This window comes from Heloderma suspectum, chromosome 1 (assembly GCF_057233095.1).
Source record: "Heloderma suspectum isolate Gila_16-S chromosome 1, 16-S_ref, whole genome shotgun sequence".
Lineage (NCBI taxonomy): Eukaryota > Metazoa > Chordata > Lepidosauria > Squamata > Helodermatidae > Heloderma > Heloderma suspectum.
The window spans coordinates 360,162,551-360,439,349 of NC_139458.1; the positions used below are offsets into that span (position 1 = coordinate 360,162,551).

Consider the following 276,799-nt stretch of genomic DNA (forward strand, 5'->3'; position numbering starts at 1 on the left):
TAGGTCCATGTGGAACCACCAGGAACATGCCCTCTGATGAACTCAGTGACCAGGCAGGTTGGTAAAGGAGGCACTCTCTCAGGTATCCTGGTCCCAAGTTGTTTAGGGCTTTTTACACTAGTATTAATACCTTAAACCTGGCCTGGTAGCGAATAGGCAGCCAGTGCAGTTCCCCCAGCAAAGGAGTTGCATGCTGAAAAGGGGCAGCTCCCAACAACAGCTGAGCTGCTGCATTCTGCACTAGTTTCAGCTTCTGGACCAGCCTCAAGGGCAGCCTTGCATAGAGCGCATTGCAGTAATCCAGTCTTGAGATTACTAATGCCTGTAGCACCGTGGCCAAGCTATCCCTGTCCAGGAGAGGACATAGCTGACGAACTAGCTGAAGCTGGTAAAAGGCACTTTGAGCTGTGGCGGCCACTTGGGCCTCCAGTGACAATGATGGATCTAGGAGTACCCCCAGACTATGGACTTGATCTTTCAGAGGGAGTGCAACCCCATCCAGAGCAGGCAATGAGTCTATCTCCTGGCCTTGGGAACCACTCACCTACAGGGCTTCCGTCTTGGATGAAACCCAGACTTAAATGGGTCTTTTTGTAGTTTATTCGGTCAGTCGCTTCCAACTCTTTGTGACTTCATGGACCAGCCCACGCCAGAGCTTCCTGTTGGCCGTCGCCACCCCCAGCTCCCCCAAGGTCAAGTCCGTCACCTCCAGAATATCATCCATCCATCTTGCCCTTGGCCGGCCTCTCTTCTTTTTGCCTTCCACTTTCCCTAGCATCAGCATCTTCTCGAGGGTATCCTGTCTTGTCATGAAGTGGCCAAAGTACTTCAGTTTTGCCTTTAATATCATTCCCTCAAGTGAGCAGTCTGGCTTTATTTCCTGGAGGATGGACTGGTTTGATCTTCTTGCAGTCCAAGGCACTCTCAGAATTTTCCTCCAGCACCACCATTCAAAAGCATCTATCTTCCTTCGCTCAGCCTTCCTTATGGTCCAGCTCTCGCAGCCATAGGTTACTACGGGGAATACCATTGCTTTAACTTTGCGGACCTTTGTTGTCAGTGTGATGTCTCTGCTCTTCACTATTTTATCAAGATTTGTCATTGCTGTCCTCCCAAGAAGTAAACGTCTTCTGATTTCCTGGCTGCAGTCAGCGTCTGCAGTAATCTTTGCGCCTAGAAAGACAAAGTCTGTCACTGCCTCCACGTTTTCTCCCTCCATTTGCCAGTTATCAATCAAGCTAGTTGCCATAATCTTGGTTTTTTTGAGGTTTAACTGCAACCCAGCTTTTGCACTTTCTTCTTTCACCTTCGTCATGAGGTTCCTCAGCTCCTCCTCGCTTTCAGCCATCAAAGTGGTATCATCTGCATATCGGAGATTGTTAATGTTTCTTCCAGCGATTTTAACTCCAGCCTTGGCTTCATCAAGCCCAGCACGTCGCATGATGTGTTCTGCGTACAGGTTGAATAGGTAGGGTGAGAGTATACAACCCTGCCGTACTCCTTTCCCAATCTGAAACCAGTCCGTTGTTCCGTGGTCTGTTCTTACCGTTGCTACTTGGTCGTTATACAGATTCCTCAGGAGGCAGACAAGATGACTTGGTATCTCCATACCACCAAGAACTTGCCACAATTTGTTATGATCCACACAGTCAAAGGCTTTAGAATAGTCAATAAAACAGAAATAGATGTTTTCCTGAAACTCCCTGGCTTTCTCCATTATCCAGCAGATATGGGCAATTTGGTCTCTAGTTCCTCTGCCTTTTCTCAGCCCAGCTTGTACATCTGGCAATTCTCATTCCATGAATTGCTGGAGTCTACCTTGCAAGATCTTGAGCATTACCTTAGTGCATGTGAAATAAGTGCCACTGTTTGATAGTTTGAACATTCTTTGGTGCTTCCCTTTTTTTGGTATGGGGATATAAGTTAATTTTTTCCAATCTGTTGGCCATTCTTGTGTTTTCCAAATTTGCTGGCATATGGCATGCATTACCTTGACAGCATCAGTATGCTCCAAGAGTGCCTGCAGTTGCTCCACCATGACCCTCTCAAGTACCTTCCCTGGAAAAGGGGTATTTGAGACTGGGTGGTATTTGTCTAATACCGTTGGGTCCAGAGTGGGCTTCTTCAGGAGTGGCTGCACTATTGCCTCCTTAAGGAGAGCAGGGACCACCCCTTCCCATAGGGAAGCATTTATCACTCCCTGGACCCACCCAGTCATAACCCCTCAGCTAGCTTTTATTAGGCAGGAGGGACAGGGATCGAGAGGGCATGTGGTCAGTCGCATTATTGCAAGCATCTTGTCCACATCAGCAGGCCGCAACAACTGGAACTGATCCCACAAAATTTGGCAGATGGTGGCATTAGACACCTCGACTGGTACTGCACTAAAAACAGTGTCAAGTTCACTGCGGAGACAAGAGATTTTGTCCTCAAAGTGCGATGCAAAAAGGTCACAGCTGGTCCTCGACAGGGCCAGGACCCCATTTACTGGGGAAGGTGTTAACAACCCCTGGAGCACCTAGAAGAGCTTTGCTGGATGGCTACTTGAGGACGCAATGGAGGCAGCAAAATAAGCCTTCTTTGCTGCCCGCACTGCCACGCGGTAGGCACGATTATATGGTCTAGGGCGTGCTCAGTTGTCTTCACTTTGAGTTTCGTGCCATTTGCACTCTAGCTGACGTCCAGCCTGTTTCATTGACCGCAGCTCCCCAGTATACCAGGGAGCAGAATGGGTTCCACAGTGCTGGAGAGGGCACTCTGGTGCAATCAAGTCAATGGCCCTCTGCTTCTCACTGTTCCACAATGAGTCTAGGTCCTCGGCTGGATCACCAGCTCTCTCCACTGGAAAATCCCCAGGAGCATTCAGAAATCCATTGGATTCCATCAGTCTCCTGGGGTAGACCATCCAAATAGGTCCCCCACCCCTGTGGGAGGAGAGTAATGCTGTAAATTGAAATCTCACCAGGAAATGGTCTGACCATGACAATGGGGTTACTTAGATCCCCCACCCAATCTTCAGACTACTCATCTCACAACTTGGAGCAAAAACCAGATCAAGGGTGTGCCCTGCTTCATGTGTTGGGCTGATGACATACTGAGACAGCCCCATGGTTGTCATGGAGACCATGAAGTCCTAAGCTGGAACTCCGGAGACAGCCTCAACATGGAAGTTGAAGTCACCCAGAACCACCATCCTGGGTGCTTCCAACACCACACTTGCAACTGCCTCTACCAGCTCAGTCAGAGAGGATGCTGGGCAGCAGGGTGGGCAGTACACCAGCAGCAACCCCAATCTGTCTCTATGGCCCAACACCAGGTGCAGCCCCTCAAGGCCTGCTCCAAGGTGCAGTGATTTCTTGGTGATAGAGATGGAGGTTCTATGAACCACCGCAACTCCCCCCACCCCCGGCTTCCCAACTCATGTTGGTGCTGCACCTGGCAGAGGGGAGTCAGGCTGACTCCACCCAGCTCACCCACCCAAGTCTCAGTAATACATGCCAGGTCGGCCCTCTCATCCATGATTACACCATGAATAAGCATGGTCTTATTGCAGACCATTCTGGCGTTAAATAGCAGCACCACAAGACAGGAGGGCTCAATTTAGGGCTTAATAGGTCATAACTGTCACTTTGAATTGTGCCTAGAAACAGACCAGTAGTCAGTGAAGCTGTTGTAAGAAGGGACTCATGTGCTCCCTGTAACCAAACTCGGTCAAATGGTCCAAACACTTTTCAAAGCCAGCCCCACATACAGTGTATTACAGTAGTCCAAGCAGGATGTAACTAAAGCATGTCTCACCATGGCCACATCCAATATCTCCAGGACCTGGTGTAGTTGGTGAACTAGCCTTAACTGTGGAAATGCCTTGCTGGCCACTGCCAAAACTTCAGGATTGAATCCAGGAGTATACCTAAACTGCAAACCAGAGTCTTCAACTATGAACCTGAGTATTACTGATCTTTGTAAGACGCTCTGGAAGCCTTTTTCAGCTGAAGAGTGACATAAAAGTGCTTTAAATAAATAATTCAAATAGCTAAATTCTACTTTCCCAGTTATTCATGGCAGATTTCAAAACTTTCTGAACTCCTTCAATGCTGATTTTGATGTATCGAACTTAGAGGAGGATAGTGGGAAGGATTACTGCATCTGAGTCTCCATCATCAGGTTGCTAATATTAATATAACATGAAACAAGCCTTCCAAAAGGAGGTAGGTTGTCCACTAGAGAATGTTGTTGAGACGCTGATGGGAATACAAGGACAGCACCATTTGAAATGGAAAACCACCATTTTTAACTGCTTGGATCTATTATAGCTCCCCAGTACCCAGCTAAAGCCTTATTAACACACCATCAAAGAACTACAGTCTATCTTGGAAGACAATTCTTTCCTTCCACAGGCCTTGGCTGTCCATACTTACAAATAGCCCCCCTAACCTGAAGCAACTACTTGCCAGTTAATCCCTGTAATAAGGGTTAATTTATCTACACATCTTCTAACATAATATATTCCACCATGGGCCCTTCTAAGATTTATATAGTTTGTGTCCAGGCAAGATAATAAATGGAACAAATCAGATTTGGGCTCAACAGAGACTGGCAGGGCTAGCTCACTACAGAAAGTAATTGTCTGTCTTTAATGTTTATGTACATTATTCATCTTGTTTTACCAATTCATCACCAGCTGGGAGTAGTCACACCTACTAGCTGGAGTGTGTCTCACCTACTTATTGGTCTGGATCTCATGGCTAGGTTTGGACATCACAACAACATGCTCCTGGAGAGGTAATTATGCTAATTAGGTGACTCGTGACCAGTATGTGCCATGGGGGCTTATTTTCCCAATGTGATCATGTGAACTCAGACATTATGCCATACATTGCTGGACCTTCTGAACCTACTTTGTAATAACTCATCCCCTTTTCTGCCTGTGCCAGTGTGTGTATTTATATATAATCTGCCAACTGAGGTTAACACTTCATTCATGTGAAAACCTATACCACAATAAGGACACAATCCTATTCAGATAGGCGGCCACCTATCCAATGCAGGGCAGAAGAAGCACAGAGGGGATTGTTCCCTCTGTGCTTCTCCTGCCCTGTATTTTCAGCTAGACAGCCGATTGCGGCTGTCTAGCTGTGGGAGGGCTGAGCGGGGGAGGAAGCTGGTGTATGACACACTGGATCTGTCGTACAGGCATTTCTGCCATCCCCGCCCCGGAACGCCCGTTTTCAGCTGCTCCACGTTCCTCTTCTGAGCGTGGAGGATAGGGCTGTTCCATGCTGCCTCCGAGGCAGCATGGAATTGGGAGGAGGTCGGTTCCTGGAAAACCAGATATCCTATGGCCGTCTAGCTGCTGTCTAGTGGCCATGGGGTTGCTCCCTAAATTTGTTAGTCTTAAACTGTCATAAGAATTTGCTGTTAAATAATTATTTTTACGGATTTTAGAAACTAAATAAGAAGCCGACTTGAATTAAATGTACACAAATTCTTCCGGTTCAAAGCTTCATAAATAAGTAGATTAAGAATAACTGAACCATACATACATTCAAAAATGTACTGGAATGTACAAGACAACAGCCTGGCTTGAAAAACGTGAGCACTTGCTATGAGGTGTACTTACAGGTCAGCCTGCACAATGTTATGAAGCATGATTTTATGCTGACATGGCAGGGACATAGTGAAAGAATCACAACCAGATGCATTGATGCAAAGATTGAGGATTACGATGCCAGAGATGAATTGTGATATCAGATTTTTCCAGGTGTTGTAAGCACTATCAACTTGTGGCCCTCCAGATGTTTTCGCCTAAACTCCTATTAGCCCTAGCCAGCATACCCAATAGTGAGGGACTACGAAAGTTGTAGGCCAAAACATCTGAAGGGCTACAAGTTGTCCATCCCTGGTCTAAAACATAACAGTGGCTCAAATTCTTTTGACAGGAAGTACCTCTTTATGAAGTGTTTTGTTTCTGTCAGTCTTCCTGGAACTGTTGCTCCTAGCAGCAATGTCAGGAAGTCCCAAAGTCAGCAATTCTGCTTTATATCTTTATTCAGCTGATGAATGATCTCAGACTTTAGAATGTGGCATATGTTGGGTACATTTTACTGAAGCCCTGATGTGCAGATGAAATGGTGGGTTGCAAATTTACACTGAATCTGTGGAAGCCTTCTGGGTGAGTGCTACACTGCCAGCCAGGGCCGGTTCCAGATTTTTGAAGGCCCCTGTGCAAGAAACTTTCAAGGTGCCCCCTCCCTTAAGTCTACCTTCTCACTGGCACTGGCACCCGTGCTACTGCCCCTCGTCCTCTCTCAGCATTGCTACCACTTGCTTGCTTGAAGGCAGGGACCCAGTGAGCAGGTAGGCAGTGGCATCTACTGTGCTTCCTTCTGACCACCACTGTTGACTGAGCAGGTGAACAATAGGCACATGAAGAAGCAGGCTGCAATGGTAAAGAGGAGCAGTAGCTCCAGGGGGCTCTTGTGAGTGGCCCCTGCCATGGTGTGGGGCCTCAGCAGGTGCCTGACCATGCCTACCCTTGATGCTGCCCCTGCTGTCAGCAGAGGATATTGGCAACTTTGCATAACAAGGAGCTAAAGAGGTTTCACTTCTGGGTCAATTTGAACTGTAAGTTATGTTAGAATGTAAATCACACCAAGTTACTGGTGAGGAGCAAAATGAGGCCTTTAATGAGGGTAGTATTGCTGATGTTTTAGAGATGGACAAAACAAAATCAAGGACAAAAGGAGAGAAATATACAGGCTTCAACAATGCCATCTCTTCCTCTGGCTAGTATTTAACTTTGTCCTTAGTTTTTCCTTTTAACAGGAATTACTTTTAACTCCACAAACACATAGTCAAAGTACTACTCCAAAACTGATATTTTAAACAGTAAAAAAAATCAATGGGACTTGGAAGCATATACTAGCAGCAAAATACTTTCTGGCTATTTGCACTAATTGCCCAGTAAGGCATCAACATTCTCTCATGGCTTGTTACCAGAAACAGACCTTACTGAAGCTATGCCTCAGTTGCTTTATGAAGGGGAAAAGCAACATTTACATTTATCTATCTCAAAGGGCTGTTGAGCCTTAATTAGTTCTTGGGGTTTTTACAAAAGCCATTTAAGGGCCATAGTTACTAGGTGCCTTACATATGCATGCATATTTAGAAAGCTTTTATATAAGCTAATTAGTGCAGCGAACCACATCCTGTGCTGCTGGTTCTAAATGCTGTCTTTTGATCATACATTATTGTAGTTAAGCTCACAGTTTTGCTTGATTCAGTTTAGGAGCCATCCTACATTTTGGTGAAGAAAACAGGAACTGAAAAATTACTTAGGTTGGGACATTTGTCTTCCCAATGTTATCAGTAACAGAGCAAGATCAAATGGTATATACTTCTGCTTCTCTTTCTCAGGGTATTTGTGCATTTAATAGCACTTTGACCTGACATGGACTATTCACATGCATGAATGTGATAAAGTCCCTTGGTGAACTGAGCCCAAAATTTGAAACAATAAAAAAGCATCTTGGACTTGGTATCTTGTTTTCTTTTTCACATCTGTATTTTGAATTGCTGTAATTTTCTTTTTTAAGAACAGGTTAGGCTTTTTCTTGTTGAAGAAATCTACTTGAATAATTTGTGATACTTGACATAGTGTTATATAATTACTTGGAATGCATGGGGATGGGCCTAAATAGAGAAATAGCTGAATTTTAAACCCCGGGTGTTTTTTTAAAAAAATTATAGTAGGCCCATTAATTTCAAGAGGCTTAGACTGCAGTTTTATCTGGGAGTCAGCATCATTGAACTCAACAGGGTTACTTCTGAGAAGAACATGAATAGGATTACACAATTAGGCACCTAACTTTGCATAGAATTTGGATTTTATATGCACACATATTAAGTCTCAGTGCGTTTGAGATGAACTACATGTGCAGAGTTAGGAGGCTCAAGGACATTTTATATTGGCAAAATGTGTGTGTATGTGTGTGTGTGTATGAGAGAGAGAGAATTCTTATTGGTGTAGTAAAGTCCACGCCCCTCATGTCGGAAGCCCACATGTGAAGTTTAATTAGATTGTTAAACAGGTACTTTGATGCATGCTATTTGCACAATAAATGAGGGTGAGTTCATTTTGCAATGACAAGGTTTTTCATCTCCCCGCTTGTGTTTTCACTGTCCAAACATATCATCCTTACTCAGAATAAATCTTTTCTTCAACAGGTGTTTTACCACAGTACAAACAGCAACAGAAAACATTAAATGCCAATGTTTTGTTTCCTTTTCCAGAAAGACATTTCCCTCCATAATATAACAACTCTCATATCTGAATCATGTCATTAGACAAACACAAATGCCTGCTTTTTCATGGAAGAAGCATAACATTACTTACTCAATAACCCTTCTCTTAAGGGCTTTCTGTGTTCTGCATAATTGTCTCCAACATGCTGAAATATATAGGTTAAAAAAAAAACCCCTATACCAGATTCCAGTCTTTGGCACCTCCGGTTTTGTTTTACACCCACAATATCAACAAAGTGACAGCCCAGCAGTGTCTAGCTTACCCATGTGACATGTCCAGTGTTGGACCAGAGACCTCAGGAAATTGGCACAGAGAACAACAATTAACTTATTATAGGTATACTGCTAAATCTAATTCCTGAAAACCTGTTCAGTGAGCATTTCTCATTACAAAGGCAGATTTAGACTATACTACTAAAGGGCTTTAAATTCAATGATCCAGAAACCCAAGTTCTAGAGTCAGCACAAATTGCACACGTCAGCATTACCAATTTGCAAAATACATTCTGATTGCAGGATTCTGAGATATTTTGCAGGGTCTGAATAGAGGCCGGCAAAGAGTTATGATGACAAATGTGAATCAATGGTCAGTTAGACCTACACTGCAGAATTACTATTAGAATGAATGAGCTTTGAAATATCTATCACATCCCCCGAACCTTAGCAAGAATAGGGCATAAACAAAATGTCAAGGAGCAAAATGAAAGCTGATGCCAGAATATATTTGTTAGCCTTTAAGGTGCCACAAGACTCTTTGTTATTTTTGCTGCAACAGACAAGCACAGCTATCCCTCTAGAAGAAGCAATGGGAATGATGTAGAAACCAGAATATCTGTCCCTGATCTAGGACTCTGATTTCTGGAACAGCAGCTGACATTGATCATTTTTTCCTCCCTAGCTTTTCTCTACAACCATGACGACCAGGGCCTGATCTTTTTAAATGATACCACATATTCTGCTACCACAATGTATACTAGAAAGAAAGTTCCAGTGCTGTGCCATGTGGCCAGAAAATCCTAAGTGTTATGAACCTACGCTGGGTATGTTTATTGGTATGGCAGCTAAACAGCCTTTGGACTGATTAAGGATAGGTCTTCAACTCATCTTTTTATTTTCATTGTCTTTCAGATACTTCTGATTATCTGAGCTGTCCTCTCCAGCCTTGGCGAGATTCCTGTGATGTTTTGTAGAAATGCAGTGAAATTTGTTAAAAAGAAAACAACTTATGCAGTTGTTGTTGTTGTTGTTGTTCAGTCGTTAAGTCGTGTCCGACTCTTCGTGACCCCATGGATCATAGCACGCCAGGCCTCCCTATCCTCCGCTCTCTCCCGGAGTGTGCTCAAGTTCATATTCATTGCATCGGTGATGCTATCTAGCCATCTCATCCTCTGCCGTCCCCTTCTCCTTTTGCCTTCAATCTTTCCCAGCATCAGGGTCTTTTACAGGAAGTTTTCTCTTCGCATTAGGTGGCCAAAATATTGGCGTTTCAACTTCAGGATCTGTCCTTCCAATGAGCACTCAGGGTTGATTTCCTTTAGGATGGACTGATTTGACCTCCTTGCAGTCCAGGGGACTCGTAAGAGTCTTCTCCAGCACCACAGTTCGAAAGCATCAATTCTTCGGCGCTCAGCCTTCCTTATAGTCCGGCTCTCACAGCCATACGTTGCTACTGGGAAAACCATAGCTTTGATTAGACGGACCTTTGTCGGCAAGGTGATGTCTCTGCTTCTTACTATGCTGTCTAGGTTTGCCATAGCTTTCCTCCCAAGGAGTAAGCATCTTTTAATTTCATGGCTACAGTCACCGTCTGCGGTGATCTTGGAGCCCAAGAAAAAAACATCTGTCACTGCTTCCATTTCTTCCCCTTCCATATGCCAGGAAGTGATGGGGCCAGATGCCATGATCTTAGTTTTTTGAATGTGGAGTTTCAAACCAGCTTTTGCACGCTCCACTTTCACCCTCAACAAGAGGCTCTTTAGATCCTCTTCGCTTTCTGCCATTAGGGTGGTATCGTCTGTGTATCTGAGGTTGTTGATAATTCTCCTGGCAATCTTAATTCCGACCTGTGATTCATCCAACCTGGCGTTTCTCATGATGTACTCTGCATATAAGTTAAATAAGCAGGGTGACAATATGCAGCCTTGTTGTACTCCTTTCCCAATGTTGAACCAATCGGTTGTTCCATGTGTGGTTCTTATTGTTGCTTCTTGGCCCTCGTACAGGTTTCTCAGGAGACAGGCAAGGTGGTCTGGTACTCCCATCTCTTTCAGAATTTGCCACAGTTTGTTGTAATCCACACAATCCAAGGCTTTAGCGTAGTCAATGAAGCAGAAATAGATGTTTTTCTGGAATTCTCTTGCTTTCTCCATGATCCAGCGAATGTTGGCGATTTGATCTCTAGTTCCTCTGCCTCTTCGAAACCCCGCTTGTACTTCCGGTAGTTCTCGGTTCACATGCTGCTGAAGCCTAAGTTGTAGGATTTTGAGCATCACCTTGCTGGCATGTGAAATGAGCACAATTGTACGGTAGTTTGAACACTCTTTGGCATTGCCCTTCTTTGGAACTGGAATGTAAACTTACCTTTTCCACACTGTTGAGTGTTCCAAATTGTTGGCATATTGAATGCAGCACTTTAACAGCATCATCTTTTAGGATTTTAAATACCTCAGCTGGAAGACTGTCATCTCTGCTAGCTTTGTTGTTACTAATGCTTCCTAAGGCCCACTTGACTTCACTGTCTAGGATGTCTGGCTCAAGTTCAGTGACCACGCTATCATGGCTATCAGGGGCATTAAGACCTTTCCTGTATAGCTCTTCTGTGTATTCTTTCCACCTCTTCTTAATCTCATCTGCTTCTGTTAGGTCCCTGCCTTCTTTGTCCTTTATCATGCCCGTCTTTGCACAAAACGTTCTCTTGAGATCTCCGATTTTCTTGAAGAGATCTCTAGTCTTTCCAATTCTGTTGTTTTCCTCGATTTCTTTGCATTGTTCATTTAAGAAGGCCTTCTTGTCTCTCCTTGCTATTCTCTGGAACTCTCAATTCAGTTGGATATATCTTCCTCTTTCTCCCTTGCTTTTCGCTTCCCTTCTTTCCTCAGCTACTTGTAAAGCCTCATCAGACAGCCACTTGGCTTTCTTGCATTTCTTTTTCTTTGGGATGGATTTCGTTGCTGCCTCCTGAACAATGTTACGGACCTCCGTCCATAGTTCCTCAGGCACTCTATCAGGTCTAATCCCTTAAATCTATTCCTCACCTCCACTGTATATTCATAAGGGATATGATTTAGGTCATACCTGAATGGTTTTGTGGTTTTCCCTTCATTCTTCAATTTAAGCCGAAATTTTGCAATAAGCAGCTCAGGATTTGAGCCACAGTCAGCTCCAGGTCTTGTTTTTACTGACTGTATGGAGCTTCTCCATCTTTGGCTGCAAAGGACATAATCAATCTGATTTCGATATTGACCATCTGGTGATGTCCATGTGGAGAGTCGCCTCTTGTGCTGTTGGAAAAGAGTATTTGCTATAATCAGCGTATTCTCTTGGCAAAACTCTATTAGCCTTTGTCCTGCTTTATTTTGTACACCAAGGCCATGCTTGCCTGTTATCCCGGTGATTTCTTGACTTCCTACTTTAGCATTCCAATCCCCTATGATGAAGAGGACATCTTTCTTTGGTGTTAGTTCTAGAAGGTGTTGTAGGTCTTCACAGATCCGATCAACCTCAGCTTCTTCGGCCTCAGTGGTTGGGACGTAGACTTAAATTACTGTGATGTTGAATGGTTTGCCTTGGATTCATACTGAGATCATTCTATCGTTTTTGAGATTGTACCCCAGTACTGCTTTTCCCACCCTTTTGTTGACTATGAGTGCTACTCCATTTCTTCTAAGGGATTCTTGCCCACAGTAGTAGATATAATGGTCACCTGAATTAAATCGCCCATGCCTGTCCATTTTAGTATGCTGATTCCCCAGATGTCATTGTTCAATCTTGCCATCTCATGTTTGACCACTTCCAGCTTACCTTGATTCATTGATCTTACATTCCAGGTTCCTAAACAATATTGTTCTTTACAGCATCGGATTTTCTTTTCACCACTAGACACATCCACAGCTGGGTGTCCTTTCGGCTTTGGCCAAGCCGCTTCACTCTTTCTGGCGCTACTTGGAAATACCCTCTGCTCTTCCCCAGTAGTATATTGGACACCTTCCGACCTGAGGGGCTCATCTTCCGGTGTCATATCTTTTAGCCTTGTGATACGTTCCATGAGGTTTTCTTGGCAAGAATACTGGAGTGGGTTGCCATTTCCTTCTCCAGTGGACCACATTTTGTCAGAACTCTCCGCCATAACCTGTCCGTCTTGGGTGGCCCTGCACGGCATAGCTTATGGCTTCACTGAGTTACGCAAGCCCCTTCGCCACAATAAGGTAGTGATCCATGAAGGGGTTATGCAGTTGTATCCAATGGCAACTTTGCCTTAGCAGAAAGCCCTTCTGGGGCACCCTATTTGTACTGATTCTACCCTCTGCAGCCCTCCATACCATATCCCAGAAAGCCCCCCCCCCAACCCCCAGGAGCTAGTTTTTGGTGGAAACATGGGGCTTAAGTAGGTTAAGGTGGATTGGCAAAAAATCAGGTGCACTGACTTGCATGAGCTGTTATCCTACCCATTTGTTGAGTGCAGTCCACATATATTTTCTGAAGATTCTGCTTCTATTGCAGAAATATCACCTTTTCCCCAGCAAACCAGCACATAGGAGCAAATAGAATTCTACCCTTGGATAGCTCAGTCATTGCAATTACCATATAATTACCATATGCAAATATTACAGGCGCCTATCAGATATTGCCTGTGATGTGAATAGTGACAAGCGTTACAACTCCTCCTCATACCAAGTACCTCTTAGTTTAGTATTATTGTAAGGGTGCTTCCAGATAAGACTTTGCTGCGCAATTTCATTGCCTCATTCATTGAATTTTATAGGCGGTCCGACGTAATCTTCAATTTGTAGCCCTCCCATGTTTTCCCACCCCTTCTTCCATCTTTTTTCTTACCAGAAAACAATCCGCTAAGGAAAAACAGACAGAATGGCTGCACAATGCCATTTGAGTGTTAGCACTAAGAGCCCACCATCTGGAAATACCCTCATTTTTTAGCATTTCCTGCTATACCACTTCAGTGAGGAAGCAGATAGGTAGGCTTTAAAATCAGTAGCAAAATACAGCAAAGTTCTTTCCATGTCAATGCTCTACCATGTTTCATTTTTAGTGTTGTAGTTTAAGCTGAATATTTTTTTTAAAGGTGCGTGTGTGTGGGGAATAGCAATTCAGCGATCCCCTTTGGTATAATATGCTATGTCTGTGAAGGTAAAGTACAGGAATACACATTGATAAAGGATTTCTGAATCTAGTCTCAACTCAAAACCAGATACCTTTTTAACCATTTAGTGGTATCCAGCAAACATGTCACTTTCCTGTACAAAAGTTCAAAAGAGGAAATGAATCAGGTTAGTTCTATCTTATAGAACTTGAGCAAATCAGTGTAGGTTCTGGACTTTCAAACCACAGATGAACAAAAATGGAAAAGTAACTATAATAGGCTTTTGTGCACTGCATTTAAGATGCTAAGGCCTCCCCCACCCCCTTTCTCCACGTTCTACATTTGCAAAGCTGTGATCCGAGTACTCAGTTTTTCCTTACTTTCCAGGAATGTGAGGAAAAACTGTAATAAGCCTAGGGTAAAGTACAAAGATAAGGGCCACATAAATACCCAGATAGCACATAGCAGGAACAGGCAGCTTGTGCTGATGACAGGGTAGGTAAATGCTATTACATGAACTTGATACATTTGTGGTTTCTTATTTTAGATGGGTATGTGAGAACACTTGGTAAATATCTTGTAGTAGTCTCTTCAGAGGCACATGACTGTATCCAAAACGGTTATGCAAAACTCTCAGGCTAGGGGTCCCCTCCCATTGACTCAGGTAAGGGTCTTTCTTCACAATTAGTTTATTAGTATTTTTATCTTGCCTTTCACACTGTTTGATGCGGCTTACAAACATGCATTTCAAACATTAAGATCCCACACTTAAATCAAATACTAAATTAAAACACTCAATCAAGCAAAAATACCCAGCAGCAACCCAGTCAAAGCTGCATGTTAGCCTTTTTGATACTCCTGTAAGAAACACATGACATCCCATCCACATATAACAGACTCTGAGATGGGAGAGCTTGCTGTGGCAGGAGGATAGAATCTACACTCCAACACAGGGGAAGGAAGAGAACAGCTTCAAAAGGATACATAGATTAAAAATGTAAATCCTTTCTAGGAGAAGGCAGCCTTGCTCATGTTAACCCTTCAAAAATTATCATTGGGTAAGTGCTTCTGCACTGGATTTGCATAGTGGAGGAATGGTACACAAAATGGTACAAGAGTGTCTTTCCAACTGCTGATTCATTACATTACAAAAATCTGCTGGAATCTAAACTTGTACAACCATATTCCACCCAGCAATTGCAATACAATGAATGGGCTATCTGGGAAAGAGACTGCATTCCCTTTGTACAAAAGTGATATCCTTGCAACAAATGTTCAACATTTTTGAAGACATGATCAAGAAATAGGAAGTGAACCTGTGCATTTATATAGCAATTTGTTGATTATATAGAAAGGACTTAAGAAACAGACTAAAAATGGTATTAGGGTTCCACAAAGGTATTATGGAGTTTAATATCTCCCCCCTCCCATTGGAAAGGTCATCTTAAAAAGCTTCCTAAATCACTGCATCATAGAGCATCATGGAGCCCCAAAGACTGTGCAATTTTAAGGGGTAGCAATATCACATAAACGTACAGAAGAAAACAATAAATGAGGTGGAAAAACACATATAACACTATTTCTCTCTGACTCAGCAAGGTTGCTCCCAGATGAGGCTTTTAAAGTGCTATCAGCTTGGCTTGTTCACAAGTTTTTACAGGAGTTCCACATGTTGTCATTGTCCTATTATTTTTCTCATTATGTGGAAAATCTGTTAATTCTTCAAGGTGCAAAGATAAAGAGATGTGGGTGTTTGATATTGCTACTTTCTGGCATTTTGCTGGGTGTGTGGTTATCACATGTGCTGTGATAAAGGGCATGTTCCAAGAACATACCATGAGTGTTTCTCCTCAGCTATGCCACTTTGTTTCCGGTCACCAGGATGTAAGAGCAATAATGGCAGATAGTAAGTTCTGAATTGCAGTGTGCTTTCGTGGAGCCATGATGATTTGGGGGAATGCAAAATAGAAGACTATCACTTTGATATCTCCTGCTCTGGCTATCTATATAATCATTCTGCATGGAAGTGTCTTTTCAATTTTTTTATTTTTAAAGGAGCACTTGCGCAACTCTATTATACCTGTATTGTTGTTGTTGTTCAGTTGTTAAGTCGTGTCCGACTCTTCGTGACCCCATGGACCATAGCACGCCAGGCCTCCCTGTCCTGCGCTCTCTCCCGGAGTGTGCTCAAGTTCATATTCACTGCATCGGTGATGCTATCTAGCCATCTCATCCTCAGCCGTCCCCTTCTCCTTTTGCCTTCAGTCTTTCCCAGCATCAGGGTCGAATTTTCCAGGGAGTTTTCTCTTCGCATTAGGTGGCCAAAATATTTGAGCTTCAGCTTCAGTCTCTGTCCTTCCAATGAGCAGTCAGGGTTGATTTCCTTTAGGATTGACTGATTTGACCTCCTTGCAGTCCAGGGGACTCGTAAGAGTCTTCTCCAGCACCACAGTTTGAAAGCATCAATTCTTCGGCGCTCAGCCTTCCTTATAGTCCGGCTCTCACAGCCATACATTACTACTGGGAAAACCATAGCTTTGATTAGACGGACCTTTGTCGGCAAGGTGATGTCTCTACTTCTTACTATGCTGTCTAGGTTTGCCATAGCTTTCCTCCCAAGGAGCAAGCGTCTTTGAATTTCATGGCTACAGTCACCGTCTGCAGTGATCTTGGAGCCCAAGAAAATAACATCTGTCACTGCTTCCATTTCTTCCCCTTCCATATGCCAGGAAGTGATGGGGCCAGATGCCATGATCTTAGTTTTTTTAATGTGGAGTTTCAAACCAGCTTTTGCACGCTCCACTTTCACCCTCAACAAGAGGCTCTTTAGATCTTCTTCGCTTTCTGCAATTAGGGTGGTATCATCTGCGTATCTGAGGTTGTTGATAATTCTCCCGGCAATCTTAATTCAGACCTGTGATTCATCCAACCTGGCGTTTCTCATGATGTACTCTGCATATAAGTTAAATAAGCAAGGTGACAATATGCAGCCTTGTCATACTCCTTTCCCAATTCTGAACCAATCAGTTGTTCCATGTCTGGTTCTTACTGTTGCTTCTTGGCCCTCGTACAGGTTTCTCAGGAGACAGGTAAGGTGGTCTGGTACTCCCATCTCTTTCAGAATTTGCCACAGTTTGTTGTGATCCACACAATCCAAGGCTTTAGCGGAGTCAATGAAGCAGAAATAGATGTTTTTCTGGAATTCTCTTGCTTTCTCCATGATCCAGTGAATGTTGGCAATTAGATCTCTAGTTCTTCTGCCTCTTCGAAACCCAGCTTGTACTACCCGTAGTTCTCGGTTCACATACTGCTGAAGCCTAGCTTGTAGGATTTTGAGCATAACATTATACCTGTATGTTGTTGTTGTTGTTCAGTCGTTCAGTCATGTCCGACTCTTCGTGACCCCATGGACCATAGCACGCCAGGCCTTCCTGTCCTGCACTTCTCTCCCGGAGCGTGCTCAAGTCCATATTCATTGCATCAGTGATGCTATCTAGCTATCTCATCCTCTGCCGTCCCCTTCTCCTTTTGCCCTCAGTCTTTCCCAGCATCAGGGTCTTTTCCAGAGAGTTTTCTCTTCACATTAGGTGGCCAAAATATTTGAGCTTCAGTATCTGTCCTTCCAATGAGCAGTCAGGGTTGATTTCCTTTAGGATGGACTGATTTGACCTCCTTGCAGTCCAGGGGACTCGTAAGAGTCTTCTCCAGAACCACAGTTCGAAAGCATCAATTCTTCAGCGTTCAGCCTTCCTTATAGTCCTGCTCTCACAGCCATACGTTACTACTGGGAAAACCATAGCTTTGATTAGACGAACCTTTGTCGGCAAGGTTGATGTCTCTACTTCTTACTATGCTGTCTAGGTTTGCCATAGCTTTCCTCCCAAAGAGCAAGCGTCTTTGAATTTCATGGCTACAGTCACCGTCTGCAGTGATCTTGGAGCCCAAGAAAATAACATCTGTCACTGCTTCCATTTCTTCCCCTTCCATATGCCTGGACGTGATGGGGCCAGATGCCATGATCTTAGTTTTTTTAATGTGGAGTTTCAAACCAGCTTTTGTACTCTCCTCTTTCACCCTCAACAAGAGGCTCTTTAGATCCTCTTCACTTTCTGCCATTAGGGTGGTATCATCTGCATATCTGAGGTTGTTGATAATTCTCCCGGCAATCTTAATTCCGACCTGTGATTCCTCCAACCCGGCGTTTCTCATGATGTACGCTGCATATAAGTTAAATAAGCAGGGTGACAATATGCAGCCTTGTCGTACTCCTTTCCCAATGTTGAACCAATCAGTTGTTCCATGTCTGGTTCTTACTGTTGCTTCTTGACCCTCGTACAGGTTTCTCAGGAGACAGGTAAGGTGGTCTGGTACTCCCATCACTTTAAGAATTTGCCACAGTTTGTTGTGATCCACACAAACAAAGGCTTTAGCGTAATCAATGAAGGAGAAATAGACGTTTTTCTGGAATTCTCTCGCTTTCTCCATGATCCAGCAAAAGTTGGTGATTTGATCTCTAGTTCCTCTGCCTCTTTGAAACCCAGCTTGTACTTCCGGTAGTTCTCGGTTCACATACTGCTGAAGCCTAGCTTGTAGGATTTTGAGCATCACCTTGCTGGCATGTGAAATGAGCGCAACTGTACGGTAGTTTGAACACTCTTTGGCGTTGCCCTTCTTTGGAATTGGAATGTAAACTGACCTTTTCCAGTCTTGTGGCCACTGTTGAGTGTTCCAAATTTGTTGGCATATTGAGTGCAGCACTTTAACAGCATCATCTTTTAGGATTTTAAATAGCTCAGCTGGAATACTGTCATCTCTGCTAGCTTTGTTGTTAGTAATGCTTCCTAAGGCCCATTTGACTTCACTCTCTAGGATGTCCAGCTCAAGTTCAGTGACCGCGCTATCATGGCTATCAGGGGCATTAAGATCTTTCCTGTATAGCTCTTCTGTGTATTCTTTCCACCTCTTCTTAATCTCATCTGCTTCTCTTAGGTCCCTGCCTTCTTTGTCCTTTATCATGCCCGTCTTTGCACAAAACGTTCCCTTGAGATCTCCGATTTTCTTGAAGAGATCTCTAGTCTTTCCCATTCTGTTGTTTTCTTCGATTTCTTTGCATTGTTCATTTAAAAAGGCCTTCTTGTCTCTCCTTGCTATTCTCTGGAACTCTGCATTCAGTTGGATATATCTTCCCCTTTCTCCCTTGCTTTTCGCTTCCTTTCTTTCCTCAGCTACTTGTAAAGCCTCATCAGACAGCCACTTGGCTTTCTTGCGTTTCTTTTTCTTTGGGATGGACTGAGTTGCTGCCTCCTGAACAATGTTACGGACCTCCGTCCATAGTTTCTCAGGCACTCTGTCTATCAGGTCTAATCCCTGAAATCTATTCCTCACCTCCACTGTATATTCATCAGGGATATCATTTAGGTCATACCTGAACGGTTTAGTGGTTTTCCCTACATTCTTCAATTTAAGCCGAAATTTTGCAAGAAGAAGCTCATGTTCTGAGCCACAGTCAGCTCCAGGTCTTGTTTTTACTGACTGTATAGAGCTTCTCCATCTTTGGCTGCAAAGGACATAATCAATCTGATTTCGATTTTGACCATCTGGTGATGTCCATGTGTAGAGTCACCTCTTGTGCTGTTGGAAAAGAGTGTTTGCTATGATCAGCGTGTTCTCTTGGCAAAACTCTATTAGCCTTTGTCCTGCTTCATTTTGTACACCAAGGCCATGCCTGCCTGTTATCCCGGTGATTTCTTGACTTCCTACTTTAGCATTCCAATCCCCTATGATGAAGAGGACATCTTTTTTTGGTGTTAGTTCTAGAAGGTGTTGGAGGTCTTCATAGAACCCATCAACCTCAGCTTCTTCGGCCTCAGTGGTTGGGGCATAGACTGGAATTACTGTGATCTTGTATGGTTTGCATTGGATTCATACTGAGATCATTCTATCATTTTTGAGATTGTACCCCAGTACTGCTTTTCCCACCCTTTTGTTGACTATGAGTGCTACTCCATTTCTTCTAAGGGATTCTTGCCCACAGTAGTAGATATGATGGTCACCTGAATTAAATTCGCCCATGCTTGTCCATTCTAGTTCGCTGATTCCCAAGATGTCGATGTTCAGTCTTGCCATCTCATGTTTGACCACCTCCAGCTTACCTTGATTCATTGATCTGACATTCCAGGTTCCTAAACAATATTGTTCTTTACAGCATCGGATTTTCTTTTCACCACTAGACACATCCACAGCTGGGTGTCCTTTCGGCTTTGGCCAAGCCGCTTCACTCTTTCTGGCACTACTTGGAAATACCCTCTGCTCTTCCCCAGTAGTATATTGGACACCTTCCGACCTGAGGGGCTCATCTTCCGGCGTCATCTCTTTTAACCTTGTGATACGTTCCATCGGGTTTTCTTGGCAAGAATATTGGAGTGGGTTGCCATTTCCTTCTCCAGTGGACCACATTTTGTCAGAACTCTCTGCCATGACCTGTCTGTCTTGGGTGGCCCTGCATGGCATAGCTTATGGCTTCACTGAGTTACACAAGCCCCTTCGCCACAACAAGGCAGTGATATTTTGTCATTTCAAGTTTCAAAAAATGTCTTCATGTTTTTCAAATGAAACACTTGCTTTTTGGAAAGGATGTCCTCCTTAACCCTCTTATATTTATGCAACTGCTTTACTAATCCAATATTGGGGTCAAATTGTCATAGCTTAAAAAAAATTGATACATAAACTGGGGTTGGCTTGGATTGAACCTGAGACTTTATATGCAACACACATGCTTTGTTATGGAGTGAACAACACTCCAGAAAGGGGAAACAAGTGACAGGAATCTCACTGGCATTACTTCTAAGGAGTTAACTGAATCATACCTCTACTGTGAGTTGACACTTGGGGCACAATCCTATGCAGATTTAGACAGAAAAAGTCCTACAACTCCCAGCATTTCCCAGCCAGCTATGTTGTAGGACTTTTTCTGTCTAAACCTGCATAGGATTGCGCTCTTAATTAATCAAATTTATTAATCAAATTAGGGCACAATCCTAACTAGATAGGTGGCCGCCTCTGACCTCGGAGGTGACCGCTTATCCCAAGCAAGGCAGGAGAGGCACGGGGGGGGGGGGTAGTTCCCTCCACGCCTCTCCTGCCTATTTTTAGCTAGACAGCCATTTCTGGCTGTCTAGACGTGGGGGGGGGGGGGCTGACTGGGAGAGGAAGCTGTGCGTACAACACATTGGGTGTGTCGTATGTGCAGCTCTGCTCTCCCTGCCCCAGAACACCCCCCAGCCTTGCCTGCTCTGCGCTCCCCTTGTGAGCGTGGAGGATGGGGCTTCTCTGCACTGCCTCAGAGGCAGCACCGATGAGGGGGGCACTTGGTTTTCTGGGAACCGACCTCAGAGTGTGGGCTCCGAGGTCGGTTCCCAGAAATGAGCATATCCTATGGCCCACTAGACAGTGTCTAGCGGCCATAGGATTGCTCTCTTATTTACTTAGACTTTTATCCTGTCCTACGTCCCAGCTCTGAGAGCATTTAGCACTGGGAAACATGTTATCAAAACACTTAAATGTATGTGAACTCAATGTCAGCGTGTAAAAAATGTTATTATCCCTGAGCCACAAACTGCTTACCCTGAACATACTGTGCAGAAAATAGCCAAGCTTAGAATTTTTCTGGTTTCAGAGAAAGTGAGTTCTAAAATGGAAGCTTATTATGAAACAAATGAGAATAGAAGGAATTTGTATAAAACATGGCCTAGGGACAGATGAGTCTTGTACAATGAGCAGGGCACCCTGCCCCTGCCCCATTTTTATCTACTTCCCTTGGACTCAAGGTGATGACTCATTCTTCAAACCAGCCGGGTGGGCATGACCACCCCCTCTCCTATATCTATTGCTTTCTTTCCACAATGCCAGCCACAGTCCCTCATGTCTTTATAGTGGCTTCACATTTATCTTGTTTATATGTATATACACAATGTACATCTTCACTCAGTTCCCTGACCCATGACACCTGCAGCCTCTCTTCTTTCCTTACCTCTCACAATCAGGTTGAAGAGTGGTATGTACATTTTAATAATTTGATTTATTTCAATTGGATAAATTTATATTAGTCCTCCAGGGAAATGGGAAGACAGGAACATAGGAAGCTGTCTCATACTGAGTCAGACCATTGGTCCATATAGCCCACTACTGTAGACACTGCCTGACAGCAGCTCTCCAGGGTTTCAGGCAGGATTCTTTCCTCCTAGCCTACCTGGAGATGCTGGGGATTGAATCTGGTACCTTCTGCATGCAAAGCATGTCCCTTCCAATGAGCTACATCCTGTCCCAGATCTTCAACTCTAGATAAAAGCTAAGCTTATTCATTCTTACTATCACATTATATTAGCATTATCCCCACTTTATTTTACTTATTTACAGTATTTTTACCCCACTTTTCAGCCAAAGAAGGCTCCCAGAGCAGCTTACAACGTTTAAAAATAAGACATTCTACAGAATGAGGGACTGCATTTTACAATACCCTCATTTATACAACATTTGTATGCAGTCCCATAACATAACATTATCTGGGAAGCTATACAGCCTACACCCCCATTTGACACAGACTTCCTTACTGTGCAATTTTTCATCCTGATTGCTGTTAGGAATAATGGCCTCGGTGAGAAACAGACAGTGATGGTAGGGCCAATTTGCCATGGATGTACCAAACTCCAACACTAGAAGCAATACTTTTTCTTGGAGTTAATTCTGAGGCACTTCCTGTGTTGGTGCACCAATTGTTGGGGGACCTGCTGACTGGAAGAAGCCTTTAAAAAACCACCACCACGCAACCTGTCTGAGTTCAGTGGGGCTTACTCTTAGTAAGTGGCCTGACAATGCAATCCTAAACATGTAAATCTCATTGAGTTCAATGGGACTTACTCCCAGGTAAATGTGCATGGATTGCTGTCTAGACCAGCCGTTCCACTCCTCTCATCCCAGCAAAACCTTGCGTGAAGAAGTGTTATATGTAAGTAGAAACGCCCCCTCTTAGTAGGACACTATTATTCCTATTTCACACGTCGAAAACTGCAGGTGGTTAACGGGGACTCGCCCATTCTCTGGCAGAGATGAAAGGCTCATCCAGCAAGTCCTGCTCTCTAAATAATGTGGGTTTTACTGTTAAAATTAACACACACGCTTAGCAGGTTGCAACCTTCCTTTTGAGTCTTCAGAAGGGAATTATTTTAAATTTTAAAAAAATCCCTTTACACAATTCCCAGTCCCTTCATGCGCAACCCAGCACTATTACATGCAAACCCAGCCCCTTTCAGCCGCCACCCTTTATTGTTCTTGCCGCTTCGACTGCCTACCGCGCTGCTCTATCCGTCCTCGCTCCGTTCAAACCAAAACGCCCTCAACTGCTAATTTCTCCTCACAACGCGCACGCGCACGCGCACACACACACACACACACAAGCTTTGGGAGGAGGGGGGGAGGAGGCGCAAACACCACGCGCCTGGCCTCTTTGGGAAGCGCGCACTCGCCGGCGGTTGACCTGACATACACACACGCGCGCGCGCACATACACTTTTTTTGCGGGCACGCGCGCGCGCGCGCGCAAAGACGAATGAGTGGGGGTAGTGAGCGGCGAGTGTGACGCGCTCGTGTAGAGCGGCTGAGCGGCCGCGCGCACGGAACGGTGTCTGTCGCTCTCTCTGTGAGAAGAAAAGGCGGGGAGGGAGGAAAGGAAAGGAGACAACCGGGGCGGGGAGGGAGGCGGCGGCGGCGGCGGCGGCGTTCCGTGAGGCGAAGGAGAGACGCTGCCGAACAGGAAGCGCTGCCACCGAAACAGGAGCCACTCCGTGCCTGCACTGAAGCGAAAGGGCAAAGTCTGGTTTTGTGAAAGGCGAAGGTTTTGGTCGGTGAGGGGCGGCAACGGAGGACTGACTTGTCCCCCCGCCACCCTTTCTTCTTCTGATTTTTACATCTACCGGGAACTCGGCGCAGAAGCCGCGCGACCCGGCGCGGCCCTCCATCGTGTAGGTGGCTCCGAGAGTGCCGGACGGCGGCTGAGGAGGATGTCGGGCGGTGGTGGAGGTAACCGGGAAGAGGAACGGCGCAAGCTGGCCGACATCATCAACCACTGGAACGCTAACCGGCTGGACCTGTTTGAGATCAGCGCCCCCACCGAGGTGAGAGACGGAGAAATAATAAAATCCCTCTTTTTTTCTCTCTTCCCGTCCTCTCCTTTCCCCCTCCCCAGAAAAGGGCTGAGAGGTAATGCAAACGCCCCCCCCCCCCGAAAGAAAGAAAGACAGACAGACCTCCGTTCGCACACAAATCCCGGCTGTCCAGCCCCCCCACCGCCGCCGCCGAGGTGAGGCAGCGCTTCCTACAAACGCCTCCATCCTCGCCGAGGGGAGGCTCCGCCCCTTCCCGAGGTGAGAGACCCAGCAGCTCCAGTGTTGCACTGGCGCCCCCCCCCCCCCGTTCCCAGGGAAGAGGTCCCTTCTTGCCTTCCGCCCTTGTTTGTACATTGTAGTGGCACGATCGCATTTCAAGAGCTGATATCCTGCGCCCCCTAAAATCCCCTTTTGATAAGAGGCAGGCCGACTTCCACGGGCCCTCGCCTGTTCTCGCCAGGAAAATAATCCATCCGTGCCTGCGCCCGTGTCTCCATTCATGTAAAAATAACACCCCCATCCGGCCATTTCCACCCTGTGGGAAAGAGACACTGCTCTCATTATGCTCCCTGAAGTGAGGCTCCTTTGCCCCTTCCCACCACTCTATCGAGCAACTCCCACTCGCTTAATTCTCTATTCCCCTACCCGCTCCCCGCAAGGTTTTCCCTTTCCTCTCTTTAGAGGCAACACCGTTGCCGGTACAGGCCTCGTCCTGTCTTCCACCCCCTGCAATTCCCAGGTCAGCCTGGCCTTTCGACCGTTCCGTAGCACTTGCCGACCCCTCCTCCGCATCGTCACTAGCACCACCTCGCTGATCCCCAACATGACCCCTTCCCCTCTAAGCTGTTTTATGGTTTACGAGCGTGTGTATAGAAACAGGCTGGCTACTCCCCTGTGCCCTTATAAATTGGGATCTTAGGCCTGAAGGGAATGTCTTAGAGGATCTGGTGAAATCTTTTTCCATTGTTTTTGGGCAAAGCATAGCAGTGTCTTGGGTAAGAATAGCTTTGTGAAAGTGTCAGGAGTGCTAGTATCCAGAATGGGAGGGGGTATTTGGAGAATTCTTCTTAAGCAGCTTGGGGTGGAGGAGATAAGCTGTGAAAAAGTGTTATATCTGCCCACAGATAATTAAAATGATTCCCAGAGCATTAACAAACATCTGCAGAATGAATTTGATAATTTTCTTAAAGTAAATATTTTAACTAAGTTTCACAGTCCTGGAAACAGATAAGTCCTACTGCTAAACTCAATGGATAATTTCTTATTAAAACTTTAAAAAAAAAAAAGACATTTTAAAAGTAAGGTTAAGGCCACACCTTATCCCTGCTGTTGTCACATTCTTTTTGGCTGGTCAGCGTGTATGTGTGAGTCAGGTGTGAAAGAGTGTGTGTGTGTGTGTGTGTGTGTGGATTCTCATAGGTAGATTGTTCTTTCCTGGACAAAACAGGACTATCATATCTTCTTATTGGGCAAAGGCAGTCAGGTGCCTGTTCCTAAGGCAAAGAAGGAAATCTACACTTGCTTTTGGCTCTGGTTGGTCTTCGGTTGTTAACAAAAGCCTAGCCATGAATAATAGATTTGTTTTCTCTCATTTTAAATTGTTAACATCTATATGGAGTGCTTTCAGATTTATTTTTTAAGATCTTGAGTTCTGCCTGAAAAAAAGGAAATATCCATCCACATGACTTGTGTAGTATTTAAATTTGCAGTGTGTGTAATACTCTGAGGACTCCATGGTCTTCTGTTTAAATACAGACATATGTAATCTGTAAAAGTGTTTGATTTTGGAGAGGACTAGTTTGCCAGGTAAGAATTCTTTTCATACAGGATATATATATATATATATATGTGTATATATATATATATGTGTGTGTGTGTGTGTGTGTGTGTAATTTTGTATTCATATTTTCTCTGGCCCTCCACATGTAGCAAGTAGCTCAGTGGTAGAGTGCATGCTTTGCATGCAGAAGGTCCCAGGTTCAATCCCCAGCAGCTCCAAGTGGAGCAGGAAAAGCTCTGGAGAGCCTCTGCCAGTTAGTGTTGATGATACTGGGGTAGATGGCCCAATGGTCTGACTCAGTATAAGGTAGCTTCTTATGTTAACAGTCATCTTGTGCAGTCATTTTTTAGCAGCTGCTAGCTTATGAGTTGAAGGTCTAGTTAGCTTAGATCAGCTGTTCAAATCTATTGTGATACTCTTGTTCAAAATTTATTTTCCAAGATAATGAGACTGGTACAGCCAGAAAAATGGCCTGTTGTTGTCTGAGCGAGTGATGTTGCAGTGCAGGGCTTTTGAGGATTTACTTCAGGGGTGGGGAACCCATGGCCCTCCAGATTGTTATGGACACCAGCTCTGATCAGCCCCACCCAGCATAGTCAACAGTCAGGAGCTAGAGTCCAGCAACATCTGGAGGGCCACAGGTTTCTGACTCCGATTTACTTTTATGCCTATCTTGCTACATGTAATCTTTGGGAGCCTTAGATGGCTTCTCAGCAAAATTCCATTGTTTACTGTTATGAACTTTGATGCCTTTTAATGTAGTATAATGCCTTTAATCACCTTTTATGTTTGTACTGGTGAATATATTATATATTAATACAGATCGTATGCAAGGGGCATACAGTCCAGAACATCTGTCATGGTTAACTGATGATTTCTGGTGACCAGGCCACAATTTGTCTATGGTGCTCTGTGCATGGTTGCACCATTTTTGAAAAACAGTTTTGCGTTGGTCAGCAGCACAAAAGTGGTGATAGTACTATGCAGCATACACATTTATCCAGGTTTTCATCCAGTGGGGCTTGCTTCCACTTGAGCCATGCTGTGACTGTTTCTTCCTGCATCCTCTGGCAGCAGGGTGGAGAAATTCCTCTACTGCCTTGGCAACCAAGCCCATTCCCTGTCCACTGTCTTCTAGCGGCTCACCATTTCCTCATCTCTCAACACGATGTGGGAATTTCCCCATCACTGTGGTAACTGGACTGCTCATTGTGCACCTGCTCTGCCTCCTTCCCTGCAGCAGCTTTCATTTGTTTATGTTATACTACATGTAACTTGATGTGCCTTGGTGGTATAATTGCCTGTCTGCTATAGGCAAACATCATGTATCCAGATAAACTAACATATTATGACCTGGTTTGTATGACATGATAACCTACCATGGGTGATCAGCTATGGTGGGTTGTCATGATGTCCGAACCCAGTGTGGTTTCTACAGGGTGGCATATTTTTCACGAACAAGCCACCCTGAGAACCCATGGCTCGTTGTTGGGTTGTTCAGGGTAGCTTGTTGTGATGTCCAAACCTGGCAGGGTGACTTCATTGTGAGTTGTCAGTTACAGCTAGAGAGCCACCCAGCAAGAGCAGTGAAAACTCCTGCTGCTCCTCTTGATCTCACTAGTGCAATTGCCATCCTTCCTCCTCCCTTTTCAGTGCCCTCCACCCCATGCTCCTATATATCGAGAAGACAGTGGAGAGTCCGCCGAATATATTCGCAACCTTTCTTGGTCTTGCGCAAGTGTACAGATGTGGAAGTCCACTGCTATGAAATTTGCGTAATTTTCCCCTCAGCTTTACTATTCTGCCATGAAATGTGTATTTTTAGCGATCGGCCTTACTGTTCTGCCATGAAATGTGCATACTTTTACCACTTTGCTTCACGGCTCTGTAACCCACATGTAAATCTGACAGCTAACAACAGAGACCAGTGGAGGGAACTGGCAAGCACGAAGGGGTGAGTGTGGAGCTGAAAGCATCTGGCGGCTGCACAAGAAAGAGCTTTTTGAATGGGTGTAATTACTGCAGGACCAACTGAAGCAGCCTTTGGGGGGTGGGGGGAGTGTTTTCTAGCAACGTAGAGGACGACATTAAATTGACAAGGACATTGAGAAGCGGGGGATATCTGTATGCTTAGCTAAATAGTGGACAAGTGGTCTTGCACACTTTTACAAGACCCTGTTTTTTTTTTAACTTGCGAACATGTTACTGTGTTCATAAGTGCTCAGAAATTAATTCAATTTGGCAATCCAATGTGACAGTGGGGAAGTTTCCCTTGGGATCTGGCAACCCCAGTAGAGCAATTTCAGAAAGGGTGCTGATGTAGGAAATGAGGGGTTCTGCTGCAAAGGTGCCTGAGATACATGCCAGGAGCTGGCAGAAGGACTGATGGTGACTGAGGGGGGAAACCAACCATGGCAAGCCGCAGAGCTCCTGATTATCTGTCATGTTAGCGAGTGAACAACCAACCCACGGAGGCTTATTCTCAGGGTGCCTTAGTGTGATGTGCGAACTCACCCATTGTGAAGTGCCCCAGATAGGTGTGTGTTTTCAAGAGGACTTCACAATTACATGCAATGCTGAATGGCACTGGACTTCTAGATTTTACAGAAATGACCAAAATATAAACTTGGATACTAACAGGTTTAGCATTTATAGTATATTTTATATAATATATTTCAAGTGTTCGAAGTTCTTCACAGATATTATCTCAGTAATCCTTGCAACAGTCTGAAAAGCATCATTATCCCTATGTTGCCCATAGGTCGGTGGGCTGAGACTGAAAGTGGCTTGCTTAATGCCTCTTAATCAGTTCAGTCAGCAAGTATATGGTATATTCTAGGACTGATAGAAACTACGTCTGGGTCAGACATTGACCAATTATTTTAAGAGGATCCATTCTGGAGTACTTGTAGGAATACACAAGTATGCTCTAGGAATTAGCTTTCAACAATACGTACTTGAAATTACGTATCGTTACCCTGTATACTGTGTTTTCATACATATCAAATCATAGAATTGCTTGTGTGAATTATTTATTGACTGGAAAATGCAGTGGATGGATGTTCATAAGCCTGGAGCACAAAAGTGGCAATCCATTTTTTCCTGACTGCCAGATTTTCCCTTCTAGAATATTGGAGGTGAAAGGTATTTTGGAGGGACACATACTGCTCCCTGAACCCCCACCCCAGGTTGTGCCATATGCTGTTGCTGTTTTTAGCTTTTCTTTTTTCACCCTGCTCCCACTTCTGTACCTTTTTTTTGCCACTGTGTGTGTGTATGTGTATGTGTGTATATACGGCTTTTTTCTTCCGTACATGATTCCAGACAGTTGGGTGTAATTTTTGAATGTGATGCTGTCATGAAGCTAATCAGATCTGGCTGCGTGGTGGTGTCACTGAAGGCAAATTAAATTGCATGGGAGGGGAAGGGAACACATCCATTCTGACAAGTCAGCTAGGCTGATGCTCCCTGTATTACTTTGCTGCAGTTTCATTGCAACAAGACAAGATAGAGAGCACTGGCCCAGAGGCATTAACATTAGGATGCATCCCCCCAGGCAGACACTTTTGTGCCCTTTCAGACTTCCAAAATTATTCATGAAAGTATTTCTCATGGGGTGTGAAAATATATTTGAAGTCAGTCTTCCTGTTTTGGCACAGCCCTAGTTTTAACACAATTATAGGTGGTGATAACTTCTGTTGAACAACTGTCATTAAGTGCACCATGATATGCACAAATAGTATATCACTGATGAGATAACTCCTCTGATTTTTGCTGGTAATAACTTAACAGAAGTGTAGTTAATAGCCTCTCTTTCCTCCACCCTCACTATTCCCCTAAAAGCATATACAAGACCAGTCAAGTGGTAGTCCTTTCTGGTTGTGTACATTTGGCCTTTGGAATGTTCACATCTGTGTTAGATGACCCCTTTGATGTGGGAATGCTTCATCACTTAGAAGCCTATAAATTAAAACTTCGAGGGAGTGAGGATCTCAACTGTCTGGTAGTCTTAAGTGCAAACAATTTGAAGCTGATTCTGGAAGTTTTCTTCTTAGGGCTAGTTCCTAATTATTTGAAATATTAATCCAGGCTGTTCTTGATAATGTGTAATTGTGAACTTATTTTTGTTAACTTTACATGAAGATGAATATCAGTGGAACTAATGTTGTAGAAAGATTAAACTTGTACATATATGTTTTTGCAGGTTTAGGGATTTTATGAACACACGCACACACTCGGGAGCAATCCCATCTAGATAGGCAGCCGCCTGCAAACTCGGAGGCGACCACCTATCCAAAGCAGGGCAGGAGAAGCATGGAGGGGATCGTTCCCTCCGTGCTTCTCCTGCCCTGTTTTTTCATCTAGACAGCCGATTGTGGCTGTGTAGCCACGGGAGGACGGAGCGGGGAAGGAGGCTGCTGTATGACACATAGGATGCATCGTGCAGGCAGTTATGCTCTCCCTGCTCCAGAATGCCCCCAGCCACGCCCCTTTTCAGCTGCTCTGCGCTCCTCTTGTGAGTGCGGAGGACGGGGCTTTTCCATGCTGCCTCTGAGGCAGCGCGGAAGTGGGGGGAGGTTGGTTCCTGGAAAACAACATATCCCATGGCCGTCTAGCCGCTTTCTAGCGGCCATAGGATTGCTCTCTCCAGAATGGGAATTATATAACATTTCTGATTATGATTTGGTACTCTTTTTGTCTTTATACATCTGCTTGAATGGAATGCTGGCGTTATTTCAAGTTTTGTGATACTAACGTACTGTCAGTATTTTATATCAGAAGTACTTATAGTTTAATCTTTATATTTTCTGTACTACCACCTCAGACCCTTCTTTATTAACTTAACATTATCTTTGATCTTACCCAAGATCAGGTTATTTTTATGGAAAAGTGTAGATTAATGGAACTCTCTAAATGAATTTGTCCAGTTGAATTAGAACATAGTGGAAGCTAGATGCTGAATTCCATGAAGAGCATTGAAAATCATATGGCTATTACCTCCAGTATCGTGGCAGTATGCCTCTGTATGCCAATTGCTGGGAACACAAGCAGGTGGGTGCTATTCCTTTCATGTCCTGCTTGAGGGCTTTCCAGAGGCATCTGGCTGGCCACTGTGTGAACTGGATGTTGAGTAAGATAGGCCTTTGGTCTGATCTAGCATGGCTCTGTTTATGTTCTTATTCCTGTTTGCATTTCATGAGGGTGAAGACTATGGAACATCTTCACACATAAGATCCATCTGGCTCCCTTCCTTATAGTTTTTGCTTGCATGGTCAAAACTTTATTTTTCCAGTAAGTGTTTGTCTTGCTGGGTTGATGACTTTATGTGGTAAACCTAATTTTAAAGATGATCTTATATGCTGTGCTTGTCTTTAGTTTACATTGTTCTTTTTATGTGTGGTTTTTACTGTATCTCTTGTATTTTCTAAATAATATAAGCCACATTGAGGACTGTAGTTGAAAAGTGGGATTAAAAATATACTAAAATAAGTACATATCTTTTAAATTGGCAGCTCTGTAGATAAATTCGTAGAGAAGTAACATTTACAGTGGGGGTGCAAAAAGCATGGCCCGTGAGCAGCCCCTAAGCCCTAACTGGCAGTCCCTGAGATTCCCAGCATCCGCTGCTGTAGAAAAACAGAGGGGAAAAACACTCTAGGAAAGGGCTCTATGGTTCCTGTCATAGAAATCTCATTCCTAGAGCATCCTAGGAAGCACACAGGAGGCTTCTATGGTAGGAACCATTGAGTCTGTTCCTTGAGTGTTTTTTTCTTTTTATGTTTTTGGTGGAGGAAAGGGAAGAGTTAAACTTATGAGTGAGTAGGTGTGTGTATGTGTGAGAGAGTGGAGGCAAGTGAGTGGGGTGAGAAGTGGATGTGAATGGGGATAGTTTGTGTGTGAGAGTGGGGGCATAGGGGAAGCCTGGCCTCTGGCAAGTTATTCTCAAGGGAATGTAGCGCAAGTTGCCTACCCCTGTCTTAAACTGAAGGTTTTTAAATATTACACTGTATACAAGACAAACATAGTGTACATGATTTTTGTGTGTGTGAGTCGTATGTGAATGTGCATGTTTGCATGTGTGACTCCCACCATTCTAGCAGACAACTAATGGAGCCCTGCAGGCTAGAAAAATTGTGCACCCCTGATTTATGGAAATGTTTGAAGTCATGGGAGACATGGACATTTTTGGGAAAAATTGAAATATATACAATACTTGTTTTCTTATCAAGCCTAAAGCTATTTAATCACTTTAGCAATATAAATATATCATTTATAACTTAGCATATAAAATTGTACTATTTGGCATATTTATCAAATTTACAGAGCAGTCTTATGCATGTTTACTCACAAGGAAGACCCACTCCATTTAGTTTACTAAGAAGTCTGTTTAGTAGAGCTTACCCCCAGCTAAGTGCTAATTTCATTGGGTGAAATCGAATGAAATAATTTTGGTCTGTCAGTGGAACCACTTCTGCTAGTGGATCCCAAAGGGGGCTGCAGCCCTCCCTGCAGCCCTCTGCATGCTCCCAAACTCTACTCTGGAGGGTTGGAGGAACAGATTTCAGGGGGCATGGGGGATAGCAGGAGAAGGGGAGAAGGAGAAAGTTTGGTACAGTCTTAGCAATTATCCTGCCTTATATATACCAGCAAACATTGCCCTGGTTGGAATAGCCCTTAATTTGATACAACAACGCCTTCAAGCAAACTTGCACAGCTGTTCGAGTTGAACACATTGGGCCAGTTTGCACAATCACTGTGGGTTAAATGAGCCACTGTGGCTTGTTCAAGCTGTGTTGCATGGCAGGTGCCATTTCCTAATCACCTGCCTGGGTGTAGCTTGTTTTATCATCCAAACCTGGGTGGCATGGCTTATGGGGGGTGGAATAACCCTAAAATAAACCAACAATAGCCCATGACTTGTTTAACCCACAGTGATAGAGCAAACCAGGTCACTGTGCCCACCCCGTCTGAGTGAAGCATCTGCTGGCACCCCTCACCACAGCCTCTGCCATGGTGCATTCCTATAACCCTCTGTGGGTGGGGTTTGTCCACTCCATTTCCCTGAGGGGGACTGCTTCACAGCAGTGGGAGGGAGCAGTTGTACAATTCTGTCCCTCCATCGCCCCTTCTCTCCATCCCTACGCTCCCATTTTCTGAGCGCAGAGAGGTAACTGGCACAGTGCTCTTCGAGGGGAAGGTGTGAGGAGTGGGGAGCACTGTTTCTTGGCTTTGAGCTCAGAGCCCTGTCTCTGAGCACGAAGCCAGGAAACCAAAACACAGTGATACTAACATTAAAATTAATGTGTTTAAAAAAACAAATAATCATGATATGTACACCCCTAGGGTCCCCTTAGTATGTATGTCAAGTTTCAGATGTCTAGGTTTCACAGTCTTGGTGCTATGGTGCTGACAGACAGACACAAATCCTCTTTTATTATAGATATATTTAACATTCTAACACCTAGTCTGATTCCCTGTGTAGGTATTTTGTCAATATAGATAAGGCAAGGAATGAAATGGCTTGGTAATATTTTGCTGTCCTTGCATAGTTTTAAGTCTGTGTAGAAATTTTTTATGACATGTGTCATTTTTTTTTAACTTAGTAGAAATATCCAATAGAGGAAAATGGATTACCAAAATCATGAGTTTTTGTTCCAGACAAAGAAATGGAGTTTGTATATTCTAAGCTGATGCCTTGAACACCCAGTGGCGATTTAGATTCTTGGTACATTGTTTATTGTTTAATTGCCCAGTCCCATGTTGCTGCTGTTGGAAGTCAGTGATTAGGAAAAGATATATTGCTCTGCATCAGAAAAAAATCACGAAGTGGGGTATTGTAGAGCATTATGTTAGTTGGTTCAGATGTTCTGGTTTTATGATGTCAAATTAGTGTTGAGTGTTAATGATTTGGTTCAGATAGGCCTCTGATGATGAGCTGGTATTATGATCCTAAGCACTTTTACTTGGAAATAAGAAACAGTACAGGTGTTACATTCCTTATCAGATGTTGCATTCCTTGCCCCTATTAGCTGTTATGACTGTCTCTGAATGTAAATATGATACCTTAAAGGTTTTTTTTGTCTAATACAGTGCGATCCTATTCTTATCTATTCAGAAGGAAGTCTAATTGTTCAGTGGGGCTTACTCCCAGGGAACTGGTATAGAATTGTAGCCCTAATCAAAGACACAATTAAAATGTGCTTATGAATAAAACAATACTGTTGGAATTAAAAGGACACTAGTTATATTTTTAGTTGATGCATGCTTGTACTATAGCATTTATCACTTTAGAAAGACATTCCCTCCTTTGTGAGGGGAAAGAAGGAATGCCTCTTCTAAGATGGTGCTTGCTACCTGCAGCTTTTATTTGTCTTTCAATTAACAGTTTTTAAATAAGGCAGCAGATTTTTATAAACTGAATATCACATTAACAGACCAATCCTACTTACTGATTTGTGGCGAGTGGAGTGGAGATCCACAGTGGAACATGTGCCATATCCAAAGCCCTGCCAGCTTTCAAGAGCTAGAGCGGAGCAGGTGGGGGATTCTTTTTGCCCTTTTTGAGCTAGTTCTTTAAAATTTCTCACTCTCCTTGAAACCAGTGGGAGGGAATTAACTATGCCAGCTAAACTCACATCCAATCCACACTTTAATGTAATTCAGTCCAACTTCATTGAAAACACAACTTGAACAGCAAGAAACTAATAAATGCAAAGGATCAAATACTTAACTGTAGGAGAAAGATGAGTGGAAGTCAAAGCAAGTTGAAATAAAAGAAATGGTATGGGTGAGGTGAAAAGACAATGCAAGGTCAGGGCTCCCAGGCTGCAACTCAGGACAGCAGCAGAGAACCAGGCCAGAGGGAGGCCAACTTTTACTGAGGAATAACTGGTGCAAGCAGGATTGGAAGTGCTTCCCAGTAACAGCCAATTAATGCACTACAGCAGATAGCAAGGCCTGATCAATCACTGACAGAACTATAAAGGGAAAACTAGAGCAGGTGCAAATAGAAAGACTAGGAGGCAATATGACAAAACCATGCTCAGTTGGGTCAGAACAGTAACTTGTGGGCACCAAGTTCTGTAATTGCAGGGGCGCGCCTGAAATTGTCTTTTAAGTTGAAGTGGTTTTAGTGACAACTTGTTTAAAAGATCACATTTTGAAAGCAATTATGGATTGATGCTGACTGGCAGTTCTTGGGAGTGAATTGGTGCTCTGTGAAGACTTTGTGTATTTAAGGATTTTATATCTGCAAGGCCTGAGTTGGAAGTATAAAATAGCAATAATTTCTGGGCTAAAAATAAAGCATCTGATGCATTGTGTTGTTTACAGCTTCCAGTGTTGCAATTTCTGGAGCTGCGTTTGTGTTCTTTGCCATTAGAAATACCATTAAGATATTCTTCAGAGATTATACAAGGAGAATAAAACCTCCTAGAGGTCACTCACAAGTATACTGGCAATGTATCTGGAATGTTAAATCTGCGACATGACCAACTAAAGCAATCTTTCTTGCCATCTCAAAAGTTTTGATTGAGATGACAATTTATGTGAAGATGGATGTGTAACTATAATAAAAGAGGATGCGTGTCTGCCTTTCAGCACCATAGTGCCCAAACTGTGAAACCTAGAAACCTGAAACTTGGCATGCATACTGAGGGATCATAAAATCATAGAATAGTAGGGTTGGAAGGGGCCTACAAGGCCATCGAGTCCAACCCCCTGCTCAATGCAGGGATCCAAGTCAGAGCATCCCTGACAGATGGCTGTCCAGCCTCGTCTTGAATGCCTCCAGTGTGGGATGGCCCACTACCTCCCTAGGTAATTGGTTCCATTGTCATATTGCTCTAACAATCAGGAAGTTTTTCCTGATGTTCAGCCAGAATCTGGCTTCTTGTAACTTGAGCCCATGATTCCGTGTCCTGCGCTCTGGGATGATGGAGAAGAGATGCTGGCCTTCCTCTCTGTGACAACCTTTCAGCTAGACTGGTGAGGATGAGGGAGAGGGCCTTTTCTGTGGTGGCCCCCACTCTGTGGAACTCCCTCCCTAGGGAACTCCGTCATGCCCCCTCTTTAATGAGCTTCTGTCGTGCATTAAAAACGTGGTTGTTCAGGCAAGCATTTGGGGTGGGTTAGGGTATTTTAGAAAATGTTTTTATTGTAGAATTTAATTGTTTTAAACTGTTTTATTGTATACTGTACATTGCCCAGAGTGGCTGGGTGACCAGCCAGATGGTCGATTAATAAATTTAATAATAAATAAATAAATAAATAAAAATAATACTTGAAGAGTGCTATCATATCTCCCCTCAGTCTTCTCTTCTCAAGGCTAAACATGCCCAGGTCTTTCAGTCTCTCTTCACAGGGCTTTGTTTCCAGTCCCCTGATCATCTTTGTTGCCCTCCTCTGAACCCTCTCCAGTTTGTATGCATCCTTCTTAAAGTGCAGTGCCCAGAACTGGACACAGTACTCCAGATGAGGCCTAACCAGTGCTGAGTAGAAGGGAACTAGTACCTCCCAGGATTTGGAAGCTATGCTTCTATGAATGCAGCCCAAAAGAGCATTGGCCTTTTTTGCAGCCACATCACATTGTTGGCTCCTATTCAGCTTGTGATCAACAACAATTCCAAGATCCTTCTTGCCTGTAGTGTTGTTGAGCCACGTATCCCCCATCTTGTAACTGTGCATTTGGTTCCTTTTTCCTCAGTGCAGAACTTGGCATTTATCCCTATTAAATGTCATTCTGTTGTTTTCTGCCCAGCGCTCCAGTCTATCCAGATCACTTTGAATTTGGTTTCTGTCTTCCAAAGTATTAGCTATCCCGCCCAATTTGGTGTCATCTGCAAATTTGATCAGCATTCCCTGCACCTCCTCCTCCAAGTCATTAATACAAATGTTGAAGAGCACTGGGCCCAGGACTGAGCCCTGCGGTACCCCACTCATTACCTCTCCCCAGTTTGAGAAGATCCTGTTGATAAGCACTCTTATCAACAGTCCGATTCTGTAGCCAACTGTGGATCCACCGGATGGTTGTTTCATCTAGCCCACTTTGAGCTAGTTTGCTCATCAGGATATCATGGGGCACTTTGTCGAAAGCTTTGCTGAAGTCGAGGTATATGATGTCTACAGCATTCCCATGGTCCACAAGGGAGGTTACTTGATCAAAAAATGAGATCAGATTCGTCTGGCAGGACTTGTTCTTGACAAATCTATGTTGGCTTCGAGTAATCACTGCATTGTTTTCAAGGTGCTTCCAGATGGATTCCTTTCTCATCTGCTCCAGAATTTTCCCAGGGATTGATGTCAGACTGACTGGTCTGTAGTTCCCAGGTTCCTCTTTTTTACCCTTTTTGAAGATAGGGGCAACATTAGCCCTCCTCCAGTCACCTGGCATTTCACCCTTCCTCCATCTGGCCCTGGAGATTTGAACTCATTCAAAATAATGAAGTGTTCCTTGACCATATGCCTATCGATCTCAAGCTGCAATCCTGCCCCTTCAGCCTGTACTTGGCCTTTGCCAGGGGGGTCATAGACCCTCTTTTGGGAGAAGACTGAGCCAAAGTAGGAATTGAGCACCTCTGCCGTTTCTTTGTCATCTGTTATCGTTTTGCCATCCTTATTTAATAGCTGAACAACCATTTCTTTCCTCTGCCTTTTACTATGCACGTAGCTGAAGAAAGCCTTTTTGTTGTTTTTAACATCCCTCGCTAACCTCAGCTCTTTCTCAGCTTTAGCCTTCCTGACGCCATCCGTGCAACTCTGTGCTACCTGCCTGTACTCTTCCTTTGTTACTTGGCCTTCTTTCCACTTCCTATATGTGTCCTTTTTTTGTTTTCAGGTCATCTCTAAGCTTTTTGTGAAGCCACATTGGCTTCTTCTGTTGTCTTCCACCTTTTCTTCTTGTTGGAATTGTTTGTAATTGTGCCTTGAGAATTTCCTTTTTTAAAAGCTCCCACCCATCTTGGACTCATTTTCTCGTTAGCGTCGCTTGCCATGGGACCTTACTGATAATTGTTCTGAGTTTATTACAATCAGCTTTCCTAAAATCCAGGGTATGTGTTTGACTACACTCGGCTTTTGCTTCCTTTAGAACCAAGAACTCAAGTACAACATGGTTGCTTTCCCCCAGAGTTCCTGTAACTGCTACTTTATCCACTAAGTCATCTCTGTTGGTTAGGATCAAGTCAAGAATAGCCAATCCTCTAGTTCCTTCCTCTACTTTCTGTAGGAGGAAGTTATCCGCCACACAAGTCAGGAATTTCCTGGAGGGGCCATGTTTTGCAGAATTTGTCTCCCAACAAATATCGAGGAAATGGAAGTCCCCCATTACTATTACATCATGCTTCCTTTAAACATTGGCTATTTGTTTTTCAAAAGTTTCATCCTCGTCTTCTCCTTGATTGGGTGGCTGGTAGTAGACTCCGACCATCAGGTTCCTTTTATTCTTTGCTGCATTTATTTTGATCCAGATGCTCTCGATGGGGCTACCAAGCTCATCCCCCTGTATTTCTGTGCAGAGATATGTATTTTTCACATACAGTGCAACCCCACCTCCCTTTTTGTCCCTCCTGTTCTTTTTGAACAAGTTATATCCTTCAATTGTTGTATTCCAGTCATGAGAGTCATCCCACCAAGTCTCAGTAATACCTATCAAGTCATAATTTCCCTCCTGTATTAAGAGTTCAAGTTCGTTCTGTTTGTTTCCCATACCCTGGGCATTAGTATATAGACATTGAAGACCATGTGCTTTATAGTCTGGCTTCCTTCCTACATGTCTCTGAAGACTATTACTGGGCGCTATTAGAGCTGTTCCCTCCATTGCAGTGCATGAGCCTACGTCCATTGTTACCCCCAACTTTACGTCTCCATTCCCCGTAGGATTCAGTTTAAAGCCCTCCTGATGAAGTTCTTCATGCTCTGGCCAAACACATTCTTCCCATCCTTTGTGAGGTGCAACCCGTCCCTTGCCAACAGCCCATCTTCCAGGAAGTATAGCCCGTGGTCCCAGAATCCAAATCTCTCTCGTCGGCACCACCTTCATTGCCAGTCATTCACCCAGAGTATTTTTCTTTCCCTTTCTATCCCTCTTCTGACTACTGGAAGGATGGAGGAGAAAACTATCTGGGCCCGAAGTTCTTGAGTTTCCTTCCCAAAGCTTCAAAGTCTGATGTGATTTCTTCGTAGCTCCGCTTGGCGGTATCATTTGTTCCCACATGGATGAGAAGAAAGGGATACCTGTCAGTGGGCTTTATGAGTCCAGGCAACCTTTCAGTCACATCTCTAATCCGTCCTCCCGGGAGACAACATACCTGGCGAGTCCACGGGTCTTCGCGACATACTTGGGTCTTGATCCCATGCAGCAAGGAGTCTCCCAATACTACCATTCTTCTCTTCTTCCTGTTGTAGGCCTGGGTTTCATCTCCTCTGTTTGACTGACCTTCAGCCTCTTGCTCACTCTCATGTAGGTTCCCCTGTGATTCTTCCTCTGCAGGCTGTCCTCCAGTGTCATCCACAAGTACCTGGAATCGGTTCCACAGCTCCACTGCTTCCACTGGTGCAGAGTGTCGTCTGGTTCTTCTTCTCCTGTCACCCTTTTCCAAGGAGTATCCTCTACTCCATTTTTCTTCACCTCAGCATTTCCCACTTCTGCCTCATCTTGCTGCGTCTTCAAGCTTCTAGTCTTCCCTTTGCTGCTGTAGTTCCCCCATTCTGTCCAAGAACTCTTTGTCCCTAGGAAACTCTAGGGGTGTGCATATTAAGGTTATTTGTTTCTTAAAACACATTAATTAACTTTAATTTAAATGTGTCTCTGTGTTTGAAGCCTGCAGTAACATCTTCAGCCACTATGGGCAGATGTCCCTAGCCAATTAATAGCTTTGCAGTTCATCTAGTTTGAAGCCAGGAGAAATTAGTAAGTTGAGGGGCATAGTTATACTGTACTCCTGGCCCTTTTTGATTGCTGTGGGGCAGCCCCCTTGAGGGAATGGAGTGGACAGACCCCTCCATTGAGGGGATCTACTTAAGGCTTTGTATAGGGGTACCAGCAAGCATGGTTTCACTCAGATGGGACAAGCACAATGTGTGCAACTGACAGCTGTGTAAATTTGTTTGAAGGCCTCACTGAACCAAACAAAGGGCTATTCCAGCCTCTGTGAAGTTGGGTCTGGTCAGTAGTTGATTACATAAAATAAATCTTTACTTAACCTTGCTGTCAATGTACATAACATGTAAATAGAATTTCTGCATTTTTCTTAATGTTTGAACTGTAGTATTTCATTGTGTATGTGTTTTTAAAACAACCATTAAAATTCAATCTAATATATGCATGTTAAACTCTGTGCTTCTAATTTCTTAACCTGAATCCAGATTAAGACAGTTTAAAAGATTAAAAAGACAGCTTTTAAAAGTAAAACAGTGATGGGGAATCATTTTCCTGTTGAGGCCCTCATTACCTCAGTCAAAACCTGTTAGGACTCTGCATTCCAGCAGTGGGAGGAGTTACAGATAGAACAATTATCTTTGCTCAGCATTCAGTGGGAAAAAGACGTATGTATCCAGGCGTTCTCCTTCCTTTCAATTTGTGCAAAGTTCCCTCCATCAGCTTTTTAGTTCTAGGACAGTGTGGGATGAAGTAAATCATATCAGTAACCCAGAGGGGGCTGGTGAGGAAGCATGGCTTGGGGAACTGAGTTGCAACTTGAGGAGAGCTGGAAGTTCGGATTGAAAGGGTTGGAGGTCTGCATTTGGCCCAAGGGCTGCATCTTCCCCAACCCAGCGTAAACAAATGAATAGTGTGTGTGTGTGTGGGGGGGGGGGGAGGATATATGATGGGATGGGGATGATGGGATTTGTCATCCAACACATCTGGAGGGAGTCAGATTGGGGGATGCTGCTGTACACGCTTAACTGGTAATAAGTCCATGGGACTGACTTCTGATAGACATGCATAGGATTGCACTGTAAATCTTCAAATAAGCAATTTTCCTTGATGCACACGTACAGAGAAATCTAATCGCTTCACAATTGTTCCCTTAACTTTGCACACACTTACTCTGTAGTGCATAGACATGTTGACTGCATGATCAGATCTTTTGAAATAAGCTTCTGGGTAATATAAAAACTCTGTTCATTGCTTATAGCAACCAAATAGTCTACATATTTGTTCAGGAAATATGTAATTGACTAAATAGGGAAACTTTATTTTAATTCATGCCTTTTCACGGTGATTTTAAATCAATGATCCACCCTGCCTGCTGTCCCCTCTGTTATTCAGGGTTTATCCATGGTGCCTGTTGACCAGTGCAATAGACTGATGGCAGAACAGATCCTCCCCGTCCACAGCCCCCACCCCTCCCAATCTGCTCTGGAACATTGGAAATTGGCTTATACTGAGTCAGACCATTGGTCCATCAAGCCCAGTATTGTTCACACTGGTTGGCAGTGGCTGTCGAGGTGTTTAGGCAGGAGTTTTTCCAGCCCTATCTGGAAATGTCAGGGATTGGACCTGGGACCTTCTGCATGCAAAGCATGAGCTCTACCGCTGAGCTATGGCCCTTCCCCCAAATGAGTTTAGCGTGACATGCACAAGTGGGACTGACATAGAACAACCCTTAGGTCCATGGACTACCCCCTCTCATCTCCTCCTCCTCCTACAAAGCTGGGAGGAGGACCTGGGAAGTGTTTACTTCCACTTTTGATTAATCACAACATGTCATATCATCCAGACCCAGAACTGCAGTTAATCGTAACTAGTTAGTTGATACCAGCCTGCTTCACCAACTGTGGTTTGAACTTGGTTGCTTTGATACTAACCATAATTAAGTCACAGTTTGATGGTTTGGATAACATGAAAAATTGCAGTTAAGCAAAAGTGAAAACTTCTGAATTCTTCTTCCCAGTTGCACTGGAGGCGAAATATGTCAGCTGAGTCTAGCTACAGTTTCAAAGTAGTAATTTTTTCAGGTGATAATCTATAGGAAGCATACATGCAAATGTACATAACTCTTTGGGTATGCTAAAATGCCAGCAGTTTTAAGTGCCTCTTTAAAAAAATCTCTTAAAATGTTAAATAATGTAGGAAAGTGTTATTATGTTTTAAAATAAGTACAAAATAATGATACTTAATTCTTTTAAGTATAAAACTCATTTCCTGGTAAAGCTTTGAATTTGTGTTGAATATAACATTTAAACCACATTAACAGGTGTAGTGGCAAGAGTGCTGGACTCGGAGCTAGGAGATCCGGGTTCTAGTCCCCACTCGGCCATGGAAGCTCACTGGGTGACTTTGGGCCAGTCACAGACTCTCAGCCCAGCCCACCTCACAGGGTTGTTGTTGTGAGGATAAAATGGAGAGGAGGAGGATAATGTAAGCTGCCTTGGGTTCCTTGCAAGAGGAAAAAAGGCGGGGTAGAAATGCAATCAATCAATCAATCAATAAATCCATCCTATACAGGACTGCTCAAAAGAAAGTCTCATTGAATTCAATGGGACTTACAGGTGCATGTGTATAGGACTGCAGATGAAGTGTACTTTGTTGAATTTGTTTGCCTAATCAAAGGGTGAGTGGAATCCTGCATGAGTGGAAGACGGCTCGCACAACCAATCTTTTCCTTCCTCTCCTTCCACCATAAAAAGATGTCTCAGCAGATTTGGGGTGGGGGGGATGGGTGTTTCTACTGAACATTGTGGGCTGAGTCTAATGGGGATGCATAAGGTTCCCAATTTCAGTGATTTCCCTCCTCCCATTGCAGCCCTATAAGAAAAGCCCACAATGTTTGGTAGATTCCCCCCCCCCCACCCTCGACTGACATAAGAGCTGTGGTGGATCAGACCAAGGGTCCATCTAATCCAGCATTCTGTTCAAACAGTGGCCAACCAGCTGCCCATGGGAAACCACAAGCAGGACCTGAGTGCAACAGCACTCTCCTGCCCATATTCCCCAGCAACTGGAGTAGCTTTTCAGGCACTACAGGGGAGAGGAGACAAAGGGAAAGATCCGAGCTTGCCTTCTGTTTGCACAATATTGGATATTCCATAAATATTTCAGTTCAAATACATTTGCCTATTGGAAAAAACACAATTTACCATTTGTTTACTAAATGTAAGTCGTTGTTGTTCAGTCATCCCAATCATCTTAGCGCACTGGAAAGTTTTCTGCTTCAAAATGTCCTGGAAATCCCATGTCCCTAACTATATATAAAATTAGTAAGAAACTCAGTAGGCTTACTACAGCTCAATTGCACATGTTCAGGCACATCTAAACAAGAAACATTGATTTCTTCCATTTAAATTAAGTGCGGCTTTATGGCTGCTATATGATTCATAGTTATCTCAGTGTTATTTTTGAGTAAACATATAGGTCAGGATCTTGAGTTTGGTCAAGGAGTTCCACACACAGATGCTTCTGCCAGCAAAAGGGAGGGAAGCAACTTCCCCCTGCAGCCTCTTGTGCTCATGAAAATCTTCTCTGGAGGACTAGGGGACCCTCTGGAACAGTAGGGGGGCTGAAGAGAAAGGGAGGAATTTTCAAAAATTACCATTCCCCTCTTCTCCTAGGAGGATCTCCTCTGGACCTCAGTCCCATTTCTGAACAGAAGGGTTCCTTCTGTTCACAGATGCCTAGTTAGGATCCAAGCTATAGGATTGTGTTATAAAAGTATTTAAATTTGACTGGATCATACCCACTGTTTCTCTGCTCTATACTTCATTTTCTCTACCCCTCTCTATTTTGAAATCCTTCCCTTGTGAACATTTCCACACCATCTCCAATCAAGACAGAAAACAGCCTTATTTCTTATATTCCCCTTACTCCAGGCCAATATTCTTATGTATGCATATTTTGTGACAAAGGCATCATAGCAGCTATCTTAATATTGTTGTTAATTTTTTACAAAGGAAGAAAAATGTCTCAGGTAGAAATCTTATCTTGAATAGCTTTCTGATGATCTGACTCAATTTCAAAGTTTGAATTCTTGTTTTGCAGGGGTAATTAGCCTAACAAATTCCCCTCCATAGCGCAGCTACCAAAGACACCAATCTGAAGAGAACATAGCTCCAGTTACTCTATCTGGATGTTCTAAATGTGAGCAGCTGTTTGGATTGTGTTAAGCAAGGGCAATAAAGAGATGACTCATATGACCCACACAGGTGTTGTTTAAAATAGTTTCTTGTCTGGCCAGTGTAACTGAAGGTGGGGTAGGAAGCTGAGTGATGAAATAATAACTGAGAGACTGGTGTGCTGAGATGTTATATACCTAGAGGAAAGGTGTGGAGACTGAGGCCTGGAGGTCCCCAGATGGCCACACCTCCTCCCCCCTAACCATTTATCTTTTGGTGGTTTCACAGCTTTTACGCAATTGTTCCCAGTTTTAAAAGGTTGAAATGCTTCTCCTAAGGTTTCATTACTGGCGGTAAGGGCTTTAAGCTACAATATGCTGGTATTTTTTGTATTTTTGGCACGATGCCTTTTGCCTTAAAGCAAGTATTTTACACCTAATAATAACATAACTTTTTTCTAGAAATGAGTGGTGTCAAAGTAAATGAAGCGATTTTGCGTGTCCCTCCCTTTTTTGAGATTGAAAGTTGAATGATTGCTACTCTTAAATTCATTGCTACCTCATTGCCAGTATAAATAAAAATTCCAGCTGGATGTATTCTAAGTAAAAAGGTAATTGAAACTTTTCACAGGAGGTTTTGTCATAACAATTGTCTTGTTCCATTTATTGCTGGATTAGAAGGCAAGCCATTAAAAATATTCTTTATGGATGTAATGAGCATCCATAACTGTCATCCCCATCTCCCCCAAGAGTTGGTGTAGTAATTGATTAATCACTTTGATTAGTCAGATATTATTAGTTGACAGCTTATTGCTTGACAGTGGCCAGATGTTACACTTAAGTCTAGAACACCCTTGCATCTGTAGTCCAGCTTCTTACTGAATTTGATGACCCCATGATATATGGCAGAAGTAAGGGTCCAGTACTGCTGAAGGGTCAGGTACACTTCATTTGGGAGCAGGTACTCCTTGCCGTGTAATTCTCCCCAGAGCCTTTGCCCTCTCCTCTCCCAATTAAACCACATTCCTGGCTTCTCAACTGGTCATATGTCATACCTGTGGGCATTTCTGAAGAATGACAAAGTGTTCAGGAGAGCATCAAGCAAACACACAAGCATGCCTTAATGGTGGGCTGTCTAGGTGTTTGGGCTACCACCAAATCCATTGTATTGAGAGGTGGAAACTGTGGTGAGCTTCAAATGCCTCTTGAAAATGCTTTCGTTCGCTCAGGCTTTCTCTGACTTGTAATCGAACATGACACTGCTCTATTTTATTGCTTTTGTAATGTTTTAAAGGTATTGTTTTATTCTGTTTTAATATTGGTTTTTATACTGTATTGTATAAAAACAGTACAGTTTATCAACTGTTCCAATATAAACTGTTTGGAGATCCTGAGCTGTCAGGCGGTATAGAAGCAGCTTAAATAAATAAAATAAATATTTGCTGGTGAAGATGGGCATCCATCTATGTGATATTATAATGGCAGTATGCCTGAAAAGCTTCTGGGATGAACTAGGTATGCTACCATCCTAGGGGACAATATTTTTGTGATTACTATAATTCTTTCTGTGATTTCTTCTAAATTAATTCTTTAAATAGTTGACCATTCATTTGATAATATTTGACTTTTGACCCAATGTTTTAGAAAGTCCAGTCCCAACCCTTCAAAAAAGAATCATAGGTTTTTGTGGATTTACTTTTTTTTTTTTTTAAAGCCCTTAACATGTGACATAATTATTTAGAAAATTCTATCCTTGGTTAAAATTGCATTTGAAGAGAGATGCCCCAACCATACAATGCAGCTTTTTTGTGAGGCAGGAATACCTACAGAAATTGTAGATAAGGTTTTGTGTATCCCTGATACTTGTAATTCATACTCGTAGTTGTAGTACAGCCAAAGAGTAACAGTTATTCTGGTTTCATTGACAAGAGTAGGAATGGTCTTGTGAAAATTCTTGGCTTTATGTCATCTTTGAACTAATCCCTTTATTGTATGAACAAATCTGAAATTCTACTTTTTTTTTTTGTTACATTTGTATTTTTTACAATTATAATTAGTTTAGAGTTCCTGGGAACCCATGCAAACCAATTTCCCGTCAAAATACTGTCCATACCTAGAGATAATTAACTTTGAACGAAAGTTCATTTACGTGTATGTGTTGCAGAAACATCTGAATAGGGCACCACCTGTGTGCAGTACTCTGTTTTTTGAATTTGTAGGGCATACCATCATTAAAGCAAAATAGAGCATTGTCAGTTAAGATGTAATCTTAGATTTGTTAATTTGACAGCAGTAAGAAATCTTTCATGATCCCTATGAGCATCCTGGGGTGGTGATGTGGCTTGCCTTTGTATACTACCTTACTTAAATAATGGCTGAAGAACCTATTATATTCAGCAGATTGCTATGCTGGTGCTTCACAGAAATGGAAATGTATTCTTGAATCATAGGTTTTAGTTCAAGGTTAGGGAAAGAAAGCAAAAGGATGCTATTGCTACTGGCCTTCTGATCTAAAGTGAAAACATTTGTAAGGGAGATTTGCATGGTTGCCTGTTAAGAAGCAGCAGCTAAGGAGAAAGCAATTTAGATTTTTCTTTTTTCAGTTTAGTATGCAGGGCAGACTTGGCCATTGGTTTTCAGTCAGATTACCCTGACCTAGTAATCTGAAAATGAGGTTGAAATTCTCGAACTGTATAGTGTTAGAATGGATGAAATATATTTAAGATGACCTGTATAGCTCTTGCTCCGTCATGATATTTCTGTGTGTGGAATGTGGTACAATAGGATGCTGTTCATGCATTTTATTTAAGGAAGCATTGCAACTTGACACTGGCTCACCTAAGACAAGTAACAGCATTTGTTTCTGAGCGTGTAGCTGATCAAACTCGCCAGTCAAACTGTCCTGTGATTCACAGGGCATGCAAAGTGCTGTAAATATTTCTGTGAATTATTTTTGTTTGTTTTATATTCATAGGGCAGTATGAATATACTGTGGTATGGATCTAGAGAAGACCTGGTAGAAGGGGATTGGTGAAAGGTGACTTTTCAACCCCGGACAAGCCTCTCCTGTGGGTTGGGAAGGGAGATCCTCCTGAATCTTGTGGGCTGAGAGAGAAAGGATTGATGACAGAAAGTTGTGTTGAGGCACTTTTCATGAGTGGGATATGGTGGTATTAATCAGGGAGGTGAATGCCATTGTGCTAGCCATAGGCATGAGAAAGAGTCCTTGCTCAAGATATTCTGTTTTTGATTCATTAGAACATAGGCTAAAAATATCAGTACAAATTATTAGAAGTATTGTTGGCTTGTACACCTTCAGTAATGACATTTTACACAGTTTGCTTATTTGAATCTGCTTGTACCCTTGCTCACTTTTTGTTCTGCTTGCTTATAAGTTTTATTTCTTTGTTTAAAATGTCTATGCCACTAGAGATGTGAATGGCCTGGAAAAAAACAGAAAAGTGTGAAAAAAACAACAACCCATGTCTATTTTCAGAAGGCCTTATTTGAATTTTTCCAACAGAAAAAATGAAGATATGTGGGAGCTCTGAAAAAAAAAAACTCCTGAAATATTTTCTTTTTTGAAATGAATGAAATTCTTTTTAAGATGAGGGTTTACTCACTAAAAATGTGTAGTATGAAGATTTTAAGGAAAGACCATCTACTGTATTAGAGAATCGTTCCTTTCTATATAGACATATGCAACACTCATATCCAATATGTGTTTCTGCACCTAGAGTGTGCTGCCATATTTATGAGAGGAGCATACAGTACATTTCTGCCCAAATACTATGCTTTCATTTGTTTACCATACATTTTGAGGTTTCGATTCTTTTTCCTGCTTCTCAAATGGTAAAACCGAAGATACATGTGCTTAGGTGGCATATGGTGCAGTAGTTCTCTAGTCCCTCTAGTATTGGGCGTAGTTGCAATTTTGCATGTACAAAACTAAGGGTGGAATCTGATGTCATCTGTTCCCCACTTGCAATCCCCTACACCACCTGAAAATGTGGTCTGGAGGGCCCGCCAGTCCTCCATAGCAGATCTTGAGGGCATACAGGGGGAAGGGGAATTACCTTTCTCCCAGTTTCCATCAATGGAGCTACTTGATTGGATTTTGCCCTAAGGCAATTTATACTTTTGGGGCTGCAATCCTATGCACACTTGTTTGGGAGTAGCTTTACTAAACATAATGGGTCTGTTTTCTGAGTAAAATGAATATGATTGCTCTGTAAATTTCATGAATATGCAGAACAGTACAATTTTATATGCCAGCTAAGTTATAAATGATACATTTTATGTTATTAAAGCAGTAACGTATGTTCAGGTTTGATAAGGAAGTAACTACTGCATATACTTAAATTTTCCCCAAAGTCTCAATTTTTTCCCCCTGGAAAAAAACTATGCTCCCTCCCCACCCCCATGGCTTCAAATTTTCAGGAAATGTTGCTTCTCTATATGCCACCCTTCAATTTAAATGTCTTCAGAGTGCCTTACTTAATACAGATCTAAATGTAGAAGAAGTGTGTGCATTAGATGGAGCTTGCACAACAAACAGTTGAAGTACAGTAGAAGTTGACTTTGAATTAAAAGGTTTGATAAGTATCATCTTGTATATAACTAATAGCAAACTCATTGTCTGATTGCCTGTCCTTATGCAGCCAAAATAACACCATCCATGTACAAGTGGGAAGTATCACCAGGTTTGGAGGAACCATACCATTTGTAGGAGTACAAAAAACTTCAGGGAAAAAATAACTAAGGGGAGACCCCACAAAACAGCTCAGTGAGGACTGAGTATGCTTAGTAGGCACTGAATGCTGACTAACTTGTTTGGAGCAGGGGAATGGAAAACTAGGGGAAGGCTAATCGACAGAGTTGCTTGAAGCTTTCTTTAGAGTATGCACTCACTCACCAATCACTCTCAAGTGGCTGTTCTCCTTCTCCCATCTTGTTTGTTTGCTTGCCTGCTTGCTTGCTTGCTTGCTTGCTGGATCTACGAAGCTCAGGAGGAGTATCCATCTTCTCCTTTCAGATCAGTTGCTTGCATTGCCGCCGTTGCTGCTGAGGTTCAGGCAACTGCCTTGCTGGGATGTGTGAGTTCTTCTTTGTGTACAAACCCAGGTCTCAGTTAATGGTACTTTAAAATAGGTAAGATACTTCTGTATACCGCAGGCAAGTAAAGAGGGAGATCATGATAGAATTGCATAAAATAATGCATGGTGTGGAGAGAGTGGATAGAGAGATGTTCTCCCTCTCTCATAATACTAGAATTTGGGGTCATCCAATGAATCTGAACTGTGAGAGATACAGGACAGATAAAGGATGCACTTCTTTCCACAGCACATAGTTAAACTATGGCATTTGCTACCACAGGATGTAGTGATGACCACCAACTTGGATGGTTTTAAAGGGGGGGGGGTAGACAAATTCATAGAGGATAAGGCTATCAGGGCTACAAGTTGAAATCTCTGATATCAGAGGCAGGGTGGGGTGGAGTAGAAGGGGGAGTTGGGTCAGAGTAGAAGGGGGAACACGAGTAGGAGAACATGAATGGGAGGATGTTGCATTCATGTCCTGCTTGTGGGTTTCCCATAGGCATCTAGTTGGCCATGATGGGAACAGAATGCTAAACTAGATAGGCCTTTGGTCTGAGTCATCACAACTCTTCTTATGTTCCTCTTTTGTTTTTGTGCTTTATTTCCCCCCCCTTCCCTGTTTAATCTAGGAAAGCACTAACCAGCCCAGAAGAAACCACAGCCATCATATCAGTGAACAAAAAAGTAAAACAGTAAAATTGTAAAATTGTAACATCATAAAAAGAAAATTAAAACTTAAAACATTAAAACTACATCATTTAAAAAGGCTAAACTTAAAAGATGTGTCTTCACAGCCTTTCTAACAGCCAAGAGAGTGGGGACAGTCATAGTACCTGAAGGAGCACATTCTACAGTTTGGGAGCAGCACAGGAGAAAGCCCTTTCTCATGTGCCTGACAAATGGGCCTCTGCGGCTAATAGTGTTAATGGGTCCCTTCTGCAGATCTTAACAACTGGGCACATTCATAATAAGACAGGCGATCCTGTAAGTAGATTGAATAGCATGGCTTGGTACTTATAAGGCTCATGTCTTGCTTGTTAGCCCCATCTCCTTGCAAGGAGCTTATGTTATGTCTTTCAGAGGGTTTCAGCTTCTGGGTTTCTGCAGCATCTTTGGCACATACCAGAAAGAGTAAAATACAAGTCTCCTTTGGAAGTGGCTGATCACAGTCCTCTTCCTTGATACTCAATTCAGGACAGCAGAGTATGCTGAGCTTCCCAATCTCATGCCCTTTATAATCTATCTCGGTTTGCTTCATTATTTCAGATTATTTGGAGTTTCCATGGACAGCATCCAATGGGGCCACTGTGCTTACACAATTTGATGTAGTGCTAGTGTAAGAAACTGAATAATGCCCTATATCTTTAATGCACCATTGACATTCTTAACTATTCATAATTTGGTCTGTTATTTACATGTTTATAATACAGTGGATCCTGAGGTTTGTTAATTGAAGAACTTGTCCATTGCCTCCTCCTGCCGCAGCCACCTGATGGACCTGTTCCTTTATATCAGTTTGAGACTGTTCCCCTTTCACCTGCTCTAAACCATTTACAGTCAATAAGGATCCTGGGATTGCTAATCCCAAATGAGAACCTTGTTTGGAGTTATTTTTAAATAACGTTCTCTTTGCGACATTGTCATATTATTAAGCTTTTTCTTCCTCTTTTCCTGGAAGAGCTCGGCTGAATGGCTGCTTGAGGACGCAATGGAGGCAGCAAAATCAACCTTCTTTGCTGCCAGTGCTGCCAAGCAATAGGCACGATTATGCACTCTAGAGCATGCTCAGTCGTCTTCACTTTGAGTCTTGCGCCATTTGCGCTCCAGCCAACGTCCAGTCTGTTTCATTGACCGTAGTCCCCAGTATACCAAGGAGCAGAACGGGCTCCACAGTGCTGGAGAGGGCACTCAGGTGCGATCATGTTGGTGGCCCTCCGCATCTCACTGTTCCACAGTGAGGCTAGGGCCTCGGCTGGATCACCAGCTCTCTCCACTGGAAAATCCCCAAGAGCATTCAGAAATCCATTGGATTCCATCATTCTCCTAGGGCGGACCATCCGAATAGGCTCCCCACCCCCGCAGGAGGAGAGTAATGCCATAAGTTCAAATCTTACCAGGAAATAGTCTGACCATAACAATGGGGTTACTTGGAGCCCCCCAATCTTCAGATTACCCATCTCACAACTTGGAGCAAAAACCAAATCAAGGGTGTGCCCTGCTTCATGTGTTGGGCCAATGACATACTGAGACAGCCCCATGGTTGTCATGGAGGCCATGAAGTCCTGAGCTGGATCTCCAGAGACAGCCTCAGCATGGAAGTTGAAGTCACCCAGAACCACCGTCCTGGGTTCCTCCAACACCACACTTGCAACTGCCTCCGCCAGCTCAGTCAGGGAGGATACTGGGCAGCAGGGTGGGCGGTACACCAGCAGCATCCCCAATCTGTCTCTATGGCCCAACACCAGGTGCAGCCCCTCGAGGCCTGCTCCAAGGTGGAGTGGTCTCCTGGTGATAGAGATGGAAGTTCTATGAACCACAGCAACTCCCCCCTCCCCCGGCCCTTCAACGTATGTTGGTGCTGCACTGAGTACCCAGGCGGGCAGAGCTGAGTCAGGTTGACTCCACCCAGCTCACCCACCCAAGTCTCAGTGATACACGCCAGGTCGGCCCTCTCATCCACAATTAAATCGTGAATGAGTGCGGTCTTATTGCAGACCGATCTGCCATTAAATAGCAGCCCCGCAAGACAGGAGGGCACAGTGGAAGAGCTACCAGCTACATGAGAGCTAGAGGAGGGGGGTAGAAGTGGAACAGTGTATAAACACCTGTGGCCCATTCTACTTTGATGTCCCAACCCCCTCCCCCTACCGTATCTCCTTCTTCCCCAAGTCACTAGAATAGTGGTGCCTCCTCCATGGGTCATCACATTAGAGTCTCCTAGGCACATCCTTACTGCCATAAAATACCCACACACTCCCCACAGCCACCCACCATTCAAATATACAATCAACCAGTCAACTCATACACTCCACTCATCCAATAATCACTCCCAACCAAACTAATACAGTCATAGTTTGTAATTGTGGTTGTAACCAGCCACTGGTCAGTTAGGACAACAGGCTTGTTACCCAACCAATAAAGCAGAGAACAAGTAAAGTGCTGTTTCCTGGCCATGTAACCGTCTTCCATTGGTTCATGCTCATTCTATCTCACCTGGAAGGAGGCAAAGCATTTCTCCCCCGCACCCCCTGGCTCTCACCCAGGGTAAGCTCCACTTCAAGCTACCACAGGCTCCCACCCTGGGCAGAGAAGTAGTTGTGGGATATGAAGCCTCTATCCCCTGTCTCTCACCTAGGGTGGGCAACAATAACATAAGAAGAACATAAGACCATGATATCCTCCTGGATCGACTCCGTGGGATGGGTATTGGAGGCATTGTGCTTCAGTGGTTCCAGTCCTACCTACGGGGCCGATTTCAGAGAGTAACATTGGGTGACTATTCCTCAGCCCCTTGGCAACTGAGCTATGGGGTGCCGCAAGGTACCATCCTGTCCCCAATGTTGTTTAACATCTATATGAAGCCACTGGGAGGGGATTTGGAGCTAAATGCCATCATTATGCTGATGACACGCAGCTCTATCTCTCTGTGACATCTGAATCAGTTGAGGCTGTGCAAGTCCTGAATCAGTGCCTAGATTCAGTGATGGCCTGGATGAGGGCCAAAAAACTGAAGCTGAATCCTGGCAAGATGGAAGCCCTGTGGGTGAGTGGTTCCCGGTTCCAGGAGATAGGCTCATTGCCTGTTCTGGATGGGGTTGCACTCCCTCTGAAAGATCAAGTTCGTAGTCTGGGGGTACTCCTAGATCCATCACTGTCACTGGAGGCCCAAGTGGTCGCGGCAGCTCGGAGTGCCTTTTACCAGCTTCGGCTGGTTCGCCAGCTACGGCCTCTCCTGGGCAAGGATAGATTGACCACGGTGGTACAGGCATTAGTAACCTCAAGACTGGATTACTGCAATGCGCTCTATGTGGGGCTGCCCTTGAGGCTGGTCCGGAAGGTGGAGCTAGTGCAGAATGCAGCAGCTCAGCTGTTGTCGGGAGCTGCCCCTTTTCAGCATGTAACTCCTTTGCTGAGGGAACTGCACTGGCTGCCTATTTGCTACCAGGCCAGGTTTAAGGTATTAGTACTAGTGTACAAAGCCCTAAATAACTTGGGACCAGGATACCTGAGAGAGCGTCTCCTTCCCTACCAAGCTGCCCGGTCACTGAGGTCATCAGAGGGCATGTTCCTGGTGGTTCCGCATGGACCTATGGCCCAGTTGGAGTCCACCAGGAGAAGAGCCTTCAGTGTGGTGGCCTCCTTCCTGTGGAATTCCCTGCCTTTAGAGGTCAGGCAGGCACCAACATTGTGTTCTTTCCGGCGCCTTCTGAAGACATTGTTCTTTCAAGAGGCCTTCCTTGCATGACCAGCCATGGGTTGTTGAATTCCACTTCGTTGGGATTTGTCTTTTTTTCAAAATGTTTTAACTTTTTAAACTCTTTTAACCATTGTTTTATTATGTTGTTCACCGCTCTGAAATCTTTTGATGAGGAGTGGTATATAAATATTGTAAATAAATAAATAAATAAAACCAGATGGCAGGAGTGTGTGCAAAACAAAGATGGATAAGATTAGATTCCTGTGATCTTTACCACATACGTATCTGGATTTTTCATAACAATTAGAGCACTGAATATATGCTTGGTTTATGGGGGTGCTTGATTGGCACCAGTTAGCAGCTGCATTACATTTTCTTTTTCCAGAGGTTGCTGTTGCTTTAACCTAAAACTAATCTGATAAGTTTGATTGTTTCTCTTAATGTTAAGTTAGCCTGTCTAGAACTAAATCACGAAGTGTGTCTATAAAAGAGATTCCTGTGATTCCCCCAGGCAGAAGAGGAATCTGCTGGCTAGAGGAGTGTTCCTCCAGGTGGTGCCTCCATCTGGGAGCCAGTATCACTCTGCCTGAGCTTTCACCAGCTGGGAAAAGCCCGCATGGAGCGAAGCTGGCTCCCTAACTGAGGTGCTGGCTAGAGGCGCTCTAGATGGTGCTTTGGCTGGCAACTCAATGATGTCAGGTTCCTCTGCCCCTGACGTCCTAGAAGGAGGTCACCTCCCGACGTCATCTGGCCTGCGGGAGTGGGCGAGGGGGGCAGTCTGTCTCTGAGACCCAAGAGATCACACCTGTGGTAGGGTATGAGTCTCTAGAATACTCAACCGGAAAACAGTTGAGTGTTTGGGATGACCTTCATCTCAAATAATAGGGTCATGAATGACAGGGGATGGATTCAGTAGGTTTTCAATATGTGACACTGTAGCTGACTGTAAAGTACTGATAAACATGTGTTGCAGTTTATTCCCCACCACCACCTGCCCCCAAGAACACTCTTTTCAATATAGGGACCCTTCTCCATTCTGCCTATCATAATTATGCACAGTTTGCTTGTCTGTCTTTAAAAGAGGGTTAGACAAATGGAAGTTAAGGTTATCAAGTGCTACTGGTCATGACGATAGCCTTCATATAGCATGCTACTTCCAGGATCAAAGGCAGTATGCTTCTGAATATCAGTTGCGGGGAAATATGTTGCCCTCATGTTCTGTTTGTGGGCTTGCCATAGGCCAGCCTTCCCCAGCCTGTTGTCCTCCAGATTGTTTGGATGACAACTCCCAGCATTGTCAGTGCTGGCAGGGGCTGAAAAGTATTGAAGTTCAACACATAGCCAGCATGGCTAATGTTCAGGAATCCTAGGGAAGACTGATCCATTGCTTCATAAACTATGGTTTATGAAGCCATGGACAAGCACCATGACCTTGTGCACCTCCCTCAGTCCTCTCATCAGCCACTCCCATTGCACACTGGCTTTGGCGTGAAGATCTCAGCTTGTGTTAAGCCAGAGATCCCAGTTATGTCCAAGTTAGGGAACTCTGGCGTGATGTCAGTTAACAAATCAGGAAAATAAGTCTGGATGAGTTTATAGTCTCCTGTACTTGTCCAAGTGATTTCTTGACAATTTATGTTCCGTATTCGATGAGGCCAATGTGTATTTTTTTCACCATGGAAGGGTGGTACATTCAGTTAGGCTAGGTCTTCCCACAAAATGTATAATTCCCATAACCCCCTCTTTGTCTATTGGTGCTGGCATGTTTCAAATCAACTGTATTCTTGATGATCTACTTGAACTCCTTGCAAAGAACGCTGTCTCTTGAATTCAGAATTTGCATTTATGCTTGTTGGAATTTTAGACTTGCGGCTCAAACCCTTTCTAGTACTATCTGCAGTTTCTGTTGTTCCAGGGTCTTACCCCAAATGAGGATATCATCAATATGTACTTTTGTCTCCTCTGTACCCAAATTTGCTGCATTGCTTTATGGAACACCAAACGGTAATCTCAAGACACAGTACCTCCCAAATGTCATATTAAAACTGCATAACTGTCAAAATCCACATAAAGTAATGAAATATTTTGTCCCGTCAATTCCCACAAAATTTAATCCCTAGCGGGAACTGGAAAATGCTCTCTTTACATATGCATTTAAGTAATTGAGGAGTCTAGACACAGATGAAGAGACCAATCTATCATCATGGGTAACTTCAACTATTTCTATGATTTCTAAGTCCTCCAATTTATCCACCAGTTCATTTTTAATTTTTTTCGTAAGAGCTAGAAGAACATCTCTGAGGGCATGGTATGAGAGGGAAATTGCCAGGAATTCGGCAGAAGTATTACACACCAATGGGAGTTTCACTGGCATGAGATCCTCTGCCTGATTTCAGATATGCCCTCCTCCCACTGCAACCCAATACAACAAAGACCCCACTATTCAGGAGGGCCCCCTGAACCCTTTGGAGAGAGATTTTGGCGGGGGGGGGGGTTATACATGGGGCTTTAGAAAGAAGACAAACAAAAGGCAACAAAAAATGAAATGCCCATGACTGATAGATCAAAGAAGGGTTTGATAGTTACTGGGCAAACTACCACAATTTATTTTCCTCAGGTGAAAATTAAATGCCTATGTTTGGTAGAATGTAAATATTCATATTTGAGAAATTATCAGATTGGTTCTTCATTATCATAGAAAACCCTCCTTTAACTCAGTAGGCCAGTTCACAGGACAAGGTAGCCCACCATGTATGAACGTACTCTTGAGGAACTGTGGTGCATTGCCACCATTATGAACATGCAGTGGCAGTTGTCAGGAATTGTGCTGTCCAAACCCAGCTGGCGGGGATTATTTGAGGGTTAAATAACCCTCACATAATCCACAACCTATTGTAGGGTTATGCGAAGCCCTCAAATAACCTCCACTGGCCAGGTTCACACAACATGACAACCCCTGGTCATACTTCATATTCATAATGGTGGCCAGCATGCACTGTATCTCCTCAAGGGTAAATTAACCCACTATGGGGTGTTGTATCATGCAAACTGGTTCACTGTATTTGGTAGAGGTATTTTCCATTTAGAGATTAACTGTGTGGCCAACATGCATGTATCCAGATTATTTAATGATAACCTAGTTATTTTAACTTAGTATTTACATTTTTAAAAATCAAAAATCAAATTTAATTTAATTTTTTTTCTTATTTGTTTTCATCAACAATTTTTATTCACCCTGCTATATTGTCTTTCTGTCTTAACTAATTCCTCTGTCTTGCTTTGGCATATTCCACCACCACATAAGCACAGAATAACAATAATCCTATCTAGCCTTTCTCTTTTCAGTTTCAGGCCTTCTCTTATGCGCTCAGTTAGGTGGGTGTCCACACATGAGAGGGCCTTTTGTGCACTGGCCCCACACTTCTGGAATAAATTGCCACTGGGGGTCCACCATGCTCCATCATTGCAGACTTTTAAGAAGGCTCTGAAAACGTACTATTCTATTTTGGTCTTCCCCTGATATGTTTGCTGCTGTTGTTTTACTGCTGTTTTTATTGTTGTTTTTATCGCTTTTGAAGATTGTATCAGCTTTTATTTTGGGTTTTATTATCATATGCCGCCTTGGGAGCGCTTCTGCCCTGAAAAGCAGCCAAGAAATATTTTAAATAAATATTTTTTTGCATGTGACATTAGTCAAGAGACAGAAAATGAAAGTCCAGAACTTTCAAGAAGCAAGATCTGGTAGTTAGGTTGGATAGAATCATTTTCATGAGATAAAAACTGAAATAAATGTTTAATTGATAGATAATTCAGTGTGTGTGTATGACAGAGCCATTAATTTATTTTTGTAAGGCTATACATGTAGGTCTAATATGTTTATGAGGAGATTTAATTGTAATTATGCTATAACGCATTAATGTAGAACTCTTCAGCACAGGCAGACCTGCCTTCTTGCACCAATACATGCCCACTCTGCAACCTTTTCTTACTACTTAGATTTTGTTTGCAGACCCTAGGAAAGTGCTTCATGATTAGGGCATTTAGGGAGCAATCCTATGGCCACTAGTCAGCAGGTAGACAGCCATAGGATATGTGGTTTTCCGGGAATTGACCTTCCCCCCATTCCATGCTGCCTTGCAGGCAGTGTGGAACAGCCCTGTGCTCTGCGCTTGGAAGAAGAGTGCAGAACAGCTTCCAGGGGGCATTCCGGGGCAGGGAAGGTGATAAAGCCGGTACGACACACCCTGTGTGTTGTCCGGCAGCCTCCTCCCCTGCTCTGCCTTCCTGCGGCTAGATAGCCAAAATCAGCGGTCTAGCTGCAAATGCAGGGCAGGAGAAGCGCTGAGGGAACAATGCCCTCCGTGCTTCTCCTGCCCTGCATTGGATAGGCGATTGCCTCCCGAGTTCGGAGGCAGCCACCTATCCCCATAGGATTGTGCCCCTAATCTGGGGTAGATTTCTCCATAGGCCCTAAACTGCAGGCACTGAGCCAAACTCTCTGCAGACTTTATGTTGCTGTTCTATATAATCAAACTTGGGCTTTCAGAAGGATCCCCTCTGCACTCTGCTATGGCTGCTACAAGCTACAATCCTGTCCATAGACTCAGCATACCTCTTTCCTTCCAACAAATGTTCTAACTTGTGTGTGATTCCGCAGCTTGACATTATTCAATTGCCTTTGCCAGAATAAGATCCTCAATTTCCACCAATGATTTCTACCAATCATGTAAACCTAGGACAATTTGATCCCTTATTAACAAGTCAGCAAGTTCTCCAAAGGTACATGTCCAGCTGAGCCTTTGCAAATCAGCAACAAAACTCTAAAACGAGTTTGCGTCATTTTGTTTTCTTGTCTGAAAAATTTCTCTCTCAAAAGTCTCATTTTTCCTTGGTGTACAACATTCCTCAAATGTGTTAACCCTAATTATATTTAGACTTTTCTTCTGTAGTTAGTAAAAATGTATTAAATCAAAAGCATGGGGCCCTTCAAGATCCAATTAAAAGGCTATCTTCCCCTTGTCCACCTTCCCCATAGTTCCACTGGCTTCCATGAACAGGTCAAATTGCTAGTTAAATCTCCAGTTAGAAAATCTACTGTGTCTGGGACCCTAAGCTGTTCTTTCAAGCTTCACAATCACTCTCTGAATCTGACCCCTGTTTCTGGTACCATGTGTTATATGTATTATGAAGCAATGCTGGCAATTGGCATATGCTAACACACACTTGATTGTGCTTTAGTACAAAAGCACTTCCATCTTAACTTCCCCACTTGTGCTGACTCGTTCCCTCTCTGTTGCTGGCTATCCCCCTTCACTCCTAATATATTTTGGTTGTTCCTTCCAGCCATCTCTTAAAGGAGCCTTGACCGCACAAAGTAGTCTAATTTAGTAAAGGTGCATGTTTTGCAATACCTGCATTCTTAAGGTAATGCATCTAGATATGAGTGAACTTGGTACAGTATTTCATGCTGGTATTTAGATACTTCTCCCATATGTCAAGATACTCAGTAGCAGTACACACAACTGAATTTTTATCTTTTGTACAAAAGAATTCATGTTAGTGGAAGAATATTTAAGAAGATTATATATGACATGCTTTTTAAAAGAGTGATAAATTTTTGCAACCCAGGGATAGGAATGGCACAGGTTAGACATACACGGGGCTCTGAAGTTTTATATAGAGATCTGTAGTATCAATATCTGAGTGGCTGGAAGAGGGTATCTTACTACCTTTCAATACCCTGGGCCAGGGATAGGCAACCTCATACCCTCCAGATGCTTTGGACTCCAACTCCCATCAGCCCCAGCCAGCATAGCCAATTATTAGGGATAGTGGTAATTGTAGTTTAAAATATCTGGAGGGGGCCAGGCTAGTGAAACCTGATCTAAATGCTAGCATTAACTATTAGAGTAAGTACTTCCAGTTCTAGATGCACTAATTTAAGAATGAAGCCATCACAAAACATACACTTTGGCTGCAGTACAGAGAAGTGTGACTAGGCCTGCATGCCCCATAATATTTTGGACTTAAACTTTCTAATGCCAAAATTTTGAACAAAAGTCAAGCTGCTATTTGGCAATGTTACAGTATCTGTTCTTTTCACTGCATTCTGCAAACATCTTTCCTCATGCCATCCTAGTCAGCATCTAAGCAACACTCCTTACATGGTGTCTAATACTCTGGTTCCAATATCCCAATACAAAATGCACATGTATCATGTTGGATATAACAGTTGTATGAGTGACTAAATTGCTGCTTTCCCCTTTAAACTGCATGTTAGCAGCAAGTGGGATAGGACTGGAATCCTGCTTGCATATGGTTCAAAGAAGAAAGCAGCAATGTATAAACATCCATGCCTTGATATCCGATGCAACCCACGTATATTCTGTACTAGTATCAACATCCAAGTATTGGCCTCTCATTCTACCATATATGTGAACATTCTTTGATTCCTTCCACTCTTCTCCACAGAAGGGGGAAAGGGAAGGGATAATCCATCCAACCCTGCCCCCCCCTTATGTGGGGGAAAAGTCAAAGCAACAGAGACTTGGCTTCCATCCAGCTAGGGACCCTATTCACTTGTCCCTTGCTCTTTTCCTCAGAGAAAAAAAGGGGGGAATAGAAGGGAAGTCTGTGCTGTTCTGCCATTTTGCTAGGGACAAAGCTGAATGGAAGAAAAATCACCAATTTTTCTAAGGAAAAGAGAATAAACCAGTAGTATTACAATACTTGACTCTTCTTTTCCCTGGTTCCCTCTTTCACACACTGTAGGAGGACTGAAGGAAGGAGAGTCAATTATGACATAAAAGGTATACACCTTTTTGATAGACTAATTTAGGAGAAGTTAAGTTACAAGATCAGCATGCTGTCAAGATTCGGGACACAATCCAATCCACTGTAGATATAGTATCAGCACATGGAAAATTTGCCTAGGTTCAGTACAGCCCCATTCTCCCCACTCCCCATACCTATCTGCATATGCACATCTATTAGGGGGAATGGAAAGTCTCTGTGCCCCTGCCATATCCCCCATCCAGCCAAAACAGAAGGGGGGAGCAAACTTCAAGTGCACACCTATATATACATTTCACCAGCTGTCAGATTTAAGGACTTACATATGATATATTCTAATGTAAAATAATAATTGATAAAAATATTTTATTTAGTGACACATCTGAATATACTACAGTTACTAATTATAGGCAGATTTCATTCTTCAACATTATTTAAATATGGAAAATAATTAAAAGGAGATAAAGAAACACTGTTAGTTTGGGGCCACAATAAAGACTAAAAAATGTGGCATACACTTTTGTAGGACAGATACAACTTCAAACACATGTGATATCCTCTCTTTTCTAGGATGTAAAGAAGGAAAGAGAAATCATTAACACTATGCTGTTTCCACAATGCAGCACTAATGGCAACTTGCTCTCTCTCTCTCTCTCTCTCCTCTGAGTTCAAGCTATCAGTTCTAACATCTGGGGGGTGGGGGGGAGAGAAGAAAGGATGGAAGTGTGGGCCCACACAGCCCCCAGAACAGCTCTGTGGAGACTGAGCACATGTGTGCTTTCTCTGTACAATCCACTACACCCGGTTCATGTAGGACAACTTGCTGGCTGGCTGCCCTCGTAATCATCTACCTTCTAAAAAGCAAGAATAGATCAAGACAGGCAGGACTCACAGCGAAGAACATTCCATAACAGAAAAGATATACCAAAAGCTGAACATTTATTATAGAATTTATAACTCCATTTCCTCTCTAAATGGAGATGCTCAGTGTAGCTTACATCAGAGATGGGAAGACTTTTGGTTTGTGGGATCTATTTTGGGGGTTTTGGCCAGAGCCTTGAGATTCACCTACCAGAGCCAATCATAAAGTGGTGGCTGTCATTATGATAAGCACTGTGTGTATACACGCACGCATGAACGCACAGAGGGTTTGTATACTGAAGGACTCTTGAGGACCCCTGCAGAGAGACTCATATTGCACCTGGCAATGGAATCCCTGTCAATGAAGACTGAGCACTCAGAGTCGGGGGGGGCGGGGGGGGATAAATCTCACCACAAAATGGTCCATTGATAAGTGCAGCACTTTCCACCATAGAAGTGAACAGCTATCATTCATTTATATGGGAGGAAAGGGGATATACATAGCTAAACGTATTCCTTGCCCCCAAGTCATTAAAAATGAAGCCTGCTCCTATCTACACAGCCTCATCTTAGATTTCTAGTTTTGCAGAGGGATGGAGAACTTCATTTGGTTTGCATTTTAATGTGAACCTACCCGAACCAATATATGAACTGAAATGCAGTTATCCTTCACTAGTTCACATTTCTCTGAATTTTGTGATGCAATTTCCAATAAAAAATGTATTAAAATGTGTATATTGGAGGAAAAGTGGGCACAAAAATAACATATAAATACTAGAGAAAAGTCCTTTTAAAATGTGCATATTAGGCAAAAATATGTACAAAAATGTGTATGAATTTTCTTGCAGATGTTTTAAAAAAATGCGAACTAATGCAGAAATGGAACAAAATGAACTTAAAGACTGGAAAGTGGAGAAACTGAAATTGACAGATTTGTCTGTTTCTACATGTTGGTCATGCTAGAATGTGGATAGAATGTTGGGAACTAGGGTTTTAGATTGGGTAGGCAGACCTAAGAGCCCTACTGGATCAGATGAAAAGCCCTTCTAGTCTAGCAACCTGATTCTCCAAGTGACCAACTCCAAGTGATTCTCCAAGTGACCAACTCCAAGTGACCAGCTTATGGCAGCCTCCTCCAACCTCTTGCCCTCCAGGGGCTGATGGGAGTTGAAGTCCAAAACACCTGGGGGGCACCAGGTTGGGGAAGGCTGCCATGGATCATAGTCTGAACACAGGCTGTCAGTCCAGAACATTGTCAGTCCAGTGACTGTTATCTCAGTGTAATGCAAACCTATGATTACTGATTCTAAAAAAATATTAATATGTCCTCCATGAAAAACACTGAGGTTTAAAACCTAACAGTGCTCAAGTTCCAAAAGTTGGAGTATTTTAAAATTATACTTGTGTTTAGTTCCACATTAAATAAAATAAGTTTTAAATTGAAATATTCCAGTTTAATATGCTTAAGGACAGGGGTTACTTGCTATTTCCAGTTGTGGGAAAAGTAAATTTAGGTAGACGGGCAAAAACTACTTTTGTAGAAAATCCCTTGAGGTCATAGACTTGCTCTGTTTAGTGTAATGCAGTGGGCTGGTTTGGACAAGTCAAGATATGAATGGGTTTGCAGGTGCGCATACAGCCTCTTCGCTCCTCCCTTTGTGGCAGGAGTGAACAAGCCAGAAAGCTTTCCATTAAGTTTCCTGTTCTGTCCAATTGGAAACTATGGTTAATGGGTTTGGAATAAGCCAGGATATAAGGTCATGGTTTGAAATTGGATTCATATCCTGGCTTGTTCACCCAGTTTGGATGAAATGGGAAACCAGAGTTGATGGAAGATTTTCCCAGCTTCTTCACTTGTGTGGAGGGAAGAGCGAAAAGGCTCATGTTTAGTCAAAATCTTGGCTTATCAAGCTGAGATACAATCATTTGAACACTGGCAACGTGACCTGAATATTTGAAAAGAACCCATTGTGTTGGAGACACAAACCATTAATAAATGTGTAGAAATAAATGCCTACATGAAAAAACATATCGGGGCCAGAATTTTATTCACTTTATTTTATTTGATTACAGGACCTGGAATTTCATGGAGTTATGAGATTTTATTTTCAAGACAAAGCAGCTGGAAATTTTGCAACAAAGTGTATCCGTGTGTCTAGCACTGCCACGACTCAGGACGTGATAGAAACACTTGCGGAGAAATTCCGGCCAGATATGCGAATGCTATCATCCCCTAAATACTCGCTTTATGAAGTGCACGTCAGTGGAGGTTAGTGTATTCTGTTTGGGTCTCCTTAAAAAAAATACACAGAAAGAGAGAGATTTCACTTTGAAGGTTAGTTTCACTCAGCTTTAGCAGTTACCTTTACTTTAAAATAAGGGTCATCAGCTGGCAGTAACTTCTGTTTTAGTTATGGAGTGGTATATAAATATTGTAAATAAATAAATAAATATTTAAAATGTAAGAATTTAGAACACAAAAGCTACAACAATTTTACAAAATCGGAGTGTTCAGATTCAAAATTTACGATTTTGGGGCTCAGGAAGAAAAATAAATCTCCAAAAATCTCCAAATAGAGGAAGATCTTATATATTTTTTTAAATAATTGTAGTCTTGTTCTGAAGTGGGTCTATATAGGAAGGATGCTAGGTATGTTCGGGTTACATCTGTAAAGAAGGATTTCTTTTTTTAGTCAATGTTGTCAATCAGTCCACACATTGATGGTCATCTGAATTCTTGAATGCTAAAGGACTGATTAATGGAACTACCCTTGAAAATGGATTGGAAATCTCAACTGGCTCAGAATGTGGCAGCCCATCTCCTAATGGGAATAGGGATGGACATGCACAACCTGTTTCCTTTCCCCTGTGATTTATTTTTAGGGCCTACTAAGGATACCAGTACTTCCTACAATCTGGGCCTAGCTCACTTAGGAGGAGCCTCTCTCCAAAGTGAGCTCTTATGTCTGCCATAATAAGTAAGAGAGGCCTTGTTGAAACCCCTTTCCCTTAGGGAGGTGAAATTTTGTTGGAGGAGATTAAGTTGGTCTTTGAAATAAAAGCATTCCTGTCAGAAGCAGTGACCTGGTTCACACATAACCCTAACACATGGTTTATTGGGTTCATCTGGTAGATGATCAGACAAATCATGGTTTGTTTTCTGAATCCCTGGGTTGTTTCCTTCCCTCTTAATTCGCTTCCTCCCTCCCTGTATCCCAAATGCCTTTGCAGTGCTGTAGTACTGGCATAAAGAGCAGCTGGGTTTTTTTGTTTTGTTTTTATCACTCTTCCTGCAGCATCTGTAGCCTAATGAAAGAACCCGTGAGCAACACACAGTTCTGGGTTTACATATAACGACAACCCATTGTTTAAACAACTCATAGTATACAACCCAACAACAAACCATGGGTTCTTTTTCTGAGTTGTTCATGGTTTGTTAGCATGGCTGGGTTCGTATGTCATGACAGTCCAGAATTCAACAACCCATGGGTAAAATAAACCATATGTTAGCGATATGTATGAACCAGGTCAATGTGTTGCCTAGTATTACTTTGCCTATTGTTTAAGCGTGAAGTGAAAGGGGTTTTGTACATTTCACTTGATACATGTGATAAAAGTTTGTATATTGTTGTTTTTTTAATCCCACTGAGTTTCATCTAGAAATGGGGAAAGGGAAATGTTTTAGATCTATAACATTGTAATTAAAATATATTGAATGGAAAGAGAATATCTAGAGCTGCTAGTTTTGTAAGGCTCATTGTCTTGTAACTTCACCAGGGTTCTCAATTTAAAAAATCGCCCAGGCTTTTCTATTCTGCAAGTTTCTTATAACTTGAATCTTTTACCTTGTGTTGTCTTGTGTCTTTGTATTTGGGTTTTTAATAAGAAATAATTGTTATTTTCTTCATTCTTGTCAGATCCTTTGGTATTCTAAATAATTCAAGCATCTTTGTGGAATTTAAACAGCTTTGATTTATTGAGGTAGCAATGTACAATAGTGATAAATGTGGCATAATAACTTTATCTAAGAGTCCAACTTCTGAGGAGGTTAAATGAACACTTTATATACTATAGTAGGCAAGAGTAGGTTGAAGCTCATGGGAAATAAATTAAAACCAGTGGTGGGTACTGAACTTTTTATGCAAGGTTTTTTTCTAGTTTCATAGAGAATTAGGAAGGGGAAAAGGTGGTTGTTGCTTATCAAGAGAGCAAGTTTTTTGAATCTGTGGAGAAAATGGTTTTCTGTGTATTTAGAGGAAAATAAATCTGGGGAAACAGAGAAATAATGCAAATTATTTAGCCTTAAGAACATGGAATATATTATGTGTACCTTGGGAAATTAGCACAAAAATTAGTACTGTTCAGTACATTTATGAAATTAAAACTCTTCTGACAATAAATATACCCAGTCATAGATAGAGTTGTAAGCCATTGCACTCTTACATAAGCATCCTTTTCTGCCACTTGGCAAACAGGAAAAAAAGAAGTTGAGAATAGAATCATCAACTTTGTGGTAAACACAAAGGAAGGCCATAGGTGAGCTTAAAATGTAGACCTCAACATTATCTTACACAAGCAGAAGGTATATTTCTATAGAGAGCTCAGAAATGTGCATCCGTATAAAGTAATTAACCAATCATGGTATTAAAAATAACAGTGGATTGGATATTAAGCCAAACTCTAATATCTATTTCTTTTTTTAAAAAGTATCTTCCTCCTTTCCCCTCTGTTTGTCCAGGCTGTAATGCACCAAGGATTTACATTGGTTTATACTATGCAGGCAAAGTAATTAATTTATTTTAAAATATTTTAGGCATAATTTATGAAGCATTTTTATTATTCTGGACCTCTCAGCATTTGATAAAATTGATCATTGGCTTCTTCTGAAGTGCTTGGAAGAGTTGGGGTCGTGGGGCTGCTTTGCGGTGGTTCTAGTACTCTGTTGGTGTATGGATGGTCTCCAGGCTAGGTTTTAAGGCGGGGGAGTATGCTGATAAAGTTTTTTAGCTATTCACCTCCTTAGAAGTAGCCCCCTCCCAATTCCTTCCCTGCTTAGTTCAAGCATGAGGCATGCTTCTCTCTCTCTCTCTTCCTCCCTCCCTCCCTCCCTCCCCCTCTCTGAAAAAAAAACTACTTTGACCTATTATTCTCTTCAGTGTTTTTGTCTTACCTTTTTTCTATTTCTAACACACACGCAAACAGAGCTACTTATCCCTTCCTCTTGTGAGGCACAGGGTTGAAGTGAGGCAAAGGTCTAATGGCCACACAATCAGGTTCCACTCAACATCACAGCTCATTCTAGCAGGGCAGCAGTTAAACCAGTGCACCAGTTTCTGAAATCTGCCAGATTGCTACTTGGTCCTCAGCAAACACATTCACAAAACACTACACGTTTAGATACCTTATGTTCCATAGAGGCAGCACTGGGGAGGAGCTGCAAATGTACTTCCTCCATAACAGAACAGCCATACATCCTACCCAGTCATCAAACTGCTTTTCACATCCCAACCTGGAAACACTTGTACCCAACAGAGAAAGGAACATTGGCACTTAGTGTGAAGGTTTCTTTTTGTTTGATGTACAGAGGGTCACCATGCCCCACCCCTGCATTTAGTAGCGGTTCCTCTCTTGTCATTATGTTCTCTACAGACATTCCTGCAACATAATAAGCAGGTACCACACATTCCTCAAGGACTCTTTCTCCCAGATCTCTCATCTGTTAAAATTGATTTCTGATCTTAACCTTTTGAATCATAAACTTGGCCATGTTTTGGAACTGGAAGGGGCTCCTTCTAAGAAGGCAAAAATCTTAAAGCTTCATTAGCATACTGCCTGCCTCTTGAGCTAGGAGGAGGATTAAAGCCCATCCTGGAGACCCTTCATACACCATCAAGAAGAAACCTTCTTGGTAAGTGTCAGTGTTCCTTTCTACCTGACTGGTTGATAGTATTAGCTAATGATGAGAGCCAGTGTGGTGTAGTGGCAAGAGTGTTGGACTAGGAGCTGGGAGATCCAGGTTCTAGTTCCCACTCGGCCATGGAAGCTCACTGGGCGACTTTGGGCCAGTCACAGACTCTCAGCCCAACCCACCTCACAGGGTTGTTGTTGTGAGGATAAAATGGAGAGGAGGAGGATAATGTAAGCTGCCTTGGGTTCCTTGCAAGAGGAAAAAAGGCGGGATATAAATGCAATAAATGCAATAAAAATAAATAATGATGGGCAAAATTACCTTAACAGAAATTGTAATTTGCTCGTCAGGCTCCAAATTCCTCTGTCCAATCTCAGATGGAAGTTCTCCACTATTCTGAGCTCTCATTTTGTATATACGAACTGCTACATAAGCACAGATCTCCTCCTTGCCTGCCAGCCAGCCAGCCAGCCGAATCTGTATTGCCTCCTCCTTGAAATGCCTTGTGTGGGCATGCGTAGCAAGCATGGCTGTCTTCAGAGAAAGTGCTTCAGCACAGCAGCTTCTTCCTGGAATGCCCCTGTGAGGTGCCCTGGCATGATCACATGACAATTTTAGGAAGTGTTTGTTGACCTGAAACACTGTCTCTGAAGACAACTGCACTGCTACAGACACAAAAAGAGGCTTCCTAAACTAGTAAGAACTTTAGAAACGCTTCTTTCTAACTGAAAGGTCTGAGAAAAAAAGTCATGCTGACTATGCAGGCTTTTATAATCAATCTGCGTTTGAATAACAAAGTTTGTTGGACAGCCATCCAAACTTGGTACACATATGAGCATTATGAACATAGCAGATTCGGCTTATGAGCCATCTCATTTCAAGTTTCATCAGCATCACTACTATTACCTAGCTACGCTTTCATCCCTTAAGAAGTAACCTTGGTGTATGGTGCCTTGGGGTTCTATCTTGTCACAAATACTGTTTAACATTTTATAATAAAGCTGCTGGATTAAATTGCTGGAAAAACTGGAGTGAAGTGCAATCATTATGCTGATGGCACTCATATTTTCTTCTTGGCTCATTTAGAAACATGAGTCTTGACTGAACAAGTTGGTGCATTAGTGCAGTAGTGGACTGGATGAGACCCAGTGTACTGAAGCTGAATCCAGATGAGGCAGAGCTAATGATAGCTGAGTCAGTTTGATTTAGGGGAGGTGCTGTTTTGTAGCTTGCTGGGTTAAACATTCCTTAGGCAGTTAAACTGACTTTTATTAAGTATTCTTGATTTTAAATCTGAACTTAATTAAATGTGATTTTTTTGTAACTGCATATCACCTGCTACTTTTCAGCAGAAGGATGATTAAAATAAAAAGGGGCTGCCTTGTAAGTTTTCAGCTGTGGCTTCAACAATACTAACCTGTGGTGGCAAGGAGGAAATCATGTCTTACAATGGTGATAAACATCTTTTCAAAAGTATGGGGCTGGAGAGAAGTATCTTCTCATTTAGGGAGGAACTTTTGGATTGTGTATTCTGATACTCTAATGCAGCCATTATATCAGAAGTGCACACAATCCTTGGACTATAACTGTTTGAGAGAACTTTAGTAATGAGTTTTATTTCAAAGAACTTCAAATGGGCTTACTCCTTAAATATTCAAGATATAGAACTTCATATTTCTCACCCAAGTCGGAGAACAGGGTAAGATTTGGATGTTAAGAATCAAGGCTTACTGTTACCAAGTTGATGGCCAGATTTAATTTGTTAAGCCTTGGTATTGTCTGACTTGCTTGCTCACGTACAATTGCTGACAGTTCACATTCTACTGCTAACATATGGTAAGATTTTCCATTGCTGCAGAGGAACAATATATTAAATCATGAATGTGATTATTGTAGCATTTCTTGACTTATATGTTGTTAATGTGCTGCAATCTTGAAATAGTAACCATTAATTGTGCTCTTTTTTCCATTTCCTATTTTGAAGAAGAAAGAAGATTGGATATAGATGAGAAGCCTCTAGTTGTACAACTAAATTGGAACAAAGATGATAGAGAGGGAAGATTTGTACTCAAGAATGAAAATGATGCACTTCCTCCAAAGGTAAAAGGAAACATATACATCTATCCTTTAGATATTTTTGTAACTGAATTTGAGTTTTCATAACTGCCTTTGTATTTGTAAAAACAAACAAATCTGGCAATACATTGTGAGTATCTATGACAGAATTTTTGCATAATCCTTCTACATTGTATTCATATTATGTAGCCTATGAGTGTGCCGCATCGAACAGGTCTGATCTTTTTGTTGTCATGCTGGTGTGGGGCAGGCAGTGGGGTTTGAATCCCCTCTAGCCACTCTTTTTTTAGCTGCTACGTTAGGCAGTTGACTGCTAAAGGATTCTGGGGAGATCTTCCATGATGAAGAACTGTTAAACCATTTCAAGTATTGCTTGCAGTCTGCAAGTTTTCAAGTAACAACTTGTTGGGTGGCAAATCCATTGAATAATTCCAGAGACTTGTAGAGAGCAGATATTGGCTAAGGATTCCACATTATTATTATTTATTATTATTTACAATATGTTTATTGTAAATTGACCCGGTTTGGACATACCAGTAGCAGATAGTGGGGTAATTAACCAAGGATTTGCTGTGGCATGTGCCGGGTGCATTCTGGAACCTTTTTGAATATTCAGCCACCGATCAGGTGGATTGGAGGTTGCTACATGACATCCGAACCTGGACACTGTAGGTTAATCATGAATTAATTAAACAATTCAGTTAACCTGTAGTTAGTTAATTAATCCACAATTTGCTGCCGTTATGTGTGAACGGGCCTGTTCTGTTTATGTATGTAATAAGACACTGTAGATGCTCTTGTGTATACTTTTTTTCCTCCAATTTATCTTGCTTGCTAGTATAAATACTTACAAAGTGGGATGCTGCCCCCAGCAATTCTGACGATCTTTATCTATGGTAATTTTAACATGAAGAAGCAGATTATTGCATGACTGTTGTTGAAGTTGCTTAGGGCTTCTGCACATGGAGCTTTTATCTTGCTATTGAGATTGGTTACTCACAGGACTTTGCGGGTCCTTTAGATAACGTCGTCAACCTCCAGGGTGTCTCCTGCATTAAATGACCTTTATTTTTTTATTTTTATTTACAATATTTATATACCGCTCCACATCAGAAGATTTCAGAGCATTGAACAGCACGGTAAAAGAATAAAACAGCAGGGTAAAAGAGTTTAATTTTTTTTTTTAAGACAAACCCCAACAAAGTGGAATTTAACAAACCACAGCTGGTCATGCAAGGAAGGCCTCTTGAAATAACAACATCTTCAGGAGGCACCGGAAGGAACACAAATTTTGGCGCCTGCCTGAGCTCTAAAGGCAGGGAATTCCACAGGAAGGGGGCCACCACACTGAAGGATGTTTTCCTGGTGGACTCCAACCAGGCCATGGGTCAATGGAGAACCACCAGGAACATGCCCTCTGATGACCTCAGTGAACGGGCAGGTTGGTTAAGAAGGAGGTGCTCTCTCAGGTATCCTGGTCCCAAGTTGTTTAGGGCTTTGTACACTGGTACTAATACCTTAAACCTGGCCTGGTAGTGAATAGGCAGCCAGTGCAGTTCCCTCAGCAGTTTTATTCCAGTTTTATTCCAGTTTTAAAAAGATCGGAGATAATGAGCTATCAAATGACCATGCTTCTTTCCCTCTGTGGAAAAGGAAAAGCCGCAATAAGAGGAGCTAGTCTGTATAATGTTTCATTATACAGTGCCGTCTAGCGACTGTATAATGAAACATAAGGAAGACTCAGATGAGGGGGGAAAGGCAGGTGGGAAGGAAGCGCATGTAAAGGGAATCTCTCATGATCCTGCATTTAAAATGGAAGCAGAAAGCCTCGTTTTAAATGTGGGATTTTAGGCTGGAGTCGAGATGCTCTTACTACTTCATTAAGGAAATTGGTCATTTTGGTGCAAGTAGGGGAACATTTTACTTAAATTACACATATTTGGATAACTGCCACTAAGAAATTAACTGTAACCAAACAAAGGTAATGGAATTTATGCAGGAAGAAATAGAAGTTAAGGAGGCACTTAATGGTAAAACAGATGAATCTGTTCTGCAGTACATTCTGAATTGTGTTAAGCTAGAATATCCCATTTCACTGCTTAAAGCAGAGTATAGATTTAGTATTATGAAAGAAACTGAACTTTCCTGTACCTGTCCATAGGTGCCTCAGTCTTATTTAATATAGCACACTCCGTTTGTTACTGAAAAATGATTTTTGTATGTTCACTGAATACCGGAAGGTAACCCCAATAAAATAACATTTCATGCTTTTAGTTCTGTTTTGATTATGTAGTAAGCTACCATGATGCTTATATACAATCTACTTTGTCCCTTAAATTGTTACAGGAAACATCTAGTTTTTATGTAGTGAGGGTTTAGAATGAAAATATGGAAATAATCAGAGATGTTTGGCATTACTTGAACTTTGGGGTGGGGATTCCCCCTCAGGTGTTCTGATCTGTCTAAAGTGATATGCACACAAAAGCAGGTTTCTGGATTCATACTGTAAAACTGCATGAGACACTGCATGTGCAAAAGTTACCTAAAGCTTCTTTTTTAAAAAATCCTCCAGGATTTGAGCCTGTGCACGCACAACAATGGTTGAGCTAGGCCACATTTGCATGTAATGCTAAACCATGGTGTAGTGTTACATGGATAAGCGTGAATGAGTCTGAGCGTTGGGCTCACACATTCCTCTCCTCCCCCTGTGGCTGGAGGAGTTTCACTTTTACAGAATCCTGGCTTAGCATTACTATCAAACAAGATATCCTGATGTAAAGCAAAATCTAATTGAATAACAGCCAACTTCAAACTGGGGTTATGAAGCTGGCTTGTTGAATTAACCAGCGTTTGTTTTAAACCAGGATCCTTGGTTCAAATGTAATACTAAGCTGGGGCTCTGTAAAAGTGAAAATAACTCTGCCGACGTTGCCCTCCAGGCCACACAGGAGGATGACAGAGAAAGGGGGAGTACGTGATCTCAGTGCTCCACTCAAGCTCATCTGTGCGGCGCTGAACCATAATTTAGCATTACATATGCAACTACTGTATTGATCATGCTGATCACTTGTTTGGGGGAGGGAACTAAATCCAGCCATGCTGTCAGTCAAAAGTGTAGATTGCAATTGCCTTCAATTTTATATACTCAGATTTGTTTGATTTGGAAATTAATGTGGTCAGAGTTGCAATGAATCATAATACTAAGGATGGCTTGTTTCAGAAGGCTCAAAGCAATGGCCCTGAAAAACAAGAGAAGGAGGGAGTGATCCAGAACTTCAAACGGACTCTATCAAAGAAAGAAAAGAAGGAAAAAAAGAGGCGAGAAAAAGAAGCGTTGCGGCAGACTTCAGACAATGATGGACCATTTCATGGGGATGATATGTGAGTTTCAGTTCATTAAATAGTAGGACATCTAATCTGTACATTGATTAATACTGCCAGCATGGGGAGATAAGTCTCTTTAAAATACGAGATAAATTTTGTATTATATTTCATTCACAGTTGGTATATACAGGTTCTCAATACATAATTTACAGATTATGGGTTAGATCCAAAGATGCCTTACTTACATGAGCAGAAAGCATCTCCGCATGTAAGATGACTCCTCAGATTCCACCAATTTCCCCTCCCTGCTACCAGCCCCCAGTACTCCATCCCATCCTAGAGAGCCCCACAAACCTCAAGATCAGATTTTCAGGGGATGCTGTGGGGAGGTAAAGCCTCAATGCACAAGCTTTACGCCTTTTTGGATCCAACCATACGTGATTATTTTTATTCATATGTACAGGAATGCATTGGATACTTACCTTAGGATGATCTCCCTGGGGAACACTAAACTGTTCTCTGCTAGAGCCATCTCTTTTAAGTGCTTGTATTGGGGAATGAAGATTGAAATAAATACAGTAAATACTTTTTTTATGTGGACAGTCTGTGAGTACAGCAAAGTAGTCTGGTAGAAAAACAGCTGTTGTTCAAACTTAAGCATTCTCCTTATGGCTTCAAGATTGGCTTCCTTCAGAAATAGGAAGTCTTTCCAAAATGAGAATAAAAAGGAATATAAACTTGCACAAAGGAAATGCAAGCAAACAATAAAGGATGCAAAACAGTATTTTTAGGAGCATATTGCTAATAACATCAAGGCCAACAATAAATAATTGTTTAAATACATCAGAAGCAGGAAACCAACCAGGAGGACAGTTGGACTGTTGGATGACAATGGAGTTAAAGAAGTACTAAAGGGGGATAAGGAGATTGCAGAGAAGCTAAATAAGTTCTTTTTGTCTGTCTTCACTGCAGAGGATGTAGCACAGATACCAGTGCCTAAATTGATTTTTTTCAGGAAGAGAGTCTAAGGAACTGATGCAAATAGTGGTAACGAGATCAAGTTCTAGACATTATTGACAAATGGAAAGCTTTCAAATCATGAAGTTCAGATGGTATTCATCGTAGAGTTCTTGAAAGAACTCAGATGTGAAATTGCCAATCTTCTGACAGAAACTCTTAGCATCTCCCTGAGATCAGCCACTATACCAGGGGACTGTAGAGTGGCAAATATAACACTTTTTTTTAAAAAAAGGGATCCTGGTATGTGTGTGGCGGGGGGGACGGGACACATCAGGTAACATATAGAATGACAATTTCTGCTGAAAAAGAATCAACATGGATTCCACAAAGGTTCCACAAAGAACCTTTTAGAGTTCTTATGAGAGTGTCAGACATGTGGACAGGAGTGATCCAGTAGACATTGCTTACTTGGACTTCCAAAAGGCTTTTGCCAAAGTCCCCTCTTGAACAAACTTGGCAGTCATGGATGAAGAGGGAGATGAGGTCCCCTCATTATAAACAATGAGGTCCCACAAGTATCTATATTGGAACTAGTGTTTTTTTTAACTTGTTCATTAATGATCTGGAGTTAGGAGTGAGCAGTGAGGTGGTTAGGTTTGCTGATGTCACCAAATTATTTAGGGTGGTTAAAAAAGGGGGATTGCAAAAAGTTCCAAAAGGATATCTCCAAACTGTGGGAATGGGCATTAAAAGGCAAATGCAGTTCAGTGTAAGCAAGTATAAAGTGCTGCATATTGAGGCAAAAAATCCCAAGTTCACATATACACTGATGGGATCCAAGCTGATGGTGACTGACTGAGAAAGAGATCTTGGGGCTGTAGTGGATAGCTTGATGAAAATGTCAACTGAGTAAGAAAAGGGCGAATTCCATGTTAGACTTAATTAGAAAAATGAGCTGAAAAACTAAACTGCCAATATCATACTGCCCTTATACAGATCTATGATGCCACTACCACACTTGAAATACTATGTACAGTTTTGGTTGTCACACCTCAAAATGGATATTGTAGATTTTGAAAAGGTTTGGAAAGGGTAACTAAAATGATGAAGGGGCTGGAACGACACCTGGGACTGTTTAGCTTAGAGAAAAGGTGAGTAAGGGGAGACATTATAAAGGTGCACAAAATTATGCATGATGTGGAGGAAGTGGATAGGGAGACCACAACCCAGGGTGATCCCATGAAGCTGAATGGGGGGATATTAGGACAGATAAAAGGAAGTACCATTTCACACAGCACATAGTTTAACTATGGAATTTGCTGTCAGGGTGGAAACTGAGCCCAGAGAGCCTCAGAGCAGTTCATATTCTGAGGAGGAACAGCTATCCATGGGAGAGGGGCCAGCTCATCCCTCACAGGCTCAGCACCTGGCAGAGATTCCTCCTGCCAGCATTCCAGAGATAGATAGCGACCCGGGTAGTGAGGGAATGCGGGAGGGGGGCTTCTTAGACGTTCGACGCAGACGCAAAGAGTGATGAGCAATGGAGGGTGCGGAAAGGAGGCGTAGCGCCCGTTCGGCGTGCAAGCAATGGCCGCCTCCCATGGACCCAAGGGAAAGAGGGAGGATCTCTCCCTAGCCCATAAGTTCTGGGTCTTCAAGTGACTCTCTTTCAAACAGGGATCAACTGACTACTTGAAACTTAGGCTACCCTGCTGTTCCTTGCTTTAGTCACTGGTGATTAGCATCTGAAAGAGTCATTAAGGTGTGAAAGGATTAAAGCTTTGAAAAGAAATATTTTCATCTGTGTCTTGAGTTGGCTATTGGAATCTACTGGGAGAAGCCGCCAGAGCGCTCCTGACATTTGCTACCACAAGGTGTAGTGCTGGCCACCAACGTGGATGGCTTTAAAAGGGGATTAGACAAATTCATGGAGCATAAGGTTACTAGTCATATTGGCTATATATTACCTCCAGTATCAGAGGCAGTATGCCTCATTATACCCGTTGCTGGGGAACACAAGTCGGGTGGTGCTGGTGTTGCACTTATGTCCCGCTTATGGGCTTCCCGCAGGCATCTGGTCAGCCACTGTGTGAACTGAATGCTGGACTAGCTAGGCCTTTGGCCTGATTCAGCATGGCTGCTCTTATGTTCTCATACAAGCTTGACAGCTATACCAATCTTAGGTACTTGTCACTAAATAGTTGGGACTACTGAGGGAAGTAACGTTCTTAATGCACCCAGTCCAAAGTCTTTTGACAATGAATGAGTGCCAAACAACACATGATGTAAATGACATGTTGTGTTTATTTTGGAGAAAAAGCAGCTGTGGTGCCCTGATTCTGATTGGGGACCCTGCTGCTGCTTTTTTCCCCAAACAAAAGTAACCAGATTACGCATTCTTATTTAAACATATGATAGCTGTTGAAGTTTGTCCCTGAGTTGTCAGCTGAGCAGTTCTCTGTTTCTCAGAAATGGCTCTTCTCTTCAGTTTGACAAAAATTTATCTCCCAAGGTCTAGAAATTGTCCAAAGAATGTATGCATTTCTTTCATCTGATCATTTAAGACTTCTGCCAAAAGCCATCAACATGGGGAGATGTGGTTAGGTTTTATTTTGCTTCTGTTTAAAGCCTATTCTTACAGCAACAAAGATGAAAATATTGATGAGGGGTAGTGTGTATGTGTGTGTAAAGATGGAATTTGGTGCAATGGGGGAAATGCCAAGCTTTCTGAAGGAAGTTGCAATCATTAAGGGAGCAATCCTATGGCTGCTAGACAGCGGGTAGATGGCCATAGGATATGCTGTTTTCTGGGAACCTACCTCCCCCCATTTCTGCATTGCCTCGGAGGCAGCGCGGAACACCCCCATCCTCCGCACTCACAAGAGGAGTGTGGAGTGGCCAGAAAGGTGGTGGCTAGGGGCGTTCCGGGGCAGGGAGATCGTAACTGCCTGTATGACATATCCTCTGTGTCATACAGCAGCCTCCTTCCCCTGTCCATCCTCCCGTGGCTAGACAGCTGCAATTGGCTGTCTAGCTGAAAAAGCAGGGCAGGAGGAGCATGGAGGGAACAATCCCCTCTGTGCTTCTCCTGTCCTGCTTTGGATAGGCAGTCGCCTCCAAGTGCGGAGGTGGCCGCCTATCTAAATAGGATTGCTCCATTAGTCACTTGGTTTACATTCAGCAGATACTTTTTCCCCACAGTAGGTTAAAGATCCATGACACTATAAACATGTCATCAGTGCTTTTGTCCTTGTTTTTTGGTTGAGAGTTTCAAATGGAAAGTACAAAAAATGCATCACCTCTAGGCCTTGTTACTCCCCTCAGCTTACTTCAAGAAGGCACTAATCAGGTAGATAGAGTAGATGCTATTTTCTTTGTACTTTTCCATTGTTTGATAGTGCTTTCTTAGTACAAAATATTTTGGTTAAAAATAGTCGCTTGTTTAAAGAAATGAAATGTCTGTGTTACTAATTTTTTTAAAGGTAGTATTCTCACAGAATTTCAACTACATGTGATACTTATAGTACTTAAACCATAGTTGAAACTTATGTGCACCATGTAAAGCTGTTCCTTAGTATGTTTCAGTTCAGCTAATTTCATTGGCTGCTTCGTTGTTCAGTCGTTAGGTCGTGTCTGACTCTTTGTGACCCCATGGACCATATCATGCCAGGCCTTCCTGTCCTCCGCTGTCCCCCAGAGCGTGCTCAAGTTCATATTCATTGCATCGGTGATGCTATCTAGCCATCTCATCCTTTGCCGACCCCTTCTCCTTTTGCCTTCAATCTTTCCCAGCATCAGGGTCTTTTCCAGTGAGTTTTCTCTTCGCATTAGGTGGCCAAAATATTTGAGCTTCAGCTTCATTATCTGTCCTTCCAATGAGCACTCAGGGTTGATTTCCTTTAGGATTGACTGATTTGACCTCCTTGCAGTCCAGGGGACTCGTAAGAGTCTTCTCCAGCACCACAGTTCGAAAGCATCCATTCTTCGGCGCTCAGTCTTCCTTATAGTCCAGCTCTCACAGCCATACATTACTACTGGGAAAACCATAGCTTTGATTAGACGGACCTTTGTTAGCAAGGTGATGTCTCTGCTTCTTACTATGCTGTCTGGGTTTGCCATAGCTTTCCTCCCAAGGAGCAAGCATCTTTTAATTTCATGGCTACAGTCATCGTCTGCGGTGATCTTGGAGCCCAAGAAAATAAAATCTGCCACTGCTTCCATTTCTTCCCCTTCTATATGCCAGGATGTGATGGGTCCAGATGCCATGATCTTCGTTTTGTTAATGTTGAGTTTCAAACCAGCTTTTGCACTCTCCACTTTCCCCCTCAACAGGAGGTTCTTGAGATCCTCTTCACTTTCTGCCATGAGGGTGGTACCGTCTGCGTATCTGAGGTTGTTGATAATTCTCCCGGCAATCTGAATTCCGACCTGTGATTCATCCAACCCGGCGTTTCTCATGATGTACTCTGCATATAAGTTAAATAAGCAGGGCGACAATATGCAGCCTTGTCGTACTCCTTTCCCAATGTTGAACCACTCGGTTGTTCCATGTCTGGTTCTTACTGTTGCTTCTTGACCCTCGTACAGGTTTCTCAGGAGACAGGTAAGGTGGTCTGGTACTCCCATCTCTTTCAGAATTTGCCAGAGTTTGTTGTGATCCACACAATCAAAGGCTTTAGCCTTTGATTTGATTTAGAACTACTTCCGGTAGTTCTCGGTTCACATACTGCTGAAGCCTAGCTTGTAGGATTTTGAGCATCACCTTGCTGGCATGTGAAATGAGCACAATTGTACGGTAGTTTGAACACTCTTTGGCATTGCCCTTCTTTGGAATTGGAATGTAAACTGACCTTTTCCAGTCTTGCGGCCATTGTTGAGTGTTCCAAATTTGTTGGCATATTGAGTGCAGCGCTTTAACAGCATCATCTTTTAGGATTTTAATTAGCTTCGCTGGAATACTGTCATCTCCACTAGCTTTGTTGTTAGTAATGCTTCCTAAGGCCCACTTGACTTCACTCTCTAAGATGTCCAGCTCAAGTTCAGTGACCGCACTATCATGGCTATCACGGGCATTAAGATCTTTCCTGTATAGTTCTTCTGTGTATTCTTTCCATCTCTTCTTAATCTCATCTGCTTCTGTTAGGTCCCTGCCTTCTTTGTCCTTTATCATGCCCATCTTGGCACAAAACGTTCCCTTGATAGCTCCGATTTTCTTGAAGAGATCTCTAGTCTTTCCCATTCTATTGTTTTCCTCGATTTCTTTGCATTGTTCATTTAAGAAGGCCTTCTTGTGTCTCCTTGCTATTCTCTGGAACTCTGCATTCAGTTGGATATATCTTCCCCTTTCTCCCTTGCTTTTCGCTTCCCTTCTTTCCTCAGCTATTTGTAAAGCCTCCTCAGACAGCCACTTGGCTTTCTTGCGTTTCTTTTTCTTTGGGATGGATTTCGTTGCTGCCTCCTGAACAATGTTACGGACCTCCGTCCATAGTTCCTCAGGCACTCTGTCTATCCGGTCTAATCCCTGAAATCTATTCCTCACCTCCACTGAATATTCATAAGGGATATGATTTAGGTCATACCTGAATGGTTTAGTGGTTTTCCCTACGTTCTTCAATTTAACCCGAAATTTTGCAAGAAGCAGCTCATGATCTGAGCCACAGTCAGCTCCAGGTCTTGTTTTTACTGACTCTATAGAACTTCTCCATCTTTGGCTGCAAAGGACATAATCAATCTGATTTCGATATTGACCATCTGGTGATGTCCATGTGTAGAGTCGCCTCTTGTGCTGTTGGAAAAGAGTGTTTGCTATGATCAGCGTGTTCTCTTGGCAAAACCTGATTAGCCTTTGTCCTGCTTCATTTTGTACACCAAGGCCATGCTTGCCTGTTATCCCAGTGATTTCTTGACTTCCTACTTTAGCATTCCAATCCCCTATGATGAAGGCTGCTTCAATTGCACCTAAAATTTAATATGCAATTTTTTAAACAGAGGGTAGTATCCAATGTTAGTCCTGTGTAGAGTAGACCCATTGAGATGAATGAAACTTAAGTTAGTCATGGCTAACTTAAGTCTCATTAATTTTAATGGGTCTGTTCTATATAAGACTAACATTGGATACTACCCAGAGTATATATTTGTTGGAGTTAGTGGTATATGAGAGTGTACAACTTATTTTAAGACATGTATAGAAAAACTTTGGCAATTCAGTGGAACAGTACTCCCCACAGATTCATGTTTCATGTACTTTCTTGTTTAATAAGAATAAGTAATGTGAATTTGTATGGTTCAAGATATTTGAGTGATTCTTTAAATTATTTTTGGCAGTGAGAATTCTCGTCTTGCAGCAGAGGTTTACAAAGATATGCCTGAGACCAGTTTCACTCGCACAATATCCAATCCCGAGGTGGTTATGAAACGACGGAGACAGCAAAAACTAGAGAAGAGAATGCAGGAGTTCCGGAGCTCTGACGGCAGACCAGACTCAGGTGGTAGTTTACACTAAAAACAAGAGCATTCATCTGACGAGAGAAGTTATATAGGTGCCAGAATCTGCACTGGCTTCTAGTCATCTTCTTGGGCTCACTTCAGGGTACTGCTTTTGAACTATAAATCCCAAAATATCTTAAGCATCCATACTTTGTTTCCTTGATAGCCATTAAGAAAATCAGCATGCCCTCTTAACATTGAGTGAGACCTGAGCACCATGTTCTCATGACAGAGGCACAGATAGGCATTCACAACAACAGATCCTGTAAACTGAAGATTTTTTACTAACCAATTTATCCCACTTAAAAATATTGTTTTAATTATTCCATAGTTTTATCCCCATTGGGCTCTTGAAGGGACTTAGAAATGTATATAAAAAAACTACAATAAAATTACAATATCCATTTAGGGGTAATGCTACAACCAATAGAGATCCAACCTCAATCTCTTTCAAAAACCATTCTAAATAGGAAGTTGTTTGCTAGTCTTCTGAAGATTAGGAAGGAGCTGGCCAGATGGGCTTCCCTGGAAAGAGAACTTCAGAGATAGGGTGCCATGCTAGATCTAGCAGCTAAAATACGGATGTCTGGCAAATAGGATGTGCAAAGAAGGGCTTTATTCAAAGATATCAAGGCACAGCAGAGTGGGGACCACGTGAGAGGATGTATTTATTCAGATACCCTGTTACAAGGCTGTTTAAGGCTTTAAAGGTCAACATCTATACTATGAACTGGACTCTGAAACAAACTGGAGTACAGATCCTGAAGGATAAATGTTATATCATCTCTCTAGCTACCACTCATCAAGACTCTCTGTTCACAAAGAAAGGGCACAGCTGGGACACCAAGTGAAATGGAGCAGAGCAGGGGAGCACTCCTGGACACAACTGCTCCCTGAGAAGTAGCAATGTTGACCCCAAGGTGCAAATTGTTTTGGGGGAAGTATGGCCCCATCCTGAACAGACTTAGGCTTTCAGCTTTAACCTGCTAAATATTTTCTGAATGTTGTGTTCATATGTCTCTCTTGGCTGACATTTGATGGCTTGGGGGAAAGCCAGTAGGCAGCTTTTTAATTAGCTTATTTAATTTACTATTCCTGTTCTTAAATATATCATCTACCTTGGGGTAAGGTAAAATGCAATATTAATATATCCTTTCTTTTTGTAGTAACTGGCGTTTTTGCCCTCTGGTGACAATGCTCCTTGCAAGTAAAACTCCCCATCTAAACTGTGCTTAAGTTACATTTTTATGCCCAGTTCAGCAATGCTAAAAGTATGTCTGAGGTTCACAAGGCTCCAGTGAAGCAAAAATGGTCAAAGTCATTTGTGAAGCATAAAACCAGTTTATATTGATTAGTGGTCTACATTTTTCGTCTTCTACGAGTCACGGAAAAGACAAACAAACAAGCTTAGCTTGAAAAGGATGGTCAGGGAAGACTTTGTGACTCCCTGAAAAGCCACCTGCCTATCCCTTAGGAAGCCAGCTTTACACTTGGAGAATCACAGGTTTATGGCTGTATTAAGCTAATATGGTTTATTAATAAAAGACACAATAATCAGTTCCTTGCAGAAAGCAAAGATAACTGTGTTGACCATAAGAAAAAAATCCACATTAGTGTAATACCTTTATTAGGTCAACCAGAAAAACACAGAACTGGCACGTTTTTGTTGTCATTTGGTTGGCTTAATAAAGGTATTACGCTATTACAGAGTTTGCATTGCAGAAGTAATCTTGTATGTACTGTGGAGAAAAAATAGTTCCTCCTTTTTGATATGTTTAGTAGGCACTAGATGCGATTTATGGAAGAAATCAGCTCAAGTTGATCAGGATGTATACTTGTATGATTTATAACTTGGGTTAAAAATATAATGAATTGTATTTTTTAGGTGGTACGCTGAGGATTTATGCAGACAGTTTGAAACCAAATATACCTTACAAGACAATCCTGCTATCTACTACAGATACTGCAGATTTTGCAGTTATTGAGGCACTGGAGAAGTATGGTCTAGAAAAGGAAAATCCCAAGGATTACTGTATAGCTCGTGTGAGTAAATTTATTAAAGAAAATAGATTCAAGGTAGTTAGCTTTCAGAAACCTCAGTCATTAGAGTATATTTTCTTAAAATGTAATCCTGCTGTTCAAGTACAATGATGGGTCATTTAGGATATAATTCTCATTTATTTCAACTTTTAAAATCTTCAAATGCAATCTAATGTATTTTACAGCTGTTTCATTACATTAAGGGTGCAATCCTATGGCTGCTAGACAGCAGCTAGACAGCCATAGGATTGGTCAGTTTCTACGAACCCACCACGGAGCCTGCGCTCTGAGGTCAGTTCCCGGAGAACTGCCTCCCCGCCGCCTCATAGATGGCATGGATCATCCTCGGGCACCGTTCTTGTAAGAGCAGCGTGGGGTGGGGCAAAAGGGGGCGTTCCTGGGGGCGGGGAGTGCGGAAGTGCCAGTATGATGCTTCCTGTGCGTCGGCCGGCCTCCCCATCGCGCACTTCAATGTCCCGTGGCTAGACAGCTGAAATCAGCCGTGTAGCTGCAAATGCAGGGCGGCTGGAGCACAGAGGACAGGATCCCCTCCACACTCCTCCTGCCATGCATTGGATAGGTGGTCGCTTCCAAGTTTGGAGGCAGCCACCTATCCCGATAGGATACTCAGCTCTCTAAGTACTGCAAGAGATAGAACACTATTTTTCTTTGCAAGCCAGAACAGGTTGACATAATAATATTTTACCTGCCTGAATTAGCTCCAGTAAACTAAATAGGCATATATAAGGCAGAATATATGCAAATTGTTTTGGGTATATCTTATTGAGTCTTATAACATTGCAGCGAATTCAGTTTTATTGTTTTCCTTTGGTACACTTCAGTGCAAGACAGCTTGTGGGAGATAGACTGTTTGCCACCATGGGCTCAACTGTTTAGGCAAGTCAGCCTCCTACTGAGTTATAGTCAGGGGGAATCCCCACTCAGCTGATTCATAATGGATGGATGGCTTAAAATTATAGGGTGGTTGTTTGGTCCATCAGGCTCTTCAGATTTGAGGGTTGGGATGGTTGGGCCGTACTCCTTGTTCAAGTGTCTCATAGCTTTATTATACTGTCAAACAGTTTTATCTTGAGTTTATATTTACCTTGATTTGGCACCTTGCCATAAAGAGGCAGTAGGTTTTATTAGAAAACAGCAAGCCTTAGTGAAAGCTGCAAATGCTGAATTGGACTCTCCATCTTTTTTTTCTTTTCTTTTTTTTTAAATAGAAGTTTGGTTTTGAAGGCCTCTAAAGGCCCATTCAGATGACCACTACAGTCTCTTAACAGGTGGTATTGTTGGCCCATGCCAACATTTTAGTTGTGCCGGACCTTTTTAAAGAATGGGTTTGGCACCTGATTAAAGCTGTGGTTGTGATCAACCCAGCCTGTTGTGTTATGGGTACAGACAAAGATAGTTGTATGATTAGCTCAGTGTTCTTTTCTGCAAGGCCTGCAGCAATTCCCAAACACCCCATTGACAGCTCCCAAACACGTTGAAAGCCCTTCTCCCTCTCCCCGCCTCTCTCTCAGAGCGCCCTGCCTCCCTGCAGAAAGGAAAATGTTTTAGAATTATCCCTCTCCCACTGGAATGTCGTTATTCTCCTGTGGCTGCCAAATGCTGATGACTAGTGTGGGCATCTCTGTTTCTTGAAATGTATTGAGCATTTCTTTCCCCATGTAAAAACATGGGGGAAGGGTTTGTAGAAGGCAGCCAGTCCAGCAATCTGTAAACAGTTCTGGAAGTGAACAAAAAGATTTTAAAAAGCCTCATTGACAGCAGTAGCAGCCAGTAGGATCCAATTTGAGAGAGGGTGATGGAATGGATGGCAGTGGGGTCTGTATGAGCAAATCATTTTGCAGTTGGCTCAATGAGGAGATCGAACCCTGAGAGAATAGAAATTGTTGTGGGCATGGCTGTGCGAGAGAGTGGCAGTGTTTGGACTCCAGGCAGCAGCCCCGAAGAGATTGAGTCCGGAGGCCAAAGGGAGAACCACCAAGCACTAGCCAGCAAGTATTTGCTTTGTTTTTTTTCTGTTTTTTTTATTTTAAAAACGTACATACATGTTTACCTGTTGGACTGGGGGGTGCAGAAGTAGTCATGAGGGGTGAGGGTTCCTGGAAGGCTCCTATCTATATGGCTAGGTGTCTTGGAATGGTGTCCTTACTTCCCTGTATGTCTGGTGAAATCCCAGTAAACCGGATACTCAGAGAAGTGGGTTCTAAGAATGAGACTTAAAAAAAAAAAAGTCAGTTAACGTTTGTGCATCAAGTAGTTAAGGAGACAGTATGTCTGTGGAGGAAAAATCAAAGAGGGAGTGGCTGCCTCAGCACGTGGTCTGTGAAGGGGGACAGCGTGTGAAGAAGCTGCTTATTTATTATCTCCTTTTGGCTGAGGAATTCTTTCCTATCCCTCCTTTTCCACTATCTCCTGGATTTCCTTCCTCCCCACCCAGCTTCTGTCCATCCCCTCTCCTTTCTTCTGGTCAGCTTGGAAAGAAGCATGTGTATTAGAGTGGGCTGGTTACCATTGGCTGCCTAGGAGCAGAAGGAGGAAGTGTGTGTTCTACTCTGTTCTGCATGGTTTTGATTTAGCTTGCTCATGGTGGTGGCTGAGGATTAGTTAAAGATGCTTGCTCTAGAACATGCCGTAGCAAGGTTAGGTTAGTCAGGGAAGAGACAGAGATCATCCCTGAATGAGTCTAACCCATCTTGCTTACTGTTCCCCACCCCATCCTTAATTGCTTCTAAGAATTGTTCCTGCAAAGGGTACACAGTGAAAGGAGGAGGAGGGGGCATGAGTGATCATGAGGAATAGATGCAAACTGCAGACAAATGTAAATAGGAGATAGATGTCAGAAAGGAAAGAGAGAGAGATAGTGAAATTATTACAAAGGGTGGCTGTAGAGTAAGAAAGGAAGGGGTTAAAGAAAAACAGTTAAATGGGAAGCTAGAAAAGGGAGATTGGAAAGAGTTAAATGGAAGCAAAAGAGCTTGTGTGGAAAGGGAAAGGGTTAATAAATGCAGTCTATGAATTAATTAATTAATTACATCTTTATCCCACCGTTTTTCCTCCTTAAGGAACCCAAGGAGGCTTACATAATCCTCCTCCTCCATCTTATCCTCACAACAACAACTCTGTGAGGTGGGTTGTGCTGAGAGTCTGTGGCTGGCCCAAAGTCACCCAGTGAGCTTCCATGGCTGAGTGGGGACTAGAACCCAGATCTCCCAGCCCCCAGTCCAACACTAGCCACTATACCACACTGGCTCTCCTAGTTAAATCTGAAGGTGGTGTTGAAAGAGGAAAAAAGGTTCAGAGAGTGGATGGTGAAAACATCTCATTGCTTTCTTCTCCCCACTTGCAGATTAGCTGGTGTTGTCTCTCAGATTGGTTGAGAACATTATTGTGTGTGTCTGTGTGTGTGTGGGTTGGTGGGGGATACATCAACAGTACAATCCTATTTATGTTTGTTCAGAGGTAAGTCCCACTGTGTTCAATGGGGTTTACTCCCAGGAGAATGTTCATAGAATTGCATCCTAAATCTTGCCCAACCTAGTGCCCACCAAATGTTTTGGACTGTAACTCCCAATATTCCTGACCATTGGCCATGCTGGTTGGGGCTGATGGGAATTGAAGTCCCAAAATATGAAAGTAAGTTTTGCATTTGATTCTTTTATGTTAATTTTATTAGTAAATTACTGTGGCTTTAACATTGTTTTTTCCCCCCTAAAGTGTCTCGCACTTCAAAAATAGCGAAGCGTGTTTGATGGTGCTACCTTCTTTGTGGAATTGTGGGCCTAAGTAGCAAATTGGACTGAATGGTGGAGCATGGTATAGTCTATAGCAACATAATTATGTTCTGCTTATGTACTCTGTTGTCAGAGTAATGAAAGGAGAGGTGTGGCCTTTGAGTATCTTATCCTCAAGTAACTATTTTGCGCTTACACATAATGTATCTTTTCTGTAGGTCATGCTTCCTCCTGGTGCTCAACATTCTGATGATAAAGGTGCTAAAGAAACTATTCTTGATGAGGATGAGTGCCCACTTCAGATATTCAGGGAATGGCCAAGTGACAAAGGTAATCTTAGTTATTCAGAATATTTAATACAACACAATAGCCATGTTGTGATGTAATGCCAAACCATTGGCACTTTGTGAATGAGTGAGAAGAAATCTCAGGCTCATGAACTCCATCCTCCCCGCACATGTGGCAAGGCCCTGTTTGCCTCATTGTCCGAATGATCAAATTATGTTTTGCATGATTTTGCAAATCAGGATCAGAAACCAGGTTTGCGTCACAGGCAGTTGCCATGCAAGGGAGAAGGAGGGAGGTGTGAGGCCAAGATTCCTCCAGGCTCTTTCATGTAGCACCAATTAGTGAACAAAAGAACATAAGAGCCATGCTGGATCAGACCAAGGGTCCATCTAGTCCAGCATTCTGTTCACACAGTGGCCACCCAGTTGTCGACTGGGAACCCACAAGCAGGACACGAGTGCAATAGCACCCTCCCACGCATGTTCCTCAGCAACTGGTGTACATAGGCATAGTGCCTCTGATACTGGAGGTAGCACATAGCCATCAGGACTAGTAACATCACTGACAGTCTTCTCCAGGAATTTGTCTAACCGCACTTATAAAGCATTCCAAACTGGTGACCATCACTACATCATCCGGTAGCGAATTCCATAGTTTAACTATGTGCTGTTTGAAGAAGTACTCCCTTTTATCTGTCCTGAATCTCCCAGCAATCAGTTTCATGGGATGACCCCGGGTTCTAGTATTATGAGAGAGGGAGAAAAATGTCTTCCTATCTACATTCTCCACACCATGCATAATTCTGTAGACCTCTATCATGTCTCTCCTTACCCTTCTTTTTTCCAAGCGAAACAATGGCTGGGCATTACATGTGAATGCAACCAATATTAACACAAAACTGCTTAAAATAGGGAATTCATCTTTGAATTCAGTAATGACTTCCTTTTGCATTGAGCTCTTCAGTTACTTTAAGAACAATAAAGTTTAAGTGTCCCACTACATACTGAAAGTATTTCTTTAGTCACTGCTCATGTGGCTTTGCACTAGTCACTATGTGTCATCTTAGTGCAAGGTTCATATGAGGATAAAATGAGGTACTGTCACTTGTTCTGACTGAATCCTGAGGATTCTGAAGAAATGAAGCTAAAGTGGATTGCTCCAGTGGGTGTTAGCATAACACAATTTAAACTAGGCATAAATTGCGCAATTTTTAGTGATGGTCATATTGACTGCCTTAAGAGGACCTGCAGGACTAGTTAGCAGGGTGTAACTTTTATAATAAAATACATAGCTACCTATATACTTTATACTAAGATCACTGGATCTTAGAGAACAGTCATGAAATTCTGTTGAATAGAAAATCTTCTAGTTTTCTAATCCTAATCTAAATTCAGTGTTAATTGGATAATTACTGTTTAGAAGAGCACAGTCTCTTCAGTGTATTTGATCATTTACTGTTTTATATGAATGAGACTTATGCCTATGTTAAGTACATGACAGAACTCAGGTGATTTGTTTGTGGTTCTGGGCTTTAGGGATACTGGTCTTTCAGTTAAAAAGGCGGCCTCCTGATTATGTCCCAAAGAAGTTGAAGAAACAAGTTGATGGAAAGCCATTAAAAGGGAAGGAAAAAGTTGACGGGTCTGCTTATGGTTCTTCCCTTCCTCCAGAGAAACTACCTTATCTGGTTGAACTAAGTCCAGGTAAGAATTTTTTTTTAAACAGTATTGATTCATGTATAGAACACCTTGCATTTAGAGTTAATCTTGCATTTGTGGTACTTTATAGAATAGAGTTGGGAGGGAGGGGTTGTTTGCAGTTTCAAAAGGTAACTTTAAGATTACCAAAAAAAGCCATGGTAGCTCTTTGGTTGAGTATAGTTTTAGATATGTTAGATAAAATGTTGGGTACATGGGAATCATACTAAAAAATATTAAGATAATGCCCTTTTATTGCCATTAGTTCATACATATGCTGCATAGAGTTAAAACCTAAGCAGTGTGGTTGAAACCGCATTATATGCCTACCCTAAATGCTGGATTGCATCCAGAGAACAATAAACTGAAGGAAAATAGCCACTTCTACTGTTCTCCAAAGCTTGCACAAGAATTCACATGGTGCTGCAATAGGTAGAGTCTATAAATATTTCTCAGCCTTCTGCTTGGCCAAGAACATACATCATTTTTGTTTCATTTTTCTTGCACAGCATTTTACAGCAAAGTCTAAAAGGTTTCTTCCATGTGGAATACACCTTTCACATGCAGCTGGGCACTTTTTGATCCTAACTGTTACTATTGTTAGTAATGGTTTAGGGAGATGATACTTGAGCTGTTTAATTTGGTGTTTCCCAATTTTTTTATAGCTGAGATGCATTTAAAAATATTGTAGGAGGTGATTTTTTTAAAAAATAATTCTTATACCCACAAAGGTTTATTTTTAGGGTGTGTATGATGACGATTACTTGTCCTTAGAGGAGCTCATTGCATATATTTTGGTATGAATCAAAGAATGGCTTCTGATCAGAAGGAGGCAAGTCCAGTTCAGTGACTCATTCAGAGATGGAATGGGTGGCCATTTCTGAAGGCAGATAGGTCTTTGCATCTGTTCATCAGGAGCAATTGTTCTTCACTGTGGTCTCTGTGCATCGCACGTATGCCTAGTTCAGGAAACGTCTCTAGCTGGGGAAAATGCTTTTAGCGGGAACTCTCCCCCACCTTCCACTGCGCATGTCCCAGTGGGTACATGCCTATCTCCTCAGTTCTCTTTCGACCGCCTTGCTGAGAGGACGCCTTGTTGGAACTTCATCTCTTTTTGAAGATTTTTGTAGGGAGGTGAAGTACTTAGGTCTTTTCTTCTTCTCTATTTCCTGTGTCTCCCCCCACCACCAATTAGATTAATTAGTTCATTAATCTTGTTTAATATTGTTTTTTACAATCTCAAATTGCTGAGAGGCTCACATGACCATTAGGGCCCCTTTCTCTAAATGTATTCATTGCAGCAGCAAGCTACCCCGCAGACGGACATTCTCTCTGTTTGTTTTGCCTGGGGGAGGCTCACATTGTAGAGACCTGCTGCCATTGTATGAATTTCACAGAAAAGACTAAGGTGACTGATCAGACTGCTTAAAAGCTATATTGTGGGAAAAGGTGGTAGAAGCTGTGGATTCTGCCCCTTCAAAGGCTCCCAAAATATAGCCTCAGGTAATGTCGGAGAAGGCACAAATCTCATCACCGCCATGCAAGTCCCTGGCTCTAACCATGGGCCAGACAGACCTGCCTACCCCTGACCATTTCCTCACAGTCTCTCAAAAAAAGCTAGAGCTCCTAAGACTTCGGCCAAGGTCAAGAATTTATTTCGTGTCCAGATCAAATTTTGTTCTGCCAAAATGTAGCCACTGCCACAGCTTTGTCATTAGCTTGCTGTAGATCGTCAAGAGGTCAAGAGGTCAAGAAAAGAACAAAGCACACAATAAACCTGTTTCTGAACTTACTGTTATTCAGGAGACTCAGATTCTGCTGCCTCCACCACTGTTGGAATCTCCTATACCAAGAGCACCATCGGTATCGAAGTTGGTACCAAGGGTCCTGTCGATATCGTTGCAAGAACCGATGCGTACAGCTTCGACATCTGAAGGGGAATTTAGAGATCTGTCACCTCCAACAATTATCCATGATTCTTTGCAGCAGCCACAGATCCCATCCATGTCAGTACTGAGGAAGTGTTTCCTCCATGTACTTCCCCAGACTTGCTCCTCTCTGAGAGATCCAATGTGCCATACTGTGAATGTTGTGAGAGGGATATCATAGGGTATGATTGCCTGCTCATGATTGGAGCCAATACTGTGATTGGCCTCTTCCTCCACAAATACAATATCCATATGATGACTGGTGTGGTGCTAGAGATTTTCCTGATCATACTCACTATCTGGGGGCCGCGTCCCCTCATTACCATCCAGCACCAGCGCTTTTGAGGCCACCAGTGGAGGATCCATTTCTGCCTCCACCTCCGGTTCCTCCCTGATCCATGTTGTTGGGAAGCTGACCATACTCAAAGGGTATACCATCACCAGTTGCTACTGAAGTTACAGCTTCAACTATCTTAGCCCATCCTCTCCTTCTCCAAAGTCTGTACTAAGGGAGAGGAGTGGGGCTGCAGACTGTGGAGAGGCAACTTCTCTGCAGTTGATTGAGGACTGTCAGTGAGACCTGTCATTGATCTCCTTTGTCCCTCCCTCCATCTCATCCCCTGACAAGATTGTGGGTATGCAGGAAGGCGCTTCAGCTTTAGAGGATCTTTATCATTTTGCTGATCAGATCTTAAGGATGGCTCAATCATTGGGAGTAGAACTGCAACAATCTGCTGGAAATATGCAAGATCCAGTCTTGGATGTTATATACACCAAAACCTCAGCACCAGTTTCTATTCTATTTCTTCCTAATCTACTCCAAACTGTCAAGAAATCATGGAAGGCCCCTTCATCCATTGCTCCTATGTTGAAAAGTTTGGGATTGCTATATAAGGTGCAAGAGAAAGATGCTGGTTTTTGTTTACCCATCCTCACCCTAACTCTATTATTGTAGAATCTTCGCAGGGAAAATCTCAGAAGATCCATGCCTCACTGGCTGATAAAGAAGGGTGCTGTTTGGATGTGTTGGGCAGACAAGTCTATTCCTCCACTGAACAGGACTTTGGCCAATTATCAAGCCACGATGTCTAGATACCAATTTTTCTTATGGGAAAAAATTGGAGCACTCTGTGACTACCTTCCAGAAGACCAACAAGAGCTGGCTAGAATTTTTCAGACAGAAGCAGTAAAATTGTTGTGTCGAGAAATCAACACCACACACCACTAGACCAATTGTGATGCAAAAGTGATGATAGGAGCGGTGGCTCTTTGGAGAAATGCTTGGCTTAGGTCGGTGGGCCTAACCCCAGAAGCAAGGTCCATATTGAGTACCTTCCATCTGACAGGAAGGGCCTCTTCAATGCTAAAACTGATGAGATGATGAATGCCATACAGAAGGCAAGAAATAGCAAAAAAGATGGGGATTTTACAGCAATATCAGCATGTACCATATAGACAAAGGAAGTGGTTCCGACAGCAGCCTACCTATCAACCACGCCAGTACCAGGACCCAACCTCCAGGTTTAACCATCAATGGTAAAGAAAACAACAACCATCTTCTCACTTTCGCCAGTCTTGTCCTAAAGGGGACAACTCTTCCACACAGAGACTTTGACGTAATTCAACACCACCTTCATCCCAATTTCGTTCCTCCAATTGTTGGTTTCCTGCTATCTCATTTCCTACCAACTTCGATGGCTATAACTTTGGATGTGTGGGTCCTTGACATCATCCAATTTGGATACAGCATAGAATTTGAAATCTCCCCCCCCCCCCGGTACGTGAAAGTGACTGTGCCATCAGAAGTTCTGAAAACAGAGAAAGATACGCTTTTGAAAAAGGGTGCCATTTGAAGAGTCATACTGTACCAAGTGATAGACGGGTTTTTTCCTGCTATGTCACAGCACTGAAGAGAGGAGATGGGGGACTTTGGCCCATCTTGGATCTCCAAAATCTCAATGAGTTCATAAGGACAAAAAAGTTTGTCAAAGGGCAAAGACAATATTCTGGCAGACTCCTTGATCCAGATTTCCCAGGTATCCCATGAGTTGCAGCTGTCCCAATCCTCCCTCAACCTTGGGTTTCGGAGATGGGACAACACCTACTACAGATCTTTTCACAACAGTCCAGAATGCAATTTGTCACAAATTTTGCTCCAGAGGAGGAATGGGCAAAAGATCACTAGGGGTTGTGTTCCAACTTTGTTGGTCCGGACGCTTATTTTACCTGTTTCCCCCGTTCCCTCTAATAGCAGGAGTCCTGCAAAAGATTTGAAAGGAGAGAACAGATTGCATTCTGATAATGCCGTGGTGGCCCAGGCAACCGTGGTTCACTCCACTTCTCAAGTTGGTGAATGGGGAATATCTCAAAATGCCTTCGATACTGTCATTCTTGAACATGGATCAAGGTCGTTTCACCATCCAGACCACGACACGCTCAAGTTTACAGCTAGGAAAACTCACTGGTGACTCATTGCTCCAAGAAGGTTCAGGAAGTGTTACAAACGGCTCATAAGCTGACTCCAAGACACCTCCACTAGGAGTTTTATTTCACAATGGAGTTTGTCAGTTGTTTTAAAGATATTAACTTCCAAACCATTTGAACCTTTGGCTAGGGTCGATTTGACACCCCTTTCCTGGAAAGTGTCATTTTTAATTGCCATTACAACAGCATGGAGATTAATGAACTTTGCTCATTGAGAATAGATTCTCCCTACCTTATCTTTCAAAAGTACAGGGCTGTTCTCCATCTGGACCCGGCATTTCTACCGAAAGTTGTATTGGACTTCCACCTGAATCAGGACATTATCCTACCCACCTTCTTAACTTCCCCATTGTCCCAGTTGGAGACTGTACTTTATATCTTGAATGTGTGTGGAGCACTCGCATTCTATAATGCAGGAACTGAGCCACAAAGACTTCTTGTGTGCTATGGGCTCCCTAAAAAGGGATTGCAAGTCTTGTCTCGCAGGCTTGCTGCTTGGATTGTACATGCTATAAAGCTAGCCTATGAGCTTGCTGGATTGCATCTGGATGGTCCAATTAAAGCCCATTCAACTACAAGTGTATCCACCTCGACTGCTTTCAGGAGGGGTGTGTTGATACCGGACTTATGTGGGGCTGCGACATGGTTGAGACCATCAACTTTCAACTCCCACTGTAAACTTGATCTTCAAGTGAAAGAAGACTGCAGCTTTGGTCAAGCAGTCCTGTCATCAATCTTCCAATAGGACATCAGAGCTCACTACCCACCTCTGGTAAGTCAGCTTGTTATTTGTCCATATGTGTGATGCACAGAGACCACAAGTTGCTAACCTATAGCTGTAGTTCTTTGAGTGGTCATCTGTGCATTCACACAGCCCACCCACCTTCCCCACTTCGATGTCGCAGTTGTTATTGATGTCGAGGTGAGAAATTCTCCTTGGTATAGAGGCCAACTACTTGGTCTCAAGGAACTAAGGAGATAGGCAGGAACCTGCTGAGACATGCGGAGTAGACTGTGCGGGAGGGTTCGTGCCAAAAGCGTTTTCCTCAGCTATAGAAGTTCCTCGAACAAGGCTCTGTGCAGGCACAGAGCTCATATGTATGAATGCACAGATGATCACTCAAAGAACTGCAGTTACAGGTGAACAACCTGCATATCCAGTTGCATCCAATGCAGAGTCATGGCAGAATTACCTGCCTTAGTGGAGGCTGATTTGCAAGGAGGGAAAGTCAGAGCAGTAAATAATGCAGGCACACAGTGGAGATACCCCTCTGTGGGTGAGTAGTTTGGGCTCATGGAATACTGTAATTTAACTTGTTCCTGGTAGCACAGGATCAGTTCTTTTTAGTGCACTCGCATACACTGGTGCACAGTTTGGAGATTATTGCTTGTTGCATGAGAGCCACTGTGGCATCACAGATAGTGTATTGATAAAAAAAAGATGTTACTGTAATTCTTTTCCTATAGTATACTGCACAGTTTAGAATAGCTTCACTTTTTAACTCTCCGGTTTATTCCTTTCTTTTTAAAAAACAACAACACCTATGATTGTGATTTGAATGCCAAGTTGTGCTTGTAGACTGTTCTGAAAATGCAGTTAGTTTAACATGCAGTGTCTAGGTTTCTAGCCAGGCTCACACAATGGGAACAAATTTTGCCAGTACTTTAGCAACAGTGCACTCTGGTCTATTTCCATGCACAATTCAAAGTCCTGGTGCTTGCCTTTAAAGCCATAAATGGCTTGGGGACTGGATACCTGAAGGATAACCTTCTCCAACATGAGTCTGCCCATACACTGAGATCATTTGCCTGCCTCTTGAGCATCCTTCCTATATGAGGTGAGGTGGGGAAGGCCTTTTTGTTGGGATCACCCTGGACATAGAATACTCTGCAGGTGAAGACCTTTTAATTTTCCCGTGCCTTTTAACCCAGTTTTATCTGTGCTGTTTTATGCTGCCTTTATCTGCTGCTTTTTTTGTCACTGTTGTTGTTTTACTATGTATTTAGAGCGTTATATTTTATTTGAACTTTTTTTTTATTGAAGGATGGCATATAAATTCTTAATCAACATGCCACTATGTGTGTCTTGTAATAATCTGCATGTAGAAAAAGATACTTTGGGGTTCCAGATATTGCTCACATGGCAGATAATAGATATCTTGAAGGATGTGTCATGGTTTTCCAGTGTAGTAATTTACTGGACTGTTGGAGGTTATGGCTGGCAAACTTTTGTATTGACTGCATCCTTTTGTGGTTAGCTCAATTGACTTGGTTAAGTACAAATTTGAAAGCTATTGAAGGACGTTTTATATTTCCCACAAATCAGTATGTAATTAGTATATATTAGTGTTATTAGTGTATGCACATGCTCTGTACATACAAAGTGCATACTTCAGGTGATGCTGAAGGAGGTAATAAAAATATTGGTACCAGTTTTTCATTGGTAGGAGTTGTGAGTTTCATTTGAGCATTTTGGTTATAATTCATAACTTGAATTTTATTATGGATTTAACATACTCAGCCATTATGTATCTTGTGTTTCATAAACAAAGCACTGTACAGCTTATGAATACAATAGTAATAGTATCTAGTAGCATTCCAGCTAAGTAGTATACCACAGTTTTAATCTTTTCAGGGTAAAAAAAATAGTGGTGTTGAAGAGGCCTTTTCTAATGTTCGTGCAGCTTGTCTCCCCTTAGGGGCTGTGAGGGGTAGTTCCTCATGCTTTGAAAGCTAATTTTGGTTCTGCCCCTTATGAAGGAATTTTACCCATGTAGATAGATCTATACTTAGAAGAAGAAAAATTCACGGGCATTTTTTCTTGTTCTGGGCCTTCCCTACTGCTGAATCCATGCCTCTGAAGGGAAGGTGTAAGAGATGGTGGAGGCAATAATAATGGTTCCAACAAGTTTTCTTCTTGCCAGAAAGAATATGCAGCTTTGAATGTATGAAATATTTTTCTTCAGTCGTTAAGTCGTGTCCGACTCTTCATGACCCCATGGACCATAGCACGCCAGGCCTTCCTGTCCTCCACTCTCTCCTGGAGTGTGCTCAAGTTCATATTCATTGCATCGGTGATGCTATCTAGCCATCTCATCCTCTGCCGACCCCTTCTCCTTTTGCCTTCAATCTTTCCCAGCATCAGGGTCTTTTCCAGTGAGTTTTCTCTTCGCATTAGGTGGCCAAAATATTTGAGCTTCAGCTTCAGTATCTGTCCTTCCAATGAGCACTCAGGGTTGATTTCCTTTAGGATGGACTGATTTGACCTCTTTGCAGTCCAGGGGACTCGTAAGAGTCTTCTCCAGCACCACAGTTCGAAAGCATCCATTCTTCGGCGCTCAGCCTTCCTTATAGTCCAGCTCTCACAGCCATACATTTCTACTGGGAAAACCATAGCTTTGATTATACGGACCTTTGTCGGCAAGGTGATGTCTCTGCTTCTTACTATGCTGTCTGGGTTTGCCATAGCTTTCCTCCCAAGGAGCAAGTGTCTTTTAATTTCATGGCTACAGTCACCGTCTGCGGTGATCTTGGAGCCCAAGAAAATAAAATATGTCACTGCTTCCATTTCTTCCCCTTCTATATGCCAGGAAGTGATGGGGCCAGATGCCATGATCTTAGTTTTTTTAATGTTAAGTTTCAAACCAGCTTTTGCACTCTCCACTTTCACCCTCAACAAGAGGCTCTTTAGATCTTCTTCACTTTCTGCCATTAGGGTGGTATCGTCTGCGTATCTGAGGTTGTTGATAATTCTCCCAGCAATCTGAATTCTGACCTGTGATTCATCCAACCCGGCATTTCTCATGATGTACTCTGCATATAAGTTAAATAAGCAGGGCGACAATATGCAGCCTTGTCGTACTCCTTTCCCACTGTTGAACCAATCGGTTGTTCCATGTCTGGTCCTTACTGTTGCTTCTTGACCCTCGTACAGGTTTCTCAGGAGACAGGTAAGGTGGTCTGGTACTCCCATCTCTTTAAGAATTTGCCAGAGTTTGTTGTGATCCACACAATCAAAGGCTTTCGCGTAGTCAATGAAGCAGAAATAGATGTTTTTCTGGAATTCTCTTGCTTTCGCAATGATCCAGCGAATGTTGGCGATTTGATCTCTAGTTCCTCTGCTTCTTAGAAACCCACTTTGTATGAATGTAGGAAATTTTGTTCATCATAAGACATGAAATTGGACGTGAAAATTTGTTTTGCCATGAGTACACAGTCTGGGCAACAATTAGTTATGGTGGGTGCCCAATCTATGTACTTGCAGCAGAATAAACTCACCTTTCTTTCGTATGTGATAGTACACATGCTCTTTTTCATGCACATATCTCTGTGTAGGGAAAATATCACACCTAACAACATCCAGAGAGTATGCTCTTCTGTCCTGTAATCTGGGACTACTCTGTATGGGAAACTAGGGTCATGGGTGGGTATACCATGATAGTATTCTGTGTTTTTATAATGTGTAGGATGGTATCCTGGTACACTCATAGACAATAAATGAGTGGAAGACGTTTATAAAACAAAATGAAAGTGTAAAGTGAAGTAAGCTTCTAGCCTGTATACAGCTAATGATGGCCTTTCCATTTTGCTTGGTGATTTTTCTGTGCTTTCTTCTAGCAGCTTGTTGCCAACTACTTAATCGTATTAATCCATCCACAACATCAATGTCTATATATTCTGTGCAGTTTTTAAAGTTGAAAGCGTTAAAAGCACTGCATCCTTTTAAATTGAGTAAGTGTTGTTGGCTTACAGTTTCACTCTTTCCTATCTTTTCTTTTCTCTGCCCTCCTCCGCATGTTCTGCATGGTATCTGTTCTGCTGATGCTGCCTTCACCTGGGTCCTGTGCATGTGTTTTCTAACCCCAGGGAGAAGGAATCACTTTGCCTACTACAACTATCACACTTATGAAGGTAATGCTATTACTTATACTGTTCTTTTTCACTAAAATCTGTGTTGGCAAAAAGGGCTTTTGTCCATTATGAAAATGGAGATCTTGCATTTTTCTTGTTTTATTGGTGAACAGGAGCAAAAACCAGATAATATGACTTTGGGGAGATTAGTGTAAACTTTCTGTCTTTCTAATCTATTGCTTCAGGGTGTGGAAGAGAGGAGTAATTCCAAATTACACATTTTAAAAGTTTTCGGGATGAGTAGTGTGCCCTAAATAATATCATAGCGAGCCTATCTACTACTCATCCGGATTTTAGTACTTTTAGTACTCTGATTTTTATCATACATGGCAAGCTGGGCATTATTGAGAGGATTTGGCATCACAATAATTCAGTTGCTCATGCACATATAGCAGCTTCTGAGTTAACTGGCACTAGTGCTGATAATCTGGGAAGGGACAGCAGGGGCCAGTTCCCTCTTACAAATAGTAGCCTCCCGACAAATAGTTCAGTATTATTGCTGATTCTCTGACCAAGGTTATGTACATGTTGGCTTGGGCCAATAGCTTGAACTTACATGCTTTTAATTTCTAATTGTGATTAGGAAACTCTTTCACAAATTAGCAGAGGACACTCGTTCTTTCCTTCTTTGACTATTTACACTTTAACGAAAGAAGGGCCTGTGTGTGTGTGTGTGTGTGTGTGTGTGTGAGAGAGAGAGAGAGAGAGAGAGAGAGAGAGAGAGAGAAGCATGATGTTACTTTTAGTAGGTACTAAAGAAAAATATTTATGAATCCTTCCAGTTTCTGGTTGATGTCAGTAGTTAATCTTTAAAACACAAATGAAAAAGACAACAATGCAATGATAATGCACTACATTAAATGTGGTGGTAGATATATGGTAGTGTTGCAGCTGCTTGTGAAATACCCGTTTCTGTAACTTGACTGCCAACTGCAGTGTTTACATAAGCTTACTTTGTGTGTGGGGTGGGGGGCTCATGTTTGAGCACTGGCAGAAAATTTTAAATCTTGGGGTTTAGCTCATCCGGTGACGGAACTGCTTCCATCAGTGGAATGGGGAGGGGGGCAATTCCCTCTCCATGCTGCAGCCCTCCCAAAATCTGCTCTGAAGGGTTGGAGACTGCTCCAAAATCTACTCCAGATGTGGACTGAGGCAGAGATAAGATTTGAACTGGGGACTTTCTTATTTTAGCTCAGTCTCTTAGCCATTATGCTATACTAGCTTTCATTAACTTGGGCTTAAGACAAGCCCTAGAGGTCCAAAATTTAGTTACTAGTTTAACTAACCGGTTAGAACAAGCCACAGTTTCCTCTAGCTTGGGTAGAACACACAACTGTGGCTTGTTGTAAAGTGGAAGTTTTCACTCCTACTCCTTTCAGGCAGAGGAGGGGTGTGTGCAAGCCCAAGACTCATTCACAGCCACCTAAAGCAGGCCTGCAAGGTTTGGCCAGTACCTGTTGTCCTGATATTTATCTTTCTCCTAAGGGTGCATATGATGATATTTAAAAAAATGTTAGGAGTTGTATATTCAACAACTGCATGCACATATTTGTTAAACCTGAAAATGTACATCTATAGATATTTTATTGACTGGCCTTGATTTCACATACATGTATTTGAAATATACTAAGCAAAGGTGAAATAAGACTTTTTTAAACGAAGCTAAGGTCCTGATAAATAAATACTGCAGGCTTAATACCCATGTGTGGAGGGATTACTATAGAGCTCCCACCATGGATAGGCACACTTGCAAATATTGCATCAGGCCATTGAGGGGAATGGGAGGGGTTAGGATGTCTCATATTCCCATTCAGCTTCCCCAAGTCCTGCTTAAGAGTCCCTCTGCTTGTAGCCTTGTATATATGGTAGGACTGGATCAAGCCCTTTGTTGTGTGGTAGTCCTTTTGAAATCCTTTCCTAAATTGAATTTAGAACTCTAGTGAAACCAGAGTAGTTCTGAGTCTAGGCAATCTGTTAACTAGGCAAATAATTTTTTTGTTCTTTCAGAAATGTTTACTCAGTGATTGGCTACTTTCTTAAGTTGCGTATTCTGCATTTCAAATGTTTGCTGTAAGTGTATTGTAAAAGCTTCATGTTGACACAGTTTGTAAAGTGTAACAAAAGCCGATATACAATTGAGCTACTGTGGAAAGGCAAGGCAAAGCTAAATGTGTTATCATTTTTGTTGTGGGAAAAGACAAATTGCAATTTCATGTTTCAGTAGAAACATTACCATAACTAATACTTCTTTCTGTAGTTGATCAACTCTGCTTAAGGGATGCTGCTGCTTGCAGAAATTAGAGGAGGCAGTTTTCACTGATTCATCCTTTCCCCTGAAGCCCTCTAGGGCCCCCCCCCCCACCCCCAGGAAACCTTATGGAACAGCAGAAGTTGGGGGAGGCAGTTTTCACTGATTCATCCTTTCCCCTGCAGCTCTCTATGTCCCCCTCCCCCATGGGAAACCCTATGGAACAGCATAGGAGATGAAGCTGGGTCAAGGGGAAAGCAGCCAAAAAAGTCCCGTCCCCCCTTCTACCACTTGGGAGCCTCTGCTGGACTGGAATTCCTTCAAGGAGCCCATCTTCTTGTGGAAAGGCAACTCCGGATCCAAGCCAAAGAGTATAAGCAGGAGCAGTGGCTTAAAAGCCTAGTTCTCAAAGGCTCTGCACAATATATAAATTATTTGTTCTTGGCATACCTGTACTGTATTTGAAGGAAAGCATAGAGATATGCATTGATCCTTCCCTCAAGAGGGAATAATAAAGCCTTGTAAATAAGCCCACAAAAGCTACTAGTCCGCTTTTTACTCATAAGAGGTGTTGGTAGATGCAGTGTTTTGCCCCTTCTCTTTCATCCCCCTTTATGAACAAGAAAAAGGCTAGCAAATACTTTTGCAGGCCTGATTTCTGTGCTGGGTGTGGAGGTGGCAGGCAACCCCCTGTGTTTCTGAACTGTACTCTCTCCCTCCAGCAGCCCACAGTTCTCTCACCTGCATATAATTCTTGTCTCCTGTGATGACCAGGTGAGTGGTTAAATACATGGCTCAAATAATTTTATTTACTTATTTATTTATAAATTAATGAATCCCATTTCAGCCCAGATTTTTAAACACACTTAGGAGCTAGTTTGGCTCTGACTCTGTATTACGCATCACTAGAGAGTTTTGCTCAAGCTACATAATCTGGAGAAAGAAGTGGGAACCCACAACAAAATGTTGTTTGGGGTAATTGAAGAGTTGAATACCCCACACAACCTTCACTTCTGACTTTCCTTTCCCTTCCCCCACCTGTCACTGTTCTGGGTCTCACTCACTGCTGTACCGCCCATTTCATACCCCTCTTCCTTTTTTCTCCTCTGTGTTCTGTTCTTCATCCAGTGACACCCCCCTCTTGTTCCTGCCCATCCTCTCTTGTTTGTTGAGTTTCATCTTCCCCCTCTCCTCTCATTCTCCATCCTGCTTTTGTTGTCCATCCTCTGCCTCCTCTCACATCTTGCTTCTTTCTCCCAACTGCTTGTGTTGTCACCACCTCAGTCTATCCTCATTTGGTTCTCTTTTTTTCTCTCCCCCGTCCCCGCATATCTCTTGTTATCCCTCCTGCTTAAGTCATCCCTCCTCCCACTAGAAGCCTGCACAATGGTCATTGAAAGCCTGCCATGCCCTCTGTGGTCTGAATACCTTGTAATAGTAAGGGAGCAGGTTGAGTCTGGCATGCACTGCACCGATGGAACGATATCCAAAGCCTTTTTGCATTTTCTTTAACTTTTGTATTTGTACATACCTCAGGATTCACATGAGCGTGCATGTACCTCCCTCTTGTTGCTCAGTGGTCCAGTTTCCTGTTTAAGCTACAGTGGTGTTGGAATGCTGGGACTGAGTGTAGCATTAGTATTTATTACATTTTATTTATTTAAAATTATTTTTAGGCCGCCTTTTAGCATAAAAGTAGGAGTGAAGCTCTCTTCAGTCTTGCTCTTATAATGAAAAACCAGATGCATGCACTCTTATTTATTATTTATTTATTATATTTTTAATCTTCCCAACAACCAATGTTCTTTGGGCAGATTACAAACAGTTTATTATTTATTTTTATCTGGCCCTTTCTCCAAGGACCTCAGAATGGTGTATATAAGCTGATCTCCAATAAACTTGCATAGGATCAGGTTCTTTGTGTAAAAAACACAATGTGATGTATTCAAGTGATGGTGTTTCTTTCATCCAGGGTCTAGCTATATGATCCAAATTCTATCATTTGACATTAACTCTTAAGACAACCTGAGCCTTGTTTGCAATCAAAGTCTTATTCTGTTATTAATATAGAGTTTGTCTGAGAAGATCTTTGTGTTCTGTCCCTACAAATGACTGCATAATTCGCGCATATCTTACCCTGTGTATTGAATGCAATGGAACTCAATATTTGGGATTTTTACTTCATTTCAGTTATGTTGAGGCAGCTACTTGTCTGAGTGCTTCAGTAAGGCAGAGGTGTTCTCAGCACTGAGCATGTCATAGTTTCTTAATATTGGATCTCTAAACTTAGTTTAGAGATCCAATTTTTTTTTTTTTTTTGGGCCGCGGTGGCTTAGCAGTTAAGACGCTGAACTGCGGACCGGAAGGTCGGCAGGTCAGCAGTTCGAGACCCGAGTGCCGCGTGACGGAGTGAGCTCCCATCTTCAGTCCCAGCTCCTGCCAACCTAGCAGTTTGAAAGCAAGAAATTGCAAGTAGATAAATAGGTACCGCTTTGGCGGGAAAGGTAACAGCGTTCCGTGCACCTTGGTGTTCAGTCATGCCGGCCACATGACCACGGAAGCGTCTTCGGACAGCGCTGGCTCTTCGGCTTAGAAATGGAGATGAGCACCACACCCTAGAGTTGGACACGACTGGTTGGGGACACCTTTACCTTTAAACTTAGTTTGGTCAGGATTGTTCTGCATGAATTTTACTGTTACTCTGTATGATGTGAATCTTCAAATAACAGTGACATTAAAAAAAATTAATGGGGGATCCAGTGAATGCTCGGTGGGGAAAAAGATTTAGTATATATGGCAGGGGTGGGTAACATGTGGCCTGCAGGCTGCGTGCAGCCCTGCCACCCCGTGGTGCGGCCCCTGCTCCTGAGCCTCCGAAATATTTGGTGGCGGTGGAATTAACATAGCTACTGTTATGTAACCCTAAAACTGCCAAATCTTGCTTGAAAACAAGTGAAATTTGGCTGTTTTAGGTTTCCTTAGCAGTTTGTAGCCACAAAACCACTGTGGGTTTTCTTTTCAGTGCCCTCCAGATATGGCAAAAATGGCTGGAACCTCTGAAGTTTCCCACACTTAATATATAGGGAAATACCTTTTGTCACACATCAGTAGCCACAAAGTACTTCTGATAATCTTTTAGAATAACTGATCCATGAATTATCCTTTTATCAGCATGTACAGTCTGCCCCATAGCAACAGAGTGTATGGGTATGGTGTATGTCAACACAACTCAAACTACTCATATGTGGTTAGTGTCAGATCTGATGACCTATAATTGAGGGGCTTGGGGGTTGTTATAGCCCACATTGTAATGTGAAGAAGCTAGAACTTTAAAAACTATATTTTATCAGAGATCTATATATCAGCAGGTGCTGAAAGATAAAATGGGAAATATGATTTAAGTCATTTTCTTCTTAGCCTTTGAACAATTATACAAACTGAAAGATGTATGGAAAATCATCGGCGTATATGTAATGTTCCTTCTCATATTCTCTCAGATTTCACAGTGCTAATATGTTTTTATGCATACTGTTTTTAAGCTTGCTTAGATTTATGCATAAGGACAGGATATAAATATAGGGTTGGACCCAGACTTTAAGGACTGAGATTGAGCAGAGGCTTCCCACTGGAGGAAGGGATGGGGAGGTGATATTTGCTGATTTTCCCCTGCAGCCTCCAGTGCCAACCCCATGTTTTTCTAGAGGGTCCCCCAACCTTATGAAACAGATTTTCAGGGTGCTGTATGTGGGGGGAGGAACTGGTAAAAATCACCACCTTCCTCTAGCAGTAGCATCCCATAATAAAATACATAACAATCATCTTAAGCTTCATTATAGGTTACTTTGGAATCCCAGAGGTGATATTTTGTAGTATAATATCACAATGTATTTATTCCATAAAAATTAACAAGTTTTAATTACTTTTGCAAATAAAATGGTCTGTTCTTACTTATAGATGGTTCTGATTCCAGAGATAAACCAAAGCTCTATCGTTTGCAGTTAAGTGTGACAGAAGTTGGTACAGAAAAATTTGATGACAACTCCATTCAGGTGAGGAATAGTATCTTGAGTGAAGCAAGTAATTACATAGGAGCTGTATTCAGACATCACAACAACCCATGGTTTGTTGCAATGACAATGTGTCATGATGAACCTTGGGCTTCACAAATTTCCCCACCCCTCTCCCCCTTCCTTCATGTGTGAGGAGAGGAGAGTTAAAAACTCCTGGTCATTATTTAGAACAATTATGGTTTGATACTGTGGTTCTGATATTCTGATAAGTATACTAACTGTGGTTTGCACAAATCAGTTCCCCATATTTAGACAAAACAGGAAACCAGTTTGTTACAAAGAGCTTTAAATTTCTTCGTCTCACATGTGAAACAGAGGGGAATGGGAGAAAAGACCACATGCAGGCCTGAAGCTCATTGCAGCGTGTTCTCTTTGCAACAGATATGATGTCTTAATTGGTCTGTAGCCCTCTGTGTGACTTTGGGAAGAATGATAGACTGCACATGTTAACAACCAGTAATGGTTTTAAACACTACTACAAAGCCCATCCTGTCGCAATCACTTTGCTTTATACTGATTTGAGCATTTTAAATTATTTGTAACCATGAGAACTAGGATTTTTTAAAAAATAGATCTTTGTTTTGGATCTGTGAGAGGAAAAAACAATCTCTGAGTCTATTCAGACCAAACACCAAACTGTGGTTTGGCATTATGAGCATGGCTTATATGCTCCATCCTCCTCTCACTCTAGAGATCTCAAACATTTGGTCACAGTTTGCCATTTCTTCCAAATCCAGAACATTACAGTTTGCACAAACCCAAGCTGGTCTGCAAACCAAGATTTCAAACCACAGTTTGATCTAAGTTTGCAGTCCTGATTTGTTACCATATTACGGTTTGCGTTAAATCGCACTTGGGAGTTTCGAATATCTGTAGGGGAGGAAGGGGCATGAGGATGCACAGAAGACTAAGGCTCATTGTTGTACTGCCTACCCATGGATTGGCATTAAGTTTGTTTGGCCTCGAAATGTAACTAGTTTCAGAGTATTCCAGCTATGATTATTTTGTGGTTTTTATATCACTGCCTTTTAAATTTGTTTTATACCATTCTTTTTGGTGTTCAAAGACTTTCACAGTAGCAGAAACACCCCCTTTTCTATCATCCTCAGAAGCAGCTCACTGCAGTGAAATTGCAAAATCATTTTTTAATGTTTATATAATTCACTACCACAGAATAGTGCGGGAAACAATAGACAGCAATCACTGAGTTAGAAAATTGTCTCCGTTCAGCAGGTTTTCTGGAGATGACTATAACTGCAATCGAAAGCACAGTTACTGTGGAGTAAATCTCATCTAAACTCTGTGTTCCTTCTCAGTAACAAACCTCAGCTTTTCATTTTTCTGTGTAAGATAAAACTACTCATCAAAGCAGATGTTCAAACTTATGAAAATAAACTGTTTTTAACCTGTTAACATTAATTCAATTTCACTGCTGGATCTGAAGTGTTCACATGGTACAAACTGTGATGTATTGAAATGGGGTACATTTTAGTAAAAAGTGCAGCATCCTAGAGTAAGAAAAATACTTGCTCTTATATAGTATTTATGAAAGCTCATGAAAATTATCCAAGTCAGGGTGGCTGGGGCTTGGTAGTAGTTTACACTTCTCTTTTCAGTGTGTGATTACAGTGAATTGTGTTAACACTGATAAGGGGTAATAGTGATTAAAGTGTTAAGAATTTACACATCTACAGATAGGTAGGACAATACCCTCTAGAAGTAGGAGAATAATCCATGTTGCTTGAGCCAGCAGAGATAGTAGACCTGTTTTGATTCTTGACAACAAAACGTAGTGATTACATCAATTTGCAAATATACACTACATATTCACCAGCCAGTCACTGCTCTGATCAGTCTGCTCACATTCACAAATGTGTGGCAGTTTTGGGTGGTTTGCTGATATAAGTTTGACCTCTCACTGAATGAGTTATACAGGCCATGACACATCTGTTTTAATGAAGTTGCTTGTATTGGTTCAGAATTAGTCATGAAATCCAATTTGTATGTTGGCTTAATGGAACCAAGGTATATGTAAATTGCTGTAAGTTTTTTGAAAATGTTGATTTCAGTTCTGCTGTTCCTGAATTTTGGTTATTTGCATTTTCAGTTGTTTGGTCCAGGAATTCAACCTCATCACTGTGACCTCACTAATATGGATGGAGTTGTTACAGTTACTCCAAGAAGTATAGATGCTGAGACTTATGTAGAAGGTCAGCGGATCTCAGAGACTACTATGCTGCAAAGTGGTATGAAGGTTCAGTTTGGGACCTCTCACGTATTTAAATTTGTGGATCCCATTCAAGATCATATTCCTAAAGGACGTCTAGATGCAGGTCACATGGTCAAAAGTTCACGACTCAAAGCTGGGTAAATCACTGTTTTCAAGCAATAATCCTAACTCAGAAAATTATTTAACTTGTTTTTCCTATAAGTGGCAACTGATAATAGTAATGTGATTATCTGCTTACTAATGTTCAATGCACTTGCTCCACCTTGTGAACTCTTCTGGAATTTGCATTTGTTTAAAACTAAATTAAAACTAATTTTAAGGTTCCATCAGTAAAAAGAGCAGAAATCAATATAGTGAAATATACGTGTTAAAGGCAACTTACTGTGCCTAGCTTATATGCGTGTGAGGGTGTGTGTGTGTGTGTACACGCACATGCATATGTATACACACACACACATACCCCCAAAATAAAACATACTAACTTTCTCTAATATATTGATTCCCTGAGAAAGGGAGTTAACAGTGAAATGGCATATTTGCAGATGATACAAAAGTATTCTAAGGAGTTAAATCTAAAGTAGATTAAGAGGAATTTCACCAGGTTCTCATAACATTGTGAGAATGTGCAATGTAATGATGAGGTTCAGCTTATGTAACTAGAAGAAAATGCCATTCTATATTTTCTAGGGTTCTGAATTGGCTATTGCCAATCAAGAAGTATCTTGGATACCATAATGGTATTTCTGTCCTCAAATTGAAAAGTAATGTTACTGATTATTACAGAAGCATGTCTTATAACACTTTTGAGTATCATATCAGCCATCCTAAAAAAAACTGGAAAAGATACAGAGAAAGGCACCAAGAATACTCAGATATTGCATATCTTTTATATGACGGGCATTTAACTGTGTTCTTTCTTCTATGTGTCATGAGATTAGGCATGGCAAAGATCAGAGAGATCCCAGAACTACAAGAGTCTGAAGAGACAAGTATTAAGCAAATTGTTGGGGTGTTTGTTTCAATGTTTCTACACAGCCTTTCCATAAAATGCCCAAGGTGGCTACAATAATTACAACCAATATAAATGTAACAACAGTAATAATATCCAACTGATAAAATCCAGATAAAATAGGCTCAGAAGGAGTTTATTTTTACTGGCCTTTCTATAATGTCATTCTTGGACAAGAAAAAATAATCTGCCTATATTCAGGTGTATAAAGGGTATTGTAGAGTTTTAGCTAATAAAAATGCTTATCACTTGGTCAGAACAGTGCTGTGTTATGTTTTTAACTATTTGCATATTCATAATTACCAAGTTCTTGAATATATGTTGTCTTCTCAGAGCTGTACAAGAAACTACATTTGATTTGGAGGGAGATATCCATAGTGGAACAGGATTACCTACAAGCAAGGTAACAAACTGTCACTAGAGCTAAACATGTGGTGAACAAATACAATTTTATGATTGATATTTTAAATATGTTTTAAATATACAAGATAGTTAGCCAGTAAGCTTTATGGGTAAGAATAGTGGCTTGTATGGGGCTTTATGAGGTGGTAGAGAGATTAACTAGGAAAAAAGGGTTGTGTGCATAACCCAAGGGTGGGCAACTTATGGCCCTCCAGATGATGTTGGACTGCAACTTTCATTATCCCTCACCATTGGCTATGCTGGCTAGGGCTGATGGGAGTTATAGTCCACCAACAACTGGAGGGCTACAAGTTGTGCCCACCCCTGGCATAAGCCTTAGGTCCTGGTTCAGGCATAACAGGTAACTAGTTTCCTTTTATATGCACAAGCCTCAGGCTTGTGTGCACCCACCTTCTCTCTCCTCTGCTGTGTACAAGAGGAGGAGGAGATTGAAAGCTTATGCTTCTGTTGATGTTCATACATAGAACTGTGGGCACTGACCACAAGATTCAGTGTGGACTCTGATTCGATGATTAGAAAAACAGCCTGGTTTGGAGGCCACCCACTTCGACTCTGGTTCAAATCTTGATTTCAAAATCCAGAGCTTTGTGCCTCCTGTTGACTTCAATTGGAAATCAAAAAATGTCTATAACTTTTTTCTGTTTGTCAGGATTGGATGAAATTTGGGGGATAAGCGCATCTTTTTTTGGAACCCCCAGACAATAAAGGCTACTCTTGCACAATGTTCTCTCCCCCAAACCACTGGGATTAGAGAGCTAGAGTTTCTAGTCACAAGACTACATCCCATCCTCCCTGCCCCCCCCCTTCTCCCAACCCTGGTGTTTTCCGTATATGGAGAGCTTGGGGAGACGTGTATTCATTTTTAGAGGCACTCAGTGTTGCTCTGAATCCTGAATCTTCAGGCATGTTAGGACTTGACTGCAGTGTTCTTTGAAGGAGTACCGCTTCAATTTGGTCATCTCACAAATTCAGTTTGGGATCTGACCAAATTCGAAACACACTTCTAGTTAGCGAGAACAAGCCAGGATCAAAACTGGTTTCAAAACCTGCTGTGTTCTCAACCATATTTTAAACAAACCATAGTTACCTGACTTTAGAATCATGGGAAGTTGTGGTTAGCATAAAATCAGGTGCAGAAGCTTTTGATTTGATCTGGTGAATGAAAGAAAGGGGGTGGGGAGTGTGCAAGCCTGAGGCTTGTTTTCATAGTAGGAAATCATCTTTTCCCATGTTGACAGAACTGCATTTACATCTTGGGAAAGTACCATGCTTTTATAAACTGTGGGATGTATACTGTATTGCACTGGTTAAAACAAATTGTCTTGTTTGAATACTTTTTTCTTTTTTTACATCTATAATAATAAAAGAGGATGTGTGTCTGTTTGACCATCAACATCATAGTGCCAAGACTGTTAAACCTATGCACCTGAAACTTGGAATGCATAATAAGGGGAGCCTAGGGTTGTGCACCTCAGGGTTATTTTGTTTTTTAAATGTATTAGAACGAAGTCTCCAATCTGCTGGCAGGGCAGGGGGAGAGGCAGAGCTGATTTTTGCCTCTCTGTCCTCCTTTTATGAAATGATCCTCTAAAAGGCCTCTGAGCCCATCTAGAGACAGTGTGGTGCCAGGGGTTGGGCTGGGGCTGGAGAGGCCATACGATCTTTTGTATCCTGGCCTCTCTCTACCCACCAGAACACCCCTTTTTTCTCCCTCTGAGGGCACATTTGCAACCTCGGGAAGCAGCCATAGCAGTTTTTTCTGCAGCAGCTGCAAGTGGGCAGGAGATTGAAACTTAAAGTCCCTCTCCTGAGGTCATAGCAGTGTTATCCCCCTCAGAAGGGGAACTCCAGATAATCCTGTGTCCCAGGGATCACAGGATTGCTCTTCCCACTCATTTTAATGTGTCCATGTAGTTAAAGCCTGCAGTAACATCATTAGCCACTAGGTTGACTTCCCTAACCAGCACCTAGCTTTCCAGTTGATACAGTTTGAAGCTAGGGGAAATTAGTAGGCCAAGGGACATGTCTGCCCCCTCCCCTGCTGTGAGGCAGCCCCCCCCCGGGAATGGAGTGGGAAGACCTCTTACTCAGGGGGCTGTAGGTGTATACAATGGCATGGGTCATGCCTAGGGTTGCCAGGAGACATAGCTTCACTCGGACAATGGCGGGCACAATATCAATGTAATTGATATTACGTTATGGTTCATAGAACCTCCATCTCTATCACCAGGAAACCACTCCACCTTGGAGCAGGCCTTGAGGGGTTGCACCTGCTGTTGGGCCATAGAGACAGATTTGGGATGCTGCTGGTATACCACCCACCCTACTGCCCAGCATCCTCCCTGACTGAACAGGCAGAGGCAGTCTTGAGTGTGGTGTTGGAGGCACCCAGGACGGTGGTTCTGGGTGACTTCAACTTCCATGCTAAGGCTGTCTCTGGAATTCCAGCTTGGGACTTCATAGCCTCCATGATAACCATGGGGCTGTCTCAGTTTGCCATCAGCCTGATACAGGAAGCATGGCATACCCTTGATCTGGTTTTTGCTCCAAGTTGTGAGATGGGTAGTCTGAAGATTGGGGGGCAGGTGTCCAAGTAACCCCATTGTCATGGTAAGACCATTTCCTGTTGAGATTTGAACTCATGGTGTTACTTCCCTCCTGCAGTGGTGGGGGACCCATTTGGATGATCTGCCCCAAGAGACTGATGGTATCCAATGGATTTCTGAATGCTCTTGGGGATTTTCCAGTGGAGACAGCTGGTGATCCAGCTGAGGTCCTAGCTTCACTGTGGAACAGTGAGATGCGGAGGGCCACTGACTTGATTGCACCTGAGTGCCCTCTCCAGTGCTGTAGAGCCTGCTCCACTCCTTGGTATACTGGGGAGCTGCAGTCAATGAAACAGACTGGATGTCGGCTAGAGCGCAAATGGCGTAAGACTCAAGGTGAAGATGACCTAGCATGCTCTAGAGCACATTATCGTGCCTATTACATGGTGGTGCAGGCAGCAAAGGAGTCTTATTTTGCTGCCTCTATTGCGTCCTTGAGTAACAGTCCAGCAGAATTCTTCAGGGTGGTCTGGAGGTTGTTAACACTCTCCCCAGCAAATGGGGCTCTGGCCCTGTTGAGGACCCGCTGTGACCTTTTTGCATCACACTTTGAGGACAAAATCACTTGTCTGCAGCGAACTTGACACTATTGTTATCACAGTTCCAGTTGAGCTGTCTGATACCACCAACTGCCTGATTTTGTGGGATCAGTTCCAGTTGCTGTGGCCTGCTGATGTGGACAAGGTGCTTGCAGCAATGCGATCAATCACATGTCCTCTCGATCCCTGCCCCTCTTGGCTAATAAAAGCTAGCTGAGGAGGCATGACTGGGTGGGTTCAGGGGGTGATAAACGCTTCCCTGTGGGAAGGGGTGGTCCCTGCTGTCCTTAAGAAGCCCACTCTGGACCCAACGATATTTGAGAACTACCGCCCAGTCACAAATACCCCTTTCTTAGGGATGGTATCTGAGAGGTTGTGGTGAAGCAACTGCAGGCACTCTTAGAGGATACTGATTAACTAGACCCATTCCAGTCTGGGTTTCGATCTGGTTATGGGACTGAATCAGCCTTGGTCGCTCTGATGGATGACCTTTATTGAGAGAGGGACGGGGGAGTGCAACCCTGTTAATTCTGCTCGACCTCTCATTGGCTTTTGATACCATTAACCATGCTATCCTCCTGGATCAACTCTGTAGTATCAGAGGCACTGTGTTCCAAGGGTTCCGGTCCTACCTACGGAGCCAATTTCAGAGAGTAACATTGGGTGACTGTTCCTCGGCCCCTTGGCAATTGAGCTATGGTGTGCCGCAGGGTACCATCTTATCCCCAATGTTGTTTAACATCTATATGAAGCCGCTGGCAGTGGTCATTAAGGGATTTGGAGCTAAATCCATCAGTAAGTATGCTGATGACATGCAGCTCTATCTCCCTGTGACATCTGAATCAGGAGAGGCTGTGCAAATCCTGGATCAGCGGCTAAACTCAGTAATGGGCTGGATGCGATAAACTGAAGCTGAATCCTAGCAAGACAGAAGCCCTGTGGGTGAGTGGTTCCCGAGTCCAGGAGATAGGCTCATTGCCTGTTCTGGATGGGGTTGCACTCCCTCTGAAAGATCAAGTTCGTAGTCTGGGGGTACTCCTAGATCCATCATTGTCGCTGGAGGCCCAAATGGCTGCTGCAGCTCAGAGTGCTTTTTGCCAGCTTTGGCTGGTTCACCAGCTACGACCTCTCCTGGGCAAGGATAGGTTGGCCACAATGGTACAGGCATTAGTAAACTCAAGACTGGATTACTGCAGTGTGCTCTATGTGGGGCTGCCCTTGAGGCTGGTCCAGAAGCTGGAGCTAGTGAAGAATGCAGCAATTTGGCTGTTACCAAGACCTGCCCCTTTTCAGCATGTAACTCCTTTGCTGAGGGAACTGCACTGGCTGCTTATTCGCTACTGGGCCAGGTTAAAGTTATTAGTAGTAGTGTACAAAGCCGTAAACAACTTGGGACCAGAATACCTGAGAGAGCGCCTTCTTCTTTACCAACCTGCCCAGTCACTGAGGTCATCAGAGGGTCTGTCCCTGGTGGTTCCACATGGAGCTATGGCCTGGCTGGAGTCCACCAGGAAAAGAGCCTTCAGCGTGGTGGTCCCCTTCCTGTGGAACTCCCTGCCTTTGGAGGTCAGGCAGGCACCAGCGTTGTGTTGCTTTCGGTGCCTCCTGAAATTGTTATTTCGAGAGGCCTTCCCTGAATGACCAGCCATGGTTTATTAAGTTCAGAATCTGTTCTTTTAAAATGTTTTAATTGTTTTAATTATGGAGTTTTGTTCTTTTATTTTGTTGTTCACTGCTCCGAAATCTTTGATGTGGAGCTGTATATAAATACTGTAAATAATATATAAATAAATAATGGATCATGGGTCAATTCACTAGTTTTCAATATGGTCTTGCACCTACTGAATATTAGTTTCTATTGTCAAAAGATCCACTGGGATAATTGTTGAAAACAAGGGAAAGCAGTGATAGTAAAGGGGGAAAAAATCTACAAATTGGCCGTTAAATAGTATTTTATTTATTTATATTTTATTTATTACATTTCTATATTTAGTTCTCTAAATAGGGGAACAGTTAAAACTGACTTAAAAGTTAGTTATTTCCCCCCCCTACTAAGTGGCTTTTAGATTTCAGGCATCACATTTTTGGATGTTTGCTTGTTTAGTGCCTTAACTAGAATAATCAAGAACAGGGTGGGCAATTTTCAGACTTGTTGGATCTACTGGGCAGTATCCAGTACTGCCCCTGAGCCTCTGCTCAATCTGTTGTGGCTGCAGGACCATTCCCTAGTGCAACAGAAAGCTAGTGCTTCCTAAAGCAATCATGGAAATGAGCAGAAATGCTCATTGTCCGAATGGGCTAGGTCAGCGGAGCTCCCTTCTGTGAAATTGACTGACCTACCCTGGTCCAGAAAGTAGCATTTTGGCTCCTTTCCAGTTGCTTCAGGAACTGCTAGCTTCCTGTTGTGCTAGTGGTGGGTCTCTCTGGATATTGTCCACTTTGTTTTTTTTACTAGAATGCTAAGATTCACCAACCAGAGCCAGTTGCAAAAGATATGCAGTTAGAATGTAAGGAGCACATTCTGAGCTGAGGAATTTATTTCCAGTACCAGAACTGAACTGGGTTCATAGTGCTTTCATATAAAAGTCCACTCCTGGTTACCCAAGCTTTTTCTGTATTTCAGCAGCCTAATTTAGGTGGAAAAATATTTTTCTTGTTGCTATAAACAATTAAGAGTCGGACATCCTTGGCAATTTCCAGCTAATCACCCAGATCTGTAGATCCTGATGTATATTCAACACCTGATCTAGAATGAAGTGCTTATACTTCCAGCCACCTTTTTCAGATTGACCCTCTTCATGTCTTCCATGGAATCCATGCATCTTTTGAAGTAATGTAGGAAGAGCTGTTCCAGGGTGCACCATTGGAACTCACTTCACTCTTTGTGAATTGAGTGAACCTGAAAATGCATCTAACTGTACCCTGTGGTTGCAGTGGAAGTTTGGCAGTAGTAGGCAAACTGTCTCTCAGAAAGAATGTTCATCATTACTAATCTTAATGAGGGAATCCATGATAAGGTTGCAAGGATCCCCAGGGTTCCTTGGAAGATATGTTTTAAACCACTGTTTGAGGACATTATTCAGGTGCAAACAACTTCTCTGTTGCTATATATTTTTGTACACCCTCTTTCTCTCTTGTTTTGTTTTGAGATTCATTGTGAAACAAACATCTGCTATACTTTGTGATAAATTCTTCTCATCTTGTGTGGAACAGAGTACCAACAGATTGGACAGTGATAGAATGTCAGCATCCAGCACAGCTGAACGAGGCATGGTGAAGCCAATGATCAGAATAGAGCAGCAGAAGGATTACCGCAGGCAGGATGGCAGGTACCAAGATACATTCTTTAATTTCTAACACTGAAATGCTGAGACCCATTTTTTGAAAATCAAAACTTTTTTAACCAAAATATTTTGGACAGAATATGATAGGAAAATGTTTTTCCTGCACATGTTTTTTTTTAAAAGAAAACCCTTAACAGGGTTCTGTAACTCTTATTTCCATACATGGTTCATTTAATCTTTTAGTAAGAGGGCATTAAAATATTATATTTGAACAAACTTGAAGACTCCGGAAGTGATAATCTCTAGCAGTTCTCTACATAAGTTATGTAGTACATAACCACTGTTGTTCATGCTTGCCTGATGGAGTGAGTGTCCTCCTGCTTGCATGACTTGTTTGGACCACTCCTGCTTCTGAGTTAGGCATAATTTCTATTCTCCATTTCTCAGTAAACAGCATTTTTTTAGGGCTCTTTTCAGAGCAAGATGCCGTCTTTAAACAGGCAGAAGAGAGAGGTAGGGTTACCCAGTCTGACCCCAGATACAGGTCTAATGTCCTTGGATGATATGTTAGGGTGATGCTTCTTCTATATGAGGGGGTGGAAGGTGTTGGATTATATCCAAAGGTGCCCTTCTGCCAATGGAACAGACACCACAGGTTAATCAAATTCCCCTTCCCCCTGCAGTGTCCTGCATAACCCCCCAGTTCTACTCAGGAGAGTTGGGGGACCCTCTAGAGCAGATTTTGGGTGTGTTCAGGGGGTGTGGTGGAGGACAAGACGGGAAACTCCCATTGTGTGAGCGGAAGTCCGCTTGTATAATATTGGATTTAGCTCATAATTGTGTTGGGAGTGGTGGTGGGGGACCTGCAGGGAAGTAAATATTTTAAAAGCATCAAGTAATCATGAGTAGGAGGAAGTGAATCCATTCTTTTCATGTTTCATCTAAAAATAAGGTATTAGTTTGCCCCAGATCTTAAATTCACGATATATACCTACCTAAGTTACATTAAAACAGAACATATGAAAATATTATTGTTATTCTATATGACTTTTCAGAGGAAGCTGTTTAGCTAAACCTTTAGGACATAGATTAGATTAGGCTTTAAATTGTACTACAAAGGAAATTGTGTTCCAAGTGGCTCGCTCGCGATATACAAGGTAAACAAACAATAACAGTGTGTGTGAAATAGGATGATATAACCCTTTATGCACAAGTGGAGCTTCTCCTTCCTAAAGGGGAAAATCCTGTGCACTTGCAGAACTCCATTTGCTGTAACCAGCAGTACAAACCCGTTAAATGTTTAGTAATGTACTTAGGGTTTTTAATCCACTTAATATTACATGAGAAATTCATTAGTGGTAGCAAAACACAAATCACTATTTCTTCATGGTCGCTGTGCATTCACACATATGGGCTCTGCATCTGCGTGGAGCCTCAATTTGCGAAACTTCTATAGCTGAGAAAAATTGGTGGGAACTCTTCCCCTACCATCCACGGTGCATACTTCAGCGGGTTCCTGCTCAATCTCTCAGTTCTTCATCAACTGCCATTGTGGTAGCACTTGATTGAACAGACTTCTCGTAGCCTTTTGCTGAGGATAAATTTTTCTTTTTTTCTGGATTTCTCTTTCTTCTTTAGTTCTTCTCTCTTTAACAGTTTTTCGTTTTTGGTTAAGTTTTTGTTTGGTCTTTGCGATCCTTTGATCACATGGCGCCTTCGGGCATATGGCCATTAAGGCCCCTTTTCGGAAGTGCATTCGTTGCGGGGAAAAGTGACCTCCCAAGGATGGTCATTCCTTGTGCCTCCTCTGTTTGGTGAAGGTCATATTGTGGAGGCCTGCCACCACTGCATGTCGTTTAGCAAGCAGGCGAGAAAAAACCGTGCTGATAGGCTTAAGGTGATTCTTTGGGAGAAGGCGCTGAAGATGGCTGACGCCGCCCACCCAAGTCAATGGTTTCGGGGTCAGATCAGCCTGCAAGTCGGTCTAAGGGCACAGAGCTCCCTTGAAAAGAGGGTTTGGAGAAGCCAATGATTTCGCCTTCCTAGTCAGCTCCAGCTCTAGCCATGGGCCATTCTCATCCTCCAACCCCAGGCCACTCCTTGGCAGTTTCTCTTGCTAAGAAATTGTTGAAAGGGGCAAGATTTTCTCATTCCTCTGAAGCACGGAAGAAAAAGGGGAAGGAGTCGAAAAAGGTTGCCTCTCCAGCTGGAACGCCTGCCTGGCTGCCAACACCTCCTCCAATGTTACATTTGCCAATTCCAATGGTTCCCGTGCCTTCAGTATCAACCTTGGTACCGCCGCCAATAGCGTCTGTATTGGAGGGGGAAGTTAGAGACTTGACACCGACTCGGGATCAAGAGAATGTCTGGTTGAAATCCATGCGTGCTCACCTCGGTGAGTTCTCCCTGCAATCGGGCTACTCTGCCTATTCTTGCAAGGGTGAAGGAGCACTGGTTTTTACACATCCACAGTAAAGGAAGAGGTCCTGATCTCCCCACTCTGATTGGGAGAGAGGGTCAGATTGGGCTTGCCCTTCGGGTCGTAGCCATGATTAGGATGACTGGAATTGCTGTTGACCTCACCTGTATCCTTATGGACATTGTGTTTATCTGGGTGCTTACCGACATTGCTGAGAAGTTTCCCCATTGGCCTCCCTTTCTTGCCCACTAGTTGCAGAGACCTTTATGCCACCACTGCTTCCTCCACCAGTTGTGAGGGCACCTCCTCCAGTATTGCTGTTGCCTGCTCCATGGTGTTCTTTACTTCCTCTTCAGCAGTCAGCTCCGGAGTCTTTGGATAAGCGGAGACAAGAAGGCTGCAGAGCTCCCTCTCCGCTTCCACAAGCTGAGTCCCCTAAGCCTGATGACTGAGATGCTCAGCGGAGTTCTTCCTGCTCCCCAAGGGAGGATTGCCAATCTGACACAACTTCAGTTTCATCCGTTGAGTTGTCACTTTCAGCACCAATGTCGCTGTGGGCTCTCAGGACCCATCCTCACCTTCGGAGGATATGGGTCATTTTGCTGAACAGGTTTCTAAGATGGCCCAGTCACTCGCCCTCGAGACTCAACAACCTTTGGAGAGAGTTAAGGATCCAGTATTTGACGTTCTCCATACCAATTCAAGTATTCCAGTCGCCATTCCATTTCTTCCGACTTTGTTGCAGACTGTACAACTGTCTTGGAAGGCATCGTATTCCATGACTCCAACCTTCAAAAAGCTGAAGGCCATGTATAGGATCCAGGAGAAGGATGCGAGATTTTTATTCACTCATCCTCCACCCAACTCAGTAATTGCGGAGTTGTCACAGGGCAGATCCCATCAAGTGTGTTCCTCTGCAGTGGACAAGAAGGGCAAGAGACTGGATTTGATCAGCAGGCATATCTACTGCTCTGCTTCCCTTGAACTATGGGTTACAAATTATCCAGCAACTATGGCTCGCTACCAGCTTTTTTTGTGGGAGAAGATTTGTTCCCTATGTAACTACCTTCCCGATGATCAGCGTGTATTGGCACGGGTTTTTCAATCGGAGGCCACGAAGGTGGCGAAGCAGCAAATTAACACTGCCTGTCACCAAGCTGATTGCAATGCCAAAGCCATGGTGGGAGCCATTGCACTTTGAAGACATGCCTGGTTGAGGTTGGCGGGTCTTGCACAGGAGTCACGTTCTCACATTTCAGACCTCCCATTTGATGGTGAGGGTTTATTTAATTCCAGGACCGATGACACCATCGACACTATTCAGAAGACTAAGACCACGGCAAGGAAGATGGGTCTCTCACAGGCTCAACCACCTTTTTGACTACACTGTCAGTCGACTTTCCACCAGTCTCGATTTCATTTGGATTGGCTGGTGCAACAGCAACAGGGCTCCCAACAGAAGTGCTAGTTTGCATCGACATCACTCTTCCAGTCTTCCTGTAGGAGACCGGACTATACAAAGAAACAATGTCTTTGACTGTTCCCTCCTGCTGCTTCTTCTCATGGATCACTCTCCTCACTTTGGTTCCTGTCTTGCAGCCTTTTTTCCAACATGGCAGAGAATAACGACAGGCTCTTGGTTCTTTGCTATTAGTCATCGAAGTTACAGAATCGAGCTTGATGCTCTCCTTCCCTTCTTGGGCATCGCAACTGCATCGTCATCTCAGCTACTCCCAGAGGAGGTAGACAACCTTCTTTCAAAGGGTGCAATCAAACCAGTCCCTCAGATGGAGTTGCACGAGGGCTTCTATTCCCGCTACTTCATGGTGCCCAGAAAGGATAACAGGCTTTGTCCAATTCTGGATCTCAGAGGGGTCAATATGTTCATTCCATCCAGAAAGTTCAGAATGACCACATTGGCTTCGATCATACTCTTGCTGCAGAGAGGAGATTCATTCACGACTATCGATCTGAAGGATGCTTATTTTCATATTGCAGTAGACGAGTTCAGCCACCAGTTTTTTCTATTTACGGTTGATGGTCTTGCATACCAATTAAAAGTCCTGCCTTTTTGACTTGCGATGGCCCCGAGAGTTTTTATGAAATGCATGGCTGTGGTGTGCGCCCATCTCAGACTTCAGGGGGCCCAGATCTATCCTTACATTGATGATTGGCTCTTCATCGCTCAGTCAAAGAGCCACTTGCAGAAAGTTGTTCTACTCACATTGAATCTGTTGAGGGACCTCGGTTTGTGTGTGAACACCGAGAAATCGGTTCTGGTGCCATCCCAAGTTGTCAAGTTCATCAGAGCTTCTATAGAATCTCTGGAGGGGAGGGCTTTCCTTCCTCAAGATTGGGCATGAGTGTTAATGCAGCATCGGATGTTTCAACTTGCCGTACCGTATGGGCTTACACGATACAGAAGCTACTTGAGTTGATGGTGGCTACAACAGCGGTGGTCCCATATGCCCACTTCCGCATGAGGATGTTGTAGAACTGGTTCAGTGGGTCATTCGACCTCGGGCAGGATGCACGAAGGGTTAGGCTACAGCTCCCTTCTGGTATCAATGCTTCCCTTCACTGGTGGACGGCGTGGAAGAACCTATTACAAGGTGTACCTTTTTAGTTTCCCAATCCGACGCTGATCGTCATGATGGATGCTTCACTACTAGGTTGGGGTGCTCACTGTGGGCACCTAAGGGTTATGGGTGAAGGTGAACAACCACATCAATGGTCTAGAGCTTCTTGCTGTCAACAAGGCCTTGAGAGCTTTTGAGGTGGTCCTCCAGGGTCACCGCATCCAGATTCCTTCCGACAACATGACAGTTGTGTTCCACCTCACCTAACAAGGAGGGACTCACTCAATACCGTTGGTTCAGTTTATGATACAAATCTTCGAGTGGTGTATCACCCGGGTCATCATCCCTACTGCGATTCATATTGCAGGCAAAGACAACTCCTTCGCTCCTTCCCAGTGTCTCACGAATTGGAGCTCGATCTGACCATCTGCAACCACTTGTTTCGTCAGTGGGGTCGTCCTGCTTTGGACTTGTTTGCATCAGAGAAGAATGTGGTGTGTCACAGTCTGCAGCCGAGCAGGCAGAGGTGCTCAGTCTCTTGGGGACATATTCGCATGGGAGTGGAACAGATGCTTCTTCTATATATTTCCACCATTTCCTCTCCTCAACCGGGTGGTAGCAAAGGTGAAGAAGGACGAAGCAGAGGGCATCCTGATTGCACTGTGGTGGCCCAGGCAGCCTTGGTTTGCCAAGTTCCTGCAGTGGTCCAAAGGGGAATATCTTTGGCTCCTGTCAACACCAGCCTTGTCCAGGGACGGGGGAAAGTGAGGTATCCAGACCTACCTACCTTACATCTGATGGCATGGAGGATCTGATGGTAGATCTGCTAAACTTACCTGCTTCGCTTCGGTCTGTTCTTGAGGCAGCTAGGAAACAAGCTGCCAGGAAATCTTATCCTAGTAAGTGGGCACGTTTTACTCTTTTTGCTAGAACCCATGACTTTGACCCGATCCATTGTTCTATCCAGGACATTCTAAATGTTTTGCTGTCGCTTCATGACCAAGGACTTAAATGTTCTTCTCTTTGAGTTTACATAACTGCCATTTCGGCTTCCCATCCTGGTTATAATGGATCCTCAGCTCCCTCACATTCTCTCATCCGTCCGTTTTTGAGAGGAGTTAAAAATCTTGCCCCTGTGGTGAAACTTCTGGTACAGTCATGGAGTGTATCTGTGGTTCTGCATGCGCTTACCAAAAAACCATTTGAACCGCTTGCCACAGTGGATCTTTGTTTTCTTTCCCTAAAAGTGGTGGTTTTGGTGGCTATTACCTTGCCACGGCACTCTGGAGAGTTGTGTGCCCTTCGAGTGGATGCTCTATACTTATACTTTCATAGGGACAAAGTAGTACTTCATCCTGATATTGCTTTCTTGCCTAAAGTTGTTTCCAGTTTTCATTTGGGTCAGGATATAGTTCTTCCGGCCTTTTTTGCCTCGTCCTCAACACCAGTTGAAAAGATGCTGCACACCTTAGATGTTCACAGGGTTTTGGCATTCTATAAAGCGAGAATGGAGTCATGTTGTCAATCCCAGCATTTGTTTGTCTGTTATGGGGGATTTAAGAAAGGACTTCCTGTCTCCTCCCAGTGCTTAGCGTCTTGGGTAGTTCAAGCTATTCAACTGGCTTATGAATTGGAGTCCTTGGACTTGTCTGGTCCGATGACGGCACACTTGACTAGAGCAGTAGCGGCATCAGTGGCATTTGAGAGAGGGGTGTCATGACCAGATGTCTGTCAAGCTGCAACTTAGTCCACCTCTTCCACATTTGTCAAGCATTATCGGCTCGATGTTCAAGCTTGAAGGGACTGCTCCTTCGGTCGGACGGTGCTTTCAGAGGTTCTTCGATGAGGACAGCAACCCACCTCCTAGTACGTAAGCTTGTTATTTGCCCATATGTGTGGTGCACAGAGACCATGGAGAAGTAAGTGAGGTTGCTTACCTGTAACTGGAGTTCTTCGAGTGGTCATCTGTGCATTCACACAACCCACCCACCATCCCCCGCTTCAGTGTCAATGTCATGTTTTAGTGTTGGCACCAGAGTTTCTTGGTGTTAAGGAGCCACAGTTGGTGGTCTCCTTGTAACTGAGGGATTGAGTGGCAACCTGCTGGAGTACGCACAGTGGATGGTGGGGGAAGGGTTCCCACCAATTTTTCCTCAGCTATAGAAGTTTCCCGAATTGAGGCTCTGCACAGGCACAGAGCCCATATGTGTCAATGCAGAGATGACCACTTGAAGAACTCCAGTTACAGATAAGCAACCTGACTTTCATAGGCCTTCCTATCATCTAGTCACTTTAAGACTTCATTCAAGTTTACTGTGAAATCTGTCAAAGTAATAGCAGTCTTTTAAAATAACACAGTCAGGGAGATGACTTATGCAAAGAAGACACATACCTAAGTGTAACTGGCAGCAAAATAACTGGGAAAGCCATTGTCACATTAAATTATGGCCAAAAGCAGGCAATGATGGCAGGCATAATTACATGTTCCCAAGTACAAATTCAACTGAGCTAAAGAGAGTATTGAGCACAGACCATAATGGTAAATGACTTGGCTGAATTTATTTTCAAATAGGCATTTGTAGGTTGTCAGTTTTTTATGCAACATCAAGAGACAGAGAGAGATGCTGATTTCCAGTTCAAGATCTGCAAGCATTTTAAAATAAATGGAAATGTCCAAGTATTAATTGAGAACGTGGGGAAAATGTTTAGTAATAGTGGAAAAGTGAGACAATATAACTTTTCAAATTTCATAGTAGTTGGATTGACTGGGAAAAATAGTTTGTACTCACAAATCTTTGGTGCTTTTAGTATATTTCTGTACTGTGCTATATTCAATTTTATAGTTTTTAACTCTGATATTTTTATAGCTTTGTGCTGTTGGTGCTTGTTGTATTTTAGTATCTGCTGCTTATGGACTATAGATATAAAGATATATGGATTTTATTTGTGTGTATTGTATGTTGCCCTGAGAGGTATTTGCTATAGGGCAGTTAATGTATTTTATAAATAAATAATAAATGTGTGAATGAGCAGTTTGTGTTCTAAAAGACAGTTAAAAATCATTACCTCAAAATGATGTTTTTCAGTCAAGTCAAATCACATATTCAGCCATTAGTCAAGTGATATACATGCATGTGTGTTCCAGCCCTCTGGGTCTCATAAATATAGGATATATGTTTTGAAAGATTTGTCTGTATTATGTTGTAGCAACATCTGTGGATTTTAGCATGAGGCTCATAAGCTAGCCTCTAATTCTTTTTTGACATAGCTGTGTGTATTCATAAGTAACATGAGCCATTTACAGCAGCTGACAGATTGCCTTGAGCAGTATATTGTGTACTGCAAATTCATTAATATTGCAGACTTTCAGTTCAAGTTTATACCATGATCTCTTTTGTTAATGGGAAAGTATAACTTGAGAGTGAATTTAACAAGAAGAGTGGAGAAGCAGTATTATTTTTCCAGTGCTGTATTTTTCAGTTCACATGAACAAAAATGCATATGCTCTCAAAAGTAAAGTCTTTGCAGAAGTCTCTATCTTTTGAAAGTGGAATTAATTTTCACTCTTTGAACTGGACTTTTGAAGATCTGCTTTCTGTCTGTAGACCTCAGGATGCACATGGACCTGAATTGATATTACCTGCAAGCATTGAATTCAGGGAAAGCTGTAAGTATAATCATTTCAAACAAATCTGTCCACGTGTAACAACTGTTTTTATTATTAACACTTTTTATTCTGATATGATGGATACATCAAAGGCAGAAGTTGTTGAAAAATGTTCAATAGTCACATTTTCCCCTCAGCAGCAATCCTCACCTCTCCCCACAAAAAACCTAATCAAATACTACAAAGAGTAATCACTGTTCAGTGTTACACCTATAAACGCTGCCTCCTTCCCCTAAATGTTCTCTCTTACTTCCCACCTTTACCCATAGTAGAGCAATGTTTTTTAGAAATGAGAGGTAAAAGTAACTGTCATGCTAAAGAAAAAATAAAAAGGGAAATATCCCTTTGCATATTTGTAGAGTGAGTCATGGCAGGTTTCCTTTATGTACTTCAAAATACTTTGAATCCCCCAGTGCTCCAAGAACCCCTGCGAGATATTTTGAATTTTCCCAAACATTTTCTCTTGCGGTTAGCTGTTCTTCCCTTGCCCGCAACGTCTTACACATTTCACGTCACACTGTTCAACCTCTGGATACAACACATCAATATTGACTTGTTAGCCACAAGCTCTGCATGTAAAAACCAAGGTTTGGGTTCCATTTTTAGCCTATCCCAAAGGTACATATGTGGGGTGTGGAATGTGTCATATTTACTCATGTTAATAAGTAAAGCCTGATAATGTGAAGAGTGACAATGAATCATTTAGTCTTTAATTTGTTAATGTTTAATAGTATTTGGTTTTTTTCCTGAAGTAGTGTCATAAGGTTGTTACGTTCCTGTTGGTAGGAACTGAGACCAAGCTTGTCTGAGTCATGAGTTCCTCTGATATTGGTTTACCACTTTTCCCTGTTTCTGCAGCTGAAGATGCCTTTTTGTCTGCCATTATAAATTACACCAATAGCTCAACAGTTCATTTTAAGCTGTCTCCTACTTACGTTTTGTACATGGCATGTCGGTATGTATTGTCGAGCCAGTATAGACCTGACATCAGTCCTGCTGAACGTACTCACAAAGTCATTGCAATAGTCAACAAGATGGTGAGCATGATGGAAGGAGTTATACAGGTGAGTTTCAGTGTAAGAGAGATACTCAGAGAACTGATTTGAATACATTTTAATAATGTTACTTTTTACACAAAGGATTTGTTTTTGCAGGATTGTTTTACATGTCCAATGCTATGCAGCATTGGACACAGTGCAGTTTATAATATTGCATGAAATAACTCTTCAATTGCAGCAAACATTCATGGTTCTCTAATAAACAAACCTAAAAACTGTATCCAGAATGTTTTTATTTAATAGAGTGCTCTTTGTATTATACTACATTGATATGGGATGGTGAACAGGAGATTCAGATAATCAAGGGTTTAGATAATGGGTACACACTAGTATTTAAATATTTTGCTGGTATGAGTCACCAGTTCAAAATTGCTTCACACTACCTTCAGCATGAGTTAAATCTAGTGGAATATGTTACTAATTTTACTATTAGTGACCTGAGTGTGTTTTGTATTCTGGGTTCTTTTTATTGGGATGGATCCAGAGTTCGTGGGAGACTCTGCTCATGGGATTGTGGAACTCTGCTGATGGGATAGTCCTGGAGGTGGGGCAGGGTGGGTTGATGATTCCTCCTTCCCCCTGAAAAGTTCCTCCGGATGGTTGGGGGATCCTGGGGAACAATGTAGGAGTTGAAGTGGGAATCAGTAAAAATAGCTGTGTTCTCTTTTCTCCAGTGGTAGACAACGCAGTGCCCTCCCATAGTGCCGTAGTCCAAAACATCTAGAAGGAACTAGGCCTTTGCTCCAGTAGGAGCCTTAGCTGCCATGCCAGCAGCTATTGTGAATATTCAAGCGTGGCTTATTGTGAAGTCCTAAACCGGCAAGGGTGGGTTGTTGCTGTACTTAACAAACCACCCATAATGCATGGGCTACTTTTGGGTTCGAGGTGGTTTGCATGGCAACAACTACCCTGCGCCAGGTTCGGACATGAAGATAAGCTGTGGCAATTGATCACTGCAGCTTGAATATTCACAATGGCTACTGGCACACACCACAACCCACCCTTAAATAAGCCACAGTGTGCTGCACTGATCTTGCGAACCAGTCATTATCTCCTTTGAGGGGTCACTGACAATAACTGTACTTAAAGATAGGCAGGCTTTTACTAGCATAGCTTGAACATCACTCTATTTTTGATGTTTTATGTTCCAGAAATAGTTTTTCATTTAAAATTTGTCAAAACAACATACCTGCCTATTAAAGCTATCAACGTTCCACTTTTATTTTCTTTTAAATTGTCCTGTTTCTGTGTTCACTTGTCTCCGTGTTACCTTGTAACTCTATAGATTTGGAGTGTAATTCTGCACGCCACATGCACCCTGAATGTGGAGCTGCCCCATAGAAGCCAATAGAGCCCTGCTTGCATTGGGATTTCATTACACTTACAGGCACAGTTGAACTGCATCATGCCATTCATTTTGAGGCAGATTCTTCCATACTTTCCTTACAGGCATTCTGAATCTTTGTTTCTTCCAAACACCTTGTACTGTATATAAGTTACTCCTAGGAAAAGTAGGAATAGAACAGACCAAGCAGTTGGATGTTTGAAGGGTTGACGTGGATGGGTTAGCCTCAGAATGAATTTCTCGTAATCAACTGTCTCAACAAACTGTGATGCAATAAAGATTTAGACAAAATTCTCTTTTGTCGCCTTTATTATTTAACCTGTGTATTGACATTTTGGGCTATTATGGTTAGGGCAGAAGAAAATGTTCATGTTATTAAACATGTCAGTTAAATGTATGTAAGTTTAGTGTGTATCTTAAGAAATCTCACAGTATCTTCTAGTCACCCAGTGCATTTATTATATAAATTTAGTATTCTATAGGGCATAAAATCTGTTTTGCCAATTCTGGTCTTTGGATATAAATATTAAGCAATATGACTGATATTGGAGGAATAAATAGATCTAGATTGGGGTGGGTAATGTCCAGCCCACAGGCCTAATCTGGCATGGCACAGGTCACAATCTAGGCTACAAAGCTTTCCCAAGTCACCGTTCCGCCTTCCTGATGTCACCGCCCACTTACAGTACCTGCCTCTTTGATCTTCCTTCATGATCACAAAATGGCAATCACTCCCCCTCTCCCTTTTCCTCCCTTTAGGGTTGCCCCGTTTCACATTTTTTTTCCTATCTGGAACTCAGTCTGTGGCTTTTCCTCGCATTTCCAGTACCTTTGTGTCTTTTTGGAAGCCCTTTTTAACAGCCAGCCATGTGGAAAAGTAAACAGTAGCATTTCCTGCCCCTACCCTGCTCCCATCCAGTCCGCAGCTCAGCTCTCTCGCTCTTCCTGCTCTCTCAGCTGCTGTAAGTGTTGCTTTAGAACAGTTTTGATTTAACCACGATGGCAGATGGTGGGTGGGTGGGGAATCCATGTTTGATTGAGTGTCCGCTGTGAAATGGAGCTGAGCTGCTTCATTATTTTTCTTCGGCGGGGCGGGGTGGGTTGTTACTTCTGAGTATTCATGTGTGGAATTGAGCTGAGCTGCTTCTTCTGGTTTTTTATGTAAAAGTAGATTTGTAAAACATCTGCATAAAGGTTTGGCCCTGCCCACTGTGGCCCCACCCCTTCAGTTTTAGCACTGCCCACCTCTGGAATCTGGCCCCTGACACCCTTCCAAGATTTTTGTCTGGCTCTCTGGCCCAAAATGACCCCTGGCCTAGATGGAAGAATAAAGGGGTTACTTTGGCATTTTGCTGTCACAGATTTCTAATTTACTATTTGGTAACCTTGACCCACATTAAAAAAAAACAGTATTTGAGGAGAAGGGCAAATGGCAAGCTATCATGGATAGGGAGAATTCCCAGTGAAAATGAAGGTAGTGCCCACATTTTTATTTCAGTTTTAATCATTATTCCTTTTCGTTCCACCAAAAATCCTGTGTAGATTAAAAGTATCTGGAAGTATAGCTGCCTTATTCCAGGTCAGACTATTTGTCTTCCCAGTCCAGTATTGTGTATTCTAACTGGCAGTAACTCTCCAGGGTCTCAGGCAGAAGTCTTTTATGTTATCTGCTACCTGATCCTTTTTTAACTGGAGATTCTAAGGTTTTACATATCCGGAATGCTAATGAAGTATGCACAATTGTTAAATGGTTTATTTATGTATTTATTTACTTTGTAAAATTGCCCTTTTTACAGGATACTCATGGAGCGTGAACCAAAATAACACTATTTAATTATAGGTATTTTTTATGCTGCCTGTCAATCATATTCCCAGGGCAGTTTACAAAAAAAGAAGAAGAATATAACAATTTAATGTAATATAGATTTAAAAGTAATGTTAAACAGAAGGAAAACCTGCAGATTATAATTTCAGGTAATCAGAAGAGTTATATTTGCAGGGACCCTCTTAGATATTAATTAGATACAAGTTTCAAAGATTTTAATGGACTATTATATAGATAGTACTATATTGTTAATGAGAGTGCAGAGAATTATCCGATTTTTTATGTAATCTATTGTTGATGTAATCAGGCAGATGATATCTTGTATACATGTTGAGATTGTACATATATCTAAACATAGTAAAGGAGATTCATGATATACCTGGATCTGAGATACGCTTAAAATCATTTTTATATTGTTTGATTATTTAACTGATTTTATAAAAAGGGAGCATAGATATCTGAGGGGTAATTTGTTAGTAGCTGCACAGATTCTAATGGCAAAATACTGGAGATAAGACCAGCTGTAGAAGAGTAAATATATGCTGTAGCATTCTGCACTTATGAACACTGTAACTGACTTCAAATGCCAGTGAGAAATAAATAAATAAATGTGTTTTGTTTGGAGCAATGGATGATCCTTCACATTGGTTTTATTTTTGTTTTTGATTAGCTAATCGTATGGACATGATTCTGAGTGTGGGTGTCTTCTTTTTGTATAACATCTGTTTTATTTTCTATTTTTAATTATGTAAAATTCAGTACAATTATTCATCTATATCTATGTAGATATAAGTGTGTGTGTGTGTGTGATATACATAAAAGCAATTTGCCTAACTACAGTACTGCATGCCTGGTAGTCTAATGCAAGATTGACTTGGCATGGGAGGAGAAGACTCTACTGGCTTCTATGGGCAGATCTGGGCACTGCTCTGTGCGGGATTGTGCTGTTGGTGTTAATGTTCCTACATAGATTGGCTGGAGGAAAAGCCAGAATAACACTTTTCTATAGCCTCCACCATTTAAAACAAAAGTTACCTCAGTTGTATTGCATCCCCTCGTTAAATGTTTTAATGTGACTGAGCATATGTCTCGTGCCTTCATATTTAGTGTTTTATTTCTAAAACTACCATGATTGTTCACAAGTTTCTTTCTTCTGTTTGGTTTCCTTCGTTCGTTTTTCTCCAGGAGGTAGACCAGGTTGATCAGGTAGGATATATTGCTGGGAACTGATCCTAGCTGCGTTGGCTTAGCTCAGTTTCTCATGCTGCTTCCATGTAAAAATACAATATTTCTACAGCTGGATTGAACATAACACTCATTCAGCAGCTGGAACATGCAGTACTAAAATCCTTTTTTGACTGCGCAACCTATCAGCATTCCATAATTTCTGCTTAACGCACTTCAGTATGAAGACATAATGACAAAAGTTCTTTTTCTTCCCTTTTTTTTTTGTTTTGTCTGTGGTTCTGTTCTTTGGATCTCATCTGAGGTTGCCTGGCCTAGCATTTGTGGTCGGGAAGTGGTGAGATAGATCAGTACTTGATACTGAGTTGCTTGGTGTCAAAGTCAAGTGACTAGTAGAGTCTGGGTGACAATGGGCATTCCTCGTGTACATACAGATTACCAGATAATGCATACATCTAAGCTTTCAGCATTTCATGACAACATGCTAACTCCATTTCACTAATAGCATTTGGAATATTTAATGATGTATAATTAAAGTAAACATTTAATTTGAAGCAGTTGCAACATGTCCAGTATATTATTTGGGGTTTCATATAAATTTTTGCAAATATCTGGTATCTGAGTTATGTTTGGTAATATGGAGGAGGTACTGGTCTATCTAAGCAGAGCCTTTTGACAATGAATGCAGGTTGGATTATTAGAAGGGGAATATTATTCCTATTAGTGCTTACATCTCTCCCTTTTTAATATTTGCAGAAACAGAAGAATATTGCTGGGGCACTTGCTTTTTGGATGGCAAATGCATCTGAGCTGCTAAACTTCATTAAGCAGGATCGAGACCTTAGCAGAATGACATTAGATGCACAAGATGTTTTGGCACACCTTGTTCAAATGGCATTCAAGTAAGAGAATCAAATTTCAGTGTTCATTTGTATGTTGATAAAGTGTTGTTCTCTCCTTGTTGAGGAAGAGTTATACATTCTTTCTGAGATCCAGATGTCTTTTAAAACCAAGTAATGTGTGTTCTTCTATTTGTTTGTTAAAGCTGGATAATTCCATCATATTTCAGATCTGTTAATTGCTGGCTCTGCTTGGTGCAGTGCATATGTTCTTGCACAATGTGTGAGGGTGGTGGGGAGAAGGAGTCCATCCTTATACTAGGGAACATTAAAATTCTAAATAGTAATCAAAATGAAGTAAAAAATATTAAACAACTATAGTTATCATTTCTCCAGTTTCAAGAAAATTAAATTACTGTTTTTCATATGGGTAAAAATGGCACCAAGAATAATTGTTTTCTCCTCTCCTTCCTTTAATACCTGCTTTCTTTCCTAAAACCTTGATTGTCAAGGAGTGTCTTACTGTACTGCTTTTCAAGCTATGGTGCTTATCCAGTTAAATGGAAGATTTTATAACTAATTTTATGTATATAACATAAACAAGGTTGAATGCATTGAAATCTATGGAACAAGTTAGTCATAATGAATTTAATTCTCACTGATTTCCCGTTGATTAACTTCCTGTGAATCCAACCCATTATTGTTTAGTAATATACTACTTCTGTTGCTCAGGGATAGTATAAACGCCAAAAAAAAACCCCCAACCCCAAATTTAATTTCATAGGACAGGATCCAGTGGTGCCCTTGTGCCAGCAGTCAGGTCCGCTGGCCCCAGTACGCACATGGGCCGTACTGCTTCCGGGGGCAAGCCACAAAATGAGTGGAAACACTCATTTCTGGAAGGGACAGGTCATGCCCCTCCCAGAAATAAGCAGTTCCGCTCATTTCATGGCTTGCCCACAAAGCGCAGCATCGCGGCCACCAGCGGTAGGGGCCATGCATGCTCTGGAGCCAGCAGGGCTGGCCAGGCACATACCAGGTCCAGTGGATCTGGCTGCCAGTGCAAGGGCACGATTGCATCCTGCCCATTATCTAATATAGTTTTCAGGAACTTCTGACTTGCCACAGTTTGATTGTTTTATTTCATTTTTAGTATTTGGATAATTTTCAGTGAATCTGTTCGTTGGAAAGGATATAGCAAAGCTGTTCAGGCAACTTTAATTTGAATAATAAATATAATGGCCTCTATCTTGCATGCACTTACTTTGGAGTGAGTCCCATTAAACTGAAGTCAGGCTTATTTTTGAGCAGATATACATAGGATTGAGTTGAGAGAGTGGGATTTTTAAGCCATGTTTTCTAGGGCTGCGTCCTTTAATGGATTTAATGTGTAGATTGTTCATCTGCTCTTAACCAAACTTTTAAAGTGAATCAATCTTTAAATCGGTAAAAGCTTTAATATTTTTCCAAAACCTGTTTTTCAGATATCTGGTTCATTGTCTTCAATCAGAGCTTAATAACTACATGCCTGCATTTCTTGATGATCCAGAAGAAAATAATCCTCAAAGACCTAAAATAGGTTAGATCATTTGATAGCATCTTTAATAAGTATAAATCCTGTTGTCATGACAGGAGTGTGGTGGGATAGATTGTATATGGTAGGGAACTGTGCTGTGTGCTTACATCTACAATAAGACTCATTGTACCTAACCAGGGGTTTACCCTGTCAGGTGAAAACTGAGCCACCTCTTGCCCTAGGTTTCATTTCTTGGTGTGGTTAGAATGTAACACAGAGTTTTAATGATGATTTATGATCATAATTTTAAATAATGGTTTTACAATAATATTACATGCTATAGCTGTAACATGAATTGTATGTTTATATAATCTGGGATAAAAGGTATATCTTATATAAATCTCCATGTCTTAAATTACATCGTTAAAACTATAGCTGTTTAATCATGAAATATGCAGTAGAATTCTAATCCTATAAGCCAGAAGTACACAACCTTTTTGGACCATGGGCACATTTGGCAATTTGAGAAAATGTCCTGGGCACCACTAGAAAATGGCTGCTTTGGGAGGCATGACAAAGGACAAGTTTCCTGCCCAAAAGACTGAGTACAAGGCAGAGGTGGGGTCTGAGCCCGAGCACACTAAACAATTCCTTTGAATCCACAGTTTACAGCACTAACAGAAACCTATTTCACAGCAATCCCAGCTGCCAGAACAAAAATGTGTTAATTTTTGTTTTAATTGGAGGGGCAGAACACCTTGGTAGGCACCAAGAAAGAAGTCTAGGGACGCATTGGTACCCATGGGTATCACATTGCCTTCCCATGCTCTAACTCATGATTCTTGAATTTGGACAGAGCTCAAAAAAGTCTGTTTGGTATCTCAGTATGAACATTTTTTGTAATAACAATTCTGGTAAAGACATTATATAATTTTAAAAAAATAACTTTCAATATTTGATATTGCCAATATCATAAAACGGCCAATATCATACTGCCCCTATACAAATCTATGGTGTGGCCACACTTGGAATACTGTGTCCAGTTCTGGTCACCACACCTAAAAAAAGATATTGTAGAGCTGGAAGAAGTGTGGAAAAGGGCAACTAAAATGATCAGTGGGCTGGAGCATCTTCCCTATGAGAGAAGGTTACAACAGCTGGGATTGTTTAGCTTGGAAAAAAGGAGGGTAAGGGGAGACATGATAGAGGTGTACAAAATTATGCATGGTGTGGAGAATGTGGATAGGAAGACATTTTCCCCTCTCTCAAAATACTAGAACCTGGAGTCATCCTATGAAGCTGATTGGTGGGAGATTCAGGACAGATAAAAGGAAGTACTTCTCCACACAGCACATAGTTAAACTATGGAATTCGCTACCACAGAATGTGGTGATGGCCACCAATTTGGATGGCTTTAAAAGGGGGTTGGACAAATTCCTGGAGGAAAAGGCTATCAATGGCTACTAGTCCTGATGGCTATGTGCTACCTCCAGTACCAGAGGCAGTGAGCCTATGTACACCAGTTGCTGGAGAACATGGGTGGGAGGGTGCTGTTGCCCTTATGCTTTGCTTGTGGGTTCCGGGCCGACAGCTGGTTGGCCACTGTGTGAACAGAATGCTGGACTAGATGGACCCTTGGTCTGATCCAGCATGGCTCTTCTTGCGTTCTTATTGGAACAACATTGTTTTAATGTTCCCTTGAATTATTTATTGTATACCATAAAGTAGCTCCTATTTTAAAGAGGATAAATAATGGGCTAGCCATATGGAAGGTTTAGCAGATTAAGTCCAAATATTTTACCTGTAGTCTCAGTGCAATACTGTCAAGAGACACTGAAGATAGGATTATTGAGGTCGCTTTCACAATTACTTGAGAATAAGGCCCATTGAACACTGAGTAAACATGCAAGGATTGTGCTGTGAGAGACCTAGAATTATCAGAATGATTTAATTTAAGATGCAGGATTTTATTTGTAATGGAATAGTTTTATTGTATCAAGATAAATTGTGTTTCATGTATGACCCCAATTTTTTCAATATCTGCAAATACATCACTTGGTGATCACGGTAACTTGTTGATTTGGAGGATTAGAAAGAGATCTTTATTTGAAAATCTAATGCTATAGGATTGTAATGGCTTGATTAGAAATACTTTGGCTAATTGCTGAAGTTGAAAAAAAGAATGAAACACAGGAATAACAAAATAAATAGGACAAAAATCTGAGGAATAATAATTTTACAAGATCTTTGGATATAGATCTAGGCCAAGGTTACAACAAAATATCTATATATTTGAAAGTTTAGTATGCTGTTTTAGTATTGAAATACCTTTCATGGTCCTAGATATAGATACATAGAGATGGGGAGAGATTCAACCAGGTGATAGAGATGTGGCTTCTACTTAGTGGACTTTATTAATTTTTTGTAGCAATGCCCAATAATACAAATGTATTGGGAGGTAATAAATTAGCTTAATAAGGACATTACCAATTATGAATTTCCATTAGATCCATTAACCATACACTTTTGTGTGATAAAAATAAAAAGGTAGAGACACATGGCCTTGAATTTATTATAAAGCTTGTATAGGCAGCCAGGATTAATTGACTGCAAGTAGAAAAATGGCACCTGCTTCTGTGTTTAAAGATTATTTGGAAGGAACCTTGGAAATAACTGAAGTTACACAATGTATATATTAGGTTCAGAAGGGTATGTCATAAAGATAATAATGATATACAGCTGTATATCATTATTAAAAGATCAGTATTTCTTATTTCCCACCTTTTTCTTATATCATGAGAAATTTTGTAATACAAGATTTAAAAATCCTTAAATATAAGTATTTGTTTTCTCCAGACCAAAAGGGATGTATGTTAGTATAATTAATGTTGAGCAGTATCTTTAAATTAGAAAGTCTTCCTTTTATAATTCAGTATTCAATATCTTATGCTGAATAGTTGTACTTAGTTCTACTCAGTAAAATATATGTAACTTCTTTTCTTGTAGATGATGTCTTGCATACGCTAACTGGAGCCATGTCCCTGTTGCGACGTTGTAGAGTGAATGCTGCGCTGACTATACAGCTCTTCTCCCAGCTGTTTCATTTTATCAACATGTGGCTTTTTAACAGATTGGTTACTGATCCAGATTCAGGATTGTGTTCACATTACTGGGGAGCCATCATCCGACAGCAGCTGGGACATATTGAAGCCTGGGCAGAAAAACAGGGTTTGGAGCTGGCTGCTGATTGTCACCTCAGTAGGATAGTACAGGTGGGTATTGGCATAAATAGAAAAGTAAATGCTTGCATGCATGGTCCTGTAAGGTTTTTCTCTACTAATGTAGTAATGGAAATTCATCCTAGTGTCCTCTGTCACCTGGATGGAGTCATATGAAACTGCCTTGATTGTCCTAGTAGATTATTTTGGGGAGCTAGACAGGGGACTGCATCCCACTTTGGTTCTGCTGGACCTCTCGGCTGCCTTCAGTACCATCAACTATGGTATCCTTCTGACCTACCTTGCTGGGAGTTTGGCGGAGGTGGGTTGGGGGGTGTTGCACTGGCTCCAGTTCTTCATATGGGCAGGTTAAAGAAGGTGATGTTTGGGGACTTGTGCTTGGCCTTTGGCCTCTGGAATCCCACAGGGTTTGATTTTATCTCCTATGCTTTTTATCATCTTCATGAAACCGCTGGGAGAAATCATCCAGGGGTGGGGAGTGGGTTTTCATCAGTATGGTGATGATACTCAGCTTTGTATCTCCCTTCCATTGTATTCTGGGGAGGCTGTGGATATTCTAAACAATATTTGAAGTGAGTGATGGGCTGGCTGAGGGTAAACAAAAAAATAAATAAATCTGGACAGAGATGCTATTGGTTAGGAAGCCTACTAGTGCAGGGATAGGCTGCCAACCTGTTTTGGATGGGATTGCACTCTCCTTATAAAATCAGGTTCATACCTTGGGTGTTCTCCTGGACTAATCCAGGAGTGCTTTTGCCTAGCTTTGGTGGATGGGCCAGCTGCATCCATTCCTGATACAGTCAGACTTGGCCATGCTCCTATGTATATTAGTTACATCTCAGTTGAACTACTGTGACATTCTCTATGTGGGGTTGCCCCTGAAAACCATTTGGGAATTTTAATTAGTGCAGACAGCTGCTGTTACATTTTTGATTGGATCAAAGTGTTTGAATCACCAGTGTGATGTAGTGGCGAGAGTGCTGGACTGGGTGTCGGGAGATCTGGGTTCTAATCCCAACTCAGTCATGGAAGCTCACTGGGTGACTCTGGGCCAGTCACAGACTCTCAGCCCAACCCACCTCGCAGGGTTGTTGTTTTGATGATAAAATAGAGGAGGAGGACTATGTACGCCGCCTTGGGTTCCTTAAGGAGGGGAAAAGGCAGGATATAAATGTAATAAATAAATAAATACATCATGTGACCTTTGTTGTATCAGCTACACTGACTGCCAGTTTGTTTCCGAGTGCAATTCATGGTGCCGGTTATGACCTTTAAAGCCCTAAATAGCTTAGGGACAAGTCTACTTGAAGGAACATCTCTTCCCATGTAAACCTGCCAGTCCTTTAAAATCAACTGTTGTGTCCCTTTTGCATGTGCCAGTGCTTTCTGAGACATGGTTGGTGGCATTGCAAAAGAGGGTTTTCTCAGTGGTGGCATCCCATGTGTGGTACTCTAGCCATCCATGGCTAGAACTCTGAACAGAAGAGTTCACATTGCAAGTTTTTTAAGGAACTAATTCGTACTAATTTAAGAACAAGGTTGGGGGTGTTTTTCTATTGAGTATATTGTGTCCCTTGTTGTGTCTCATAATAAATGTTAAAATAATGGTGGTTCTGCTAATTTGCTTTGCTTTTTTCAGGCAACTACATTACTCACTATGGATAAGTATTCATCTGAAGACATTCCAAGTATTAACAGTACCTGCTTTAAACTCAATTCTCTACAACTGCATGCATTGCTACAGAATTATCACTGTGCCCCAGATGAGCCATTTATCCCAACAGTAAGTCAATCTTGGCTTTTAATTCTTTTTGTAGGGGAGGTTCTGATTAAGGACATTCAATATAATTTTCCTATAAAATAATAAATGTTATGGGATAATGTATAAAAATAGTGTAAAACTTTCTGTAAGAAAAACAATTCTATAACATTTGAAACACAATTCTTAATGAGTGCTACTCTTCAAAGCTTGCAAAGCTTCTTCCTTCTTGCATAATAAACAGTCTGAAGCTGACTGCTTACCTGTGAATTACAGTGCACTCAGCCAATGGTGATGTCAGGGAAATTTCAGAAATCTTCTAAATATTTGTGGTAAAAGTTTCCACAAAATACCATATCTGTGAGGAAGTAAAATATCAGTTTGAGTGGAAGGATAACTTCCTAATAGCCTAAGAGCAGGAGGGTTTGTATGCTTTTGGCTTGAGGGAAGGGCAGAAACAAATGTTAGGGTCTGGGAAGTTGTTTGGTAGGGGGCAGAGTTGGGTGGTACAGTGTAAGCAGTGGATTGAAAAATGGAAACAAAGAAAAATGGTGTGGAGGAAACTTGAAGTTTGAGAAAAATAAGGGCTGTGGAAGCAAGGAAGTAAGAAAAGAGGCAAAGTGAAAAGGAGATGTGGGGGAACAATACATAGGCTGTTGGAACAGTAGGAATTATGTTGTGTTGGTTTGAAAGATGTGGACACGTACTAAAATTTAAAGGCCAGGGGACTCTTGTTTAAAGAGGCAAAAGATGGAATTTGGCATGGGGACAAGTGTTAAAGTGACTTGCTTTATCTAAGTAGGCAGAGTTTTTACTGAAAATCTCTAGTATAGTATAGTTTCAATACCAGTTCAGAATTTAGATAGTTTGTCCCCTCACCTTCTGTTACATTCTGTACTTCAGTACTGCTTAGCTGCTAGACCCTATCTTGCTATATTGCATGTAAGTCCTTGCACAGCATATCACATTCTATAAATTATAGTTGTATTCTATGCATGCATGCATGCATGCATACATACATACATACATACATACATAATGGCTGGATCCAAAGAATCTCACAACTTGTTCTGAACACTCAAGGGAATCCAAATACTGACTGAAAATCTGTAAACTTTCCAAAATAGTTGTGCTTTAACATGAGATTCTTCTGTTCAAAGAGAGAAAGTCAAATATCCCACTGGACATGCCCAAGGCTTTGGGCATGCCTAAAGTAGCTCATTGGATCTCAGCCTATACACACACACACACACACACACACATAAAACAATGGAGCTGTGAACTAAAAATTGGCACAAGAGCACAAGAGCCTCCCCAATCTAGTAATTTTCCGTTTTTTGTTAACTGAATCCAACTGTGCCATACCTTTAGTTGAGGTTCACTTTAATTTTCTTTTCCTTGTTCATCATACATTCATTGCTGTTGTTCTTCAGTCATTAAGTCGTGTCTAACTCTTTGTGACCCCATGGACCATAGCATGCCAGGCCTTCCTGTCCTCTAATTTGAAATATCACATTTTGAAGAGTGCCTAAGGGATTTTATTTAAGTTAAACCTCAGAAGCTTCTGTTGACCAAAGTAAAAGCATTTGCCACTTGTATCTGCTTCAGCTGACATCAACTTAAACATGTGTATCTTTAGTGTTATCATGTTCTGACTTTGGGTAGCTAAAATATAGAATCATAACATCATATGCCTGGGTACTCATGTACAACATTGTACATGTGAAGGCTCTGTGCTACCTCCAGTACCAGAGGCAGTGAGTCTATGTACACCAGTTGCTGGGGAACATGGGTGGGAGGGTGCTGTTGCACTCATGTCCTGCTTGTGGTTTCCTGGTCGACAGCTGGTTAGCCACTGTGTGAACAGAATCCTGGACAAGATGGACCCTTGGTCTGATCCAGCATGGCTCTTCTTATGTTCTTACGCTTCTCTCCGCCACCCCACCCCCACCCCCCACAGGAGTTAATAGAAAATGTTGTAGCTGTTGCAGAAAATACCGCTGATGAGCTGGCTCGTAGTGATGGTAGAGAAGTACAACTAGAAGAGGATCCTGATCTACAGCTACCTTTTCTTCTGCCAGAAGATGGTTACTCATGTGATGTTGTCAGAAACATCCCAAATGGATTACAAGAATTTTTGGATCCACTCTGCCAAAGAGGTATGTCCTTTAGTCCTGCACTGTGACATAAGCTATATTCTCTACTTTAGTTCAGCTAAGTAAAATCTATATTTTAGATGTTTGTCTGGGAAATCCTTATTGTCCCTATTTTATAACCATGGTGTCAATTATTATTATTATTATTATTAATAATAATAATTATTATTATTATTAAATTTATTAATCGCCCATCTGGCTGGTCACCCAGCCACTCTGGGCAATGTACAACATACAATAAAACAGTTAAAACAATAAAATTCTACAATAAAAACATTTTCTAAAGTACCCTAACCCACCCCAAATGCCCAGTTGAATAAGTCAACTGCTTATTCGTATCTTTGAGATTGTATTTGTAGACGCCTTACATCAGAAACAGCAGTGTCTTCCTTTCCAACTTGTATTATCATGATATGCATTCAGTGTTGCTTACTTACTCTTTTCCATATATGCAAAAATGTGCCTCTTAAGAGGTTAAGTAGGAGAATGTACAGATGAATAATTTTTCTGTTAAAATGGTCATCCACCTTATGAGAAATATTATTTAACTAGAGCCAGTGTGGTGTAGTGGTGAGAGTGCTCGACTGGGAGCTGGGAGATCCAGGTTCTAGTCCCCACTCAGCCATGGAAGCTCACTGGGTGACTTAGGGCCCATCACTGACTCTCAGCCCAACCTACCTCACAGGGTTGTTGTTGTGAGGATAAAATGGAGAGGAGGAGGAGGATAATGTAAGCCACCTTGGGCTCCTTGCAAGAGGAAAAATGGCAGGCTAGAAATGCAATAAATAAATAAAATAAAATAAACTAGAGCTGCAATCCTATACTCACTTATTTGTAAGTTTCATTTAACACATTGGGACTTACTTTTGAGTAGACACTTAGGGGATTACACTGTAAATCTTGCTACTTGGGTCTAAGAAGTGTTGTGCCTCTTTAGTAACAAATTTTGGGTTTTTTTGAAGCAGCAATAATTATTTTCCTCCGACAACTTAGAATTTATTTTCTTGAGAATAAAAGGAAAAATTTTAGTAGTAGGACAGTAAATCAATGTTCACGCTTAAAAGAGAATTCTTTCATTACAAAATGTTCTTAACATACTCTGTATCAGTTACTTCAATTCATATCATTTTTTATTGTTTCTTCAAAATTTTACTTTGGCTTTTATTGTAACACAAGAAAACTGTTCTGTATATTTCTATTTTTTAAGTACTTTTCTCTGCTTTTTCAGGCTACATGCTCATATTATTAGTTATAGTTAGTAAATGGCTTTGTGATGCTTGAACCTGCAAATGATGTTGCCAGAGTTATTAATATGTTATACAGAGCAACACACTTTAAGTTGTTTATTTAAATACACTAACAAATATGTGTAGGTAAGATCTGTAGGATTCACCTCTCTCCTGTGATTGTAGATCATGAGAGAGAGAGAGAGAGCAGTATTGGTGATGAAATAAAAGCCAAGACATTGTGCTGATTTTAAAACACTTGCCAAGTTGATGATCAACACTGTTTTAAGCACTGAGCCATGTGTGTGCTCTGGCAGGGTGTGGTTGCTTTTTTTTGTAGCCACACTAATTTCCTAATTAACTGCTTTGAGAATGTGTAACATATGTCTTGTTATACATTGTCTTCCTTATCTAGGGTTTTGCAGATTGACACCTCATCCACGTTCCCCAGGAACTTGGACAATATATTTTGAAGGTGCAGATTACGAAAGCCATCTGCTACAGGAGAATGCTGATCTGGCAAGTACTCATCTTGTGGGCATTGTGGGACAGCACATAAACGGAAGTTTAGTAACATGCAACAGTTTTAAATGACTGAATGAAATAGTGGTTTTAGAGCAATCTCTTGCTTAAACAGTAGAGAGCTACACATTTGGGTGGTTGGATTTATTAGATGTTTCTTGTAATATACTGTGTCAGTGTTATGTTGAAACTGTTTAAAAAGCTTACTGTTCCTTTATTACCTAACGTTGCAACGTGCTGATACGGAACCAACTGCTGGTAATTTTATTAAAATATCCAAAATGATTTTTTTACTGAGTGTTCTATACTGGTCTCAGTATTGAGGAATTCACAGTTTGATCTTTATTTTGTTTCTTCAGGCTCAGCCCTTGAGGAAGGAACCTGAGATAATCACTGTGACACTAAAGAAACAAAATGGGATGGGTCTGAGCATTGTGGCTGCTAAGGTATGAAAAGAATATTTATATAAAAATATATGTCCCACCCTTCTAATCCATATGCACAGTGATGTAGTGAAGCCAAGGCTTGCAGGGGCACAGCGCCAACACTTTTTTATTAGCAGGGACACTGAAGTCATCTGCCACCCCCCTCAGAATTCGCTGTTCCCTCTGAGCTTAGCTGTGATTCTCACAAGTACCTGGCAGGAAATGAATTTTCCTAGTAACGTTATATTGTTCCTTGTTGTAAGGTGAAGTATTTTGGGGTGGCTTGATCTTGAATGGGCACTTAAGACCCATTAGCTTCACAAAAGTCCTGCTCATGTTGGAGATGAAAACTGCCAGAATTAATTTCTTGATATGGATCAACACAGCTGCCTGAATATGAGGAGATGTGGCTATGGGGACTGTCATGATGAGTGCCTGTACTCAAAGTATGCATGACTCAAAGTGGCTTAAAAAAGTTAAAATCACAATATCCACAAAATATAACAAAGGCAGACAAAAGATAAAAACATAATCTTTGGATAAAATATCTGCCTGGTAAGACAAAAGCCTGCCGTAATTTTTAAAAAAGTTTTCACTAATGAGTGGAAGACCAACCAGAGGGTGGGCCAAACAAACTTTAGGGGGCAAGATGTTCCATAATACTGGTGCGACCATTGAGTATGACCTATTTTTTGTCTCAACCAGTTGCATCACCACCTTAGGTGAGACACAGAAAAGGGCCTCTCGACCTGATTTTAATAAGCAGGCAGGATGATTTGGGAGGAGGGGGTGTTCTTTGTCATGATGTTTGTCATTATCTCAAGACAAAGACCAGTGTAGTCACTTTAGATTTTTCTATTGGAAAACAAAGGAATAAATAAAATCTGTTAGCATAAGCAAAGTATGTATCTTGAGTGCCAGATCAAAGAAATACATTCAGCCATATAAGAATAACCTTGCTCAAGCATAACACACTTTAAAGATCAGTGTTCCCTCTACTTCAGAAGTAGGCAGACTTCAGGCTTTCAGGAACTACTGTGCCTTTTGCTAGAACTCACAAGGTCAGCCAAGTGAATCCAGGTGCAAAATAGTGGCTCAGGGAGTGGATTCAACAACAGGGGGCCTCTGAACATTTATTTAACCCAGGAGTTTGTTTTCAGTCCCAGGCCTGAGCTTTCAGACACAAAAATCCACTCCCAATTTCCCCCTCAAGCTTTCTTCTTTTCATCAGCCTCATTTCAAAGTGGTGAAGCCCTGTTGCTATCATTAGACATTTGCAAGTCAGAAAACTATTTGGATTTTCTGCAAAGTAGCAAGTCTATCAGTTGATCCCAATATACTTTCTGCCCACCCCTGCTTTATTTGATAAGTTGGATATGGCATGCATTGGCCTCTTTGGTATGGATCATTTAAGAAGCCGGAGGTGAGAGTTGGGGTGAGCAGGGCAGATTTTCTCAAAAATATTGAGAATAAAATGACAGTTATTTTGATTAAATTGTTTAGACTATGTTAAAATGCATCTCTTGCAGACTTTCAATCTGAAATACACAGAAACACACACACACCACTGTCTTTGTCCAAAATAGTTATGAAGTGACTTCAGTTTCATTGCATCTCGTAATTTTGGCTTGTTTGGCAGGAAAAATATACAGGCAAATGTGCAGACTTACTTTTTGACTTTTTTGAGGTGTATACCAACTAGTGTAGTTCACTGTGAATTTTTGCAGCACCAGTCTGTAGCCACCAGATGGTGCCCTGCAACAGTATTATAAAGCTGCCACCCTAAACTCACTTGAATAAAAATGAAGTTCCACTGAGTTCAACATGGTTGTTTCAGGCTCATTTTTAGCATTAGGCTGTAAATGGTATTTTAGTTAGCATGCCTAATATTCTTAGTTCTAAATTACTTTTTATAGAAGGATCTGTGGTCCCAGTGCTTTGCTCCTGTAGGAAGCTTTGGGGTGATTTCTCGAGACAAGAGTTAAGCACTATTGCAGGGGGACATGCACATAGGATTGAAGCTGTGAGATCAACAGCCCCTCAAAAACTGGCTTGGGAACCTGTGCACTTCAATACACGCTCTAGAAAAACTGGAAATACACCTGAAAGAGGAAAGATAACTATTGGTTCAAGGCAAGAGTTCTGCCTCTGCTCGTTTGGGGCATCTAACAGTGCAGTACTACATACTTTGTGGGTGCTCCAGCACTAGACTAGGCGAAGTAAAGATGAACGCCTCACATCTAGCAAGAGAAGCCAAAACAAAAGGGCTGTTTCATTCAGCAACAGCTTTCTCTAAATGGGACAATGGAAGTGGTCAGTTGTAACTAGGGATGTATGAAACTCACTCACCTTTGCTCCGTCCCTCCTCGCGGAATCCTCAACGGGGGGGGAGGCGATCCGGGCCCCCCCCCCTGGAATCCTTGATGGCCGGCTCCGCTCCGCGGCCAGGCCATGGAGCAGCCAGCCAGGGCCGGCCGCAGCTGGATTTCCGGCTGCGGACGGCCTGGTGCAGATGCAAATGGCGGCCGCTGTAGCGGCCGCCATTTGCGTCCAGCTAGACAGCCGTGATAGGCTATGTAAGAATTTACATAGCCTATCACGGCTAATGTAAAAAAAAAAAAAAACACGCAGCGTACGCAAATGGCGGTGGCTATGGCGGCCACCATTTGCGTGGCCTATTTTTCACCAACTTATCTTACGTCAATATTTATGTAAGATAAAACGGCGAAAAAAAAGGGAACGCAAATAGCGTAGTGGACGCTATTTGCATTCCTTTATTTTTCGCCGTTCTGGCCTACGTAAATATTGACATAAGATAAGTCGGCGAAAAATAGGCCACACAAATGGCGGCCGCCGTAGCCGCCGCCATTTGCGTATGCTGCGTGTTTTTTTTTTTACGTTAGCAGTGATAGGCTACGTAAATTCTTACGTAGCCTATCACGGTGCAAAGATGGCAGTGGCGGCAGCAGCCCTGCCGAGGCCAGCCAGGAGACCAGCCACCGCCAAATCCACCCTAGGTAAGTGCTGTCCCGGGGGGATTCCGCAGGGGGGCGGGGATCAGGAGGCCGTTCCGCCACGGATTCCGGGGGGCCGGATTCTAAAGAATCACTGGAATCCATGGCAGAATTCTCCACCTTCCCTAGTTGTGACCCTAGAACACAGCCTGTGGTCTTCCAAGGCCTTTATTGCATCCCCCCAAGGGTGCCCTGACTCCCCCACCACCACCGCCAACAAATTCCCCCACCACCTGTAGTCTTCACCCCCTCTACCAGAGATCCTCATTCAGATCTCTTTCTCCAGCACTGCTAACAGCGAGGAAAGAGCCATCTGTATCAGGAACCCTGGTGTGTGTGTGTGCGCATGCGTGCAGCCCCCAATCCCCAAGCCAGCATCACTCTTAGGGCTGAAAAAGTTGTGCAGCCCTGCTATAATGGTATGAGTACAGCATAGGTGGGCCATCTTACCTATATTGCACATTCCACAGCTGAATAAAAAGTTACTTTCACTCTTGACAAAAATGGCTTGTCCCCAGTCACACTAGGGGCAGTGGGGAGACTGATGGTCCAGAGAATTATCTAAAGAAGGGGTGGGGGAGCCTCTGGCCCTCCAAATGTTGTTGGTCTCATAACTATTAGCGACCCTAGTCAGCTTGATCAGTGGTCAGATATGATGGGAGTTGTAGTCCAGCAACTTCTGGAGAGCCACAGGTTCTCCACTCCTGCTCTAAAGCACATGATATAGTTTTGTTGCAGATAACAACAGATAAGCACATCTAACCTTCTAAAGTACCTCAATGGGAGAGTTACTGAAATTGATGTGTAACTTGTTCCAGTGTCCCTGGAAGAAGAATAGAATATAACTGTGATTAAAAATAATATCCAATCAGCCAGTTACTGTAGATTTTTAAATAATTGCATAACGGAAATAAAAAGCTGAATTCTAAATAATCGACTTAAAGAGATGCAAATGCTTTCTTACGTTGCTTCACAGGAAGAATCGGTTTAGATGCTGGTCCCATTTTTATTTATTTTTAATAGTGTGTTTTTTACTACATTGTAAATAATGGAGGGGTGAAATTGAGAACCAGATTTAAAGAGCTAGTCAGTAGAGGGTGCTATTCTTAAATTGCATATTTATTGCAAGGAAGACATTCTTTTGCACTGACCTGATAAATTTAACAATGCTCTTGTCAATAACATTTAATGCCAGAAGCAATTATTTCACTTTTGTGTTTTGCCATCAAGATGCAAGGGAACACCTTGCCATGTCAGCACTGGCCTCTTCATGAGTGACAGTGCCTAGTTTGGAGAGTTTCTGGCATAATTTCTTATATGCAGTAAAACAACTCCACTAGCCTTTTTTGAAGGAGGAAAACTAGATGGTTCTCTTCAAGTTTCACAAAGAAGTGGGATAATTTTTATCCGTCACACGTTGTCATTCCCATCCTCCTCCTCAAAATCCACATTCTTTCTACTTGTTGCTTCATGGTTGTCTGATGCACTTCTCTTTGTCCACTGAGGGGCAGATTTTTTTGAAGAAAGACTCAGCTCAGGGTTGGACTAGGAGGCCACAGCTTTGTCCTTTTCTGTACCCAACATTCCTCTTGAAGAGAATTAAAATCTCTACGAATTAGTTGGATCTGACCGAAGTTCTATTTTTTTTATTTATTTATTTATTTTATTTCATTTCTATACCGCCCAATAGCCGAAGCTCAGTTCTTATGATTTAACTGCTGAGACTCAAGGAGAAGTTGTATGGCAGCTTGAACAGCAACCTTGAGGGAAATGGTGCAGAACCATTCAGCTCTGACCCACTTCCCCATTGAAAAGCCTTATTCCACCCCAAGGTCTCCACTGGTTGTTTGTAGCACTGTTTCCACAGCCACTTCTAGAAGTCCTTTGTATCCCATACAAATTGCAATCACCAGTTATCTCCCTTTTCATCCTTTTCACTGCCCTATAAAAGCATTTTAAGTGGCACAGGGAATTGGCTGGAGCTTATGCACAGCATTGCTGATGGATGTTGTGCCAGCATTTATCCTTACACCAGGTATGATCTATAGGGCATTTCTGCTATAAATCATAGGTTGGGTCTGCAAATCAGATTCACTGGTTGAGAAACAGGGAAGCAAGCTGAAGTGAAATATTAATATTATATGCTACACGTGTCTTCTCAATGGTAACCTGACATTTGATGGGAGGGCTGGCATGACAGATCCCCAGAGCCATGACCCAGAATTACTCCCACGAACAGAACCCAAGGCAAATCAGTATACTTTTAGACTTTCCAAGGGAATTCAACTATCCCTGCAAAACGATGGCCCATGCAAACAATCCAATAGGCATGGTTCCAGCTCTAAAGGGCAAACATATACCAGCACCTCCATTGCCAAAGAGGTCTGGACTTCCAGTTCAAAGCTTGCTTATATTTTCCAGCACCCGATCAAGTTGTAGCTGGTCTACCACAGACAAGATCGGATGAAGCTGTAGCACTATACTAAACAGGGCTAGAAACAGAGCCATGCAATTTGGTTCTTTTAACTGTTAGCATATCATTAGGAATATTAGCTGTTATATATGATGGTAGCACTGAGCATAGCTACAATGGGCGGAAAGGCAAAACCTATATTTTCAGTACAGCCCTGAGCATGGAGTAAATTGCCTACCATTGATGTAATGATTTCCAGTAGCAGCCTTGCTGAGAAATTATTCTTGTTGCAGGATTTTTCTGTAAGAGTACCATTTATTGTACCAGTAGTACTCTTTTGGTGGTGGTGGTAGTTGTATTGCTTGGGGGTCAAGGGGCAGTAATACTATGAGACTGAGGGCAAAATTTAGTGCTTTTAGCCTAAAAGATGTTTTGATGTTAAATGCTGCCTAACTTCCAACCACACTGTGGTTGGATTTTATGAAATCCAGATGATTTGGAAGCAGCGTGTGCATGCAGTTTACTTTAAAAATATATCACTAGGAGAGCGGGGAGGGGGGTGTGAGGGGAGGGGTTAACATATGACTTCTTCCCATCTGTGGGCCAGCACATTACTTCCTGTGTAATGTTGGATTTTCTGTATCTTGTACAAAAGGCCGCCTTGATTTTTCTAGGCAGTGTCTATAGTTTAATAAACCTCTTAATGGTAAATGAAAGGCAGAATAGCAGAACTGACTCTGTAAGAGTCAGAATATTGTATTGGTTATAGCTAGTGTTGATAAGTGCTATGCAGTGTCAGTGTCCAGTTCAGAATTATCTTGCTGGGTGTTTCGGAAAATCTGGCAGACTGACGTGTTGGTTATCGTTAAGGGCTGAGAAAGGAGTGTTGCATTTCTGGAGTTAAAATGTGGTTTTCTGTCGTTGGAAGAACAGAATCCTTGGTAAGTCTGTTCAGGGAATGTTTTTCTATACATCTCTAAACATAGCTCCATATTTTTTTATTATACTTGGGTACATTTAAAATTGTCTGTAATTACTTGTTTATGTGGCACTTCTTGTTGTAACATGCAACTAAGTATTTGTAGATAATGGCATTCTTTTCAAAAGTTAGCACAAGAAAATGGTACAGAAAGCCTTATCTACTTTTTAATGAGAGGTATAGTGGCAGGGTTTGATCTTCTCTAATTTGTCAATAACAGTTGTTACATTTAGGATTGAAAGATAATGAATGATTTAAGATTTGCACTCCTTTTTTCCTACTTCCTGGCTGTAATCCAGAAGTACCTCTAAAAGCATGTGACTTGTATTTGTAAAGAATATTAGGAGTAATTAAAATGACATTCTAAACACTAAATAAGAATAAAATTAACAGACCTCTGAAAATTTGTTCCTGTTGCTCATGTAGCACTTCCTGCAACTAGTTTAAATATATTTAATGTCATTTGGATTGTTATAGTAAAAATATTATTTTAAAGTCTCTTAACAACAGTTATTTAAAGAGCTAGTTGTAAGCTGTTTTGATGTCTGTCACCATAATCACAAAGAAAGTCAAAATGTTTTCTTTAAAGTACTGTTTTGTTTCTTATGGGTATACTTAGATACTGAAAACTAAAACCCCATGACTGTTTCCAATAGTGCTGGAAAAAATCTCTACAATTACAATTGAATGATAATGTGAAGAAAATTAATGCGCTAGGAAATTGCAGTACCAAAACCACCGCTTTATGGGAAACTATTTTTTAAAAATCCAACCAAGTAAATTTCAACAACAAAATGAGTCTTCATTGTACCTTTAGTGTATAGTTGATGGCCACAGTCTTAACAGTTAGGATATACTTACAGCACAATCCTATGAATGTTTCCTTGGAAGTAAGTCCAACTGTGCTCAGCGGGTTTACTCCCTAATAACTGTGTTTAGGATTGCAGCCTCTGCACCTAATTCGGATCCAGATTGTGAATAATATAGGTATAGTTACTCTTGATCCCCCTCTGTTGAAGCAGCATAAAAAAGAATGATGCACGGTCATTTAGAAGCATATTTTATCTCCTTTACATGTCTACGTTGCTCTTCTTCCCAGCTTGCCTTACTTAAAAGTTTAAAACAAGTTTAGAGACTAATATCATAGTCTGTCTCTTGAAGAATATATAGAAAAAGATGAAAGTTTTTTTTAACACATTCTTATTTCCTAATCTGCTGCTGTGTCTCAAAGATGAGCTCTTATGGGAGTTGCAATAGCACAAACACTTTGGAAAAACAAATGGGGTTATTAGAAAGAAGCCAGGTTATTTCTTTCCTTGAAATCAGTGCGTTGGATCCAGAGATCTGTGAGCAGAGTTCTACTCTCAGAGCATTCCCACTCACAGAAGTGGCAGGAGGCAATTTTCACTGATTACCCCTTTCTCTGCAACCCTTTGCACCCCCAAAACTTGCTGCAGGGGAAGGGGGAATTGGCAAAATTAGTGTCTTCTCAGTGTCGTCCAGCGGAGCTTTTCCGAGTGGTTCGCGGCCTGTTACATTCTGGGCCAGGGAGAGAGACGGTGGAACCCTCGGTAGCACGCTGTGACAAGTTTGCGCGGCACTTTGAGGATAAAGTCGCTCAGATTCGTCATGAATTGGACACCACCATTAATGCAGTTCCATTGGTAGAGGCGTTCAGAGCACCGTCTGGTCCAGTTTTATTGGATGAATTTCAGTTACTGAGGCCTGAGGATGCGGACAAGGTGCTTGGCCAAGTCCGATCGACCACTTGTGTGCTTGACCCTTGCCCTTCATGGCTTATTAAATCAAACAAGGAGGGGTTGTCCGGCTGGGTCCAGGAGGTTGTAAATTCCTCCTTGAGAGAGGGAGTGGTGCCTGCTGCTTTAAAATAGGCAGTAATTAGACCACTCCTGAAAAAGCCTAACCTGGACCCAGAGGATGTTAACAATTATAGGCCAGTGGCCAACATCCCCTTCCTGGGCAAGGTGCTTGAGCGGGTGGTTGTAGGACAGCTCCAGGCACTCTTGAATGAAACGGATTATCTAGATCCATTTCAGTCGGGCTTCAGGCCTGGTTTTGGAACGGAAACTGCCTTGGTCGCCCTGTGGGATGACCTCTGCCAGGAGAGGGACAGGGGGAGTGCGACCCTGTTGATTCTCCTGGACCTCTCAGCGGCTTTTGATACCATCGACCATGGTATCCTTCTGGATAGGTTGTCTGGGTTGGGAGTTGGAGGCACTGCACTACAGTGGTTCCGCTCCTACTTGGATGGCCGATTCCAGAAGGTGGTGCTGGGGGATTATTGCTCTGTGCCATGGCAATTGTGCCATGGGGTTCCACAGGACTCTGTTTTATCCCCCATGCTGTTTAACATCTACATGAAACCGCTGGGGGAGGTTATCCAGAGGTGTGGGCTGAGGTGCCATCAATATGCGGATGACACCCAGCTCTACCTCTCTTTCTCATCAAAACCAGGTGAGGCAGTGGCTGTTCTGAACCAGTGCCTGGGCACGGTAATAGACTGGATGAGGGCTAATAAACTGAAACTCAATCCAGACAAGACGGAGGTACTGTTAGTGGGTGGTTCGTCTGCCCAGCTAGGTGATATTCAACCTGTTCTGGAGGGGGTTGCACTCCCCCTAAAGGATCAGGTTCGTAGTTTGGGGGTGCTCTTGGATCCAGAACTGTCACTTGAGGCACAGGTGAACTCAGTGGCACGGAGCACTTTTTATCAGCTTAGGCTGGTATACCAACTACGCCCTTATCTGGACAGAGATAGCCTAGCTACAGTTATCCATGCTCTGATAACTTCTCGTCTGGATTACTGCAATGCGTTATACATGGGGCTGCCTTTGAAAACGGTCCGGAAACTTCAGCTGGTCCAAAATAGGGCAGCAAGATTGTTAACAGGGACTGGCCTGCGAGCTCATATTACGCCAGTACTTTTGCAGCTGCACTGGCTGCCAGTCCATTTCCGGGCCCGATTCAAAGTGCTGGTGTTAACATTCAAAGCCCTTAACGGCTTGAGGCCAGGTTACCTGAAGGATCGCCTCCTCCCATATGTGCCTGCCCGGACCTTAAGATCATCCTCAGCGGCCCTTCTCCGTGAGCCCCTGCCAAAGGAAGTGAGACGGGTAGCTACTAGGAGGAGGGCTTTTTCTGCTGTGGCACCCCAGCTCTGGAATGAGCTCCCTAGTGAGGTTCGCCTGGCGCCTACATTGTACTCCTTTCGGCGCCAGGTGAAGACCTTTTTTATTTTCCCAGGCATTTTAGCTTTCTAAATTTTTATCTTTGCTGTTTTAAATCTGTATTTTAAACTCCTGTACTGCTGCTAGGTTTTATTGTGGTTGTATTGTTATATTGTGGTTTTAATGTTCTATATATTTTAAATTGTTTTATTGTGTGTTGTTTGGTTTAAATTTTTGTGAACCGCCCAGAGAGCTTTGGCTATTGGGCGGTATAGAAATGAAATAAATAAATAAATAAATAAAATTATGTCATTCTCCCCCTTATGTGAGTGGAAGCCTCCACTGCATTGCAGCCCCTTCCTATTTACAGACTCTTAAGTTTTGGTGTGAGCGTATTTTATCTTAACAGATACCTTTAATTTTACCAGAGAACTACCTAAAATAGATGCCAAGCAGTCTCTATCTTCTGTATAGATAAAGGTTATGTAGGATGTTGGAATATTGTATATAAACTGTGTATATGGAAATAATTTGTTGAAGAAAAATAACTCCTATTGGTATTATTTAATACTTATAAAATGCTTTAAAGTGTTTTAAGTGCTATACAGATATTAAAAGATAAGACAGTCCCAGCCTTCAGGCTCACAATTGTAATAGACATGATACAAAAGGAAAAAGGAATGGGGAAAGAAAAGAAAAGCAAGCAATTGGAGCAACTGCACCTTCACTTGTCAGTGGAAGAAGCCAGGATAAATACTTGATATACTTAATTGGTCTTCAAAGAATGCTGTTAGCAAAGTCTCTCCACCCCCTGTAGTGAGGATTAGGATATTCCATCACATTGCATATTTATTTTTATTTTGTTTACCTGAAATGACAAAGTGTATTTAGGCAAGCAGAATATAATTCTCACTGAAAATTTGTTGTTATATCATCAACTAATACTTGGTCTTCTGTAAAAAGTGCAGTGACTTGAGCCAGTAGCAGTCAAACGTAGCTCTTAAGAGTTGTACATCTGTGACGGGACACTGAACTCTTCTGACTTTATAGACCTCAGTATGAAGCCAAGGTGTTTGTTAAGAAATGTGAAGCTAGAAGGAAGAAGCTGTGGAAGGTTAGGCATTAGAAGTAGTGGTTGCAAACATTAGCAAAGATTCTATGAATGGTATTATCTGGACATTGCCTTCTAGCTTTTTTTGTAAGTTACTGGAAGCCATTGAGTATCTGCTATTAGAAGGCCCTTTAATATAGAAATGGATTGTTCAGGAATGAAGGCTTTGTACTAGCACAATGTATTCACCATTACAGTGAATTAGGAGTTAGATGTGCACGCCTCTTATGCAACTGCCATTAATTTCAGTGGGGCGTCTGCAGAGGAAATTCCTAGTAGTTGTGCCCATAACAGAATAACCAAAGATACAGTGCATTTAGTGGTTAAGAGTCTGAATTAAGAGCTGACATGCCATGATCACCTCTCAGTTATGAATTTATATTGGCTTTCTTCAGGCCTCCTAATCTCTCAGTCCCCTGCCCCTGCCCCATTCGTAATATAAGGATAATGGTATTGACTGCCCTTATATGATGGTCATATAGATCAGGGGTAGGCTGAAGGTAGATCTCCAGATGTTTGAGTCTTCAACTCCCAGAAGCCCCTGCCAGCATGGCCAGTGGTGAGGAATGCTGGGAGTTGAAATTTGAAACATCTGTAGATCTACTTTCTGCTCACTGCTGATATAGATCAGTGAGATACCCCTGAGGTTTCTCCCAGATGGCTTGCCCAGTCATCACACCCCCATCCCCCCTTTTTTTCTTGGTGGCTGGGTGTGCCGCAAAGAAAAGCATTGGCATGCAGCTGCCCACCATCTTCATTTCCTAACAGTATATCTGAACCTCCATGCGACCCAGAGGCATTCATGGGAAATGAAAGTGGCAGCAGCTGAAGGCCCTAATGGCTTTGAAGCAATCATAGCTGTCAGTAATAATAATAATAAAGTGGGAAGGGTAGGACACCTTAGTGTGAAGGTGTCCTACCCGACAAGAAAGGTGTTGGAGGGCACTGGTGCCTGCAAGAACCATGTTGCCTACACCCACTCTTTAAAAAAAAAATGCATAAATTTATGGGATGAACACCGTGCAACAGAGAGCCAAGCTTCGGAGATTATTTCAGATTCCTTTTGAACAGACTTCATTTTGAATCTGTAGTAAGCACAGAGTGCTCCACCTCATCAATATAAATACTGACTATAGCACCCAAGTGATATGATATAAGCACATTTTTTTCACATACTGAAGTTGTTTTCACAGTTGCTCCCGAAATGCAAATCAGGCATGAAGGGGTGGACTAGGGGAGTGGTGGTTCTTGTTTTGTATACAGGTACTGGAAAAAGACTTTGGCCTGATTTGGACTAACATAGCTCAGCTTAATAGGCTGAGATATGAATGAATCTTTTGCCTGGGCACACAGTCTCTTCGCTCTTCCATTTGCATTGTAAGCAGTCAAACTAGGAAGCCTCTCATTAACATAGTTTCCCATTTGTTTGAACTGGAAAACAATGGTTGCCAGTTTTGGAATAAGGATAGTAAACCAGTTTGAAGTTTGTTTAATATCCTGGCTTGTTTGGAAGCTGGTAACCATAATTTACTGATTTGGATGAAATGGAAAATTATGGGTAATTACAGGCTTCCTGGGTTGCTCACTCCACAAAGGAGCTATGTGCACAGACAAAAGTCTTGCTCATATCTCAACATATTAAGCCAAGATATGATCATCCAAATGTGGCCATTGTAGTGAAGAAAAAAATGAAAACAAGTCTGAGGCAGAGGAGATAGATTAGTTTTCAAAAATATAAGATTTCTCTTAAGTAGAAGTGGCTTTATATTGTTGTTGGCATATTTTAATGGCTTATGTAGTATAAATATGCAACACATGTGGATGTTCACATATGCACTTCCACTCTAAAAATGAATACATAAATAAATACAAATAGCCTCATTGGTCTACCAGTAGCTGTTTCACAATACTTTACATCCAAGCTGGGCAGTTTATTCAGCTTTGAGGGCTGTTGTTTTCTTGGTTATTTTAGTTCATGAAATCAGCATTGTTTGCATTCTCTTGGGCAAGTTGCAAATTTAAATTGGTAGAGTTGGTACCTTTATTCTACAGTATTCTTACTTTGAAAATGTTGTGCACCAGTGTGAAAAATGCAGTTTTATCAATAGGGTACATGCAAACTCAGACTCTAGTTCTTAGTTGCCAAAGTACTTACAGTTGAGCTTTCTGGCAGGGAAACAAGGTCCCTGAAACTATTCCTTCTCTGGCCAATATATGGGATCAGGTTGGTCTCCCCCTTGCCATGGATGTCCTTCCTTGGAGGCAGGGGTGCAGTCTTTCATTGGGCCTTGGTTCCTGGCCAATGGATAAAAGCATGCTGCCCTTCAGCTCTTGCAGACTTGTGGAGGTGTGAGGTAGATAGCAGACAGCAGAGTACTTTGAGGTCTTGTAGTATCTAGTCCTGATTATTGCCAGGGAAGGGTTAGTGCGCTGAATGTTTAAAGAGAAACTGCAATGTCATCACACACCTATATTTATCATCAAACATCCTACAAACACTGGTAACTCTCAACTGAGGGGCAGTTCACAGAAAATAACAGGTATGTGCCTGTATATATCATGTGCATATAATGTTCCTTGTGATCTGTGGGAATCATACTAGTCTCCCCTTATACATACTGTGGGGAATTATGGTTTTCTCTGGTCTGCATAACCAAAATCCAAGGGAGACAAATATTTATCTTACTATGATCTGGAATTTTATAGCTGGGCATATAACAACAACAAAACAGAACTTTTTCCTACCCCAGCAGCATATGTCTGTATGAGTTAAGTTCACAGTGGTCCTAAAGTTGTTTGCAAGGTTTTATACTAGCAGCTGACTCTTTTATTAAGCTGTGTAACAAAGTATTACTCAGACTAATTATATACTGAAATGGCACTGATTTGTTAATCTACCACATAATAGGAATAATTAGGAAGATTAAAGGGTTAGAACGCATTTTGTCTAGAGCAATTTATTAATGCTGCTTTTATAATTACATTTTTCAATTAACTAGCATGCCATCTTTGGTCCTTAAAGTACCACATACCATATTGCTAGCTTACTGTACAAATAAACTATTGCCAACTGAAAAATTACCACTTGCAATAGGAGTAGACATATTTTATGTGTAAAATGTGTAAATTTATTTCATTTTTGGTGAAATAAATTAGCTGTTGATCATGAATGACCTTCACAATTCCATGTTTTAAAATAAGACATCCCCATTCAGTATAGAAGCCTGTGTGCAGAATATATTCCGGACATTATTAACCAGACAGAGAGGCTGGAATAAACATACAGGAATACAAGTCTACTACTATACTATGCACTTTGGCTGCAATCCACGAGTCACTTTCAATAGATGTTGACCAATAGGTGTTCGTGAGGCTTCTTTGTGGATCAAATAGAGATCCACAGAAGATTTTTTTTTTAAATTACTGTGAAATCTTTTGTATGCTTACTCAGAAGTAAATCCGCCTAAACTCAGTGGGACTGCTCTCTTGTAAATGGGTTTAGGATTGCAGCCAACAGTGTGCATTTGTAAAAAGTATTGCTTTATTTCTTTTCAGGGTGCTGGTCAAGATAAACTTGGAATCTATGTCAAGTCTGTGGTAAAAGGTGGTGCTGCAGATGTGGTTAGTAATATTTGTAACTATTAAAATAGTCCAAATTTACAGTGATTAGCTTTGAATATTTCTAAACTTTATATAGTCTAGCCTCCTTAATCTCATACTAAATAATATAACTTTTGTATTGAATGTAACTAGGATGGCCGGCTGGCTGCAGGGGATCAGTTGCTTAGTGTGGATGGGCGCAGTTTGGTTGGACTTTCTCAAGAAAGGTACATCATTCTTATATATGTTTCTAAATAGATGAGTATGTGCCTATGCATTACTTAGGACAGAGGGATATCTGGGATTTTTCAGTTTCTTTCTTTTAAATGCTTTTCACCTCTTGACTTTATTGACATATACTTCATACTTCTCCTCTACCACCTCTCAAGTGTATCACTGGACATGCCATGGACATTGAAACACGCCAGTTCACACAAACATGTTTAGCATAGTGCTGTGGCTTACAATGGCTCTGGAAATTTTGAATTATAGGAAGCATGAGCTTTGTCTGGAGACTTGCAGGTATACTTCTTTGAAGTATGTCCTTCTATCTCTGTGCCATCTGGAAGCAGGAAGTAGCACAGTCTTAATAGACTATAGCATCTCTATTAGAGCCTTAAGGAGAATCTTAAGCCTTTTTCCCAGGATTGTGGAAGAGAGATGGCATAGACTAGTGTAGCTTTTTCCTGCTCTGATATCGCTGATAGCAGCTCAGAATGCCTCATCAGAGCTCAAAGACAATGGTAGAAAATCAGTTTCATACCTAATAAGGCATCAGCCTCTGCTGTTTTTATAAGTTAGTACTGTGAGCATAAAGGGGTGGTTGATTGATAAAGGCTTTTAACAAAATATTTGGTGTTTATGATTGATTAAATAAGTTGAAAATCTATGTATTATAAAGCTACAGTGAAGGTTTCATGGTTAGGGTCCTGAAGGAAGGTACCAGTTATTCTTAAATGTGGTAATAATCAATTTAACAAGCAAGATCTAGCTCTCAGAAGAAGGAATCACTGTCTTTCACAATGCATCTGTATAGCCTGTGTGGTGAAGAATTCTGAATCCCACAGTCTTTTGTCAAGCCTGTCAATGAATTGAGGGACACATTTTAATCTTTGATTCAAACCTTTAAAGCAGGGATGGGTGATCCACATGCGGGGCCCCACTGGCTCCTGAATTTAGAGGAAAAAATTGCTTCTGGGAAAAAAAGGCATCTGTAGTGGCTATGGAGTGCTTAAAGGGTCAGATTTCATTTCCAAACTAAATGCGACCCTTTTGGCACTCTGTAGTTGCTATGGATGCCATTTCAATTTTTTTTAAAGAAATATTTAAATTCTAGTGCCCATGGGTGAAGCCATGGGTGAAAATGGTCCCCAGACCTCCTGCAGTTACCCACCCCCTGATTTAAAGCTTGCAGCCCTAGTAATCATAAAAGACATACATAGGCAGAGCCACTTAACTTGAATAAATAAACTGGAAACTTTTTGTCCTGTTATTTAGGCCCTGGTTATTAAAATTTAAAGTGGATATGTTCCATAAAGCAAGGTTACATCAATTAGTTCAGATATTTTTGAATATAAGAAATTAGATGAAAACGTATTTTATTCATGGTTCTAAAAGGAATCCTTATTCAATATAGTATTCCTTTCATCAAATTAGTTCTATCATTTATCTGGAAAATTGTGGCAATTATCTGTGAAAGTTGGCAATAGTAAGAGTCTGCTACATTGCAGTCTTTATGCTGCTAATGTAGTTCTGTTGCTTTAATAATCTCGATTCCAATTTAAATAGTGTAATAGTATTTGTATTTTTGCAGTGCTGCTTTTCTGTGTGAATGGCTCTAAATTTGTTATTTAGTCTTCGTTACTGCCAATTCCAGTAAATTTACTTTCATTAAATTTATTAACTTTTGCCTCAGGGCAGCAGAGCTGATGACAAGAACAGGATCAGTAGTGACACTAGAAGTGGCAAAACAAGGAGCAATTTACCATGGTCTAGCAACTCTGCTTAACCAGCCATCTCCGATGATGCAAAGAGGTAAACAACTGAAATCTACTTGTCCATATACAACATTTTAGGATAAAAGCCAGTCTTAAACCTCCATTATTTCTAGAAAGGTATCATGGTCAAATAACCATAGTATAGCCTGGTTCACTCATTGCTTTCAGTCCCAGGAAGGGGACCTACAAAAGCCTGCGACTCTTACAATGGAATCCTATGCATGTCTACTCAAAATCCCACTGACTTCAGTGGGACTTACTCTTAAGCAAGTCAGGGATGGCTATCAGGGATGGGGAACCTCTGGGCTGCAGAGATTCCCCATCTGGCCTGCAGAGGCCTTGCCTCTACAGGCCTCTCTCCCATCACAAGCCCTGCCCCCTGGAGGCTACCAAGGCTTGGAGAGGTGGCAGAGAGGGGAATTCCTTTGCTGTCTGATGGGAATTTCCCTTACTTAGCATGCTGCTGTCCCTCCCAATGCCCAAGTTGGCAGTTAGAGTGCTCCAATCAGGAAGAAATGGCACTGGCAAAACAGCAGTTAGAGCACTCCATCTGCTGTCTCAGTTGGGCTGGCTTTGCCTGCATGAGCAAAGCAACCCCAAAGCGTTGAAATCAGAAGAGTCATGATTGTAAAGTAGTTTGAACCTTTGATGCCTTTTAAGGATTGATGAACGTTTTCTACTGACTGGTATTCTTTGGCAAACATATACTGAGTCTGACCGCTGATCCATTTAGCCTACATCATGCATCCTGACTCACAGCAGTTCTCCAGGGTCTCAAACACTGCTACATGATAACATTTTAGTCGGAGATGTCAGGATTGAACCTGGTTCATTATGTATGCAACACATGTGCTCTAGCCATGACTGTGCCCTTCCCCACCCTGGGGAAGGGGCAAGACCACATCATTTAACTTCTGTTAGACCAGTAAATTGAGGCAGTCTGGTAGCTCTGTTTATCTGTTAGCTCTACTTGAAACATTGACGGAACCTTACGATGTCAGAAGCCTAGAAAAAGGGTGGCGGACATGGAGATGAGGAAGGTGTAGGGCTGAGTAAGCTCTACTAGGATTCAGTTCCAGAGTCTTTTTTTTTTTTTCCCCACTGCTGGGGACATAGAATATAAAAGAATGTGCTTTATGTATGGTTCTACTTCTTACCTAGTTTCAGACCGCCGTGGCTTAGGTAAACCCCGACCGAAGAGTGAAGGTTTTGAGCTATATAACAACTCTGCTCAGAATGGATCACCTGAGAGCCCTCAGCTGCCTTGGACAGAATATACAGAACCAAAGAAGTTGCCAGGGGATGACAGACTGATGAAGAATCGAGCTGATCACCGATCTAGTCCCAATGTAGCAAGTAAGCAAGAGATTGTTCAAAATTGTTTGCATGAAACACATTTCTATACAGGGCTAAATTATACTTGGAAATAAGCCTAAAGGATAAGATACAAAATTTGATAGCTATGAAATAAATGATATAAGAAACAAAAGATATTATTAAAGAGGGGCAAATAAGACTATGAGACTTGTTATTTACCTCCGTTTGTAGATATCATTTTTGTAAGCTAAGAAAGTTTTGTAAGCTAAGAAACAATGCTTCTCATTTCTCAACAGATCAGCCTCCAAGTCCTGGGCCCAAGAACGCTTACACGGTTGGAGCTACTAACAAGATAACATCCGTATCTACTGGAAATCTTTGTACAGAGGTTAGAAAGGGAAAACAAAAAACTTTATCTATAAATATTTGTTAAAGATGTGTGGCATTTTTTAATAGGTACAAATCCATACATTTCTATATTTATACAGGAACAGATACTCCCACCCAGACCTGAAGAATATCCTATCCCAACACAAACTTACACCAGAGAGTATTTCACATTCCCAGCCTCCAAGTCTCAGGATCGAATGGGTCCTGCCCAGAATCAGTGGTCGAGTTATGAAGAGAAACCCCAAGTTCCAGCAGAAAGTAATCATTATATCAGTTCTGCAATGCAGGTTAGACATAATTTGCTTTAACCAAACTATAGGATTGTGGCATGGGAAAATAATCATGAAAATAACCATGAAAATAATCTTAGCATTAGTACCTGATACAGCTGCTATTAATCTAGAAAGCAAATTTAATATTTGTTTAGCTTTTAAATTAGAAATTAAAGCGACACAGTATTATCTAAATTGCTATGAAGAAACATCCATGCTTACTGGCACCTTGCTTGAAAAGCTGACAATATGTATTTAGCAATGGTATTTGAAATATAGGAATAATCTGTCTAATAAAAAACACATTGGGAACTTCTCTCTTTTCTGAAAGGACTGCTTCTTAAGAGTGGTATAAGTGCAGTCTTGTATTAGAAGACTGCATTAACTATTGTCAAACCATAAAATGCCTGTTTTAGCTGTGTTTGCTTTTAAATACCCAAGTCATTAGCAATCTGTTAGCTGCATTTTCACAGTGCATCTGACACAAGTTGCTTTGTTTTCAGTGCTTCTGGACTAATAGAGCATAAGAAATGCTTTCATTCCAAACAAGGCATTCTTTCTAGGTCATGATTAAGGTCATTGATAGAGAAGCACAAAATAAGTTGTCTTTGTTCATAGTTGCCAGCTACATTTCTTTTGCATCTGCTCAATTTTGTGTCTAAAATAAAATCGCAGAAGTGCACTAAAGAAGCTTGAGTTAAAGTTAAAATCTATGAATAAGATTAGAATTTTTCAGGTATGTGGTACCTTACTATCAAATGGTAATGCTCTGCTGTGCTGTGGTTGTATTTTGCACTTAGTGCTGCAAATCGTCATAGTGATCTAAGAGAATAAACTAATGAAAGCATGGCATGCATACCTATGGAGATAGAACATTTCACTGGGAATGTTGTGATCAGATCAGTTCCTTCCCTATATAATTCTCATCATTTTGGGAGGAAATAAAAGCAATAGGAGTGGGAAAATAAACCAAGGTGAACCGATGGTTCCACTTCCTCTGCACTTCTTAGGTTTAATTGTGATTATAATAGAAGCTTGCCGCAGCTGTTGGAGGTGGGACTAGAGAAATTTTGTATGCTTCAGTTACTCTTGTAAGCTGCTAGCCCTAAATATTTATGTGGGAGCAGTTTTCAGAGGTGGTGGGAGCATTGTTCTAAGATGTGTGAGAATGGGTGTGCAGCATGAATTCTGTTCCTGTTTATCCTTCTCCCAACATAGTTTCATAATCCTGTATCAAAGCTTTCAGACTTTTAGAGCTTGCATAATTTGTTTAGAATGAAAGGCTGCATGCAAGACTTTGAAGTGTTACAACAGGATGCTTATGAAAGTGTTGATTTTAAGGAAAAGTGAGTAATGATTGCATCATCATAGAATATTAATAACATGTCATTCAGTATTTTTTGCTGTACATGAATATTAAGATGTGAATTCTAACAGTAATTTTCTTTCTTCAAGCGCGTAACTCGTTCTCAGGAGGAACTACGGGATGATAAAGTTTATCAGCCAGAAAGGAATCGATTAGAGGTTGTCATACGAAAGGATGTGGAATATATTGATCGAAAATCAGATAGTGATCCATGGATGAATTCTTCTGTGGATTCTAGCACATCAAGCCAGGAGCATCTAAACCATTCTTCTAAATCCATTCTGCCTGGTTCTTCTTTAACCAAAAGCGGACCTGGACGTTGGAAAACTCCTATTGTCCCTCAGCCAATATCACTGGCAACTTCCCAGTCCACCAGAACAGACCTTCCTCCCCCTCCCCCTCCCCCACCAGTGCACTATGCAGCTGACTTTGATGGACTGCAAATGGATTTGCCTCTGCCACCTCCACCTCCAAACCAGTTGGGGCCACAGTCATCATCTCAGGTTGCTGCTGCAGAGCGCAAAAAGAGAGAAGAGCATCAAAGGTGGTATGAAAAAGAAAAAGCACGTTTGGAGGAAGAACGAGACAGGAAACGTCGGGAGCAGGAAAGAAAACTGGGACAAATGCGTGCTCAGCCACTAATTCCTGCTCAGTCCCTACTTCCTCCTGTTTCAGTTCAGCAGGTGAAACCAGAAAAGCCTTCAACATTGCAGAGGTCCCAGGAAACAGTCATTAGAGAATTGCAGCCCCAACAACAACCCCGAACCATTGAGCGAAGAGACCTGCAGTACATCACTATAAGCAAAGAAGAGCTGTCTTCTAGTGATAGCCTGTCTCCTGACCCTTGGAAACGAGATGCCAAGGAGAAGCTGGAGAAGCAGCAGCAGATGCACATTGTGGATATGCTGAGCAAAGAGATTCAGGAACTTCAGAACAAGCCAGATAGAACAGCTGAAGAGAATGACCGCCTGCGCAAACTCATGCTGGAGTGGCAATTCCAGAAACGACTCCAAGAGTCAAAGCAAAAAGATGAGGATGAGGATGATGAAGAAGATGATGATATCGATACTATGCTGATTATGCAGCGACTGGAAGCTGAGAGAAGAGCAAGGGTAAAATGAGATGATCTGAATCACACATTTTGTGTGCTTAAAATTTCTGCGTGTTAGCGTAAATAAAACTTAGTTACCACTACAGGATAAAGGAGGACTGGACTTTCTTAATGTCCCTGTCTTTCATTGTTTATAATTAAGTTTGGCCTTATCTATCCTGATTTGTCCAATTAAGTGGTGTATTAGAAGCTACTAACTGAAATGGTTAAACTGGAGATTAGCCCTCTTTCGAGGCCCCTTTCCTCAGGAAAAAAGTGAGTGTGGAAATGGAAGGGAAGATTAAACATCCAATATAATTATTTTATAATATATGAGATGATGCCGGTGAACATAGATAATATACAGATGTGGTTGTCTGTATATGATGCATACATACATAGCTGTCCAAAAGGGCAAAAAAGACAGTTATCCTTGATACTTAAAAAGAAGTAAGTTTAGATGTAAATCTAGCTTTAATTCTTAATTTTTGTACATTTATGAAGCCCATGCCCCTGAAAGTTGTTAGTTCATCTGTCAGAAGTACATAACATATTCTGGGTTTTTCATTCCAAAAGAGTTATGATTTTTGCCTTCATCAAGGAAACAGCTCTATGTCATTCTTAAGAGAAAGTTTACCAATCTCAGAAACTGATTACAAATTCACACATGCAGAATTAGAGTCTAAACTATCTGGTTTAGATTAAGGACTGTATCCTTAACACTCATGAATGGTCAGATTAGGGCAGTATTTGATTTCAAGATTTGGCAATAATTATTTTGAGATATATATATATATATATATATATATATATATATAGAAAAATTAATCACAACAGAAAAATAACTAAAAATACAGCAGTGCTTTCAGTGGGGAAATGCATAAAAAGGTAGACTCGGAAAGCAAATGTTTTTCATAGTTGCAAAATATATATATATATAAAAATATATATATTTTGCAACTATGAAAAACATTTGCTTTCCGAGTCTACCTTTTTATGCATTTCCCCACTGAAAGCATTGCTGTATTTTTAGTTATTTTTCTGTTGTGATTAATTTTTCTACATGGCAACTTAAACTGATTAATCAAAGCCTAAATATGTCCTTGACAGATTAATTAGACTGTATCCCGTTGTTGTCACACAACTTTTAAACTACATAAATAAAAATGTTCATTAATAGATGATTTAAAATTAAGCCTTCACCTTTAGTCTAGTGTTTTAATCTTACTTTCAAATCTGCATCCTATTATTTGTTAGATGGTCATCTCTGTTGCATAATCTGCTAAATCCTTCTTTTCCAATAGAGTTGCTAAATTCACATTTTGTACATGTATTGCACAGTTTTAGAACTGTAGCAGGCCTTCCCCCCTAGTAAGAATAAAGTATTGAAATGAGGTAACCAATTAGCTACTTTTTCATGATATACCATTACCTTGACATTTATTTTTATCCACATATAGATGGACTATGTGTGGTATCTTCAAGGATGCCATTTACAGAAATAACCTGTTTTGTAAAAAAAATAAAAATAAATCTTCCTGATTTATTTAGATATTCACTAACTTTACATTAGGGTATCAAACACTGTGTTTTCCCCCTTTGAATCCAGCTGTAGTAACAAATCAAAGGAAAATGCTTTTGGCATAGTGCAGCTCTAAATTTATCCTTATTTTCACTGTGCATCTTTCTTTTTCCTTCTCTTATTATATGCAGCAGACTGCTATGCCAGCAATCTCTGTTCTAGATTTGGTATGTTCTTATTCCTTTCTCTTCAATGCCTTTTTCTTACTGCTTTTTTTCTTTTTTCTTTTTTAATTAATAATCCAATATGCATCTTTTGAGTGCTTCAAGGCAGGGTGTAATGTATTAAACTAGTTGCAAGTGACCACACAACTGTTGCTGGAGGTATGTTCCTAGCTCTTTTTTTCTCCTGCCTTTCTTCTTTAAATGTTGTGTTCTGTTTGCATCTTTGAATTGTTTGCAGCTGTGACCTACCATAGTTAAATGAACTGTATAATCATTAAAAAAAAATCTTAGCAATTTGAAAATATTATATGTGGGTAAGACTTCATAGTTCTCTTCCTTTTTTGTTGTAACTCTCTTTCCCGCTAAACCATATATCTTAATATATTCTAACCATTCCAGTATCCATCTTTTAAATTATTTATCTTCTGTTCTCATGATGTATTTACATAGTTTGGCAGTCACATTAATTGTCTAGCAACAATTTGTTTTTAACAATTCACTTCTTTAAATGCAACCTCTAAACTACAATTTTTGAACTCATTTATAGATATTCTAAATATCTAAACAAAAATAATTCCTTCCTTACACAGCCAGGTTGCTGCATTACACTAATATACCAGTAGAACAATATAGCATTAAGCTAACGGCATCAAAATATATGAAGAACAGTGCATCTTTGTAATCTTTTCATGATGTATGTATAAGTACTATATGAGACAAAAACAAGGTTCATTATACTCTGATCACCTGATCATTTCTCACTTCCTTTAACCTTTTTAGAAACATACTTGGGGTTTGTCCTATGACGTAGGTCTTAAAGGAGTCTGTGATCTGGTTGATACATTGCAATTTAATGCTTCCCCTCCCCAGCATATTTTTCTCAAATAATAACAATCAGTGATTGGACATTAAAATCAACTCCCAAACTATAGATGTTTTCTGTCTCTCTTTCCAGATTTTGGACACAATCAAACCTAAGTTATATCCCATTGATTTCAAGATTTAAGCATCTGCTTAACTGTTCTTGTTGAAAGCAGTAGAAGTAAAAGTGCTTAACTTTGGCTGGATCATGATCACTAAAAGGATATCAGATGGAATTCTAGTTAAATATTCTGTATTCCCCCCCTAATTTTTTATTAAGCATTTTTTCCTATAGAACACCACTTGGTGCAACTGTTTGGTATTAACAATTTGAGCACTTTTAAGCAGTGTGGGACACAGTCCAGTAGTTCTCCTTTATTCTTTCATGACATTTTCTGCACAGGTTTTAAAAACAGACAAAATCTATATTTTTTAATGGCAGTTTCTGAAATTGTTTATCTTCCATAAAGTCTTCTAATGGCATAAGATGATATGTTGCGTAGAAATAGGTCTTCCTTAAAAGTGAGGAAATACATAATTACACTCTATGGGGTGGGCATCCATGATTTTTTTCCTCTTTAAGATGACTACAAAAGGTTCCTTCACTATAGAAATACTTATGCAACTTCTGCATGAGAAGAATCACAGGCACTAGTGCTTGGGCAATATAAATAGCTACTTGCCTGGACTTGTTAACAACACCAGATCAATACTAGTGCCTTTTTTTTTTTTTTACCCAATGGGAGGGGAAAATTGTCCTCCTAATCAGGAGTTTGCATGTCTCCCCACCAGAACAGAGGCAAAATATCTATTTTGGGCTATTACAGAAATGTGATAGAACAGGAAGCAAATGCAAACTACCTATGTTACCTTTGCAGATGTCTGTAGCCAATCTAAGGCTGTGGACATCTGAAACATGCGTATTCTTTATGGGAAAAAAGTAAACTTCCTTTATGCATTTCTTGTCTCTATGTAAAAAAAAGAAAATTCTTTTCAAAGTATATTTTCTAGAGTTTGAACAGGAAAACTTAAATCCTCACTAGATGTTTCTTTTCAACAGTATCAATGTAACAGTTATGCTGGGAAATTTTCCTTTAAATTGAGAATTCCATTTCTATTCTGAGGAAGATTATTCTGGTTTTATTTGGGGGAAAATTGAAGACAGATCTTTGTTAGCTACAGGATGAAGAGCGTAGGCGGCAGCAGCAGTTGGAAGAGATGCGTAAACGGGAAGCAGAAGACAGGGCCAGGCAAGAAGAAGAGCGCCGGCGCCAAGAGGAGGAGCGGACAAAGAGAGAGGCTGAGCAAAAGGTGGCGATAGTCCTCTGAATGGAGCAAGGAGATCTGGTTTGCTTTATCTAATTAGAAAGTTGGTTTTATGAATGGGCGATGAAAGACACCGGAGTAATGTTAGTAGTGTTGTGCTGATGTTGAACAGGCTTTGCCTGTGTGGACACAAACCTTGAGTTGTTGTTGGCGTGACTTGATACTTTCATAGCAATTAGCTTGTCCTAGATGCTGTACACTAGCTCAAGTGAATAAACAGACCCTGTGTGTAGGCTTACAACGTAATAAAAGGCAAAAGGTGTAGAGAGAGGGGAAATGTAAGACAAGAAAACAGTACGATTATCAGATATGAGGCACAAGGAAAGAAAGTCAAAATGAAATTTAATCCAAGAAGTAAGAATAGAAGAATGAAATTATGAACAAAAAATCAAGATGGAAAATAAGAGAAAGGATAATAGAATCTTTAAAAGCTGTTTAAAGCAGGGAAGAGAAGAAATTAGGCAAATGTTTGTAGGGGGAGAATTTCATGCATGTGGTAGTGCAGCAGAAGAAAAGGAGCACAATTAGGTAATGGTACTAAACAGGAGGTTTAACAAGGGGATTAGATTAGATAAGTGAAGTGGATGAGGAGAATGGAGACAGAGAGAAAAGTCTACAAACATAGGAAGTGGCAAGACCATGAAGATATTTGAAGATAAGGGCAGGTATACTGCAGGGGGGAACTTAATATGAAATAGTAAAGGAACCCAAATGAAGACACTGGCCACTTTGGGATGTCACAGTAGGCAAGAACGTCTTAAAATTCTGACTTACCATGAATGAGCAAGTATGCTAGTGCATGCTGCTCTGCGTGATTGCTCTGTCTTGGCTCCTCTTGCCAGTGGGAGTGGCTGAACAAGTCAGGGACTCTCAGTCTGTGGTTTGTTTAGTGTGACATCCAAGCTGGGAACTCTGGCTTGTTGCTCTCCTAACAAGCCAGAATCATAAGCCAGGGTTTGTTCTTCACTTGTCTCTGGGTTTGTTTGTTATGTTTTTAACCGCCCCAATAACAAGTGTTCTCTGGGTGGATTACAAACAGTTAATAATCAAATACAATACAAATAGTTTAAATAATAAGATATACTACAAAGCGACAAACAGCACAGGAATCGATCAATATAAAAATATATATGAACAGCCATAAAAATCTAAAAAATAAATTTTCTAAAATGCCTGGGGGGGGTGGGGTTTTCGCTGGCACCGAAAAGGTAACAATATTAGATGCCAGGTGAACCTTCTTGGGAGGGCATTTCATAAATGGGGCACCACAGCTGAGAAGGCCCGTCCTCTTCTAGCAACCCTCCTAACTTATTTCAGCGAGGGCACTTGGAGGAAGGTCTCCAAAGATGACCTAAGGGTCCAAACAGGTATATATGGGAGGAGATGTTCCGTTAGATACTCTGGTCCCAAGCTGTTTAGGGCTTTAAAGTTCAATACCAACACTTTGAATTGGGCTCAGAAATGGGCTGGAGACCAGTGCAGCTGATGAAGCACTGGCATCATATGATCATATGGCCAGTCCCAGTTAGTAACCTAGCAGCTCTATTTTGAACTACCTGGCGTTTCTGAGCCATCTTCAAATGTAGCCCCTCATACCAGCCCCTCATTGCAGTAATCCAAACTGGAGGATTACCAGTAGATAACTGTCACAGGCTATCTCTGTACACATAGGGTCACAGCTGGTATATCAACCTAAGCTGATAAAAGGCACTCCTCACCACTGAGGACACCTGTGCCTCAAGTAACAATGATGGATCCAGGAGCACCCCCCAAGCTGCATACCTGATATTTCAGGGAGAGTGCAACCCCCTCCAGAATAAATCAAACAACTGGGCATACAAACCACCCATTATAGTACCTCTGTCTTGCCTGGATTGAGCTTCAGTTTATTGGCCTTCATCCAGTCCATTACTCTGCTCTGGTAATTCAGGACATATACTGCCTCACCTGGACAGGAGAGCAACAAGCCAGAATTCCTGGTTTGGAAGTTACACTAAGCAAACCATGGATGCTGAATCCCTGGCTGGTTTAACCGCTCCCACTGACAGGTGGAGTCAAGTGGGAGCAGCCAAGCAGCGTGCATGAGTACACTTGCTCATTCACAGGCAGAATTCAGAAAAAAATTGTTTATGGTAATGTCCGAACACTACAGAGTAGGAGTATCATGGTCAGAATAGCAAGCAAGATCAACCATTAATTGAAATGATTATCAAGATGGCCTCTTAGGACCAGTGCAGATAATGCTAACCATAATTTAGGAAGCAGGTCATGGGTTCACTAGCTCCATTCTTCTCCATCTTTCCCCTCCCCTCCTACGTGTCAACTCTTCATGCTTCCACACCCCAATCAAATGTATGGTTCAGCATTCTGTCAGGCCATGCTAGTCATTGTTAGCATCTTTAACCATATGGTTCAATTGATAACAGTTTTATATTAAACTTATAAAAAGATTTCATATCCCACAAGGGGCACTGCAGATGTAACTCTAACCACAGTTTAAAGACTGGGCTACAGGAGTGCTTCCTCTATATCCTTTCTCTCTCAAGCATAAACCTTTGCTGCTGTCGTGTTTGATTGTCCTCCCCCTCACAATCAACAAAACAGAGACCTAATCCAAGCTTTGTTGTTGTTGTTCAGTCATTCAGTTGTGTCCGACTCTTCGTGACCCCATGGACCATAGCACGCCAGGCCTTCCTATCCTGCGCTCTCTCGCTATTGCAGCTTAATTATGCTAAAAGCAACCCTTTCCACAATGCAGATTTAAGGACGCTCTCAAATTGCCCCAGGCTCTAAATGACTATTCTAAGATCTGTATTAGGGAAGACAATCTGCAGGGTATTGAAGTTGCTGACTGTGGACACCTACAGTCAAACCTGCCTAACAGTGATACCCCTCCCTTAGGGCGGCTCCCATCTATGCTGGCTTCTAAGAGTGGCTATCCTGGCAGAGCATCTTAGCCCCATTCCTAACTCTGCCTGCTTTGACTTGCAATGCACTCTGGCATCTCTCAAGTCGCACCCCTCTTCCTCCTCCTCAGAAACTTGGGTTCTCACAGTGGAGGGGGGAAACCGTGACTTGGCCTGGGTCATCTGTTTGTCAAGGCCTTGGGAAGATTCATTCCCAATGCCTGGGGGCTCTGGGGAAGGTTTCTCCCCCTTTCTGATCTAGCTGTTCCATCTCTGACTCAGAATCTGAGTCCTCAGAAATCTCAAGGGGCCTGGGCTCAACCCTGACAGCTACCCCCTTTCAAATGGTTGAGCACTACATCCTGTTAATAACAGACAGATGTAAAACTGAACCATGGTTGAGTAGCGCTCCTCTCTCTTACTGGTTCATTGGATTCCTCTACAATTTTGTGCTAAATAATGCCGAACAGTGGTTGAGGGAGGTAATTATGTTCAGACATTTAAATGCAGATAGCAAGTTCTATATTCAAAGCTTTAGGCACCTCGGCATACGGTGCAAAAGGCTTTATGAAGTTCTCAATATAAAAGGGATACCCTTATTTCTGTGGCAATATACTGTCATAACAATGAATGCTAATACATTATTTCTTGGAGATAATTTGAAAAGGATTAGTAAACCTCAGTGAGCTCAGTCTTATTTGCTCTCTGTTCCTCATTTAAACTCCTTGCGATATTTGGTGATCCTTCATAATTTTTGCAGTGCAAATATGTACCATGACTAAGTGCAGAAATGACCCAACATTTGAGGAACTTTTTTTTTTATTAGCAAAAGTGGCTCATTTGCTTGGTATGAAAAAGAAAATTGTATCTGAGTCCTTATGGGATAAAAATCACCTTATATTTGAAGTTTGTTGTTGTTTGATACCATTTTGTTCCATTTGGACTTACAGAGGCGACAGGAAGAAGAATATTACAATCGCTTGGAAGCTGAAAGGCGCCGTCAACATGATGAGGCAGAACGGAGATTGCTGGAACCTGATGAGCCTGGTCTGTACAGACCTCCGCTTCCACGGGAATATGAATTCCCACCCCCGCCCCCTTCAACTAATGCTCCTCCTCCCCCACCTCAGCGAAACACCTCTTACCTCAAAACACAGGTCCTCTCCCCTGATACGATTTATACTGCCAAGTTTGTTTCATACAGTGATGATGATGAGGAGGAGGATTCCTGTCTAGCAGCAGGTCAGGATAAGTACTCCAGTACAAGAAAGTCTTATGGTGACCTTCCTCCTGCCACCCTTAAGCCACAGCAGCCCTCACGGCAGCCACGCCCAGCCTCAGATGGCATCTTTCTTTCCAACTCATTCCAGCCATCCTCGGTCAATGCCAACAGTACTGCTTACAAAACAAGCCAGCCCCCTCCCCCACCAAACAAACCGAGTTTCATCAGTCCCAGCAGCTCAAAAGGTAGACTTAAAATTTTAATTCAGAATCTTTATGTATGAAACTCACTCTCTGAACATTTCCCACTATGGTGTTCTAAACAAAATCACTTCATGATTATTTCTTACTTGATCACTATCCTCAGCATGGTGATCCAACTTTAAACCTGATGTGCTACTGTAAATCCTATTTTTAAATGTGTGTGTTCTTTCCATTTTCTTACCAAACTCTCTACAATTCCTACTTTCATATAATGAAAGAAAAATGATTTTGTAAATTCCTATTCAACCAGCTGAAAGTACTGTTGGTTTTGGCTTCTGTTCTGTATCTCTTTCAGTAACTGTTTCTTATTTTCATCGGGTCCATGGTGCTTTCACATTTCTGAGCCACATGTTTCTCATGATCATAGGACATGTGTGCCTGGTTTGTTATTAATGGGAAGATGTTTACCTTCTGCTTATTATTCAGCATGTAAATAGTGTGCAAATGGCTTTACAAGTATACTTGCCAACAATTGTATTTGAAATGCTGGGTGTGTGTTTGGGGAGAGGAGAGCGGTTAGTTGACAGACCAATAATAGTAGCATATCTTCATGTTTATAGTACAGGTTGCCTCGTGCTGGAGTAGAAGCCTATTTTTTCCATTTTTCTACTTCTTCCTTTATTCCTTTCTTAAGTTCATTTTCCTGACTTTCTCCTTAACCCCTTATTGAAAGCACAAAGCAGCTAACCTAATAACCTTGGCAGTAAATAGTTCCACTAGAATTCTAATACAAAGACAATCAGGATGCAACACTGGCAAAAGTTTGTGCTTGATTTAGCTTTTGATAAGGTAGCAAGTGAAAACCAGTTTATTAAAAGTGATACTTTCCAAACATTTCCCCAATTTAATTTTGGTAGTGGGGCTGTTTGGATGTTACTCCTGTTTCACAAACACCAGGTGCACTGAGAATGGGGAGGCCTGCAAGCTCTCTTCCAGCTGCACCCATGTTCTCTTCACCACAAGTAGAAGCGATCACCCAAACCAGAAGGTTGCACAATTATTTGAGCATGAGATTGCTCTAGTCTGGAATATTGAAAGCTCCTTCTTACTGTAGCCCTATGCAGACATTCACCTGGTATGTAAGGGGGACATAGGCACACATATGCTCCTCCCTCAGTGGCCCCATGCACCCAGTTAGACCTTTGTGCACTGAATGCAAAGGTCTGAAGAGGGCTCTATAACGTGCTTACAGAGTTCCTGCAATCGCAAAGCCCACCTTATCAGAAAATAGAAAAGAAATGATTTTTTTTTAAGTGTGCTCAGCTGAATGCACTTAAAATGCCTTCTTCAGACTGTTATGCTTAATGCACGAAGGTCTAAACAGAAACCAGGAGTGAGGGGATGCTGGGGGTGGGGCTTACGTGCATGCTCACATCCCCGTACACAGTTCTGCCTTACACTCCTGCATAGGGCTTATGCTGATACCTAATTTTAAAGAAAATCCCACATTCAAATAGTTACATGTTCTCCCAGTTTGGGCAATTACTTGTATGCACAGCCGAAAGAGCATGGGATGAAGTATGTGAGACAGATAACTACTGATTCCAGTCTTATTGTGTCAGATGGGGAGGCAGGGAGCCTGAATTGTTATTCTTAACAATACAATCACAGTAATGCATAGCAACAACACTTGCTAATCTTTGGCAGTCACAAGTACACTTTGACAATAAATCAGCTCTCCCAACTCTTCTTTCATATTTTGGAGGACCTACATCTTCCAATAGTTAACTTCTCACTAACATTTCATTTTAAGAAACAGATGTAGGTATAATTTGGTAGTTACTGAGGAATGCTGTGTCAGCTGATACTTCACCTTAACCTCAGTACACGAACCATACAACTAATTCTAGCTGTTTTTATTTCATACGATTTTGAAAAAAAAGTCTATAGAACAGGTCATATATTCTTCCTGAACATTCATTGTTCAGAGAAGGCTGCCTGTGTAAAGTACAAAGCTCTTTGCACAAAACGCAGAATTCGCTATGCAGCTTGTTGTGTCTCCATCTCGCTAACACATTTCTGTCCTTTTAATACTAACATATGGCAAACTGTGCTTCTACAAAACCGAACTTTCCCAGCTCCTTCCACTGGATCATTTGGGATCACTTCAAAACAACAACGCTCTCAAATTTAGGAGCAAAACCTGAACAATCTGAAGCTCATGCATATACAACTATGCATGAGCTTCAGTACCTGTATTCAGGCACATTTTTCAGAATTGAAAAAATGATCATTTGCTTTAAAATTTGGCAGCAGGCAAAACAAAATATTTTCTTATAAACACTTTACTGACATGTAAGATAGATTAAATGAATATGTACTCATAGGAAGATCTCATTGAATTCAATTGGGTTTGCAATTCAGTTGTCCATTCAACAAGCTTCATTTTCAATATTCAAGTTCAGCAGCTGAATTTCAAAAAAACTAATGGAAGGAGCATACATTTGCTTTTGTGTAGATCAAGGATCACAAGAAAAACACATGATGTAGTATCAAGAGACTAAAGATACCAGTTGAAAACAGAAAGGGATTTATGGCAACAACAGGCTGTTTTCCCTAACAGTACAAATAGCAAATGACCTTAAAATCTGGGTACAGTGTTGATATATCAAGCAGAAATGATGTGTTTAATCTTGTGGCCTTTGGTGAAGATCAGTCTGCTTTGTAGGGTTTTTTCTTGTATGAGAGATAAGTATAAAGGTGCAATGCTGTGAAAAGTATACAAGTAGAATCTTAAATAAAAGAGACACAACTAATTCCACTCTGAGTACATACTAAAAGGCACTAAATGGTTTTGCAGTCTGACTGTGCAATTAATAAACTAAATTAGCCTCTCAGGAAGTTGTTGTAGGAACACTTACTTACATTCTATATATTCTTACATCACATAATCTGGTCAGTGGGTATTGTTCAAGCATTAATCCCAGATCTCATTTGGAGATATATTTATCAGCTCTTCCTTGAAACAGGGGGGTTATTTAGGATGCAATTTTGCACACAGGCTGCTTAAATTCCTGTAACTTCCTTGGGATTTCAGCAGCCTAACTATACGGGAGTCGCATACTTGTGTTTGGCTTTCTTATTTTAATACTGCTTTGTGATTATCGTTCTACATATGTATTTAATTTCATTTTATCATGAAAATATAGAAAAATCACAAGACAAAAGCATTTGACTTTATGGTGTGTTTTTGGTAGCATTTATCTTTCATTTTAGTAAGAAAGACAGTGGTTTTAGGGGATAGATAAGTATTTTGAGAAATGTGCACTTTGAATCATCTTAAAAGACAAGAAAGCATAGGCTGAGATAGCTTGCTCACCATAAAAGCACTGCACCTTTTGATGATGATAATGACTATTAATAATTATGCCTTGTATCCTCAAACAAGTCTTTCAACTGTCATTTTACTTTCTTTTGTATAAGGCTCAAACTACACTGGATCTACTGGAGCAATTGCAGGCTCACATGAACCTTATCGGGACCTAAGAGAAAAAAAATCGAAAAGGTGAAATGGAATGAACTTCTTTAAATAATACTCTTGTATTTATTGAAACTGTTGTATGTAATTCTGGTTTGAAATTAGGTAATTTAGGCTGCAACCCTATGGTCCTAGGAGGGCACTGAAGGGGCCATAGGGCTTTTTGGATCTCCCCCTCCCACCTCTGATGCTCCTCCCCGCAGCCCCTGCAGAAAAATCTACAGCCTTTACCCCTCCGACGTTGGGAGAGGCAAAAAGAGAGGGAGGATCATGGGTGTGGCACAGATGGATCAGAAGAGGCTTTGGATCTGCTGGATCCAAAGCGCTCTCAGTCCCCAGACATGCCCCCAACACACCCTGGAGTTGGTGTAAATAATTTCTTTCCCATTGTTTGCTATGGGAGGGAAATAGTTTTTCAAAAAAGAAAAGGATGCCTTGGAGGCTCTGACATTGGAGAGTTCCACAGAGACAGGTAGGATTGCTCCTCCAATACTCTTTTAAGGTCTTGAAAGGCTGTTGAAGCCTTTGCATTCTGTAAAAGTACATAAAGGAGATTGACAGATGGTTGTACTACTGTTGTTCCATTAAAGTTAGTGGCACATTTTAGTGTTGCCCTGGCAGACCCATGTGGAGTCACCATTTCCCATAAATGGTGCCTTCATGTGAGCCTGGCATGGTGCCATCCCACATTTAAATATCCAAGGCAATAGGTGCCATTTCAAGTGTGAACCAACTCTCTAATAAAGTATTGTAGAACCTGAAAATCATAGAATAGTAGGGTTGGAAGGGGCCTATTATACCATTGAGTCCAACCCCCTTTCTGAACTGTCCATTCAGAAAAAGATTATCCAGTAACAGACCAATCCTAATCATGTTTATTTGGAAATAAGTCCCATTGATTGCTATGGGACTTAAAAGTAATACGTATGTGATTGATTGCAGACTGGGCCTAATACACATGCAGAAAATCTGCACTTGACAATGTAACATATTTTTATAATGTTGAATGATCTTTTTCTTTACAGTCAAGATGCAGATTTACCTGGTGCACCAGAGAACTTGACTTTCCGGGAACGACAGAGACTCTTTTCCCAGGGCCAGGATGTGTCCAACAAAGTAAAGGCATCTAGGAAATTAATGGAACTGGAAAATGAATTAAATACAAAATAGGATAAAATGCACCTTATCAAAAGTAATTGGAAGGATCTGTATGTGATTAGGGAAGGGGCTGTTCAAGAAGAGAGAAGTATCTTCTGACAAATGAGATGGAATTCTCTATCTGGACTGTTAGACATTTAGACATGTTGCAATAGCAGGAAAACCAATTCTTTACCAAGAGCTTTTGGTTTATACAATTAAAGCACTGTAAAATATATTTTAATTATATGAATCAAGTGTCATTATGTCCTTTCTCCACACAATTTCCCTTGTTTGGGGGTTTAACTATTTCTGCAATTGTCCTGGATCACACCTATTGAAGAATCGTTGCTTCCTGGTCTCTTGCAGAAACCCTTTGTTAGCTGCTAACAGAAAGAATGCTTATAGCTTGAACTGCCTAAACTAATCTCTGCACCAGCTTGTTGCGCTGTAGGTTGTTTGATACAAAGTCTAATTTGATACAAATTTAAGAGATACTGAAAACTATTCATCAGATTTGTAGCATGTCATTAAAAGCTAGGGTTGGAGTTGGTGAGTTTCCTTGAGAAAGGAGTAAAAACAGCTTGAATATTCTGAAACAAAAAGGGCTGCATTAGAGTGTTCGATGCTTATCCACAAAGTCCTTTGGATGTGAAATACTTGACTTATCTTAGTGGCAGTCCAGTGATGTGACAAGACATGCACCCTGATTTATCCAGTTCTTCCTTCATCCCTACACTGAACTGTAAACCATTTGAGTTTTGACATTTTCATGAGAGCTGAAGAACAGGCTGGTAAAACATGGATGGACACATGGGTAGTGTGTGTGTGGACTATGACAATGTTTTAAAAGTATTTAGAAATTCCAGAACTAAGCAATAGGGAATAAGCTCCTTCTGGTAGCCCCATTGTAGCCAAAACAAAACCAACGTTTAATATTCACAAAAGGACTGGAAGCTTTCTATTACCAATAACTAGCATATTAAGCACTACTTGCAAGTGGAATGTGGTTGCTATGGCTGCAATGAAAACGAAGTATTGCCTGCCAATAAGAATTTCACTGAGGTGGCCTGACAGTGCTCTGCAACATATCACTAGTCCTTCATGTTGAGAAGTGCTGAGCAAGCTGCCTCTGGTTTACTAGTATCCTCTTCCTATATACTATAGAAAATGTTGGCAGTTCAAGCTATTTTTCACACTTTATTGCAGCATTATTTAATTTTTAAATGGTTGAAATCTTTTTCTCCCAATGTTCCTTCAGCTATGCATATATGGCTGATGTTGAGATTAAGGACCTCATCAGAGTTTGTTTCTCATTGTGTTGATGTTTAAAACAATATATTATATTGTGATTCTAAGCAAATTTTCTATTTCATAAAGCCCTTAATTGGGTTTTAGATGATTTTTCTGTATAATATGTTCTCTTATAAATATATATTTAGGGAATTATGCACACTTCCAAATGCAGAGGGTAGACTTTCACTGCCTTAGAAATCACTTTTAATAAGAGTTGTATGATAAAAATAAATGCAAGTTAATGATATTAAAATTGGAGTGTACATATTTTTTTTACATATTTCAGGTTTCTTATTTGAAAGTGTGCTTTTACCGTTCACCTGTTAAATATGAAGTAGAAGATAAAATTGGTTGAAAGTGTTAATGAAGGATTTGCATGCTTGCTATGTCTGTTAATCAGGAAAAGCAAGCCTCTCCCAATTTATCTTGAGAACACTAGATATTCTGTGGCTGGAATACTGTTGCTGCTAGAACCTAAGCAAAGAAATATAACTTACTGTGGAGTGGATTTGACTGCTATTGGGCATTCAGGCCAGGTTTGTGTATGAGTAAAAGTGCTTTTCATAACGGTCTGTGCATTATTATGGAAAATACCATCAAAACTGCTGTAGTTTCCCATTTCTACTGTATTTCACTTGCAGCCTATTTTTAATAAACTTTGTATTGTATTTAACTTTGCACTGTATAATGTATGTATCAAGAGTATTTGTTCAAACTACACACACATGCTTTCCTTGCCAATATCAACTTCTTTTTGTTATGAATTTACCTTAAATATAATCAGAGAAGATTCAGTCCCTAATGTTTAGTAGAATTGAAGTTGTTGGTAATGCAACAGATAAATGACTGTTTAGTAAACTAGATTGGCGTTGATCTGTTTTTGTCACTAAAGAACTTGGAAAATATCTAATTGCTGGTATGTATATCATCTATTAGAGCTTCAGATATTTCTTATCTACAGCATATTTAACTCTAGCTTGGCTGTAAACCATGGCCCAAATGAAAAGTTAGGGCACAATCCTATGTCCCCTAGACAGTGTCTGGGGGCTAAAGGATTTTTCAGTTTCTGGGATCTGAGGTCAGACCCAGGGCTCTGACCTCAGAGCCCAGAAACCATGCTCCCCTCCCCCACCCCCTTGTAGCTGGTGCAGTTCTCTCCACACCAGCTAATTCTCCACACCTGGAAACGGACTACGGAGACGGTGAAAAGGGGGCAGTCAGAGGGATGGGGAGGAGACCGCAGAAGCTGCATAAAGCTATGTGAGTCCTGGTCTCCCCCCCTCCCCAAGGTTGTACCTAAACAGCTGAAATCGCCCATCTAGGGAAATGCAGGGCAGCCAGAGCATGGAAGCGAGGATTGCCTCCCTGCTCTGACTGCCCTGCGTTGGGTACATGACAGTCTCCTAAGCTGGAGGTTGCCAACTATCATGATAGGACTGTGCCCTAAGTCACACTAAAGGCCTATTGAAATTAATGGAACATTATACTTGCAACGAACTTGTCCTTTTGATTTCAATGGAACTTAAGCACCACTTTCTCTAGAACTGGGGGCCAAAATTTTGTTTTCATTCTGCAATACACATTCTGCTCTCTTTCCTGGCTCACTGCAAATGAATCTAAATCTGAAAATCTTCCTTTAGTGGTATTTAAATCAAAACTTGAGCCAAGAGTATAAACGAGAAAACAATGCAAGTGCACGATTCACATTTAGTAACAAAATTTAAATACAATTTAATTGAATATCTAAGGGCACAGCCCTATTGGGTTGCCACCCACTAGACAGAAACCTACAGTTTCAGAGGCTTCTGAGTATCCTGTGCAGGAGGAGAGACAGAAGTGATTTTTACTGTTCTGTTCTTTTTTTACATTTTCCTCAGGACAGGTTTCCGAGCCTGTCTCAGTAGCTGTGCAGCTGGGGCTGGGGCTGGAGCTGGAGCTGGAGTGGCCATAAGATTTTGTGTATCCTATGGGAGAGGGAATTCTCCAGAAAAGTCTCAAAAAGTTTGTAATTCCCTTGATAAAGACCCGTGTTGAAACACGTTGGTAATTTAATTGGTGGTGGTGTTGTTGTTCAGTCGTGTCCGACTCTTCGTGACCCCATGGACCATAGCACGCCAGGCCTTCCTGTCCTGCGCTGTCTCCCGGAGCGTGCTCAAGTTCATATTCATTGCATCCGTGATGCTATCTAGCCATCTCATCCTCTGCCATCCCCTTCTCCTTTAGCCTTCAGTCTTTCCGAGCATCAGGGTCTTTTCCAGAGAGTTTTCTCTTCGCCCAAAATATTTGAGCTTCAGCTTCAGTATCTGTCCTTCCAATGAGCACTCAGGGTTGATTTCCTTTAGGATGGACTGATTTGACCTCCTTGCAGTCCAGGGGACTCGTAAGAGTCTTCTCCAGCACCACAGTTCGAAAGCATTAATTCTTTGGCGCTCAGCCTTCCTTATAGTCCAGCTCTCACAGCCATACATTACTACTGGGAAAACCATAGCTTTGATTATACGAACCTTTGTCGGCAAGGTGATGTCTCTGCTTCTTACTATGCTATCTAGGTTTGCCATAGCTTTCCTCCCAAGGAGCAAGTGTCTTTTAATTTCATGGCTACAGTCACCATCTGCGGTGATCTTGGAGCCCAAGAAAATAAAATCTGTCACAGCTTCCATTTCTTCCCCTTCTATATGCCAGGAAATGATGGGTCCAGATGCCATGATCTTAGTTTTTTTAATGTTGAGTTTCAAACCAGGTTTTGCACTCTCCACTTTCACCCTCAACAAGAGGCTCTTTAGATCCTCTTCATTTTCTGCCATTAGGGTGGTATCGCCTGCATATCGGAGGTTGTTGATAATTCTCACGGCAATCTTAATTCCGACCTGTGATTCATCCAACCCAGCGTTTCTCATGATGTACTCTGCATATAAGTTAAATAAGCAGGGTGACAATATGCAGCCTTGTCGTACTCCTTTCCCAATGTTGAACCACTCGGTTGTTCCATGTCCGGTTCTTACTGTTGCTTCTTGACCCTCGTACAGGTTTCTCAGGAGACAGGTAAGGTGGTCTGGTACTCCCATCTCTTTCAGAATTTGCCACAGTTTGTTGTGATCCGCACAAAGGCTTTAGCGTAGTCAATGAAGCAGAAATAGACGTTTTTCTGGAATTCTCTTGCTTTCGCAATGATCCAGCGAATGTTGGCGATTTGATCTCTCGTTCCTCTGCCTCTTCGAAACCCAGCTTGTACTTCCGGTAGTTCTTGGTTCGCATACTGCTGAAGCCTAGCTTGTAGGATTTTGAGCATCACCTTGCTGGCATGTGAAATGAGCGCAATTGTGCAGTAGTTAGAACACTCTTTGGCGTTGCCCTTCTTTGGAATTGGAATGTAAACTGACCTTTTCCAGTCTTGCGGCCACTGTTGAGTGTTCCAAATTTGTTGGCATATTGAGCGCAGCACTTTAACAGCATCATCTTTTAGGATTTTGGAATACTGTCATCTCCGCTAGCTCTGCTGTTACTAATGCTTCAAGGCCCACTTGACTTGACTCTCTAGGATGTCCGGCTCACGTTCAGTGACCACACTATCATGGCTATCAGGGACATTAAGATCTTTTCTGTATAGTTCTTCTGTGTATTCTTTCCACCTCTTCTTAATCTCTTCTGCTTCTGTTAGGTCCCTGCCTTCTTTGTCCTTTATCATGCCCGTCTTGGCACAAAACGTTGCCTTGAGATCTCCAATTTTCTTGAAGAGATCTCTAGTCTTTCCCATTCTGTTGTTTTCCTCGATTTCTTTGCATTGTTCATTTAAGAAGGCCTTCTTGTCTCTCCTTGCTATTCTCTGGAACTCCGCATTCAGTTGGATATATCTTCTCCTTTCTCCCTTGCTTTTCACTTCCCTTCTTTCCTCAGCTACTTGTAAAGCCTCATCAGACAGCCACTTGGCTTTCTTGCATTTCTTTTTCTTTGGGATGGATTTCGTTGCTGCCTCCTGAACAATGTTACGGACCTCCGTCCATAGTTCCTCAGGCACTCTGTCTATCAGGTCTAATCCCTTAAATCTATTCCTCACCTCCACTGTATATTCAGAAGGGATATGATTTAGGTCATACCTGAATGGTTTAGTGGTTTTCCCGACGTTCTTCAATTTCAGCCGAAATTTTGAAACAAGAAGCTCATGATCTGAGCCACAGGCAGCTCCAGGTCTTGTTTTTACTGACTGTATAGAGCTTCTCCATCTTTGGCTGCAAAGGACATAATCAATCTGATTTCGATATTGACCATCTGGTGATGTCCATGTGTAGAGTCGCCTCTTGTGCTGTTGGAAAAGAGTGTTTGCTATGATCACTGTGTTCTCTTGGCAAAACTCTATTAGCTTTTGTCCTGCTTCATTTTGTATACCAAGGCGATGCCTGCCTGTTATCCCGGTGATTTCTTGACTTCCTACTTTAGCATTCCAATCCCCTATGATGAAGAGGACATCTTTTTTTGGTGTTAGTTCTAGAAGGAGGTGTAGGTCTTCATAGAACCGATCAACCTCAGCTTCTTCGGCATCAGTGGTTGGGGCATAACTTGAATTACTGTGATGTTGAATGGTTTGCCTTGGATTCGTACTGAGATTTATTTTTTATTTTTTTATTATTAAATTTATTAATCGCCCATCTGGCTGGTCACCCAGCCACTCTGGGCGATGTACAATATACAATAAAAACAGTTTAAAACAAAATTCTACAATAAAAACATTTTCTAAAATACCCTAACCCACCCCAAATGCCTGCCTGAACAACAATGTTTTTAATGCATGACGGAAGCTCATTAAAGAGGGGGCATGACGGAGTTCCCTAGGGAGGGAGTTCCACAGAGTGGGGGCCACCACAGAAAAGGCCCTCTCCCTCGTCCCCACCAGTCTAGCTGTCCTGGCTGATGGGACAGAGAGAAGGCCATCCGAGGCTGATCTTGTTAAGCGGCCTGTCTGGTGCTGCTGGAGGCGCTCCTTAAGATAGGCTGGGCCAGAACCATATAGGGTTTTTAAGGTCAAAACTCAACACCTTGAATTTGGCCCGGAAAACAACTGGTAACCAGTGCAACTCCTTCAGCACTGGAGTGATGTGATCTCACCGGCGGCTGCCTTTAATCAGGTGAGCCGCCACGTTCTGTACCAGCTGCAGTTTCCGAACCGTCTTCAAGGGTAACCCCACGTAGAGCGCATTACAGTAGTCTAAACGAGAGGAGACCAGGGCATGTACTACCGATGGGAGCAGATGGTCGGGAAGGAAGGGGCGCAGCCGCCGTATCAGATGGAGTTGATACAGCGCTGTCCGGCTCACAGCTGACACCTGAGCCTCCATGGACAGCTGGGAGTCCAAAATGACCCCCAGGCTGCAGACCTGGTCTTTCAAGGGTAGCCGTACCCCATTCAACACCAGGTCAACATCCCCCAGCCTCCTCTTGTCTCCCACCAAAAGTTCCTCGGTCTTGTCAGGGTTCAGCTTCAACCTATTCCTCCCCATCCAGCCACTCACCGTCTCCAGACATTTGGACAGGGATTCTACAGCCAACCTTGGTGAAGATTTGAACGAGAGGTACAGCTGCGTGTCATCCGCATATTGATGACACTGCACCCCAAACCTCCTGATGATAGCCCCCAGCGGCTTCACATAGATGTTAAATAGCATCGGGGAGAGGATGGAACCCTGTGGCACCCCACAAGTAAGTGGCCATGGGTCTGAAACCTCCTCTCCCAGTGCTACTCTCTGGTACCTGCCGGAGAGGAAGGACCGGAACCACCGCAATACGGTGTCCCCAATGCCCAACCCCTCCAGGCGGTCCAGGAGGATACCGTGGTCAGCGGTATCGAAAGCCGCTGAGAGGTCGAGGAGAACAAGGAAGGAGCATTCACCCCTATCCAGAGCCCTCCTCATATCATCTACCAAGGCGACCAAGGCCGTTTCTGTCCCATGCCCAGGCCTGAAGCCCGACTGAAATGGGTCTAGATAATCAGTTTCTTCCAAGTGTGCCTTCAACTGCACCGCCACCACCCGCTCAATCACCTTGCCCCAAAATGGCAGATTTGAGACTGGGCGAAAGTTGATCAAAACTTGAGGATCCAAGGAGGGCTTCTTTAAGAGCGGTCTTATCACTGCCTCCTTGAGGGCTGATGGCATCACTCCCTCCTCAAGGGAGGCGTTCACCACCGCCTTGATCCCCTCACCCAGTCTCTCTCTGCAGCTCATAATGAGCCAAGATGGGCAAGGATCAAGTAAGCAGGTGGTCGGCCGTACCGATGAAAGCACCTTGTCCACTTCATCAGGAGGAAGAAGCTGGAACCGATCCCACAAAACCAGTTTGCCACAGGCCGCCTCTTGCTCACTAACTGTATCCACAGCGTGCAGAGTAACACACCTAATCTGATCAATTTTATCTGCAAAGTGCCTTGCCAAGGCCTCACAAGAGGCCTTAGAATGCTCCAGTGGTTCCGGAGCCACAGGACCGACCAGGCTCTGGACCACTTGGAACAGCCTCCTGGGACAGCACTCTGCAGACGTGATGGAGGCAGCATAATATTCCTTTTTTGCTGCCTTCACCGCCACGTGATAGGCTGAAGATACAGCTCTAACCCGTGTCTGATCGTCTTTGGAGCGAGACTTCCGCCACCAGCGCTCTAGCCGTCTCACCTCCTGTTTTGGAGCTCGTAACCGCGGATTGAACCATGGTGCAGTCCGAGCCCTGTTCAGGGGGAGAGGGCGTTTCGGAGCCACCTGATCTAATGCCCCAGTGATTGCGGCATTCCAGCCACCCACCAGGGTCTCGACCGAGTGGCCGTTGGCATGCCCCAGAGAATCCCCAAGCGCATTCAGGAATCCATTTGGATCCATAAGACGCCTGGGGCGAACCATTTTAATGGGTCCTCCACCCCTGCGGAGGGGTTGTGGAACCGAGAAGTCCATCGTCACCAGATAGTGATCTGACCATGACAAGGGGGTGGTGGATATACCCCCGACTTCCAGATCACTCCCCACTTCTCCAGAAACAAACACAAGGTCTAGTGCATGACTGGCTACATGGGTGGGCCCAGTTAGAATATGGTGCAGCTCCCAGGAGGCCATGGTCTCCATGAAGTCCCGAGGTGCTCCTGTGAGGATAGCCTCCGAATGTACGTTGAAGTCCCCCAACACCAGTAAGTTAGGGGACTGTACACGCACATCAGAGACCACCTCAAACACCCCGGCCAGGGAGTCAGTCATGCAGCGGGGTGGACGGTACATGAGCAGAATCCCCAGACTGCCCTTCGGGCCCAAGATCATTCTGTCGTTTTTGAGATTGTACCCCAGTACTGCTTTTCCCACCCTTTTGTTGACTATGAGCGCTACTCCATTTCTTCTAAGGGATTCTTGCCCACAGTAGTAGATATGATGGTCACCTGAATTAAATTCGCCCATGCTTGTCCATTTTAGTTCGCTGATTCCCAAGATGTCGATGTTCAGTCTTGCCATCTCATGTTTGACCACCTCCAGCTTACCTTGATTCATTGATCTGACATTCCAGGTTCCTAAACAATATTGTTCTTTACAGCATCGGATTTTCTTTTCACCACCAGACACATCCACAGCTGAGTGGCCTTTCGGCTTTGGCCCAGCCGCTTCACTCTTTCTGGTGCTACTTGGAAATACCCTCTGCTCTTCCCCAGTAGTATATTGGACACCATCCGACCTGAGGGGCTCATCTTTCGGCGTCATCTCTTTTAGCCTTGTGATACCATGGGGTTTTCTTGGCAAGAATATTGGAGTGGGTTGCCATTTCCTTCTCCAGTGGACCACATTTTGTCAGAACTCTCTGCCATGACCTGTCCGTCTTGGGTGGTCCTGCATGGCATAGCTTATGGCTTCACTGAGTTACGCAAGCCCCTTCGCCACAACAAGGCAGTGATCCATGAAGGGGTTAATTGGTGTAGCTGTTCCTTTTTTTATTTTGGTTTTCAGCCGTACACCCTTTTTTCTGAACCCTGTTGGTACTGCTACTGGAATGCCCCCTTTTTGACCTCTCCAAGGTCATCTGAGGCTACTTTTGTGACCTCAGAAAGCAGGTACTGTGGTTCTTTCTGCAGCAGCCGCAAGGGGGTGGGGGCAGGGAGAGGGATCTGCTCTTGGAGTCCCCCTCCCGAAGTCATAGCAGTGTCTATGGCTTTGGGAGGGGAAATCTGAAAGTTCCTATGGTCCCTGGGATGCTCTCCATGGACCCTAGAATTGCACCCTAAAAGTGATTTTTTTATTTTTTTAAATATACCACTGTTCATCTAAAATTTCACAGTGGTTCAGATATTAAAAGCATTTAATAAAAATAACCATAGAAAAAGCAATGCAACAAATTACTTAATTGTAATCAAAACAGCAGCAATATCTAACAGGCCAAACAGTGCAAGAAGACATAGCAGTAAGCAGTCACATAGATGTCAATCAGCAGTTGCTGGAGGCTTTTTTAAAAAGAGGTTTTTACACATCTTCGGAAAGATAGCAGGGAGAAGTCTATATCTGCCTCTCTCAGAAAAGAGTTACAGAACATGGGGCTGCTTTTTTTTTTTTTAATGCACCTATTTAGTCTCCCTAGAAGATGGAATCTGGCCACATCAGAAGGTCTCAAGTGATTATGGAGTTCATGGCAGAAACAAATTTTTAAGATATAGATGAAAATAGTCATGTATATTTAAATAAAGCTTCTCTTAATACTTTCTGGGCTGTGGCAATGCCTTTTTTATACACCTATTTTTTTTAAAAAAAATCATGAAGTTACATATTTCTACACCCAACTGTTCCCTGCTCCAAATCAGATGTTGCTTCTAGAATTACATTTGTGATAGGGATTAGCGTTTGCCTCTTTTCCATGACTCACCCTGCCCTTCATATCAAAGTAACTACCACCTTGTTTTATACATAGACAACAAAGCTTGTTTCTGCCTGGGGTTCCTGATCCAGTCTTAAGGGGAAGAGGAGGTGTTCAATGAACCTGCTCTGCATCACACCCCAGTCATTCCTTCTCCCTACAAGTTCCTGGCTGGGCTCAAACCCTTTGGTGGGGTGTGTGTATGTGCGTGCTTTGGAGCACTCAATTGTGCTGAGTGTACAAGCATGGAAATGAACCTTCTTTTTGCATAATCACTCTTTGCAGTGGCTGCCACACTACTGACGATGAAGAGGGGAAACAGAAGCTGTGCTGTCCTCTAGTGGTCTGCTTTAGCTTTTGATGCCAAGACACACACACCTGTCTCTGTCCGTGCTGGTTGCTTAAGGGCTCTTTGCTATATTGACTTAACCAGGATATTCTCTCTATTCTCCCTTCCCCCTTAATCACCACCATGAAGTTCTGCAGAACTAGCTCTCAAAGCAGCCCTCTGTCTCAGAGGATGGCAATTTTAAAAGCATGAAACTTTCTGATGTTTTATTATCAAAAATAAAGGAACCATTTCTAATTTTGGCCCATAAAACAAACATTTGAGAAAACTTTTTTTTTTCCTTTTGCCAAAAATAGAGCTTCATTGGTGAATGGGACCATGAGGTCATAGTTCTTACTATACAGCAACTAATCAGGCTTATTACCACTTCTGGGCAATTTCATTGTTGTAGAAAATCTTTTAATTCAAGGCGTAGTATGCAATGGGGCTGCTGCACTTACATAATTGAAACAGTACTAACATAAGCATCCTCTAGCACAATGCTAATACCACAAGCTGGCATAATGGGTTTTCCAGAGAAACCCATTGCACCAGCTTACTTTGTTGGCATTGCGCTAGAGGTTGCTTATGTTAGTACTGTTTCAATTATGTAACTGCAGCAGCCCCACTGGATACTGCCCAGGGTCATTTATATAAGATGTAGTAGGTCTATGTCCCGAGTTGGCAGTCATAATGAGATCCATCTCCGTTCAATATTCCTGTGTATGTAACTCCTGATAACCTGATTCCTAACAATGATACAGCCTATTACAGTCTGACAATACTGAGCGTACGTACCTGCTAGGTCTGGCTAACAGACCAATGAATTATGCACTTACTTGGTCTGATAGGGACCATTCTCCCTTAAAAACGGGTCTTCACAACTGTGGTAGTGTGACCTGAACACTGAAATTGTGCATAGTTGGTGCTCTGCAATATGACGTGTGTTGAATTTCAATTTTACAGCAGGGAATATACTAGGTTATAGGTAAACTAAATTTCTGAATTAATATTTCAAGAACTATGTAGCAGTGCATGCTGCTAGCCTCTATAGAAGTAGCTCATTCATTTGGCTTGCTCATTACTAGACTGCTAACCCTAATAGAATGTTTCCAGCTTCTTTGAGAGAAGGGAAAGTTGTAGATCTACTCTCCACTGTGTGTGTGTGTGTATGTGTGTGTGTGTGTGTGTGTATGTGTGTGTGTGTGTAAAAGTAAAAACTGCTTGGGCAATTGGTCTACCCAGGTGGATAAGCCTACCATCTCAGCTGGAAAGAAAAATCTTGGAAATCATGCTCAGAAGCCAGGATACTTCCATCCAGCTACACAAATGGACAGACCTCCCTCTCAGTCATGCTCTCTGGAACCTGAAGAGACTGTGAAGATGTCCAGGAGACTAAATGCTTTTCGATTATACCCCTCTCTCTGAAGAGAGCCTGTGGCAACCTCTTTCCCCTCCTGCTTGTGTGTGCAGGCAGAGATCGCTCAGCTGCATGTGCTTTGCAAGCAGAAGGTCTCAGGTTCAACCTCCGGTATCTCCAGGTATTTATTACATTTCTGTATCACCCCATAGCCGGTAGGGCTAGGAATGAATCTTGCCTGAAACCCTGGAGAATCGTTGCCTGTCAGTCTTGACAATACAGGCCCAGATGGACCAATGGTCTGACTGAGTATTATTTATTTCATTTCTATACCACCCAATAGCCAAAGATCTCTGGGCGGTTCACAACAATTCACAGGATAAATAAAGCATAAAAATTTATTTTAATTTTTTATATATATTTAAACAGCTAAAAACAAGTTCAATAAAATACTAGACTTGTTCAAACAGCTTGCATAAATGCCCCATCATATGCCATTAAATGCTTTGGAGTAGAGGACAGTCTTAACCTGGCGCAGAAAAGATGCCAGTGTTGGCGGCCTCACAGGGGAGATCACTGCAGAGTTGGGAGGCAACCACTGAAAAGGCTCTCCAAGCCTCTCTTGGGAGTGGCACTCAAGAGGAAGGCCTCAGATATTAATCGTAGTGTTAAGACTGGGAGAGGTGGTCCATCACATATTGCAGTCCCGAGCTGTGTAAGGCTTTATAGGTTAAAACAGCACCTTGAATCAGGCTTGGAAATACACAGGCAGCCAATGCAGGTGGGCCAGAATTGGTGTTATATGTGGACCCTGTTATTAATCCGGCTGCCACATTGTGCACAAGCTGCAGCTTCTGTACGGCCTTCAAGGACAGCCCCACGTAGAGCGCAGCTTCCTATGTTCCTAGACTTTCGGTAACAGGCTTTTCAGAAATCCTTGGGCTGCCTGGTACAAGAGGGGCAAAGTAAGGCATGATTCCCCAACTGATGGCCTATGCAACATGATCAATGTGGCTGCAGCCCTTGGGGAAGGCTTTCCATGGGCAGGGCAGCCCTTCCAGGGACCCAAAAACTACATATTCATGTAGTGTGTAGCGCTTGTAGATCAGCCTTGTCCACCTTGATGCCCTGCAAGTGTTTTGGACTTCCAACTCCCCATCAGCTGCAGCCAGCATAGCCAATGGTCAGTAATCCTCAGAGTTGTAGCCCAAAACATCTGGAGGGCACCTGGTTGGCTGTTGTAGATTGTCGAACTCGAGCTTAGGAAGTCCCCCGTTTCCTTTCCCCCACCTCCTAAATGCCATCTTCTGTAGCCTCCAGGAGCCACAACACAGTCCTTGATGCTGCCATGGGGGCACTTCCTCCTAGCACAGTCCTCTTCCTCTGCTGATGGTGAGGCAAGGGAGCTTCCACTGGCCTCTGCTGCCCTTTATCAGCACCCACCCCAACTCCAGAGGGCAGCTACCTGCTTGAACCTGGAAGTAGCACATGCTTATTGTAAAACAGCATGCTTAAACATTATATGCAAGCATCCCAGGGACCATTGGATTGTTCAGATTCCCCCTTCGGAGGTAGGAGACAGCACTCTGACCACGGAAAGGGGAGTCGGAGATCTGACCCTCCTCTCTTGCAGCTGGCAGCTGCCCTCCAAGGTTGGAAAAGTGACCTTGGTGGAGGAGTAAAGGGGGTATTCCAGTGGGAGGAGACCGGAGAGGCTAGGATAATGTTACCCTGAGCCTCTTCCAGCCCCCTTCCCTCCCACTCTGAAGTGCCCGTCTGGTGAAATCTGCAGAGCAGGAGGATGGGGAGGTGAAGATCACCACCTCCGCTCTTCCCACTCTACATTGAAAGACTGGATGCCTCCACGTTTGGGGGCTTCTGATCCCCAAGGGCATAATGAATAGGATTGCACCCTTAAGCTGCAATAAGGGCTGGCCTTAGGGATGGGTGAGCTGGGTGGTTGCCTGGGGCACTGAGTTGAGGGGGATGCCAAGCTGAGTTCAGTGGCTGTGGGTTTTTTTCGTGTGCCATCTGCAGTGAGCTCGGGTGGCAAAAAGCAAGTGCCTGTGACCTGTTTCTCAAGGTTCTACAGGTTGTTTGGGTACTAACTACAAAAATGGTCTTCCTTCAATTAGCTTTAAAGTATGTTTTGTTTTAAATTTCCACTTTGATGTCATTTGCGCTAGGTCAAAGTCAGAGGAACACAGCTTTACTTTGAGGCAATGTTACCGAGCACTGAGCACTCCAAATACTGTAAGCACTATAAGCACTATATAAATAATAAAACAAAGCCATAAGCGGTCAGCTGGATACCTTTTTTATTTCTACCTTTTCTTTATTATTTTTAAAGAGAAAAATAATGGATATTCTAAAATAAAGAATGCTTACCAAAAGATAGGAACTGCTACCAAACAAAAAATACTGTAAGTAAAACCTGTGATAGTTCTCCTGTGTTGCATAGTGCACTGCCAGGGGTGTAGTGGTGGCAGGTCACGCTGGGGCTTCACTCCTGCACTTTTATTGAAGCCAGCCCCCAGCCGGGTCACAGTCTCCTAGGGGAGGAGGAGGGAGCAGAGGAAGGGAGTGCGGGTGGCTGGCGGCTGCCTCTCGCCTACCGTGCAGAGCTGGCTGGACAAAGGGGATGAGAGAAGGAGCCTGAGGGAGCTCTGCAGCCTCCTCTCAGCACCCCCTATTCATCTCAGCATCAGCTTCTCCACCCATCCCTGCTCTGTGCCTGTGCACCCAGCACCGCCCTCATCATCCTGCAGCACCAGCCATCCATTCAGGGCTGCTGCTGCTGCTGCTGGCCATGGCAGCAGCAGGTGTGTGTGGGGGGGAGCAGCCTCGCCTGGCAAAAGGTTAATTTACCCTCTCTTGCAGCCCTCCTTCTCTCACTCCGAGAGGGAGATGGAGGAGCTGCCCGCAGCACCTGACACTGCACCGTTGCCATCCGGTTTGGGGGAAGGATGGGAGCACATGGGCTAGACTATGTTGCTTGCTGGAGATGCTGATCCTGATCGTCAATCCTGTGCCCCCAGCAAGCCAAGCCAGTTGTAGAGCTACGGCAACCCAGCACGCATGGGCTGCTGCAGCGAAAGACACGATGTGCCCCACGCCCCAGAACACACTGGCCAACATCAGACTCAGACAGGATAGGTCAGCTCAGTGAGTTTGTTGGGTGATGCTGGTGGCGACAGCGGCGGGGTGTGGGGTCGGGGTGTGGGGAGGGCAGAGAGAAGAAAGAGGAAGTCTATATAAGTGAAAAATAAATGAAAATAAATTTTAAAAATTAAAATAAGAAATATCTGGGAATAAACCCCATTGAAATCTGTATACTTATTTCTGAGAAGACATGTATGTGGATATCGGCCGCCTCACCTGCCTCCGCACAGCCTACACAGCTCTGGGCAGGGGCCACAGAGCTTCTCCATTGCACCTCTCACCCAGCCTTTCCCAACCTTGTGCCCACCAGATGTGTTGGACTGCAAATCCTATCATCCCCCCGCCCAGCCGGCATAGCCAATATGCTGCCTGGAGCCAATGGGAGTTGTCGTCCAGCAAATCTGGAGGGCACCAGCTTGGGGAAGGCTGCAGCCTGCTGTGTTTCTTCTTGGCTTTTCCTGCAGAGAGTGAGGGCCTAAAGTACACATTACCAGCAACCCTGACAATCTTTAAATAAATTTGTTAAGTAAAGCAGCTTTTTTCTTGTTCTCCCTCTCCACACACACACACACACACACTCATTTCCTCCATATATTTGCTTTGTGCTTACTTGAGAGTAAGCTCCCATACTTGAGGGTAAGCCCCATGGCCATGAAGCTTTATTCTATCCATATGATAAGGTTACTATTTTATGAGGTAGAAAAAAATACATCATCGTTGTTGCCCATATCTGATGTATTATTTATTTAATTAGGGCACAATCCTATGCATGTTTAGACAGAAAAAATCCTACAATTCCCAACATTCCCCAGCCAGTTTAGCTTTTTTCTGTCTAAACATGCATAGGATTGCATCCTTAATTGATTGGATGTATAGTCTGGAAAGGAAAGGTTCCTCCTGTGCAAGCACCAAGTCAGTGCTGACTCCTAGAGGGACACCGCTTTCGCTGGCGTTTTCATAGCAGACTGTAGCGGGGTGGTTTGCCATTGCCTTCCCCAGTCATGACTACCTTTCTTCATCCCAAAGGCTCAGGGCTGGTAACAATATGCGAATCAATCTACTTTCTCTTTCCCTGTTGGTGGTCACCAAAAGACAGTTTGACTAAAACATGTCTTCAGCTGCTTCCAGAAGATGCACAGACTTTGGATTTTACAATATATGTGGTACTTTACAGAGAATCATAAGCAAAAAAGTCAGGTCTCTGCCCCTCGAAGCTTACAATTTAAAGGTAAATTTAATTTGTAATCTAAAGTTACAAAGCTGTTTGAAACTTAATTTTTTATTATACAACTTATCATCATCATCATGTTCTCCTTTTTCCTCACACCATTTAGATATAATGTGCCTTTAGAAAGTAAGGGTGTGGAGATGTGAATGGCCCAGACCCTTGTCCTCCTCTTGAAAATATGCACCCATTGTTTTGTACCTTTTATTTAAAAGCACACAAAAAGCTGATTTACATACCCTTAACTGAGGTTTGTTGGGGGGTGGGGGTCATTACTGCAATCTTTGGTACAAGGTTGGCACGTACCTGGCAAACAAACCCTGGTGGAGGGAAGGGAAACAGAAAAAAATCATTTGGGGGGAGGAAAGACAGAAGGGGTGTGTGTGTGTTTCAGTCCAGCTGGATGTGTGGACGTTTCCATTGCGGGATGGGGGAGATATAATGAAGGAGCTTAGGAAAGGCTAATGTTGGGGCGCTAAGGGAGTGTGCAAGGGGGCTGTTTAAATGAGATTGTCCATGAGGGCTAAGTTGAGAGGGTGAAGCTTCCATAGAGTACCATGTTTTGAAAACTAAAATGTGAGCGAGTGGAAAAGATTTTAACACCCCTGCATTTTTTTCTCAGACGTCCAGTTGAAATACCTTACTCTGCAGCCTTACTCTCAGCTGCACTGTTTTTGGATCCCAGTTGAAGGCTGTATAGCTTGCGAGGTTGTACAATCTTAGAGGGGGGCGTGGCTGTGACTGTCACGAAGGGCCCCTGCACTTCTGAATTTGCCACTACACTGCTGCGCACTGCCACTGCTCAGAACACGGCCTTTTGAACTTTGGCCTGTGCAAACTGTAGCCCAGTGGCTGAGAGACCAAGGTTTTGAGCAATGTCGTTCTCAGTGGACATCAGACCTGCATCAGGCCCCATAAATCCTCCGGGTGGCCCTGCAAAACTGACTGGGGGTGGAGGAATGGGGCACCAAAGGCACTCCTCGCCAGGGCGCTACTCACCCTAGGGCCAGCCCTGGCTGCACTCCTGCGCACACTTACCTGAGAGGACTTGCTTCAGGGGAGACGCGCACAGGACTGCACTATTAGAGAACTTGGGTTATTGGGCGGTTTAAAACAACCCGCCCCGCGTGGCTGTACGTGGGGGCAGGAGCGGCTCTGTTGAGAGCACCAAGGGGACGGGGTGAGGGCGACCCTTGAATGCACCCATCGCCCACCCCCACTTCTATACGCCAAGGAAACGAAGGTTTTGTTTCCCGGCGCTGAATAGCGGGGGCGACGGCGCTTCCAATGCCTTCCGCTGTTGCCGCCTTAGGTCGCAAACCCAAGCAGGTTTAGACAGACCAACGCTCCTACAATTCCCAACATTCCCCAAGCAGATGACTGGCTTCGGAATGCTGGGAGTTGTAGGACGTTTTCTGTCTTAATGCGCCGGGAATAGCGCCCTTACCCTCTCAGTTACCCTCTTCCCCCGCCCACTTTTGAAGTCCAGCCAATCGCAACGCTCTCCCCTCCCGGAAGCGGGTGTACCCATAGCAACCACGGAGAAGCTAAGTCCTTGCCCGGTGATTGGCTGGTTCAAACGGCATGGTCAGGAAGCGTGAGGGGGGGGTGATGCGGAGGGAGGAAGAGGGAGCAGTCTGCCGGCCGTTCCGAGCGTTTACCTGGACTTGCAGGCTTCACGATGCGGCCTGGCAGCGGGCTGAGCCTGAGTTTTGTGTCCGAGCAACGGATTCGGCAGCTGGAACAGAAGCTGCGAGTGAGTCTCGCCTGTCTCTAGAAACGGGCGGTGGGGTGGGTTTGTCAAGGGTTAAAAGCCAAGCGGCCACGCTGTGGGGTGGGTCTCATCATGCCCCATATTCCTTGGCTGGGGGCTGTATGAGGGAGAGCAGTGAGCGCCCTCCGATGACGGCACCTTTGTAAGATGCTGCACTGTGTATGGATAATGACGTCACTAGCCCCTTGAGGTTCATTTACCTAATCCACGTTCCAGCCCGGTTCCCGGGGGAAGTGACTCGGCGTCTGTCTGTTCCCTTTTCTGATGACTCGCAGAGGAAACTAGCTATTTGTAAAGTGCCAAGTACTTCACTTGCAACTGTTACTTCACCCAGCTATTTCCTTTCTTTCTCAATTACAATTCAGAGCATGAAGTAAGATGAAGGACCTTTCATGGGTTCCTCGTGGCCTGCTTCTGCTCATTTTGTGAAATTTAAGGAGCGCTGATTTTGCATATGAAGAAATAAGTTCACAATCCTATTCAAGCTCACAGCAAACTGAGGATGTGTATGGACAATACCTTGTCAGAAAACATGTTGAAGAGTTCTTTCTGATTTGCTTTAGTATACAAAAGTGAGACCTTCAAAATGTTAAGATGTGCAGTGCTCCTGCTCATCGTGACAGATAGACAGATGTGCCCTCTTCCAGGATTCCATGTCCCCACCCCAAAGACATTTAGTATACTATGGCCACTGGGCACACTCAGTCCTCACTGGGCTGTTTTGTAGGTTTTACCATGTTATGTTTCCCTTTCTATATTTTGCACTTCTGCAAGCATTGTGGTTCCTCCAAGCAGGCTAAAACTTCCCTCTTGTTTCTCAGTTTTGGCTACAGTCCTGTTGGCGTTCAGCAGCGGAGTTCGCTATTAGAAGGAATCACATTTGTTGTTTGTGCCCCATCAAGGTCTCTGGCTAAACAGAGGGTTTTGAAGGTTTTGTTAGTGCTTCAAGCAGTAACTGTAATACTAGTCACACAACAGTTTTACCTTCTCTTGTTGGTGTCGCTCTGCACACAGTGATCTGATGAGAGTTTGTATGTACAAGCAGTATGTGCATAAGCTCTCACTATGTGATCTGTTTTCTGCCTTGATTCAGTTGTTCAGATCAACACCTGGAGACCAGGAAGCTAGGCCAGCAGATGTGATCCTTCTGTCAGCTCCATGTGTTGAATGTATGGGGAATTATTGTATGAAAAGGACCCATGGAAAACTGCAAGCCCCCCAATAGCATGAACAGCACACTTCCACAGGCATGTGCATATTTTAATGTGACTGGCATGGACACCTATTAGATAGTGACCATGATCAGTAACATACTTGTAACAGTATGCTTTTGGAGCTGTTTTCTTTTAAATGCACAGATGGGATAGATATCTTCAGAGGTAGACCTTCAACATTTGGGGGGTGGGGGAGGGAGGGATTATTTTCCGTTATGAATAACACCAAGTACATCAGAATCTGCTGGCAATCTAATCTAGTCCCTTTTGCATCTCCTTTGAATTCTAGGAGACTATTTATTTATTATTAAATTTATTAATCGCCCATCTGGCTGGTCACCCAGCCACTCTGGGCAATGTACAACATACAATAAAACAGTTTAAAACAATAAAATTCTACAATAAAAACATTTTCTAAAATACCCTAACCCACCCCAAATGCCTGCCTGAACAACCACGTTTTTAATGCACGACGGAAGCTCATTAAAGAGGGGGCATGACGGAGTTCCCTAGGGAGGGAGTTCCACAGAGTGGGGGCCACCACAGAAAAGGCCCTTCAGACTAGGATTCTGTGGGACTGTGCAATTAAATGGAGCCAAATAAGGCTCTTCCTGCACTCCCTTCTCCATTATGTTTGTACATTTATCAAGGTACCAAAGCCAGGTGAAGAATGATGTTATTGAAAAAGTACAGGGTGGAGGGATGAGATGTTGACAATTTCATGCGGAAAGATTTTTAGTTCAGTGTTAGAGTTATAGAAAAGTACTGTGATCTTAAAATTTTTTATTAAAAATGTTGTGAATCAAAAAATCAGTGCAGACCAATTCTCAGCATATGTCTAACATAGTTTCTATATAATACATACCAGATTTGGTTTTTTTAAAATATAAATAGAGCAAAGCTTTACATTATGTACCAAGTAGCTTGCTGACCTTGTATAGAATACTGAAGGGTCCCTTCCACAAGCTATACCTACCTTGCAGAGATGGCTAGAAGTGTTGAAAGAACTTGGCTTGTACACAGAATGCTGTGCTACTTGCCACATGAGGAATATAATGTGTAGCTTGGCTCTTAGTCTAAATGATGGATACGTTGTAGGATCAGAGGAGTTGTAGTGATTTATGTTCGCTTCTCATATAACTTATTTTATCCATTTAAGTTCAGGCTAATCTGAATCATGTTTTTCCAGGCTAAAGAAGAAAGAATAATTGTGCTGGAAACAGAAAATGCACTTCTGCATCTCAAGCTTGCAGAGGTAATGATAATGGTCTTCACTCCCCCATCCCATTTTATCATACACATTGCACCCAAAGTCTTCAGTTTAAACCTTCATGAGCCCATCCTCTAAACACTTTGATCCAGAAAAGTCTGCTTCTTTCTGTAGGTTTCCTTCTACATAGGACTTGTCAGATCCAGAGCGTCTGCCTTTGCCAAAAGAGAATTTAAACAGTCAGTTTTTGAAAAGCATGTAACCTGATCAAGCATCAATGTGATGGTGCAGCCTTGGTCAACATAGCTCAGTTTGGATGGAGATGTACCTTCTCATCCTTTTTGTAGTTTGGATATTAATACATATTCCATCTGCTATCTGGGGTCACTATGCATATTGTTACCAAGTGTATTGCTAGGCATGTGTAATGCCGTTAAGCATAAACAGCTTTGAAGCCATCTGTCAGCCTACCCTGCTGACTGAACCATTAATTAGTGCAATTAGCACCTGACCTAGCTCTTTCTGATCTGTTTTTATCAGCCAGGATGTGGGCCTAACTCATAGGTGGTCACCCCTGTATCGCCAAGCACTTCCTCTACATTGGGTAAAACCAAATAAATGAGATGAAACACAGTCTCTAGTATCTCAAGCTATTTTTCCATGTAAGTTCAATATATGTTACAAAAAACCTTCATTTTTTTTAAAATTCTCAAACCAAGGCAATTGGCATTATTCATCATACTTATAACTTACAATTAACCATTTCACTATTCTCATTATTACATTTTTATTGATATAATGATGTTGGGGAGTTCTTGCCAAAAATAAAATTCAAGAACAATATATATAAATGCAGTCAGGCTGAAACTGTATCAAATAGCAGAGCCTTCCCCAGCATGTCCATTGTCTGAGGATTCCGGGAGTTGTAGTCCAACTGGAGAGAACCAGGTTGGGGAAGGCTGACATAGCATGAGGTAAGAACCTAGGAAGAACCCTGTTGGATCAAATCAATGGTCTGTCTAATGTAGCATCCTCTTTTCAGCCAGATGCTTCCAGGAAGCCCACTAAGCAGATTATGAAGGACAGTAGCTTTCCTCCATTGTCTGTCCCCTAGCAACTGGTAGAGTTACATTGCATCGGAATAGGGAGATTCCATTTAGCTATCATGGCTGATAGACCTATCCATGCATTTGTCTTTTTAAAGCTTTTAGGCAGTAGCCATCACCCCAACTTCTGATAGTGAGTTCCAGAATAATGAATTATGCATTGTGTCAAAAAGTACTTTATTTTGTCTCTGCTTCAATATATTGCTAATTTTATTAGATGATTCTGGTTCTGGTGTTATGAAAGAGGGGGAAATCCTCTTTCTACTTTTTTCACACCATAAATAGCCTTATAAACCTCTGTCATGTCTTTCTTTAGTTGTCTTTTTTCTAAGGGGGTGGGGTTGGGAGGAGAGCTCCAAAAACTTTCCTGAGAGAAATGGGTCTCCAATTCCTTGACCAATTTAGGGTGCAATCCTATGCATGCTTAGACAGAAAGAAGTTTTACACCTCCCAGCATGCCCCAGCCCACATAGCAGGCTGGGGCATGCTGGGAGGTGTAGGACTTCTTTGTATCTAAACATGCATTGCACCCTTAATTGCCCTCCTCTGCACTGTTTCCAGCTCTATGATATCCTTTTTGATGGGGCAACATGAACAATGCACAGTATTCTAAATGTGGCTGTACCGTGGATTTTTTTAGAAGGTGTTATGATACTGGTACTTTAAGTTCTCGAACTGTGGTGCTGGAGAAGACTCTTACGAGTCCCCTGGACTTCAAGGAGGTCAAATCAGTCAGTCCTAAAGGAAATCAACCCTGAGTGCTCATTGGAAGGACAGAGACTGAAGCTGAAGCTCAAATATTTTGGCCACCTAATGCAAAGAGAAAACTCCCTGGAAAAGACCCTGATGCTGGGAAAGATTGAAGGCAAAAGGAGAATGGGGTGGCAGAGGATGAGATGGCTAGATAGCATCACTGATGCAATGAATATGGACTTGAGCACACTCCAGGAGAGAGCGCAGGACAGGAATGCCTGGTGTGCTATGGTCCATGGGGTCATGAAGAGTCGGACACGACTTAACTACTGAACAAACTTTAAGTTCAATCGTTTTATAATTATCCCTAGCATAGAATTTGCCCTTTTCACTGCCGCTGCAGTGAGCTGAAATCTAGAGAAATCTTGACTGTGTGTTTTTCTTTTCTTGGCAATGTATTGCTGCTGCTGCTAATGAAAAAACAACAGTTGAATTAGGGCTGGGGAAATTAAAATATGGCAAAGTTTGCCTGCTTCTTTACAGTTGCCTTATTTAAGCAAGTCCATTCTTATTAACTGAACATAGTAAACAAAGCTGTTATCCTTGCAGAGGACATTTTGTCTCTTTATTGCAGAGCTAGAGATTTCGAGAACGGTAGGAGGGCTGGGCCAGCATTAGGGCCATCTGCAGGGATTAGTAGTAATTGCCACTGTCAGCCAAGAGGTTCTAATCTAATGTGAGACTTTAAATTTCTGTGTGACCTCATGGTGGTCTCTTGCCCTCATGGAGTCTTGATTAACTCTTTAAGAATAAAAACTGGGATCAACTGAAACAAAATAAAACTGGACTGAAACCAGATGTTGCCTTTTGAGCTCAGCTTCCTTGGGAGCACCTACAAAAATACCTTCTGTACTTTAAAGCCTTCTGCCTGGATATCTTCAGGAACTTGGTTCATCAGCCTTTAATCTTGGGCATGCAAGACTTTTGACTGTTTATGATACAGGCTGCTGGTTGTTCAATACCTAATGACAAGAAATAACTGTCAAAGGCGTGTATCAGCATGGAGAAAGGCCCACTCTGGCACAGGCCATGCCAAAAGTGCAGTGGCTGGTCTATTAAAAATACCAGGGCCAGCTCAAGGCATTTTGCTGCCTGAGGCAGAATAGCAAATTATCTCCCCTGGCTGCCCGCCTGGTGAATGTACCCAAGCTGGCAAAGCAGAAAAACTCATAAGTGCCTCTCCTCCTCTCTGGCAGCAAAAATACAATAATCAATCACTCAGTCATCAATCAAATAATGAATGTACCTTAATGTATGTCTCCACAGGTGTGTGTGGTTGGCCACTTTTGTAGTTCGCAAGATGGAAATAGCCTTGTAGCTTTTTCCCAGCATCTGATAATCAGAGATGTGTCTCTGAATATGGCAGTTGCATTTAGGTGTCATGGAAATTAGCAATTGACAGGTCTAGAGTTTTTTATTGCTTGTCTTTTAGTGATCTAAACTATTATTTTCCCTGCCCCGAATCTTCTAATGCTATCACTACCTCTTCTAGTAGTGAATTACCCTCAATATTTACTCTAGCAAGGCTCTGGAGTTTTACTCGTAGCCAGGCCTCATACTTCAAAAAAACCCACAGCCAATGACAAAACAAAGCATCTTCTTTGGCCGCAATCCACAGACCACTTCAGAAAAGGAAGACAGGTGCCAGATCCTTCAGCCCCTTTCAGCACAGGGGTTATGTTGCACATGGCAGCAGAGATTTACTATGACGTATAACTATAGTAAAAGCCTGCACCTCCTCAGATCTGTTGCATGGAATTTACAAAAGAAATTATTAGAGGATCCATACAAATGCACTCAAAATAGGGTTGAGGGATAGTACTGGTGGAGACAATTTTTGTGCAGTGTACAAAAGTGTGTGCATGTTGATGAAAATGCCTCAGAAAAACATGGTGTGAATTGGGTGTAAAGGAGGGCAAGGGAGTTTCTACATATCAGAAAATAAATCCTGTACGAGACTGTAGTAAGCTTCCATCAGTATAACACAACTGCGTTCTTTTTCTGAAATGCAACTGTATCTGCCTGGCAAATTGTTTCCCAGGAATTAGACATAAAGACAATCATAGCTGCATTTATTCAGGCTGTTTCATTAAAATGCAAGATCTAAGTTTGTTGAAGAAACTCTTAATAACCATAGTGAAGTGAATCAAACTGGCCAGTGCTTTGATTTATTTCAGCTCTCATTTTCCATGATAATTTGGAGCCAAAGATTAAATTACAACAGACACTTGGTAGGTGGCAAGAATGTTAGGGTTACGTTAATTCCTCTGCTCTCAAAACTGATTTTCATTACCCTTGTTATATAAATAGAAATGGGATTTCAGAACTTTTTCATACAAGAGGCCAAATTTTAATTAATTCATTATGTCTGCAGCTATAACCTCCCTCAGTTGACTGAAGTGGAAGACTGTTGTTCATTCAAATACACAACTTTACTGCAAAGTAATACCTCGGATCCAAAGGAAGTAATTTAGGCCCAGTCCAGACAGTCATTTATACCATGGTTTAGTTGATCGGGAATGAGTAGTAACTCTCACCCTTCCATCTCCTCCTTTGCACAGTAGAGGAGAGGAAAGGCTTTTGCCTTTAGTTTTAACTAATTCACAGTTTCCCGTTACATACAAACATGGGGAACTGAGGTTTATTCTAATTCTGGTTACTTAAACCATGGTTTGATATCCTGGTTTGTTAACTAACGAAACTTAAATGCTCACTTCCTCGAAGTGGTGGCTCCAGGTCCATATGCACCTCACCTTTCCCAACAGGAAATCTGAGGAATGTCCAAAGCCTCCAGGAGCTGCTGCTTTGAGGTACCTGGAGTGCCTTGAAGTGGCAGCTCTCAAAGAAGCTGGCCCTTCCTGCCCCCTTGCTTTTCCCAACAAGGAAAGGCAAGGGGCAGACGGAGCTTCTTAAAGGGTGGTTAGTGGCTCCAGTGGAGGCTTCCATGGGCTGGGTGGGGAAGTCTCACAGGCTTAAACTGGCCCACGTGCTGGGGGTTTCCCACCTCTGATATAATGAGTAGCTCTGGTGCATTTTAGTTCCTACACATCTCTGTGGAATAAGAAAGATGGGGGAACTGCTCTTTAGTAGCTTTTACAGGAGATGAAGACAGTGTAATGTTTTCCTTTTTGAAATACGCCTTTTGGGAACTGTAGTATCCACTTCTCAGTTCTTTAGTGCCAAAAACTATTGTGTCATTGTTTGGGTTTATTGACATATAAAGGCCATATGATCTGGTGACACAGGAGGACTGTACATGATAAACATGTGCAGAGGGGGTTTATGCCCACTGGCCCCCTCCCCTGCATTCATTCAGCATCACTTCAGAAAGAGCCTGTGAGTGTGCAGACTGTCTGCACAGTTGGGAACCCTGGATGGGAACAGTCTTACAGAAGAGCTCATGGCCTTGCATTCAAAGAACCATGACATTTGCAGGATTTAGATGAAATGGCATTTCATCTGTCACTTCCAGCACCTTTAGTTTGGCTTTATTTACTCTTTTTTATGTAATTCCCACAACACTAATTTGCAAAATGCTATACAATCCTTACGGTGTTTTCACATAGTAACACTATGTAGCTTACTGTAGTTCTTATGTGACTGAAAGGGTGGCTTGTTCAAAACAAGCCAGTAGGTCTTGCCAATAACTGCACCAGAGTATCCGAAATTGATTAAATAACCATGTTCCATTCTTCATTCATGAAATAAAATATAAAGGAAGTAGAAAAATATTACCTGTATTTTCTCATGTGAACAGTTGATTCTTCAGTCAAGTCCAGTATTGGCATGGATATACAATGTATTGTTGAAGGCACTTACCTTTCTGAATTTTTGCATTTTATACTGTTGAGGTTTGTAGAAATCTCTAATTGTGTGACTACTTGTCTTTGAAGTAAGAGGGTTTGTTTTCATTTTTCTTTTTAAATAAAGAAACAGAGTCAAGGAGTGATGTGGACTATCTTAGCCAAAGAATCAGATAATAATTTTACTTATTGCAAGCAGCAGAATGTCCATGGAAGTGCCAGATTCATTGCAATCCAGCTTTATGAAACCATACAGGTAAATTCAAAAGATTGTGTATCCTCTAATGTGTGCATATAGTAAGGAGAGAAGGAAATAAGAATCTAGCCCTTCCATTTAGAATTAAAGATGATCCACTGAGAATTCTTAAAATGGAACATGAACCGAATGACCTTTTGATTATAGAGAGCCTACTGTTATCTTGAGAGTTTCTTATCTAAAGGGCTAGGGTTTTAGTGTTGTCCAACCCCCCAACCATTTCTAATTCTCCAGGCCTACTTTAGAGGGAGTGCAACACCATCTTTTGAACAGAACCACCTACCTACAGAACCTCCATCCTGTAAGGATCAGGTTTCAGTTTATAGGCCCTCATCTAGCCTGTTACTGATTCCAGGCACCAGTTCAGCATTTTCACTGCCTCACCTGAATCTGATGAGAGAGTGAGAGCTGGGTGTCATCAGAATACTGAGGGCACCTCAAACCAAGTCCACAAAAGACCTCTCCCAGCATTTTGATGTAAATGTCACAAAGCCTGAGGGACAAAATAGAACCCTGCAGGAACCCATAGCAAATAAGCCATGGGGCTGGGCAGCAAGTCCCCCAGCACCACCTTCTTCACCTGTACAGGCTCTTTAGGTAAGACCAAAACCACTGTATCAACATGCCTCCAATTCCCAACTCAGAGAGCCTGTACAGAAAGTGCCATGGGCTTGATGATATTGAATGCCATTGAGAGGTTCAGGTGAATTAACAGGGTCACACTCCTCCTGTCCTCCTCCTGGCATAGGTCATCTGTCAGGGCGACCAAGATAGTTTCTGTAAACCCAGATTGAACTGGGTTGGGATAATTCTTAAAACTGAAACAAGCCAACTGTAAATAGCCCCCCATGTAATGTCATATTATTTATGAAACATCTGGAAGAATGGTGGGTTACAATTGTAATACATATATTACTACCACTATTACTACCACTAAAATAATATTTATATCCTGCCTTTTTTCCTGCAAGGAACCCAAGAAGGCTCACATGGTCCTCCTCTCCATTTTATCCTCACAACAACCTTGTGAGTTAGCTTAAGCTGAGAATCAGTTACTGGCCCGAAGACACCCAATGAGCTTCATTGCCAAGTGGGTACTAGACGTGTGATCCCTCTAGTCTCAGTCCAACAGTGTAACCACTACACCACATTGGCTGCCCAATGTACCTTGGAATCATTGGCATGCAGTTCCAATGGATGTCCCCTTCATACAATTCATGGTAATTCTATTGCAGTATCATTCTGTGAAAAGAAAAAAAAGTTATCTGTGGATCCAAAGCCTACTTAAATCCCATTACAGCCATTAAGAGTTAACTACCAGGTGGCTCAAAAGTAGGTATACAGTTGTTCAGAATGTTGATGGGAGAAAGAGAGAATGTGTGAGTAGAAGATGTGTGGGTGGAGTCAGAATGACATTTGGGAAGAGTGAGTGACAGGGAGTGACAGTTAAATCAGTAAAGTGTAGCGAGTGAGGCCCTTAAGTAGGTATACAGTTGTTTAGTTTTTTAGTGGGTTTTTTTTACTGATATTGTGAATGGTGGCAGCGAACTTGAGTCAAGAACAAAGAAATTGGATTCTAAAGCAGTACTGGAAGACTGAAAATGCCAAGCAGGTGCGCACAGCATGGCAAGAAGCATCTGACACTCCTCCACCAACACGTCTGACAATTTATTGTCTTAGAGATGAATTTGAAGCAACAAGTGCAGTGGCTAATGCACTGAAATCTGGATGTCCTAGGATGTCTATGACAGAGGAAAACGAGATGAGAGTCGCTCTGACATTTGTGAACAGTCTGAAAAAAGTCCACACGATGTGCATCTAAGCAGCTATCCATACCTAGAACGTCCTTGCAATGCTTAATGCATAAATTGAAATTGAAGCCGTACCGTCCAAGACTGTTACATGGTCTTCTGGAGGACGACCCAGACCGTCGGTTGCAATTCTGTGAGATGATGCGTAACCAAATCTCTAACGAACTTCTTGATAAGATCATCTGGTCAGATGAAGCTTCTTTCAAGTCGTCAGGCCATGTGAACAGGCATAACTGTGTATTGTTGGCAGATGAAAATCCTCATTTGACTATCACATCTCAACTGAAGCATTTATGGACATTGATGCGGACCGGAATTTGTGTCGTACTGTGTGTCAGTGTTCTGGACAAGTTCGAGGAATGTTGCAACGTTGATGGAATACATTTCGAGCACTTACAAGATTAAACAATGTTAAACAAATGTAAATATAATAAAATGCAAATAAACTATACTGTATACCCACTTTTGGGCCACTCTGTATGTGTAGAACTGCAACCTTAATCTGTATACCTCTAATGTCTAGTAGGTACATGTTAATAGCTTATAGAGATATATTAATTGACTTCAGTGAGATTTAAGCAGCCTATCTGTAGGACTGTAGGCTTGAACTCCTACTACAGAAAAATCAGATTATAACAATTTGCCATCAAGAAGATAGATATATGTTAGATTACAAACCAAGTTTAAATTGCACCTGGAAATGTTGGCATTTCTTGGCAAGTATGCATTGGTGTGATGTTCAGTGTCTCAATAGAATTTCTTTTTCTGTGGAATAGACAAATGGCAAAAGAATCAATAGGCAGTTGGTTGTAACAATACAAAATCAAGGTGCATTCTGGAAGATATTCTTTATTGTGTTCTTTGTTCAGTTCATGATGACAGGGTTCAATTATGTATCTCAGTTTAAAAAATTTTGGGAGCCTTTAAAATCTTTAAATGGTCACGAACATTGGATAGTATCCAGTGTTAGTCCTACATAGAGTAGAGCCATTGAAATGAATGAGACTTAAGTTGGTCACAATTAAATTAAGTCCCGTTCATTTCAATGGCTCTACTCTATGTGGGACTAACATTGGATACCACCCAATGTATTCTCACGCAGTAATCTACCCCACATTCTAATCATTTCTTCTTACTACAATTTTGTAAAAGTGAACTTTCCTTCATATCTCCTGGTGGTTGTGGCTTGACTCTATAAGTGTTTAAGAATAAGTGAAATATCCTTTGCTATTTCTCCCCCCTCCCCAATCTATAATATGAAGCCTGCTCTTTTTGTTTCTTATATAGGAACTGAAGCAAGACATAAAGAATCTCCGTTTGTCTGCCCTTCAATTTTCAAGGGATGTCCAGCATCAGAGCAAGAGCTTTCTCTACCAGATGTTGGCTTATGCCCAAAGGCTACAGCTACATAATGAGGCTATGCAAAGTAAGAGATGACTGTCAGCTCAAGCTTATCAGGCTGTCATCTAGCGCCTTGAACCACTGAGTAACTATAATGCATCAAGCTGTTAGGATCTGTCATGAGGAGTCTAGGTTTGGGGTTGCAGGATGGAATCTTTTGCTGCTGCTAGAACAGGGCTGGGGAATCTCAGGCCAGGGGACTAAATCTGGCCCTCCTGCACTCCCAATCTGGCCCTCCAGGATTCCCCAGATGGCCATGCCCCCTTCTCTTTCTGGCCTGCCAGGTGCCTCTGGAAGCTTATGAACAGGACATGAAGATGATGGCTGCCCTAAATGGTTTATCCCCAGCATCTGGGATTTAGAGAGTATGGCCTTTGAATTTAAAAATTTCCTTTAGCTATCATGGCTGATAGCCATTGCTAGACCTAGCCTCTATGAATCCTAATAGCACTAATCCTAGAACAATAAGGATCTTATGTTTTCTAGACTTACATAGGTTTTTTTCAAACAGAAGAATAAACTAATATATAAATATTCAAAATTATTTTGCTTGCTAAGCACGTATACATACTTATGAATGCAATATGCTCTATTTTTTAATGTAAAAAAAGTATGCATACTGAGAGCCTAAAAAAGAAAGGGTGCTTCAGCGCTAGGTGTGTAGGGCTTAGAGGTAGCCATCTCTGTCTCTAGCTTATATTGTTATGCTGTAAAACATGAGGTCTAGTTTCCTGTCTTTCCACCTTACCTCCACCTCCATCCTTAATTTATGTTGAAAAGGGCAGATTTGCTCAATCTTTGTTCAGTCTTTGATATGACATATAGTAGTTATCCTTGTTCTCAAGGTTAGGCCCTCTTTGTATTTTTAATTCTTCAGCAATCAAACTCATTATTCTGTTAACATGACAGAGATATAAAGGAAGCTTTGGTACTCTTCATGAAAGCCGAGCCCTATGCCAAAATGAAAAGAATAATGACCACAGAAATAAAAACTTGCTACTATCGAAGGTTTAATGTCAAAGTGGCCTAGAATTTAAGAGGCTATTCTGTACCGGGGTATCTCCCATAGTAATGCAGAACCATGGTCCAGGATAATCTGAGACAGATGTTCTTTGAGTCTTTTGCCCACTTGTGGAATCTCCACGTCCTCCAGAGGCTTTCAGAGAGAGGGGTTGATAGACCTCTCTATCAGCCTTCAAAGAAACACCTCCGTGCCCACAAATAACGAGGTAAGAATTGAGGTTGAAAGTAAGGGAGAGTCTGGAAAGAAGTTCCAGTTCATATTGCATCATGGGAGCTGATGGATAACTACTATATGTCAGATCAAAGACAGAACAAAACTGCCCTTTTTAACATATTAGGGATGCTGGGCTGGGGCGGCGGAAAGAACTCCACTTCTCTTGTTCTGATTCATACAATATATAGATGGTATTTGTACTTTAAAAGGGTGATACTTGGCATTGCCAGATTATCAGATTGAATTCTTTGTCTCAGGAGTCTAAGGATTCTCAAGATATGCTCAGAATTCTTATACTGGGCATCCCTGAATTTATGTATGTGCATGCAAAAGGTCTCACATCTCCTACAGAAGCCTTTTATTCTCACACATATAAAAGAATTCTTGCACATCAAGCAACCTGGGTGGAATTTCATTAGAAGGCAGAATGACCCTTAGTATTGCTCCACGCCCCACAGGTGCTGTTTAGTATGATGTCATCACAGTGCAGTATGAATGGAGCTACCGCAAGACCAGTAGAGGCTGGTGGCGCCAATGTCAGTGGGGCAATGAATCCGCCCCAGGTTTCAGTCAGAACCAGTTGAAACTCTAAAAGGAACTATCCAAGGTGCTTTGCAGAGTTCTGACTGAAACCCAGAGCAGATTCACCACCCCACTGACATTGGAGGCACTAGCCTCCACTGAGAAAGACCACCATACTGTAGTTGTGATAGAGCTTCTTTCCTGCCCCACACCTTCCATTGACATATGAGTGGAATGTTTCCAGGACTGTGTTTGTGTTTTCAGTATAGAGAACAATGTCACAAAATTGAGTGCTGGACTTGAAGCTCTCCCTTCTAGCCCTAGACTTTTGTGTCTTCCATTTTTTCCATGGCTTCCTATTTTGTAGATATCAGCATGCAAACATTCCAGGCCCCACGCCTATGGAAAACATGTAGCCTAGTAATTCTGTGAAGATTTGTGAAAACATCTTTTCAGCATTTCAGACTAAAGCTCTTGAGCTTGAACAATCCTTGCATGAAGTAAACAAGAGATACCAGAAAGAAAAACAAAGGAGAAAAGTACTTCATAACAGTTTAGTTGTAAGTATCCTGTTAATTAAGTGTATACTGTTGAAAAAGAGTTGCCAGGGAACCTTTAACAGCCCTACATCACCAGAGGAGGATTCAGCTGTAGCTTCTCATGCCTGCTGTTCCTCAGTCATGATGCTCTTTTCCCTCTGTTCCCGACTGCAGTGGGGCAAAGCGGAATTCCTGCTTGCTCCAGCAGGCAAGAGAAGCCATACCTGTATCCTCCTTTGAAGCCATGGGGCTGTTTAAAGAAACTGGAGGCTTGTCCAAGTTGCAGCCTTATTAAGTAGGGCTGTGCACAGACCCCCCGCTTCGCTTCGGATGCTACTTTGGACCTTCTGAAGCAGCCCCTTTGCTTTGGACTGATTCGGACCCCATCTGCTTCACTTCAGATTCAGATCCGAAGTGAGATTTGGATATCCGAATCATTCTGATACGATGTTTCCCATTGACTTGCACTGGAAAATAGAAACAGCCATAACTTTTTCAGTTTTCATGATAAATGCATGAAATTTGGGGACCTGGCAGCCTCCCAAACCTCAGGAGTATGTGACCAAGGCTCTGGCATTTCACTCTCCCTGGTTCCTCAATGCTCCCAAGCACCCTGGATAACTTCAGTGTCTTATCCCACCACTACCACCATGTGAAGGATTGTTGGTATCACCCCAACAACCCTGCAAGGTAGGCCAGGCTCAACATGGCCACAAGTCTCCCCAAGCTTACTCAGTAGCTTCCCTCCCAGGCCAATAGACACTGTAGTTAGCACTGAAGTTACACAGGACACATCACACCAACTGGAAGTTGGATAAAAGTTTATTAGGGGAAAGGAACAATAAGTAAGGCAAAGGGGAGAGGTGGTAGGTTGTACAGGAAATTACAAGCAAGTTACAATATTCAAAGCAAAGCCAGAAACGCCAATTACCAAGGCACACACTCCCAGGATCAAAACAAGCTCGCTAGTCTGTCCTATACATACCAAAGTATGGGCCTCTCAGGATAGCCATCAACCAGCAGCACACCCTAGTACCATCAGAGCAAAAGAAGAGATGGCTATCCTTCTTTGGCCCCCTTTTTATTGCCCAGCCCTAGCAACTCAAGGCAGATTTGAAATGCCCAATCATAGCCCAGTCCCAGGACACCCCACTCCACCCTCCCAAGGAGGCTGAATCTTCCCACCAGACACAGCTGTTAACACTTTCCCAATTAGCCAGAGCAGAGTGTGGCCTTGAGCTGCTGGGCTGAGAAACGGCCAAAAAAACAATCAGCTTCCAGGTGGCTACTTCGTATGTGACAACCCAAGCAGCCCTCATGTCTTCAGCTTCTACTACCCTCCTTCTTGACAAGCAGTGAATAGGAGGTCGCTACCCTAATCTCTGCTGTAGGTTTCTTTGAAGTGCAAATAACCCCTCTCCCCTAATACTACTAAATTTAGTAATCTGGAGCCAGATAAAGTTGGCATCTAGGCTGTGGATTGCCAATTTGCCATCTTGGACTTAAGAGATGGTTGATTCGTGCAACTGCCCTGTGGTCAAAATTTGCTGGATTTCTAAAATCTGGTTAACTTAATGGGCCTAGTTCCATCTTTTCTAAATCCATATAACTTCCTTCTCACTGTCTCTCAAGTACTCTGTTTGATTGTAATAATAGGGATGTTGGAGAAATCTGCAATGGATTCAAGACCCTGAAGATGCCTCATATTGGGCTTGCTTGCTTTGCCACACAATGGAGTATTATTTAAATAATAGATGTAGTGCTTTGCCTCCTGTATTTTGAAATGTGGACGTGTGTAGTGCTTTGCTTGGACACAGCAGAAGCACGCACACACATGCAAAAGAAAAGCAAATACAGAACTACCTACAAGCAAAGAAAAGAGTTTATATTTTATTTTTTTAAGGAAAAGAGAGTTCAAAAATGAGAAGGGAAGGAATACAGGAATTGAGAAGGGCATGGGGGGGGAGCCAAGAACAAGTAAAGTACTTTAAAAAAAAATTGTTTTTTAAATGGATCTAGCCAGAAAGCTACAAAGAAAGAGTGGGAAAGAGTCCAACACACACACACACATGCCACAGATCTAACCAGATAAATTCAGAGCTCTCTCCAGTAACCACCAGATCTTTCTCTCGCAATGAACAAATGCAGGCTTTTTTCTCCAATATGTCCAGTATTCCCCCCTACCTCCTCCACCACTGTCACTGATTGGAGACTGCTTGGGTACGTTCAGCCCTAATTTGGCAACTCGAGTTGCCATTTGCCAAAACTCACTCCTCTCGCCTTCCCCCCCCTCCTCCTCTCCCCCTCCCTGAGCTTTCTCAAGTTGATACATTTTGGAGACTGTCTGGGCTTCAGAAGGCATCAGAATAGCTCTGAATCAGCGAGGAGGACCGAGGCGCTTTGTCAGTGACCTGCTTCTCTTTGGAGCGCCTCAATACTGGTCTGATTTGTTTCGGATAGCACCGGAGCACCCCAATTCACTTCAATATTAGGATTTGGCACTATTATTAAGTATGTTCTGGCTGTATATATTGTGTAGTATATTGATTTTCATTAGCGTATCAGCTTTCCAGTGCACCATGCTACCTTTCTTTGAATCAGTTCAGTGTGATTACACTAAGTACAAACCTTATGGTCTTTCACTATCTTGGATCAGCTGATCAGAACTGGTGCCAGTCTGGTTTGGTATGAAGATACTGAAGGCTGTTGTGGGCTAAACCTAGATTGAATTTAGTTGCTCTTTTATCTCCCGCTTTCAATTTTACCTCATGATTATTGAATCACTACCTCATTAAATTACCATCTCCCGCCCCACACACATACTTTTCTTTTTTAATCCCAGAGTAGGATTTCAGCACATATTTTCCTTAGTCCACCTCTGTATCCCCTAACTTTCCAGCCATTGTAATCAGACTTGTGTTCAATCTGTGGAATCAAGTAGTTGTAATTCAAGTGAGATTGGATCTTTAAGATCTATAGCATTTATTTTAAATGCTTACCTTTGTTAGCTATTATCTGTAAGGATTTCTTTCCCTTTTGCTTTTCCAAATGTGCCTTTTGTAGGCTGGCTGATTATTAATAACAAGTGCTTTACCTGCACTCATCCAAAAAATCCCACAAGATATTTAATGTTGGCCCCTTAAATTGTGGCGAATGAACTCTTGCTGGATGTATTACCTATTAAACTCTGCACTGTACTGCAGTTTAGAGTAAAGTCTTAACGAGGTGCACCCTAGAGATACAGTTAGAAGGTGCCACCCACTCAGCTGTGGTGTTCATCTCATTTTAGTGGTGCTTGCACTGGACTGTCATCAAAGCCATTGGAAACTGAACACCATCTGCATGCCAGCAATGCTCCAACCATTGCCCTTTATATTTCTTACGAAACTCCATAGTTAAAATTCTGTCTGTTCCAGAGAAAGCTGAATTCTGTAACTAGGATAAATTACATACGTTCAAGCAAGCTTGATTATTTGCAGAATTCTGGTTTTTCTAGTCATAGATAGTAAATGCTAAGAGGTATCAGGACCATGAAGCCCATGCCCTGTCAGCTTCTGGGAGTTCAAGAGGTATCACCCGCACATTTTCAGTTCTATTGGCATAGGCTTGAAATACTGGAAACGTGCTCGCTCTTTTTTAAAAATGAAAGCGGAGATTCTCAGGATGTTGAATTATCTACCTTGTACCAATCTTTCCACCTCTGGAGAGCACTTGTAGAGTGCATACAACTTTGCTCATACTGGAGGCATATTTCTCTTTCTGGAGAACATAATCAGCAAGGAACACTGGTGATAGTATGGTATGACAATAATTGAATTGGAGAATATTTTCTTAAGCTCCAAGACTGCCATCTCCTACTTCTTACCTGCCTCTACTGATCTGATTGAGGATGCTTTAGAATAAATGGTTTGGTCTTCAGTTAAAATCCATGGGGGTTACTGCCAAGTAAATGTGTTTAGTATCAGACTGTAAGGCAGCCTTCCCCAACTTGGTGCCCTCCAGATGTTTTGGACTACAACTCTCATCATTCCTTACCATTGGCCATGTTGACTGGGGCTGATGGGAGTTGAAGTCCAAAACATCTGGAGTGTACCAGGCTGGGGAAGACTGCTGTAAGATGCCCTTGTACGTCCTGTTATTTTTTAACCTTCTAACTATATTTCTGTGTTGTGTCCCCAGGAACTAAGGGGCAATATCAGAGTACACTGCAGGATCCGTCCATTGTTACCATTTGATACTGCTCCTGGAGAGCCAGTCATAGAAGACAGGTAATTTATTTCATGAATATTTTTATTTTCCCAAGGTTTTTACTTTTTGTTGATCTGTTTTATTTGAATATATTAAATATTTTATTTAATAAAACTATTTATTAAATATTTTATAGTAAGCCTTCCTGGTAATGTATTTGAAGGGCAGGGTATATATGCATATTAATTGTTCTCCTTCTGCATAAAAATATTGTTTAGATTCCATGTTTTTGCATACTGTGAAAGCGCCTCCCATTTTACTATTAATAGATTACAAGTGGGACCTGCAATTTTTCTCTCTTTTTTGCAGTATAGCCTCACTCTCTAACAGGAGTGCTCCTATGCAGTATTCCAGCCAGCCAGACATGCATATCTTCTATGCATATCTGGCTGGCTGGAACCTGGAAGGGGATCAAGCAAGCCAGTTCACTCTTCCCCCCATCCCCAGTTTTCCATTATTCTTTTCCAACTGACACTCAATATTCCATGGTTCCTGGAGGCCACTGAGCATGCTAAGTCCTCATTGGATTGGATTATTTGAGGAGGGGAGTTGTCCCCTTTTTTTAAGTTTGTACTTTTCCATACGTTGGGGGTTCATCCAAGCATACTAATACCTCCCTCTTTCTCAGTGAAACCACTTTGGTTCCAATGCTGTTGGCACTCAGCAACCTGAATTTTATATTAGAGGGAACGATACTTATTAGTGTCTCTGTTTATTACTTTTCAGCATCCTAGACCAGGAGGACTGGTTAGTCCCTCCTAAGATCGGAGTACAGGGGACGACAAGGCAGAATCAGACATGCCTTTGTGTTTCTCTTCTGATCAGTTTCAGTGAGGATGGAAGTGCCTCTTCATCCTCCCTTTGTTTACTCTGAGCTAGACAGATCTTGTGCTTGCTCAGATTAGAGGATGATGTGAGGACAGAGGAGAAAGCTGAGGCACTTTCTTCCTTGCATAATCCTGCCCATACTCCAAGTTCGGCAGGCCACAGGAAACAGTTTCAGGGGTGAACAGAATCATTTCCAGGCCGCCAGTGATAATTCTTGCTTTGATGCAAGTAAGAGCAGTTATCTTCACAATTAATCTATGTGGATGGGTATAAATGTGCATCCTAACAATATTGATACAGGAAAGACAGCCACAAAAGTGATATTGAAGGCAGACAATCCTTTCTAGATGATTGTACTGAATGTTTGTGTTTGTGTTATGCTGCCCATCAAGCCCTCCTAACATTTGGGTTTTATTACCTTTAACACTCTGTCACCATGTGTCATGTATCTAGAGGACAACCTAGGTAGTTGCAAGAAGGGTGAGCTTTGCTGCTACTTTATAATCTAAGGCCTGCTATAATCAATCCTGATGAAGAGAAATCAATCCCAGAAAGCTACAAGTGTCCATTTATGTTTGGTTGTGTATGTGTTTAAGGAGGATATCTTAATGTCTAGTTGCTAAGGCTTTACAGGGGGCTATAATATTGCTGTAATTAGAAAAGTAATTATAACCAAGAGGAAAACAGTATTATCTAGGCTTTTTATGCCCCCAAGGACCGAGATTGCTTTTCAAGACCCTCCAAGTAGCTATACATTTACCTGCAAAATTGCAGTGCAGAGCAGATTAGTCAGTGCCACACCAAACATCTAAACCTGCATTTCCCTTAATGTGTTGCAGCCACCGCCAAATTAAAAGGCATAGGTGGTCCTTCCCAAGCTGAACCATACATTTCTTAGCCTAGCTTTCTCTTTAAACAGGCAGGCCCACACAAATACAGCCACACATCCTCTCTTCTCATCTTATTTAATACAGCATGCTATTCTTCATGCTGCCCGAGTTGCTGGTACTTTTGCTAGAACTGCACTTTATTTTAAATGCATACTTCGGACCTGTATGTTTTTGTTTTTTAAAAAGGGTAATAAATAGCAGCCATGGAGGAGAAGATTGAGCAAGACAATAGAGAGGGGGAAATATGTTTTAACCCTTTATTCCCATGCTGCAGTCCTAACAAAAATCCCATCTGAAGCTTCCATTTGCACCAGAAGTATAGCTTCCACAGGGAGAAGCAGGGGTCACACACTTTACCCTGTGTTATGGGTGCCACTGAGCCATGAAAAAATCAGTGAAGTTTCTTGGACACTTGTGCAGTTAACGCTTTGGGTCTTCTGTCATAGTTTATGTAATTTAAAAAAAATTCTTACTGAATTCTTTAATGTATTTTGTCTTTAAAAGGCAGAGAAGCTTTTCTGAAAAAGTGGTGTGTGCAGCCAATGACGTGAGTATACTCAATAATTCTTACATTCCAAAGCAGGAACAGGTTAGAGGGCCGGCTCCCTTGTAGGAAAGGAATGAGCAGACTGTGATGTCCTCGCTTCCCCGGGGCATCCCCTTTTCTTTCTTCTGTTGCCCTGAAAGCTGCCTCAGCCCTTCTTTGAAGCCAAAATGGCTTTGATTTTCTCCTGTCTTATAGCACATTCAGTCACTAAAAGGTGTTTCATCTCATACCTGTCCTCGTGCTATGCAGTGCACTTTGGTTAGAGCTGTTGCTGAGTTAAAGAAATCTTGCTGTCATGGCTGTTGAAGGACAGAAGAATTGCTTTGGTGGGCCACAGCAGAGTTGCATATGGGACAGCATCTCAATAGTGGCAAGTTGGATGCTTCCATGGTAGGGATGGGAGAACCACAGATGCTTAAGCTTGCTGAAATTCTTCAACCTTTACTTCAGAGCTCAGTTCAGCTCACTCCCATTCTCATTTGAGACCTGTTTCTTCAGTTTGTTCAAATGGAAGAAATGCACATTTTTCAAAGGTGTGTACTTTCCCCCAATTGACTAAAGAAAGCACTTTAAGTTGTGCGTTTTAAAAGTTGCGTATTTTTTTAAGTTGCTCATTTTTCGAACATAAACAAAAGATCAGGAACTTGCAAAGATTTTCAGAGAACGTGTGCTCCTGTTTGCATTTGGGGTTGTGAATGGGGCATTTCTGAGTATTTTGTGAACTTGAAACAAAATTCCCGTACATCCTTATTCCATGAAACCCACAAGCAGGGCGTGATAGAAACTGTGTGGTGCCCCAAGCAACTGGTCTTCCTTTGCTATGTCAGTTTTCTGTCTCTCCATTTTATTCTTCCCCATCTTTTTTTCTCTTTTCTGTTCCATTTTCTCCTCTTTGTCACCTTGTGGGGAGCTTCACAACAACAGAATGACAAGTGCATTGGAGGATTACCCAGATTTTCATGGAATCGGCTTTGGTCCATCAGGGACACATAAAGCAAGAAAAGCCGAGTGTACAGTACCTTTACAATGCAGTTTTCAGGGGTCACACAGCACTTGAAAGGAACATACTTCCGGGGAGGGGGGGAGTAGAACTGAACATCATCAGACTGGCAGGAGCTGCTCAACCAATGAGAGAGGCTTGTTCGCCCCCCCCCCCCATCCAGGCTCCCCCTGCTACATTATTATGAATGGAGAAAAACTAATTCACAATTCTGAAGGCTCCCTCCTGCTGCTACATTATCTCCCCATGTTTTCCCCAATGTGTGCACTTTTGCCTTGAGAAGCCAAAATCCCTGATTCTGGAGTGCAGCATCTGAAGGCTTCTCATGAGAGCAGCCCGGCCCCCCAATTTCGCCCCATTCCAGCACTCTGCCACAGAATTATTGCTTCCAATCCCCCCTTTCTATCTCCCCTTTCTCCTACTCCCTGCTTGCAATGAGGTAAGCTCCCTTGATCTCGAACGATCGCTACTGTGACTTTACATAACAACAGAGAAACTATAGAACTTCAAAGAAGCACAGCACTGAGATAGTCATTTCATGGAGAAGCAAGGGCTCAATCCAATGGGGATAGTCAGCTGCCTCTGAACTCGGAGGTGACCAACTATCCAAAGCTGGGTGGGCGGGCGGAGCATGGAGGGGATCTTCTCCTCTATGCTCTGGCTGCCCAGCATTAGTGATGACCGATTTTGGCTGTCTAGCCGAGGTGGGTCGGGGGGGGGGGGGGAGATTTATTTCTTACTTATGAGTAAACATGCACAGAAGGGGGGGAATATGGGAAAAACTATTTCAGTTGGGGAAACAAGAGGGAAAGGGGCACCCTGCCCCCTTGACTACATCACTGCCAGGTCACAGAGGTATGCCCAGGATTTAATGCAGGAGGGACATGGCACACTGTGGCAAAACCACCAGGGAGCCGCTTTCAGTAAAAAAGTTGGAGTAAAAGGCGTTTCAGACAATGCAGCTTTTCAATAGGGAAGCAGCTGGTTGGCAGCAGATTGGTGATTACATCATCTGTCACGAAGATCCTCTGACTGCTGTAACTTCACACCAAATCACTTGGGAAGACACCCCCCTTACTTGGGTCACTCTCTCCTTTCTCCCTAAGAGATCAGAGGCTCCTTCTCAAGGTATCTTACTTGGATGTCTCTCCACCGTCTGTGACTAGTGATTCAGCCAGCAGCATACAGATACGCACCTGCTTGACTGGCACAATGCAAAGCCCATTCTCTGCCAACTGCCCATGCAGCTGCTGCTGCCACCCCCTCCCCTTTGCTCCAGTTAGAGTTTGGGCGGACTGAGTTGACACTGGGGTGGCAGTGGTTTGGCTGTAGAGAAGGTGGCTGGAGTGAGATTGCTGGCAAGCCAGTGGGCCTGTCCGCCCAGTGCTTCCTCCTTGCTACCATTTCAGAGTTCATCTGCTACAAGAGGACAGGTGCCATCCACATACTCACACAGCTCCCTGGGTGGCGATGGGAGAGATGAATGGCCATTCTGCCCTCCTTACACATTCAGTAGATTGGTCCATAGATTGGTATGGGTGTAAAATGCAATTAATCAGGCACAAGATTTTGATTGAGTCCAGATTTTTAATTGATTTGATTTGGTCATTTGCAGTGCAATCCTCTACAGTTCTACTTAGAAGTAAGTTCCACTGAGTTCAGTGGTATTTATTCCTCGGAATGGATCCTATGGTGTTCCTGGGGGACTTGTTGTGCTAGCAAGTAGTATTTATGTTGTGCACGTGTTGGTTTCTGCTTGTGCAATATAAATAGCACTAGCGGCCCAACACTGTTGGCTCCTTCCCTAAGTGTGCTTTGGATTGCAGCCCTGACATTGATGCGTAAGAGCTGTGGCTCTACAATCTTCTTGGCTTGTGAAAAACCAAATATAGTCGACTCAGTGACATATTTTTTTCTAATTCATTTCCCTGACTGGGAATAGGAAATTATTTCAGTCGCTGTAAGCCAGCTTCTGATTATTTATGTTACTAATCATTTTCTAGCATATTCATAAGCAAAAGGCTTTGTTTAGCCTCACAGTAACTGTGAAGTGGGTCATTCTAATTCTGGTTTTTCTGCTAGACCAAGGGGATTACTTACCTAAGGATTCCCTACTCATCCCATAGTTGAGCAAGAATGTCCAAAGTTCAAATCCCGCATTCAGTGTACTGATTCACATGACCAAGCCCTAGCAATAGCATATAGACTCTGATAATGGAATTTCTTTTGTCGTCGTCCTATTAATCTACCTGAACTTGCTTTTCTGATGGTGTGCTATGCAGATCAGGCTGGAGATATGGGATATAAAGAGTTAAACACATCCTTGCTTTCAAGTCTATTATAAGTACCTGGTTTAAATCCATCAGACCAGAGGAACTTGAGAGCTGAGCTGCAAATCCAGATGGCATTCCAGAATTAATTAAGCCTGTTACCAAGAAAGAAAATTTGAAAGGCATGACATGGTGATCTAAGATGGTTGCTTTAATCCAGGTTTTACTGTTTAATTTTTTTGGCTGCTATGGTTTTTTAGTCAGCTGCTCCATGTTATTTACACCGTGTAGGTGTGTAGCCAATTTTCCTTTTATGGAAGCATTTAAAATGTAGCAGAATGCCACCTTTTATGAGTATTACATGTACATATGTAGCTGACTTATATTGGCCCAGTTCGCATGATCACTTAAACAAGCCACGGCACGTGCCAGTTGCCATTTGCCTAATTACCCACCCAGGTGCAACTTCTGATGTCATCTGAACCTGGGCAGCAGGGCTTGTTTGAGAGGGAACAGAAAAGACAAGGTTCCCAGCCACAAATTCAAAATAAACACTCCCAAGTGTAAGAAGCCTGACAATGATGCACAGGACCAGTAAATTATTTTTTTACAACGTTTACAATACTTGATGGCACAATTATGCTAAATAGTTTTTCAAAATAGCCATATCAGTTACAGACAGTCCATTTTTCAAACACAACATCAGTCATATCTGGCAGTCAATTTTACCAAAACAGTCATGGTGTGCCGGTGACCAGTTGTGGGAGTATCTAAACATTGAGAAGGGTGAGCTGGAAAAATCACAGGGATTATCTCACAACTCGCAGATTTAGTGGGCTATTTTGCCTTTACCATTCAGTCACTCAGGAAAGTGAAAACTATTTCTCAACATTATCAGTTTCTGTAATTGTTATTAGAACATGTCATGTCTACAGGAGTACCTGAGGAAGACTTTTCATAGTCGAAGCAGAATCACACCTGGAATCTGTAGACTGCCACATATAATTGCTATAAGTGTTTTTGTAAAATTGACTGCCAGATATAACTGATATTGTTGTAACTGAAAAATTGACTGACTGTCAATAATTGATATGGCTGTTTTGAAAAACTATTTAGCATAGTTGTACCATCAATTATTATAAATTTTGTAATTAAATAACTTTGTGGTCCAGCGCAGCATTGTCAGGTTTCTTATACTGGGGTGTTTATTTTGAATTTGTTTTGGGAGGGAAACAATCCTCAACCCATGGGCTTAATAACCCATTGTAACAGCCCACCAGGACTCACCAGACCAAGTCATCCTTCTTTTGCTAAAAACACCCAGGCAGAGAGGCAGGAGGCAGCTAGGTCTGAGTATAATGTTAAAAGGGAGCACTGCCTGGGGATGGCTCAAGCTGATAAGGATAGCACAGTACAGCTGTGGGGGAGTGAAGCCTTGGCAGCAACACTTGGACCTCACCAAGATGCTGCTATAAAGCCCTGGGAAGGAGCAGGAAGAAGAGGGTGGTGAGAAGAGCAAAAGGAGGGAAGACAGGCTGGTGAGAGTTGCTTGAAAGAGGGCAGACAGACACTTTCTGCCAAGGCAGATGCTGGAGGAGAGCCTCACCTGCAACCATCATCCAGGGCTTCTGTTGCTAGGAGACCTGGAAATTACCAATTGGCATCCACCAGAAGACCTTAGACATATCCAAGCTGGGGCTTAGCATCCTTCTCGGAGGCACTTGAAGAGCCACACCCACAGCTTGGTCTGGAGAGCTACTTCCCTAGGAATGGACAACTGCTAGTTAAGAAAAACTGAAGTGATGCCACCTGAAAGTCCAGTACTTCAAAAAGGGAGAGTTGGACATTTTTGAAATTCAAAGCCAGGGAGTGAGGGAGGAAGGCATAATTCCTTTTCCTGAGCTGCAAGTCTATATTTTTTTCCAACTGGTGCTCAATATAGCATGCACAGTCCTCATTTGGCTGTGTAGGACAGATTTCCCCCTTAGGTTTTGAAAAAAAAGACATTTTGCAGTTTTGCATACTTCAGAATTCCACCAAGGAGGCCAGTATCTCCCACTTCTCTCAGTGGCCCTGTTTTGGCTTGCATCACTTGAGTTTTCTATAAGGTGTGGAAATTATCTGTACAAATGGTTTGTTATGGGGCTTGTATTTCAGAATAGTTTGAATTTTGTGTGCTGACGTACCTGTTTTTGACACTGACCAAACAGAAGATTCTGCTTTTTGATCCAAAGAGGTCACGGAGCTCAACTAATCTAGACCAACTACTGAAATAAAATATGATAGCCTACACAAGTCTTCCCCAGACTGGTGCCCTCCTTGGACTACAATGTCTTGGATTACAATGCCCATTGAGCATGACCATTGGCCATGCTGGCTAGGTCCGATGGGAGTTGTAATCCAAAAACTTCTGGGGGGTACCAGATTGGGGAAGGATGTCCTACACCAAATACATTTCTACCAAATGCCTGTCCAACATTTTCTTTAAAACCTCTAAGGAAGGATATTCTATAACAGTGATCAGAAACTAGCACAGTTTCTGAATCAGAAACTGATTCAGACACAGATCAGAAACTAGCACAGGCCAAATCCATCCCTTTGATAGATATTGTTTAGGTCTCTAACTTCTTTTCTCTCTGAATCAGTAGAGTGTAGATGAGAGCCCCCCTTCATGGATCACTGCCTTGTTGTGGCGAAGGGGCTTGTGTAACTCAGTGAAGCCATAAGCTATGCCGTGCAGGGCCACCCAAGACGGACAGGTCATGGCAGAGAGTTCTGACAAAATGTGGTCCACTGGAGAAGGAAATGGCAACCCACTCCAGGATTCTTGCCAAGAAAACCCCATGGAACGTATTACAAGGCTAAAAGAGATGACGCCGGAAGATGAGCCCCTCAGGTCGGAAGGTGTCCAATATACTACTGGGGAAGAGCAGAGGGTATTTCCAAGTAGCGCCAGAAAGAGTGAAGCGGCTGGGCCAAAGCCGAAAGGACACTCAGCTGTGGATGTGTCTGGTGGTGAAAAGAAAATCCGATGCTGTAAAGAACAATATTGTTTAGGAACCTGGAATGTCAGATCAATGAATCAAGGTAAGCTGGAGGTGGTCAAACATGAGATGGCAAGATTGAACATCGACATCTTGGGAATCAGCGAACTAAAATGGACAGGCATGGGCGAATTTAATTCAGGTGACCATCATATCTACTATTGTGGGCAAGAATCCCTTAGAAGAAATGGAGTAGCACTCATAGTCAACAAAAGGGTGGGAAAAGCAGTACTGGGGTACAATCTTAAAAATGATAGAATGATCTCAGTACGAATCCAAGGCAAACCATTCAACATCACAGTAATTCAAGTCTATGCCCCAACCACTGAGGCCGAAGAAGCTGAGGTTGATCAGTTCTATGAAGACCTACAACACCTTCTAGAACTAACACCAAAAAAAGACGTCCTCTTCATCATAGGGGATTGGAATTCTAAAGTAGGAAGTCAAGAAATCACCGGGATAACAGGCAGGCATGGCCTTGGTGTACAAAATGAAGCAGGACAAAAGCTAATAAGAGTTTTGCCAAGAGAACATGCTGATCATAGCAAACACTCTTTTCCAACAGCACAAGAGGCGACTCTACACATGGACATCACCAGATGGTCAATATCGAAATCAGATTGATTATGTCCTTTGCAGCCAAAGATGGAGAAGCTCCATACAGTCAGTAAAAACAAGACCTGGAGCTGACTGTGGCTCAGATCATGAGCTGCTTCTTGCAAAATTTCGGCTTAAATTGAAGAACGTCGGGAAAACCACTAAACCATTCAGGTATGACCTAAATGATATCCCTGATGAATATACAGTGGAGGTGAGGAATAGATTTCAGGGATTAGACCTGATAGACAGAGTGCCTGAGGAACTATGGACGGAGGTCCGTAACATTGTTCAGGAGGCAGCAACGAAATCCATCCCAAAGAAAAAGAAATGCAAGAAAGCCAAGTGGCTGTCTGATGAGGCTTTACAAGTAGCTCACGAAAGAAGGGAAGCGAAAAGCAAGGGAGAAAGGGGAAGATATACCCAACTGAATGCAGAGTTCCAGAGAATAGCAAGGAGAGACAAGAAGGCCTTCTTAAGTGAACAATGCAAAGAAATCGAGGAAAACAACAGAATGGGAAAGACTAGAGATCTCTTCAAGAAAATCGGAGATCTCAAGGGAACGTTTCGTGCAAAGATGGGCATGATAAAGGACAAAGAAGGCAGGGACCTAACAGAAGCAGATGAGATTAAGAAGAGGTGGCAAGAATACACAGAAGAACTATACAGGAAAGATCTGAATGTCCCTGATAGCCATGATAGTGCGGTCACTGAACTTGAGCCGGACATCCTAGAGAGTGAAGTCAAGTGGGCCTTAGGAAGCATTAGTAACAATAAAGCTAGCGGAGATGACAGTATTCCAGCCGAGCTATTTAAAATCCTAAAAGATGATGCTGTTAAAGTGCTGCATTCAATATGCCAACAAATCTGGAACACTCAACAGTGGCCACAAGACTGGAAAAGGTCAGTTTACATTCCAATTCCAAAGAAGGGCAACGCCAAAGAGTGTTCAAACTACCGCACAATTGCGCTCATTTCACATGCCAGCAAGGTGATGCTCAAAATCCTACAAGCTAGGCTTCAGCAGTATGCGAACCGAGAACTACCGGAAGTACAAGCTGGGTTTCGAAGAGGCAGAGGAACTAGAGATCAAATCGCCAACATTCGCTGCATCATGGAGAAAGCAAGAGAATTCCAGAAAAACGTCTATTTCTGCTTCATTGACTACGCTAAAGCCTTTGATTGTGTGGATCACAACAAACTGTGGCAAATTCTTAAAGTGATGGGAGTACCAGACCACCTTACCTGTCTCCTGAGAAACCTGTACGAGGGTCAAGAAGCAACAGTAAGAACCAGACATGGAACAACCGAGTGGTTCAAAATTGGGAAAGGAGTACGACAAGGCTGCATATTGTCACCCTGCTTATTTAACTTATATGCAGAGTACATCATGAGAAATGCCGGGTTGGATGAATCAGAGGTCGGAATTAAGATTGCTGGGAGAATTATCAACAACCTCCGATATGCAGACGATACCACCCTAATGGCAGAAAGCGAAGAGGATCTCAAGAGCCTCTTGTTGAGGGTGAAAGAGGAGAGTGCAAAAGCTGGTTTGAAACTCAACATTAAAAAAACTAAGATCATGGCATCTGGCCCCATCACTTCCTGGCATATAGAAGGGGAAGAAATGGAAGCAGTGACAGATTTTACTTTCTTGGGCTCCAAGATCACCGCAGACGGTGACTGTAGCCATGAAATTAAAAGACGCTTGCTCCTTGGGAGGAAAGCTATGGCCAACCTAGACAGCATAGTAAGAAGCAGAGACATCACCTTGCCGACAAAGGTCCGTCTAATCAAAGCTATGGTTTTCCCAGTAGTAATGTATGGCTGTGAGAGCTGGACTATAAGGAAGGCTGAGCGCCGAAGAATTGATGCTTTCGAACTGTGGTGCTGGAGAAGACTCCTACGAGTCCCCTGGACTGCAAGGAGGTCCAATCAGTCCATCCTAAAGGAAATCAACCCTGAGTGCTCATTGGAAGGACAGATAATGAAGGTGAAGCTCCAATATTTTGGCCACCTAATGCGAAGAGAAAACTCCCTGGAAAAGACCATGATGCTGGGAAAGACTGAAGGCAAAAGGAGAAGGGGACGGCAGAGGATGAGATGGCTAGATAGCATCACGGATGCAATGAATATGAACTTGAGCACGCTCCGGGAGAGAGCGCAGGACAGGAAGGCCTGGCGTGCTATGGTCCATGGGGTCACGAAGAGTCGGACACGACTGAACGACTGAACAACAACAAAGATGAGAGCCAGTTGGGGATAATGTTTAAAGTGTTGGACTAGGACTGAGGAGACCTGGTTCAAATCCCCACTTAGCTATGAAGCTTACTTTGTGACTCTGGCTTGCTCACTTTCCTGCAGCCTCACCTATCTCATAGGGCTGTTATGAGGATAAATAAAGTGTGTGTGGGCGGGGGGAATATCACCTTGAGCTCCTTTGAAGAAAGGTGGGATATAAATATAATGGATAGCTAGATAAATAAGATAGATGAGCAGCATCATTCTTTGGCAAGAGGACATGATAAGCAGATGCATTTGATAGGTTGGCGCACTCCTCTCTCTTAAAGTGACCCTCCAATAAAGCTTCTTGCTGACCAGTGTTCTATAAGCGCCTTAGGGAGATTTTTCCCCCCATTATTGATTTTTACAGTAGTATCTGTACCTTCCAAATGTTTAGCCTAAATCTATCTGTCCTGCAATATAAATCCATTGTTTCCATTTCTGTCTTCAAAAGAGATTATGACCAATTATTCTCCCCACCTTTTTTCTCCTGGCAGTTTTCTATACCCTCCAATATCTCACCATTACTCCACTTGAAACTGCATGAGTCACAAGACTATCAATTTAACCTTAACAAATGATATCACTTGTCCTGAAAAGCATGGGAAAACTCAGGCGTGAGAATGGAGGTCTTGGGTTGGCATAGAAACCCATTCTATGCCAACCCAACTGTAGCCACAACTCTGCTAACAGAGAACTATGCAATTTTAATGGGGATTAATTTATTGTTGAAAGAAGGCAGGGTATATTCCATTGATGAATTCTGGCATAGCCCTGTCCACATTCAGCATTTTTTAGAACTGCAGTTGCTACAAGACGTTAAATGGCATGTGATTTGAAAACAACGTAATTGGAACAAAATTACTTCAGATTTGGGGAGGCCTGAAAGCTGTTGAAAGACTGTGGTAAATAAAATTAGGAGTTATTTTCAGTCTGTTTATTGAAGGATTTTTGTCTTTAAATTTGCTAGTGGACCAAATGATCTCCCCTCCCCACCCCCTAGAGTCTTGTAAATCTTGGCTTGAGAACTATCACTTCAGTTCCAAAGTCTAAAAAGGGTTTATGTTTTTATTGCAAGTAAAGCATGGTATTTTATTTCAGTGTTTGAGCTCATTCATCCTGATAAAGCCCTAGAATCTTTTTCATATGGATGGTTTTGGCTACTGATACTGGGGGTATGAGAGGCTGGCTATTGCCATGGCAACGACTTGCTTTAAGAGTTAACCCAACAATTGCCCATGGTTTGTTGTTGGGTTAAATCTGGGTTGTTTAACCCCTAAACAACCCAGGATTTCCAGGTTCGGATGTCTCGAAACAACCCAGGATTGTTCGGTGTGTAGCAGTTCTGTTTGTGGCAGCCTAAATGATCAGTTCACTGCACACCCACCCCTCCAGACTGCAGCACTGCAGTACCATGTATTGAAGACAGGATATGTCTACATGGCTTTAGCAATGTAGGATTGTTCCTGGGTTGTTGTTTAATATCTGAAAGGGTTTACACAAGGTGCTCATCCCTGGCAATTCCTGGGTTAAACAATCCAGGAATTACCACTGTGGCATGTGAATTGAGTGTCATTTCCTCTTCCCTCATCTGAGTCAAAGCACTGCCTATTCTTTTCTCTAGCTCAGGAGAGGCCAGACATTAAGTCTGCGTGATCTACTTTGTGTTGCTAGAACCTCAAGGTCTACCAGCTGGTGCCTCTGAGCAGTTACGGAACACAGCAGTTTGTTCTGGGCAGCAGAAGTGAGCTGATCTCACCGTCCTTCCACATACAAAAATCCATTCCTAGTTACCCTAGCTTTCTTCGTTCCAGCAGTATAATTTGTGGGGGCGGGGGGTAATTTTGTTGTTGCTGTTGTTAAAACAATTAGAATTTAGAATTCCTTGCTGATCTACCGTAAATCACCCAGAGATCTACCATAGATCCTGAACTACCTTCTGCCCACCCCTGGTCTAGCTGATATTCATATTTCTGATGGAGATACAGGGAAGGGCCAATTTCATGCAGCTCTGTGTGTGGCAGCCTAAATGATCAGTTCACTGCACCCCCACCACTCCAGACTGCAGCACTGTGGAACCATGTAATGAAGACAGGATATGTCTACATGGCTTTTGCAATTTGGAAGTTCTTAATAGTCCTTCTTTGTGGTGAACCTTTAAGCATACATGTTCTTTTTATTTAGATTTTAATAATATATGTTTTAATTCTTACCACTCTTGTTTTCTGTTAGGAAACTGTTTTTGTAAAATGCAGCCGCTCTGGTCATGCTTTGATAAACAAGACGTTCCAGTATGAAAGGTGGGTGGTCTTGAGAACCATTGTGGCTTTGGCTTTTTTTAAAATTGAATTTGTAATGGGCTTTGATAATGGGTCTCTTACCATTCCAAAGACTCCTGCATTTGCAATGTCCTCTTGAATCTTCAAGCCTTAAAATTGTAAAACAAAATAGAATTCCAAGCTCCCTGTGAGCTAAAACCAAATTATTTTATTCCTCTTTACTTGAAAAGTATTATGTCTCTAGCCAGTTTGAGTTTTGGAGAAGAACTTAGAGCAGGGGAACCTCATGCCCAGTGGCCAAATCTGACCCTCCAGGGGTCCTCAGAAGGCACACCCTTTCCCCAACTCCTTTCTCCCAGCCACCAATACTTGGGTGGTTTTCTGGATTTTCCCCCATTCTAAAAGGTTGAAATGTCACTCCTAAGTCTTAGTTACTGACAGTAAGAGCTTTAAGCTAAGATAAATAGTTATTTTTAGTATTTTGGCCCTGCTCCCTTTGCCTTTGGTCCTACCCATCACTGAAATGCAGCCCCTGAGAGCTTTCCCGAAATGTAATTTGGCCCTCAGGCTGAAAGAGGTTCTTCGCCCCTGACCTAAAGTATGATTTTTAAACATATAAGAATGTCACCTTCAGGGTTAATCTGGTACTCAGATAATGTTCCATGGAGAAACATCTCACAATAGTATGTAAGATGTTTCTCCATGGTGTGATCCTGTGCCTCTGGGGTGTCTGTTATGATTATTGCAACTGCATAGCAGCCTGTGATCACATGTGTAGTTTTCGGGAACAATGTTGTTCCAGGAACGGAATAAGTGACCAATTGATCAAGGTGTGAGGATGATAACCAAAAGCACAAATATTTTATTTCACCTCAGGCTTCTTTTTAAGACAAAAGCTGTTCATACTCCTTTTACCAATAAGTAATAAATGACCAAACAAAAGCTATCACCTTACCTGTTCTGTATCTCTTATTTTCTGGGACCAACAGACATTATTTTTATGCTAAAAACATGCTGCTTTGGAGCAGGAGGACCCAGCTATACTTCCAAATGTAGACTAGTAGCAAGTATTCCTGTCAGGAGCAGAGCCTCGCCTCATTGGTTCATATGAAGGAAGTAACCAGTTCCTTAAATTTTAATAAAGAAAACTCTTTCCAGTTCACAATGTTACAGCTTTTATAGAACACTCCAGATGTGTGACAATGTATGTTTAGATACCCCCTCCTCTAAAAGAGGAGAGTTAAAATGGTAAATTCCCTCAAAGAATGTAGCCCTTGGAAGTGTGTTTTTCTGTGTCCCTGCACAGATTATTCTTATAAACAGTAGAGCATATGGTTCTTATGAACTTCAAATGTTTATTTTTTTTAGCAACTTTTTTTAATGGAACTAATAAATGTCAAAATACTTGATTCCATTTCAGAAAAAAAACAGCCCTCTAGCTTTTCAGTATTTTATGCTTTTAAATATACTTTTGCTAGCGAAAAAGTGAAGTTCTTAAAAAAATAGTTTTTTTAATTTTCAGGATGAAATTAACGTTAAGAAGCATGTGGCTGTCATTTTGCATGGACAGATCCCTTGGGACTGCCTTGTTTTTATTATCTGTCTGGTGTAGGAAAACAGATTTGAATGAAGTTAGTATGCCTTTTTGCATCCCATCTGAATACCAGATAGATCCTTAATGTAGCAAGATCCTTAATGTAGCAAGGTTTGTTGTTGTTCTTGTTATTAATTGTTATTATTGTCAGTATTTTATAATACTTCTAAGCCGCTTAATATATTAAAACCCCTAAGCAGTTTACATTAAAATGCATCATAAGATAAAAACAAGATAAGAATAATAAATGAAAACAGTTAAAAACAATTAAAACATTACATCATCGTAACAGTAAAATAGGGTGGTAACAAAGTCCAGGACAGGACAGGGAAAGCCTGTGTGAATAAGTGTGTTTTCAAGAGGCATTTAAAACTTACTACCCTTTCTGCCTCTCGAATCACACCTGGAAGAGTGTTCCCAAATACTATCTACTTGTCTTTAAGAATGTAACTGAGATTTTTATAGGATGAAAAATAATTATGATTTTTGCAAGGGAAAACCCACCCCATTAAATATTACAACAATACTAATTAACATCTACTGCTACTATTAGGTTGAGCTTTAGGTGATAACTGGCATTCTCACTTGATTTTCTGAACCTGTGAAATTATTGGCAGAGAGCAACTGTTTGCTTTCATCACTGCAGGCAGCTACCTAATATTAGGATGGTGAAAAATGGTATTTTTGTCTCATCATGAGATTCTTTCCCCAGGTCACTGTATAGTGAGATCCACGTGGAAGTGGGTCATGGGAAAAATCAAACATACTTTGGGATCATAGGCCAACAAGCCTCTGAGGTTGTGCCGGTCCATGATCTGAATGCATATTGGACCATTTCCAGTATGATGTGGCTCTCATAGTGAGGCACTTGAAGGGGGAGGGGGGAAGCCTCCATATTATAGGACTCAAATATTCATGCCTGCCCCCATGGAAGGCAAGCTTGACAGCTTATTACAAAACAAAATTGGTGGTGGTATCATTATACGAAGCTAATTACAACATAAGCAACTCTGCCCATTAAATCAAGCACTGGCATACTGATCCTTGTACATCCTCTAGATCTTTGCAGAAGCACAATCTGGGTCATAACAATGATACCTAACTTCAGGCTTTTAAGGAATTCCTTTATAGCCTCAGAATACCTTCCAAAATCTCAGAAGAAGGTAGACACCATAGCACAGCTGTTAAAACTGAAGCTAGAAATCAAGTAATATACTTCTGTATGCAGACCAAAAAAATAAAAAACGGGAAAACTGAATGAAAAGTGTTTACGACTTACTTGTGGGTAAGCATGGATACAATTACATTATATGTGGATTAATTATGATGAAAAATCAGCTAATGGTGTTTAGGATTGCAGAGGAATAGGGTTTTTTTTCCCTTTACTGTGCTAACTGTATATGAATTTGAATTTTTATTTGTTGTTTCAACCATCATGGTTATATCAACCACAAATGCATACACCAAAAATACATAAATACTGATATACATACACAAACTCTACAATACAAAGGATTTAAAATAATAAAAAAGATGCTGATGCGACTTTACCTTAAGAGATACCTGTAAGTATATAGGGGTTAAAACTACTATTAGATTAAAACCTTCAAGTTAAATTATGCCATTACAGTTCACCATATTGACCTCCGCAAATCTTCTCATCCATAAATCTTCTCAATCAGTGCTATCTGATTTTGTTGTGTCTTTCTATTCGTATTAGGAGTGGAATCAGAGAGAGCTTTGGGAATTGGGTGTTATAGAAATGAAAAATAAATACATAAATAAAATCATTCACTAGTAATAACAGTTAACTAGGTATTGGGAGTAGGGGAGGGCAGAAGAGGGTACATGGAAGGGCAGGTTGAAGGAGCGATCTGCTTAGGGCCTGGTAACAGAATGCTGCTTGTTCATTACAAAATAAAGAAGTGCTTGGTATTATTCCTGGTGGTGGAAGAGGAAGGGGATAAAGCATTAAAGTGTTTCTAGCAGCTGTCCTGTGGTGTGACCCATCTGGTATAAGTGCTGCCAGAAGATGAGACAGGTCTAGAAAAGTGATAGTGCAGGCCACATACTGAGTACTTTTTGCTTCCCTGCCTAGTTGCTCCTTAATTACACTACCTTCTAATCTTCTTGAAGTACAGTTGATGCAGTTGTAATTGTGAGGATTCCTTAACTGTGGTTAGCCCTCCTTCACCATTTATTTTGCCAGTATCAACCTGCCATTGGGGTTCATGGACCCCTTTAAAATCCAACCTGGGAATAAAGATATTGACCTGATTCAGATGACACCATAGCCCACTGTCTATTAATTAACCTTCGGGGCGCCATGGCATCTGCCATTATGAATATACAAGCCCCGACCAGGGCTTGTGGTTTTGTCCAAACCCAGACAGTGGGGGTTATTTGAGGGTTTAACAACCCTCGCATAACTGACAGTCTGCTAAATTAACCCACAGTGGGATGTCATGTGAACTGGCCCATTATTTGATTTTGAGATGATACCAGTTTTACATTTAAAAAAACAAATTGTATTGGTATCAGTTTCTAAAAACAGTGCAACACAAAAATGTTTGAGGTACATTGGACACCACAATGTTAACTAGTTTCTTTTCTTTTAAACGAAAAGGCATGTGCAGAGAGCAATAAGTATCTATTCATTTTGTTAAGGGCGTACAAACCTGTGACGTGTTGGTCAGTGATCTGTCCACCTGGGTGAATGGTGTTCAGCCTGTTCTAGGTGGGGTTGCACTCCTCCTAAAGCAGGGTGGGCAAACTTGTGGCCCTCCAGGTGTTTTGGCCTACAGCTCCCAGTATTTCTCACCATTGGCTGTGCTGGCTATGGCTGATGGGAGTTGTAAATCAAAATATCTGGAAGGACACAAGTTGGCTACCCCTGATATAAAGGATAAGGTTTGCAGTTCAAGTGACCACTTTGGATTGAAGCACCTTTTAACAGTTGATATGCCAGCTGTGACATTACCTGAACAGAGATAGCTTGGCTACAACTAACCATGCTCTGGTAACCTCCTGTTTAGATTATTGCAATGCATTATAGGTGGGGCTGCCTTTTTCAAAACAGTTCAGAAACTGCAATTGGTCCAGAATAGGGCCACACGATTATTGACTGGGACTGGACAATTTGACCATATTATGCTTGTGCTTTGTCAGCTGACTGCCTTCCAGTCTGTTTCCAGGCCCAATTTAAAGTGCTGGTTTTAACCTTTAAAGTCCTAAATGGCTTGGAACCTGAAATACCTCCTTCTCCCATACCTGTACTTTAAGATCACCTTCAGAGGCCCTGTTCCAAGTGCCCTGTCTAATGAGGTGAAGTGTGCAACATCCAGTGAGAGGCACCCTGGTAGCAGCCTCTCTAGCCTTCCTAAAGAGGTTTGCCTGGCACCATCTTCATGGTCTTTTCAGCACCAAATGAAGACCTTTTTGTTCACCCAGGCCTTTTAAATTACTCACATAGTCTGGGCCTCTCCGTTTTAAAATCTGCATTCTAACTCTGGGGTTGCTGTGAGTTTCTGTTGCTGTATTTGTGCTGCTTTTGATTTTATGGGTTTATATTTTATTTTTTATTTAAATTGTTTTCATACTTATTTTTTATAAGCAGCCCAGAGAACTTTATGTTATTGGGCAGCATATAAACATATTTTAAAAAAACATGATTTCAAATCCTGGTTAAGAGAGAACTGGCTTGCCTTATCTGTGATTAATGTCAGTGCCAGCATAATGCTCAACCATGGTTACAGTTGGGGAGTGGGTTGAGGCAGGAAATTGCTCCAGAGAGGGGACATCTTAACCATAGTTAGGAGATTCCCTCTGTTATATCTGTACATGCCATGAGTGTCAATTTTGTGTTTTGTTTTTACTATAAGAGCAAACAACTAACCTGGCATTTTGTTTGGTTTGTTTCTTTCTTTAAAAAATGCACTTTGACCATTTCAGGCTGAAGGAAAGCTGTATGAAGCTCAAAGGCTCATTTTTTCCTGGCACTTCTACCAACACTTTTAGTCCAATAAACATATCTTAACCTAGCCTGTGTCTCTAGAAATAGCTCAGATTTGACAAGGACCTACAGGCTTGGTAGTGTCCAGAACACTTTAAATTCCTTGCATCTGGCTATCGAAACAGAGTTGTGGCTCAACTCTCTCTGTTTAATTTCCTGATGTCTAAACCAGCTTCAGCATAGGCAGGAGTAATTCCTCTCCTTAGATCTTAGTGCTTCTGAAGAAAATACGTATTGTTAAATTAATACAAAGAAGTCAATGAGTAACACTACTCTCTTTTTTGTTCTTGTTCTTTATTCACTTTGAACATTTATAGACCAATTTCCCACAATGACAGAATCATATTTTCCCATTACAGAGTTTACAGCACTGCTGATTCACAAGTGACAGTGTTTGAAGATGTATCCCCTTTGCTAACCTCTCTGTTGGATGGGTGAGTTGAAAAGTGAGAGCAAATACTTCTGGTGGGATAAAAGCAACCCCAGGGGGTGGGGACACTGTTTCTTTAAAACAAAACACTCACACCAAAATCTAGTAAGTAGATACTACACCTGCTGCAGAAGCAGGATAACTGTCTTTTATCCCAAATGTTAGTATGACACATTAAAACTGTTGTGAAGTAAAGACAATACAAAGGAAGAAAGACTGTAGTAAATACAGTGCCTACTAGTAGGAATCAATATGACAGCGTTGCCTCTTTCTTCTAGCATTTAAAAAAAAATTGCATCTTGTGCAGAGAGGAAGGGTTGACAAGAAGGTACACACTATTCTTCCCCAGATTCTGATTCCCCAGTCCCCATACAAATAACCAGGCTTTCTACCAACCCAGTGCAATTGGTGTGCACAGATTGGGGAAACATTTTCTGCCTTCAGGCAGCTTCTGTTTAAAATCATGGCCTTGAAACATGACTTGTTCACAACCCTGCAGGAAATGTTCTGTTGTTAGAAACAAAAATACTTTGTGTCTTTTTTGGGATGCACCATTTAAACAAAAGCAGATTATTTGTCTGGAAAAGATGAGCTCCCTTTATTGTCTGTGCTTTTGATCAGCCTTTCTGCTGAGCTCCCTATATTGTCCATGCTTTTGATCAGCCTTTCTTCTGTAAAATATGGAACAGATGCATCATTTTGACTTGGAGCTTACTTGCCCCTTCTGACCATTTGTAGTTTGACAGACTAAGGACCTATTCAGACATTCCCTTTCTGGTTATGCTCAACATGCGAGGAGAGGTAGCGCACCAGCCCTGCCCCTCTCCTTCTTCACATTTCTTGCCCTCAACTGGTGGAGAGTGCCTGTCTGAAAAGGGGAGCCTCCTCTGTCTGTGGATGTTCTCCACGCCAGCCAAAATGCTGGAAAACTTTACAAGGATGTTGGTGAACATTTCTGCACTAGAAATGCAGAGCCAAATAGGTGTATTTGAAGGCTGACATCATGTACTAGACAATCACCTGCGGCTCACCCATTTGGACTGTGTTTGAGTTGGATGTGGTTGGATCTCTCCCTCTTCTACCAAATACAAGTATAGGCAGCTAATTATTCACAAGCCAGCCCAAATGAACAATGGGGCATACTAGGCATCTTCTATTTCATTTTTTCCAAATACTGTCTAGCTTCCTTGATAGCAGAGAAGGATGAATATTGTGTGACTCTGTTTACTGAGCCTTCAGAAATATTTAGTCTTGGGTCTGTGATGCCCTGCACAGTTTCTTGTTCTTTTCCCATGACTGGATCTTCCAGTGACTCTGCTTGTGTTTTTTATCTGAATAGCCATGTACTTCATTTCCTCTGCACTGTATTCTCTTGTTCTCTTTAGCTCTGTCTCAAGGGGCTTCCTGGAACGCTGCCAGGAGGTATCTAAAGAGGCAAGCCTATTAGATGCTTAGCTGGGCTTTGCAGTTTGGGTTGAATGCATATCTATAATGCAGTTCTGCTGAAAGGTTAACTCCATTGGGCATTCCCTCCCTCAACAGTCACAAGGTGACAGTCTGTGCCCTAGAACAGTTGATCATGGAACCAACCAGAGTGCAGGCAACCCCAGATTTAATCCTAAGTGGTGTCGCCCAGGACCGAGTACAAGATGTAAATGTTGCTGAGCCAATTGGAAACAGTGACCATGGTACTATCAGATTTAATATATATTTAAGTGGAAAATTGCCCAGGAAGTCCAAAACAGTCACATTTGACTTCAAAAGAGGAATCTTCTCTAAAATTAGGGTACTGGTAATAAGGAAGTTGAACGGGGAGTCAAGAGGATTAAATGCTTGGAGATTACTCAAAACCACAATAATAGAAGCTCAGCTAAAATGTATACTACAGGTTAGGAAAGGTAGCACTAAGTCCAAGAGGTCGCTGGCATGGTTAACGAGCAGTGTCAAGGAAGCTAGTAGAGAAAAGAGGGCTTCCTTCAGAAAATGAGGAAAACAAAAGGGAGCACAAGCTTGCACAAAGGCAATGTAAGTAGACAATAAGAGAGCAAAAAAGCATTTTGAAGAGCATATCACTAATAACTTCAAGGCCTACAATAAAGAATTATTTAAATATATCAGAAGAGGAAACCAGCTAATGGGGTTGTTGGACCGTTGGATGACAGTGGAGCTAAAAGAGTTCTAAAATAGGACAAGGGGACTGCAGAGAAGCTGAATGAATTCTTATGATCTTCACTGCAGAAGATAAAAGGACAGATACCTGTGCCTGAACTGATGTTTTCAGGAAGGGAGTCTGAGGAACTGAGGTAAACAGTGGTGACAAAAGATGAAGTTCTCAATCTTATCCACAAACTGGAAGTAAATAAATCACCAGGCCCAAATGGTATCCATCCAAGAGTCCTTAAAGAACTCAAATATAAGATTGCTGATCTTCTAACCAAAATATGCAACATGTCCCTAAGATCAGCCTCTGTACCAGAGGACTGGAAGATGGCCAATGTGACACCAATTTTTAAAAAGGGATCTGGAGAGATCTGGGAAATTACAGGCTGGTTAGCTTAACGTCTGTTCTGAGAGTGTCAATAAACATGTAGACAGGGGTGATCCGGTAGACATTGTTTACTTAGACTTCCAAAAGGCTTTTGATAAAGTTCCCTACCAAAGACTCCTGAGCAAACTTAGCAGTTGTGAAATAAGAGGAAAGGTTTTCTTATGGATCGGTAACTGGTTAAAGAACAGAAAGCAGAGAGTAGGAATAAATGGTAAATTCTCCCAATGGAGAGATGTAAATAGTGGGGTCCCACAGGGACCTGTATTAGGACCAATTCTTTTCAATTTATTCAACAATGATCTGGAATTAGGAGTGAGCAGTGAAGTGTCCAAGTTTGCTGATGACACCAAATTATTTAGGGTGGTCAAACAAAAACGGATTGTGAGGAGCTCCAAAAGGATCTCTTTAAACTGGGGGAATGGGCATCCAAATGGCAAATGCGGTTCAATGTAAGCAAGTGTAAAGTGATGCATATGGGGCAAAAAAGTCCCAACTTCAAATATAACCTGAGGGGATCTGAGCTAGCGATGACTGACCAAGAAAAAGATTCTGGGGGTTGTGGTGGACAGCTCAATGAAAATGTCAACCCAGTGTACGGTCGCTGTAAAAAAAAGGCAAACTCTGTGTTAGGCGTAATTAGGAAAGGAATTGAGAATAAAACTGCCAATATCATACTGCCTATATACGAATCTATTGTGCTACCACGCTTAGAATACTGTGTACACTTCTGGTCACAACACCTAAAAAAAAAGATACTGTAGAGCTGGAAAAAGGGCAGAAAAGGGCAACTAAAATGATCAAGGGGGTGGAACAACTCCCCTATGAGGTAAGGTTACAACAACTGGGATTGTTTAGCTTGGAAGAAAAGGCAAGTAAGGGGAGATGTACAAAATTATGCATGCTGTGAAAAATGTGGATAGGGAGACATTTTTCTCCCTCTCTCATGATACTAGAACCCAGGGTAATCCAATGAAGCTTATTGATGGGAGATTTAGGACAGATAAAAGGAAGTACTTCTTCACACAGCACATAGTCAGACTGTGGAATTTGCTATCACAAGAAGTAGTGATGGCCACCAATTTGTATGGCTTTAAAAGGGGGATAGACAAAATCATGGAGGAGAAGGCTATCAATGGCTACAAGTTCTGATGGCTGTATGCTACCTCCAGTATCAGAGGCAGTGTGCCTGTGTGCTCTAGTTGCTGGGGAACATGGACAGGAGGGTGCTGATACATTCATGTCCTACTTGTGGGTTCATAGGATCATAGCATAGTAGGGTTGGAAGGAGCCTACAAGACCATCGAGTCCAACCCCTTGCTCAATGCAGGAATCCAAGTCAGAGCATCCCCGACAGATGGCTGTCCAGCCTCATCTTGAATGCTTCCAGTGTGGGACAGCCCGCTACCTCCCTAGGTAATTGGTTCCATTGTCGTATTGCTCTAACGGTCAGGAAGTTTTTCCTGATGTTCAGCTGGAATCTGGCTTCCTATCACTTCAGCCCATTCTTCCGTGTCCTGCATTCTGGGATGATGGAGAAGAGATCCTGGCCTTCCTCTCTGTGACAACCTTTCAAATACTTGAAGAGCGCTATCATATCTCCCCTCAGTCTTCTCTTCTCAAGGCTAAACATGCCCAGTTCTTTCAGTCTCTCTTCATAGGGCTTTGTTTCTAGTCCCCTGATCATCTTTGTTGCCCTCCTCTGAACCCTCTCCAGTTTGTCTGCATCCTTCTTAAAGTGTGGTGCCCAGAACTGGACACAGTACTCCAGATGAGGCCTAACCAGTGCTGAGTAGAGGGGAACTAGTACTTCCCAGGATTTGGAAGCTATGCTTCTATGAATGCAGCCCAAAAGAGCATTGGCCCTTTTTGCAGCCACATCACATTGTTGGCTCATATTCAGCTTGTGATCGACAACAATTCCAAGATCCTTCTTGCTTGTAGTGTTGTTAAGCCACGTATCCCCCATCTTGTAACTGTGCATTTGGTTTCTTTTTCCTAGGTGCAGAACTTGGCATTTATCCCTATTAAGTGTCATTCTGTTATTTTCTGCCCACTATCAAGATCACTTTGAATTTTGTTTCTGTCTGCCAAGGTATTAGCTATCCCGCCCAATTTGGTGTCATCTGCAGATTTGATCAGCATTCCCTGCACCTCCTCCTCCAAGTCATTAATAAAAATGTTGAAGAGCACTGGGCCCAGGACTGAGCCCTGCAGTGCCCCACTCATTACATCTCCCCAGTTGGAGAAGATCCCATTGATAAGCACTCTTTGAGTCCGATTCTGTAGCCAACTGTGGATCCATCAGATCGTTGTTTCATCTAGCCCATGTTTAGCTAGTTTGCTCATCAGGATATCATGGGGCGCTTTGTCGAAAGGTTTGCTGAAGTTGAAGTATATTATGTCCACAGCATTCCCACAAGGGAGGTTACGTGATCAAAAAATGAGATCAGATTCTTCTGGCAGGGTTCCTGATTAATAGCTTGTTGGCCACTGTGTGAACAGAATGCTAGACTAGATGGACCCTTGGTCTGATCCAGCATGGCTCTTCTTACCTAGGTAGAAACCATTCCATCAGGCTGCAGCAGAGGGAAGTGGGAAGCAGGGCCATTCTCTCAACTTTCCTGCAATGCCAGCTCCATCATGCACCTCCTCTCTCTGAACTGTTTCCATACCAGCTCATCAGTATAAGAATTTCTATTTAGTTCATGTCTGCTATTTTCCTACTCCCTCTCCATCATTTTAGATTGTAAGCCTTTAGACAGGGACTGTCTTGTTTTTATTGAACTTACGTTAACCACTCTGGGAGTCTTTTCAGTTGAAGACCAGGGTAAAAGTGCTGGAAAGCAAAGGAAAGGAAAGGACAAGGGAACTTATTCTAGGGCAAGGTTTGCCAGGTGGAATCTTGTGAGCTGGATTTGGCTTACAGAGCAGCTTTAGCTGCTCTACTCTCTGCCCCACTACCACCCCTGGCAACCTTATCAAACATCACAATCTTGTTCACAAAGATTATTTCATTTGAAAGAAAACAAATGTTTTGTTTCATTTAAAAGGAAACAAAACTGATTTTTTAAAATGGTGAGAGATCGTGCAGTCTAATGTTGCAGCTCTGTGCGTGCGTGTGTGTGTGAGAGAGAGGGGGGGGCAGAGGCAGAGAGACAGAGTGTAATGCCCCAACTAACTCTGAAACCCTGATGGCTAGGCATGGTGAACTTCATCATTGAGCCTGGCCATCTGAGATGAAGTCAGGTTGTGAAGCAAATGTACTTCCAGTCACCAAGCCACAGTCTGAAGAACAGAGTGACTCCTGAGAGTACAGAGATTGACTATCCCTGCTCTCAGGATCTCCCAAAGTATCACTTGCCCAGGGGCAGTAACAGACTTAAGCTGGCCCTGTTCACAAGCTGCAGGCATCCTTATGATCCTTGCAGAGCCATGTACAAGCTTGTGCCAGGATTGGACCCCACAACTTGCCCCCATCTCAGTGGTCTGAAGTAGAACATAGAGTCCAGGTAGGGAAAGAAAAAGCACTACTCTCTGAAGCAGTAGTCTGACTTTGCTTCTGTCCTCCCCTCTTTTCCTTTGTGCAGCTCCCCCTTCCTATTTCCTGCTTAGGAGGAGGGAAGGGAGAGGCGATTCTGGCTGTCCATGCCAAGTGTGGAAGAACTCTGGACTGCTTTCCCCCTTTGTAAAATTTCTTTGTAAAAAATTTTTTTTTCTAAAATTCCAACTTTGATCATTAATAACTATTGGCTTTAAGAATCAGCTGCCTTTCTTGTTTGCAGGTACAATGTGTGTATTATGGCTTATGGGCAGACTGGGAGCGGAAAAACATACACAATGTTGGGCCCGCAGCCTGAAGATAATTTTGCTTTCCCCATGGAAGATGAGTCAGAGTTAGGAATTATTCCTAGAGCCACTGAAGAGGTATTCAGGTATTGATAACACTGAACTGCAGTATTTCTTTCTTTCGTTTATTTGGCAGAGTTTTACCTGCCTCTCAACACAAAGATTCTCAGGGTGCAGTACAGTAGTTGCAATCAAGGCGACAGGAAGCAGAAAAAGCCAACAGCACCCAATAAAGTAAAACACCCCAGAAGGCACATTGACTAAAATAAAACTGTTTAAAAAGAAAGATTTTACAATTTGTCTAAAAGAGGCAAGCTCCCAAATCTTCCCCATCTCAGCTGGCAGCTTGTTCCACAACTTAGAGGCCATTATGACAATGCCTGCTCTGCTGTGGTTATCAACCTGATGACAGATGATATCATCAAGTTTTCTGTACTGGATCTCAGTTCTTTGAGTAGAAAGGAAGGAAGAATGTTCCAAATGGGTGGAATGTTAATATTTCTTATGGCATTTTAATTTTGACTAATTGTGAAAGCCCATTCAGAAAATACCAATGTGGATATTTAATCCAATTATCAATATGCATAGATAAACTGAGTTGACAACAAATTGTTGCTATTTCCATGAATAGAAGAATTATTTACAATTCTCATTTTGCAGTATTTCTGGCATAGTATTTCAGCACAATCCCATCTCTGTTGGAATGTCTGACATTTTCTCTCCTTCCTTATTGTTCTTTGTGGCTCTCAGTCAATGCTTTGTATGTTCACTGTACATATGAGCTTCTTCCCCTTTCAATTATGAGGCTGTTCTTTGAATTTTGGGAGCAGATTTAAAAAAAAAATATGCCAGATGTGCACACAGGCAGCTGTGTGCCCCTTCAAATACTGATTCAGACACTGAGATTGCAAAATAGCCATGAGCCTTCAGGGTTAGTGGGAGTAAAAATGGAAGTGAGTTTCTATCAGTGAAAACCAGTGAATAAGTGAACTTGTGTACAATTCAGCAGAAACCTATATTGCAAAAAGACAGTGGGTTGGTGCTCTACTGCAAACTGTTGTGCAAGAGCTTGCAGAAGACTTCGCACAACACTGACTTAGCTCAAGCATGCATCTCTAAATGTTGTGCAAGATCTCCTGCATGAGAATGCACAATATCTTGTGCTAGCATGCATGCTGAGAGGTTGTGCCTGAGATTGTGCCAGTGGACCTTCGCAAGAGATTACACAATGCTTTGCGCTAATAGAAGTGTACTACTTGATCTTAGTTTTCTTTTGTCACAGAAGGATCTTGCATTAAGTCAGGAGAAGCCTTCCTGCTCATGGAAGAGGCCTTTGGATCTGACCCAATATGTTCTGATAAAAGTGAAGGTTATTGTTTCCGTGGTACTAAAAGTCAAGTTAATTAGGACAGAATACAATATTTAGGGTGCAATCCTATGGGGATAGGTGGCCGACTCTGAACTCGGAGGTGACCGCCTATCCAATGCAGGGCAGGAGAAGCACGGAGGGAATCATTCCCTCCACTCTTCCCCTGCCCTTCATTTTTGGCTAGACAGCCAATTTCAGCTGTCTAGCCTCAGGAAGGCAGAGCAGGGGAGGAGGCTGCCGGACAACACATGGGATATGTCATACTGGCATTTCCACCTTCCCTGCCCCGGAATGCCCCGTTTTGGCCGCTCCACATTCCTCTTCTGAACGCGGGGCTGTTCCGCACTGCCTGTGAGGCAGGGTGGAACGGGGCGGGGGGGAGGTCGGTTCTCCGGGAACTGACCTCGGAGTGTGGGCGCCGAGGTTGGTTCCTGGAAAACCACATATCCTATGGCTGTCTAGCCACTGACTAGCGGCCATAGGATTGCTCCCCCTGGTGCAAACTTCGTGGCCCACTAGCAATATATTCTGTTATCAATTGTGCAAAAACTGGCTGGTATAGTCATTTATTTGATTTATTATCATTTATTAAAATTATTTATAGACACTTTTCATCATAACAAATAAAAAAAATTGTCATTGCAAGGATCCTAAGAGACAGGGAGGTTCTTATGAGACGGTGACTTCCCAAAGCTACTTAATGTGGCTGGGCAACATTTGAACTTAGGTCTAGATATAACCTTCTATGCACAGTGCCCGATGTGACTTAACTTATGTATTCAGAAAGACTGAACTGATTAACCTTGGTTACAAGTCGGTATTGGTTGCCCATATGGGGGGAATACAAAGTAACTCTAAGCCACCATGCATGCTGCTCCCTACATTGGTTGTAAGAACCTAGTGAGAAAACAAGTCCGCAATACAGAGTGCTTTCTTTACATACATTTGGTTATCCTGATTTTAATTGGCACCTAGTATTATGGTGTGCTACATTTTCAATACCTGCACATGTGCAGTAAGGCATTTGGAGCAAGAATTGGTCTCTCATCTTCAGAAGAGTGCATCATTTCCATCTCGCAGAGCTTTGCTTGCCATCTCTTTCTTTGCTGCCTACAGTAGACTGCTGTCCCACCAGCAACTTGCTGCTGGCCACAGGCCCACCATTTATTTGCAAGTAGCTGTGCTACATTTTAAATGTTACACATCTTACAGAGTCTTGCACCCCTGCTTGCTGCTTTAATCAGCAAGCCTGTTTTTCTTTTCAAGCTCTACTTTTCGCACAGATATTGCTTGGGAAGAGAGAATTTATTCATCACATTTTCTAGGACTCTGTGAAACTGGAGTGTACAGTCAACAGAATTGCTCCAAGACATCAAAGCCACAACTGTAGGGGCTGGGTTGGATTTTAAAAGAGCCCAGATTATTTTTCCAGAAAAGTGAATGCTCAGGGTTACAGGTTGATGGTATCTAGATAAGCACTTTAGTCGGGTTATAATCGTCTCCTGGATCACAAACATTGTTTACTTCGGGTTTTGTTTCAGCCTCTTAAGCGCCCCCCCCCTTTTTTTTTCAGGCTTCTTTCAGAAAAGCCGCTAGGAAGCCATTGGGTTGAGGTGTCTGTTGTAGAAGTGTATAACAATGAAGTTTTTGATCTTCTGGCCAAAGACAACTGTGGGAGAACAAGTGGTGTCAAAAGGGACGTCATCACAAATAAGGAAGGAAAGAGTGATATCCCACTTCTTACCTATGAGTAAGTACTTCGGTGTGTCCATGAACACCTTTTTGGCAAGAAATGGTGACAGAGGAGTCATACAGCATGTGCCAGTGCCAAAGAACATTAACTTTTAACATTGTTCATATTGCCTTGCTTTTCATATTCATTCTTGACTTGCATCACTACAATGTAACTTTTACCCATTATTTTTGCATGTTAAATATTTCGTCCAAATGACCCCCCCACCCACCCACACACACACCTGGTGATGTCTTACCAGCTAAAGGTTTTCCGGATGTTGGAAATCTCAATCTATTTGCCTTCTTGGAGGGAGACATATTGTAGCTTTGCTTATACTTGGAAACTTACTATAGTAGAAAATAGGAAAAGGTTTGAGGGGATTTGTTGTTGTTGTTGGTTTGAAAACCATTTTATGCTAAAATTCCATAGAAACCCATAGGCTTTTCTATTCCCAATGGAAATGGGGGTTATATTTTTCCTCTCCTTCAACTCTTGTAGTCACAATGCACAAGACAAGCATTTCTTCTACTGTTTGAAGGGAGGAGGGGGAATGACTGGAAGTTCAGACACAACAAGCCTTTTATTTCCTTCATAAACTATAATATACTATGTCCACAAAGGAGATAATTTAAGACTGTATTTTTGTCTGTGGGTTTTGCTAACATAAGCAAACCACTTGAGCTTTGTTTATGTGGTTTTCTATTATTGCCAAAAAATCTTGACTTAAAAATATGCCAAATGTGCTGGAGGGTTGAGCAGACTTTTAATTCTCTCTGTCTGGCTTTATATTCTGTTTACACTGATCACCCCACAGAAAAGTGGGGACCACAGATAAATTAAGATTGCTCTTTCCACAATCAGGATATGAATGTTACCTAAATTTAGTATTCTAGGTGCAGTGGATTTTGAACAAATGTTTAGAACTCAACATAATAAAAACTAATTTTAGCGTAATAAATGCATGCTTCATTTGGAGGTAGAAAGGAGAAATCAAATGTTAAGCCTTGGTTTTTGTTTTTTATACTGTCGACTGTACTCTTTAATTTGAGTTAAGAAAATTAAGCTAAAATGAAACTGAGGAAACATTGTTGAATTTTTGTCATCTTTTACCACCACAGTTTGTAGGAACTGGGCAGATGTTACACTCTTACCAAGAAATAGCTTTTGAATGTATTTCTTGTTAGCTGACAAGAAATGTGGCTAAGCAATGGCTACAATTACTTCACTAGAACTGTGGAAGAATCTACTGAACAGTAAATGCAGCCTATCGCTTGTGTAACGTAAGGAAAGTATGGTAGTTGCCATCAGACAAAACTAATTTACCTCAGAGAATACCACAAGTAGTAATGTGTTCCCTTAATTCTTATTCATCATCATTCTCAACAAAGCGGCCTAGCCCAATTCCACACATCCATAAGGCAATGTGCTACCAAACCACAGTGTTCTTTTTGCAGCCCATTGCCCCAACCAAGTTACTTCTGGCTAATATCTGAAATCCTAGAGGCCTGCAATATCATTCTTGATTTATCCAAGGTAGTCATAGGTCATCTGAAATTTTAGTGAGGGAGAAATTTGCTGCAAGCTAGAATTTGTGACATGTGACAGAAAACTGGCAGAAGCAAGATTCCTTGTTTTCTTTCCAATTTTTGGGAGGCTGTGCTTTTATTGCAGTCTTTTTAATTTTATTTTAAAGTTTTAAAAAACCACAGGGAAGAAAAAGCACCTTTTGGAAAAAGGTTTATATAGGATGTATGGCTTAAATTCAGTACATCTAGGAGAAAGTTATTAATAAACACACAATATTAACAATTTATACAGGAAAGATTAACAATGAAAAACAAAATCAAATAAGGAAACTGTGCTGCTTGGCCACCATTACTCTCCAAAGTCTAAAGTAAGCTACTGGGATTTTGAATAATGCTTCATCTGTAATCAATTTGCTTATATGCATGTAAAACATGGAAACCCCCTGAAATGTGTTTCCTCCTCCCTCTTCCCCTTTGTCAGGGTAGCTAATGGAGAAATTGGCCCAGTTTGCACATAACAACAACCCATGGGTTGTTGGGAATGAGTGTGAGAGCGCACACTGCTTCCTGTCCACTCACCACCTCCACTTTGCATCAGCTTACTGAAACAACCCAGGAATGCCCTATTCCTGGGTTGTTAGTTGTGATGTCCAAACCCGGTACTCTGGGTTGTTGAGGGTTAAACAACCCAGAAGTTGAACCTATGGTTTGTTGTTGGGTTAAAAATCTAGATTGTTCAACCCTCAACAACCTAGAGTGCTGGGTTTGGACTTCACAACTAACAACCTAGGAACAACCTGGGTTGTTTTGGGAAGCAGATGCAAAGTGGAAATGGTGAGCAAGTGGGAGGCAGTGTGCTTGCTTGCTCCCATGCAGCCCTGCCAATGCATGAGTTGTTTAGCCCATGTATTGGCGTTATGTGTGAACCAGGTCTTGGTGTTTGATTTTCCCCTCAGAAGCTGCGCACACTGAGCAGTTTGTTCTGAGCATTTTGTTCTTGAGGCTTCCTCCCACTCACGCTGCCATATTGGTTGCATTCTCCTATCTGAGAGCATCATAAAGTTGGAAGGGTCTTTTGAGGTCATCTGAAGTACAACCCCCGCTCGATGCAGGATCTGTCATGCAGGATTCAACTACAGCATCCCTGACAAATGGCTGCCCAGCCTCTGCTTAAATATCTCTAGTGAAGGAGAGCCCACCACTTTCTGAGGCAGCCTTTCCACTTTCAAATAGTCATACCACTAGGAAATTTCTCGTAATATTTAGCCAAAATCTGCTTCTATGTAATTTCTAGCCATTGGTTGTAGTCATGCCCTCTGGAGCAACAGAGAACATCTGCTTCCTCTTCTACACAATAGCCCTTCAGATATTTGAAGACAGCTATCATGTCTCCCCTTAATCTTCTTTTCCCCAGGCTAAACACACCTGTTCCTCATAGGATTTGGTTTCCAGATCCCTCTCACCATCATGGTCACCTTCCTTTGGAGATGCTCCAGTTTGTTAATGTCCTCCTAAAAATGTGGCACCCAGAACTAGACACTGTAACTCAGATGGGACCTGACCAGTGCAGAATAGAAATTGTGTGGTAGTGTGATTGTAGAAATTGTGCGTTGATAGCCGGATAAGCATTGAAGCTGCTGTTTGGGTTTGATACTTGGATATATACATAGCTATGGAAAGCAGGAAGACACTTTCCTCAACACTTAACCTTGGAGTACATTCCATCTGAGAAAATACTTACAATCTCGAGGCAGGGGGTGGTGGGGCTGCCTTAGGAAGAACTGTTGCTTCCTTTTAGTTTTGGCAGTTGAGCGATTTATAGAAACAAGAACAGTACTGAGTCCAATTTGGATCACATGAGGACCCAAAATGCAACTCCTTGGTCGTTTTTCTCTCTACTCATAAAAACCAAAACACAATTCTTTACTTTTACCATAATCACCTGTTGCAATTGAAGCTGTTGCAACACCGAAGTATGTCACGTGACTGCAACTTCATTGAATAGACAGGGATGGAGTAGGGATGGGGGCAGAATTTGTTTGGTTCACATTTTAATATGAGCCGACCTAATTCACATTTCCCAAACTAATACATGAACTGGAATGCAAGTCTGCTTTGGTTTTCACATTTCCCCACATTTTTTGAAGGAACTTGTGAAGCTTTTCAGTGACTTGCAGTACAGATTCCAGCAACAGTAAATAAGTTAAGTACTAATTTGAGATCTACCACTATATTGTTACCATTTAAATCAGAGCATCAGAATTAAACTTAGCTGCCATAGCTTAATAGGTAAGGTGTTCTGTCATTGGACCACATAGGTTATGCAGGCTCTATCCTTATGCCCCCCAGAATATTTTGTTGAAAATAACTGTAGATACTCTGGATCAGGGATGGGGAATCTATGTTCCTTCCAATGTTGTTGAGTTCCCACTAGTCCCAGCCAGCATAGCCAATAATCAGGGAAGATGGCAGTTGTAGTTCAACAACATCTGAATGGCCATAATCTCCCACTTCTGCTCTAAGTGAAAGGAAAGTGGAAGCAATATGGAGAACAGGACTAGAAAAGAGTTGCAGGAAAAATTAGCAGATCTTCACTCATGCTTAAATTACAGTGGCTTTTTTTTTAATTCCCCTAAAACATTCTTTTTTGTAAGGCCTGTGGAAGATGCTGCGGAGTTCTTGGAGCTAGTTAATAAGGGCCTACAACTGAGGGTCAAACACCCAACACTTGTACATGCTCATTCCTCTCGTTCTCATCTTGTGGTAACCTTGACTATAACCACAAAGGCTGTCCTGGATGGTGACTTTGGTAAGTAGCTTGTTTATAACACACTTCTAAGGTCACTATGGAAGCCACAACCCTTGCTTTGCTTTTACTTCTGCGTATCTAACCGTTACACCAGGTCAGAAATGTAATCAGCTAGGTTGTGTAATGCTGGAACTGAATTCCAAGTTGGAATAAACTGTCAGCGTTTTCCATTGTTTAAATTCAGGCTGGATCTAAACTTGAGAACTGCTATCTAGGAGCAATTCTGGGTCTAATGTGGGGATACTCCTTAATGTGGCTTGACCCTGGGGGTCTTTCTTGACTCATGTTGTTTTGCTAGGTTTAAGTTAAGCTGGATTTATTAAATGTATACCCCATGTGTTCTAGTTAAAAATCTAGATGGCTTATCTCTATAAGAAGTACATTACAAAAACAGAACTATCACAAAATCTTATTCTAAAGTAGCAAACCAATACAAAACCAAAACTGCTTGAGCAGTTTTGAGCTAGCAAAATGATCCAACTTACTAATGGGTGAGATGCATAAAACATTGTAAGGATTTAAAAGAAAAAAACCTTTTGTTCTTTCTAAAAACCTGTACACTTGGGCACAAGTAGGGAATTTCATAGAAGCAGGGTCACAACTGAGAAGGCCTTGCTGTATCCTTCCATCAGTGCTACATCCTACAATCAGGGTAATCTAAGCAGGGCCAGTCCTGCTGACATTTAAAATATGGGAGGACTCCTAGTTAGTTTTAAGGACTGCCTTCATCTGGGTGAAGACAGGTGTAATGTAAAAAAATAAGAGAGAAATTGCATCAGGTTTTATGAATGGTGAATACAGATCACTGCTCTGTAAACACACATTTCTTCAGCTTTGATACAAACAAAGAAATTAATGGTTCTGCAGGTTGAGTTGGGAGTGGAGAAGAGCTCCCTATTGAGGATGTTCATTGGCTGGTGTTGTGATGTCACAAACCCCCTTCCTTTCTCCACAGTTCCCAGTGTAAGATACCCTCATGCTACTCTGCTAGCAGAACGGTGTACAGTCAGAACCAATCAGCTTTATAAGAACCACTTGAAAAGGTGCTTACTTGGTCATCTGGGTCCATCATTGATCCTAACCCAAAAATTTTACTGAACTAACTCAACTCTCCTATGTGTCTTACTTCATTTTTGTGGGTTTGGAAATACATTTTCCTCCTTGTTTTTCTTTCTGCCCCCTAGCTACTACTCCCTGGGCAGGTGACCATTCTAATCAAAAGTTGGGTCAAGAACATTTCTTCACTTCCCCCATCTCAGTGAAAGATGACAAGCCCCCTTTTCCTGCCAGAACTTCTTTGCCAACACAGGTTGTTAGTGAATCTATGGAGAAGCTGAAGCAAATGAGAACAAAACTTCAACTGGTGGATTTGGCTGGCAGTGAATGTGCTGGTAAGTCAGCCTTTGGGACAAAACAGTATCATGCTTGTGAAGATGTAACCCTACCTTGGGAACTGTTTGCAATGCATTTAGTTCATTTAGCTGAGTGCATGCAGAAGGCCTGTGCAAGGTGTACAGCTCCAAGGACCACAGCAGAAATATATCAGGTCAAATAGTTAATGCCTGTCGAATGTGCTGAAGTTGGTTCCTTAAGATCCATGTAGTGTTTATTCTCCAGAGGAAAGCTACAGAGCTCCAAGTGTGTCTCCTGGATTTTATTGACAAAGCTTCTCCCCACCCCCACCCCTCTTCAGATTTCTCTTTTAGTAAAACTTCCTGATCTCTCATTCAAATGCCTTTTGATACATTTCTTATCAAACTGAAGTAGCCAATTTGCTTTAACTACCGCCTTCCTTAACCTTTCCTTGCATCCATTGAAGCATAGCTATCACAGTGTACTGCTTTTCCTTCAGTCCTTAAAAGCTGGTCAGAATACCAGTACCATATATTCCCTGATTGCACCCCCAGTATTGACTATTTAGTTATTTATGGAATGCTAGTGTCATATTATGCAATGAATATGAACTTGAGCACACTCCGGGAGAGAGCAGAGGACAGGAAGTACTGGCGTGCTATGGTCCATGGGGTCACGAAGAGTCGGACACGACTTAATGACTGAACAACAAGTGTCATATTGCATGACAGCTTATACCAATTTGTAGATAAGGAGGGTAGATAAGCTCCCTTGGCCTGTTCTGGATCCAAGCAGTCTTTATTTGGTCCACTAGCAAAATGCCCATCCATTGGTAGGATAGAATAGGAGAGGAGGGAGACCTGTTTGTTGCACAGAGACTCATTTGCATACAAAAGTAAGAATACCTGAGCAGAGTGTGACAACTTTGGGAACCCCCATGCATCCTTCAGACCAACCCCTTTCTGTCATGGATAGAGGGTAGATTTGGCTCTCACTGCAGCAGTGTCCCCCAAACCTTACTTTTTCCTGTGAGAAGAGATGACAGTCATTCTCTTAGCATATGAGAAAGTAAAGGGGTGTGCTCTGGGTTGGCTGCCATCCAAATAATATTAGGATGGGAGCCAACACAGAGTACACCCCTTTACTTTTTCATATGTGAAGAGAATTACTTCCCTGTTCACTGCTCCAAGAAGTAGCCACTGACAAACAGGTTTGTTCCTGTCTGCATAGTTTTGTCCGGAGCTCTGTTTCTTGGTAATGTTGGAGTGTGCCAGTACCTTGGGTACTAGCTTTTATATGGGTAAGTGAGGCCTGTAACAGAACTCTGCAGTGTGACGTGTTCAGTGTTTCAGCCAATCAGCCATACCTTCTTCCAGGTTACACCATCCCATTCCCGTCCCCCACTGGTTTTCTGTCCCCACCCCAAGTCAGTCAGCATTCCATGGCCACTGAACATTTTCAGTCCTCATCACACTGTCTTGTGGGGTGGAGGCACCTCCTTAAACTTTTTTTTTCTTTTCTAAAGATTTTTGGTACTTCTGCAAACCTCAAGGTCCCCCCAATCCTGCTGATATCTCCCTGTTGTTGGTGGGTGGTGCTGTTTTTGCTATGTAAGAACAGGCACTTACAGAATGAGTTCACTATGCCTATATCTGATATGCCTAGCCTTTGATCTGAACTTCTCTTGAGGCATGAGGGGAGAGGGAACCCTGTAGAGGAACAAGGTACTCCAGTTTGGTTTGCAGAGTGCCAAGTTGGCTTTCCATTTCCTACCTTGATGCCCAACCATGGATAGAAGGAAGATTTGTTCAGGCTATTGGTGATAGGTCTTCCTATTTCAGTGCTAAACCACCTAGGAATGCCTGCAAGTTAAGATTCTTTAAAGTGCACAAATTATTTAAAAACATCAAATATTTGACAAAATGGTCATAATTCAAGTGTGGCTTCTTCAACCTCCTTGTGAAAAACAATACCGGATCATGTAAATACTTTCCTCTTTCCTTTGGGTCCATCCCCTTGCCCCCTGGCAAAGTGCTTTTCTTCTCTTCAAACACAGTCCTTTCAGAAACCTGACTATTTCCTAAAGGACAAGCTTCCTTACCAAGAAAAGCCACTCAGTCAAACATAACATTCCAGAAATAATGTTTTGAAAACTGAACCCGTATTATGAAAGAGCCCTTTACATTGCTGCCAAGAGTTCTTTTCCCTGGTCACTGTTAACATTTTTTTAAAGAACCCTTTTAAAGATACATATTTTATTTGTTGTGTGTGTTAGACATTTTTTTAGCCAATATGCAGTTGAGCAATACTGCATATTTCCATTGTTCACTGAGGGCAAACTTTTGATGGTCTGTTCTTCTGAAAGACCAGTTCTCCATGTGGTACCACTCAGTATCTTTAATGAGCTGCAATGATTAACATTAATTTGTTTTGGCTAACATTTTACATATTAAATAGGTTAACACTGCAATACTAAGCATGTTTACTGAGAATTAATCCAACTGTGTTCAGTGCAGTCACTCCCAAATAAGCATGCAGCCTAAATTCTGCTCTTGATTAGGATTACATAAACTTCAGAAGGACTTCACTGGAGACAATGAAATGTTTAAAAACATACATCTATTCATCTAAACCCGAGAGCAGTCTTCAACACATCATTTTCTTAAAGCAGAGGCATTCAGAAAACATCCTAATTCTCATGTTGCTTTTTGCTGGGGGTAAAATCACTTTTACCACATCAGTTTTCCCAGGTTGAATATTTCATCTGAATCCATCGTGAAATTGTAGGATTGTATGAATGTCACGCTGGAGTTATATTAGTTGTCAGTGGGTTTCCCTCATGTGGTAAATGCCAAACCTCATCATGTGCATTCAAATGAAATGAAGTTGACATGGTCAAGCTGCACCGCATGGATACCTCCCTATCCCTATCCCCTCAGTGCTGGAGAGGTTGTGGAGATGTAGGAACGCTGTTCCATATGTGGTGGGGTTGCCCCGTAGTTCAGAACTTCTGGGCTGTCGTTTTTGGAACTATATTGGATATAGTTGCATGTCTTATTGTCTCCGATCCCCTCCTAGCACTCCTATCCATGGTGGATAATATACAGGGTAATTTACCACATGGCGAGGTAATCGTATTTTTGTTAATGTCTGCACTTTTGGAAGTTGCATGGCACTGGAAAGCAAGTTCTGAATGTTTGATACAGAGCTGGTTCACCAAAATATAGAAACTTGCACTTTCAGAAGGATTAACTCGTCACAGTAGAGTGGTACGAGGCACTGCAAAATATGACCAATCCATGGAAATCTGGTTTCCATTTCTCACTTCCATAAATAAAGGAACAGTGGACCATAAACGTCTGACAGCCCAAATAAGCTTTTTGTTTAGTGCCAAATCTGTATTATGTAACTATGTACTTCTTCTATCGTATGAACTGGACAATCATGCAACAGACTAGGAAGTGACACTAAAAGTGATTCTCCACTTTCAGATTGCATGGAATTTATAGCAAGAGTTGAGCTGCCGCTTCATTTTCATGTAAAGCCAGAAAATTTAAGACTGTTCCATGACACAGGGTCAGTAGACCATGTCCATCTTTTTGTTGTGAGGATAAAATGGAGAGGAGGAGGACCATGTAAGCCATATGGGGTTCCCTGCAAGAAGAAAATAAGGCGAGATATAAATGTAATAATAAATAAATACAAATTAAGCAGACAAAAATGTTGCCTTGAACTGAATGTGCTATCTTGTTCCCTATTGTATATTCAGGTGCCTGCACTGTTGAAGAACTTTGCTTATTCTTACTGATGGGTTTTCTTCTACTATGCTAGGTATGTCTGGTGTGACTGGATCAGTCCTGAGAGAGACCTCCTTCATTAATCGCAGCTTGTCTGCTCTAGCAGATGTACTTGGAGCCATATCAGAACAGCGTTCTCATGTTCCATATCGAAACAGCAAACTTACGCATTTACTTCAGGACTCCATTGGTGATTATAGCTTGCTATAGTAACACTGAGTTGAAATTCCTACTTTTAATCATTCCTCAAGTTTTTAAAAAATGTAGAATTGTTTAAAAAGTTCCCCTGTGTGTGGTATTTCCACATTGCTCTTAAAATCTATAGCTAATATGAAATGGTGACTGATGATATTAACAGGGTGCATGTTAGGAGTCATAAGCCTTTTTTCTTTCAAAATATACATAGGATTGTGCCCTTTATGTTTCTGAAGGTGTGTCTTCTCAGCCTTGATGCTGGACAATGTGATGCTATAGTTCTGTGTAGATGTGGAAGACGTATAGGTACAGCCCATAGAAAAGCTATCCTATGCACCCCACTGAAGTGAATGGAAGCTCTGCAAGAGCACAGTACTGGCCATTGTGAGAACTGGGAATGGAAATTATGAATAAATATAGACTATGAAATGGTCTGCACAATCAAGCAATGTAAAGTTCCCCTTCCTTTAAAATGTGATTATCAGGAAATCTGATAATCATGCTTTTAATATGGACTTGTAGTGTAGCCTTGGGTATGTTCCTTGAAGAAAAGGAGGTATTTATTGCCTTGCCTTTAAGCTGCCACCCCTACCACCACCACCACCACCGCTTTTTTGAAACCAGTGCTATTTTTAAAAAAAAAACACCACAACCCTGCCACTTCAGTTAGGCTTAAAGCTTCCACCACTAGTTCTCACTAGTCCTTTAATCTTAGCACTCTTTAGACATACATGAGTGCTTTTTTCTTTTTTTTCTTTTTAGACCTATGGCTTGATTTGGACATTTACATTTCAGTTATGTTCAAATCTGATTTTGGGGCCAACTGACAAGGTTCTGTTCCTGACTTTGGGGCAATTCAGCCTGTTAGCATTTTGCAATTTATTGAAAAGTCTGTGAAAATGTATGTCTTGTTCATTTTTCTTTAGGGGGTGATGCAAAGTTGCTGCTGGTGTTGTGTGTCTCCCCCAGTCAAAAGTACATCACAGAGTCACTGCAAACCCTGGGATTTGGGTCTCGTGCACAGCAAGTTCAGAGAGGGCAAGCCAAGAAAAGAAATCAACTGCTGCTGAGCAGATCCAAATAACACATAAGACTCCTGTGGATTAAAGCATTATTGATGAGTTCCTCAGACTGAAATGTATCTTGTTGTCATAAAAATGTAAACTGCCAGTTAAAATAAGCACTCCTCAATGCGGCATTGGCAAGTCAGAAACATGCTAAGCAATATCTTTGTTCCAAGAATAATTACATATATTAACAAAGAGCTACCATTTATGACAAAGGATCATATCAATTATTTCTTTTAGGAAGAGCAGTGGGATGATAGTGTTTTAGGAGACCACTCTTGGGACTAGGAAAACAAGAGCAGAACCCCCCAAATCCAAAGCTCAGTTATGTAATTCTAATAACTAACAAAACTGAGCAACAGAAGTGTGCCAGACACAATGGTGCAGAGTGGTGGCATACTGTATGTTTGAAAGGCATACATTTCAGACACTGTGTATTATGTGGTCATGGTACACAAGTGCAGAAATTGTTTTATGACTTAGGGTGCAATCCTATGTATGTTTAGACAGAAAAAATTCCCAGTATTTGGAGTTGTAGGACTTTTTTCTGTCTAAACATGCATAGGACTGTACCCTTAGTTAATGTTTGTTTACTGCCCTTCAATAAAATGGTTCCCAAGGTGATTAATAACAAGATAAATAAAAATAAAACAATATATAATAAAAACAGCCAATAAAAAACAGACCAGCAATTAAAAGTAGCAGATTAGAGCTATTAAAGCTCAGAGCTTAAAAGGTGTGGGAGAATGAGAAAGTCTTCACCTGGTGCCCAAACCATAGCAACGGAGGTCCTAGGCAATCCTATTTGGGAAGAGAATTCCATAAGCAAGGTGCCACCCGATAAATTGTTAAATAGTTACCAAGGGTGCAAAACGACATCCAGAAATTCTTTTTCTTCTTTAAGCAAGCTTCTAGCCCTTGAGTCTTCAATCCTGTGAATACTTACTTGGAAGTAAGTCACTCTGAATAAAGTGAGACTTACATCTGAGTAAACACGTGGAGGATTGGACTGCACCATAGGCGAATGTTTCCTGATAAAGTCTCAGAAGAAGGATTTCCCCAGGTCAGGGGACCAGTTTTCAGAAGCCAACAAAGCATTTTGTACCTTCCGTGACTATCAAGCAGAATAAATTGTGCAAAATAAGCCAGTAGATGAAATTGTATTTGCATAATTTGTACATGTTGCAGAATTTAGTTTTTCTTGATTCTGAATTTTGAGCTGGGGATTTTCTTACAGTACAGAACACATACAACCTTGGTCTACAATCAGTGTTTCCCCAAGTGGAGGTGGATCCTACCTGCAACACACCTGAGGGGCACAAACTATTTTATGTTTTATTTGCAATAAACCTATAAATAGTCAAGATCCAGCATTTACCAAAGTGCCAGAGCAATCAGATAATGGAACCAACTGCCTAGGGAGGTGGTGGGCTCTCCATCACTGGAGGTATTCAAACAGAGGTTGGACAGCCATCTGTCAGGGATGCTTTAAACTGAATTCCTGCACTTGGCATGGGGTTGGACTCAGTGACCTAAATGGCCCCTTCCAGTTCTGTGATTCTTTGAATTGTGACACTAATTGGCTTGCCCAAAGGGAAGAGTAGGGTCGTGAGTTCTCTTCTGTTGCATGGCCAAGTCCTCAGATTGGAGATTATTGTGCAAGGAAAGGGAACGTATAGGAGCTAGATGGAGAAAAGAAATGCCTTGGGTATGGTTAGGAGCTGGGCAGGAAATTAAGTAGCACAGGTGTGTGTGCATGTAGGAGGTGGGGAAGGTCAGAGCTGGCTAAGTATACTCAGCATAGTTTCTAGGTTGTGGTGGGTTGTAGAAAAAAGACCTGATTTAATAAAGTGTAGGTGAAACTGATTCTAGGCTGGATTTTGCCATGATGTTTAATTAGTTTGCAGGGAAGGGAGAAAGCTTTTAGAAGTAGGGGGTTAGTGTAGGAATTTAATTCCTAGCTATCCACTCTTCACCACCTTCCCTATGAATGGTGCCCTGAATAATGATACTCCTATTTATCCAAAACCTAATTCTCTGAATGTTTCCTAAACCATTCAGATACCCTAACTAGAAACATGTCAATCATGCATTCATTCAAGTCTGTTCATCTGGAAGTGGCAGCATCTGTATACTGTTAGTTCTATAGAGGTTAGCTCTGTAAGCACTCAGAGCTGTTAGTTCGCAGCTATTGTAAAACCAAAGTAAGAAAATCTGTTATGCAATTAGGAGCCTTGATTTTTTTTTCCCCTTGGCAATGGGCATATGGGAATAAAGATTTACCTTCATATTTTCAGTAAGGAGCAGATAATGACATTTTAGCTTGAGAAGAGAGATCCTAGTCAGAGCTTCTAAACATCACGACCTAAAATGATTATTTAAATTTTGTTCACAAAGTAACCTCACTATATTTCTTTATATCCAATTTCCTTAATTCGATTTAAGGATATAATGGCATCTTGGATACAAGGAAATTATATGAACATTACCACGAGGGTAGGCTAGCTAGTTCAAAACATACCATTTCTCTCCATGTAAGCAGTCGTGACTTCCTTCAGTAACGTATTCACATGGGCAAAAATAAATTGCTTTTGGCCATATATGTGGTCATCTGGTTCAAATGTTGCATTTGGCTATGTGATAGTGAACCAAGGAGTGTGTGAACATGTTCTAATTTATGTATGATGACATTTGTCCTTCTGTAACCAGAATGTGTGATGCTGTTATCACACCAAGAGATTTATTTACAATAGGAAAACTTGGAGAGAGAATGGCTTATGGTTGCTCATCCCCCTTCACAATGTTTATTACGAGCAAATGGACCTGGCTTTGCACAGGTTGGAACAGTCCTTAGTTTGATACAGCGAAGCCTTCAAGCAAAGTTACACAGCTGTCAGAGTTGGACTCATTGTGCCTGCCTTTCTGAGTGCAGCCACCGCCACTGGCACCCCTTGGCACTGCCCCAGCTGTGATACAGTCCTATAGCCCCCTGAAGGAGTGGTCTCCCTACTCCATTCCCCTGAGGGGAGCTGCCCTACAGCAGCAAGGGAGGTGGCAGCCAAATATCTCTGTCCTTCAGAATACTCCCCCCTGGCCTCCAACTACGTGCTTGCAAATGTATCTGTTGGTTAGGGTTACCTAGTGACTGAAGATGGTACTGCAGGCTTCAGTCACACCTAAATTAATTAACGCATTTTAAAAACCAAATAATCCTATGGTACATACCCCTAGGCTCCCCTTAGTATGCATGCCAAGTTTCAAATGTCTAGATTTGATTTCACAGTCTTGGGACTATGGTGCTGACAGACAGACACATATCCATCTGTTGTTACACTTCTGTACTACCTTTCACATGGGAGTTAGTCCTATTTTATCCTCACAATCTGTGAAGTAGGTTAGGCTGAGCAAGTGACTGGTCCGAGGTGAGCTTCACACCTGTGTGTGACTTGTTCCCATCTCCCTGGTCCAAGTCTGCCATTCAGGTCACTCATTGCTAAAGGTTTAACATTTGAACTTGACCTAAGGACATAACATGTTTCTGTAGCACCTTCCAGCAAATCAACCATCAGATCCTCCTATAAGGAGCTTCCCCAGTTTTGTCAGAAGGGAAGTGAAAGGCAGCGCAGAGTCACAATTGGCAGGATTAGGGAATATGCTTTTTCCCTCCTACACTCTTTCTGCCATCCTTGTTGCACATGGTAGCTTAAACAAAGGTATGTGGGCAACATGACAGCAGCAAAGAGATCCAACCAACTTTAAAGATCAAGGGAGATTCAGTGGTATGTGGTGGGGCTTTAATAACATCTCATTTGTTTTATGTGCTGTTTTAATACTCTGTGGAGGCCCATGATTCACTCTGATTTTCTTTTGCGATCACAACTGCCTCCAGACTCAAGATAGAGGTCATCGACGGGTCACTGTGAGGAGACTTAAATTGCAGTTTGCCTACCCAGAAGACAGGAGCTCAGAGCACTCCAAGTCTCTTAACCTTCCCAAGCATAAATATTTACTCAGAAATTTTATAGCAAGCTCCAATTGGAATTTCACCCTTCAACATGTACCAGCTGCTGCATTATGCAGGGAGCTGTATGTGGTATGGCCTCTGACCTTTAGGAATGTTTGAATTGCAATGACATGACCATACAGTGCAGTCTTAGGATTGAAATGGCTGCACACATTGCCTTTCCCTTAAAATACAGGTATACTTGCAAGCAGGGAACTCTGTTGTGTACCTGTGGCCTAAAGAAGCTGAATGAGAGTTGCCACCTCCCTATCATTTGCATGTATTGCTACTCAACAGGCAGTTGTGCATGCATATTGTTGGAGGGGGAGGAGGCAACATTTCTGTGGATTCTCTCTAGAGAGAACATGGGTGGCCACAGTTCTCTGCTTGTGAGGTTACTTTTGTTTAATGGATGAAAATTGCTACCCAAACCCCCCACCCTTCTGTATTCTTCACTATGGCCTGGGCTAAATGCATTCCTTGTGTTTTCATCTCAGGATTGCAATGTTGAGACAGATTATTTTTCTCTGTTTTTTCAAAACCTCCAGCACGTTGCCAGCCATAACTGTTCAAGAGAGAAAAACTGTTTCCTCAAAATGTACACTGCCTACTTAAATCCCAGTAGCCTTGCGACCGTCTCTCTGTCAGGATCCCTAATTCACACTCTGGGCTGCTGAAATGCCGGCTTTGCTTGTGGCTGCTCAGAGAGACGCCAACAACTCTCTGTGCCACATGGCTGTCTCAGTTCGCCTTTGTGCCGCTTTGATGTCTTGGTGTGAACGCCCCAGCTAGGTGCAAGTGAGTGAGTGCTTTCTTCCTCGAGCTAGCCTGTCCCTTTAGCCACGTCACTGGTGTACCTATTTTTGTCCTGGGATGAAAGGCTTAATCTTTCCTCCGCTAGATTATCACCTCCAACAGCTGTCCTGCTTCACTTGCTTCTTACTATAACAAGGCGGGGATCGCCACGACGACTGCCAGCACTCTGCTGCGTCCTGTAGTTGAACAAGATTTCTTCGGCGTGACAACACAAGCTGTCATTTTGCCTTCACCTGTTCATCCATTTATGACTTGATTGCTGTCATGGGATCACAAGGACAAAATGAGAAGTTGGGGACAAAAATCCAGCATCTTGAGAAGTTCAACCCACCAGTAGCTACTTATGGATGAAAAGGGAACATGAAATGGTACAGGCAATGCTTGCTGAAGTCTCAGAAGTGGCAGGATCACTGAGCAGGACCAGAGCCCAAGCAAGTGGGAGGGTGGAGGTGTACGTTACCAGAGCCCAGAGATCCAGGAGGGACCAGCCCAGGCTCCAACCATGGGGCAGGGGGCAGGGAGGGGGAGCCTAAATCTTGGTTGAGGATATTTATGGAAACCTATTTCCCTGTATTTGTATCTAGAGGAGTAGCTGTGTTAGTCTGTTGCAGCAAGAACAGCAGTTAGTCTGTTGCCGCAAGACTTGTGGCACCTTCAAGACTGACCTGGATGGAGTCCATGAAAGCTGATGCCATAATATATTTATTAGTCTTTAAGGTGCCACAAGACTCTTTTGTTGGTTTCCTTCTATCTATGTTCCTGTTAGTGTTCAGATCTTGTGAGATTTACTGGAACCGATCAGAAGCAGGATTAGAGCAGAATAAGCAACATTCTGAACAGTGAGTTCTCTACAGCAGAGAAAGTGTGCTTATGCAATAAAAGTAGGACTTGTAGTTTGAGAGAGACAAAGAGCATTGTGCTTCCCTGTGTGTTCTGCAGGAACACGTTCTCAAGAACTACTGCTCCCAGAGTTCCTTGTGCATAGGCAGGTGGGAAGGGCAAAGCACTATAATAATTGGAGACATTGATCCCATGGATACTGGGAGTTAGTGCTGCTGGTTGGATTTGCAGGTCCACAGTATATCCAAGTAAATGTATAGTACACCCACAGAGACACAACATTCTGCCATGTCTGGTTATAAATACAAATCAATCAGAAATGTAAGGCGGTTAAAGAAAGGGAACTATAAGGAGCAAAGGGACACCAATCAATCCTCCGATATTTCAAAACAATCAACACCTTTCTGCAGTCTGGTTCAAGCAATACACTAACTAGGACCAACCAAAAGGTTACAAAATAATAGGCATGCTGGGAGTTGTGGGACTTTTTTCTATCTAAACATGCATAGGATTGTGCCCTAATCCATGGCCTCTTAGATAGTGCTAGACCAACCTTCCCCAACCTCATGCCCTCCGGATGTGTTGGACTACAGCTCCCAGCATTCCCGACCATTAGCCATGCTGGCTGGGGCTGATGTGAGTTGAAGTCCAAAACATCTGGAGGGCACCCGGGTGGGTCAGGGTGTGCTAGACAGTCCTGCAATATGGATCAAATATGCTGGCATACACAATCTGCTTTAAATATGCATCTTACTATATTAGTGGTTTTCACCTTGGCCCAAAGTCAAATTGTCTGACAGGCATTATTTTGAGCAGGGGGCTGGTTGCCCTTGGGAAGATTATCTGCAAAAAATCTACATGGAATGAGAATTCTCAATAGAGGGCTTACTATATGTGAATGAAGGATCTGATATAGTACAATTGTACAGCGTGAAATGTGTCTTTCTTCTCTTGCCACATTTTGCAATAATGGGGGGGGGGACTGGAAATAGAATACTAGATGGACCTTGGCATGATCCAGCATTACAAAGCATTTTATGTTCTATTATGTTTGACAATTGGAGCTTTCACCACCCATCAACATAAGTAGTGTTGGAATAAAACCTTACTAATTAATTTACAGTTTTGAAACGTGGGATTTTTTCATGTATTTTCTGTGAGCCTTTCAAATCAGCCATAATTACTCTTCATTCTAGTTTTTCTCCCCTACCAAGAGGGCTAGAGTAGGGGTTCTCAAACATTCTACCCCCAGGGCCCTCTTGAGAAAGCTGAAAAGGACTGAGGCCCACCAGTCACAAAAATGTAGCGCAGAATCAGAGCCAGTCACAAAATAGTGGCAGATGGTGGCAGAGTTTGACCTAATCAGCAGGCAATTACTGATATCATTTTATATCGATTGATTGTTGTGAACCACCCAGAGAGCTTCAGCTACTGGGCAGTGTAGAAATGTAATAAATAAAGAGATTGATAAATTCTTTGCCATGGCAAAGAATCACTTCCGCCAGTTCCCTTGCGCCCTGCCAATTCCTGTCTGCAAGTGGCACCCACCACTTGCGGAATGAAGATTTAGCACTTCCGGGGCAACCAGAAACTAGAGAAAATTGTCATTTCTGGAATGGGGCAGGTCATCGGAGCTTGCATAAGGGAGTTCCACTGACCTGTCCCAATCGAGAAACGAGCATTTCCGCTCTTTCAGGGCTTCCTCTGGGAAGCGCTAAATCTCTGCTGCACAACCGTTGGGTCCTGCTCGCACAATGGAATCATTGGGCCTCACAGCTTGCCCCACAGAAACTGGGGTGCAAGAGAATCGGTGGGGGTGTAAGCATCCCATTGGATTTCACCCCTTGTAGCAGGTCGTTCCATAGTTCAGCTTTCCTCAAGTGAAGTACATACATTGGCTGTGTCGGTATCACTGCTCAGCCTCCCCATTTCAAACAGAATGTGCTGATCCAGAGGCTCGATGTAGAGAAGATTTTATATTATTTTCCTCCTTCCTGGCATGCCTCTCAAAGTATTCTGACTTATCTCCTGTCATTTTTTCTCCCTTGTGTCTTTCACACTTAACTTCTCCCCTATCCCCAACTGCCAGTCTCTTTCATCCCTCCTATAACAACTTCACTCTCTTATCCCTTTCCTTTTTATTCCCGTTTTTTTTTTAATCATCATTATTAAAAGCATTAGCCTTGCTCTCCAGCCAGCTCCCACTGGCACACCTTCCTATGCAGTGTGCATAGTGCGGCCATGGCACAGGGCAGTCAAGCAAAGAGGCGCTGGGCAGCCTGAAGCACTGAGACCCACCTGAAAGAGGACTGAGATCCACTGGTAGGTCCCAGCCCACAGTTCAAGAAACGTCGGGCTAGAGCCTAACTCTTTCAAAGCACAAACTGCAATCCTGATCCTCCCAGCACAAGCTCATGTGGCAGTCTTGTGGCCACCCCTGCTGAGGGGCTCAGATCCCCACTTCAAGGTGTTCAGGCAAGATCAAGACCTAGGAAACGAAGCAATTGGTGCCTAATGAACACCGAGGCCTCTCTTCATGGGCCAGTAACAATACTTTATTTTTCAGCACTAATTTGGCTTGGGCGGTGGAAGTGGTTTGCTTTGAAGTAAATTGGAAAGAGCTGTTTAGTGTACTGGAGATTATTTGTAGTGCAAATGTTTTAAGCAAGATTGGATCCAGCTGCTGCAGCCACAGCACGTTCCGCTGTTCATCAAAGGATGGAGACAGAGCCGCCTCAGCCAGAGCCCACTGCACCCAGCAACGCAGGATTCTCCAAGCCTCCAATGACATATTCGGGGCAGGGGGAGGAAGGAAAGAAGGTACAGCTGCCACCAGAAGGGGCTAGAGTTGCCACCTTTTGTACTGGCTCCGTTGCTGCAGGCAAAACTCTCCCTCTATCAAAGGAACAAAGAAAGCTGCCTTGTACAGAGTCAGACCATTGGCCCAGCTAGCTCAGTATTGTCGACACTGGGGTTCAGGCAGGATTTTTTCCCAGCCCTACTTGGAGATGCCAGGAATTGAACCTGGGACCTTCTGCACACAAAGCAGGGGCTCTGCCACTGAGCCACAGACCTACCAACCCTACAATTGCAGTCCTATCATGTATCTTTATGCCAGGTAAAGCATCACCTGCTTATTTCCACACGCGAGACTGCTGTAAATGGCACAGGATCAGGGCCAATAACATGTTAATCTGCAGTCCTGGAAGTCCCAGGCACATGAGTCTTCATTTGTGACTTTCTCGTCTTCACTGTAACTGTTGCAACAATTGTATGATCTGATCGACGGCTGTAGGGTTCATTCCTCCTCAAAGGGAGCAGGGAGAAAGTACCCTAACAGCAGCATGTTTTCATGTATAACTGCATTTAAGAAAATAAGGGCCATGCTGGATCAGACCAAGGGTCCAACTAGTCCCCATTTTGTTCACACAGTGGCCAACCAGCTGCCCAAAGGAAACCCACAAGCAGGATGAGACTGCAACAGCATCCTCCTTCCCATGTTCCCCAGCAACTGGTGTACATAAGCATACTACCTCTGATACTGGAGGTAGCATATAACCATCAGGAATAGTAGCCATTGATAGCCTTCTCCTCCAGGGATTTGTCTAAACCCCCTTTAAAGCCACCCAAATTGGTGGCCATCACTTCACCTTGTAGCAGCGAATTCCATAGTTTGACTATGCGCTATGTGAAGAAGTGCTTCCTTTTATCTGCCCTGAATCTCCCACCAATCAGTTTCATGGGATGGCCCCCAGGTTCTAGTATTATGAAAGAGGGAGAAAATTTTAACTACATTATTTTAATTAATATTTTAACTTATGTGGAATAAAAATGAAAAAAGGGGGGCATTTTTTTTTTGCTACATTAAGCTAACCCCGACCTGAGCGAGAAACAAAATCAGCCAGAGGATCGGGAGCAAAAAGAAGATACCTGGTTATGCATTTCAAACCTAGCCATGTTGGCGGTGCTAACAGAATGAGTGCTCTGTAGTCATGTACAAGGAACACTGAAAGGAGAATCTCAGCAGATACCCATTCTCTCACCATAGTGACACTAGGGTGGGAAAAGTTCATCTGCCTAAACTCTCCCTTCTATGCCATTATTCGAAGCCCACCAGCTTGTCCCATCTTGAACAATGTGGTACCGAATGACTTCTAAAAGCCTTAACACACATTACACATCTACAGCAGCTATATTGTGTCAAATTTATTTAATTTATTTAATTAATAAATTAAATACATTTATTTAATTTCAAAATAAATGGTGCTTCTTTAGGAGCTCATCACATATACAGCTTTCTCCCTTGCAGCCACACCTTCATCCTGCTTCCTCCACTCCCATTGGCGAGGGCCATTTCCCACCCAACCACAGATGATGTGGGAACTGGAATCAAGGACTAGAGTGAGAAGATTCAGGACACTGTATGGTAGGGGCTTTTAACTCAAGTGGAAAGTGAATGCTGAAGTCACATCTCAGCTGTGATCTCAAGGTAGCAGGGAGAGGCAGAATGCTCTATTTCTCAAAGAATGCAAAACTGGGGAGTTAGTGAAACGCTACATTTCATGAATCTAGTAGCTCAGCTTTCCCCAACCTGGTGCCCTCCAGATGTGTTGGACTGCAACACCCATAATTCCCAGCCAAGCTGGGAATTATGGGTGTTGTAGTCCAACACATCTGGAGGGCACCAGGTTGGGGAAAGCTGCAGTAGCTGTTTAAAATGTCACAATAATCTTTGAAAAAGGAGTTGTAATCATGGTCCTGCTTAAATGACTGACAAGCAAGGGGTTTACCATTCATCAAAACAAGCAGTAGATAGAATCCCACAGAGCTTTTGCTACCTTACCCTATAAGTGGTTGGGCTTCCACAAGCGAGTGGTCATTTTTCTCTGTGCACAGTCATGTATGTAGGTACACAGCGCTGCCGAGAAAATGTTGCTGTGAACCGGAGAAGGGGTACAGGGAGACATCCAGAACCAGTAGTGTAGTGGCAAATTCAGAAGTGCAGGGTCCCTTCATGATAGTCACAGACACACACACCCCAGACATGCCCCCTTCTAAAATGACACAGCCTTGTAAGATTATACAGTACAAATGAGCTTTCAGCCATTTACTTTGTTTGGAGTATCTGGCCACCCTAATTCAGAATTATTAAAAGGTCCATTTGAAAAGAAAACACACACGCACACAAAGTCATGTCCAGCAACTTGCTAGAAAATATTGTTTGGTTAATCATGGAATGATAGAATAGTAGGGTTGGAAGGGGCCTACAGGACCATCGAGTCCAACCCCCTGCTCAATGCAGGAATCCAAGTCAAAGCATCCCTGACAAGTGGCTGTCCAGCTTCATCTTGAATGCCTCCAGTGTGGACTAAAAAGGTTAGTCCTTTCTAATTCAAAAAGCATATAATAATAATAATAATAATAATAATAACATAGTATATTTATTATTAATTATTATTATGAAGAGCCATTGCAACCAGATGTGAAGCAATGCCCCATTAAAATAAATGGAACTTTGTCCATGGTGACCCACAACTCCTTTAAGGCTTCAATCCTATACATGCTTATTTGGGAGTAAATCCCACTGAACATAATGGTACTTACTTCTGAATAGACAAGTAGGATTGCCCTGAATAGACAAGGATAACTACCCTCACTAGGGGAGTAAACTGAAGTCTGAATCAACCCCAATCAGTAGCCACAGATGTAGACAAAACACACTCAAGTGGTGGGTTAGGAACAGACTTTTACTGGAGATATAACAAACTTACATCTCAAGATAAGCTGGCTGAGACTGAGGTCAGCATCCCTTGCAGGAGGATGAAGGAAGAAGATAGGAAAGTAGAGGGAGGAGACAAGGAAAAGGCAGAAGGGGGCTCTCATTCCCTCCCGCCCTACTCATATTAACCCTTCAAATTCAGGTTAAGTGACTCATGGCCCGAGTCCCTCCAACATAAAGTCCACTGAACACACTGGGACTTACTTCCAAGAAAACAAGCCTGGGATCTTACTGTCACCCAAAGGGGTTGGATCCAACCCCAGGCCCCCTCCTGTGTCTTGAAAGACAAACTTGATGTGCAAACAGCAAGTGAAAACTTTTCACTGCATGGTGCTAAAACATGATCCCCTGCTAAAGTCTGCACATCGAGCCCACTAGAATCCCTCTCCCACACACAGCAAGCCCCAGACCTAAACACCAGCGACAGACAGTGGTGGCAGCACCCCCTTCCCACGCTCCTGCTCCTGCTGTGGCCAGCAGCAGCAGCCCTGAATGGGTGGCCGGTGCTGCAGAACGAGGGCAGCACCAGGCACGCAAGCACGGAGCAGGGACGGGCAGCAGGGTGGGAAAAGGGTCAGGAAGCTGAGGGGCTGGCTGCGGATGGCTGAGTTGTGAGGTGTGGTGGCTGCTCAGGCATAGAAGCTGGAGAAGCCGAGAGCTGAGGAGGAGAATAGGGGGCGTGAGAGGAGGCTGCAGAGCTCTCTCAGGCTCCCTCTCTCGTTCCCTTTATCTGGCCAGCTCTGCATGGTAGACGAGATAGACGAGAGCCAGCCGCTGGCTGCCCGCACTCCCTTCCTCTGCTCCCTCCTCCTCCTGCGCATCTGCCCCAGCAGCAGCAACAGCAGCAGACAGCAACCCAGCTGGGAGCTGGCTCCAATAAAAATGCGGGAGCGAAGCCCCGGTGCGACCCGCCACCACTACACCGCTGTCCAGAAGCCTTTGTAGTCACTGTGAGGACTGGAGTAAACATAGGTGTGATCACAGAAATTGCTGTGTCCATCTTTGTGTGTTCCACAGCTGTTTCTCCACAATCACATACTCATTATACAATGGGTGCTGGCATGTATGAACTGCCCCTAAGACACAAAATCCAGGTTGGGGGAGAATTGAGGAAAAGATTAGGTCTCCCTTAAGGCACTGTTAGTTTGCTCAGGGAGTCACCTCATGTGCCAAAGAGACCATTTTCATGTGCATGTTCGTCAACTGATATCTCATCACTTTGTGTTACTTCATACCAAGGATGGAGGAGTCTGTCAGTGTCGCTTTCTCCTACATTCAAATGTTTTTGCATCTCAAGTTCTTTCCATTCTGTTTATGAAAACATTTGTGAATTTGGGTAAATTCTTACATATAAAAAAGAACCAAATAAAATTATCACCCATGCCTACTTACACACACACACACACACACACACACACACACACGAGCCATTTCTCATGGTGCAATCCTATGCCATTGTAATACCACAACCAGGTAATAACAATCAGGTGACAGTCAATTGCATTAGTCCTTCCTACCTGACTAGCACCCTCAATGCTGGTGAGGATATCAGCCAGAGGAGAAAGACCCACACAAGTGGACCTGCCTGCATGGTTCCAATATTAACAAACAGTCCTCAGGACTCTGTGATTGCACTTTGGGGCAGTGACTCCCATACGTGTGTGAGAGTGTATCTGGGTGTGTGAGTGTGAAGTGGGGAGGGTGTTATTGATTGGCATCTGTACATGTACGCTATTGCCACTGAAAAATACTGAGTTTGTGGTGCTATCTAGTAAGATAAAAACTTTGCAGGTCAAAACACCACAGGCAATGACCTGGTTCACTTATAACATTAGCCCATGGTTTATTACCTCACTCAGGGCTTGTCAGCGGATGATGAAACAAACCATGGTTTGTTTTTTGAACCCCTGGGTTGTTTGGTTTGGTTTTCCTCTGCCTTCTCTCACCCCCTCCCTGTATCACAAGTACCCTTGTGGTGCTGTAGTACTAGCATGTAGAGCAGCTGGTGTTGGGGTTTTTTTACCGCTCTTGCCTGCTGTCTCTGTAGTCTGGGGAACCATGAACAACCCATGGTTCTGTGTTTACACATAATGAAAACCCATGGTTTAAACAACTCAGAGTCTCAACCCAACAACAAACCATGGGTTCTCTTTCTGGTTTGTTCGTGGTTAACAAACCATGGTTTGTTAGTTTAGCTGGGTTCGCACATCACAACAACCCAAAATTCAACAACCCATGGTTTTTTAACTAATTTTTTTTAATTTTTTTTAACTAAAGCATGAGTTAGTGTTATGTGTGAACCAGGTTAATAGCTCATTCAGACATGCAAGCCTTCATTCAATGTTGTAATCATCAAGCAATGGACATGCCAACATGAAATAAGCTACAGTTTTGGAGTAGCAAAATCTAATGACCCCCCCCCCACACACACACACACACTGAAAATGTCATTTTTGAATGTTAGATCTGAGCTCTGGAACTGGTAAACTAATAAAGCAGTTCATGTGCAAAGTTAAATTTCCTTCCCAGATTGACAGCTCCTGCCCAGACATCTAGGCTAGTAAAACAGGGCTTGGTACCCACACCAGCCCCGTCCAAACCATTCCCAGCAGAATAATTGATAGCCCTTTAGGAAGTCACAATCTCTAAAGATGTACCTATGATTAAATCAAGATCCAAGTCTCTGTACCCTTTCAATCTGAGATTCAATCTCTCCCCTTCTTGCTAGTCAGAATGAAAAGAATCTGGTGTTTCCTCACCACATAAGAAACACCAATAGCAATCTGGATGGAGAAAAAAAAATAAAACAACAACAAAAGTCAGTGGAGGAGGAGTAGCCAAGACGAAACGTGTTAGAATGAGTCACAGATCTTTTGGAAAATATGGGCTCTTCTAGTTCTGAATGGGAAACTTACATGCACAGATAATAGAATACTTGGCACTAGAATCACAACGGAACTCAGAAACCTGCCTTGTACATGAGTGAAGAGGAGATTCCATCTAACATACATTTTATTTTCAAAAATTCCACTCAACCACTTAATCATTACAAGGGATGAGGAAAGCTCACAGAAACTGGGGGACAATACAGATTGCTTTACTGTCTGGTGCAATCATTTCCAAAGGATAGACCACAAATTCTCCTCAAGTGAGCTGGAGGAGAAGGAGGTTACCAGGCTGCTTGCAGAATAAGGCCTTGTGCAAACCGAATTAGCATTGCCTCATATTCATCTCAGGTGAATTGGTAATCTGATGTAAAATTTGTTCCAAGCTGAATTTCTCGCCAGCTGTGAAGGTCAGAGGCCTGTTTACAGTGCTTCATTTTTTATTTATTTTTTATTATTTAATTTATTAATTGCCCATCTGGCTGGTCACCCAGCCACTCTGGGCGATGTACAACATACAATAAAACAATAAAATTCTACAATAAAAACATTTTCTAAAATACCCTAACCCACCCCAAATGCCTGCCTGAACAGCCACGTTTTTAATTGCTAGAATGCTGATGACACCCAAATCTATTTCTCCTTGTCATCTTTATCCAAGGAAGGTAGGACCCCTCTGAATGACTGCCTAAAGTCGGTAATGGGCTGGATGAGGGAGAACGAGCTGAAGTTGAATCCAGGCAAGATAGCAGTACTAATCGTGAAGGGTCCTAATTCAGGTATTGAGGTATGTCATCCAGTTCTGGATGGGGTTGCACTCCCCCTGAAGGAGAAAGTCCGTAGCTTGGGGGTGCTTCTTGACGCAACCCTGCTCCTGGCATCCCAGGTGGAGGCAACGGTGAGAAGTGCCTGTTATCAACTTCGGCTGATACGCCAGCTACGCCCATTCCTGGAATATGTGGACCTGGTAACAGTGGTGCACATGCTGGTAACCTCTAGGCTTGATTTCTGTAATGCGCTGTACTTGGGGCTGCCTTTATATTTAGTTCGGAAACTTCAGCTGGTACAAAATATGGCAGCCAGGTTGGTCTCTGGGACATCCCGTGGAGACCATATTACACCGGTTTTAAAATGTTTACACTGGCTGCCAATTTGTTTCCGAGCAAAATATGAAGTGCTGGTTCTTACCTTTAAAGACTTACATGGTCAAGGCCCAAGGTACCTTAGGGAGCACCTTCTCCCCTACGTCCCAGTCCGCCACCTAAGGTCCTCTGAGGGCCCTCTGCTGCATGTGAGACTGGCAGCCACATGCAAGAGGACCGTTTCCTTTGCCGCCCCTCCATTGTAGAATGACCTGCCGGTTGAAATGCACCTGCTGACCTCATTGAAGGTTATAAAGCAGGCATTAAAGACTCCATTATTCCGGCGGGTCTTCCCCTTTTAGAACTCTTGTTCCTTTTGCTGACTTCTGGATACTGTTTTTAAGCTGTGTTGTTTTATTGTTGGATTCTTTTTTTTGTTAAATTGTTTTTAATTCAAAGTTGTTTTTAGTTATATGTTGTTTGTATATATTGTCTGTATGCTTCTATGTAAATTGCTTTTAAACTTTGTATATTGTAATGTTTTAACTGTTGTAAACCGCGAGAGAGCACTGGCTATGGGTCAGTATAGAAATGTAATAAAAAATAAAATAAAAAAATAGAATGAGTTTTGCAGGGCCCAGCAGTTTCTGCAAGGCACACCCCTCTGATCTGCAAGCCCTTTATAAAGTCCTCAGGCTCCCCTTCAGCCTTAGTGACTGGAAGGCACAACCTCAACTTCTGTTCCAGCTCCTACAGTTCTCTCCTAAATTTCCCACAGAAGATAACTCTGATGGAGGTTTGAAATGCTCCACTGCTTGCTGAGGAGTAAAAGCTACAGCCAGATCTCCAGTTTAGTGTACTGGAGACCAAACTGAGAAACAGCCCAAATTCTGACATATATTTCCTTTTTGCTCGTGGGTCCCAGAGGTGGGGTACCCGCCCTTCGATGCCCCAAAAGTTTATGCTGTCAGGTCAGTAGACACAGGTAGGGTGATAAACAGCTTCCTTTCTAAGTAAGGAAGGGCTGTAGCTCAGTGGTAGAGCACATACTTTGCAGGCAGGAGGTCCCAGGTAACAGCATCTCCAAATAGGGTTAGGAAAGAATCCTGCCTGAAAGTCTGGGGAACCACTGCTGCCAGCCAGTGTTGACAGTACTGGGCTAGATGGACCAAAGGTCTGCCTCAGTATAAGGCAGCGCCCTATGTTCCTAACACATAGACAATTAACCTTGCGGTAGCAGATCAAAGGCACTTATGAGGACTTCCATGCTCTCCCTGACATTTGTCCAAGGAAAGATGGAACAGAACCAGAGCCAAGCCCAGTGGGACCGAATCACACCAGGCAAGTATCAGAGGGGAGCCCAGACTGTTCTATTACAGGCCTCTTAAAGAGACATTCAATAGATCACATCCTTCTTTCTAAGCGTAGAAGTGTGTCTCTTTATTACGTGTCTCCTTTCTGGATACCTGGGATGGGGGGAGAATTGTTCAGAGCTACTCTCTTTTTTTGCTGTTACTTCACCGATTTTAAGCTGAGCTCTGGTGTTGGCAAAGAGACTTTGGCCAAAGACATGGCAAAGAGTATGCCATAGCCCAGCCAATGGCCATGCTGGCTGGGAATGATGGCAGTTGTAGTCTAACACATCTGGAGAGCATCAGGTTAGGGAAGGCTGACATAGCTCTGCAGATGTTTGTGCAGGGCTTCTGCAAACACCTCCTCACAACCCAACCCTGTAATGTTTACTTGGAAGTAAACCCCACTGCATTCAGTGGCGCTTACTCCCAAGTAAGTCTGCACAGGGTTGCAAAAACTATACGTGCTTGCTTCCTTCTTACCACTGCTAATGCTTTTCTTCTCTTGAGAGACTTTCAAGCTGTGCAGTTGCAGGTCGATAGTCTGGACCAAGCCCTCCTCCTCTGCAAGTCTTATTTAGAAAGGAGCCAGGGAAGGGCTGTGGCTCAGGGACAGAACTGTTTTGCAGGCAGAATGTCTCAGGTTCAGTCCCCGGCATCTCCAGGAGAAGCTTGGAAAGACTCCATCTGATATGCTGCAGAGATGCTCCCAATCAGTGCAGACCTGAGGTCTTGGGGCCCTTCAGATGTTTAGGCTACAACCTGCATGATCCCTCACCACTAGCTGTGCTGGCTAAGGCCAATGGGAGTTGTAGGCCAAAACATCTGGAGGACCACAAGTTGCCCACCCCTGGTGTTGAGAATACTGACCTAGACCAATGGTGTAAGGCAGCTTTCTTCATGATCCTAAAAAAACCACAAGTGCATTATCATGCATTCAGTACAACATGTAGTTTGGTCCTAACTCCCTTCAAAATCAGCAGGACGCTGGCCGCAATTCTAGGTATTCTGACTTGGAAGTCAATCCCACTGAAATCAGTGGGACTTACTTGTGAGTAAACATAGTTTGGCACAGACTGTGAAACTTTTAATGATGCCCTTCATGTCCACTGATTTCAATGGGTTTTGCTCGCAACTAGCTTTCAATAGATCGGGCCTTTGTATGGCACATAAAGCCTTGCTGTTATTGAGCGTCCACCCTGAAGATCATTACTGCAAATCTGAGCTGCCTTTTTTTGAATTCTGGAAGACTTCCAAAGTGTCTTTGCCTATTATGTGTAGTGTGACAAGGCAAGCTCATAAAAAAGAGCCACGCTTCCCTACTGGGCCAAGATATGAAGCCAATGGCAGATATGCTGTGTTATGCCCAAGTGCCAGCAGTGAAAGGGTTATCTCACCACCATGACCAATAAAACACTGTCATTTCAAGGAACTTTCCAAGGTCAGCAGTGGGGTGCTAGACTCTAAGAAGTTCCAGGAGAAAGTTATTGGCACAGGAAGCAGACAGCATGAAAACCATTTAAAGGCATTCTTGTGCCTCTGTGTTCTCTAATGAGGATTGATAACTAATGCCAGAAAGAGAGCCGTCTGTCTGTCTGTCTGTCTCATGGGAGGATGAATACTTAAGTCAACCCAAATCATAGCTGAGAAATTATATGGGTAGAAGGATGCCGGCAGTGCCTCCTGGAACATGTCAGAAAATGGAGAGATGAAAAGAGAGAACAATCTTGCCACCAAAAAACTGTTTTTGATGTAGGATTAATAATATTTCCAGGGCACAGTATCTTTTTGGAAAGAAAATGATATTTAAAAAAAAACTTTTAAAAAACATGCTTTTTAAAAGGAAGTTATAGTCTAAAATTTATTTCCTGTTTTATTATGCCCTTTCTTTAAGAAGTTCAAGATGATGTTACAGAATGAGTATCAGTTATACAGACCATTAGAGTTAAACATGAATTATATGTGTGCACGGCCAGGTTCACGCATAATGACAACCCAGAGAACAGATTGAGTATGGGGTGTTGTTGAATCATGGGTTGTCGTTATATGCCAACCCTGCATTACGGTTTAACTGTGGGTTGTTAACCATGAACAACCCAACAATGAACTATGGGTTCTCTTCCTGGGTTGTTTGTCATTAACAACCCACAGTTAAATCATAGTGCAAGGTTTGCACATAACAACAACCTATGATTCAACCATGAGATGCAATGATATCAGGAGAGGGAGGATGGCGGATGAGCAAGCACCCACATCAGTGATGTGGAGCAAGAAAAAGGCATGCCCCAAGGTGGGTGCCCATTGGTTTGGCATGGGTTAAATCACTGCTGTGTAATATTGGAGCTTGCTTAGTATTTGGCAGCAGTTGAAAGTGTGGAGAGTGGGAAACGAAAGCAGCACAAACTCCACATATCAACATGGGTGCATGTTTGAGCTACAAAGTAGATGAGTCCCAAGTAAGCTGCCAAAGAGCACTCAAGAGTTTTCACTACAGCTCAGATTGCTATTGGGTTGCTTAGTTAGACTCTTGGAGCCTTGCCAGGCACTGTGGTTTGCCAGAGTGTGTGTGTGTCTCTGTGCAACTGTCACTAATCCCTCATTCTTGTCTGTAGAGACAATGCCAATGTCCCAAGAAGCACAGCTGTTCTTGGCATGCCTCTCCTCTCTTCCCCCACACTCACCCAGATGAATGGAGCTGCTGCAGAAAACAACCGTTCTTCTTAGCCCAGCAAGCTTGTAGAGCAAGGGTTGGCACCCTGGCGCCCTCTCAATGGTTTGGACTAGAACAGCCATAATCGATGACCATTGGCAATGCTGGCTGGGGCTTATGGAAACTGTAGTCCAAAACAGCTGGATGGCACTGGTTGCCTACCCCTGTTGTAGTTAAATGTATTGGTTAAGAGACTGATGTATGAACCGGAAAGGGGCTGTAGCTCAGTGGCAGAGCACTCGCCTTGCATGAAGAAGGTTCAATCCTTAGTTCTTCCAGGCAGGGCTGGGAAAGAATCCCACCTAAAGCCCCGGAGAGCTGCTGCCAGTCAGTATAGACTGGGGTAGGCAACTTTTGGGGGCCTGTGGACACATTTGTTAATTTGAGAAACTGCCCTGGGCACCACCACAACATGGGCATGCTGCAGATGGAAGCATCGGCCTGCAGCCACCTGATATCTTCATTTTTAAGAATGTTTCTGAGACCCATGTGTAGCCCAGAGGCATGCATGGGGAAAGAAGAGGGGAGCAGCTACAGGCCTTCACTTTGCTTGAAACGATCCCAGCTGCCAGTACAGAACCTTGTTATTTTTTTAAAAAAACTTAGGAAGGGTAAGACACCTCGGGAGGTGCCACGAAAGTTGTCGAAGGGCGCACCCATGGGCACCACGTTGCCCACCCCTGATGTGGACAATACTGAGCTAGACAGACCAACGGTCTGACGTGGCATAAACAGTTTTCTATGTTCCTATAGTTCAAATATATCCCAGCCATGAATGCAGTGGGCCAAATCAGACCATACATCTCCCTCAATCTGGCCCAATGCATACTGGGGAGTGAGCATGCACAGCTCGTCCAGACCCACTTGGCGCACTGACCTCCCCTCTGCCCTCCCCATGTGTACATGAATGCTACCTATGGGTGTAAAATTCCTGGATGAGAAAGCTATCAATGGCTGCTAGTCCTGATGGCTATATGCTACCTCTGCTCTCAGAGGCCGTAAGCCTGTGTACACCAGTTGCTGGGGGACCTGGGCAGGAGGGTGCTGTCGCACTCATGTCCTGCTTGAGAGTTTCCTGTGGGCAGCTGGCTGGCCACTGAGTGAACAGAGTGCTGGACTAGACGGGTCTGATCCAGCACAATTCTACTTATGTTCTTAAAGTACATAGGCAGACATCGTGTGAGATTTACTACTTTAATGCAAATTCAGAGTGATTTTTGCCTACACTTGCTGAACGATATATGTGCAAAAGTTCATAGATGCGTACATGTGGGGCTGGTAGAGACGGTGCGCTGGGTCAGCAGGGAGGGGCTGCACATCCTTCCTTCCCTCCACATCTTGGGCAGGATGTGGGGGGAGACATATAACCTGATCTGGCCCAATAGGAGACCTTAGGCACCCAATCTTCGCCCACTGCAGCACTCCAGCTGCAATTTGGTTATAATATTCACCTGTCTTAAAGGTTGTTGCAAGGATTGCCAGGACAATGTCCATAAAATTATTTAACAGTGTAAGAGGTTCAGCACTCAAGCAGGTACAATTCCAGTGTAGGCTGGTGGCTCCGATGTCAGCGGGAATGGTGAATCCACCATGGGTTTCAGTCCAAGCCAGTCAGAACTCTAAAGGAGCTGTCCAAGGTGCTGAACACAATCCCTGAAATAGGTCCAGCACCTTAGATAGCTCCTTTAGAGTTCTGACTGGCTCGGACTGAAACCCAGAGCAGATTCACCACCCCCTGACATCGGAGTCATCAGCCTCTACTGTACGATTCCCATACTTCCTGGCCAGCATGGCCAACATGGAGGGCACAAAGTTGAGAAAGGCTGTTATAGGCAATATGTATCTCCCATTGTTGATCTTCAGCAACTGGTACTCAGTGGCTTTTGCCTCTGAAGATGGAGGTTCCAGAGCCGTCGTGACAAATAGCCATTAAGAGACCCATCGTCCATGCCTTTTCTAAACCCCCTTTTAGAAAAGGGGGTTTAGAAACCTTCTAACCCAGTGGCCATCACCACGCCATGTGGCAGCAAGTTCCCTAAATCAGTTACACACTGCGTCAAGAAATACTTCCTTTTGTCTGCCCTGAATCTCCTGCCAAACTGTTTGTTCAGCTGGCCCACAGAAAAGTGCTATCCTTATTTCAAGACTCAGTGCATGGGGTGGAGGGAAAACACATCTTTCTTAGACTTTTCCATTAGAGATGGCTGTAATGAGTTCAGTTTCGTGGATCCGGATTTACTGCTTATTTACTTATGGTCAGCCTTGATATCCTGCCTTTCTATAATAAAATATTCAAGGTGGCTTACAATGAACGATAAAAGACTTTGCACCTTGATTAAAAAAACATACACATGCCAAACATTTCACTCCACTAGAAATTGGTTTTGGATTCCATAAACCAGGGGTGCTTCCAGATGGAGGGGTTCTAGTGCTGACTACCAGAAGGTGATGAGCAGCCATTCCATCTTTTCTTTCTTAACGGATTCTCTGTGGTAATAAAAAAGATGGAAGAAGTTGGGCCCATCTGGACTGCCCTGTAAAATTCTGTGAATTAGGCAGGGTGATGGTGTGATAAAAGCTTAATCTGGAAGCACTCCCAGTTCCACCTTTGGACCTTCCAGAATCTGCTCGGTTCTGGAATATTCTAACTGGTCCACTGGCTGCTTCAACAGTGTAGGCCTTGCTGCAAATGTTCAGTAAACCCCTGTACCAACAGGGAATGATGTTGTTCTCATGCCTCATTGGTAGCAAGAATCCCTGCACAGGTGTGGCATGTTGGAAAATGCTTCTGTGCATGTGTAGCTAGGTATACTGTGCCTCAGAAGTCTGTGGAACCAGAACTGATCCCAATACATTCCTTTTTGTTTTATTATCCAGTTCCAACCTGGCAGGAAGAACAAATTTGGTGATATTGCTAATCCATGATGCTACACTGTAAAGCTTATCATGGTACCTAGAATGCATTATGTGGGCAAATCTCTCTCTCTCTCTCTCTCTCTCTCTCTGGCTTTGTCCCAGTTCCCATGCTTACTTTTCCATTAACTGCAGTCATGCAAAAACTTTGTGCCAATGCACCTCAGTTTCATTCTTAAAATCTACTACTCTATCTGGAATGGCTAATCATAAACTCAAAGCAAAGCAGTAAGACCCAACACAAATACCTTGGGATCCGATCTTTGGCAACTTGTCATGCCCATAAACATGCTCAACACTGACTAGATTGAAAGAACAGATCCCCTGTTCTTTTGGCTGATAGACGGATATGCTCCAGTACTCCACCAGTGCCCTCTCGTGTCATGAAAGGACAATGCAAGCCAATCCTAGCAAAGTGATTCAATTCTGAAAGAATTCATTTCCATTTGCAGCTCTGAAGTAGAAGACTGGGAATTGTTTTTGAAAGCAAAGAATCTCAGAGCCAGCTTCTATGACTGGAATTCATAAGGGCTTTTTGAACTGCTAGTTGGAATCCATAATTGCTTTTTGAATGATGCATACAGGTGAAAACATTTCACTGGAATCTCTGATCTGTGCACACTATTCCAACAGGATTTGTGAACTGAAGCTGGGTTTCTGGACAACTCTGACCAACAGGATTGTCAGGCAGCAAAAGTACCAATGACACAGTCTAACTCAGGCTTCCTCAACCTGATGCCCTCCAAATGTTTTTGATTAGAACACCCATCACCCTTGACCTTTGACCTATTGGCTGGGGCTGATTAGAGTTGTCGTCCAAAACATCTGGAGGGCACCAGATTGGGAAAGACCACTAAACATGTATGGGAAAGATACAGCAAATGGGGAAGACACTAATAATGTCACAAAGCAGGAGAGAAAGTATTCTCAGGTGCCTAGAAAAACTTTTATTGGGCCCAACGCATTTCAGAAAGAAATTTCCTTCCTCAGGGGCTGCATTGTTAACATTTTGTAATACTCCTAAGGAACAATAAGCACATATGAAAAGTTGCAATAATTCATATTATCCACTAAATCCACAATTTGCAACATTTATAAAACATAACCATTAAAAGAAATGGTTATATTAAAACTATTATTTGATATAAATTCTGATTTTTTGCCATCCAACTACTGATGTATAGAAACCTACCAAAATTTTAAGCTACAAAGCTTCCCATTGGTAAGACAGCTGGCAAAAATATTGGAATGTTTTCGGAGTATTACAAAATGTTAACGATGCTTTATAATGGTATTTCAATCCAACCTGAGCTGCATCATCTCTGCTGATGATTCTCTGCTGCTTTCTTATCTGATGTTGCTTATGCATTTTAATAGTATTTTAATAGTTTATTATATTTTAATTATGTGAGCCCTCTTGGGAATTCAGTGAAGGATGGGGTATCAATGTATATAATTAATTAACAGCATTACTTGTTCTTACAGCCATTAATCCCATTAGGGCACAATCCTATGCATGTTTGGACAGAAAAAAGTCCTGCAATTCCCTGGGAGTTGTAGGACTTTTTTTTCTGTCTAAACATGCATAGGATTGCACTCTTAAAGATCTAAAGAGAGAGGGACATCAGCAAAGTAGCGACCAGTTGCTGTGGCGCAGTGGTTGATGTTATTGTGACTGCTCTTGACTTGCACGTGGTTTCTGGAGGCTCCTTCACACTGGGCTTTTATCCTGCGATTGAGATGGCTCCTTCACAGAAGTTTGTGGGCTCTTTACATGACACTATGACCCTGCCGTGACCCTCCTGCACTAAATGCCCTTTGTTCTGTTTTTAAATAGATCGCAGATCATGAGCTATCAAATTACCCCGTTGTGTTCCTCTTCAGTTTCCTCTGTCATAAGAGTTAAAGCAGCAAGAAGAGGAGCGAGATGGATGAAAGATAATGGAAGACTCGGATATGGGGAGAAGGAGCGGGGAAGGGGAAGGGGAGAAGGAAGCGCCTGTAAAGGCAGTCAGTGGTGATCCTGCATTTAAAACGGAAGCAGAAAGCCCCGTTTTAAATGCAGGGTTTTAGGCTGGTGTAGAGATGCCCTGGGTGAGGGGTTGCATCTCAATGATGGAGCCCATGCAGAAGATCCCTGGTTCAATCCCTATGAAGAAGAACCACTGTCAGTCAGAATAGCTATTACTGGCAAGATGGAATGGTCACTTTAAGGCAGCTTCTTGTGAAACATTAATCCTTACCTTCTCCTCTGGTAAAAGAGTAATATCATTTTCAACTGAACGGATGGAAAACTGAAGGGAAAGAGGATGAATGGGTTCTATGGAGAAATAGTAAAGCCAAATCAAAGACCAGCACAATCAAAAAGTAATTCCAGTCCTTCAGTATTATGAGACACTGGGCTGAACAAAGGGGGGAAAGTAAATGGACCAGGAAACAGCATTATATACAGTAATTGAGAGGAAGGCCAGTTGATATTAAAGCAAGATTCAAAACTTGGAATATTCTTAGTTGGGGATTAAGGGTAATACTTTACAACCCGAACCAAGGTGGAAGCCAAAAGTTTTAATATACATGCAGCAGCTCAGTAACTGGGTGCTTGGAGGTTAGCAGGAAATGAATGTGCCAAAGAATAGCAAGAAGAAAAACCATCCTTACAGGAAGGGGAATTTGAGCAGTTATTACAAAAAGGTATGGGGTAACATTTGGATAGCAAGCCTTTTTTTCATTTCTCTCTTCAGCGAGAACAGTTTGGCAGTGTTTTAAAGCTTAAATGGCAACCATGCTCCAAGGAGAAGCAAGCATGGTCCTGAACCAGACATGATAATTGTAGTTCTTCAGAAATATCTTCAGGCAGAGAGAGAGCCGGATTGGGTGGCTCAGACATGAAGATGTGCTTAGAAGCGCCCCGAATTTAGAAGAGACAGGCTGGGGGAGTTATGCTGGACTGATGACAAGCTCCAGTTTCTAGACCGGGAGCTGGGCACTCCCAAGCAATTGCGTATTCAGCCCATCTGAGAAGGGGCCCTACACATGTACTACTGATGCAAATGTGTAGAGCTCCTCTTCACGGGGGGGGTATGTGTGTGTGTGCCCTGAGTCAATCAGGATCTCTCCTTCTCCTGCCCCGTGTGCTCTACGCACCTATGTCAGAACACTTGTAGGGCCCCTTCTCGTGCTCACCAAACATGTGGACGGTGTCACCTGGGTGGCCACTTGTGACTCGCCAAAAAAGAGGACAAAAGAGGACACCAATCTGCATATGCTAATTTACATGTATAGATGCAAATGTATAAATAATTATTATAATTTAAATAGAAATACAGACTATCTCATCATAGTGGGACTTTGACCAGGGGACCTGGGTGTCTTGCTCGATATGCTGTCCAGGTGCTGTTGATGGGCAACTCTGAGGTCCAGCTCTTTCTTCTGATGGTTCTTTATCATTCTACTGGACAGCCCTTCAAACAGAGGACAGGTGCATTGGTATGGAGGCGGAGCTAGCCTGCTGCCTCCCATTAGATCTCCAGCCAGTGACTCATACTGAAAGTGCCCCACACACCTTGCCCGCTGATGGCTGCCTCAACCACCACTTTTTTTCTTACACAGAATCTGTGTGGCAAAAATGCACATTTTTGTCTTTTGAATGCGAGTCGCATTTTTGCTGCTGTACTGCATTTGAATACACACTGCATTGCTTTTGAATGAAGCGCCCCCTGAAATGCACGGAACAGCGACTGCCCTCATGCACTTACTAAATCCACTAGGCCCAGCTGGGCCCTGGCAATGGACAACCAGAAAAACCCACAAGACCTGCTGCATCTCTGCTTCTCTCTCTTGATATTTAAATTTATTCCCCCCTCACTCAACCCATCTAGGTCCTCAAAGGGCCTCACAACAATCTATGCTCTTTCCTACCCATTAAGTGGTAGCTTGCATATCCCTTTTTCCCCTCTCTTCTTTTTCAGAAAAAGATCTCCTTCCTCCCACATTTGAGTTTCCGTAGCTTCATGTGGCCTTCCTGTCCTATATTATTTCTGATTAGCAAGCACTCCTATTGCTGATGGGAAGAGCAAAGTGCAGATGGCCAATGAAGCCACATCTCTTTCATTTGCTAAGAGAATCCTTTGGCAGAGGTTCATCTAATGGAAGACACAGTCCTTCCAAAACCATTGGGGACCTGGAGTGACAAAGCTAAATGCTTGGCTTCCAGGATCACTCATTTGCACAGTGGTTGTAGCAACATAATAGCTATGAGAAAGAATATGGTTGGCAGACAGTGTATTTCTCTCTCTGCGGTTCATCTCTCCCTTGTAGCTGCAAGAGACCATTTTTACTCCACACTCAAGTAGCACATATTCAAGCCTGCTTTTCTAGTAATATTTTATTACACATGTAGATAGATGATAGACAGACAGATAGATTTATGTGTGTGTGTCTTTTTCTATACAAAAGATTTCCTTTCATGGAAAGGAGGAACATCGGCCATTAAACATGGAGAGACTGTAACAAGTTTCTTACAGCTGAACAAATATTGACAGCTGGTTTTCATACCTTCAGTAGATTAAAAGGCCTTTTAAAAAAAAGTCCCACACTGCAGCTAAACTCAACATGAAACAGAACCTCAAGATTAAAATCAAAATATATGTCAGAACTCTTAAATGCACGTGAATCAAACGAAGCTAGCATAATAGCTGCCCCAGTAGTCTGAGAGTTTTCATTAAGACAAGCTGAATCACTGGTTCTCATGTTACCTTTTTAACAGAGAATAAAAAGAAAAGAAGAAAAGTGCAGAGGGGGGGCACAATACAGCCAGAGGTTAAGCAGTTAGAAGGCCCACTGATTTCCATGGGAGGCAGTTAAAGATGAAGCAAATGGCACTTAAAAGTGCTTAAATTTGGCAAGATAACCGCTGGGTCCCATGACTCTCATGATAACTATTCCTTATACTGGACAAAACTTGGGTATTCCTCCCTCCTCAATTCATCTCATCATATCTGTCTTGAGAAACTAGTATGTAAAACTTGGCAGGTTTTTCATTCATTTACTATAAATAAATATGAATAGATAGAAATACAAGGTACAGACAGAATATACAACAGTCTTAAACAATGGGCAACATGTGAAGGGACTAATTAAAAGGCTTGGCACTGATTTTTCATGGGTGAACTGCAGATGTGAAAATTAACACTTTTTTTTTAAAGAATCTGTCATAATTTCCAAATAGTCACAACACATATGATTGTGAATTCAAAATTGCCTAAAGCAGAGGTGCAGAAATTCTTTCAGACCATGAGCCAAATTCAGTTTCAGAGAAGCTCTGAGTGGCTGCATTCCAGTGGTGGCCGGGCCCAAAGACAAAGGTGTCGGGGCCGAAAATGCTAGCCTATTTCAGCTTCAAGCTCTTCCTGCCAGTCCCTAAGCCTTAGGAGAGGCATTTCAACCTTTGAGAATGGGGAAAAACTGCACAAAAGCTGGAAAGCCACCAAGCCATTGATGGTTGAGAGAAAAGGGGGTGGGACTAGGGGAAGTGAGTATGGCCACCTGGAGACTGGATTTAGCTCCCAGGCCTGAGGTTCTGCACTAGGATCACTAGGTGTCAACCTGGTGGAAGGTGACCAAGGCCACCGAGTTCTCCTGCACAAGCTGTATAGAAGAGCAGCTTCCATTTATTCCTGTGGGGAGTGTGCAAGAGAACTCCCTAGTAGATAGTGCTCAGAATCTGCTCCTGATTTCACACCTCTTTCGAAAGGAGGCAAAAGAGAATAAAAACTGCTGCAGCAGCAGCCACTCATCTCCTCTTTCCCTTTCCGCATT

General features: G+C 42.4%; 2 protein-coding genes across 22 annotated transcripts; both read left to right on the top strand.

Annotated features, from left to right (window-relative positions):
* The first annotated feature begins 23,317 nt into the window (after positions 1-23,317).
* AFDN (afadin, adherens junction formation factor) lies at positions 23,318-174,683 on the top strand. Of its 18 annotated transcripts, none has more exons than XM_084828010.1 (34): positions 23,318-23,790; positions 62,857-63,052; positions 68,676-68,791; positions 71,988-72,148; positions 79,376-79,536; positions 81,423-81,580; positions 85,545-85,656; positions 87,150-87,317; positions 96,590-96,634; positions 102,837-102,931; positions 105,060-105,319; positions 106,525-106,594; positions 112,973-113,088; positions 121,647-121,708; positions 122,567-122,772; positions 127,122-127,142; positions 127,878-128,023; positions 129,445-129,539; positions 132,483-132,748; positions 134,355-134,498; positions 136,435-136,633; positions 138,272-138,375; positions 138,738-138,824; positions 153,064-153,129; positions 153,262-153,335; positions 155,024-155,142; positions 156,267-156,461; positions 156,719-156,810; positions 156,911-157,099; positions 158,540-159,562; positions 163,324-163,458; positions 167,330-167,846; positions 171,288-171,369; positions 172,368-174,683. In XM_084828010.1, exons 1-34 carry the CDS (start codon positions 23,677-23,679, stop codon positions 172,510-172,512), a joined length of 5,739 nt encoding a protein of 1,912 aa, XP_084684136.1. In that variant the 5' UTR covers positions 23,318-23,676; the 3' UTR covers positions 172,513-174,683. The 18 variants fall into 18 exon arrangements, with proteins under 18 accessions (XP_084684136.1, XP_084684139.1, XP_084684137.1 ...); XM_084828013.1 differs by having other exon boundaries at positions 163,330-163,458; XM_084828011.1 differs by having other exon boundaries at positions 71,991-72,148.
* A 15,627-nt stretch (positions 174,684-190,310) lies between these two features.
* On the top strand, positions 190,311-249,754 carry KIF25 (kinesin family member 25). 4 transcript variants are annotated; one of them, XM_084832093.1, is made up of 15 exons: positions 190,311-190,465; positions 192,887-192,952; positions 198,697-198,825; positions 201,924-202,062; positions 204,253-204,356; positions 208,515-208,603; positions 210,806-210,848; positions 222,275-222,342; positions 228,287-228,361; positions 234,688-234,837; positions 237,694-237,870; positions 242,036-242,190; positions 243,375-243,581; positions 247,375-247,530; positions 248,462-249,754. In XM_084832093.1, the coding sequence occupies exons 1-15, from the start codon at positions 190,391-190,393 to the stop codon at positions 248,617-248,619; spliced, it is 1,791 nt and encodes a 596-aa protein (XP_084688219.1). In that variant the 5' UTR covers positions 190,311-190,390; the 3' UTR covers positions 248,620-249,754. The 4 variants fall into 4 exon arrangements, with proteins under 4 accessions (XP_084688219.1, XP_084688229.1, XP_084688223.1 ...); XM_084832103.1 differs by lacking the exon at positions 234,688-234,837; XM_084832097.1 differs by lacking the exon at positions 198,697-198,825.
* Positions 249,755-276,799: the final 27,045 nt, after the last annotated feature.

Coding starts and splice junctions, on each gene's coding strand:
- AFDN (XM_084828010.1), top strand. CDS start 23,677: ATGTCGGGCGGTGGTGGAGGTAACCGGGAAGAGGAACGGCGCAAGCTG. Junction 113,089..121,646: donor TACCGCAGGCAGGATGGCAG/GTACCAAGATAC, acceptor TTCTGTCTGTAG/ACCTCAGGATGCACATGGAC. Junction 127,143..127,877: donor AGGTAGACCAGGTTGATCAG/GTAGGATATATT, acceptor TAATATTTGCAG/AAACAGAAGAATATTGCTGG.
- KIF25 (XM_084832093.1), top strand. CDS start 190,391: ATGCGGCCTGGCAGCGGGCTGAGCCTGAGTTTTGTGTCCGAGCAACGG. Junction 204,357..208,514: donor TACTTCATAACAGTTTAGTT/GTAAGTATCCTG, acceptor TTGTGTCCCCAG/GAACTAAGGGGCAATATCAG. Junction 222,343..228,286: donor AAGACGTTCCAGTATGAAAG/GTGGGTGGTCTT, acceptor TTCCCATTACAG/AGTTTACAGCACTGCTGATT.